At 44.9% G+C, this 272885-nt stretch overlaps 77 protein-coding genes across 77 annotated transcripts in view; 36 read left to right on the top strand and 41 right to left on the bottom strand.

The window, feature by feature from the left end:
• Positions 1–664, bottom strand: part of SERLADRAFT_380159 (uncharacterized protein) — a gene marked incomplete at both ends in the record, with an annotated part of 1806 nt that extends 1142 nt beyond the window's left edge. Inside the window, 5 exon segments of the mRNA XM_007314607.1 lie at positions 1–253; positions 308–347; positions 410–427; positions 547–549; positions 565–664. The exon segment at positions 1–253 is cut by the window's left edge and continues 16 nt beyond it. Of these exon segments, the coding sequence (XP_007314669.1) occupies positions 1–253; positions 308–347; positions 410–427; positions 547–549; positions 565–586 (336 nt within the window).
• Positions 665–1260: 596 nt separating this feature from the next.
• On the top strand, positions 1261–2143 carry SERLADRAFT_458906 (uncharacterized protein; the record flags this gene model as incomplete). The annotated part of the gene is made up of 3 exons (XM_007314606.1): positions 1261–1533; positions 1604–1735; positions 1819–2143. The coding sequence occupies 2 exons, from the start codon at positions 1364–1366 to the stop codon at positions 1674–1676; spliced, it is 243 nt and encodes an 80-aa protein (XP_007314668.1).
• A 6270-nt stretch (positions 2144–8413) lies between these two features.
• SERLADRAFT_434380 (uncharacterized protein) lies at positions 8414–9472 on the top strand (the record flags this gene model as incomplete). The annotated part of the gene is made up of 3 exons (XM_007314605.1): positions 8414–8557; positions 8618–9287; positions 9327–9472. 3 exons carry the CDS (start codon positions 8414–8416, stop codon positions 9470–9472), a joined length of 960 nt encoding a protein of 319 aa, XP_007314667.1.
• A 5519-nt stretch (positions 9473–14991) lies between these two features.
• Positions 14992–17421, top strand: SERLADRAFT_458898 (uncharacterized protein; the record flags this gene model as incomplete). The annotated part of the gene is made up of 9 exons (XM_007314604.1): positions 14992–15300; positions 15365–15432; positions 15492–15902; positions 16308–16426; positions 16482–16613; positions 16665–16774; positions 16830–16979; positions 17036–17178; positions 17234–17421. 9 exons carry the CDS (start codon positions 15131–15133, stop codon positions 17242–17244), a joined length of 1314 nt encoding a protein of 437 aa, XP_007314666.1.
• A 155-nt stretch (positions 17422–17576) lies between these two features.
• Positions 17577–27844, top strand: SERLADRAFT_445918 (STKc type histidine kinase; the record flags this gene model as incomplete). Its single annotated transcript, XM_007314603.1, has 58 exons — positions 17577–17684; positions 17741–17877; positions 17930–18223; positions 18377–18399; positions 18454–18842; positions 18900–19019; positions 19074–19139; positions 19198–19312; positions 19358–19580; positions 19633–19679; positions 19738–19799; positions 19854–20167; positions 20219–20264; positions 20321–20352; positions 20404–20629; positions 20681–20712; positions 20763–20909; positions 20966–21263; positions 21319–21383; positions 21437–21533; positions 21585–21685; positions 21739–21755; positions 21809–22129; positions 22175–22230; positions 22286–22305; positions 22360–22409; positions 22460–22556; positions 22615–22728; positions 22787–22848; positions 22902–22930; positions 22981–23038; positions 23087–23231; positions 23298–23301; positions 23347–23432; positions 23494–23628; positions 23678–23726; positions 23779–23843; positions 23900–23951; positions 24005–24105; positions 24166–24416; positions 24468–24497; positions 24551–24653; positions 24704–24762; positions 24816–25162; positions 25215–25267; positions 25335–25399; positions 25451–25488; positions 25555–25597; positions 25647–25693; positions 25744–25822; positions 25894–26110; positions 26168–26402; positions 26456–26981; positions 27047–27139; positions 27193–27243; positions 27302–27385; positions 27442–27534; positions 27589–27844. The coding sequence occupies 58 exons, from the start codon at positions 17577–17579 to the stop codon at positions 27657–27659; spliced, it is 6888 nt and encodes a 2295-aa protein (XP_007314665.1).
• Positions 27845–27871: 27 nt separating this feature from the next.
• On the bottom strand, positions 27872–30087 carry SERLADRAFT_346351 (uncharacterized protein; the record flags this gene model as incomplete). Its single annotated transcript, XM_007314602.1, has 8 exons — positions 27872–28388; positions 28423–28580; positions 28654–28695; positions 28752–28934; positions 28989–29234; positions 29290–29398; positions 29437–29696; positions 29809–30087. The coding sequence occupies 8 exons, from the start codon at positions 30085–30087 to the stop codon at positions 27872–27874; spliced, it is 1794 nt and encodes a 597-aa protein (XP_007314664.1).
• A 688-nt stretch (positions 30088–30775) lies between these two features.
• On the bottom strand, positions 30776–32558 carry SERLADRAFT_458886 (uncharacterized protein; the record flags this gene model as incomplete). Its single annotated transcript, XM_007314601.1, has 10 exons — positions 30776–31033; positions 31098–31166; positions 31224–31340; positions 31391–31426; positions 31486–31655; positions 31715–31985; positions 32042–32104; positions 32167–32243; positions 32301–32346; positions 32428–32558. 8 exons carry the CDS (start codon positions 32203–32205, stop codon positions 30929–30931), a joined length of 870 nt encoding a protein of 289 aa, XP_007314663.1.
• Positions 32559–33022: 464 nt separating this feature from the next.
• Positions 33023–36121, top strand: SERLADRAFT_458884 (uncharacterized protein; the record flags this gene model as incomplete). Its single annotated transcript, XM_007314600.1, has 14 exons — positions 33023–33152; positions 33216–33227; positions 33278–33393; positions 33444–33462; positions 33517–33706; positions 33759–33790; positions 33839–33875; positions 33943–34371; positions 34426–34541; positions 34602–34745; positions 34799–34876; positions 34934–34984; positions 35039–35061; positions 35118–36121. 14 exons carry the CDS (start codon positions 33065–33067, stop codon positions 35346–35348), a joined length of 1566 nt encoding a protein of 521 aa, XP_007314662.1.
• Positions 36122–40916: 4795 nt separating this feature from the next.
• On the top strand, positions 40917–41555 carry SERLADRAFT_458878 (uncharacterized protein; the record flags this gene model as incomplete). The annotated part of the gene is made up of 3 exons (XM_007314599.1): positions 40917–41178; positions 41228–41431; positions 41479–41555. 2 exons carry the CDS (start codon positions 40941–40943, stop codon positions 41419–41421), a joined length of 432 nt encoding a protein of 143 aa, XP_007314661.1.
• A 1450-nt stretch (positions 41556–43005) lies between these two features.
• Positions 43006–43898, bottom strand: SERLADRAFT_458875 (uncharacterized protein; the record flags this gene model as incomplete). Its single annotated transcript, XM_007314598.1, has 4 exons — positions 43006–43318; positions 43383–43476; positions 43538–43609; positions 43728–43898. 4 exons carry the CDS (start codon positions 43778–43780, stop codon positions 43163–43165), a joined length of 375 nt encoding a protein of 124 aa, XP_007314660.1.
• A 1052-nt stretch (positions 43899–44950) lies between these two features.
• Positions 44951–46273, bottom strand: SERLADRAFT_405988 (uncharacterized protein; the record flags this gene model as incomplete). The annotated part of the gene is made up of 8 exons (XM_007314597.1): positions 44951–44958; positions 45089–45131; positions 45213–45299; positions 45389–45521; positions 45707–45721; positions 45800–45821; positions 45843–45993; positions 46241–46273. The coding sequence occupies 8 exons, from the start codon at positions 46271–46273 to the stop codon at positions 44951–44953; spliced, it is 492 nt and encodes a 163-aa protein (XP_007314659.1).
• A 2074-nt stretch (positions 46274–48347) lies between these two features.
• SERLADRAFT_434370 (uncharacterized protein) lies at positions 48348–48719 on the bottom strand (the record flags this gene model as incomplete). Its single annotated transcript, XM_007314596.1, has 1 exon — positions 48348–48719. The coding sequence occupies one exon, from the start codon at positions 48717–48719 to the stop codon at positions 48348–48350; it is 372 nt and encodes a 123-aa protein (XP_007314658.1).
• Positions 48720–54463: 5744 nt separating this feature from the next.
• Positions 54464–54817, bottom strand: SERLADRAFT_366168 (uncharacterized protein; the record flags this gene model as incomplete). The annotated part of the gene is made up of 2 exons (XM_007314595.1): positions 54464–54673; positions 54704–54817. 2 exons carry the CDS (start codon positions 54815–54817, stop codon positions 54464–54466), a joined length of 324 nt encoding a protein of 107 aa, XP_007314657.1.
• A 7178-nt stretch (positions 54818–61995) lies between these two features.
• Positions 61996–63122, top strand: SERLADRAFT_434367 (uncharacterized protein; the record flags this gene model as incomplete). Its single annotated transcript, XM_007314594.1, has 4 exons — positions 61996–62128; positions 62185–62247; positions 62302–62310; positions 62374–63122. 4 exons carry the CDS (start codon positions 61996–61998, stop codon positions 63120–63122), a joined length of 954 nt encoding a protein of 317 aa, XP_007314656.1.
• A 2862-nt stretch (positions 63123–65984) lies between these two features.
• Positions 65985–66469, top strand: SERLADRAFT_458874 (uncharacterized protein; the record flags this gene model as incomplete). Its single annotated transcript, XM_007314593.1, has 1 exon — positions 65985–66469. One exon carries the CDS (start codon positions 66056–66058, stop codon positions 66464–66466), a length of 411 nt encoding a protein of 136 aa, XP_007314655.1.
• A 2215-nt stretch (positions 66470–68684) lies between these two features.
• Positions 68685–69300, bottom strand: SERLADRAFT_380123 (uncharacterized protein; the record flags this gene model as incomplete). The annotated part of the gene is made up of 3 exons (XM_007314592.1): positions 68685–68950; positions 69056–69191; positions 69243–69300. 2 exons carry the CDS (start codon positions 69082–69084, stop codon positions 68761–68763), a joined length of 219 nt encoding a protein of 72 aa, XP_007314654.1.
• A 444-nt stretch (positions 69301–69744) lies between these two features.
• On the top strand, positions 69745–83626 carry SERLADRAFT_445906 (uncharacterized protein; the record flags this gene model as incomplete). Its single annotated transcript, XM_007314591.1, has 28 exons — positions 69745–69819; positions 69875–70083; positions 70137–70423; positions 70475–70879; positions 70933–71193; positions 71247–71328; positions 71538–71600; positions 71651–71677; positions 71735–72022; positions 72084–72330; positions 72386–72950; positions 73005–73089; positions 73144–73238; positions 73297–73376; positions 73501–73542; positions 73592–74701; positions 74756–75043; positions 75096–75171; positions 75223–75576; positions 75629–76084; positions 76134–78024; positions 78074–78780; positions 78832–81236; positions 81291–82346; positions 82400–82563; positions 82614–82806; positions 82856–83140; positions 83200–83626. 20 exons carry the CDS (start codon positions 71804–71806, stop codon positions 83460–83462), a joined length of 10581 nt encoding a protein of 3526 aa, XP_007314653.1.
• Positions 83617–84914, bottom strand: SERLADRAFT_359814 (uncharacterized protein; the record flags this gene model as incomplete). The annotated part of the gene is made up of 3 exons (XM_007314590.1): positions 83617–83893; positions 83955–84074; positions 84162–84914. The coding sequence occupies 3 exons, from the start codon at positions 84912–84914 to the stop codon at positions 83672–83674; spliced, it is 1095 nt and encodes a 364-aa protein (XP_007314652.1).
• Positions 84915–87593: 2679 nt separating this feature from the next.
• On the top strand, positions 87594–89438 carry SERLADRAFT_458866 (uncharacterized protein; the record flags this gene model as incomplete). Its single annotated transcript, XM_007314589.1, has 8 exons — positions 87594–87654; positions 87716–87735; positions 87803–87962; positions 88016–88096; positions 88156–88198; positions 88274–88426; positions 88486–88630; positions 88803–89438. 8 exons carry the CDS (start codon positions 87625–87627, stop codon positions 88861–88863), a joined length of 693 nt encoding a protein of 230 aa, XP_007314651.1.
• Positions 89439–89883: 445 nt separating this feature from the next.
• On the bottom strand, positions 89884–90687 carry SERLADRAFT_458864 (uncharacterized protein; the record flags this gene model as incomplete). Its single annotated transcript, XM_007314588.1, has 1 exon — positions 89884–90687. The coding sequence occupies one exon, from the start codon at positions 90352–90354 to the stop codon at positions 90064–90066; it is 291 nt and encodes a 96-aa protein (XP_007314650.1).
• Positions 90688–92327: 1640 nt separating this feature from the next.
• On the top strand, positions 92328–95570 carry SERLADRAFT_445900 (uncharacterized protein; the record flags this gene model as incomplete). The annotated part of the gene is made up of 16 exons (XM_007314587.1): positions 92328–92467; positions 92530–92550; positions 92608–92729; positions 92780–92850; positions 92904–93035; positions 93091–93349; positions 93399–93527; positions 93585–93664; positions 93715–93788; positions 93841–94144; positions 94198–94227; positions 94287–94373; positions 94427–94502; positions 94556–94785; positions 94837–95074; positions 95180–95570. 16 exons carry the CDS (start codon positions 92328–92330, stop codon positions 95326–95328), a joined length of 2142 nt encoding a protein of 713 aa, XP_007314649.1.
• Positions 95571–96133: 563 nt separating this feature from the next.
• SERLADRAFT_380109 (uncharacterized protein) lies at positions 96134–96748 on the bottom strand (the record flags this gene model as incomplete). The annotated part of the gene is made up of 4 exons (XM_007314586.1): positions 96134–96295; positions 96345–96359; positions 96422–96598; positions 96647–96748. Coding segments are annotated over 3 exons (185 nt in total), but the record flags the coding sequence as incomplete, so codon positions are not given.
• Positions 96749–98407: 1659 nt separating this feature from the next.
• On the bottom strand, positions 98408–99046 carry SERLADRAFT_458858 (uncharacterized protein; the record flags this gene model as incomplete). Its single annotated transcript, XM_007314585.1, has 4 exons — positions 98408–98583; positions 98634–98700; positions 98753–98855; positions 98906–99046. 2 exons carry the CDS (start codon positions 98669–98671, stop codon positions 98466–98468), a joined length of 156 nt encoding a protein of 51 aa, XP_007314647.1.
• A 290-nt stretch (positions 99047–99336) lies between these two features.
• Positions 99337–99771, bottom strand: SERLADRAFT_458857 (uncharacterized protein; the record flags this gene model as incomplete). Its single annotated transcript, XM_007314584.1, has 2 exons — positions 99337–99492; positions 99545–99771. Coding segments are annotated over 2 exons (381 nt in total), but the record flags the coding sequence as incomplete, so codon positions are not given.
• Positions 99772–99929: 158 nt separating this feature from the next.
• Positions 99930–100381, top strand: SERLADRAFT_380103 (uncharacterized protein; the record flags this gene model as incomplete). The annotated part of the gene is made up of 3 exons (XM_007314583.1): positions 99930–99978; positions 100037–100071; positions 100130–100381. Coding segments are annotated over 3 exons (284 nt in total), but the record flags the coding sequence as incomplete, so codon positions are not given.
• Positions 100382–101182: 801 nt separating this feature from the next.
• On the bottom strand, positions 101183–103402 carry SERLADRAFT_458855 (uncharacterized protein; the record flags this gene model as incomplete). Its single annotated transcript, XM_007314582.1, has 9 exons — positions 101183–101441; positions 101491–101561; positions 101617–102469; positions 102531–102652; positions 102713–102718; positions 102777–102877; positions 102935–103058; positions 103115–103155; positions 103214–103402. 9 exons carry the CDS (start codon positions 103275–103277, stop codon positions 101378–101380), a joined length of 1446 nt encoding a protein of 481 aa, XP_007314644.1.
• Positions 103403–103638: 236 nt separating this feature from the next.
• On the bottom strand, positions 103639–105607 carry SERLADRAFT_413344 (uncharacterized protein; the record flags this gene model as incomplete). Its single annotated transcript, XM_007314581.1, has 6 exons — positions 103639–104061; positions 104115–104211; positions 104269–104646; positions 104696–105063; positions 105122–105442; positions 105494–105607. 6 exons carry the CDS (start codon positions 105605–105607, stop codon positions 103831–103833), a joined length of 1509 nt encoding a protein of 502 aa, XP_007314643.1.
• Positions 105608–106164: 557 nt separating this feature from the next.
• On the top strand, positions 106165–107380 carry SERLADRAFT_458850 (uncharacterized protein; the record flags this gene model as incomplete). The annotated part of the gene is made up of 5 exons (XM_007314580.1): positions 106165–106403; positions 106456–106597; positions 106650–106896; positions 106952–107157; positions 107213–107380. Coding segments are annotated over 5 exons (897 nt in total), but the record flags the coding sequence as incomplete, so codon positions are not given.
• A 1116-nt stretch (positions 107381–108496) lies between these two features.
• Positions 108497–109919, bottom strand: SERLADRAFT_458846 (uncharacterized protein; the record flags this gene model as incomplete). The annotated part of the gene is made up of 4 exons (XM_007314579.1): positions 108497–108911; positions 108974–109091; positions 109145–109185; positions 109240–109919. 4 exons carry the CDS (start codon positions 109619–109621, stop codon positions 108589–108591), a joined length of 864 nt encoding a protein of 287 aa, XP_007314641.1.
• Positions 109920–110010: 91 nt separating this feature from the next.
• Positions 110011–112511, bottom strand: SERLADRAFT_458843 (uncharacterized protein; the record flags this gene model as incomplete). Its single annotated transcript, XM_007314578.1, has 8 exons — positions 110011–110405; positions 110472–110589; positions 110643–110683; positions 110756–111212; positions 111263–111331; positions 111388–111947; positions 112000–112040; positions 112106–112511. The coding sequence occupies 4 exons, from the start codon at positions 111153–111155 to the stop codon at positions 110074–110076; spliced, it is 891 nt and encodes a 296-aa protein (XP_007314640.1).
• Positions 112512–112763: 252 nt separating this feature from the next.
• Positions 112764–114672, bottom strand: SERLADRAFT_458839 (uncharacterized protein; the record flags this gene model as incomplete). Its single annotated transcript, XM_007314577.1, has 4 exons — positions 112764–113784; positions 113839–114073; positions 114129–114578; positions 114628–114672. 3 exons carry the CDS (start codon positions 114531–114533, stop codon positions 112940–112942), a joined length of 1485 nt encoding a protein of 494 aa, XP_007314639.1.
• Positions 114673–114763: 91 nt separating this feature from the next.
• SERLADRAFT_458832 (uncharacterized protein) lies at positions 114764–117527 on the bottom strand (the record flags this gene model as incomplete). Its single annotated transcript, XM_007314576.1, has 10 exons — positions 114764–115147; positions 115202–115625; positions 115682–115763; positions 115816–115963; positions 116017–116173; positions 116237–116366; positions 116418–116604; positions 116662–117005; positions 117054–117139; positions 117194–117527. The coding sequence occupies 3 exons, from the start codon at positions 115873–115875 to the stop codon at positions 115204–115206; spliced, it is 564 nt and encodes a 187-aa protein (XP_007314638.1).
• Positions 117528–117981: 454 nt separating this feature from the next.
• SERLADRAFT_354375 (uncharacterized protein) lies at positions 117982–123666 on the top strand (the record flags this gene model as incomplete). Its single annotated transcript, XM_007314575.1, has 20 exons — positions 117982–118153; positions 118203–118513; positions 118584–119273; positions 119329–119594; positions 119648–119928; positions 119983–120445; positions 120498–120525; positions 120580–120646; positions 120695–120733; positions 120788–120804; positions 120854–120895; positions 120944–121396; positions 121457–121472; positions 121526–121797; positions 121852–121969; positions 122023–122085; positions 122138–122250; positions 122305–122933; positions 122981–123092; positions 123149–123666. 20 exons carry the CDS (start codon positions 118006–118008, stop codon positions 123368–123370), a joined length of 4350 nt encoding a protein of 1449 aa, XP_007314637.1.
• Positions 123627–124604, bottom strand: SERLADRAFT_366146 (uncharacterized protein; the record flags this gene model as incomplete). Its single annotated transcript, XM_007314574.1, has 7 exons — positions 123627–123686; positions 123741–123845; positions 123894–124103; positions 124163–124230; positions 124282–124340; positions 124398–124482; positions 124538–124604. 7 exons carry the CDS (start codon positions 124602–124604, stop codon positions 123627–123629), a joined length of 654 nt encoding a protein of 217 aa, XP_007314636.1.
• Positions 124605–124861: 257 nt separating this feature from the next.
• On the bottom strand, positions 124862–132897 carry SERLADRAFT_359805 (uncharacterized protein; the record flags this gene model as incomplete). Its single annotated transcript, XM_007314573.1, has 38 exons — positions 124862–124948; positions 125005–125086; positions 125141–125149; positions 125216–125289; positions 125367–125529; positions 125580–125789; positions 125845–125998; positions 126052–126124; positions 126182–126203; positions 126261–126357; positions 126419–126540; positions 126595–126713; positions 126773–126869; positions 126923–127044; positions 127105–127224; positions 127276–127733; positions 127787–127923; positions 127979–128304; positions 128361–128423; positions 128524–128662; positions 128715–128748; positions 128802–128987; positions 129046–129420; positions 129472–129604; positions 129663–129734; positions 129783–129957; positions 130011–130054; positions 130106–130504; positions 130553–130796; positions 130851–131183; positions 131238–131321; positions 131373–131575; positions 131633–131711; positions 131737–131792; positions 131850–132120; positions 132171–132282; positions 132339–132593; positions 132655–132897. The coding sequence occupies 38 exons, from the start codon at positions 132882–132884 to the stop codon at positions 124941–124943; spliced, it is 5880 nt and encodes a 1959-aa protein (XP_007314635.1).
• A 329-nt stretch (positions 132898–133226) lies between these two features.
• SERLADRAFT_380072 (uncharacterized protein) lies at positions 133227–134475 on the top strand (the record flags this gene model as incomplete). Its single annotated transcript, XM_007314572.1, has 5 exons — positions 133227–133557; positions 133606–133772; positions 133836–133908; positions 133960–134285; positions 134341–134475. The coding sequence occupies 5 exons, from the start codon at positions 133299–133301 to the stop codon at positions 134383–134385; spliced, it is 870 nt and encodes a 289-aa protein (XP_007314634.1).
• A 232-nt stretch (positions 134476–134707) lies between these two features.
• On the bottom strand, positions 134708–135504 carry SERLADRAFT_458824 (uncharacterized protein; the record flags this gene model as incomplete). The annotated part of the gene is made up of 3 exons (XM_007314571.1): positions 134708–135106; positions 135130–135284; positions 135342–135504. A coding segment is annotated over one exon (252 nt), but the record flags the coding sequence as incomplete, so codon positions are not given.
• Positions 135505–136051: 547 nt separating this feature from the next.
• SERLADRAFT_458823 (uncharacterized protein) lies at positions 136052–136877 on the bottom strand (the record flags this gene model as incomplete). The annotated part of the gene is made up of 1 exon (XM_007314570.1): positions 136052–136877. The coding sequence occupies one exon, from the start codon at positions 136424–136426 to the stop codon at positions 136223–136225; it is 204 nt and encodes a 67-aa protein (XP_007314632.1).
• Positions 136878–138805: 1928 nt separating this feature from the next.
• Positions 138806–140746, top strand: SERLADRAFT_458821 (uncharacterized protein; the record flags this gene model as incomplete). The annotated part of the gene is made up of 4 exons (XM_007314569.1): positions 138806–138954; positions 139042–139898; positions 139960–140275; positions 140335–140746. 2 exons carry the CDS (start codon positions 139100–139102, stop codon positions 140244–140246), a joined length of 1086 nt encoding a protein of 361 aa, XP_007314631.1.
• Positions 140747–141030: 284 nt separating this feature from the next.
• Positions 141031–143682, top strand: SERLADRAFT_445881 (uncharacterized protein; the record flags this gene model as incomplete). Its single annotated transcript, XM_007314568.1, has 7 exons — positions 141031–141207; positions 141264–141522; positions 141575–141791; positions 141843–142384; positions 142439–142587; positions 142640–143295; positions 143351–143682. The coding sequence occupies 7 exons, from the start codon at positions 141056–141058 to the stop codon at positions 143602–143604; spliced, it is 2229 nt and encodes a 742-aa protein (XP_007314630.1).
• A 102-nt stretch (positions 143683–143784) lies between these two features.
• On the bottom strand, positions 143785–146052 carry SERLADRAFT_434345 (uncharacterized protein; the record flags this gene model as incomplete). The annotated part of the gene is made up of 9 exons (XM_007314567.1): positions 143785–144327; positions 144383–144495; positions 144554–144654; positions 144710–145034; positions 145089–145215; positions 145272–145564; positions 145621–145657; positions 145711–145810; positions 145865–146052. 9 exons carry the CDS (start codon positions 146050–146052, stop codon positions 143785–143787), a joined length of 1827 nt encoding a protein of 608 aa, XP_007314629.1.
• Positions 146053–146467: 415 nt separating this feature from the next.
• Positions 146468–147592, top strand: SERLADRAFT_366138 (uncharacterized protein; the record flags this gene model as incomplete). The annotated part of the gene is made up of 5 exons (XM_007314566.1): positions 146468–146539; positions 146601–146743; positions 146810–146901; positions 146960–147042; positions 147101–147592. 5 exons carry the CDS (start codon positions 146468–146470, stop codon positions 147590–147592), a joined length of 882 nt encoding a protein of 293 aa, XP_007314628.1.
• On the bottom strand, positions 147537–149263 carry SERLADRAFT_458813 (uncharacterized protein; the record flags this gene model as incomplete). The annotated part of the gene is made up of 7 exons (XM_007314565.1): positions 147537–147579; positions 147668–148197; positions 148380–148455; positions 148512–148583; positions 148660–148931; positions 148994–149110; positions 149175–149263. 5 exons carry the CDS (start codon positions 149013–149015, stop codon positions 148049–148051), a joined length of 591 nt encoding a protein of 196 aa, XP_007314627.1.
• A 2072-nt stretch (positions 149264–151335) lies between these two features.
• Positions 151336–153911, bottom strand: SERLADRAFT_434342 (uncharacterized protein; the record flags this gene model as incomplete). The annotated part of the gene is made up of 6 exons (XM_007314564.1): positions 151336–151765; positions 152324–152402; positions 152461–152493; positions 152596–152912; positions 152974–153104; positions 153555–153911. The coding sequence occupies 6 exons, from the start codon at positions 153909–153911 to the stop codon at positions 151336–151338; spliced, it is 1347 nt and encodes a 448-aa protein (XP_007314626.1).
• A 1057-nt stretch (positions 153912–154968) lies between these two features.
• Positions 154969–158462, bottom strand: SERLADRAFT_359798 (uncharacterized protein; the record flags this gene model as incomplete). Its single annotated transcript, XM_007314563.1, has 10 exons — positions 154969–155840; positions 155893–156413; positions 156470–156805; positions 156865–157028; positions 157079–157162; positions 157221–157400; positions 157453–157594; positions 157648–157886; positions 157945–158032; positions 158085–158462. 10 exons carry the CDS (start codon positions 158393–158395, stop codon positions 155329–155331), a joined length of 2577 nt encoding a protein of 858 aa, XP_007314625.1.
• A 79-nt stretch (positions 158463–158541) lies between these two features.
• On the top strand, positions 158542–159138 carry SERLADRAFT_405962 (uncharacterized protein; the record flags this gene model as incomplete). The annotated part of the gene is made up of 5 exons (XM_007314562.1): positions 158542–158598; positions 158649–158730; positions 158787–158869; positions 158935–159022; positions 159086–159138. 5 exons carry the CDS (start codon positions 158542–158544, stop codon positions 159136–159138), a joined length of 363 nt encoding a protein of 120 aa, XP_007314624.1.
• Positions 159139–159144: 6 nt separating this feature from the next.
• On the bottom strand, positions 159145–160647 carry SERLADRAFT_458802 (uncharacterized protein; the record flags this gene model as incomplete). Its single annotated transcript, XM_007314561.1, has 5 exons — positions 159145–159462; positions 159515–159563; positions 159621–160160; positions 160216–160378; positions 160438–160647. 4 exons carry the CDS (start codon positions 160372–160374, stop codon positions 159374–159376), a joined length of 837 nt encoding a protein of 278 aa, XP_007314623.1.
• Positions 160648–166769: 6122 nt separating this feature from the next.
• On the top strand, positions 166770–168070 carry SERLADRAFT_434338 (uncharacterized protein; the record flags this gene model as incomplete). Its single annotated transcript, XM_007314560.1, has 2 exons — positions 166770–166949; positions 167726–168070. The coding sequence occupies 2 exons, from the start codon at positions 166770–166772 to the stop codon at positions 168068–168070; spliced, it is 525 nt and encodes a 174-aa protein (XP_007314622.1).
• Positions 168071–169770: 1700 nt separating this feature from the next.
• Positions 169771–171255, bottom strand: SERLADRAFT_458800 (uncharacterized protein; the record flags this gene model as incomplete). Its single annotated transcript, XM_007314559.1, has 7 exons — positions 169771–170079; positions 170141–170383; positions 170444–170794; positions 170843–170868; positions 170930–170974; positions 171029–171062; positions 171113–171255. 7 exons carry the CDS (start codon positions 171151–171153, stop codon positions 170058–170060), a joined length of 762 nt encoding a protein of 253 aa, XP_007314621.1.
• Positions 171256–171472: 217 nt separating this feature from the next.
• Positions 171473–176491, top strand: SERLADRAFT_366132 (uncharacterized protein; the record flags this gene model as incomplete). Its single annotated transcript, XM_007314558.1, has 19 exons — positions 171473–171776; positions 171912–172003; positions 172064–172199; positions 172246–172635; positions 172683–172712; positions 172775–172842; positions 172893–173006; positions 173056–173253; positions 173306–174221; positions 174269–174375; positions 174431–174943; positions 175003–175110; positions 175166–175326; positions 175378–175414; positions 175476–175499; positions 175549–175741; positions 175793–176170; positions 176224–176414; positions 176480–176491. 19 exons carry the CDS (start codon positions 171473–171475, stop codon positions 176489–176491), a joined length of 3972 nt encoding a protein of 1323 aa, XP_007314620.1.
• On the bottom strand, positions 176431–182906 carry SERLADRAFT_445869 (uncharacterized protein; the record flags this gene model as incomplete). Its single annotated transcript, XM_007314557.1, has 25 exons — positions 176431–177337; positions 177394–177578; positions 177638–177801; positions 177864–178046; positions 178103–178124; positions 178185–178350; positions 178408–178578; positions 178638–179165; positions 179229–179567; positions 179626–179720; positions 179776–180007; positions 180067–180152; positions 180205–180469; positions 180533–180766; positions 180816–180932; positions 180989–181053; positions 181105–181159; positions 181210–181246; positions 181301–181534; positions 181591–181841; positions 181914–182044; positions 182106–182293; positions 182349–182533; positions 182587–182694; positions 182754–182906. The coding sequence occupies 18 exons, from the start codon at positions 182904–182906 to the stop codon at positions 178926–178928; spliced, it is 3015 nt and encodes a 1004-aa protein (XP_007314619.1).
• A 162-nt stretch (positions 182907–183068) lies between these two features.
• SERLADRAFT_380037 (uncharacterized protein) lies at positions 183069–183432 on the bottom strand (the record flags this gene model as incomplete). Its single annotated transcript, XM_007314556.1, has 1 exon — positions 183069–183432. A coding segment is annotated over one exon (155 nt), but the record flags the coding sequence as incomplete, so codon positions are not given.
• A 13-nt stretch (positions 183433–183445) lies between these two features.
• On the bottom strand, positions 183446–184061 carry SERLADRAFT_366125 (uncharacterized protein; the record flags this gene model as incomplete). Its single annotated transcript, XM_007314555.1, has 4 exons — positions 183446–183460; positions 183486–183594; positions 183655–183972; positions 184030–184061. 4 exons carry the CDS (start codon positions 184059–184061, stop codon positions 183446–183448), a joined length of 474 nt encoding a protein of 157 aa, XP_007314617.1.
• A 190-nt stretch (positions 184062–184251) lies between these two features.
• Positions 184252–186136, bottom strand: SERLADRAFT_458787 (uncharacterized protein; the record flags this gene model as incomplete). Its single annotated transcript, XM_007314554.1, has 7 exons — positions 184252–184411; positions 184464–185124; positions 185184–185262; positions 185319–185443; positions 185495–185521; positions 185576–185688; positions 185743–186136. 6 exons carry the CDS (start codon positions 185982–185984, stop codon positions 184508–184510), a joined length of 1203 nt encoding a protein of 400 aa, XP_007314616.1.
• A 36-nt stretch (positions 186137–186172) lies between these two features.
• On the bottom strand, positions 186173–188603 carry SERLADRAFT_458786 (uncharacterized protein; the record flags this gene model as incomplete). Its single annotated transcript, XM_007314553.1, has 20 exons — positions 186173–186379; positions 186428–186507; positions 186616–186674; positions 186726–186849; positions 186899–186957; positions 187022–187059; positions 187106–187132; positions 187182–187215; positions 187264–187301; positions 187356–187419; positions 187471–187476; positions 187533–187684; positions 187736–187765; positions 187815–187896; positions 187952–188020; positions 188076–188237; positions 188298–188311; positions 188370–188384; positions 188436–188451; positions 188513–188603. 20 exons carry the CDS (start codon positions 188528–188530, stop codon positions 186366–186368), a joined length of 1101 nt encoding a protein of 366 aa, XP_007314615.1.
• Positions 188604–188690: 87 nt separating this feature from the next.
• SERLADRAFT_413324 (uncharacterized protein) lies at positions 188691–193532 on the top strand (the record flags this gene model as incomplete). The annotated part of the gene is made up of 5 exons (XM_007314552.1): positions 188691–190415; positions 190473–190706; positions 190764–192457; positions 192514–192817; positions 192892–193532. 5 exons carry the CDS (start codon positions 188782–188784, stop codon positions 193250–193252), a joined length of 4227 nt encoding a protein of 1408 aa, XP_007314614.1.
• Positions 193533–193741: 209 nt separating this feature from the next.
• SERLADRAFT_366120 (uncharacterized protein) lies at positions 193742–193921 on the top strand (the record flags this gene model as incomplete). Its single annotated transcript, XM_007314551.1, has 1 exon — positions 193742–193921. One exon carries the CDS (start codon positions 193742–193744, stop codon positions 193919–193921), a length of 180 nt encoding a protein of 59 aa, XP_007314613.1.
• Positions 193922–193955: 34 nt separating this feature from the next.
• Positions 193956–197001, bottom strand: SERLADRAFT_413323 (uncharacterized protein; the record flags this gene model as incomplete). Its single annotated transcript, XM_007314550.1, has 10 exons — positions 193956–194438; positions 194544–194778; positions 194840–194863; positions 194942–195154; positions 195220–195451; positions 195519–195544; positions 195599–195674; positions 195734–195867; positions 195923–196519; positions 196731–197001. 10 exons carry the CDS (start codon positions 196785–196787, stop codon positions 193978–193980), a joined length of 2055 nt encoding a protein of 684 aa, XP_007314612.1.
• A 480-nt stretch (positions 197002–197481) lies between these two features.
• Positions 197482–199249, top strand: SERLADRAFT_359790 (uncharacterized protein; the record flags this gene model as incomplete). The annotated part of the gene is made up of 6 exons (XM_007314549.1): positions 197482–197808; positions 197869–197963; positions 198016–198078; positions 198129–198529; positions 198616–198728; positions 198939–199249. 6 exons carry the CDS (start codon positions 197482–197484, stop codon positions 199047–199049), a joined length of 1110 nt encoding a protein of 369 aa, XP_007314611.1.
• Positions 199250–199592: 343 nt separating this feature from the next.
• SERLADRAFT_359789 (uncharacterized protein) lies at positions 199593–200886 on the top strand (the record flags this gene model as incomplete). Its single annotated transcript, XM_007314548.1, has 3 exons — positions 199593–199624; positions 199750–199921; positions 199974–200886. 3 exons carry the CDS (start codon positions 199593–199595, stop codon positions 200313–200315), a joined length of 546 nt encoding a protein of 181 aa, XP_007314610.1.
• Positions 200887–201763: 877 nt separating this feature from the next.
• SERLADRAFT_359788 (uncharacterized protein) lies at positions 201764–205713 on the top strand (the record flags this gene model as incomplete). The annotated part of the gene is made up of 7 exons (XM_007314547.1): positions 201764–201823; positions 201877–201958; positions 202006–202070; positions 202126–202772; positions 202828–202897; positions 202949–203164; positions 203218–205713. 7 exons carry the CDS (start codon positions 201817–201819, stop codon positions 204279–204281), a joined length of 2151 nt encoding a protein of 716 aa, XP_007314609.1.
• Positions 205714–206428: 715 nt separating this feature from the next.
• On the top strand, positions 206429–207858 carry SERLADRAFT_380016 (uncharacterized protein; the record flags this gene model as incomplete). The annotated part of the gene is made up of 5 exons (XM_007314546.1): positions 206429–206558; positions 206619–207030; positions 207093–207477; positions 207539–207612; positions 207664–207858. Coding segments are annotated over 2 exons (487 nt in total), but the record flags the coding sequence as incomplete, so codon positions are not given.
• A 4613-nt stretch (positions 207859–212471) lies between these two features.
• Positions 212472–213634, top strand: SERLADRAFT_434324 (uncharacterized protein; the record flags this gene model as incomplete). Its single annotated transcript, XM_007314545.1, has 4 exons — positions 212472–212577; positions 212630–212659; positions 212715–212731; positions 213392–213634. The coding sequence occupies 4 exons, from the start codon at positions 212472–212474 to the stop codon at positions 213632–213634; spliced, it is 396 nt and encodes a 131-aa protein (XP_007314607.1).
• A 1509-nt stretch (positions 213635–215143) lies between these two features.
• On the bottom strand, positions 215144–215589 carry SERLADRAFT_434323 (uncharacterized protein; the record flags this gene model as incomplete). The annotated part of the gene is made up of 3 exons (XM_007314544.1): positions 215144–215170; positions 215236–215376; positions 215431–215589. 3 exons carry the CDS (start codon positions 215587–215589, stop codon positions 215144–215146), a joined length of 327 nt encoding a protein of 108 aa, XP_007314606.1.
• An 8616-nt stretch (positions 215590–224205) lies between these two features.
• On the bottom strand, positions 224206–224658 carry SERLADRAFT_458771 (uncharacterized protein; the record flags this gene model as incomplete). The annotated part of the gene is made up of 3 exons (XM_007314543.1): positions 224206–224409; positions 224461–224526; positions 224583–224658. The coding sequence occupies 3 exons, from the start codon at positions 224612–224614 to the stop codon at positions 224349–224351; spliced, it is 159 nt and encodes a 52-aa protein (XP_007314605.1).
• Positions 224659–226041: 1383 nt separating this feature from the next.
• Positions 226042–226586, bottom strand: SERLADRAFT_346442 (uncharacterized protein; the record flags this gene model as incomplete). The annotated part of the gene is made up of 2 exons (XM_007314542.1): positions 226042–226209; positions 226332–226586. Coding segments are annotated over 2 exons (423 nt in total), but the record flags the coding sequence as incomplete, so codon positions are not given.
• Positions 226587–229054: 2468 nt separating this feature from the next.
• SERLADRAFT_434320 (uncharacterized protein) lies at positions 229055–229798 on the top strand (the record flags this gene model as incomplete). The annotated part of the gene is made up of 2 exons (XM_007314541.1): positions 229055–229282; positions 229439–229798. The coding sequence occupies 2 exons, from the start codon at positions 229055–229057 to the stop codon at positions 229796–229798; spliced, it is 588 nt and encodes a 195-aa protein (XP_007314603.1).
• A 692-nt stretch (positions 229799–230490) lies between these two features.
• On the top strand, positions 230491–230864 carry SERLADRAFT_434319 (uncharacterized protein; the record flags this gene model as incomplete). Its single annotated transcript, XM_007314540.1, has 3 exons — positions 230491–230570; positions 230624–230720; positions 230772–230864. The coding sequence occupies 3 exons, from the start codon at positions 230491–230493 to the stop codon at positions 230862–230864; spliced, it is 270 nt and encodes an 89-aa protein (XP_007314602.1).
• A 1009-nt stretch (positions 230865–231873) lies between these two features.
• SERLADRAFT_405950 (uncharacterized protein) lies at positions 231874–234418 on the top strand (the record flags this gene model as incomplete). Its single annotated transcript, XM_007314539.1, has 8 exons — positions 231874–231993; positions 232043–232160; positions 232400–232527; positions 232683–232916; positions 233930–234013; positions 234064–234222; positions 234271–234341; positions 234391–234418. 8 exons carry the CDS (start codon positions 231874–231876, stop codon positions 234416–234418), a joined length of 942 nt encoding a protein of 313 aa, XP_007314601.1.
• A 7072-nt stretch (positions 234419–241490) lies between these two features.
• SERLADRAFT_458766 (uncharacterized protein) lies at positions 241491–243987 on the bottom strand (the record flags this gene model as incomplete). Its single annotated transcript, XM_007314538.1, has 13 exons — positions 241491–242082; positions 242138–242305; positions 242356–242496; positions 242543–242651; positions 242705–242797; positions 242850–242991; positions 243040–243070; positions 243123–243230; positions 243284–243358; positions 243424–243541; positions 243596–243671; positions 243726–243778; positions 243837–243987. 13 exons carry the CDS (start codon positions 243885–243887, stop codon positions 241634–241636), a joined length of 1614 nt encoding a protein of 537 aa, XP_007314600.1.
• A 227-nt stretch (positions 243988–244214) lies between these two features.
• Positions 244215–248185, bottom strand: SERLADRAFT_405948 (uncharacterized protein; the record flags this gene model as incomplete). The annotated part of the gene is made up of 11 exons (XM_007314537.1): positions 244215–244895; positions 244987–245240; positions 245523–245591; positions 245640–245903; positions 246576–247106; positions 247247–247322; positions 247414–247463; positions 247643–247800; positions 247894–247910; positions 247975–248003; positions 248065–248185. The coding sequence occupies 11 exons, from the start codon at positions 248183–248185 to the stop codon at positions 244215–244217; spliced, it is 2250 nt and encodes a 749-aa protein (XP_007314599.1).
• Positions 248186–248762: 577 nt separating this feature from the next.
• Positions 248763–251121, top strand: SERLADRAFT_405947 (uncharacterized protein; the record flags this gene model as incomplete). Its single annotated transcript, XM_007314536.1, has 12 exons — positions 248763–248771; positions 248858–248973; positions 249003–249086; positions 249291–249402; positions 249460–249555; positions 249612–249688; positions 249737–249944; positions 249993–250127; positions 250215–250509; positions 250630–250692; positions 250748–250930; positions 250979–251121. The coding sequence occupies 12 exons, from the start codon at positions 248763–248765 to the stop codon at positions 251119–251121; spliced, it is 1521 nt and encodes a 506-aa protein (XP_007314598.1).
• A 570-nt stretch (positions 251122–251691) lies between these two features.
• Positions 251692–252210, top strand: SERLADRAFT_346394 (uncharacterized protein; the record flags this gene model as incomplete). Its single annotated transcript, XM_007314535.1, has 1 exon — positions 251692–252210. A coding segment is annotated over one exon (519 nt), but the record flags the coding sequence as incomplete, so codon positions are not given.
• A 15-nt stretch (positions 252211–252225) lies between these two features.
• Positions 252226–252681, top strand: SERLADRAFT_338912 (uncharacterized protein; the record flags this gene model as incomplete). The annotated part of the gene is made up of 1 exon (XM_007314534.1): positions 252226–252681. A coding segment is annotated over one exon (456 nt), but the record flags the coding sequence as incomplete, so codon positions are not given.
• Positions 252682–258388: 5707 nt separating this feature from the next.
• On the bottom strand, positions 258389–258796 carry SERLADRAFT_434312 (uncharacterized protein; the record flags this gene model as incomplete). The annotated part of the gene is made up of 2 exons (XM_007314533.1): positions 258389–258513; positions 258571–258796. 2 exons carry the CDS (start codon positions 258794–258796, stop codon positions 258389–258391), a joined length of 351 nt encoding a protein of 116 aa, XP_007314595.1.
• A 5988-nt stretch (positions 258797–264784) lies between these two features.
• SERLADRAFT_434311 (uncharacterized protein) lies at positions 264785–265585 on the top strand (the record flags this gene model as incomplete). The annotated part of the gene is made up of 2 exons (XM_007314532.1): positions 264785–265408; positions 265448–265585. The coding sequence occupies 2 exons, from the start codon at positions 264785–264787 to the stop codon at positions 265583–265585; spliced, it is 762 nt and encodes a 253-aa protein (XP_007314594.1).
• Positions 265586–265927: 342 nt separating this feature from the next.
• Positions 265928–266185, top strand: SERLADRAFT_346310 (uncharacterized protein; the record flags this gene model as incomplete). Its single annotated transcript, XM_007314531.1, has 1 exon — positions 265928–266185. One exon carries the CDS (start codon positions 265928–265930, stop codon positions 266183–266185), a length of 258 nt encoding a protein of 85 aa, XP_007314593.1.
• Between the last annotated feature and the right edge of the window lie 6700 nt (positions 266186–272885).

Raw genomic sequence — 272885 nt, 5'->3', positions numbered from 1 at the left:
TACGCCTCCGAGTCCGCCAGCTACAGCTGCAGCCATCAGCAAATTGCCCGTAGATGCCGAACCATTCTCAACCAGACGACGCTTCATCTCCTCGTAACTCCCTATGCGAACTAGAGAGTACGTCATTTGCCGAAGGAGCGAAGCAGTGAGTCCTGTGTATAGACTGCTGATTCCAGATTCTGCAACGGAAGCACGGATAAGGGCAAATGCTGAAGGACGCGTTCCGGATGTGGATGGTATAGTTTGCATGCGACTGAATCGTAGACACGGTTTGGACCTATACGCTGGAATGAAACGCACGACTCACACTTTCGTCAAGTCCAGAGGATGTGTACAACATGCGGCCACTACAGCACGCAATTAATACACTGGTTATTTTATTGAGATAAGACATTGGAGAAAAACGCACGCGACGCTGCAACTCCTGCCATGACAAGAAAATTATGAAACTATCAGAACCTGCATTTACATTCCAGAACTTGTATGAACAAGCTAACCTCCAAGCCTGAAACCAGCTTGTGCGTCAGTAGAGAGACGGATTCAAACCAACTACTGTGTTTGCGTACCAGAAAGGATAATTGCCCATCTCCTGAGTATTTTGAAGCGATGTTTCGCTCTTCAGGTGAAAACCACTTGGTGGGAGGGAGAAAAGAGGGTTTATCTCAGGGTAACGGAAGACCGAATGTTGTGGTTTCCTCCAGCTCTATATACAGGTATACAGTATAGCCATGATGGCCGGACACTACGCGGACGCTGGGTGGGCGCTGGGTGGCCTCGCATAGATATGAAGGCTTTTGAGAGTTCTTTTCGCCCTTCTTTCCTTACCACTTATACACTGTAATTTGATGGATAAATCAGGTGGTCGTTCCAAGCGACGTTTTGTGGGCTTTCTGCTGCTGAATGGCAGAGCAAAGCATTAACAGATCATTGTAATGCATGACTACTACAAATGAGATCTTACAGGCAAGCACCTGAAGCACGATCCCCACGCTGGCATCACTGTCTCACTGAAACCAGGAGGTCCGTGCGCAGGTGAGATAAAATAAGGTTACGGTGTTTGACTGTTTACCAACGCGCGCAAACAATGGCGCGACACATCCTTTTCTCGCTCTTCTTTTGACTTTCAGGCGCTTGTTTCTTTCTTTCTTCTTATTATTTCCACCCACCTTTCTCCCTACACAACTCCAAAAAAATGAGCTCTCACGACAACGAGGAGCTTATCGACTACGAAGATGAGAATGACATTTGCACAGCAGTACCATCATCAATTGGTGCCGCAGTTGCAACAGCAGTTGATGGTGAGGGTGACAAGTCCTCTCCCTGTGATTTCGACCCACCTTTCTCCCTACACAACTCCACAAAAATGGTCTCTCATAGCAATGAGGACCTTATTGACTATGTGGATGATAATGGCCTTTCCACCAATGGCGCAGCAGTACCATCATCAAAGGGTGCTGCAGATGCAACAGCAATGGATGTCGAGGGTGACAATACAAAGAAAATCTTTCCTATGATTCACTCGACGGGATTCAGGTCGGTGAAATTTGACCAGAGAATGAACAATAAAATAACTTCTTTTTTTCTTTCCCCCTTCGTTCTTTAGGGATTTCGTATTGAAACCTGAACTTCTTCGAGCTATCAGAGACTTGGATTTTGAGCATCAGCCATCTGAGTGAAAACTTTTCTCAAATCCCAGAGATGCAGTGGTCGTTTGGTTACGCTTCGATTTTTGAGGTAAGTCGACGTCCGGCATTATATTTTTAAAATCATGTAGTTGCATTGTGAATTTATATTTCTACCAACCAAAATTTGATCAGAGCTCGTGAGTTCATGATTTTTGAGATTGAGCCGAGTGTATGCTTTAGTATAGCGGTTCATGCATTAGCCTCGTTCCAGGTGCGTTTCGTAAAGAAATTGGGGAGAGAGAAAAGGTGTTGTCAGCGTGGAAATAGCATGACGAAGCGACGGCAGTAAACTTACGCTCGAGCCGAGACTGTAAATCAAGGAGGAACAGGAGGAACACATAAATGCAATCCAGTGTCCACGGTGAAACCATCCCTTTTGCATACAAGATCGCTCTGCCATAAAGTTCTATATCATAATTGTTCGGTAATGTGTGTGGTGGCAAAAATCTATTGTTGAGCAAAGACAGATCAAACTCAGGGATGAACCTTTTCAACAAGGTCATCCATCTTATCATGTGCACACACACCACACAGACTTCTGTTTTCGAAGGCTTTCATCTTTCTTTGCCATTCACGTACAATATCAAATTTTGCACTTGGACTGGCAAAGTATGGAAACTGGAAGGAACAATCCCTTGGTTTTGCACACCAACTCCAACAACGATGAACATTACAATCAAGACGTGCACGCAAGGACTGCTGTGCTGCATCGTTATGTCACTGTACATCATTTCCAGCTGTGTCTCGACATTGCTCGCGAAACGTGACAATACACAATGCAGGACAGTGATTGGCACAAGTATGTTGTGAAATGTCTATTCTCACTTTGTCTTTGACAGGTTGACAGCAAACTGTAATGCCATGTGCTCGAGCTATGGCACACAAATTGTTCAAAGTGAGATGAGGATACTCACTCAACATTTTGTGCACAGAAGCAAATCTGGCTACAAGAAAAGGGCCTGCAGGCCACAGCTTGGCAGAAGTGATTGAATTGCCATCATACATGAATTTGAAATCAAATAATGTACGTAAATGTCCTGTTGTAACATAATCTGCTTGGTTTTTATCCCCAAAGCTGCTTTTATTACATGGCACAACAGGTATAATATATACAAGTTCATGTTACAATAACACACTTTTCGGACCTTTACATTTCATTCTCCTCTTCAACTTTCTTTTGTAGTTTTCACACCCTGTGCCATGCGGCACTTTCCATTACTGTTCAAACTCCACTTCTCGCTTTGCACTGCCTTTTCTATTTTTAGATACAAGTATCTCATGCAGTGTAGCTGGTCACATGGGCTGTGCCCCATGACATCATCAGCCACTACTTCCATCAACTGTATAGTACACATGTACAAATAACCTGTAGTAATATAAATACCCAATAGATTCAGGAGACTCCTCAGTGAGTCCTCCTGTTATCTACCCACAACTAACTCGGTCCTATCCTAAAGGGTAACCACTCCCCTCACTACCTTTACAGCTTTGTCTGAGTTGCGCGCCAGAGTATACAAACTCTTGGTTGTTACAGTGTCTGTGTGGTGCTGTCATGCACCAAAGTTGATTGGTAGCATGGACAGGTGTCAAAAATGAAGCAAATATTCAAAAAGACTTGCCTTTGCGCCACACAGGCACAGTGCCACGTGGAATAGTACTTAATATTGCCTTTCTCAAACTTGTGGCTGATCAGCACCACCTCTATTAGGAAATCCAGTTGCACTCACCTTTGCTTTTCCATTCAGTACTTTCCGTGTTTCGGCATTTTGGCAAATTTTCGCGTTGCCACTGGCTACACATTGCGCCCTCACTTTCATCGTTCTCCCTTACTTTTTTTCTTTACTCAGCCCCACCATGGGAACCTTGCTCTCTTTTTTATTCTCACCTGAAGGTCGCTTCTGGATCCCCACTTTAGTTCACCTCCTCGTCACCTCCACCCTCCTCCCACTGTGGGGATTGACTTATATTAGCTAGAGTTGCAGTGTGATCTTACAGTGATTTTTTTTGTAAAACTATACCCTTTATATCTAAGGAAAATATGAAGCAAAATTTTAAAATATAATCCCTAATATCATTTGCCTGTCCTCACAGCATTGAGTCTGGAATTTTTAGTAAAATCATTGTATTACTGTCTCATATATTATATAGGAAATATTTACAAAATAATCATGCTCGAGGCAGGCAACATAAAGAGAATGTTTTGTAGATAATGATTATAAAATTCTCCGAGGATCCACTCTAAATTGCATTATCATTGATCCTAAGCATTTATTATGAAACATTTCAAACTCATATCTTCCTTATATTCAACCCTTATCCACAGCATTTTTTTGAAATTATTTCTAATTATCTTCCAGACTGTTTTCATCCTTGAACTGCAGCTTTGATTCACAATCAAAGCTGCAGTCCAATGATGAACACGTCAAGTGTGACATAATTCCTTGTGTGACTATTTCCCTGAAATTTGATTGAATCCTGCCAGCTGAGTCATTCCAAATCTTATCTAAATGTTCATCATGATGCCCAGTGAGAAGTTGCAATTTCGAAATAAAAGTAAACATGTAAATATATAATCAACATTGGTGTTGCACATAATATATTTATTGTCGCTTTCTTGCTTACTTGCCTATTTTTACAGACTCAAACAGATATTTGGAGTATCAAGATGAATTCAGCGAAATGGACTTAGCAAAAATCAGTCACAGTAAGTGTGGATTAATATGGTAATCATTAGCTATGTGTGTCATCATACCAGTATACCATTATATATACCACCAACGGTTCTACCATCACCTCAAATCTTCACATTGACTCCCTCATCCCAGCTTTAATAGTTCCCAAATGCCAAACCACAAGCAGCTGTGGTGAGGTGTCCTGAAGTACACCACTGGTACCAATTATTCCCCCACCACTAAACCACCTAGCAAATGAATGGTGCTAACAAAGGCTTTCACACCAATGTCAGCTCTTTATCTCCCTGTCATATCTGTACCGGAAGAAGAACTCCAGCATCTCCGAGCCCAAAACCCCCAAACCATTGGTATACTCAGGATTATGTTCCTCGTGGTCTGCCGGTCGACATAACTCTACGCTCCATTCTCCACATGGTACTCTGGTTGTCCGCTCTGATACTCCTGCACTGAACTTCTAGTCCGCCATACATTCTCCTCACACATTCTAGTATTCCTTGTGGACTCTGTAGTTAGACCTTACAATACACTCCTCGCACATACATTTTCCTCTCGCTGGATAATTGTCCGCACGGAACCCTTCTACATTACAAGTTACTCTTTAAAAGCTCCTGCTTCCCCAACAGTATATAAGTTGTAACTCCTGTACCCCGTTCCTGCAGTTCGAATATCAACTAGATTCCCTCGCTTCCTTACCAGTCCTTTTCTAAGTCCTCTCCAATCTTTCTTTGAAGGATCTTTACTCTGCTCCTTTTCATCCTCTACTTCTCCTCCGTCCAGTTCCAACAAGCTAGGGACCAAGGTCCTTTGAAGGGCCTTGTGAGGAATCAATTTTTCTTATCACATTCCCGTTATGTCGTGGTTAGCAGACTCAATCCCTGTCACTCCTCTTGCCCTTGGACTAGAGATTACAGCAGGTGTTTTATTACTTTTATCCTTTTTCTTCTTATTCTCTATTCACACTCACATCCTATTGTACCTACAATGAAGGAGACCTGTTGTAGACCCTCGAGAAGATATCCAAATGACATAGCAACAATCCAGTGCTATGTCTGGGAATAGGAATACTTCGGAGGAATATTGATAAGCAAAGAAGGTTGTAAGTCAGCGCCTTCCCATGGGCTTACTGATACAGCCAATCGCTGTCATGCACCAAAGTTGATTGGTAGCATGGACAGGTGTCAATAACGAAGCAAATATTCAAAAAGACTCGCTTTTGCGCCACACAGGCACAGTGCCACGTGGAATAGTAATTAATATTGCCCTTTTTGAACTTGTGGCTGATCAGCACCACCTCTATTAGGCAATCCAGTCACGCTCACCTTTGCTTTTCCATCCGGTACTTGCCGCGTCGTCATGCACCAAAGTTGATTGGTAGCATGGACAGGTGTCGAGAATGAAGCAAATATTCAAAAAGACTCACCTTTGCGCCACACAGGCACAGTGCCACGTGGAATAGTAATTAATATTGCCCTTTTTGAACTTGTGGCTGATCAGCACCACCTCTATTAGGCAATCCAGTCACGCTCACCTTTGCTTTTCCATCCGGTACTTTCCGTGTTTCGGCATTTCGGCAAATTTTCACGTCGCCACTGGCTACACATTGCATTGCGCCCTCGCTTTTGTCGTTTCCCTTACTCCCCTTCCTTTGCCTAGCCCCACCATGGGCCCCTTCCTCTCCTTTTTATTCTCACCTGACGGTCGTTTCTGGATCCCCATTCTAATCCACTTTTTCGTCACCTCCACCCTCCTCCTCCTCATCTTATTTGCACCCCCACCATTTCTGATGTCACCACTTCCTATCTGCTTCCGTCGCCGATCCGTTGACTACCACGTGCCACTGCTGATATCAGCAAAGCCCCGGCGGCCGGTCCAAATAGGGCAACAGGTCCATCTTCATGACGTCGATCTGCCATCATATACTATCAAAACATCGGTCGCTCGTCTTGCCTGGTTGGAGCGTGGGTGGGTAGTTTTTGAGCTGGAGAAGGTTCATCCCCTTGCATCGCCCATGTTCATCGCTGTCCCATTCACTTGGGTACACTTATCATTTGTCCATCGTCTTCGCTACAGCTACACCTACCACACGCTGCCTGGGACTCACTTGTTCCAAATTGGAACTACTCCTCTCCCTCCCTTGTTTGATCAGGTGGTCCAACACAACCAGTCCATTGGTAAGGCCATGGAACTGTCGGATTTGGACTAGGTGGTGGACCGGTGGCTCCAGTTTCTTTTTCTTCAGCAGAACATTCATTTACAGTGCGATTATTTTTGATTTTTGAATCATTTTTATGGACACATATTTTTTTAGAATGCCTGACTGACAATAAAGGAACTGTGTTGATACTGATAGTGTTTTGCCTTGCCCTTTTTTTACTGCATCTTCCCATGACATCATGATTTTCCTGCTCTCTTTTTGCTATTGGACTTTACTTTATGGCTGTACAAACCTGTGACATTACTCACAGCATTCATTATTCTATCCCTTTCTTTTCCTTTTTTTGACAATCTTATCCTGTACTACCTACGCAGGATTCGTCAGCGTACATTCCTTCCTTCACGTTCTTTCTCATTCTTTTTGCACAGCTATACTATGCATAGCCTACCTTTCTTTTACTATATAAGCCCCTGTATTTTACGTTGTAAAAAAACAAGAACTCCAATCCAGACTTCTTCTCTAATCTCAAGTTCACTACTCTGCTACTTGTGATCCAGTGTGGTCACAATACTTCCCACTGCTACCACTGTTAACCGCTGTCATTGTCACTCGTCACTTTTGAAAGTCATTGTCATCCCTTTCAATTAGAGTCCTTCTGGGCACTATAGTTTGTGCGTCAGGAGCCTGCTATCACTGGGAACCTTGTCACTGTTACACACAAAGTGCTTAACAAAGTCTGAGGGTTCGCCAAGGTTTCAAAGAGACTTATCCAAAGACAAGTTCACTGAGTAGAGTTCTTCCCACGAGAGTTGGTCTTCTTCTGAGTAGAAGTCTGATCTTAGGAGTCTAGCTTTGTAAGAGTAAACTGCGTAGAATCATATTGAAGAAATACTACTACTGTTACAAGCACATTTATAGGAAATAGAATCAGCAATAGGAGTTAGGTCCTATCTAGGGCTGGTCTGTGTTACGATAACACAATTTCCGGACATCTCCTTTCCTTTTTATTCTCCGCTTTAACTTTATACTTTAAGTGCCACGCGGCATTTCCCTTTCTCGCGCCGCGTTGCCTTTCTTTTACTTTTAGACTTAAACTCTCTCACGCAGTGGAGCTGGCCATACGGGCTAGGCCCTATGACATCATCAGCCACTGCCTTCATCAACTGTATAGTACACATGTACAAACAAACCTGTAGTAGTATATATACCCCAATAGATCCAGGAGACTCCTCAGCGAGTCCTCCTGTTGTATACCAACTAACTCACTGCAGCCCAAGGGGTACCCACTCCCCATCTTCCACTACCTTTATAGTGTGTTCCTGTGTGCGCCAGAGTAACTAACTCTTGGTTGTTACATTAGGACTCGCTCTTTCTACTCTCTCGCACGTGTGTGCAGAAGTCCCATCATTTGGGCACCCGGACTCCAGGGTGAAGGAGATTGGTTAGCGGTTAGGAATATCCCACATAGCAGATAGGTGCGCTCCTAGCGACGGCCTTGTAGTGCTTTGGGAGAAGAACCCAAAACCTTCGATACGCGGCCCCCAGCGTTAAGGGGAGTACCTTAGCTCAGCAGTCGGTGTGGAACCACTGTTGATTAGATTTAAAATACAAACTTTCACTTTCGAATACCTCTGACCAGGCCGGGCACTTGCCTCCGCCAGTCTGGAGAAGGGTTGACAGCTTAACAAGCGGACCACCCCCTGACAACCGTTCGGACCAGGGTTTATTACGTTTACATTTTTATATACTTTTTCAAATACTATAGTGTGGGTAGTCGGAGATTGAGATCCGATACTCAGCTGGGAAGAGGTTGATCCGCAGATAGCAAGCGGGGACCCCCAGTTACCTATTTTTACGTTACCCAAAGAGAACAAGTCGACATGTCGTCGCAAGATATGAATGCGCTACTGCACGCAATGCGTGTGCAGATAGCGGAATTAACCTCACAGCTCGCCGAGATACAGGCCAACCCCCCTGTAGCAACCCCCTCGGTAGAGAAAACGTTTAACAAGAAAGTCGAAGTCGTCGCTGACCCTGGCGCCTTCGAAGGAGACCGAGCGTGATTTGCCAAATGGTGGATCAAGCTCCAGATTTGGGTCAAGGCGAACTGGGACGCTTTCGCCAACGATTTTAAGGTAGCCACTGCGGTGCTATCTCGCCTAAAAGGACCTGTGGCGGGTCGATACGCCCAAGTAAGACTCCAGGAATGTTACACCGCGGGTGTGTGGCCTACCTGGGACGATCTCAAGAAAGAGATCGAAAAATATTTCAAACCGCAAGCTGAGCGAGACTGGGCGCGTCAGCAAATCCGTTCCTTCAAACAAGGAAACATGAGGACGGATGATTATGTCACCCGGTTCCTGGCCCTCTCCATCCAAGGAGGGTTAGGTAACGAACACACAGTAGAACTGCTGGAACGCAATGTGAACCCTCGCATTGCAGAGCAGATCTACCTGCAGGATACAAGAAGTGACGACCTGGCTCTGGCAGCCAAGGAAGTCCGACGAGTCGGTAGGGCCATGGAGCTCTACGCTATGCACCAAGGTGGCGGGTCCACCAAACAAACCACCACACCCCAGAGGCGCCCTGGGTCATCAAACCAAAATTATAATCACTCTCGCGGGTTCAAACCGTTCGGGCTGCAGCCAGGACAGGGTGCTCCTATGGATATCGGCGCGGTCCAAGGCGGACAAATGCGCAGATTCAAGGGCAGCTGTTACAACTGCGGCCAAGAGGGACACATGTCCCGAGACTGTAGAAACGGGGCGTAGGCTGCCCAACAAAAAAATCAAGGGCGCCAGGCGCGCCAGTTACAATCCGAAAAGCCGGACGATCGGCTCAACTCTTTGGCCGGTCGTTCTTACGACGAAATCCGGGCCTTCTTCTATGACCAACAGGTCAACGAAATGAAGGCTCAGGGAAAAGAATTCGGGGCTTAGGTCACTTGGGTACCTTAGCTCCTGGTAAAAATGAAGTAAACCACAACAAAGTGGCCCCTGCTCCGGGGTGTTGCACGAGCAATAACGGAATGACGGGGATGGCTCCCCAATTTGTAAATAAGTTTTTAAATTTGTTATCAGAAGTATGTACTTGTATGAAGAAATGTAACTGTAATATTTATGATACTACCGCTGCACCAGCGTCTCCCTTGGAGCGTGGCCCCGGCGAGACAAACACTAGGGTGCTTGATTCTGGTAAAACAAAATTAAGAAAACATGTATCGTTCAAAATTCCTTCTTCTTCTTCTTCTTTGGAGCCACCCTTTCCCGAAATCCCAAGGTGTGTGTTGATGCGCACGTATTTATTCCAAAAGGAGATCCGTTTAGACGTTGGCGTGGAAAACCTTGCCAGGGGCAAAGTACACTCAACGAGCGCACTGCTTGATTCAGGCGCTAACGGGATCTTCATAGATCAGGTCTGGGCGGAGCAAATTGGACTCCCCCTTGTAAAATTAGAAACGTCTATTCCCGTCTATAACGTTGACGGTACGCTTAATGCAGGTGGCTGTATTACACACAAATGTTCTTTTGTGGTCGAATACCAAGGACACAGAGAACGAGTCACTGCCGAGGCTACCCAACTAGGGAAGATTAATTTAATCTTAGGCTGGACCTGGCTATTTAAACACAATCCTGAGATCAACTGGCAGACAGGGGTTGTCACATTGTCACGTTGTCCCCAGGAATGTGTAAACTTGGGTAAACCAAATCATGTCCATCACAATGAGCGTCTCGAAAAGTTAAACGCTAGTCACGTTTACGAGCTCAGATCTTTAGAAAAGATCGACGATGACGATGATGAGGTAAAACCTGAGGAAGAGATTAAGAGGCTGGTACCTCCCGAGTACCACGACTTCTGGAAAGTCTTTTCAAAACACAAATCAGAACGCTTCCCAGAGGCTAAGCCGTGGGACCATGCTATAGATTTGAAAGACACCTTCAAACCAAGGAAGGGACACATGATACCGCTCTCTGCTCCCGAAAGAGACGAGGTATCTAGTTTCATAGACGAACAACTTAGGAAGGGTTACATCAGACCTTCCAAAAGTCCTATGACGTCCCCGGTGTTCTTCATTCCTAAAAAGGATGGTAAGAAGCGCATGATTATGGACTATCGTTACGTGAATGAGCACACAGTTAAAAACGCGTATCCGTTGCCTTTAATTAGTCAGCTAGTAGACAAATTGGCTGACGCCAAGATTCTGACTAAAATGGATCTCAGATGGGGGTACAATAACGTACGAATCAAAGAGGAAGATGCTTGGAAGGCCGCGTTCACGTGCCACCGAGGATCTTTCGAACCCCTTGTTATGTTCTTTGGGTTGACCAATTCACCGGCGACCTTTCAGAGCATGATGAATGAGATCTTTGCGGATATGGAAAACTGTGTCGTCATTTACATTGACGATTTATTAATATTTACAAAGTCGGACAATGAGGCTGAGCATGACAAGATCGTGCAAGAAGTCCTTCAACGCTTACAGGAACGGGACCTATTCGTCAAACCCGAAAATGTAATTTTAAAGTGAAGGAAGTAGACTTCCTCGGCATGATCATAGGCCAGAACGGAATCAGGATGAACCCTGAGAAAGTTCAAGCTATTTTGGAATGGCCAGAACCTACTCGCGTCAAAAGGGTTAGGGCTTTCCTAGGCTTAGGCAATTTCTACCGAAGGTTTATTGAAAACTTTGCAAAAATCACGAGACCGTTGAACGATCTCACCAAAAAGGACCTTGTTTGGCAATGGGGCGCCAAAGAACAGGAAGCTTTTGATAAGCTTAAACAGGCATTTACAACAGCACCCATATTGGCATTCCCTGAATTAGACAAAGAGTTCCGGCTAGAAACCGACTCTTCTGACTTCGCCACTGGGGCTGTTCTATCAATCAAATGCCCTGATGATCTTTGGAGGCCTTGTGCCTATTTATCGCATAGTTTGTCGCCTACAGAGCGCAACTATCAAATATACGACAAGGAGATGCTGGCCATCATTAGAGCTTTAGAGCACTGGCGGCACTACTTAGAAGGTGCTAGGCACCAATTCGAAATTTGGACCGATCATAAGAACCTGGAGTACTTCATGACGGCCCGAGACCTGAACCGGAGACAGGCCCGCTACGCGGTGTACTTGTCAAGGTTCAATTATAAATTAATTCATAAGCCAGGAAGCTCAATGGGGAAAGCGGATGCTTTATCTAGAAGAGAGGATCATGCCAACGGCATTGAAGATGACAACAAAGGTGTCACCCTGATAGATCAATCAAGGGTCGCCAATGTTAGAATCGGGCAAGATTCCGACCTCCTAGAAGTCTTTAGAAAAGACATCTCCCCAGAGGAAAAGGCGCGCCTTGACGGCAATGAAAACTATTTATGGAAAGATGGGCTCTTTCATTTCAAAAACAAAATCTATGTGCCTGAGTCCGCAAGGATCAAGGCAATAGATAGACATCATGATACTCCAGTGGCTGGGCACCCTGGATGGCAACGAACGATGGAGTTGATCTCCAGAAACTACATGTGGCCTGGCATGGTCAAAGACGTACAGGAATATGTAAAATCCTGTCTGAGATGCGCCATGGCCAAGAATTCCCATCAACCGCCGGCGGGTAAACTCATACCAAACCCAATACCAGCTGGCCCCTGGCAGGATATATCGGTGGACTTCACGACGGATCTGCCCGAGTCAAACGGGTACGATTCAGTAATGGTGGTAGTAGACCGCTTCTCCAAAGAAGTGGTATTCATACCCACCAACAAAACCATCACCGCCGCCGGTACGGCAGACCTATTTAAAGATTTCGTATGGTCAATCCATGGGTTACCAGAAACGGTAATCTCCGATAGAGGACCGCAATTCGCTAGCGAATTTACGAAAGAATTATGCCGGATGCTGGGCATCAAACCTAAATTATCCACGGCGTTCCATCCGCAAACCGATGGACAAACGGAGAGACTCAACCAGGAGTTGAAACAGTATCTCCGGATATTTATTAACGACAGACAGACAGATTGGGCCAAGTGGCTAAAGATAGCCCAGTTCTCTTATAATATTAAACAGTCTTCGGCTACAGGAAGGGCACCATTCGAGGTTACTAGATCGTACCTCCCCAGAATGGGTGTAGAACCTGGCAAAAGCAAAAACGAGGCTGCTGGGAACATGGCAAAAGACATGAAGTCTGTCTTGAACGAAACGCGCAAAGCGCTATTTAAAACTGCGGAGCAGATGAAAGACAGGGCAGAGCGTAGACGCTCTAAGGCCCCTGATTACAAGGTCGGCGACCTGGTCTGGTTAGACACCGACCACTTGAAATTAAAAGACCGGCAGTCTAGAAAACTGACCGAAAAGTGGATTGGCCCTTACCGGATTAAGGAAGTCAAACCTAATGCGGTGGAGCTGGAACTCCCAAAACGAATGAGGGTGGTGCCCACGGTTAACATTAGCCGTGTGAAACCCTACAAGGGACCGCTGCCGAGACAGCGCGTAGACCGGCCCGGTCCGGTAGTAGTCACCCAGGAAGGTGAAGAAGAGTTCGAAGTCGAACGGGTGGTAGATGCACGCTTGAAGCGTGGAAAATTAGAGTTCCTGGTCCTATGGAAGGGCTACGGAGACGAGGACAGAACATGGGAACCAGAATCCCATCTGGAAAACTCCCGCGACGCTGTTCGCAAATTTTATTCTAGGAATCCCTCAGCTCCCAGGAAGCTTAGAGGCATGGATTCAAACCTTTTTAATTCCCTCTTTCAACCTATGCCCGAAAATTTTACCACTACCTCCGGAATTTGGTCTCGCCTGGAAGTCGAGCCTTAGAAGGGGGGTAGTGTTACGATAACACAATTTCCGGACATCTCCTTTCCTTTTTATTCTCCGCTTTAACTTTATACTTTAAGTGCCACGCGGCATTTCCCTTTCTCGCGCCGTGTTGCCTTTCTTTTACTTTTAGACTGAAACTCTCTCACGCAGTGGAGCTGGCTATACGGGCTAGGCCCTATGACATCATCAGCCACTGCCTTCATCAACTGTATAGTACACATGTACAAACAAACCTGTAGTAGTATATATACCCCAATAGATCCAGGAGACTCCTCAGCGAGTCCTCCTGTTGTATACCAACTAACTCACTGCAGCCCAAGGGGTACCCACTCCCCATCTTCCACTACCTTTATAGTGTGTTCCTGTGCGCGCCAGAGTAACTAACTCTTGGTTGTTACAGTCTGTCCGTTAAGGACTAAGTACTACATAAGGTAATACGACCGCAAAAAGGACAGAAATCTACGTGAAGGAAATGAGTTATTGGTCCAATGGTATAACCAATGAGTAAAGGACAATGAGTAGTCCGTAAAAAACGATAGAAATCATAACAGTCACCTTGTCATCTCATCGTTCTCAAACCTACCTTGTGCTACAATTAGCAAGGTAGTGCTCGTCTATACTAGTCATAAAGCCCCTATCTTCTATAGTTCAACTATCCCTCCTTCTCAAAACCCACACCCATACATCTCTGGGTTTTACTTTGAAGGATCATTATACATACCACCCCACGAACAACCAGACCACTCCACTGTTCTAGGAGGCAAAGCCCATACACAAGTTCCGTGGAATCTGGGAGGATTGTGTGTTAGTTTGTTTTTGTATATGGTTTTCTAACAACAGTTCTCATCATCGACAGTGCAAAGGCGAGTCTTTTGAATATTTGCTTTGTTACTGACATCTGTCCATGCTACCAATCAACTTTGGTGCATAACAATATATGTATCATTTTTTGTGGTAATGATATTTATTATTCAGGCCTCTCAGAACCTTCCCCACAGGCTGCTAAAAAGGCTCAAAATGCCAGCAAGAAGACATAGGTTTATGTGTTCTTTTTTTGTTTGTTTTTGATGTTCATTTAATTTCACACCTGTATTAGTTACATGTATATGCATGTGAATTGAAATATATTGATAATTGTATAAACTGCCCTGAAACTCAAGAACAACTACATCTATATATTTTCAGACCATTCAAACTACATCTATACAGGTATATGGAAAGCATTAGATTTGTAGTCAGGATCCCGCCATTTGTCTATATAACTCAATATATTCCATATATTCCATATACCTCAATACAATGCAGAAAAAGTCGATTTCTTGCTCTATATATATGCACAGATTTCTATGTACTTATACAGATCAACTTATCACTGGGGTTCAGACTTGAGACAATGTTCCGGTGCCATTTCTTGTGACAATTGTGAAAATAGACCTGGTAACCTACAGTAAATATCAACACTTAATTTGAAAATCACTCCAAAATTGGTTGGTTCACTCAGTGATTATCACTCGGTCGGGGATGCACAGTGCGAGACCGTACAGGCAAGCAGCTGAAGCACGATCCCCACGCTGGCATGTCTCACAAGAACCAGGAGGTCCGTGCGCACGTGAGACAAAATAAGGTTACGGTGTCAACTGTTTACCGACGCGCAAACAATGGCGCGCCACATCCTTTTCTCGCTCTTCTTTTGACTTTCAGGCGCTTACCTCTCTACTTTCTCTTGTTTCTTTCTTTCTTCTCCCTGTTATTTCCACCCACCTTTCTCCCTACACAACTCCGCAAAAATGAGCTCTCACGACAACGAGGACCTTATCGACTATGAGGATGAGAATGACCTTCCCACCAATGGCGCAGCAGTACCATCATCAAACGGCGCCGCACTTGCAACAGCAGTTGATGGCGAGGGTGACAAGGAAAAGAAAAACTTCTCCGGGATTCACTCGACGGGATTCAGGTCGGTGAATTCTGACCAGGAAATGGGCAGTAAATAAATTTTTCTTTTTTCCTTTTTTCTTTAGGGATTTCTTGTTGAAGCCTGAACTTCTTCGAGCTATCAGTGACTTGGGTTTCGAGCATCCATCTGAAGGTATACACCGCCGTTTTGAAATCAATTGCTACACATTCTTAACGTTTGCCTATTGACAGTTCAACAAGAATGTATTCCCCAGGCGGTTCTCGGTATGGATGTTCTGTGTCAGGCTAAGTCTGGTCACGGAAAGACGGCTGTTTTTGTCTTGGCGACCCTGCAACAGTTGGAACCTGTCAACGGCGAAGTATCGGTACTGGTCCTCTGTCACACCCGTGAATTGGCTTTCCAAATCAAGAATGAGTATACTCGGTTCGCCAAGTATATGCCCGATGTTCGTGTCAGCACGTTCTACGGTGGTACCCCAGTGGCAAAGGACTCGGAGATCCTGCGTGACAAGACTAAATGCCCCCATATTGTTGTCGCCACACCCGGTCGATTAAATGCTCTTGCAAGGGATAAAGTCTTGGATGCGAAAAACGTTAAGCACTTCGTGTTGGACGAGTGCGATAAAATGCTGGAACAGCTTGGTTAGTCATGCGATTTCGGCCTCCCACATCCTCCTCCTTTAAATTCGTCGCATCACCGGCCGACTGGTTGCATATCCTTTTGTCGCTTTTGTCCGCATCTGTCGCTCCGCCAGAGTTTTATGGCGCATCCTGCGATATGGATAATCGGTCTGTAGGACTAGGTTGGGGTGTTGAGACTGGCATTTATCAGGATTGATGTATAAATGACTACGGAGTAGAGAATGGATACGACGGAAGGAGACGGAAGGCGACTTGACAAGGGACCCAAGCACCGAAGCCATCGACATGCGTCGTTTTTCTTCTACTTTCTTCTTCATTACTTCGTTGAGATTTTTTTGTTCTTTCTCTTTTCTTCCTGTCGCCTCGAATTTCGGCATCATCTAATCACGACATCCGTCCACATAGACATGCGCCGTGACGTTCAAGAGATTTTCCGAGCAACACCTCATCACAAGCAAGTCATGATGTTCAGCGCAACTCTGGCCAAGGAAATACGCGTGACGTGCAAGAAGTTTATGGCAAACGTAGGTTTATGTTATATTTTTGCAGCTAGAGTGTATATTGATTGTTTTCATTCAGCCTCTGGAAATCTTCGTGGATGACGAGACGAAGCTCACGCTCCACGGTTTGCAACAGCATTACGTGAAGCTCGAGGAAACCGGTAAAAATCGCAAGCTCAACGAACTGCTCGACACACTGGAATTTAATCAAGTACGTCGCTTTCTGTTGCACGAGCCGAACGAGACTGATTGTCCCATGCAGGTCGTTATCTTTGTTAAGTCTGTGGCACGAGCCATTGAGTTGGACAAGCTCCTTGTGTCGTGCAATTTTCCTAGTATTAGTATTCACTCCGGTTTACAACAAGAGGAGCGGTGAGTTGTTATGTATACTCGATGAATATCCATGCTAAGACATTATATTTTATAGTATCAAGCGGTATACTGCTTTCAAAGCATTCGAAAAACGTATCCTCGTGGCTACGGATATCTTCGGTCGTGGTATTGATGTGGAGCGTGTGAACATCGTGGTTAACTACGACTGTCCACCGGATGCGGACAGTTACCTGCATCGTGTGGGGTAAGTACTTTGCTTGCAGATTGCGCTGTATCCTTCTGATTGTGTATTGTCTACAGTCGTGCTGGAAGGTTTGGGACGAAGGGTCTTGCGATCACATGTGTGTCGTCGGAAAGTGACCAGCAGGTGATGGCAGCCATTCAGTCGAGGTTTGAGGTAGCGGTATCGGAATTGCCCGAACACATTGACCCAGCGAGTTACAGTAAGTTGATTTATTTGCAATTTTGAGCGGCGCGGCTAAACCTTGTTGCGTGCAGTGACGTCTTGAAGGAGCTGCGGATGCTGTTTTATTTTCTATTCATTTCCCCTGTCTAATGTTCTACGTACTCTTGTCTCTCACTACATTTCTCGGTATCGTCGAATCCAGCTCTTCTTGAAAGCACTGTAAACCTAAACGTACTGTCTGTCCAATAAATAAACACAACGCTGATGCTGTTAACAAAATGGATTTGCTATGCCAGGTGTAGAGTGGAATGACGTCGCCAATAGGGGTACGATCATCACATGATCGTGACATGTTCTGCCCCTTTTACCATTTGCGCTATCTCTGGTACGGCAGCTGGCCTTTCTCGTCCATACATCCATCTTCGCTACTAACAAATGAGGCGGAAGGGAACAGCAGTCCTCACAGTCCCAGCGACTCGTTCAGCTCCTGCTTTGTCGTTCAGAGATTCCAATCTTGCCATCCCAGGTTATCTTTTCCATAAAGTACTTATTTCCGCATCCACTACAACAGATTTATTCATCATATCTTTTTTTACTAGGCTTCGCCATGGGAGGATACCGGCAGTATGACCTATATTGCAGAAGGAAGCAGCATCAAAGACGGCTCAAACGTGCTCGCCAAGATAGCACCAGCTCATTCTAATGGATCAATGTGTCTTGAAAGAGAAGCACACATGTATGTCCAATCGTCTCTCCCTATCTCACTTCTACTTAGCAACTTTTTTTAGTTTGAGCAGAGTAACTTCTTCTGCCGATGCTTTGAGTACTACTCTTCGTCTAATCGATTTCATTACCATACCCCGCTCAAGTGGAGATTGCGTTGTCCTACTTCTATCCCATCCGGGACTTAATTTACTCGGTCGCTACTTCCCACCATCAAAAGTTAACGATTTTCTTTTGGCCGATGTATCAAAAACCCGGACGTCAGGGGCCAACGATGACATATTTGTAATCGATGATGAGGAACTTGACACGTTGGAATTGGAATCATTTGACGTGATGGATTTGGCCTCATTTTTGGAGTGCGCTGATCATCCTAATCGTACTGGCGTCGGATTCTTATTGTTTTATCTTTAGGTTTGCTATCCAGGCTACCCATTGTTTGGAAATAATACATAGGTATGATCTTCGTGTTATGTGTATATCACTTTTTAACATTTATTTTCATCATCAAGGGCGGGGTTTACACATAGAGAAGGTACATCTTCCTTCTCATCTTTGAAGTTCTTGAAATTCGTTAACCTTTTAAAAGTGCGTGCGAACGCTTTCCATTTAAACTCCCATTCTGGTGTCGTGCGCTTCGTCCATTTTGGGAATCGTGCTGTATCCTTGGAGGAATTTGGAGGGCCATCAACTCTTGTTATCAGGGCACTCGATGAAACTGAGAAGACTAAAGTCAAGGAGGCTCTTTGCTACCTTGCCCCTGAGCAGACAGGAAGTATGGAGATCGTCAACCAGGATCACAGGACAGATTTATACTCATTGGGCATGATGTTCTGGACCTTACTTGTTGGTCGAGGTATGATGCCTTTCGAAGGTCGACCCCTCGAGCTACTCCACTCGATCGTGCAGAAGAGGCCGATGCCCGTACATGAAATTCGTAGAGATGTACCGATGGTATTGGCGAATATTATTGATAAGGTAAGTGCGCCTCTTCCTTGTCTTCTGATGGTATGTTTATTCTTTCTCTGCTTGTAGCTTCTAGCGAAGAGTCCAGATAGTAGATATCAAAGTGCCTATGGTTTGAAGGCAGATTTACTAGAATGTCAGAGGCGACTGTTGGCTGCTGTCTCGTCGGTCCTCGGCCAATCTTACGAGGTTTGTATACCACCATAGATTTTTAGTTTCATCGCAGTCTCATTATCCTTTTAGCTCATCCCGTCGTTCGATATAGCGACGCAAGATAGATATATGGCATTTACTATCCCGGTTACCCTGGTAAGCCAAAGCTTCTTTACTTTGTGGTGTTCGTCGTTCATGTATTTCCGTATCGAAGTTTGGGCGAGAGAAAGAACTGGAAACCATCCGTCACGTTATCAAACATACTACGACAAGTTTTTCTAGGCACTTTTCAGCGTCCAGGGGCGTCCTCGGTGTTTCATCGGCGGGTAGTCAGGAGCAAATATTGACAAGTAATAATGATAAAGAAGACATAGTCACCGACACCGATTCTGATCGTAGTGTGTCGTCGCTTGGTCATATGAATACGGAAGATGGTGCTATATCTCCGTTGACGAAGATGTCTTTACATGGTGTACATTCCACTGCTTTCAGTGCTCCTCCTGCTGTGGATTTCGGTGACGTCTCGAAGAGAATGGCGAATAAGAACAAGAGTCATTCAGTACGAGCTCATACGATCATGGTAGTTGGTCATCCAGGGTAAGCTTTCGTGACTTGATTGAAGATTGATTATTCTTATGTTTAGCGACAGAGTTGGGAAAAGTTCTCTCGTTTTGGCAAATCAAGCTAAATGGAGATGTATGCACGGTATCAATCCAGAGTTCTGATTCTTGGAGCTAATTCTAGTTTTATATAGCTCATGGCCTGTGGGGTCAAGCCAAATTTCAAAATGCCGATTCTGCACCATTCGCTGCATTGGTATAATTGATTTATCTTTGCTTCGCTCTCTATTATTTCTGACATTGCTTCTAGCTAGGTTGCCTTTCGTCAGTTTTGAGGCAGCTGATGATCTTCCACACTGATCTCCATCGATTTGTAAATGCGCTGAAGGAACGACTGGGTCCGCAATTGCAAAATATACCACTTCTCTATCAAGGGACGCCTGAACTACGAGATATACTTGGTATTTTCGACATCGACATCGAAATCCCTAGTAATAAGGATCGTTTGGCAACGCTTGAGCTACGAGCTAGGTTTCAGTCCCTGGTAGAGAATGTTTTTTCTGTTTTAGCAGAAATTCGCCTTTTTGCATTGTTTCTCGATGATATTCATGAAGCCGAAGACTCGTTGAGTATATTCTATATTTGTTGGGCACAGCATATATAACCCTTCCGTAGATCCTTAGACCTCATTGAGACATTGATCAACTCAAGGAGCCGTATGGTGCGTCAATATTACCCCTTTTCTCTCTCCTCATCGATGTTTATTATCATATGCAGCTTATTTTCGGTACTTTGCGCTCTGACGTCAGGTAAGATCATACTCTTACATGATTTGCACTTTGATCTCACTGTCTGAACAGTGAAGAATACATGGAGAGAATTCGAAATATGTGCTCCAATAAGGGCCGTACTACATGGGTCCAAGTAGAGCCTTTGAGCTTTCCTGCCCTAGGGTCTTTAGTATCAAAGACTCTGCACCAGGAGGAAGAGAGTTGCGCGGATCTGTCTCGGTTTATCTATACAGCATCGTGCGGGAATGCTTTCGTCGCCCGGAACCTTCTAACGACCTTTCAAAGGCAGCATTACGTGCGTTTTGTTTTGGACAATTTGGATAATAATGCTTAAAACAGGTTGTAGATTACATTTGATTGGGGAAATAATCGATGGAAGTAAGTTGCTCTTTGTTATTTGCAATGTGTCGCTCAACTCACTATCACAGTCATGATATAGCTGCAATAGAGGCCAGTTTTGCCGATCAGAAGACCGTTGCCGACCCTGCAGATGGATCGTTCCTGCTCAATCATTTTAGAGAACTTCCTGAGGAAGCTCAAAAATATCTCCTTTGGGCTTCTTTTTTCGGAGCCACGTACGTCTACCCCGAGCCTGCGCAGTGGTTCATTGATCTGAATCGATGAATTCTAGGTTCAAAGTAACAGAGGTAGCTCTTTTGATGGACTGGGAACGAACGAACGATAATGGTGGGAGCGATGAAGACGAGGCACGGAGTGTTTCACGAGCAGTGTCCACACTGCAGGAACAGGAACATCACACAACCAGTGCCCGTGGATCTATGAGAGGTCTACAAGCTGCTATTTCAGAAGGATGGCTCGTACAGCGGGCCAGAGACATGTGCAGTTTTGCTCATGATCGATATCGCCAAGCTGTGCAGGTTGAAGCCAATGATCTACCAGGGCCCGCGATTTCCAACATGTCTTTCAGGGTATGCCAGCTGCTACTATCATTCCTGGAAAATTAATTATATGAGACTCATCCAGATCATTCTGATGATGTTGCATGAGAGCGCTCCAGATATTCACCGAATTGCAGAGCATGCTAAACGGCAAGGGCTTCATCATGTATCGTTTTGAGTTTTTGCTTACCAATGTTTGTTAGATGTCTACATCTCCTCCATGATCATCCAAAATGGGGGGAGCTTCTCAACGTTCTCATTGACGCCGGTGACTCGGCATGGGCAAGGGGCGCTCATGAGGTTCGTATGTTAATCTATGCTGTCTCATTTTATTTTAACTATCAAATCTAGTTGGCTCTCCAAGCGTTTTCGAGTGCAAAGTCACTATTGCGTGATAATGCTTGGGACGATAATCCTAGGCGTACGTGTTTGTTACTTTCAAGGCTTGCTGCGTAAGTCTACAATGACCATCCTCGAGGTTTCTTTACTTATGCAAACACACCAGTCTTTTCACGTGGAAAGGTGAGGGTATTAACAATAATTTATGTTCTCATGTTGAGCTTGATTTATCAAAGGCGATCTCAAACAATCCGATATCCTTGCCGAAGAATGCGTCCTCAAGGCAGAACACCCTGAGGATAAAGGTCAGGCCTTACGGTTGCGAGCGAACAATCAATGGATGCGCAACAACTACGCGGCTGCTTTGAAAGACACAATATATGCTCTTCATGCTCTCGGTGTAGATGTCAATCCCGCGCCATCCATAGAAGAGGCAGATCAAATGTTCGAGGAAGTGAAGAATGAGGTCTTAGCTATGGGATACGATAAAATCATCCGCATACCAAGGGCTAAAGACCCGAGGACAGATCTAGCCGTTGCTTTGCTCAATGATGCTGGTATGTGGTTTTTTCCTCTGGTGTGTCTCTTCTGAGCTGTCCTAGGAAACAATGCGTATTGGAGTCCAGGAGAAGGGTTTGCTGATGTTATAGGACTAACGGTAAGTAGCGAAGTAGTTGTCTCAGAAATACGAGGCTTATTAGGGTGCAATACAGACGATCCGAGTTGCGTTGCAGTGCGTATCATTCATTACTTCACTGTAGACCATAATATGACCGAGCATTACTAGACGAGGGATGTCGCCTGGCACTCCACTGGGTTTTTTCTGGGCTTTAGGCGGTAAGTAGATATTTTCCTTTACGTATCTTATTCAGGTGTAATTTTTGTAGCTGCCGCAGAACGGCGAGGACTATTCAGATTTTCGACAGACCTTGGAAAGCTTGCGCTACGTATAGCAGATATCCATGGAGGCAGCTTTGACAAGTGGTATGCTCTTTGTGACGATTTATCCATGAAAAGAATACTAAATGTAACTGTCAATCAGCCGGGCTAATGTTTTATTTGCTGCACTAGTTGCGCCTTACGACAACATGCATATACGTGCCAATTTGCCTCGCCTTGAGGAAGCCCTGAAGTATGGACATAGTGCCGGAGATCGGTAAATGGCGTCCTGACATTTAAACGGCGTGATTCAGACTTTGATTGTTCATTTACAGCGGATTCACAAGTTTTGCTAGTATCCATACCATAATTACCAGGCTTTACGTCTGTGATCATTGTACGTGTTAGTGTTATCAGCCTAAAGTACTGAATATGCTCAAAATAATTTAGTAAGCGAAGTCGTTCTTGCTGCTGAGGAGGTAAGCTTTTTTTATCACATTATTCCACCTTTATCTCAAATATCTTTTAGTGTGTCAGTGATATCGAACTTTGGACTCCAGAAGGAGAAGCCAATATCTTGGCAAAAGGTAAGTTGCTAGCTTGTTTTTTATAAGTCAATAACTCAAGTCTATCAGGAGTTTTAAATTGCATACGGACTCTGGGCGGATACACAGATACGACCTCTGTCGAGACCACATTCGACACAAACATGTGTAAGGAAGCCGATTTCATCAGATACATTCAGAAGACATCGGGGAATCTAGGGCTCTCAATGAGCTGGTGAGTTACGCAGCATTTGTCATCGATTGCTTTTTTAAAGCTTATTTCAGGTACAATGCTTTCAAGGTCAGTAGACGATATTTGACATCGCGAGTCGCTCAATAATATTATTCAGGTTGTCGCTCTCTTCTGCGTTGGTCATGCAGAAGCATCTGCAGAACTGGGTTTTTCGGTCTATGCCACTCGCTCCCACCATCCTAAGTAAGCCTGAACTGCCTTTTGACATGATATCTAAGCTAAACTGTACTGTACTTTTTCTCAGTCACAGGCATCCCCGATACGCAGCATTTTTTCACAGTCTTGCCCTAATCGCATGCCTTCGTGAAGGGAAAACCCCTGAAGGACAACGAGATCGTTACATGGGACAGCTCCGCCTGAATCAAAGTTATGTTCGCAAGTGAGTTACTTTTGGGTAATATAGCATATTTGCACTGAGTGCTTTCTAGATGGCTGTCTCCCAGTCCTATCAACACGAGTACATGGGTAGCTCTTGTGGTAATTATCATATCTACCTTTATAAGCGTGCATCTAACACATACTTATTCAGGACGCGGAGTTGGCATCGTTGACGGGTGATCCTGAAGCATTGAAGCTTTATGATACTGCAGTAAAGTTCGTGAAGCTCATCCATGTGGCGTAATATTCAATTTTCATGACTGCCGACATAGGTTGGCTGTAAATGACAACTGGCACCTGGAAGAAGGGTGGGCTCTGTACATGGTATGTTGTAAGCGCCTATATCGACACGCTTGATTGGTAATGTCAAAACGCAGCAAGGATGTCATCTTATTCGAAACGGTGTTGAGGGTCTGGGTAGTGAACTACAACGTCGTGGTGTACTGCGGCAGTCACAATGGGGGGCACAAGGTATTGTGTACGTCCATATTATTTTACAGTGTTTCTTCTACTGGTCCTGACGGGTTAACTACAATAGGCGCTACATGACAGCCACACTGGGCTCAAAAACGCAATATTCGCATCAACGTTCTGTATTTACTGCAGATGTTGCAATACAGACCGACACTGTTCTGGCTAGCTTCAGCGGTCACCCTCCCACGCTTTATGGGTCAGCGCCGAAGCTAGAAACCAGTGAGGAACAAGAGATATCAAGTTTATCAGCTTCAGATCTTGCCTCTATCCTCAAGTGGAGTAAAGATATTTCAAGTGACATTAACTTATCTTCAGGTGCGTACGTTTTCTGGGATATTTTGTCAACATTCTGAAAACGTGCAACAGCGTTACAGCGTTTGACCGAAATCGCTACTGGTACGCCAAAATAAGCATTTGATTGTTCGTTCATTCTTCATTCCACCCTACAGAAGCCTCTCGGTCTCAGAATACATGTCTGGTCATTACGAGTCCCAGTGGTGAATATACTGTTGCGACAAGTATGGTAACGCCAGAGATGTGTGTTGTATATGAGTACGTTTGATGGATCTTATCTAGGCCATACTTTTCACACAATCCTCTAGGAACCAGAAATCAGTCAGGTCTATCAGTGATCCCTTACAAAAAGCTGTGATCCAGCATGGTAAGTCAACCAGCCAAACTCAGCAGCGATGAAGTACCTCATTCGCAACTCAGCGCTCAACTCAAAGCTAAGGCTTTACTATGAAGATGCATCTACAGACCCACGATTTTCATCTGAAGCACATTTGAGTCCATTTCGATCAGTCATATGTCTTCCAATCTTCAGCAATCGAGGACAGACATACGGAGCTATTTATGTTTCTTCGAAATACGCTTTCTCGCAGAACACAGTAACTATTTTGACGCTCCTGTGCCAACAAGCCAGTATCAGCATTTCAAGTGCCTTGTTGTTCCGTTCTGTTCAAGCAGGAACGCGGGAAAACTTAAAGATGATATCTGCACAAAGAGAAGCTCTAGAAACAGCTAGAAAAAGCCGAGAACACGCATTGAAAGCTACAAAGGTGAAGATCATTTCAATAATGGTAATAGCAATGACAGACAAACTCTCCCTAGATTAAAAGTAATTTCCTGGCTTCTATGAGCCATGAGCTGCGCACGCCTTTCAGGTGAGGTCATCTTGCACAAAAAAGGTGATCAGCATGAGAATATCTACTCATTTATTTTTGTCTCCAGCTCCTTCTATGGGCTGTTGGATCTTTTAAGCGGTACAGAGCTTAATCCTGGGCAAAGCGAAATTGGTAAATCCACACCATTTTTCCAGGAATGACTCTCTGATATATATCTTGCAGTACAAACTGCTAAACAATCGTGTGAACTGTTATTGAAGGCTAGTCCACCTTCCTGTTGAGAAGCAGGATCCTGTTAACTTGATGTCATGTCTTCCGCCTCACAGATCATAGACTCAATATTAGATTATAGCAAACTCGAGGCATCTGGTATGTCGATCTCTTTTCTGCAAAGTCCATCCTGACTCCTGGCCTATAGCTGTCAAGCTGGAATTTTCGGGTTTCCCTGTGGAGAACATCATCGCTGTATGCACTAAATTGTCTATACAACACTGATAAATTAACGTGTCTACCAGGATTGCATGGAGCTTTTATCGCCGATGGCTGCCAAAAAACTAGACCTGTCTTTCAATATAGAACCGGATGTACCCCCTTGTAAGTGTTGCTTAGTGCGACCTCTCGTTATTATCAGTTACTTATGGTGTCCTTTCCGCATCCGTATACAGGGATTGTGTCTGACTACGCCAGAATTCGTCAAGGTAAATTTCACAATTTTTTTGCTAACGAATATCTTCGCATTATTAATTGCATATATGTAGTCCTAATGAACCTTATTGGTAACGCCGTCAAGTTCACCGCGTCTGGCTCTGTTACTGTTGTGTGCTCGGTTGAGAAAGAGACTAATGTAATGCCACCTGATATTGAACTGAAGTTCACAATCCGGTAAATGCTAGTCTACTTCGGTAGAGACTCACCAATAATATAATCTCCTCCATCTAGGGACACAGGCATTGGTTTGTCACCCAGTGCTGTAGATCTTCTATTTGTTCCTTTCCAACAAGCTGATAATTCATCAACTCGGCGCTTCGGAGGAACTGGCCTCGGCTTATCTATTTCGCGCCAGCTAGTCAAGCTAATGGGCGGTACTATAGGGGTCCAATCAGAGCTTAATTCTGGGTCCGTCTTCTGGTTTACCCTACCAGTCAAGGTATACGAGTCAGAGGACTCTCGGAAGGTTCGTATGTCACCATTTTCACGTGTAACGCGGCAGCTTATTATTAATATCAGGCACTCTCGGACATCGAAAGGTTGCAATCACTCTTAAAGACTCCTCAAACTCCTCGCATCCTGATCTGTTCGCAGTCTTATGCAACCTCAGCTTTGCTAAAAATGATGCTCGATGGTTTTCAAGTTGACTCTGTGCAAGATATGGAGGAGGTCAAGTATAATCTTCGTTCACTGTGTTCGCTGGCTCTTCCCCTAGACTTCCTGGTCCTCGACGATCAGTCTGAGAAGCTTGCCGACGACCTTTCTCAGTATATTGTCTCCCTAGACAACAAATCGCTAGAAGATACCAAAATCATACATCTTTATACTCCGACGACAGATACCTTATCTGGGCCAGCTTTATCCAACAGTACTACTTCTGGTGTCTTGAGAATGACGAAACCTCCAAGGAGGGCACGTTTGTTGCAGGTGCTCGCCAAATTGAAAAATATTCCTGACATTGCGCCAGCTACGGAGTTCAAACGGGCCGTGGAAGACTCTAGTGCGAATCAAAGGACGCTATACGGCAATGTGCTCATTGCTGAAGGTATGTCTCGTCATCAGGCTGTAATCCAAGTTAGGCCCTCAAATACGATTTCTACTCAATAATAGACAATCCTGTTGCTCAAAATCTTCTTGTGAAACAATTAGAACGCTATCAGCTCTCGGTCACCGCCACAAGCAACGGTGAAGAAGCGATCAAAGGTTTGTTATATCGAAGTCGTCATTTCATCAATTATTATTTACCACAATTAAAGAATGGGAAACCCGTGAACCAGGATTTTTCACTGTTGCACTTTTCGATCACCGTGAGTGTTGCTATCAGAAAGTCGTAACCCGTTTAAAATAAAAGATCGTATAAATCAGATATGCCAGTATGCGATGGGGTAGAGGCTGCCAAACGCATAAGAATGCTAGAGAGTAGAATGAAGACTCCAGTGCTTCTACCAAGTCAGCTGTTATCACACTTCCGTTTAGTATTCAATTTAACAGGCGTTTATAACTAGTCGTGGCTTTGAGTGCCGATTGCCAAGAATCCACAAAGCGGTTGTGCCTTAACGCTGGCATGAATGTTTTCTTTAGCAAACCGCTGAGAAAAGGCTAGTTGCTTTGTGTCTATCGTTTCAGTCTTAACACTAATTATCCGCTTGTAGGGGATCTGCTATCTCTTTTGTCCATGTTTGGTACATCTCCAGCCTCGTCCGCCAGTGGTGACACTGTGTAAAAACCCGCATTGTTGAATTGCTGTCATAACTTATTTCACATACTACACGCATTTAAATCAAGTATATCACTAGAATCTACAGGGATGTAGCATACAGAACGTACCTTGTTTATTGTATCATATATCCTTCCTTATTATGAAAACGCATCATCCAAGCAAACGACTTAACATAAAATGGTACTCATAATGATAGATTGAACAATATCCTATGTTTATACCTTGACAAACCACGCTTCAGCTTTATCTCTTATCGTGGTTTCTTGTCTTTCGCGTTCTGTAATTTCGCCCACCAAACCTAAAAGTCCGAACCCCATTACCTCGCCATCTTGAATAACAAACTCAGCCGAAGTTTGAAATGTGTCAGAATCGGCGGTCTCAAACGGTGTCGTGTCAGTTCCGTATCCGTTTGGGAAGAGGGCCGTGAAAAAGACTAAAAATTTGGAGTCTTTCAAGTAACTCATGCGTACATGGGAAGACCATATACGCGGCCAGGCAGCGACCAACTGAGGCGCGTCGATTGTGTTATATGAATGTGCGTCAACAGAGGCAAACTCAGACAGCACTCCTTCACAATAAGACGATGTACTTGATGGCCCGCAGAGTGTAAAGGCGCCATATCCTGGATTGGTATAAGTTCCTGAATAATCATCTATACTTAGGTTTGTCTGGGCGATATCGGCTAAAGGTCCGTTGTATGTGTGGTTAGGGGTATTACTGGCGCTCGCATGGCTATGGCTTTTTGTGTGAAGTTGACACAATTGACATCTGACAAAGCACTGACCTATCAAACGCTTCAGAGAAGCCTCGGATATGCAAAGCATCCTCCATGACTCGATCTGAGATATTTGCAACCGTCTCTGCCTTGTCATCCGCATTTGCGAACACGATAATGCCTAGGCCATCCTGCGGCAAAAACGGAATCTGTCAGGCAAAAATGTTCATACAGCCTTGTTTTATAGATTACCTGAGAAGCACTAGGCTGCACTACTGACACTCGTGTTGAAAACCCAGGGATGGAACCTGTATGGTAAATTACCTGCCCAATCGGATTCTCAGAACGAATAACGCCAAGCAATGTAGATTGGTGCTCACGTCGTGGCCCTGGTAAGAACTCCGGAACCATCCCATCCCATACCCGCCAATGGAATTTTTGGCATTCTCTGGCTTTCCGAATGTGATGGAGTAGGCTGTCGTGATATTCTCGAAGGCTGACAAAGGTATGATAGTTTTGTTCATGTATATGCCCGAATTAAGCCACATGTTGATCCATTTCGACTAGCACCACTAATAAGTATCACACGGAAAGATGTGGCAAGGACAGTGACCTACCATGTCGGAAGTACTAGAAATAACTGCCCCTGGCCCAGCGTTGAGCTGAGCAATATCCTCATTAAACCACTCTGGGAGGAGTCTTCCATGCTTGGTCCATGCTTGCGTGAACTTTCCCGACGCGGCAGCTTGAGATGGTGAGAAGGTCGTCGATGTCATGCCTAGTGGGGCAAAGATACGTTCTTCTACGAATTGGGTGTATGGCTTAGCATAGGTGGAGACGATGTGTGCCCCGACCAGGAACATCTGTAAATGATTTTCTGTCAGCGCAACTGAATACGACCAGTTACAGAGTCTAGACCTGGTTGTTGTATGAGTATTTCTCTCTAAGCTCGTATGCGGGCCTGAGATGTTTCAGGCGACGAACGACGTCTATGGGAGTGTCATTTGGCCCATAGGAATAATCGTGACTGCGGAAATGGAAATGGATAATAAAATGAAAGGCAACTTTCTGTTGATGACAAGAACCCACCGCGGCATCCCAGTAACATGAGATAAGATATCATGAATGTTGACTTTCTCAGAAGCCCATTCGTCCATAAGTTCCCATTCATCTGGTAGGATGTCCCTTAGTTTTGTTTTCCATGTGAACTGCGATAAGCCAGGGGGCAATGCGGAAGTATTGCGACCATTAGCAAAGTCGTCAATGAGTATTCCAAGGGAGCTTGCAACAAAGGCTTTGGAGACGGACGCGAGATGGAATAAAGTCTAAAGTAATGAGATTAATGTGTTATGATATCTCCCGCAGATTAATGATATTGTAATGAAACATGGAATGGCCCAAAAGCATGGAGATTTACGGGCAATGATCGGTGCTGACCTCTGGAGTCGTCTTCTCGCCATCATCTGTCATGTTTCCCCAGGACCTGAACTCAGGCTCGCCATCTTTGGGGACAATGGCGAGAGATAAGCCTGGAACATTCGATTTTGTGAGAGTTTGTTGGATGTAGGCTTCGAGGTCCGGAGAAATGACTGGTCGTTGATGTCCTTCGTAAGACCCGCGGTTGAATGATATTTGCTGGTATGAATACGGATTGAGCTTGAAAAGAGCCAGGGGAGTCGTCAAGAGGCCTAGTCCCAGCCAACTGAGGATAGCCATCCTCGTTCAAGGTGGAAAGTCAAACTTGTCAAGATACGATATTGAGGCGATAACCAGTTACATATATATACATCGTTACACACTATCGTTGGACAGCGTCCGACAGACGTTCGCACCTTTTTGACAGAGAAAGTGATAAAGTAAACTCACAACAGCGAACTGCAATTAGGCGCCTGGGGGTCAGGTGCCAAATGACCTCGTGCTGGTGTTTAAAGGGGATCTAAAATCTGGAAGAAAATGGAATAGAGGTGTCGATGGCAAGAGCGATCGAGAAGTATTGCTCGCCAATTCTCGCGTGAAATGATGCGACATACCCTGTCACTTACTGTATGGAAGGGAATGTTTCTGACCTATCACTCAGAGCAAACTTATCTATTACTTATAAAGATTAATAGAGTTCCCCCACAGCGGCAAATTTAGAGAAAAATGGCACGCAATACTGTTCCTTGACATGGTTGCTTTAGTTTATGATGAGAGTAAGCTAAAATATTTGAACCACAAGATTATATATGACCGGATTTCTACCTCGAAAATGTAAAGTTACCTTCTCTGAACAGAAGTCCGTGGAGTCAGGTCGAGTCTAAAAATTGAAATCGGTTGTTGCTCCTCAGAGGACGTACCGCTAAAAGTTTCAGCCTGGGCAACTACCAACACGTAACCTACGACACTATCAATTCTCAAATTCTCAGGAGAGCGTGGTAAATTCAACAAAGTTTACAGCTGACACATCGACGAATTTTGACCATCATAATATAGTTATGCACCAGAAATTTCACTTCGAAGATGAATACCACTCTGGGAAATTGCATCTGCATCGGGGGTGTGTGGGGAGAGAAAGGGGTCAAGTTTTAGTCCTCTTGGACCGACGAAGCTTTACCCCGTCCCCCGTCGATGGTGGTTCTCCGCGAAGTCTTTTCCTTTTCCGTGGAGATGGTTTCAAGATAACCTGATCGATACCCACGGCTTTCTTAATGTACTGATCTAAAAAGGGAACGGGGCAAAGGACTTGCCTCGTGATTGTGAACTTTATCTCCCGAAGATTCTGCTTCCGAAGACAGTGGGGTCAAATCGCTATCATCCTATAGAAAGATTGTCAGTATGATAACATTAGAAACTATCGCGCCACTGGCATATACTTCTTTTGCGTCGAGTTTCTGAGTTTTTGCCGAAGAAAGTTGTTGAAGTTCGGATACATAAGCCGAGGTGCGGCCTCCAACCGTAATCCATCTGATCGTTGCAGGCGCTCCTGAGGGCTATATTTGGCGTCAGTATATTCCGACTTTCTGGAAGTCGCGGTACGAACTAGCTTCATTGTGTGTTCCGCTTTCTTGCCCTTTCCCTGCGTCGTGCACGTATTCAGACGATGAAACCTTTGAGCTGGGAAAACACAATTCTCACCCATCGGTGCTTGAATAGCCAGTGGGCAGGGTACTTGGAGTCATCAGCATTAGCTTCGACAGCTATGCGACAGACATCAGCTATCTGGTGATGGAGAGCAGCCGTCTGGTCGTCAGACAGAGAGCGGCAGCGCTGCTCGGGATGGACTCTTGCATGGTACAGGATTTCATCTGTGAGTGGAAATTATATATATTGTTACGAGTTTCATTGTGAGATAACGGAAACACACCTGCCAAGTAGTTACCGACGCCGGCGCTGAATGACTGATCTAACAAAAGAGCCTTTATAGGGCAGGTGCGTTTCTGGACTAAAGCGTTGAAAACGGACAAAGAGGGCATGGACAAAATAGGGTCAAATCCAAGATCTACGATTGGTGGCTCAGTGAGAGGGGACGTAGAAAGGCGTATGCGCCCGAGACGCCGTGCATCGGAAAATGCTAATTGCGTGATGGCGGGATTTGATCCATCATGGTCATCACCATCACGAAGGTACAGCACGAACTGCGACTTTTGTTACAGATCAGAACGTTCGTGCCACAGAGATGGGATGAGATGACCTTCATGAAGCGGGGGGGCCAAACTTCGCTTTTTCCATAATGCAGACACGGCTGGCCTTTAACCTATAGCCATATTTGATGAAATTAGCCATAATATGAGACGAGGGTGGTGTGTTTCCACATGCCTGCAGCATACCAGTCATGCCAAAGTGAAATACGGGCATTCTTCCTGCTCCATCTAATTCCAAAAAGAACAGTTTCCCTGGACACCCTCATGTCGTAAGTTCTGTGATAACTCGAGGCAGACATGTCACGGTACCATATCGTGCTGCGTGTTTGACTGTGCGTCCAGTTAGTTCCCTCGCCTGTGCATGTAAATGAAGTACCCAATCAGGTCAGCGTAGACTATTTTTCGTACTGCGACGAAACCAGGAAGATGTTCTCACAAAGTCCTCATGGGATATACCTGAGAATACGAGTGGGTCTTCCACGGTTTCAACGCGGTCTATCAGTTTTCCCTTTGCAACGGACCTGACGAGCGAGGCTGCTCTCTCTACCTCTGGAGAAATTCCTGGTCAGAGTGGTGGCGATGCTGGAAGCGATGGCGATTAACTATACCTGGTAACTCAGGCATGAGGATGATGAGTCTACGGCTGCTAACTGCGCGTTTTTTGCTGTGGTACGGTTATAAAATGATTTCGCGAGATGCTGACAGAAAGGAGCACAAGACGATGCAAAGTGGATTTTGGCTGGAATTTCTGGAAATGTCTCACTGAAAGGGTATCTGTGCGATCATAGGGCTGTATTTGTCGAGGTGATCTGAATTATTTACGCTACAGCACTATACTCCCAATTGCAATCAGCCTAATATTCATGCCGGGCGGACACAAAAATAACCTGGGCGTTACTCTCGAGGATGACTGTGTGCATGTTTACATAAGCATCCGAATTGGGCATTGCATAAGAACCAGAATCGAATGACCCGTGTACTTTTGAGCATGTACTAAAAGACGAACCGGCCATCCTCGCTTTCTCAACCCCGCCCACCTTTTCTTTGCAGATTTCACTTCTCTGCATTCAACAATGGGCCTTCTCTCTTGGAGCTCTCGCTCCCCACCATCCAAGCCCTGGGGTCTGAAATGGAGGTCGTCTGTTTGGTTTGCAACAGTGGGTATGTTCTTTCCTGTACCATCATTTGTTTGTATTTTATTAATATCCATCATTCGTTAATCAGTCGTAGGTTTTGGTGAGTATCGTAGATTGCCAGGTGCTTCCCATTCTCATTCCGCCATTCAGGCATTACAACCGACTTGCTCGTATATTCCATCATCATTCCCGTTTTACCATTCCAGCTGGAACATCTGGGCTACCACCAAGTGTCAGCACTGACTGGATGGCTGCTGTGCGCCTATGTATGTAGTCTCCTCATTTTTTCAAAATTTTACCAATTTTTTCTGGACAGTCAGGAGGACTTGTCATATGTAAGCCCTTACCATCCCTCTCTAGACCAACTCGCGTTTAGCTTTCATCCACAGCAACAATTCCAATCGCCATATACTCTGAACATTATTCTGCAAGGAGAATCCCCCTCATCATCGGTCTAATCACATTACTCGGCGCTCAGGTTATGTTAATGGAAGCTCCCTCGTACTGGGTGATGTGCCTCGCTCGTATAGTACAAGGAATCAGTTCTTCCATGGTTTGGATCGTGGGTCTAGCTTTGCTGTAAGTCGGCTCCTGTGACTGTACTTATATAGAAAACTCACAGCCGAATTAGGTGCGAAACTACCCCAGAACGTTTTATAGGCAGTATGTACTCCAGAGTATTATTCTTCCTTCCCTAACGATTGTATATAGGGCAATTGGGTATTGCAATCATGGGTCTATCTGTCGGGTAGGTTGCGTTCTTGACTGGTCTTTGGTTGCAGGTCACTTATTCTTACTGTTGTGGCCTCATTCAGACTATTGGTTGGTTCGCCAGCTGGTGGTATCCTATACAGTCGTTGGGGTTTTCGTGCACCGTTCATCTTTGGTGAAATTTGCACAGCGGTAGACCTTATTGGTCGACTTCTCATAATCGAAAGAAAAGAAGCTATGGTCTGGGGTGTGGATCCTGCAGCCGACCCGCTTCCGAATGAAGAAGATCCACATGGTCCGCAGTTAAGAGACGCGACTCAGGAAACATCTCCTTCTCAGCCATCTGACTTTGACTCCGATGTCGACGGTCTTTCGCCCAAGACGCCTTCTGAAGTAGAACTGAACACAACAGGACAAGTACGACCAAGCATTCCCGCATCTGGTCACAAACCACTCCCTATGCTTACTGTGATCGCAAGACTGTCGCAATCTCCGAGGGCGTTGGCTGCTCTTGGCATGGCCCTGGTTTATGGGTATTGTTCATCAACGTTGTCAGATGCACAGCGTTACTGATGCGTATCTGTCAGAATTGTGAATAGTAGTCAAGAACCTTCGCTTCCTCTCCATTTGCAAGCTATTTGGGGCTTTGACTCTTACAAGGTTGGACTGGTGTACCTGGCTGCGGTTGTTCCAGCCCTCGTATGTCAGTTGATGATGATTTGTGTTTGTTTTGGGCGTTTATTAATTCGCTGAATTTTATCAGCGTCACCTTTAGCTGGCTATTACACTGACCGCAAAGGTTCACATTATTTAACCTGCCTATGTCTTCTTCTCGCCTTGCCGTGGTGGGTGGTGTTGACACTTCGGCGGTCACTAGTTCTTTTTATATTTGCACTGGCATTACAAAGTGCGTATTACATCTTTACGCAAAGGTAACTACTCACATCTGTTTTTACATAGGTTTCTTTGTTGCCGGTGTGGTCCCTCCTGTCACGGCTGAGTTGGCAGCAGTTTCTCGAAGTATTCCAGGAGTTGGATGTAAGTGCTTTTTGTCAAATTTGATGAGCTAGTGAAATTGACTGCTGGTCACGTCAGACGCGCATGTTTATGGCGCTTTTAATCTCGCCTTTGGTATAGGTACTGCTGGTGAGTTTGACGATGGATTTTTACTTGCGACATACTCATTTTTTATATACACAGTTGGCCCTATAATTGGAGGACAGGTTAGTCTCGATTGACAATCGTCGTGGCGCAATTTTTGACATTTTTTGATCCGAAGATTTACGACAAGGCAAAGCACGGATGGACAGCGGTATGCTCTGTCACCGCAGCTTTGATTGTCCTTTGCGTCATGCTTGCCTTTTGTTACACGGGTGCCGATCCACTGTTGAACAGGTTTATGCGGCAGTACTACCCAGCTGGGCCGCATGAACTTGCTCAGCAAGGTCGGCGGAAGCCAGATCCAAGTTCAGAGGACGTAGCACATGACGATAGCGATAACCATGATTAATAACCCGGTTGGACCCCATAGTCGATCCTTATTCCCACTCATACCCTATCATTAACTCTCAGATTACTTTTACTAGATTCATACAGGCCAAAAAATCACTGTATTTAATAGGCAACCTTTGGACATTGTACATATTATCAAAGATAGTCGAGGACCAAGCATACCACGGTAAAATAGATTTGGGGTAGTACTAGTTTATGTACAGGTATCGATGTAGGCCTTTGGTACTGCAGACACAAATCTAGGAGCGGTAGAGCGAGATGCCGAATTGGGCCGAATTGGAATGAGAGTTTAAGCGAATCGGCCTTTGCTATCATTCGGTTTGCTGCCAGACTACCACAGGTTCTTTAGCTCTGTACATAGCCAGTTTCTTTGTCCACCCCTTGAACTAATTCTCTCAAAGGTCTCTTTTCTCCATTTCTTGCTTGCATTCTCTCTTTTGTTCTGACTCGGATTGCAAAAAGGTCTGTGGTCTGCGTCTGCCTCTGTGGCCTTTGGCATCTTTAGACAGGCAGTGGTAGCATGAGCTCAGAGCTGAACAGGGCCAGGGACTCGAACGATATAGACCCTCAAAGCACGGAAGACTTCCCATTCCTCACCCCCCTCAGTCCCAGCCTGCTCCTCCCTCAAGGCTCCGAAACCCAAGAGGAAACCATCCGTCGTCTGTTCGATGCGCTCGAGGTCGTATTCGTACGGAACAGACAGCTCAGAGATATATTTGCCACTCTCCTCGAAAGCATGCCGCCTATCCCTACAGAACCAGACTCTCAGTCTGCGGATGCGGGCACCCAAGCCAACGGCATGGGCCCGTCTCATGCTGGGATACTCCTCACCAATGCGGCGAGAGAACTGGGCGCAGATTCTGACCTCGACCAGCGCATACAGAGACTGAGGTCTATCATCCCCGCCCCTGCTAGGCAGGGCTTGGAGAACTTCGAGGCTAGGAGCAGCACCCCCCAGGCGAGGGACAGCGTCGTACAAGCTCCTGCGCGACCCAGTCGCTCTTCACGCGCCAATCAAAGACACTCTCCTCCCTTACCAGACATCACCGTATCCCCCCGCTATAGTTGGGACGCATTGCAGTCGATGATGGCACGCTCGCATAGAGCGACCCGGAATACGAACACGGGCGACTCTGCTGCGACGACGCTGGGAAGGCGTGTGGCTGCCCGGACCGCATCCCAGGCTACTAGTACGCCACCAGAACGCTCAGAACAGGTTGCGTCGACTCTTGCACAGCTCGAGCAGGTCTTGCGTAGTCGGACGTCGGAGATTGCTAGAGATTTGGAGAATATAACCAGTGAAATTTCGCGCCAGAGGCCGCGCCTGACCGGCTCTCGTGAACGCTCGCAAGAGGAAAGTGTGCGCCCTACTGATACAGAAGCCACTCAAAATAATGAGGCGCAGTTTGATTTTCCTGATCTTTATACGTATCTTGCAATGGGAGATATTGGTGTGCCGCCACCAGCGAACAGTGCGTCTGTATCTCCTCCCCCTGGGCCACGTACAGCTCGACTCCTACATGGAGGCAGATCACTTCTCGGTTCGCGCCTGATAGCGGGCCTTCCATATCCTGATAATACATCTAATCCACCAGGACTTGTCCGGTCAACCGAGACTTCTTCAATGATGGATAGAAATTTTTCATACGAAAATTATTATACACGCAGTCGGCTCAATGGGAATGGGGAAGAGCGGGGACAAGTGAACCCATTGAATGACCCAGATGGCAGTGGGCTTGCACAACGACATCTCCCTCGACCCCGAGAAGAGCAAGACCAAGTGCAGGGTTTGCCAGTTTCCACGCGAGCAGCTGCTCGAATGTCACCACACGGTACGTTAAGAGGCGCTGGGCAATCGGAAATGATAAGGCGCCGAAGAGGCTGGGGTGCGTACATTTTTTTCTCCCTAGGTGAATCAAAGCTCGTTTTGACAAGGTATTGTCCTTCATCAGCACGCCTAGATGCTGATGGTAACGAGATCTCGACTGACGAAGAAGACGAGCTCGAGCGCACTCGCGCACGATCCCGCGTGCACACTCAACAAAGTATGGCCAGCTCTGCTCACGCACGGACGTTAGCGGAGGTGTTCAGAACCCGTGCAGGGTCTTCATTCGTTCCTATCACACGGACTTCCATTGCTCACCCTTTCGAAGATGTATCCAGCGTCGTGCGCGTCCGCATCAACACTCCCAATGCCGTTGGTCTTCCCCATAATATTATTACGACGCATTCTTCGGGTGATGAAGCGGTGTCTGTGTTCGGGTCGTCTATACCGTATTGCGTAGACCCACTTCCGACTCCTCTGGCTGATATGGTCCCTTCTACACCGCAGCGCCTCCAAACCTCTCCTCGGTCCATTAAAGTCCAGCGGCATGCTAGTCTTGCTGGACGGTAATGGTTCCATTTTGTTGAGAGAAGGCTTTTGATTACTCCTTCATCTCCGGACTTGTCACACCCATTCTCAGTATTTCGCATGCTTCAATGTTACGGTCACCTGAGGGATGGGCTATGGGTTAAATTAGATGTATCCGACGGATAACACGCGTTCGTTCGTAACACTGTTTTCTTAGTATTTTCTCTTGTATCCCGACGGAAAGATACGATCATGGCCTCCTAATTCGAAGTTGCAGTATCAATACATCTTGGTTCCCCGGAACATGGTTCACATTACTGGTTTTTGATTTACCAGTTTTTTGCAGTTGTCTTGGCATAAATCTTTATTACGATAGCTGTACGGCTACTTGTATATTTAATACGAAACCAACTCATGCGTAGAACAACCCAGTTATATCAGGGGAAATGGCTAGAGGTTAACGTGCGGTAGAGGGTGTAGGTTGATACCCGTAATATGAATGCTGGTATCCACCGTAAGTTCCCGACAACCCAGGTTGCGATATACCCCTAAGGTGCGGTGGCAACGTAGGCGCAACATATCCCGGTTGCCCGGCATTTCCGCTAGCCGCCCAAGTCACTCCCGCGTTCTGTTGAGGAGGCTTCCCAGTAGCTGCAGTCACCACAGTATTAGCCACCGCACGCTGCTGCGCTGGAGGAGGTTGTGTAGCCGCATTAAAAAAACCTGCATAACTCGTTGGCATCGTACTAGGCGTACCGACGGCTCCTGGCTGGGGTGTACCGCGCCCAGAGTTCGCTGCGCCCGTTGCGGCGGTGAGTGGGGTCGGCGGAGGAGGCTGCTGGTAGTACCAAGACGAATATGAGTAGTGTTGGCCAGCTGCTGGGTTGTATTGCTGGTTTGGGTAGTAGCCTGGAGCTCCTGCCGGTACCTGCTGGTTCTGCCCCTGTACTTGGGCGGTGTAAGCGCTGGGGTAGTAAGACGGCTGGCCTGGTTTGTATTGGTAACCGCCTCGGAAGGGGGTGCTGAAGTTGGAATAGGCGTATCCGGGATAAGCTTGTGCGGGGGTAGCTGTGGTAGGGGGTGCTACTGCGACAGGCGCTGGAGCGGGAGTGGGGGCTGCACTGGTGACTGGAGCGGTGGTACCGGATTTGATGTATAGAGTCGAATCGTCGCGTAAAGCAGACGTTCGACCAGGTGGTAGGGTGCCATACCAGCCCTGGATGGCAGCAGTAGGCAGGGTGCGGTGTAACTTACGAAGGGCAGATGCGGAAGGAACAAGCGGCGCTACTTCACTCGTAGATGATCTTGGCCGCAACGAAGCTAGCAAAACGAGGGAATCCAGAATGCCCTGAGCTGCAAGGAGGAACAAGTTAGTCAAGAAGAAAAAAAGTTTCCAAGGTCACGTGTATGTACCGGTGTCCCACTCTTCTGAGTCTTCCTCAACTTCGGCAGATGTATCCCCAGCCTTGGCCAATCGCAGCGTCTGCAATTCACCTAGTCGCCGTAAAGCGGTTCTATTTCTCTCTAGTAGCTCTTGTACTGCATCTTCGAGTTCAAGGCTACCAAGAACCGCCTTTATTCCGGAAACCTGATCAGAAGATAGAAGACCTTCCAACTCGTCCACATCCGTGTTCTTGTCGGAGGGCAAGTTCTGAACACTAGCCACAGACACTTCAGCCTCACTGGGTTCAGTCAGCGGCTGAGCAGAATCTGTGAGAGATTCCATTGCAGTGTCCTCTACATGGGAGGGTGGCATGTCTTCTACTTCCTTGTTCCACGCCTTCTTGCTCCCTTCCCATCTCCATATAACTTCGCCGAGAGCCGCCCGTCCAATCTCTACGCCTTCTTGATCAAATGTCGGGGCAAAGCTTGCATACGGTCCATAGTGCAAAAATGAGCCACAGCTTATACGACGTGGCTCAGGCAGCTTCATTTTGGGTCCTGGTGGTTTTTTCGACGTGTAGGAGCCCAGTGTAGAAGGCACAGGAGTATCTACCAGTGTTAAAGTTGACGAAGTCGAATCAGACTTGTAGGTCATTGTAGATGGAGATGGGAGAACGGCGACCAGTTCTGCATGTGCAGTAGATAGATCTTTCAAACCTTTACCATCGAGAGGTGCGTACTCTGAATTAAGCGACGACCACCAGTTGCCTGATGGCAGGCGCTGCATCAAGGCATACCGCCGAGCGGGTGGCGGTAGCGAGGACTTGTCTGCCAAGGTGGGGTTAGCTTGTGATTTGCCCTCGGCGTCATCAATGATAGCATCGGCGGTAAAGTCGGATAGGATGGTTTCGAGGTCAAGAGGGAAGGATGTAGGATGGACGGAGGCCTGATCTAGAAGAGAAAGAGCTAAATCACAAAAACGAAGCTGCTGAGCAGCTGGTGACAAGGGACGAGAACGTGGATGGTAGGATATGGGAAGCAGATGTTGCACCGCGGACTAGATGATGATCAGCCCATCAGTGGACTCTACAGCAACGATAAGAACTTACACGAAGGACAGACAGTGGATGCCGAGAAGAGTCCTTGAGGAGTGTTCGAAAAGAATACGATCCGGTCTGAGACTTGGAAGTGGAAGGTTCTGAAAAGTTTGATGGAAGAGGGAAGACCCGGTCGAGCAGACCTTGGGTGTCAATCCTGTGGGAGTAAGCGAGTAGAATGTAGGCAGATTTAGAGTGGGACGAGCAAGAGATGCTTACATCTCTAGTATATCTAATATTTTCTGTGCCACGAGCGAGTCAATGGGAACATCGCCAGCGTGCTCGAAGGATGGAGGACTATCTTTTTCAGACATGGTTTCATTATCCTCCGCACCCTCTTCCTTGATGTCAGTTTCAGTGCGAAGCTGCTTGTGGGCCGGCTGATCGTCGATGCCCGATATTGAAGAGCGTTTGCGCTTTTTTGACAGCTTTGTATGGGGATGAGGGAGGCCATTGTGGTCGTCTTTTTGTGAGTGCTGCAAGGTGGAGCGAGTAGCCCTTGCCATTAGGATGGTTGGATAAGCTTTGAGGAAAGCGATGGAGATGACCCTGTTCCGACGAATCTGGACGCGAATGTGGCTTTTAGGCAGAACGCGACCTTTGCTCGACGCGTCCGTGGCGAAATAGAAATATTGCTCACGAGTTGGTTCAGCGGCGACAACTTGCACCACACTTCCAAGCCCACCTCCCTTTTCACTCTCCGCCCAAATACTCCCCCCACTTTTCACTCTCCGCGGTGGCTGCCCTCCTCTCCCCCATGGCCACAAAACATATCCTCAGGGCTCAGCTGCGCTCGTATCCAGCAAACGGCCATGTCGCCTTCGTGCCCAACATAAGAAAAGTAGTCCTCGAGTACTGTCAGAACTATCCATCATCAACAAACACCCGTACCTTCCTCGCAAATGACATCGAGCACCTCGCCCGGCAGAACCCTCATGTCGAGTTTGTAGTCAAACAACGCAACGGCCACGAGCCAATAGCACGAGGACTATACGGTAAGGGCATACGCTCCCATCACATACTCGTGTTCACCCATCATCGCAGCGAACGGTCGAGACAAAGTCGTTCCGCTCCAGGGCTTCGAAGTAAATGGAATTCAGAGAAAAATTCAGCTGCTCCTGGATTCTTCCGGTGCAAAAATAAAGCCACTGAAGAAGAACAATATCGTTGAAAGCACATCCCAGGCGGCAAGAGGTATATGGAGCGGTATGCATGTCGATACACCTTTCAAAATATAGGTCGCATATTGTACGTATTTACCGCATCCCGGCTTGTCTCAACTCATATTTCAGTAGGCTCTTTTACATACGTTGCCTCTGTTTATTACTCTACATTTCTGTGCAATTCTAGAGTTCAATTGCTAGTATTATTCATATCCCTCATGTTCCGCATCACCGGTCCTTTTCTCCACGTGAGAACTTGACATCTCTTCGGCAAATCTCCAGTACACGCCTTTTCCTGCTGGTCGAATGACTCACCTATGATCTAAGCTCTATCTTTATGTGTCTTAACCTATCCCGATTCTTCACAGCAATGAGGCGTTCTACACGTGTAGAAAGCCCTTTTACTCGCAGGTCAGAAGGCCGTCTCTTATCACTTTACTGCGACTACAACTAAATTCAATTCCTTGCACTTTATGTGAGTTGCTTTGGAGTAAGATCGTAGTTCATCTAACATCGTCACATCATAGATATCTCCCAACGCGACTATGAATCAAGATTCCATCCTACTCATGAACGATGACGAGATTTGGCTTGACTGGCTAGATACAGATACTATTGTCAATGTGAGTCTGCCGTCAGTCTTTCCCCAGGGTCGATTGAGATATGTTTGTGTCTAGTCGTTGGCCGATATATCTCCAGTTGACACTCTGATTGAGATTCTGGTGAGCATGAAGAACCACGTCGACGTCGACCATCTCGACTCATCTCTCTTCGCGTTGTCAGGACACGGTACCCGACTTTGAACCGAAAGACGAGTATCCGACGATGCCACAGAGTTTGCGATGCGTTCTGGTATGCCGATTTCTTTGACAGAGCTATATGACATAGAGTGGCTCAACGAATGATGCAGCTACCAGATGGAGACGAGGTTCCAGCTCGAACGAAAAGCTTACTCTTCGAGCAGCCGTTGCCATCAGAATCTCCTGCCACTCCTTCATGTCACCAAGAGTGGTCACAGATCAATGGCATTCTCAAACGCTCACGGTCAAGTACCTCCATAGCATCGTGTTCAACAACCCAAACTCGAACTGTCCCTGCAAAGTCTATTGTGACCCGACATTCATATCTTTCTACGGCTACGACAATATCGGGGAAGAAACGTTCTGCTCCTTCAGTAAAATTCGTGGACGCACCTACCATACACTATGACTATGACTCCATTCCACCTACCTCACCACCCACATCTCCACGGAAGAGCAAGTTCAAAGCGCACAGATGGTTGACCCAATGTCTCAAGAAGACAACTGTGCCACAACGTCCTACTATCTCAGGCCCTTATAATCTGGCGTACACGCCGTCCCTGGTGGACGTTTGCGGTGTTCGAGCTTCGAAATTGAAGCACAGCAGATTCAAAAAGTTCTGGCCCAGCTTTTGGGAGAAGATCATGTCCCGCATTGGTTAACGGGATGTGTTGATCAGGTACATCATATGCTTTATGGTATTCACGTCTAGTTACCATCTTCCTTAGTCTTTTCAAGCCTCCACCTCGTCCATGGAACGAGTCGCGTTATACATGCGCCTGGGGCTTTTGTTTGTTTACTGGACAAGGAATTGATTTCCTGTGTCCTACGTTGCACACGATCCATCGAGGGTCAGTCATTTTCAGTAAGGTCCTGCATATCAAAGGGCCAGATGTACACCCGAGACCGTTCATCACTGGCCTCTGGCAGACCAAGATGAAGAGTAGCAATATGATCACGATGCCAGTATTAATGTTGTATAAAACGAGCGATAGTACTTAGCAGTAGTCGATGATCTAGTTGCTTCTCCACACATCCTCCCGTCTTTTTTCGGTCTCCCACCTTGCTCGCATGAGTGTCATCCCGTCGGCCCTTGACCTGATCATGGGTGCAAGTAACTGAGCATGGGCAGCTTGCATATGTGGTGGCAGTAATGCGTCATTCCGTATGACCTTGAGAGAAAAAGGTGGGAAATGATATATGTTAGGTGTTTAATGGCCCAGCGGACAGACTCACAGATCCGATGGCAAGGAAGAAAGAGAAAGTCGCCGCGCTGCTGAGCATGTATTGGGAGAGTGTGGCCATGAAACCTCGTGGTCCAGCGCCGCCTCTGGAGTGTGTTTGTGTGAATACTCCCAGTGTGTCTAAACGGAGCGAGGAAAAAGGCGCACCGAAGGATACTATATGACCCAAATATGAAACCTATCGTCAATCCAACACCTCCTCCCATCATAGCACCCATCCTGGAATTGAACCCAGTCAGAAAAAAGAGAAGGACATAACGCGGAAAGGTTTTTCTACTTCACTGTACAAGGTCGATGTCAGTTACGTGCCTTTGGTCAAACATGATTAGTTTCTGTCTTACATTTTTGCCAAACCGATGGCTCGTTTGTTCGCATTGGTGGGACTGCCATTGGATTTTTGAGGTTGCTCAGTGACTGACTGGAAAGATGTCAAGTTTTGTGGTGGCGCCAAACAAATCCTGCATTTGACCTAAATTCGCACAGCGTCGGCGAGTGTCATCAGTGAACCAAGGATATGGATATTCCCACAATACCATGGATTGAGCATGTAATAAGTGCAATTGCTACAATAGCTGCAATTATTGCAACAACAACTACAATGTGTTGTATCTTCATATACAGCACAACTAGCTTGACAATTGATAGCAATTTGCTTAAAAATTACAATACTGAAAGAATTTGCAATATATTTTTCGAATGACATGTCTGATTTCCAATCATTACTGCATTTGACAAAGTCATAGAACATTTCACATTTAGTGCTAGTCTTCTCAAGGATAATAGCAATTCTGCTTTATAGGGAGACTCTATACTGTTGTATCATGATTGCTGAAAATTGTAATTATATATAGCTACCAGCCAGAAATATTTCATAGGGACTTTGGAGTTGAGGAGTGGTATAGTCACAATGATGTTGTGCTGTACACTGTAATATGGCACATAAAACAATTTACTTCAAATAAGCACCCTAATCAAACTTATGAGTTATGAAAAGACATTGTAATTCCATAAAATAATGACTTGCAGCTGTACGTCTATGTGAATAATGGCCATATATATTACATATGGGACCGGGCATAATGATGGGATATGATAGCAGTGACTCCTTGCTATCAAAAACTTTATCATGCATGGTAAGATTTGTTTTGATTCAAGATATATGTCAAATTTGTAGACTTTGAAAAGATGTTATACTTTTCTAGAATTATAACTTGTAGTTGTACTTTCATGCAAACAGTGGCCATATTTATTACACAGAAGATTTGGTGCATTGATGGTACATAATACCAGTAACTCATTGCTATAAAAAGTTTTGTCACATGTGGCAAGATCTGTTTGAATTGAACATATATGTCAAACTTGTAGGCTTTGAAAAGACATTATACTTCTGTAAAATGATATTTTGTAACTGTACTTTCATACAAGCAATAGCCATATTTATTACACAGAAGACTTGGCACAAGAATGGTACATAATACTAGTAACCACAAAACATGGTTCCTTTCACATTAGTATCTGACTGTAGTCCTCATATATGAAATATACAAAATATCCTTATATTTAAGCATCTATAATAGAGTTGTAAACCAACAGTACACATCATTATTAAAATAGTAATTCCAGATGACTCATGATAACTAGCTATAGATGATTCCTGTGCTGAGCACTGGAGTGCGCAACAGACAGATTTTGACAAACCTCCTTCGGAACTGTAATCTCTCAATCCTGGCCAAAGACCTTTCTATGGGAACAAGTTAGTAAGGCACGTGATAGGGAAGAAGCAAGAGATGTACCAGTCCCACCAAAGAAGCAAGTTACCTACTCGCACTTTGTGGACCTTATTGCAAGGACCCTCAAACCAATGAAGGATATTATTATAAAACTCCTTGAGATTGAAATCACCGTCAAACTGACACCAAGATGTAACACTTGAGAGAGTGAAATGAAACTAGAAGTAGCCCTTAGTTGGTGTTGAATCAAAAAAGTAAGTGACTGTACCTGAACAGCCACATATGCAATGGCACAAGGTTTGACATGTTTTTTCCCTAGCAGAGATGCAATATGTCCTTTCATAGCCTGAGAAGATTTGTGTTGGCATATTGAGTTGGAAGATGCACCTTTGTTTTCTTCACTATGCGCAGATGATGGTGATGTGAATATTGATTTAAAAGCCTGTTTTAGACTCAGCATTTGATTTAACATGACTAATTCACCAACTTTAATGAGCCAATGCAACTGAAAAAGTCCACAACCGGGATTTTTGGGGATGTACTCATTTATGTCATACATAAAGGTCGGCCATGAGTTGGTGCTCACAATATAATTGGGATGCTGTTCACAAATATTTCTTTTCATGCTGGTTTTATCTTAGTGAGCACACCAAAGCTACAGATGATAATAAAAACTTACAAAGCTTGACTCCAGTCATAATCTACAGGGCACAAGAGCTCACCTGTAACATCATGTTTGAACCCACAATTGTCCTTCGTATTTGTCAGCAAAGGAGGGTCAATTGGATGGAAGGCCTGAGTCAACCACCCAACAACACTGTACTTCAAGGTTCCAGCATCATCTCCTCTAGCACCATCTGCGCCTCTTTGTAGCTGAAAGATTCAATTAATATAAAGCTTTCTTGTAAATGGATCCTGAAAAAATCCTCCAGTTCCGAAGGGTCTGGGCGCATAACTTTACATTTCACAAAGGGGAGGAAGTGAATGAGTTCTAGATAGCCTTTATAAAGCATATTCTGCCTGTACATGCTCAATGTAGAGTTGACTTAGACGCTGGCATAGTAATCCCTTTATTTCCCAACATATCAATCCAGTTTTATGATAAACCATGCATTGATACACAACAGTCCATAGAGTCCGCGTTTGCGGACATATAGGGTCCGCACTTTTCGGACTTCGGACCCGTCGGACGAGGAGCTAACTCAACACTCCGCACACGTGCAAGACTCCACATGGACTCCAGAGTATTACGACTGTCCATGGATCAACTACCCCTTTCCTTTTATGGAATATAGGAGTTGTCCCTCATGGTATGGAACTGTCTGGATGTTGGACTAGCAGGATTTGCTATTTCCTTTTTGGTACTGCTATAAAACTGTACTTCCAAAAGGAAAAAATTCTATCTTTTGATCCCCCATATACTCAGAATTTGTCTGAATAAGTCACCATAGTTGCTTCAGAATTGTTGTAGATGACCCACAGCCATATTTACCAAAGATTTTCCACAAAGCGCCGAGCTTGTTGTGATGCTCTGCTTGTATAGACCCAAAATGCGGACTCTCAGGAGTCATTCCAGTGTTGTATTCTCCACTCTATATTCATCCTCAGCTCATATTATCACTCCCACACTTGTATTATTGCCTTTCCAGCAAGATCATAACTTGCTGTGACGTATCTGCTCCGTTTAGACTTAAAAGTGCGGACTCTGCAAACTGACCTGCGGACCTGCGGACTTATTTGCAAACCTGCAGACCCACTCCATTATAGTCTTCAGCACTTTCTTCTGAATCCCCTGGTTGATCCCTGCGGGTTGAACAACGCATAGGTGTTTGGACATAAGGACTATACTCAGTTCTCTCCCAGATGCCTTTAGCAACTTACATCAATTCAATCACAAATGAAATAATGGATTATTTCAGAGATACATCAGGAAAAACACTTTGGCTATATAGCAGAGGCAATACTATTTGTGCTATTATAGCTCTTATAGTACTATAAGTTTGAGCACACATGCATAATGTTATATAGCTAGCCAAGGCATTATAATGGCTCTTATAACTCTAATAGCCTATATAGCTGTTAAGACCATAGTACATATTTATAGTAATGCTTTATCCAAGTATAAGTTGTGACAATGTGTAAAAAAAATGACAAGTCCATAAAAGGTCAATATATTGCACATGTATAGTATGTTTTGTAAGCCTTTATGGTGTAGTGGATAAATGTGTGGTATGTGGCTGTAGATTAATTGGTCAGCAAAAAAGTGGACCAACAGGTTGAGAGTTCAAATCTTGTGTGTGTGATTATTTTTTTTAAATCAGCCACAAGCTCAACACTCTGCAACTGCTATCTTCTCCCACTCCACTTGAATCCTCTCCCACAACTCCTTCATCCTATTAGGAGGGTATTCATACTCTGCAAGCCTCCTCTTGAGATAACCCCACCCATGTTCAATAGGATTAAGGTCAGGAGACTGCAGGCCACACTATAGTTCTAAACTCCTACTCATCTAGCCACTCCTTGACCTTTTTGCAGGTATGCTTGGGGTCATTGTTTTGCTGAAAGTTGATGTCAGGAGCATTGAGACCATGATAATGGAGGGTGTTCAGCAGCTCATCCTTCAAAATCTGAAGGTAAAGGTCTTCATCCATCCTACCATTAATTCTAGCAGCATACACAACTCCCTCCCAAGTCATACAGCCCCAGATCATCATGGAACATCCTCCAAACTCAACAGTTCCCTGTACCAATCTATCACTGAGCCCCTCACCTGGCTTTTTCCACACCTATTTGTGTCCATCTGTGTTAGTTTTGGTGATTCTGCACCTTTGTGCTACCTATATATTTTCATTCCTTTCTCTATCTATTCTTCTATCATTCACTATTGATTGTGTTCTCTATTATTTCGCCTTTGTGGCTACTTTGTTTACCTTTGTTTACAAAACTTTCGGACAGTACTGCAGAGTCCAATGCTTCCTATTCTCTAGTTACTCACATTGGACTCTAGGTACTGTATACCTGTCATACTCTCTAATAATATAGTTACTCACATTGGACTCTAGTTCCATTCCCTGATTGCTCTCAGCAAGTGGTTAGACACTTCCTTCAAGCTTTGTTCTTAATAATCTGACCCCAGGCAATAGATTTTGGTCTCATCAGACCATACAACCTTCTTCCAATCCTCCACAGTCCAGTCCTTGTGAGCATAAGCAAATTCCAACCTAGCCTTACAATGCTTGGCAGAGAGAAGAGGGCATTTCTGCTTGACCACAGCCTTCATGCCAGTCTTTTTCAAGTGCTGGCAGACAGTGTTTGGGGAGAGAGGTTGGTTGATGATGTTGGTAAGAGCTTTGGTATCTAGACAGCATTTTCTGCCTTGCGAGTGGAGATGAGATGCATGGCATAGTGGACATTGGCAGGAGAAAGCTTAGATGGACAACCTCCAACAGACTTTTGAAGCTCAGAACGCTCCTTGGAGCAAAGTCTAGAGATGGTAGAGACATGGACACCAGTGGTAGAGGCAATAAAGTGAGCAGTTTGACCACATCAAGGAGGTTAAGAATCCGGTTCTTTTGAGCAGGAGAGAGGGATTTCATCATGATGGTGGTTGAGAATAAAGAAGTGTGTGAACTTTTTTAAACTCAGAAGCAATGTCTATACGTGGATTTTTGTTTGTGGGACCAAACAGATATTCTATAATATTGATCTCGGTGCCCCACAAATGCTGACGGATGGCAGACATATAGAGGATTGCAACAACTGCCTCACTACAACAGGCCTGCATCTTCCCAGATAGCTTGTTACCTCTGGGCTAGCGTACAAAGACACCTACTATTATAGGCAACCATGTCCCCCATATATTAGAGCACCCCAGAACTTCCATCCAAACATCTTCTCTGGTCTAGCATCTCTTAAATGTCCAGTCCTCTATGATGAACTTGGAGCACAACAGAAAAGGAAGGCAAGGAAGGATGCCATTGTAAGCTTTTGGTCACCTGTACATTTGTTGCTAAAACCAAACAATTGTAATATCAGAAATTGGCACAATGCAAGATAAATAAACGTGCCACAAAAGCAGGCCACTTACATCCTAAAATTGCCAGGAAATGGTAAGCTAAGTCAGAAGAATATGTAACAAATCAGTGCAGTATAACAACCACATTGACAAAAGAACACACTCTATCCAGTACCCCGCAATTAGTGAGTTGCTTTGTAAACTTGATGAACGCAAGCCTGAGGGAAGGTACACTGCCTTAGAACCTATGCTAATATTGCTGGGCATCAATGAGCTTGACAATCTTGCAATAATCTCAGCAGATGGCATGTGTGTAATGCCAGGAGTGGAGGAACAGATGGTCAAGACTATATACACTGAAGCTAACCGGATGGTAGAAAAGGTTCATGAGAACAGTGCTGAGGAAATCAAGGAACTCAGGCAGATGTATGGGGGGGCATAGTGGGAAGGCATCTTGAGGCGTCACTGTTGAATGGATTCCATTACCTAGATATAAACAGGCAGATAAAAACTTACTTTGGCCAACAATTATACTTGCTATTGTGTCAAATACATTGTGGAAAAAGAAACGGTGAAGAAGAAAAAGCCCAAGAGCTTTGCTGAGAGCCGTTCATCTTCAAGCTCTGTTGAGTCGTCATTGATGGATTGATCAGTCAAACATTACGCCTGTCAAAATGTGACATGTGACATGCATCACATGCCAGTCACATTCTAGTCAGATAAGAGTGTCATGCGCATCATGGATCCCGATGCCCATTGAAAAGTCAATCTGTATAAGTCCATAGAAATATGTATATATCTATATAAAGCAAAAAAAAAAAATGACTTGGTCACCTGATATTTTGGCGTTGTATTGAGGTATATGGAAATAAATGGAATATATTGATTTATATAGACAAATGGCAGGATTCTGACAACAAATCTAATGTTTTCCTTATACCTATATAGATGTAGTTGTTCTCATGTTTCAGGGCAGTTTTATATGATTATCAATATATTTCTATTCACATGCATATAACTAATACAGGTACAAAACTAAACAAACATAAAAAACCAATGAAAAAAGAACACATAAACCTATGTCTTCTTGCTGGTGTTTGGAGCTTTTTTAGCAGCCTGTGGAGAGGGTTTTGAGAGGCCTGAATAATAATAAGTATGATTAGTACAAAAAATGATACATATGTCCCAACCAACAAGTGCTTTTGCTTCATATTCCTACAAGACATCAATTTAAGCGAAACAATAAAGAGACTGACTTACTTCTTTTTTCTCCTTTGACAAGATTTTGAAAGCCAGCTGAAGTTCATTGCAGGTACCTCCTGGATTTTTCTTCAACCAATCTGTACCATAGTAGTTACTATAACAATATCAGGAAATATTATACCTGAATATATGAATAGGCTTACTATGCTGTGTGAGCTTTCAAAGGTCAAGACTTTGCTGATCCACTAGTAGTAGTCTTCTCAACGGACTTGCAAACTGATGATGAACTAGAAGCAACATTATTTGAAGTGCTGTGTTGCATAGAAACGCTAGATACATTATTAGTACTGTACATTAGAAGAAGAAAAATATGTACATTGCAGAATCAATCTCTGTAACCTGTTACAATTGACATACCAGCACCTACTTATGCTTCACTTTTGTACTTCTACTTTTATTTTCCAAGTCACATGACCAGTCATGTGACCATTTACTTTACTTTACATTTTCAACTTTTCATAGTCACATGACCAGTCATGTGACATATCACCTGACCAGTGTCTAGACTCATCATGTGACCGGTCACATGCTAGACATTGGACTTTGAACTTTATTTACAACTGTACAGTACCTCATGTATTTTAGTATATATACAAGAGCAATACATGGGGAAGGACTCAGCGAGTCCTCCTGTTGTATACCAACAAACTCTCTGCAGCTTAAGGGGTAACCACTCCCTCAACATCTTCTTTATAGTGTGTTCTTGTGTGCGCCAGAGTAACTAACTCTTGGTTGTTACATAACCTCACCAAAAACCTCCTCATTAATCCAATCAGAGTCTTCCTCCTTGTTCTTGTGTTGAGGTAGCCTGATCCTTAGGACGTGACATCTATACCAATTGGGGTAAATTTGAGTAACAAGGTGATTGGTCTTCCAGTGTGACTTGCAGAGACAAAGTTCATAGAAGTTAAGGGCTATCTGTGTCCTCACAAAGTCCTTGCCCCAAGTGGAGATCTGACCCCAATTTGGTGGGGCTACGTTGTCCTTCTGCAAATGCTTGAAGAGCTTCAAGCCGAATAATCTAATCTCTTGAGCACAATTAGACAATATCTGGATCCCATGTTCATCTTTAATGTGCCTATAAGCCACATTAATTCCCTGCGCCATCCAATGTCATGCACCAAAGTTGATTGGTAGCATGGACAGGTGTCAATAATGAAGCAAATATTCACACAGGCACAGTGCCATGTGGAATAGTAATCAATATTGCTTTTTTCAAACTTGTGGCTGATCAGTACCACCTCTATTAGGCAATCAAGTTGTGCTCACCTTTGCTTTCCGTTGTAAGGACCATTTTATTATTTTCTTATCTTCTCTATGTCTTGGTTCTCGAACACTTTTCCCATTACACCTCTGGCTCTAGGACTAGAGGTATTATTTGCCATCTTACTTCTCATAGCCCTCACAGGCTTTCTTAACCACCGTTACCACTTTATATCACAGATCAGAGACTGGGTATCACTCCCAGCCAGCCAGCACAATGGGTAGGGACTGATAGTAGGCATCTCACCAACCAGCTCCAAGCCCCATTAAGGCCTGGATATACTAATAAACACTTTGATCAGGATCGTACCTCATCATGAGGATACAGTTCCTGAACATGCGTAACAAACATCTATTATTAGTACAATTCTCTCACCCGCTGATTAATCAAGCTAAAGTCGTACAATAGTTATTCTCTTTTTCTTATTGGACAATTTATTCCTCAGACCACTTTTCATTTACTCTCCTTTCGGTCTGAGGGATGAACAGTTCACTATATAAAGCCTTACCTATTCATGTATAGTTCCTTAGTTTTCTATTACTGAATTTACCCGCTTTACTCCTCAACCGAAACCCTTGAGCCTACCTCCCAAGTCCTCTACTCGCTATATTTACTAGCGTCTGTCGACCTGAAGCTCATTGAACCTCTTACTCCCTGCAAGTGCAGAAGGAGACAGGTTTCGTTTTTGTTATAGTTTATCATTGCCTCACATCCATTCGGTATTTTCCACATTTTGGCATTTTGGCAAATTTTTGCGTTGCCACTGGCTACACATTGCGCCCTCACTTTTGTTGTTCTCCCTTACTCCCCTTCCTTTGCCTAGCCCCACCACCAGACAGTCATTTCTGGCTACCTATTCTAGTCTACTTCCTTGTCATCTCCACCCTCCTCCTACTCCTCTTCCTTGCTCCGATATCAGCAAAGCCCCGGCTGCTGGTCCAAATTGGGCAACAGGTCCATCTTCATGATGTTGATCTTCCATTGTATACTATCAAATTATTGGTCGCTTGTCTTGCCTGGTTGGAGCGTGGGTGGGTAGTTTTTGAGCTGGAGAAGGTTCATCCCCTTGTGTTGCCTATGTACATTGCTGTCCCATTCACTTGGGTACATTTATCCTTTGTCCATTGTCTTTGCTACAGCTACACTTACCACACACTGTCTGGGACACATTTGTTCCAGATTGGAACTACTCCCCTCCCTCCCTCGTTTGACCAGGTGGTCCAATACAACCAGTCCATTGGTAAGGCCATGGAACTATTGTATTTGGACTAGGTGGTGGACCGGTGGCTCCAGTTTCTTTTTTTCAGCAGAACATTCATTTACAGTGTGATTAATTTTGATTTTTGAATCATTTTTATGGACACATATTTTTTTAGAATGCCTGACTGACAATAAAGGAACTGTATTGATACTGAAATTGTTTTGCCTTGCCCTTTTTTTACTGCATCTTCCCATGACATCATGATTTTCTTGCTCTCTTTCTGCTATTGGACTTTATTTTATGGCTGTACAAACCTGTGACATTACTTACACAGCATTCATTGTTCTATCTCTTTCTTTTCTTTATTTTGACAATCTTATCCTGTACTACCTATGCAGGATTCATCAGCGTACATTCCTTCCTTCATGTTCTTTCTCATTCTTTTTGCGCAGCTATACTGTGCATAGCCTACCTTTCTTTTACTATATAAACCCCTGTACTTTACCTTGTAAAACAAAACAAGAAATCACAATCCAGACTTCTTCTCTAATCTCAAGTTCACTACTCTCTGCTACTTGTGATCCAGTGTGGTCACAATACTTTCCACTGCTATTACTGTTATCTGCTGTCATCGTCACTCGTCATTTTTGAAGTCATTGCTATCCCTTTTAATTAGAGTCCTTCTGAGCACTACAGTCTGTGCATCAGGAGCCTGCTATCACTGGGAACTTTATCACCTTGTCATTTTGTCATTCTCAAACCTACCTTGTGCTATGATTAGCAAGGTAGTGCTTGTCTATACTCACCATATAGCCCCTATCTTTATCTTCCAACTATCCCTCCTCCTCAAAACCCACACCCATATATCCCTGGGTTTTACTTTGAACAATCATTATACGTACCACCCCACAAACAACCAGACCACTCCATTGCTCTAGGAGGCAAAGCCCATACACAAGTTCTGTGGAATCTGGGAGGATTGTGTGTTACTTTGTTTTTGTGTGTGGTTTTCTAACAGCAGTTCTCATCATCAACAGTGAGTAGCACCTCCAACTATAAGTAGTAGGGGGGTTAGTATAGGAATACCTCAGCCATTTCTATAGCCTCTTGGTCAGCAGCTGAGGTATGTTACATTACATTTATTAGAAATCACCTTAAACTGATATCTATTGTAGTTTCACTTAGATTTATTATCAAAGGCATTAAGACTGGTTTTGTGCCAGGGGACCTTATGTCTTTTCAAGATGAAAAAAGTTTGATTAAGGACTGTTGGTTTCTTGAACTTCACTTAGTACAACTTTAAACAAACTTATTAATTCTTGAAAATTCCATAAGATATCAAAAACTAGCCTCTAAAACAAAAACAAATTATATTCAAGATCAGAAACCAGTAGCTTTGAATGAGAATAAGAACAAAAGGGGGGAAAAAACAGTACTATAAATTGTAAAGGAAGGATTATAGTTCCATACACAATTACTACCAAAATGTTTGCACTGGGCAAGGAGTTAAGGAAAATCTAAATATATTTGCTATCAGCGATGGAGAAAAATAAGTGTGAATATGAGGTCAGACATACATAGAAAACTTACACAGTACATCTTAAATGTCAACAAGACAGGCTTGAGGGTCAACATCCCCATCCCCACTTATGACCAACTGTTTGGACCATCCCTTTCCAGTGATGTAAGCACTTGCTTTTGTCACTGTATCATTCAATGTCTTCAGTTTAAGCCCTTTGATAGATGTGCTATAATAGTGACTTGCTTCACCCCAGTTTGTGTCAGAAAATGTCACATAGCTGCTGGTTTTCTTGCCAGTCACCTTATTGAGTTCTTAAACCAGGTTGACTTTCTGTGCTTCAGCACCTGTTTGAGGTTGAGCTACTGGGGGGTCCCAGCTGATTTTCCTCTCAGCCCACATAGTAAATGAATGCTCCACAGTAGCTGCACTCATTGCTAATGCCCCTACTGGTGGGTACTTCCTGATGTTAGTCACATTACCAGACAACCTGTCAGTTTGTAATGCTTGAACATCAACAGATGTGCTGATTGCCCCAAGGTGGGCCGCAAAGGTTTGTAGGACAAATAGTGACCAAAAGATGCCTCAGAATTCCTAAAACAATAGGTCAGCGTAATATTATCTATCATAACAGCACATACCAAGGGATCATCCTCTAAGTCTTCATAGAGATATGTGAAGCCATTGAGGACTTCACTAGCAAATTCTTGACAGGCATGATAAGTGTTATAAGCAGGATTGGATTCAAAGAAATGCTCGACTGTGGCCATGGCAGCTGAGCCAAGACCACTGCACCACTCTGAAAGATGCTGAGAGGCCTAAGAGGCAGTGAAAAAAATGAGACAAAAAGCAAGTCAAGAGGTTTGGACTTACCACAAGATATATTGGGTCTTGTATTGTGATTATGTGTTGAATATCAGGATAGATAGTGTCCCAAGCTGACTGCAGAGCCTAAATTGCTTTGATGTCATTGATGCTCCAATGGTTATTCCAAGTCCCAACCCACTTCGTGTATATTGCAATGAAGATAGTGCACTAGCGGCCACCTTCCATGCAACCTTTGGGAAGGTTAGAATTAGTGGTTTTGGTCAGGTGTTTGACTTTTATACACTTTGAGGGAGGGATCACACCATCTTTGACTTTAACTAGGTTCTGAAGGAATAATATCAGTGATTAGAAAAGTTTCAAAACAGAGGGACTCACCAAGCTAATTGTATGCTTGCCTTTGGCAGCTGTCCCTGCTTGAAGTAGTCCCTACTTTTGAAGCTGATTGTGAAGTTTTCAAGGCAGATGAACTTGCAGTTGAGCCAGTGTCTGTTACGATAACACAATTTTCGGACTTTCCCTTTACTTTTATTTCTCCGCTTTAACTTTATACTTTAGCCTTCACACATGATGCCACGCGGTGTCGATGATGAGAACTGTTGTTAGAAAACCACACACAAAAAAACAAACTAACACACAATCCTCCCAGATTCCACGGAACTTGTTTATGGGCTTTGCCTCCTAGAACAGTGGAGTGGTCTGGTTGTTCGTGGGGTGGTACGTATAAAGATCCTTTAAAGTAAAACCCAGAGGTGTATGAGTGTGGGTTTTGAGGAGGAGGGATAGTTGAATTTATAGAAGATAGGGGCTTAGTGACAAGTATAGATGAGCACTACCTTGCTAATTGTAGCACAAGGTAGGTTTGAGAACGACAAGGATGACGACGTGACGAGGTTCCCAGTGATAGCAGGCTCCTGACGCACAAACTGTAGTGCTCAGAAGGACTCTAATCAAAGGGGATGACAATCACTTTCAAAAGAAAAAAATGATGAGTGACGATGACAGCAGTTAACAGTGGTAGAAGTGGGAAGTGTTGTGACCACACTGGATCACAAGTAGCAGAGTAGTGAACTTGAGAGTAGAGAAGAAGTCTGGATTGGATTTCTTTGTTTTTTTTTTACAAGGTAAAATACAGGGGTTTATATAGTAAAAGAAAAGTAGGCTATGCACAGTATAGCTGTGCAAAAAGAATGAGAAAGAACATGAAGGAAGGAATGTATGCTGACAAATCCTGCGTAGGTAGTACAGGATAAGATTGTCAAAAAAGGAAAAGAAAGGGATAGAACAATGAATGCTATGAGTAATGTCACAGGTTTGTACAGCCATAAAGTAAAGTCCAATAGCAAAAAGAGAGCAGGAAAATCATGATGTCATGGGAAGATGCAGTAAAAAAAGGGCAAGGCAAAACACTATCAGTATCAACACAGTTCCTTTATTGTCAGTCAGGCATTCTAAAAAAATATGTGTCCATAAAAATGATTCAAAAATCAAAAATAATTGCACTGTAAATGAATGTTCTGCTGAAGAAAAAGAAACTGGAGCCACCGGTCCACCACCTAGTCCAAATCCGACAGTTCCATGGCCTTACCAATGGACTGGTTGTGTTGGACCACCTGATCAAATGAGGGAGGGAGAGGAGTAGTTCCAATTTGGAACAAGTGAGTCCCAGGCAGCGTGTGGTAGGTGTAGCTGTAGCGAAGACGATGGACAAAGGATAAGTGTACCCAAGTGAATGGGACAGCGATGAACATGGGCAACGCAAGGGGATGAACCTTCTCCAGCTCAAAAACTACCCACCCACGCTCCAACCAGGCAAGACGAGCGACCGATGTTTTGATAGTATATGATGGTAGATCGACGTCATAAAGATGGACCTGTTGCCCTATTTCAACCGGCCGCCGGGGCTTTGCTGATATCAGCAGTGGCACGTGGTAGTCGACGGATCGGCGATGGAAGCGGATAGGAAGTGGTGACATCAGAAATGGTGGGGGAGCAAAGAAGATGAGGAGGAGGAGGGTGGAGGTGACAAAAAAGTGGATTAAAATGGGGATCCAGAAATGACCGTCAGGTGAGAATAAAAGGGAGAGGAAGGGGCCCATGGTGGGGCTAGGCAAAGGAAGGCGAGTAAGGGAAACGACAAAAGTGAGGGCGCAATGCAATGTGTAGCCAGTGGCGACGCAAAAATTTGCCGAAATGCCGAAATGCCGAAAGTACTGAATGGAAAAGCAAAGGTGAGCGTGACTGGATTGCCTAATAAAGGTGGTGCTGATCAGCTACAGGTTCAAAACAGGCAATATTAATTACTATTCCACGTGGCACTGTGCCTGTGTGGCGCAAAGGCGAGTCTTTTTGAATATTCACTTTGTTATTGACACCTGTCCATGCTACCAATCAACTTTGGTGCATGACAGCGCATGGTGGGGCTAGGCAAAGGAAGGGGAGTAAGGGAGAACAACAACAGTGAGGGCGCAATGTGTAGCCAGTGGCAACGCAAAAATTTGCCAAAATGCCAAAATGCGGAAAGTACCAAATGGAAAACAAAGGTGAGCACAACTTAATTGCTTAATAGAGGTGGTGCTGATCAGCCACAAGTTAGAAAAGGGCAATATTGATTACTATTCCACGTGGCACTGTGCCTGTGTGGTGCAAAGGCAAGTCTTTTGAATATTTGCTTCATTATTGACACCTGTCCATGCTACCGATCAATTTTGGTGCATGACATCGCTAAGGTATAAAGACTCTTAGGAGAACAATGGCCGCTTTAGCAGAGACTGGGTTTATCCGGTTTTGTCATTTAATTCCTCTTAAAACAGTTTCAAGGTGAGTCAAGGTCTTCGAAGAAAAGACTTACTATGGCCCTTATCTTCATGCGAGACGGATTCACTGGAGTATGATCGGCTGGTAAGAGATTGTCATCATTAATCTTCAAGCTTCAAGTATTATCTCATCTTAATCACAGCAACTGTAAGCCTACATAGGCTTACTACAATTGCTCAATGCTCGTTGGACACTCTTCTTTGTTTATACGACATTGCTGATGTAGATACATTGTTTGTACAGAGTAGTACTTAAGCCCTTGTTGTTTGACGTCATGTAGTTATTGCCGGTTTTCCCCCTTGTTATACATGCTCCGGTCTACTGTCTGTTCTGTTTGATCATCTTAGTGTTCCACCCCACAGTGGCTTCCAGTAACATTCTGTTCAACATTCTTCCATTAGCATGATATGTATATCCTTTGAATCATATGTATATATCGTTGTCTCCACATGAAGGCTAATCTAGGAGCATATGTGTATTGTCAACCTGGCTCGGATGTGATTATCAAGATGATTACTTAGATCCGAGTCCAAATTTAAGATGGGAACAACTCAGATATCCGTCGTTGGAAGGCTTTCAGCTGAGTCAGCGGAAGAATCAAGATAATACTAGCCAGTCTTTGGAGCACCTTGGACTACGCCACCTACTTTTCATGTTGATAGCATGACTTTGAGTCTCACTGCATCTGCCAGTGTCAGTAGTCAATCCAACGATTCACAGGAGTCTGGTGCAGATATTGTGACGACAGATGCGTCCGGATCTAAGCGATCTGTTGGCAAGCGGAACACTCCCTCCAGTCTCCACGCCGCCAACAATTCCAAGTCTCACACAAAGAACAAGCAAATTCACAGCACACCACCATGTATCACACTCAGTAAAAAGTGTAGTCACGTGTAGTCAATAATAGTCCAGCAACAGTCCGATATGCAAGAACTATGACTAAAATCCGTACAAATAGTCCTGTAACGAGTCCAATGAAGTCTTATTTCTCGGGGAACATAGTCCAGTGAGAGTCCAGCAAGGTCCAGTTCATCTGCAATCCAATGTAGTCCGATTGACACGATAACAGACATTTGAAGTCCAGTAACAGTCAATTGAAGTCCAATATTAAATCCAATGTAGTTACATTGCTGAGTCCCAGTAGCACAGAGCATACAAGAATATACAAAAGCATACAAAAATCACAACATAATAACGACGAGAGCTCCTAATCAGTCCAAAAGAAAAGCATATATACAATGATGACAATAAAAAAATTTCCTAAAGAACATGATGACGACGACAAGAGAACAACTGATTACTTCTTGGATTTGGATGTTACATTCTTTGCCTTCCACTGTAATAGTAATGCAAATTAGTAATTTAGTAAGAAATATAGCAGGTGACTTGCCTTGGACATGATAGACTCAACTTCCACCTCGGAGGGCTGTTTCTTGATAGGTAAGGCCAGGATAACAGCAACCAGATATGTGAAACCATGTTAGATGATATTGAAGTGGTAAAATCAACAATCACCTTTTTTCGTCCGCTGTTTCAGGTTAGTGATGACATTCCCACTAGCCTTGATCCATTCCATCAGCTCCTCTTTCTGCAAAACCTGTAAACCAAACGTGAGTTAATAGATATATCGATGGACCTTGGTGATGACTTACTTGTAACCCTGCACAACAATCATCTTTGCTGGCCAAATCTGACCCACCCACTGTGGATTGTTCCGTTGATGAGACAGATGTGGCCACTGAGGCAAGGAAAGTGAGAGCCAATGCTGACAAGACAGAAGAGGGGGGTTCTGTAGCTGCCAAAATGAAAGACGCAGAGGCTGATGTCATAGAGACCGTTGAAGAAGCCTTTCCCTTAGATACCAGCTGTAAAGATAGCATCAGTTTGAATATTATGAAATGAGGGAAAGAACTTACTCCTCCAGCTGCCTTCCAGGCAGCCCAGATTTGTTCGAGTATATTGTTGAGATAGTTGTTGGCAAGGAAGGTCAAGGACAAAATCTTTTCCTGGAAACATATGTGCCTCGCAAATTTACAGGTCTTGATCATTGCAGCGATTAGAGGTCTTGCTGTCTCGCAATTACCTATTGCAGTCCAAGATGCATCCTCATCGAATTGAGGGGAATTGGGGCCAGCACGCTCAATGCGCTCAATAAATTCGAGCATAAGAGAGGAAGGGGGGCCGGGGGAGAAGTCTGTAGAGAGTTCCATAGCGTCGAGAAGGTTGATACCGAAGGAGTTGGAGTTGAAGTTGCGAGTTATGATAGCTAGATTTTGTTAGTGTATGAATAAGTGAAAAATAATGAAAAGAACGTACTTTTCAAGTCAAGGATAGAGGAGCTGACCTCTAAAAAGTCGACGTCGTATTTTTTGGACCCTTTATTTGAGGAGACAGACAGAAATGATGGGGGAGGAAGTGATTTTTGAATAGGTACTGAAAATCTGATGTCAGTACAGTAGTAGTAAGAGAAGAAGAAAAAAAGGACTGGCCGGTAGTGGGTGGAGGCATCAATGCGTCCGAGGATGAGTTGTCCACTGGCCGTTGTTTCTTCGCCGTTTCCGAGACACTCAACCTTGCTTGACGTCATTTTTGAGCTTCCACTCCCGTTCCCGTTCCTGTTCCTGTTCCTGACAAGATAGCAATGAGAGTTGCGTCTTCATCGTCATTGCTAATAGCCACCTCATCAACCAGCTTACTAGACCTCAACATTTGGCCAAGGACATATTCGGCCTTCCAATGGTTTGAACATAGAGCTAGCAGCGGCTGCTGCTGCTCCATCTCTTGGATGATAGCTGCCCACTGAGCCAGGTACACAGATCGATAGTAATTCCACAACCATTTCTGGGATCAACACTTTGGCAGGGGCAACTGCTCGAGCTTGTTTCGAGCGACGCGGGTGGTAGCTTTGATGGCAGTCCATTCCTTGCTGGAGATTATGGTGCCATCAGCATGCCGGACAGCACATTCCATTGCAGGTCGAGCGGGGTTCTGAGCTGTTAGTCCAGCGTCCTTGTCCTTTTTGCAGTCATCAAATTCCCATAGAATCTCAAATGGGTATTGATCAGGGCGGGGCTGGGGGGGCTGGGCTTCAGTTGTAGATACTACTGAACGTGCTGGGGGTGGGTTGGCAGCATGCGACACAGAGTTGCTCAGATAGATGGTAGATATTCCTGCACTAGAATATATAAAAAAGACTGTCAGTAGAGAATTCAGATTGTATAGGTCACTTACGCAGAATTTGTTTGATGATCCAGGGTGGTTTGCAGGCGTGAAACTTCTTGCAGTAGGTGGTGGTTTTTTTGTCGTAAATTAATGTTTTGCTTAGTCAATTCTTGTACTTCTTCTTCATACTTTCAGATTTTTTCCTCTGACTCATGTTGCTAGTGGATGTGGATGTGTTCTTTAGCAAGTAGCCCCTCAATCTGCTCGACGAGCTTGTTCTGGTAAGCTTGACTCTCAAGGAACTGATCGGCCACGATTTGATACTTTTGAACTGTGTCGCTGAAGTGACAATTTTTCAGAAGGTCCTCAAAGCTGAGCGATTCGATCAAGAGTGGGTTGACTGCAATTGATGGGCTGAGGTCGTGGGCTGTGGGGCAGACGTAGCGTCAAGAGGAGGAACTTGGAGAAAAATAATGTCATTAGTCGTACTAAGCGAGTGGAATTTGAATGAGGAAAGTTTACTATAATACAGACTTGATGACAGTGGGTTGCTGTAAGGCTGCAGAGGGTCCATTGTATGTAGAATTGTTGTCGACGTGGCAAGCAACAAGCAGCCTGTGTTCACGCAACAAATATCTATTAGTCAGTTTCCTCTTTGGGCACTTTCTTATCTGATGCACCACAGTGTTGGGTTGCAATTGTGTTTTGTCCACTCTCCCCACCTCACAATAATGCCTTGCTACTGTACCAAATGTTTTCCTTCAAAGGACAGGAGTAAAAGGACAATTTATAGCCATCTGCAGGCTGATATGAAACTTCTGAACACACCAAATCATGCATCTGCATTCAAGACACATCTAGAGCTGTGCATTAGAATGAATACTGAATTTCTGTTAAAATCTTCGTCAAAAGATGCACAAGTTGATAACCAGGTTGAAGGCAGTATGCTTATGTGATTCTACAAGCACATACAAGTGTAGCTGACATCCATTTTTCAGATAATATTGCCAGTACTGGCACACAATCCACAGATGTAGATCTTGATATTCAAGCTGATCAAGGTATGATCTTTGCTTTTATTCTGCCTTGTATGCTAATTTCTCTGGATATTCAAGCTGATCAAGGTATGATCTTTGCTTTTATTCTGCCTTGTATGCTAATTTCTCTGGATATATTTACATTCCTAGGTGTAAAGGATAATATTCTGAATAATTTGCCCCCCTATGGTACTGAGAATGCTCATATCCTCCAGATTGGAGTTGATTCACCAAGTTATGGTGCTGCTATTGACGATGAGAGTGATAATGTTGATACTGAGAATGCTCATATCCTCCAGAGTGGAGTTGATTCACCAAGTCATGGTGCTGCTATTGATGATGAGAGTGATGATGCTGATAGCATCCAGGATAATGATCAAAGTGCTGGAGAGCAGGGTACATTAACATTCCCAGACTTGGAGTATGATATTCTGGATGATTCACCCAGCCATAATGCTGCTGTTGATGATGAGAGTGATGATACTGATAGCAACCAGGATGATCCAGCCAGCTATGGTGCTGATGCTGATTTGGATGATGAGAATCCTCATATACTCCACATTAATAGTACTGTTGCCTATCCTCCTGTTCAAAGGGACCTGCAAGCCAAACTCTTAGATGGATGCAAGTGTCCAGTTGTTCCCCCATCCTCTGTTTCAGAGCCAAGCAGCCTAACAGATTTAGAGATACACAGCCTCAAACACTACATTGCATGGAAGAAGTCGAATGGTACTGTCAAGGCATATGAACTGCATGCACAGGTATTACAACAAGCTACTCAGTTAGACATATTGTCACTATATGCTGTTCGCAAACTGGCCGGATCTCTGGCCAAGGTTGAGCCTGTAAAGATTGATATGTGCCCAAGGAGCTGTATTGCATATGACAAAACCGGATAAACCCGGTCTCTGCCGAAGCAGCCATTGTTCTCCATGGAGCATAGCCACCACTCCATGGAGTAACCATTGTTCTCCTAGGAGCACAATTGTACTCCTAGGAGTCATTATACTGTAGCGAGTAGCACCTCCGACTATAAGTAGTAGGGGGTTTAGTATAGGAATACCTCAGTCATTTCTATAGCCTCTCGGGCAGCGGCTGAGGTATGTTACATTACATTTATTAGAGATCACCTTAAACTAACATCTATTGTAGTTTCACTTAGGTAAATAATAAAGTCGTTTCTATAGCCTCTCGGGCAGCGGCTGAGTTTCACTTAGATTTATTAGCATATACAGGGGACTTCAAGGACTTGAAATCTTGTCCTCACACTATAAAGGGCCGGATTGCATGTGGAGAGAAGTGCTACACTGCTGGATCTAAACCTAAGCCCAGAGCACAAATGCTATATGTATTTTTTATCTCAATCATTCAAGCAATGTTTGCAAACAAGCAAACATCACAACTCCTGCGATACAGAGATAGATACTTACAAAAAACACTAAAGTTACTTGCAGTTGGATCTCAAAGTTCTGGGGTGCAGGCTCAGGCAAGATATTCTGACTTCCCCAGTGGAAGTGTTCATGAACATCACTACAAAAACATGGGGTTGTTTCAGGATGAACAAGACATTGCTTTTGCATTATCTACTGATGGTGCTCAGCTTACTATGAAGAAACGGTCTGATACTTGGATATTAATTCTGATATTGCTTAACCTCCCTCCAGAATTGAGGTACCTTTCTAACAATATCATATTAACTATGGCCATTCCAGGACCCCAAAGTCCAGGAAATATTGAATCATTTGTATATCCCCTTTTTCAAGATGCAGCAAAATGCAGTCAAGGCATATGGATGTGGGATGCTATAGATTCCTCCTACTTCATAAACCGCATGTACATGTCTATGATACTGGGAGATATGTTAGGCTCAGCAAAGTTAAATGGAATGGCTGAACATACTGCAAATTATGGTGATAGATTTGTTTTAATCAAAGGGGCCAGATCCAGTCTTGAAAAAGGTGCTAAGGCTCAGTACTATCCATTATCACCACCAGAAAACCAGGAGTATAACAGTGAGCGCCCCACATACAACCTGGACAATTTGCCAATGCGTACTGAAGAGCACTATTGGAGTACAATCAATCAACTCAATGATACTACAGTCAAAAATCTTCGTGCTAAAATCACAAGAGAAACAGGAATTTCTCACATGCCTCTAGCAGCAGCAAGCCCAGCATTTATTCATCCTTCTTTTTTCCCAATTGATCCTTTTCATTTACTTTTTGAGAATATTGTTGCATTTATATGGGATTTGTGGACAATTCATAGCTCACAATCTGAACCCACCCACCTCAGCACACAAAAGGCAGAAATGTTTGGTAAATTAGTTGCTTCAGGAATATCAACTCTGCCACCCTCTTTTTGTGGCCCAGTTCGTGATCCCCACTTGAAAAGGCAAAGTCAATACAAAATTTATGAGTGGATGGCATCATTGTATTGGTATATAATACCAATTGGCATTGAGCTAGGGATGAACTCCTCAGTGCTTCAGAACTTCTCCCATCTCATGGCTATAATTGGATTTGCTATGACTATCAAAGCAAGAAGCACTGAAGATTTGACTAATCTCCACCAGCTCATCAAAGTATTCTTAACTGATTTTGAAAGAATCTATGTTGGAATACATCCTGAGAAGATTTCAAGGTTTCAATTATGTATTTTCCAGTTGATCCATGTTCCTGTGCATATTAAGTGGTATGGATCACTTCGCCTTGGCTCTCAAGCTACTGTGGAAAGGACTATTGGAGAAATTGGGCACAAGATCCGTTCCAAAAAAGCACCTTTTGCAAATTTAGCTAATCTCATCTATGAGAAAGAAGTCAAGAAAGCTCTCCTCTCCTACTACCCTGAATTGCAGACTGAGCTAGGAACCAAGAAAATGGCCTTATTTTTTTCCAAGGTTCCAATCAGAAAACGTGAATATAAACCTGGTCAAAGTTTTTTTATTCATATGCAGGCTATCTTGTCCTGGAAGAAAAGTTCCTTTGATCCAAATATGCCAGTCACAAGGTGGGGGAAAATGCATGTGAGCAAAAAAAAATGTCTTGAGCACCCAGATAAGTGAACTACATGGACACCCTCCTTCAAGGTCACATTGTTACTTTGAAGGAAATGATGCAAATTTGGTCCCAATCTTTGGTGAAGCAATTGCATTCTATGAAATTGAAGGACTTGAAGGAAATACACAGCAATTTGTTGTATATCATCCCCTTGTGGATGTTCATTGTACTCTAAATGTGTGGATAGGAAAATGGGCCAAAGATATTAAAGTTCTTCCTATTTCTTCTATAGTTGACATTGTTGGGATTTGGTGTTACAACAGTAGGGTATATGTGCTTCGAAAACATCCAGGGCTTGAGTGGCTGACTGAAGAAGAGCTTGAGAAACAGAAGGAAGGTACACAAGTTGAGGACTAGTAAGTAGAACCATTTGTACAAATGTTGTATTATAAATGTTATTTTGTCACAATTTATGCCATTGCTTTTCCTGAGTGTAAGTTCAAAGTAATGTGCAGCATTGAGACTTAGTGAATTCACATAAGGAGTAGCCTTTGCACCAAAATATGACTATGGTATGACTATACTTGACTGTACAACATTATATGTGACTACGTTTCAGTCTCAATTTCCAAGTTTATTTTGAATGTTGTCAACTCTGTGACTATGTGGGACTATGCTGGACTAGACTTTGACTTTGCGTGACTATGCTATGACTATCTGTGACTACACATGACTCTATGTGACTGAGCGTTTTTACTGAGTGTCACATCCCACACCACACAACATCTACTCATCGTTATTTAACTTCAAAATCTCCTCGAAAACAGCAGATTATGAAGGAACTATATAAGGAATTTGGTGGGGCTGTTTTCAAAAGTGCCATTGTTGTCGATGTTGTATGCCCTGCTGATAAGAAAGACGTGACACAAGTCATGAATCTCTTAAACCGCCAGGGTATCACATCTGGAAACAGTATCAAAGGGTGGCCTCGTGGCAAAAGAGCTAAACAGGAAGTCCCGTATTATGCACCTTTCGCCAGGATTCTCAACACCATCGTTGAGACCTTTGAGTCTTTTGACTCAGAGAATCGGTACTACCGTGGAATACGATTCTACCCATACGCCAAGGTCATGTTAAATGGCACTACAAATTCATTTAAACCCGACATCGTGTCCCTTTTTAGCAAAAAGGAAAGCATTTCGCACAACGTATCTGGGACGAAGTTGTTTTTACCTTTGAGGTGAAGAATGATTGGAAGGAGATGATATTGCAGGTGGGCACGTACGCACGATGCGCCTTTGTCGCTAAAGAAAACCGAATATTTGTCTTGATTTTGCTGTTCAACCACATCGCAGGTGAAGTCCGCTTTTGCTTCTACACACGAGGTGGAGTCATTTGCAGCCCTGCATTTCGATTGACAACGAAGTCTGGTTTCATTCGGTTCGTACGAGGTGTTATCGGTATCATCTCATGGCGCAATCCCCATGTAGCTGGCATTGATCCTACCCGAAGCAATGCATACATTTATCTACCTAACTGGGGTTTGTATGTCATATCAAACGTGATCTGCTTGTGCCAGAGTATACGCGGCCGTGCTACCCATGTATATACTCTGGATGAAGCAAATTCCAGCTCTCCTACTACGACGTCTTCACCACCCAAAGCACATCATTCACATTCTATCGCTGATGCGCGTGTTATCACCTCATCTAGTGGGAGATCTTCCCATCAGCTTCATGGGAGTGTTGGTTCAGATTCTCCAAATACGCGTCGTCAATCAGGTCGAAGACGCTTTCAGGAATCACCAGTCGAACTCGTTAACAATGACTTGAATACTAGTGCGGGTTCAAAGGCTCTATATCATGACATGCAAACTGACAGCAGCGCCTCTGTCTATCGTCGATCAACCCGCATTAGGAATAAGCGGCAGCGCTCTGATTCTCCAGAGGAAACAGGGCTCAGCAAACGTCGGAAGCCGTCTACACGTTCTAAGACCAGCAACCCTAATAGCGACTATCTGGACTGGGCGCTTGTTACACCTATCCGTGACTTCAATGTTGTAATTGACCAACAGTATCGACCCAAGTCTATTGAAACGTTAGATGGGGTAGCTCCTCCCACTTCTTTGGTGATAAAAGATGCATGGCCTCTTCGGACGTACTGTGAAGCTGACGTATTCGGGCCAGTCCAGAACCAAATGGGCATTGTTTCCATCTTCGGGCAGTATACCGTGCGGCATGATGGCGTAGAACAAACCATTGATAAGCTGTTCCCGATGAAAGACTTGCAGCTATGGGATGATTTTCACGAGGCCCCGGAAAATTTGGATGTTCCTATAGATTATTGCCTAGAATCCCGAGTCCACACTCGCATACTCTTCAAGACCAAGGGGAAAGATTTACATTCGGCCCAAGGGCCTCTCCATCTCCTTACAGGCATATTCCATGCAATGATTGGTAAGACGATTTGATACGGAAGTCCAAAGCACAGTTTTGCTGAACTTTGGTAGGACACTACATCCTTTACCTTTCAGGATGGCTGCACCGCGATGTTAGCGACGGCAACATATTACTTTTGCCTGTTCCCGAAATACGTGAACCTCCAAGGGGGTAAGTTAAGTTGAAATATCACCTCAGCCCTGGTTTTAATGGATATCAATCAGTATAAAAACGATAGAATCTCTAGTCAAGTGCTTTGGCGTTATTGCTGATGGTGATCAAGCTGTACGATGGCGTGAGCTACATCGCCGTCTATCCAATACCCGTTCGGTACCTATCATTCAGTTTCCCAAACTATCAATCAGACTGGCTGAGTTTCATTGCCTAGGGCACGCTTCCATATATGTCGACTCGACTCATAGGAGATTGGGCCAAGGGTGAACTTAGCCTGCACACCGTTATTGATGATATGGAATCCTTTTTTTGGGTTTTGCTGTGTGCTATATTAAAAATCGGCCGCACGCAGAATGGGTTAGGACAAGCAGAATCTGCGATACTGGACAGGCTTTTCCAGGAAGGGAAGGATGACAATGATGTGCAAGGATTAGATGGAGCCAAACTTCGTATCATTTATGATCTGGATAGGGAATTACGCCAGACGGACTCGGATGTTCGTGATAGGTATCCCAACCTCTATGTCTTTGCCCCCATTCTATGCAGTATCTTGGCTATCCGCAGCAAAGCCGAAAGCGAGGTTAGTAGTGGTCTGACTCATCTCCGTCGATCCTGCGCCGAAGACGAAACATACACCACGTTCCTTCACGACATTGGAATGAAGTACTACAAACGTTACTTCAAGGTCTTCTCAAAATATCTACCGCAGTTACCGGAGAAATGGAAGGACATTGTTAGCAACTAGCTTTTTTTTTTGTGTTAATGTCTTGCTATCTGGAACAATTTGTACGTGCATTATCATTCAAAAGCAGCCAAATCCTAATTTTTTCATATTGAATATACGTTTTCTGGAGGATCAATTCAGATTTTACAACATTATATATCATGCTTTATCATTCCCATCATTGATTTTCGTCGACAACATCTCAAACTTCTTGTGATCCAATGGCTTCCAACTCTTCTTGAAGATCAAGATACTCTTGGCGCAAGGTCTCCAATTCCTTTTCTAATAATTCTAACAGTCTTTTTTGGCGGTCGCGACGATTGAACTCCCACTTTTCCGGCTTCCTGACTATTCGTACTACGAAGCCGGGTGTCTTGAGGTTGAGCCGGAAGGTAATTTTGCGAATTCACCATTGAAGAGTTATGCGCCGGAGTTGATTTTGATATTTTTAATACTATATTTTACTTCAGTGAGCTAACATGTAACGAATCAACTAGATCTTGAAGTCAAACCTCTTTATAAGCATCATAATTCTGTGACGAACGAAGTTCACTGGGCCAGTTCGCGTAGAAGGATTATGGACTTACAATACCAGTAAGTTCAGAGTCATCGGAATCAGGAATGAACAGAGGAGTAGGTGGTCGCACATAGTCATTTTCCGATTCTTCTTATTCCTTCATCTAGTAAACGTAAAACCTATCATATCAACGCCAACAGTAGCTACCATGGACAGTGCAATGTATATGACTTAATGTCCCCTTATCGTAAACGAAACCATACCCTTAGATTTTTGATGTCGATAATATATGCGGAGTGTCGTTCGACTGAATAGGTGTACCACCTTATAGAATTCAAAAAAAACACTCTCGCTGTATGTATGCATTCAGCGATAACACTCGCCCCAGATTACTATACCCAAGTATTGTTTCATTGGATTTAATGAGAAGAGGACGATACTGGCAAATATAGTACAATAAAGACAAGGCTAAATTTGTAGTCAGTAGATTTAGTGGCAGGATTATATGCAAGATGCAGGAAATTATCAGTGCTGCGAAATAATAAGTCTGAGTTATGATCATATATGATCACTGACACTATAACGCCCTACAATCCATTACATTCATTTGTAACAACTGTTTGTTGCTACAAATAAAAAAGCAGCGCGGCGCAAAGAACACCTGGCTCCGCTGATGGTCGCGGTTATGGCTTATGGCGGACCTCTCGTTGCCATCATTTCCGCAGGCTCAGCAGCCTCAAATCAGTCAGTTTAATATCCTGCAAAGGCCATTTAAGTCGTGCTAACGAAAAGCTATCAGTTCGTGCAAACCAAAGGGATCTCTATCATGTGTCTATACTGAGGGAACAGACGGAAGCTGTTTTTAGGTCATGGTTGGGTCAGTCTCCCTTCCTAGATCGATGTACTAGCAGACTAAACGCTGGCTAGGAACAAGATGGCTGACAAGGTGGGATAAGGAGCTGGAGTTGATGGTGAAACTTGTTTATCATGGTCTTGCAACTGGTCGAGGTAAGTTTCGATCAATAGCCAGGGGTAGTCTGGTTTAAACACTGGCTTTCTAGCTATCCAAACATTGGGAGAAGAGTATACGGATATATGGCAGCACTCGACATACGGGAATATGATTCCCTCGATCCAGTCAAGGGCTGCTCTTGTCCTTCTTCCAACGTTACCTTCCTACCTTCTTGCGCGGGGCGGCTCTTACCTAAGTTCGTTGCCGCCCAGGATAGCGTCGACCATACGTTGGATCCCTCCAACAATAGAGGTTGCGTCTGAGATCAACTTAGCCATATTCTATCTGCGAGGAACGTATTATGACTCGGTAAAACGACTGCTCGGAATTTCATACGTGAGTCATGAGCGTTGTGATAGATGACCTGCTCAGTCAGCTATTATATAGCTATCAACGTTTCCTGAAAATCCTCATGTGCGGCCACCTTCGTACTCCTTACTTGGTATTTTACTTGCAGTCAGACTTATGCATCGTCTCGTTGCCTATATCCGACAACGAAGATCCGCTCAAGCTAAAGAATCAAAAGAAAAACGCCCCCTCGATGATGCACAGGAAGCTTTCATCGATGACCGTCCTGTTTCTTCTATGATACGGCCTGTGGATCCTGACAATGAGCCTGTCGTTCCGGCAGAGCAAGACCAGCATACTGTCATGGACTTTTCTTCGGTATCGACAGAACTGAGAGCTAGTCGGAGCTGTACACTATGCCTAGAAGAACGTACTGACAGCTGTGTCACCGAATGCGGCCACCTTTTCTGTTGGAGTTGTATAGTTGGGTGGGGTAGGGAAAAGGTATGTGGTGCATACTATAGTTGATATACAGTCCACTCAAGGTGTGATTACAGGCCGAGTGCCCGTTGTGCCGACAGTCACTTATTCTTACACGTTTATTGCCTGTGTATAATCTCTGATGATACACGTTATCGACAAATCGCCTCAGGTCGATTCGAGCCCTTGTAAGATCAGTAGTAGGTAACAGAATCGTACATTGTCAAGCACAACATATACCAGTGTGTGCAAGGCGAGATTTTACATCAATAAAACTGAATTTAATCATACCACTTGCTGGATTAGTGTGATATTATCGCCCTTGAGAAGGATGCGACCTGATAGGTCAAAGTTAGGCAATGCAGGTCAGATAACGTGAACTGATTCGTACCAAGTTCTCGCCGAGGTTTTGCGTCTTTAACGTACACTTCTGCTGCTTCATCCATTACCACATTCATGAACTCATCGAATCCCTGATCAATCGAAAAAAGAAATTCGTGAGCTTGAGCTTCAAATCACATGTATAGATGATAGAGAAAAAGAGGGCCCGTGTCCGGATGTGGTGGGCTCACACGCGTAAGAGCGCAAGGAAAGGACGTGTTATGATGCAGTTGCCTTATTTTTTGGCAGAAGAGGCGGGTTTAACGCTCATTGTGTCCAAGCTGAATACAAGAACACGTACAGTTATACGTCCTTCGATCCGCATCTCGACGTTGTCATACAGCCAGATTGAAACTTTTGTCCGCTATGATTATAGTCAGCGAGTAGGAGTTAGGAAGAGGAGACCCTGCAGACCTGTTGAAGGTTTTTGAAAATAACGTTCTGTTTGAAGGATGGCTTTTTAGTACAGTTATAACAAGTCTGAGATAAAGGACGTACGATGGGCTGAACCATCACCCTTTGCTGACGTCCCGACATGATAAGCAATGAAGTGGATTGAAATGCGAGATGACGGTTGAAGATAAGGGATTGAATGGTCTCTCGCTACCAGTGCAGACGATCACTGGCGAATCGCACCAAAGTGCCAGGCCAAAACAGACTACATGCCCTGGGTTAGGGTTTCTGTTCATGTCAGCGTTTCTCACGCGACACCTTTCATCTTCTGCTCTTGGTCGCCAAAGAGCAAGAAAACAACCGACGCGTCCGTCACGGCATACCACCATGGAGGTACGTTGAGATTTCTTTTGCCAGCTCAGCAATGTTCAAAAGCTAATATGAGGGGCTCAAGGCATTCAGTCCCTCCACCTCATCAACCGCGGCTGCGGTCACCTTCATCACCTTTGTACAAGACCTTAAACGCAAGACAAAAACATGGGGTCCAATGATAGAACTTTGCGCCAACGGCGAGAAAACTTTAGAACGTTTCCGATACCAATTCCCAGACGACTGGCTATACAGCGACCAACTCAGAGGAGAATGGAGCGCTTATAATGAAATTCTCAAGCGAAAGAACGATTCCATCCAGGAGCAGCTGGGTACGGGGCTTGCATAAGTCCCAAGTGTACTAAATCAAATTATTTTTTCTTAAAGCTGGATTACAACTCAAGATCGTTGCGGAGGACAAGATTGTGGAGAACAAGATAAACGATATTCTGAGAGAGTGGGAGCAAACTCGTCCTGTGCAAGGCAGTCTGCGCGCTGACACGGCGATGAACACTATCAATGTTTTCGAAGGGAAACTGACGCGTGTACAAGAAGAATACGACCTCGTTTGTAGGGCGAAGGAGGCATTGGACCTTGAACTCACCCGTCACACGCGGTTGGAACCCGTTTTTGAAGAATTGCGAGACCTCAAGGCCGTTTGGACTGCGCTGTCAGGAATATGGAACCAAATTGGGGAACTAAAGGAAATATCGTGGGCTACCGTTCAGCCGAGGAAGCTTAGACAGCAAATTGATGGGCTATTGACCTCAACGAAGGATATGCCTACTAGAATGAGACAGTATGCTGCATTCGAATATGTTCAGGACATTCTTCGCGGCTTGTTGAAGTCTAATTCCGTTATATCGGACTTGAAGTCAGAAGCTTTGAAGGATCGCCACTGGAAGCAACTTTTCAAAGGGTTGAGATTGTCTTCTCAAATCGCTCTTCCCTCGTATGTAATTCTTGTATTTTCGCAACAGGTACCTCCCTCCTGACTTATTTTTAGGATGACTTTAGGACATGTATACGATTTGGATCTCAAGAAAAATGAGGTTGTAATTAGAGAAGTCATCGTGCAGGCACAAGGAGAGGTATTGTATATCAAAAGCTTCTTGATCGCTTTTCTAATCACCTCCTACTCCTAGATGGCTCTCGAGGAATATATCAAGCAAGTTAAAGAAATCTGGACTAACTATACCCTCGACCTTGTTAATTATCAGAATAAATGTCGCCTTATCAGGTACGATAGCAATGTTGAACGAAGATACGACGATTTACTTATTTCTGATTTATAACAGAGGATGGGACGACTTGTTCAATAAGTGCAGCGAAAACTTGAACTCGTTAACCGCAATGAAACTTTCTCCCTACTATAAAGGTGAGTAAATAAGTAGTTGTATTATTTGTACAATACTTATTTCGCGTAATCAATTTAGTTTTTGAGGAAGAGGTATTAATGAAAGCATAATTGTATCATTCCATACTTATTCGTTTACAGGCAGGTTCTTGGGAGGAGAAGCTAAACAGGATTCATGTTCTCTTTGGTGAGTAATGTTTGCATAATCTCACGTATATGGCTTGACGCTTTCGCAGACGTTTGGATCGATGTACAACGTCAATGGGTGTATCTGGAAGGTATCTTCTCGGGTAGCGCCGATATTAAGCATCTACTACCCGTAGAAAGTGCTCGCTTCCAAAACATAAATGCAGAGTTCCTTACAGTGATGAAGAAGGTCTACAAGTCGCCTTTCGTCGTGGACGTCATGAATATTCAGGGAATCCAGAAGAGTCTTGAGCGTCTCGCAGACCTGCTCAACAAGATTCAGAAAGCGTTAGGAGAGTATTTGGAGCGCGAACGTTCTTCTTTCCCTCGATTCTACTTCGTGGGAGACGAAGATCTTCTAGAAATTATTGGTAACAGCAAAGACATCTTACGGATTCTGAAGCATCTCAAGAAAATGTTTGCGGGTATATCGACAATCGCTCTTGACGAGGACTTGACGCAGATACAGGGAATGGCCTCACGAGAGGGCGAAGAAGTCAAATTCAGCCAACCGATCCTTCTTAAGGACTTCCCGAAGATCAATGACTGGCTAGCGAAAGTCGAGTCTATGATGCGATTGTCCTTGGCAGACTTGCTTAGTGATGCTGTGGCCGAACTTCAGTCATTTTATGGCACCGGTTCTTTAGTTATGGATCAGCTTATGGCTTGGATGGAGAAATATCCGGCACAGCTCGTCACCCTAGCCGTCCAAGTTGCCTGGACAGCATCTGTCGAAGAATCCTTGGAGGCTGGCGAATCTCCCGAAGGCTCGCTTGAGACTGTTCGTCAAGCTCTGGATCTTCTCGCCGACATCGTTTTACAGGAACTGAGTCCTGTTACTCGTCGGAAATGCGAGCATCTCATTACAGAGCTTGTGCATCAAAGAGATGTCATCCGCCTTCTGATTCAGCAGCGCGTTACCGATCCCAAGTCGTTCACTTGGCTTTACCAAATGCGCTTTTACCTCGATCGCGCTGTCGAAAGCCCCCTTGATCGATTGGCAATTCGAGTTGCAGACGCTTCTTTCCCTTACGGATGGGAATATCTTGGTGTTCCCGATCGTTTGGTGCAGACTCCTCTAACCGATCGTGTCTACCTTACTTTGACCCAAGCATTGGATAATCAACTTGGAGGGTCGCCTTTCGGACCTGCTGGGACAGGCAAGTAGTCAATGAATTTTCCTAGAGAGCTATTTCATCTGAACGAATATATAGGCAAAACGGAGTCCGTTAAAGCTCTGGGAGTCCAGTTGGGACGATTCGTGTTGGTTTTCTGCTGTGACGAAACGTTCGATTTCCAAGCTATGGGTCGTATCTTTGTCGGGCTCTGTCAGGTTGGTGCTTGGGGATGCTTTGACGAGTTCAATCGACTCGAGGAACGTATCCTTAGTGCCGTTTCACAACAAGTTCAGAGTATTCAGCAAGGTCTTGCTGCACTAGTTAAGAACCCTAATACCGAGATCGAACTAGTCGGTAAGAATCTGAAGATAAACAGGAATATTGGTAAGTTTAACTTACTTATTGTATATTACCCCCGAATAACGCGAAATTTAAGGTATATTCATCACCACTAACCCGAACTATGCTGGTCGGTCGCAACTCCCACCTAACTTGACCAAACTCTTCAGGCCGTAAGTTAGAATTCAATATGCTTGAGGCTTCTGCTGATAATTGGCTCGAAGTATGGCTATGACCAGACCTGATCGGGAGCTGATTGCGCAAGTCATGTTGTTCTCCCAAGGTTTCCGTACCGCCGAGTCTCTTGCATCTAAGATTGTTCCCTTCTTCAATCTATGTGACGAGCAATTGTCACCACAGCCTCACTACGATTTCGGACTTCGTGCTCTGAAAGCTGTGTTGGCTAGTGCTGGTATTCTCAAGCGTGAACGACTACTGAGCGTAAAGAAATCGGAGGAAGACGGCGAAGAGGTGTCGGGACTTTCTGATGCAGTATCCGAGCAAATCATCTTGATTCAAAGTGTCACCGAAACTATCGTACCTAAATTGGTGGCAGACGATGTTCCTCTTCTTACTACGTGCGTAGAGTCTCACAAGAGCATAAGAAGTAAAATTGACTATCGCATATAGCCTTCTCGCAGACGTATTTCCAGGCACCGACTATGTTCCTGTGGATTTGGATGCTCTTCGCGAACAGATTCTCAAAGTTTGTGCAGAGCGTCGTCTTATGGATGGCGAACGATGGATTGCCAAAATCCTTCAGCTGTACCAGATTCAGAAGATCCAACATGGTCTCATGATGGTTGGCTCTTCTGGAAGTGGAAAGACAAACGCATGGCAAGTGCTTCTTGCTGCTCTCGAACGGCTCGATGGTGTCGAAGGTGTCGCCTATGTAATTGACCCTAAAGCAATGCACAAGGATGCCTTGTATGGTACCTTGGATCCAACCACCCGTGAGTGGAATGATGGTTTGTTTACCCATATCTTGCGTAAGATTGTCGACGATGTCCGTGGAGAAAGTGGGAAGAGACATTGGATCATCTTTGATGGTGATGTAGACCCCGAATGGGTAGAGAATCTGAATAGGTGAGGCGTTTTGTGTACTCTGTTGACTCTGTTTCTAACGAGCTTTAAGTGTCCTGGACGATAATAAATTACTGACCCTTCCTAACGGAGAACGTCTAAACCTGCCACCAAATGTTCGGATTATGTTCGAGGTAGAGCACCTTAGATATGCCACTCTTGCCACTGTCAGTCGATGTGGTATGATTTGGTTTAGCGAAGATGTCGTGGAGCCTTCAATGGTGTATCGACACTATCTCGCCACACTTGCCTCAGTGGCATTGGATGCTGATGATGAAGACGCACTAGACATGCCGGGCCGTCGGGTTGATGTACTATCCACCGACACAGCAGGGTCAGCTAACCTCATTACACAAACGCAAGTGGCTTCTATCCTCGAACGCTACTTCGCCGATGGAGATCTCGTCAGCTCTGCTTTATCTTTCGCCGAATCCATCGACCATATCATGGACTTTACCGCAACACGTGCCTTGAATACACTCTTTTCCCTTCTAAACAAGACCGTTCGTAACATCATCGAGTATAACTATCAACATTCTGATTTCCCCCTACCCCCCGAACGAGTTGAACAATATGTAACGAAGCGATTGCTGGTCAGCATCATCTGGGCATTCTCCGGAGATGCAAAACTAGATCTACGCGCAGAAATGGGCGATTTCCTGCGCAAACAAACTGGCATCGACCTTCCGCCATTAGCTGTAGGCAGTTCTCTCATTGACTATGATGTCCAGATTGGGACAGGCGAATGGACAGCTTGGCAGTCTAAGGTCCCCGTCATAGAGATCGAAGCTCACGTTGTCACGGCCGCAGATGTTGTCGTTCCAACGATGGATACTGTGCGCCACGAAGAGGTTCTATATTCCTGGTTGTCGGAACACAAACCGTTGATGCTTTGCGGCCCCCCTGGCTCTGGAAAAACTATGACTCTTTTCAGCGCCCTGCGAAAACTTCCGGATATGGAGGTCGTCGGTCTCAATTTCTCCAGTGCTACTACACCAGAGCTAATCTTGAAGACATTTGAGCAATACTGCGAGTATAGGAAAACACCTAACGGCGTCATTCTTGCACCTGTGCAAATTGGTCGCTGGCTCGTTGTCTTTTGTGATGAGATCAATCTGCCTGCTCAGGACAAGTATGGAACACAAAGAGTCATATCATTCTTACGTCAACTGGTGGAGTGTGGTGGGTATTGGCGTGCAAGCGACATGGCCTGGGTTAAATTGGAGCGCATTCAATTTGTTGGTGCCTGCAACCCTCCAACAGATCCAGGTCGTGTACCTCTTAGCCATCGTTTCCTTCGTCATGCACCACTAGTAATGGTGGACTACCCTGGAGAGATTTCCCTCAAACAGATTTACGGAACATACAATCGCGCACTCCTGAAGGTCGTCCCAACTTTGCGAGCATATTCAGAGCCGCTCACCGATGCCATGGTTGCCTTTTATCTCGCTTCTCAAAAGCGTTTCACCACAGACATACAGGCTCACTATGTCTATAGTCCTCGTGAACTTACTCGTTGGGTACGCGGTATATATGAAGCCATCCGACCTCTAGAAATGTTGTCCGTGGAAGGTCTTGTGCGTGTCTGGGCGCATGAAGCGTTACGCCTTTTCCAAGACCGTCTTGTGACGGAAGAAGAAAAGCATTGGACTGATGAGCATATCGACAATGCTGCTTTAGAACACTTCCCCACCATTAATCGAGACGAAGCGTTAACACGTCCTATCCTCTTCTCTAACTGGACTTCCAAGAACTATATTCCTGTGCAGAGAGAGGAATTGCGTGAGTACACCAAAGCACGACTCAAAATCTTCTACGAAGAAGAGCTTGATGTCCCTCTCGTCTTGTTCAACGATGTGTTGGACCATGTCTTACGAATTGATCGTGTGTTCCGTCAAGTACAAGGTCACTTGCTTCTCATCGGTGTTAGTGGTAGCGGCAAGGTAAGGTTTAGACGATGACACCTCACTCTATTCGCTAATCGTCCTTCAGACCACTCTTTCACGGTTCGTAGCTTGGCTGAACGGGCTGAGCATCTTCCAGATTAAGGTTTCAAACAAGTACACCGGTGATGACTTCGATGACGATTTGCGCACGGTGCTTCGTCGTTCTGGTTGCAAGGGAGAGAAGATATGCTTCATCATGGATGAGTCAAATGTGCTCGATTCCGGTTTCTTAGAGCGTATGAACACCCTGTTGGCCAATGCTGAGGTTCCGGGTTTGTTTGAGGGAGATGAACACGCGGCATTAATGACTGCTTGCAAGGAAGGATCTCAGAGAGACGGTCTTATGTTGGACTCGCACGAGGAGCTGTACCGATGGTTTACACAACAAGTTGCGAAGAATCTTCACGTTGTCTTCACCATGAACCCTCCCGAGAATGGTTTGGCGTCCCGAGCGGCCACATCTCCAGCGTTGTTCAATCGTTGTGTCCTTGACTGGTTTGGTGACTGGTCTGACCAAGCTTTCTATCAAGTCGGAATGGAGTTCACTCACACTCTTGATCTCGATCTACCGTCATATTCTCCTCCTGCTCACTTCCCTATCGCTTATAGGGAACTGTCAATGCCTCCCGTGCATCGTACAGCTGTAGTCAATGGGCTTGTCTACGTGCACTCATCATTGCATCAAATTAACCAGCGTCTGAGCCGTCGGCAAGGTCGCTATAATTACGTGACTCCTCGTCACTACTTGGACTTGTGAGTGTTTGGTGCTTTGCTATAGGAATTACTTACTTATCATTGATTCAGCATCAATCATTATGTGAGGCTCTACAACGAAAAACGTGACGAGTTGGAAGAGCAGCAACGCCACTTGCACGTCGGTCTCGATAAACTTAAAGATACAGTGACACAAGTGGAGGAGTTAAGAAAGAGTCTAGCAATAAAACGTTCACAGCTCGAGGCGAAAGATGCTGAAGCAAACGAGAAGTTGAAGCGTATGGTTGCCGACCAGCAAGAAGCCGAGCAGAAAAAAGCTGCCTCCATCGAGATCCAGGCCGCACTCGTTGAACAGGACAATCATATCGCTCAGCGACGAGCAGTTGTCATGGCTGACCTCGCAGATGCCGAACCGGCCGTTCTTGACGCCCAAGCAGCCGTCAGTAGCATTAAGAGACAACATCTGCAAGAAGTTCGTACCATGGCCAATCCTCCTGAAGCCGTAAAACTTGCAATGGAATCTGTTTGCACTATCTTGGGCCACAAGATTGACAGCTGGCGCACTGTCCAAGGTATCATCCGTCGAGATGATTTCATTCAGAGGATCGTCAACTTCGATACAAACAACCAAATGACCAAACCTCTACGCGATTTGATGAAGAGGGATTTCGTTAGCAGACCGTCTTACAATTTCGAAACCGTTCAACGTGCCAGTAAAGCTTGTGGCCCACTCGTTAAATGGGTACTTGCACAAGTACGCTTTTCCGAGATCCTGGATAAGGTTGAGCCGCTTCGCAATGAAGTCCAATCTCTCGAGACGCAAGCCGAAACTACCAAGAAGCAGGCTGCGCAGATAATTACCATGATTTCAGAGTTAGAGGCCAAGATTGGGAAATATAAAGAGGAGTATGCGCTATTGATCAGTGAGACCCAGGCTATCAAATCCGAGATGGAACGTGTGCAGAGTAAAGTGGACAGAAGTATGAAGCTGTTGGAGAGTCTGTCATCCGAAAAAGGTCGATGGGAATCTGGAAGTCGTACTTTCGATGCCGAAATGAGTACCATCGTTGGCGATGTTTTGCTTTCTGCCGCATTCCTGGCGTATGGCGGTTTCTTCGATCAGCATTATCGAGAGGTCATGTGGCAAGAGTGGTCCAACCATCTTTCAGAGGCCAATATCACATTCAAGCCAGAGCTATCTCTTGTCGAATATCTCTCATCGGCGGACGACCGATTAAGCTGGCAGTCCAAGTCGCTTCCCTCCGACAACCTCACTACCGAAAATGCTATAATGCTCAAACGGTTCAATCGTTATCCATTGATTATTGATCCTACTGGCCAAGCCACGACATTCTTACTGAACGAGTACAAAGAACGCAAGATAACAGTCACAAGCTTCCTGGACGAAGCCTTCCTCAAAGTCCTAGAGAGCGCGCTGCGGTTTGGTAACCCACTGCTTATTCAAGATGTTGAACATCTTGATCCTATCCTGAATGCTGTCTTAAATAAAGAGATCCGGAGGACTGGTGGACGTGTCTTGATTCGTCTTGGTAGTCAAGATATCGACTTTTCGCCATCATTCACCATGTTCTTATCCACGCGAGACCCATCTGTCGAATTCTCTCCCGACATTTGCAGTCGAGTAACGTTTGTTAACTTCACAATGACTAGAAGCAGTTTACAAAGTCAATCACTGGATCAAGTGCTGAAAGTGGAGCGGCCCGACACCGAACGGAAGCGCACAGATCTCATGAAAGTTCAGGGCGAATTCCGTTTGCGTCTTCGTACACTGGAGAAACTCTTGTTGCAAGCTTTAAATGAATCAACAGGCAATATTCTTGACGATGACAAGGTTATTGGAACACTAGAAACACTCAAGAGAGAAGCTGCCGAGATCACTCATAAAGTAGAGGAAACCGATGTTATCATGAAGGAAGTGGAACAGGTCACGTCTGAATACCTACCGCTGGCGCAAGCCTGCAGCTCTATCTTCTTCATTTTGGAACAGCTCAACCTGGTCAATCATTTCTATCAATTTTCCTTGCGCTTCTTCCTGGATATCTTTGATTATGTCCTTCATCACAATCCCAACCTCAAGAATGTATCTGATCACCATCGTCGTCGCGAAATTTTGCTTAGTGACCTTTTCCTGATTGTCTACAAGCGGACATCAAGAGCGTTGTTTTACCGTGATCACCTCATGCTCGCTGTGTTGTTGGCACAGGTCAAATTGCGTAGCATAGAGGAAATCGGCGATGAACTTGAATTCCTTCTTGAAAGCGGACAGGGTATTGTTACAGCTCCGGGTGCTGCAGAAGCAACAACTTCCCCAATATTGACAGCTGATCAAAACCTTCGCCTTGAAAATTACGCCAAGCAAGCACTCTTCAGGCCTGTTCTAACCCATATTACAGAACGCGAAAATGACTGGGTGCCATTCTTGGAGTCGAGTAATCCGGAGTCAAACGTGCCTATGCCTTGCGAGCCTAGCACACGTGAGTATCCATTCATTTAGTATATATTTAACAAGGTACTCACATGAATAACAGCTGCCGTCGAAGCCATCCGCGCTATGTTGATTATAAAGTGTTTGCGTCCTGATCGTCTTCTACAATCAACTGCCTCGTTTGTCAGGACAGTATTTGAATCTGACCTATCTGCCCAATCTGGATTCGATCTCGGAGCTATGGTTGCCGACGAGGTACCCCCTGCTACCCCTCTGGCTCTGATATCTGTTCCAGGTTATGATGCCAGCTACCGTGTTGAACTCCTTATTCAAAACACTGGAGCTCGTTCCTCCTCTGTCGCCATGGGCTCTCAGGAAGGCTTTACATTAGCCGATCAGGCCATCGCTGCAGCCTCTCGGCAAGGAAGCTGGGTGCTACTTAAGAACGTACACTTAGCACCAACATGGCTAGGTCAATTGGAGAAGAAATTGCAGACCCTCAACCCTCATCGTAATTTCCGCCTCTTTTTGACTATGGAAGCCAATCCTTCGATTCCTGTTAATATTTTGCGGCAGTCGCGTATCATTATGAACGAACCCCCTCCTGGTATCAAGGCCAATCTTCTAGACTCACTTCGTAGTATTTCTTCAAATCGTCTTGCCCAAGGACCTGCCGAGAAAGTTCGTTTATACTTCCTGCTTGCATGGTTCCACGCTGTGGTACAGGAACGTCTCCGCTATGTCCCATTAGGATGGAGCAAGCCATACGATTTCAATGATTCTGATATGGCTTCCGCTTTTGGCACCATAGACACTTGGTTGAACGCAATCGCCAAAGGACGAGCAAACGTTGACCCAGCCATTATTCCGTGGGACGCACTCAGAACATTGATCAAACAGTCTGTCTACGGTGGCAGGGTTGATAGCGACTTCGACCAGCGCATTTTGGATACCTTCGTTGACGGCCTGTTTACTCCTACGGCGTACAATGTGGACTTCAATCTTGTGCCTAACGTTAATGGTTCTCAACTTCTCGAAGCACCAGATGGCACTAAATTGGAGCACTTCATGACTTGGGTTCAGAGATTGCCTGATCGTGAGCCTCCTTCATGGCTCAGCCTTCCTCCTACTGCGGAGCGCGTCATTGCTGTTGCTCAAGGTAAGACCCACATAAATTTCTACCAACGTCATTGTACTAAGGATTATTCATAGGTAACGAGTTATTGGGCAAATTGCGTAAGATGCGAATGTTAGCAGATGACGACGACGAAGTGACGGCTGCTGCTGGTCCCTCGAAAGGACAAGCTTCGCAGCAGCCAGCTTGGATGAGAGCACTTCACGACCGCTGCCGCGAGTGGTCCTCGCAGCTTCCTGCCGTAAGTTAAACAGTGTTTTCTTGCCATACCTCCATTGAGCGATGCTACAGACGTTCAACACTCTACCAAAACAATCGAACGACAACCCAGACCCACTGTATCGTCTCTTTTTCCGCGAGGGCAGCATCGGGCGCAAGCTTCTGGATCAAGTCAGGAAGGATCTGGCTGACGTGATCAAAGTATGCGAAGGCGTGTTGAAGCAAACTAATCATCTTCGAACGCTTATGAGTTCTCTAACCAAAGGTAATTTCACCCTTGCTTACCTTTCCAACGTTGCTGAATCCTTTTTCAGGTACCATACCTTCACATTGGCGGCGATACAAAGTCCCTAAACAAATGTCTGTTTCCGAGTGGATTCCCGATCTCGCAAGGCGTCTCGCACAATTAGACGGGATTACCAGCATGGATAATAGTCTTTCACACGTGGAGGTGTGGCTTGGTGGTTTGTTCTTCCCCGAGGCGTATGTGACTGCCACACGCCAAGCAGTCGCACATCGTAAGCGGTGGAGCCTGGAGACGCTGAACTTAAGACTGGACATTGGACGAGTGAATGATCCTGGCGCATTCATCGTTGATGGTATATACTGATAACCATTGATCTCCTTTATTCATGCTGACCATCTTTTCTATCTATAGGTCTTGTATTGGAAGGTGCTGCTTGGGCCACAGATAATCTCGTCCTGAACGATGGCGAGTCCGTTAGACTAAATCCCTCGCAAATACGATGGATACAAGAAGATGAGTCATCTAAAGAAGAAGAGCGCAGGAATATGGTGACCCTACCGGTATACCTGAATAGCGACCGAAGCGACGTGCTGTTTACAGTTGACTTACCATTTGATGAGAACGCGGGGGCGCTAGTGGCAATGAGAGCCGTATGTCTTAGCGCAGGGGGCTGAAAGATAGAATAGTTCGAGGTGATTTGATGTTCGCTCTTTCACATACCCATACCATTATACCTACTTTTGCATGCATTCATGATATAATCGGACAGATTACGACCTTTCACGAGTACAAGATTTTTAGTTCACACACAATACATCATCGCTTTATTTTATGACCTTTTTCATGCTCAATCCCCAGACACACGAATCCGCGGTCTTGTGCTCTAAGAATACACAACTTTACTTCCCTCAGCAATCTCTAACACCTTCCAGTCCACTTCGATGCCCTCTGTCCTGAAAATATCACGTGCGGCTTCAGCAATTTTTTCGAAGTTGTGTGTAGCGAGAGCAAGGATAGTAGGACCTGCGCCAGAAAGGCATATGCCGAGGAGGCCCGGATGTGAGGACGGGGTGAGGAGAGAGGTGACAGCAGGAAGACCAGGTATCTGCAGAGACGAGAAGTTGGTTTGATATATGAGTAAACTGTAGCGAGAATGGGGAACGTACAAGAAGTTTCCGGTATGGCTGGTGAACACGATCTTTCATTGCCTCATATATAAGTTCGGGATCAGGAGGTGATTGGCCCAAAGCTGTCGTCAGTACTGCAAGACGCTGCATGTTGAAGACCTATCAAGGTGCGCGATTTTATTGTCAGAGGCGTTATATGAGGGTATGCGAAGAAGAAAACATCCATCCCGAGTTTGAGCTACTCACGAGATCTTTCCTTGTGTATGATTCTGGAAGCACTTCCCGGGCTTTTGCCGTGCTAAGCTCAAACCGAGGGATGATGGCGACAGCCTTGATGCTATCCGACCAGTTGAAACGCACGTAATGCCCGATTCCGTTTGGCGGGACAGGCGGGGAGAGACCCCAGTCTGCACCTGCATCGGGGGGATATTCAGGCAGAACCTCACTCAGCGGAACCTGCGCTGCCTCCGTCGCAACAGGATCGAGTTCGCGAAGATAAGAGCCCACAAAGCCGCCAACGAGTGCAGCCGTGACGTTGTCGGGATGGCGCTCGACCATGAGCGCGAAATCGAGCATGCGCTCGTGGGAGAGACGAAGGCTTCCGAGGGCGTCTGCGAGAAGGACGCCTGCGATGACGGCGGCACCGGAAGATCCTAGGCCGCGGCCGAATGGGATCTCGTTGTCGACGTGGATGTGGGTTAGGGAGGGGGGGAAGAAGGGGTGATCGTGGCAACGGAGGACGTATAGGGCGACGCGAGTGGTGAGGTTCTTGTAAGGGTCGAGTGGAACCTCGGATGCCCCCTCGCCAGAGTAAGTGAGTACTGGAGGCGGGGGACGACCGGATGTGGGTGATGAGGATTTCTCCGCGTCGAGTGTGACGTGGAGGGTGAGATGGAGGGAGAGGGAGAGGCCGACGACATCAAAACCTGGGCCGATATTGGCAGAGGTCGCGGGGACACGGACGATGAAGGAGGGAGTGGTAACGTTCGGGGTAGACATATAGGTATGCACTTGTTTCAATTTAAAGGATTAGATACGAGACCTAGGCTCAGTGTAGGGATCAATATATACATCAACTCTGGTTTAAAACCGACGACTTACAGATGTACTACTAGTACACTTTTCTACACGCTATCTTTTCCTAGAGGAAACCAAAAGACCTTCTATCTGTGTATTAGCCACTTAGATGCATGGCGGACCTCTAGGACTATACGAGGCTCACCGATACTTTGATTGCCAGGAAGATAAGATCAAATGTCAACCGAGCTTGCAACCGATCATTTTTTCTGACTCTAAACGTTATAAACGCGTCGTCCATATCCGGAAATTTATTTGTTTGGTCCAGAAGGTGTTGCACAACAAACGCCGCCATGCACGAGTTTTCACTTCTCGCGATTTGACTAGATGTTTAGCGAGAGTGAGATTGTGCAGGCAGTATTAATCAAGCCAAGAAATAAACACCAGAAATACAGAATTGTCATTAATCCGGTAATGAGAATATGCCTTTGTAATACATTGATGCTAGTACTGTAGTAGTACCATATATGCATGAGACCCAGTAGAGTAGTAATTTCGTCGCTGAAAATGAAAATATGAAATCGAATGGTAAATGCGAGTCATGCGAGCGTGATCTACACGTGTATGAGAATGTATGCTCTAGTCGATCGTAAATCAAGAAAATGCTGCCTATGAGGAGGCGACAGCCTTGGTAGTACCGTTGGTCTTGGTACCAGATGCAACGACAGTGAACTAAGAAAAATAATCGTCAGATGGAATTGGGTACACGGAAACAGGAAACCAACTCACGTAAACAGCGTCATCGAGAGAGCCGTGCTGGGCAACAGCCACAAGCGCGGGTTGGTGGTTCATTGCAGTGTTAATCGTGGACATCTTGTAAGCACCCTCTGGCAGTCCACCGGTAACATTAGCGTATAGTTGACCCTTGCTGTCTGCCTTGCTGTTTAAGCCCAAGAAGAATGCAAACTTGGTTGGGTTGGTGGGTGTCGTCTGCTGGATCGAGCTGAGAGCTTCGATGACAATGTGGGAGTGACCCTTGATCTGGCCGTTGGAGTCAAGCTGCTGGGGAGCGGCGAAGTAGTTGGAGTCAGCGTTCGTGAAGAAGCCGGTCGAGATCCCACTAATGGCGAGGGAAACGGTGAAACTAGTGTTTGCGGGGATCGTGTCCATGTTCACAGGGGAGACGAATTTAGCAGAGGGCATGTTAGCGGTGGAAGGGATGGATCCCATGGTGGCAGGGTTGCATGATCCGCCCTTGATCTGTTGTCCGTTGGTGAGGGGTTGGTCGGGAACCGTGGCACAAAAGTTGATGAAGTTGTTGGTAGACGTGAGGGAGGCGACTTCGCCGGATTCTGAGGTGTTCAAGCCTTGACCGTTCTGAGCAAAGCCTTTGGCGATGACGGAGGAGAGCAGTGTGAGGGAGCTTTGTCCGTTGCCACTCGACCCGCTGGTACTAGTGGGACTCGCAGCAGAAACTGACGTAGCGGTGCTGGTACTGACACTAGTGGTAGAACCAGTTGTGCCAGAAGAGCCACTGGTGGCACCTGTAGCAGCGATACGAGAGTCGACATCGGACTGAGTAGTACACGCAATGCTTGTACCCGCACTATTAACGAGAGGAAGTGCAGCACAGCTGTATGAAGGAGATGTTAACATTGAAGAGTAAACAAAGTCGAGATGTAGACCTACATCAAACTGGAGGAGCAAGCAGTAAGAACAAACTTGCCACTAACACACTGAGCAAATTCGTTGTTTACACACGCGTTTTCCCCCGCCGTACAGGAGGAAGAAGTAGTCAACGACTTGAATTGATTGCTAGGATCAAAGATGAGAAACGACCAAGTAAGATGAAAAAGAAAACATACTTTTGGTTGATGGCATCAACACCATTCTGGAGAAGAAAACCAGAACTGCTTGCACGGCGCGTAGGGATTGCATTTACAAACATGGGAGCGAAAGCGAAAGCGGCGAGAGTGAAGAACTTCATTCTGGAGAGTATTTAGAACTTTGTGCGTTATGGGAGTTTGGATTAGATCGGTGGAGCGAACGTTGTCGTGAGTCTATAAAAGACGAGAGAGACTTAGTGAGTGGTAGTCGATGGATAATCGTGTGGAGTGAAGAGAGTGAAGACAAGACACCAGGTCTGGTAGGGATGAAGACTGAAGAGTGAATGGACGCAATGAGCGGGTGGTAACGAAGACGAACCGTCTTTTATACTCCATCGCGATATTTGTGCATTGTGTGGAGGTTCACTTTGGATCCGATGTGGAAACGCAGGGACAGAATAAGGGTGGACTTGTTACCTAAACAATGGACAAGCTGACCATAATGGGTGCCGTTGTTCAAAGTGCGGTTCCGCCTCGACAATAATGGGAAGTGACACATGGCTGGTTGTGCAAAAGCCAAATTTGCTGCACCTGGGAATGCACGGGAAGACATCACCTTGCACTCGTTGTCTGCTGTCTTTTTGCGTGTTCGGCGAGAGGAATGAAAGCGTTGCTTGTTATTGTTCGTCCTATTGTTTGTCTTTTGTTCAATCATCCTTGCTATATTTGGACCTGCCGAATGCTCCCGGTCCGACCACCTTGAGTCGCCGCTTATCTTATCTTATCTACCCACTTTGTCTTTGTCACAACCGAGTGGCTGCAACGGTTGGATCTTCAACACTCCAAGTCCCAGTCAAATTCACAAAATGGACCGCAAAATACTCACATTTCATGCAGTGAGGGTCGCATTCCCCGTCGTTTATTTTGCACCGCTGATTTTCCAGCCGATGCCTCTAGATCTTGTTTGACATGGACGGGTGAGCAAGTCAACCGTTTAGGTCAAAACTGTGTTGTGCACCAACGAGTTGACGTTTACCGTTACAGGACGCTAATAGATTCAACTCCCGGAGTTATGAAAGCCTGGGATACTTTTGCAAAAGATTATTCCCTCAATGCATCTCAAGTTGCCCACGCATCACATGGCAGACGGCTTTATGACACTCTCAAAGAGTTTTGTCGGATCGACGATGAAGATAGGCTGCTAGTAAGACTCGGTTTTTCCATGGACATGAGCTTTTCAACTAACTTGACCCGAAGGCCGAAATCGTAAGGTTCGAACGGGAGGTGATCGATGGGGGGCCGATAGTACTCCCTGGCGTACAAAATCTCATTGCACAGGTAAGCTCCCTTACTCCCACCCGCCAAAGTCATTCCCTAATTCATTCAATACTTTTCAGCTCAGACATGAAACCACGTATGGCTGGACAATTGTCACATCCGGTTAATATTTTTTTCCCTATACGGTGACATAACCACCAGCCTTGTGTGCCCTCTTTAACATCAATCAACTCGCAGCTACGAATGTATATACCCCCGCTGCCCTCGCACGTTGTGCCATTCCACTGCCGGAAGTAGGATATGTCACATCTAACGATGTTGCCCGCGGAAAACCTCACCCAGACCCATATCTTGCTGGGGCACAGCGATGTGGTGTAGATCCGACCAAATGTATGTGGGCAGTCATGCGGACGGAACATGTAAATCACTGGCTTGATGGTTCTTCCTAGGTCTCGTCGTAGAAGATGCACCCTCAGGCCTGTTAGCAGGACATGCAGCCGGTGCACGTACACTCGCAGTATGCACCTCCCACACTCGAGAGGTGATCCTAGCCTCTGGAGCAAATCCGGATTATATAGTCAAGGATCTAACGAGGTGCGTGCATGTTCGCTTTTTTTTTGCGTGGATTTCGGATAGGTTGTGAGAGCCTGCTTGGGGTTGTGCTTGGGATGGAAGCCGTCGGCGCTCGGATGGACTTGAATGCCCGAATTTGCCGGACATGCTGCTGAAACCTCGAGGCAGTCGACTGAATAGGTTCTGTTCCCAGAGTAACGGCGCGGTGGGTGGATGGAAAAGTAGAGATTTCCATTGACGAGTCAGACGAATGAGAACCAGTATAAGGGCCTCGGAACCTTAAGCGGAGTCGTTGGGCTTTGGGATGGTTAGGGGGTTCTAAGTGGAAAGTAGACGTCGAAGAACGGAGGGTATACCCTTGACCCCTAGATCATTTTTAGGCTTTATCCCAAATCGTATATCCAGTGGGTTCAAGATAAGAACACGACCAATCGAACGGCGATGTGTATCGGTATTGGTACACAGGAGAAGAAGAAACGACCTGAGTGCGTAATGCGTTAAAAAGTCAACCAGTGCGAATGCGAGTGCTCACTATGACACGAAAACACACATGCGAGCTAAGATGAGCAGATCTACCAGATACGCTGCAATCGGTAAGTTTAACGATTTCGACATCCCAAGGTCCGGTTCCTTCGCACTCGGCGGTAATAACCTCATGACCAGGCCCAATGTTAGAGCAACCCAGAACAGCAGGTGGAGATGGGATACGCCACGATATCAGGATATTCCACTAAATCAAGCCTGCTAAGTATGCCATCTGCGGGAAAACGTTCGGAGCATGAAGAGATCATTGCCGGCGCCTCAAGCCTTAAGAGTTCAAGGCTGGATCGCAAAGATCCGGGTAATTCCACTTCGGGTATGATGAACACGTGAACACGAGCTCGTATCAAGGTTGCTCTATTCGATTTTTCTCTGAACTACACAACATATGGTGAAGGTCAAGATTCACTGAAGAATGTGTGTTTCAATTGTGCACATACATACTCTGCATCAAGGTTGATTCGGTACGCCGCATCAGTGATTGAGGCTGTGAAACTTTGAATGATATCTCCTTGAACACACAATTTTCGAGCGTTGTGCCGCTTGTGCGTAGGCCAGGAATCAAGAGATAGATTTCACAGAAAAGTTCTCAAGTGGTGGTACCGATCAAACCGCCATCGCTTGAGAAAGGATGAGTATTTGAAGCTCCGTGAAGCTTTGGGAGTGCCAAGGAAACATATTCCGTTACCGCGGCAGGAATGCGAGCAAAGTGAGGCGAGGCTTCGGTTTTCCATGGAATACATGCTTGGAATCATCTCTCCTTGTCGCACAACCAGAACAGAGCGGATGTCACGGATGTACGTTTCGCCCTGAAAGGTACTGATGGACTCGTTACTTTTACGGAACACAGCACCTAACTATACGCCGGCCTTTGCGCACTCTGCCAGCATCACGCCAAACACTCTACCTCCTTGCTATAAATACGGTCCCATCCATCGCCTGCAGTCAGAATCTGCCAATGCCTCATATCCATACCACCTCACACTCCAGCCCTCCCGGTGTAACCACCCAAATGCACCCATCTCGCTCTGCTCCAACGCCTTCCACATCACAAACACAGAGTAGTACTGGCCCTCAACCGGAAATCTCATGGCGAGCAGGCATATCATCTCTTCATCCACAAGTGTCAGCACCTCCAAATGTGCAAAATGCTCAGCCGTGTAATAGTCATCAATGGCGGATTTTAGGCAGACATCCTGATTCATGTGTCCTTTCACCACCGGGATGGAGACACCCAGGAGTCGCTACGGCTGCTGCACCCCCATCGAACCCAGCTATTCCTCACCCACCATCTCAGATTGCACCTGCACCGCAGAGCTCGCTTTACCCGTACCCATTAACGTCACAGTTCCATCCTCCGAACCCTGCACATCCTCCCTACCATGTCGCCTCCAGAGTTGCACATTTTGCGACGAATCCATTTATTCCCCCGCCCCCTCCTTTCGGCGTGACATCGTCGTTTTGTGGTTCACATGCTGGATTTTTTTCGGTCCCCCCACCAGTGTATACCAATGTGGCTGGGATAACACCTGGCCCACAACGGTGCTTACACCCAAACCTTCCACCTGGCATTCGCCCCCAGCAGCCAAACGAAGAACCAAGTCAGATCATACCGACCCCAAACCAACCGCCACCTGTAAGTCCTTTTTATTGGCTTTTTTTCTTTCTCGGTTGAGTCTTATTTATTTATTTTTTAAACCTATCAAGGTACCGTCCTCTTCAAACCAAACACAGCGGACGAGACCGCGGTCACCATCCGTCGCTCCGTCGTCGACGTACAAAATAGAAGTTGATTTGGCCCGTGCGTTGTCAGCACAGAAGATACGACGTGCTGAACTTCATGTGGCGCAACTGAAATATCAACGGAGTACGGCAGATGTAGCGCTATGCAGAAAGCATCTGAGGGATGAAATGCAGAAAGAATGGGATAATTCTCCAGACGTGGTCGACGAGACCGACATGAAGGAGGCCGATGACACACCTTCGCCCCGTCCGCACAAACGGGTTAAATTGGAGGATGAAAATGGAAACGAAGTCATGGACGGCGATGACGATAGTGACTCAATGTCTTCTCCGGAAATTTAAAAAAGCGTCACGGATTCTATCTATTTTTTGGGGCTCTTTGTTTCTTCTGATGGTCGGCTCGATCTTGCGGAGATGATACATCACGGAAAGGAATTTAATAAATGTGGTTTGCAAGAATATATCCCTGTGTCATGTATCCACAAATTATACATAAATTGCTCCGACATGGTTGCCTCACGGCATAAAGTATATCTTTCTGACCACTTTTCGTCTACTAGCGCACGTAACAAACTCCTCTTACGTCCAAGAAGTTCAAGTGGACTATCAAACTCAGCCTGAATGAAATGCAATCAGTGAATAGTTAGCTCCCCGGTCACTTACATTTTTTTCGGCGTCAAGAACCATCTAAATGGCTACCAGCTTTCGACATGTTTGAAGGCATTGCAAGCACTCGCAACTTTATCAGCATCAATTATGGTTTTCAAGCGATGAGCAGAGCTTTCCAATGGTTTCTGAGCGGTCGCCTCGGCTTTCTTCTTGCTCTTCCTATATAAGGATAGGTATAAAAGCACCAAGCAGGATGGCATGCAAAATGAGAGTGATTAGTGGAGGCACCAACGAGGTAGGCCGGGATCAGGGTGTTGGTTCATAGACTGAAAAACACATTGCTAGAGCTGAGCTTTTTTTTAGATACAAATTATAGCTCCAGCAAAAACACCTACGCGTCCTTCCTCAAGTTCATCTCCACGAATTGAACGTCTAAAATGACTTGGAGCTGAGACATCGAGCGGTGACGATAAAAGGCCTGCAAGTTTGTGTGATACAACCAAACGAGGATAAAAATGCTGTGGTTGAAGGCTGCAGGTTAAGGACACAATGTTCAGACTAAGATACGGACTGCACGACTGTACTCAGTAGTCGTTCGCAGTCTTTTTGAACTCAGCGGTTCCAGGGGCAATAGCTTGTGTGGCACCCTTAGTTCCCAGGTTACTGTTTATATCCCGCTTATTATGTGCATATGCATGCAGGGTCTGAGGGGTCTTTGCTTTGACATGTTTACTCGGTTGGTGTATTGTGGCGATGTGCTGGGAGGGACATACCGCAGAAAGTTGAAATTGGTGGTGAGCCCAATGCTCCTTGCCCGCTGACCATCATGTCAACATCCGCGACAGAGAGCCCGCCGACACCACGGCCATCAATATCAGACCCTTCATCGCAATCAGGGCCGATACCGCTATTTGAACATCATCTCAAGGTTCTCACAGATTCTTATCTGAGCTTCTTCCAGGAAAGGTACCTGTTTATCCTGTGCACCTACAAAGTTGTTGCTCAATATTATTTCTTCGTTGATGAAGAAAGCGCATAGAAGAGGTTTAGTAAGTATAACCTCATAATGTCCCTTCTAGCAGCGCATAATCGTCGTATCTCATCAGTGTCGATTCACTCCTAAAATTACATCGCAAAGTAAAAGCCATCGACAGTTTTTTGGATGATCGTTACGATCTTAATACAGCGAGAAAAGCATGGAGCGAAGTTAGGGATAATGTCGAAAGAGGTTGGTATTATTCCTTTACTTCGGAAACAAAACTGAGCTTAAGCCAACAGAGGCACAAACAAGACAGGCATTCCTTACTACTTTGACGATTGACATCGTCAACCCTTTGAATTTTCTCAAAGTATGTTCCCTCGATTCTGTTCGCACCATAGCATGAACATATTCCGTCAATAGGAGACGCAAGAACGCACGCGCAAACGTATCAAAGAGGACTTGAAGGAGTCTAGTAATTCGTATAATGAATTCGCTGAAAATACTTTACCAAAGCTTAAACGCACCTATCTGAAGAAATGTCAGGAAGTAGAGGTCAGTTCATAACCTTATGCAAATAACACCTTCCTTACCCTTACCCCTCTCAAAGGATCACAAAGCTACTGTCACTTCCAACACTGCTCCTATTACTTCATCGCATCACCATACGCCATCATATACGCCTTATTTGGAACAAAGCAGTAATGCATTCAGCAATTCCCGGTCTAATCCCAGTCTACCAACTAAACCTGTCGTAACAACACCGCATCCCTTGCGGCCACTCGATCGAAGGCCTTCAGGCAGCATGCCATCAGGCCGTAGCCGTTCTCCGTCAACATCTACAGCATTTTCTGAATTTGCACAGCATGGTAATTTTATTTGTTCTCAAATGCTTTTTATATCTTCATTGTATGCTAGGCAAGAAACAGTTAAACCAATTGATCACATTCCTGGATAAAAGTGGGACGGTCAAAGAAAGCCTCGGGGGTCGCTCAGAAAATACTGCCCTTAGGACTGTTCGGGCAAAGCGAGAAGCAGATGAAGCAGGTAAATTATTTTCATATAGTAATATGACAAACCGAACAAACCGGTCTATTCGTGTAGATAAGGAGTATAGAAAAGGCGTGCACTGGTTGGAGACTTTAAGGCTTCGACGAACAAAGATTCTCGAAGGAGCATACAAGGTGAGCTTGTGCTTCAAGGCATCTGTAATTTCATCTCATTTTACGTCAAGAGCTTAGAAATGTTCGTGCATGACTATTCAACTACGGTAAAGGGCGTGTTGGATCAGTATGTGGATAACATGACGTACGTACCTTTGCTGAAAGTCGGGAAATCGATCAATCATATCACATACCAGTGCTACGACAATGACACAAACCCAACTTTCTTCGCATGCGAGGTCGATGGTAGACAAGATTTCTCCCAAGAAAGACGTTGCCGATGTTGGGTCGATTATACAACGATCGCTAGCTTCTGCCACGCTAAAACCTATACTTTACTACAACTATAACGTTGGTGAATGTAGCGATCTGATTTTTGGGGTAAGTTTAGTGGACTATGCAACTGCTAGGAGTTTAGGGGAGGGCGAAATACCTAAAATTGTTCGAATATGTATCAAAGAAATCGATCAAAGAGGCCTCGAGTCCGAGGGCATTTATAGGGTTGGTTACTTTTTTGCATATAACTCTCAAGGTACTGATGCTGGCATGCAAAGGTGTCTGGACGACATGCTGTCGTACAAGATGTGGGATATAACTCCTTCATATGTTTTTACATGCTCTTTAACATATCAAATTTTTTTAGCTTCAGCGCAAAATAGAGCGGAGCGAAGTTGCTTTCCAATTCAATCCCCTGACTGACGACGTCTACGCTGTATCGTCAATACTGAAGGTTTGAATGTTATCAATCAAAAATCTGTGTCACCGTGTAACGTTTTCTTCTAGATGTACTTGCGTGAATTACCAGAACCAGTCTTCAGGTTCCCCTTACAGGACCGTATGGAATATTCTGAAGACCGCAGTAAGCCAATTCGTATCACGAATCGAGCACCTCAATCTAACTCTTACTTTCAGCAGATCACCAGTTCAATAACTTCGCTGTGCTGCGATCTAAGATTAGGAGGTTACCCCATGTTCATCGAGCAACATTGAAGGCTATTGTGGAGCACCTTGGCCGAGTCGCGGCTATGTCAGAAAAAAATAAGATGGACCCAAAGAATCTTGCAATTATATTTGGAGGTGTAATTTTTGGTGAAGACGAATTACCCAAAGGAGGAGATCTTCTTAGTGTACAATCGTGGAAGGTCACTTACATAGCTTTTATGTTTGTCCCGCAACTCACTTGCTTCATTCAGGATTCGTCGATGGAGGATCTGATTATTAACGCTGGCACTCTTTTTGACGAACATCCTACAAGTAGCTCTCCACCGTTACCTGCGGCACCTATAGGAGAGCCGACCCCTACATACACGTACGGTTCATCTCACACGAAAGTCGCTAGTGTCGCGCCTCGATCACAGTCCCCGCGGAACCCTGAGGACTTTACACCTCGACTGCCCATGCGACCTACGAGTAGTATTCACCCATCCTTACGTGCCAATCCAATATCTCCGACACGAGCTACTATGGATATACCCGCCTTGCCGCCTAGGCCAGCCCGTTCACAAGACAATGATGTAGCATCGACATCTTCTCAAGCATCAACAACATCTACGCTAGTCACCAACGCGGAGAATACGCAACATGGTCCGTCTGTCGCACAGTCCACTCCTCCACAGTCACCTCCTACTCCTAAGTCGGCTGCCACCACCTTATCTGACTCGACGAGTGATTCTTCAGCAGAGTAAGGAGCTGTGAGACATATATACGTATATTCGTTTCCTCTGTTATGACACATGGGTGGACCATAACGTGGAACTATGGTGACTTACGGTTGTAAATGAGTACTGTTCTCTCTTGGTCTTTGTATAGGTATTACGTATTCTGTTACCCTCATCCCAACCGCGAATCACTTCCATTCTTTAAGGGTACCACTAGTCTCAGTGAAGTTTAATGAGCCATGTATATAAATTATTTTAGTTGAGTGATGCTATCGTTGAGCTCCGACAGAGAGTGATACCGGTCGATAGCTTCTTCCGTGTCCATCTCCTCCTCTTGAACTTTTCTAGCTTCAGCTTGTTTTTGGCAGGCGACCTGCCAGGCAACAACTCTTGGATGCGCCGTGACTCTGCAGGATGTACATTAATTAGCACATTGAATGTATCCATGCCTCGGATTCACCTTCCAGGATCAAAGTTGACTATTTCAAGACCTTCCATGGTCGTAGCACGGGAAAGAGCAACATAAGCTTGAAGTTTTTGAGTGCTGTCCACTCTCTTAACATATAATAAGACCCTCACCTTGTCCCTTCTCGAATATGCGTCTAAGGTTCACTTTCACTCGACTTAGAGTTTGACCCTGGGATTTATGGATCGACATCGCCCATGCTAGGGCTAGAGGGACTTGCGTACGTTGTGCTTCAACGTTCCCTGGGATGCCCTGGACACTGAAATCCAAAGGGGCACAAAGAAGCAGCGCATCATTCGTGAAACGAACCAGAGGAAATAGTTGCTTTGTGGAAAAAACTACTTCATCCAGAGCTATTAGACTTTTAGTACCTTCAACTTCCGACGCCGCTGGGGGTAGAATCGGCAGAGATTCATCAGACCCTTTGGGTTGCGCAACTTCGATGAACCGCTTGCGTGCTTCATGTGCAGTGATAAATTCGAGCACTTTTCCGACAGATCCATTTACCAGTCTTCCTTCGGCTATATTCTGGAGAAAATGAAAAATAAAAGAGCTAGGATAAATTTCTCCGACCTACTCGTAAAAGCATGACCTGAGCCCCGACCTGGTCACTAACGATCAGTCCGAACCGGATTGATCTTCATAATATCCTACCTTCAATGTAATCTCTCTGGGAACCACAAGTCGGTCCAGGAGCTGATCGGCTATTTGTGGGCTTATTCTTTGCTTGTGTATGTCGTATCCTCGGCTATCCATGGCTATGAATGTATGAGAAGCCCCCGGGAGTTGATCAAGATGGTCACTATTACAGCGTTCAACTTCCCTCTTCAAAGGAAACCTTTCTTCGAATTATTGAGTAGGTTCCTTCAGTGACTTATGGGACTTACAGTTCAGTAGGTACAATGCCATCTGTATATACAAGAGGACGTTGGAGCCCGAGAAATTCGTTGATATGCCACTGTTCGAGGTGGGCAGTTCTCATCGCGGAGAGCATACCGATAAACTCTGGCTATTTTTAGCTCCATATCGCAGATAGTGACTACCTTCGTGCTTACTTTCATTCTTCTGACGAAAGACTTGGGTGAGTATAACAGGTTGTCCAATACATCGCGGCCAAGATTCTGCGTCAAAAGCAAAGGTTGCCGGGAGTACAGTCCTACTATCGTGTTCTGGAACAGGGGGTAACTGGAAAAAATCACCCGACAAGATGAGCTAGAAAAGAACTTCGTTTGAACGTGCCAGAACTTGATATGTTTAGTGAATCTATCTCACTTGTATGCCGCCGAAAGGTCTCGGCGACTCACGTACTAACCGGGCAATAGCTTCCTAAACCAAAATACGATAAGGAGTGTGTCATAGAATTCAAGAAGGCGACATACTAGTTTATCGAAGAGGCGTCCATCGAGCATGGAGACTAGGTGTCACTTCAATGTCTCTTTTAAGTTGCCGGGAAAGATAAGCGACACTACGTACCTTCATCAATGATTAATGCGTGAGTTTCGCGCCATCTTGCTTTAGAACGTTTGGACATATAGGTGACAAGGTCATGGACAGATTCTTTTCCCAAACCAATTCCGGCAAAAGAATGTATGGTTGTGCCTCCAATATTGAGCCCAGCAATACCGGTTGGTGCTGTTATAGCCAGTCCAGGTGCACGCCCACGGAACAAGCTGATTATTTGCCTCAGAAGAACAGATTTACCTGTCCCTGAAAACCTCACACAGTGAATATTTTATCTGAGAGGAAGCTGACGTCCTACCTGCAGGTCCAGTGAAGAATATATTCTGACCACTCTGCACCATATTCAGCACAAGTTTTTGCTCTGGCGAGAATTCAAGTTCAACTTTGGGAATAACCTCAATGGTGATATCCATTGCTGAAGGGACATTGTTGGCGACTAGTAGTGGAGGATTCAGTGTGGGACCAATAGAGATATTTACAACAGTGTGTGGTCGTGATGAATTTCCAGGATTAAAGATATCATTAGTGGTAGATCCAGCGCCGCGGTTAAGTGGTATTGGTCGCCCTGGGTATTCTGTCCACACCAAATTTGAGCTGGGAGAGGGCTCAGGATAACTACGTTCTGGAAGCCAAGAAGGATGCATGCCTGCAGGCCTTGGAAAGTTATGGAGCCATGTTTGAGCCTCAGCTAACGAGTCGAAGCCTTTGGCGCTCGTACCACTGAACCGTCGAGTCTGAGGGATATATGTCATGATTTCATACGAGCTTTGGAATAGAGCGATGCACATACGGCATCTTCATACTGAATAAGAAATGTGCCATTAGCTGATGAAGCAGTCATATTACATGCTGAGGAGCTCCATGAACATGGACAGATTGATGGTCACGCACTTCCTTATAATTGTCATAAATCCGTGACCCCTCCCGCCCAATACGAACTGCATAATATTTTTTGGGGCGACGAACGCTGGGCATAACGATTTGATTTGAAAACCCTGCTTATACAAAAGGAAAACGAGAGATATATCGATATGAACTGGTGAGAGTAGAGTATGCACGTAGCCTGCAGTGGGAAGGCGTGTTTGTAAATTTACGTTATGCATTGGTAGTGGAGATAGTGTAAACTGCATTTGGACCCACATCGCCGAAGACCGCGGCAGCACAGCGACGGAAATTCAAGAAACTTGGTACTATACAATTAATGCGGATATATCTTATGGAAACAAATTCGAATATACTAATTCCAAAACGCGTCTACTGCATCATCTGCGTCCATTTCATCAAAATCGGGGTCCATATCTACTTCGTGGTCCAGATCATCGTGCCAGGCCAAGACCCGGGGGTGCGCCATCACCCTAGATGTCTAGATTGAATAAACTATACGTGCCACCATGACGTGACTTACTTGGAAGGATGGAAGTTCAATACTTCAAGTGATTCCATACTTGTTGCACGAGAAAGAGCAACATAAGCTTGAATAATGAATGTAAGAAATTTGTAAGAGGATATGATTGTATGCATTACCTTGGCCTTTTTCGAACGTACGAGCCAGATCTACTTTGACTCGTTCAAGAGTTTGTCCCTGTGATTTGTGCACGCTCAGAGCCCAAGCGAGGATTAAAGGGATCTATAAGAAGGTTCAAACCCAAAGTCAAGGTTTGGTGCAACGATACTGACCTGCCGTCGCCGAGCCTCTGTCTCTCCATCCGCATTATTGATAGTAAAGTCGACTGGGATGCAAAGGAGAGTTCTGCCACTGGTAAATCGCACCACAGGCCATACGTTATCGCTCGATAAATCGATAAATCTCGGTGCTTCATCCTTCTGTCCTCCTTCTGTTGCAATCTCAGTCTTGGTTTGCATAGCTTCCTTCGATGTGCTGAATCTGACGATCGTGCCCACAGAGCCATTGACAAGCTCGCCTTGTATCATGTTCTACGAAAATCATCGTATCAACCAACAACTATTGTCTGTTTCATAGATATGCACACCTTGATCAACATGACTTGTGCACCAATCTTTCATAGATAAAATTCTATAGTAAATCTTATTGCAAAACTGACATACAAAATAAGCAGACCTTCTGATCAATCACAGGCGGCACTACAAGACGTTCGAGGAGACGGCCCATTTGTTCATGGGATATGGGTCTTCCGTTAGAGTCACGACCCGGACTATCTGCTGCTGGATACCTGATAATTTGATCCGGCAGCTCTCGAAGTCTTTGACTATTTGCTAAGTCAACTTCTTTACGAGTTGGATATCTATAAGGCATCAGATGAGCGTGATTATAGGATAACGTTTAAAGTGACCTACAGTTGCGTTGGACCAATTCCATCAGTGTATTTGACAGGTCGTGATAATTTCCTGAATGCCTCGACAGATTTTGGGTCAAGTTTCCCAAAACGCATCGAATTGAGCATATCAACAAAGGCTAAAAGTAATGCAGGCCATGAGTGATGAGTTAGTGACCACAAGCTAAGGACTTGCCTTGATCTTTTTGTCGGAACACTTTTGTCAATATCACGGGTTGGTTGACACATCGTCTCCAGGTATTGGCTTCAAAAGCAAATCTAGACTGAACAACCATCCCGTTCTTGCGATCCGGTACAGGAGGCAGTTGACAGAAGTCACCAGAAAGTACTAACTATACGTCGCTTCCATCATATGCGAAAGGTGAAATAATGAGTACTGACCTGTATTCCACCAAAAGGTGCTGAATTTCTTCTGACTATGCGGGCAATTTCCTCCTATTATATAGGAGTAGCAATGAGAACATTATTCGTACTGGGTATGAAACATACGCACAAGTTTGTCGAAAAGAACGCCATCCAACATCGAAACTGACATTTTGTATATGGGGTTAATATTCAAACAAGAAGAAACAGGCGCGGTACGAACTTTCATCAATCACTAACGTTTTGACTTGTCGCCATCGATCCACAACATTCTTGAATTTAGGTTGTCCGAGAAACTTTCCAGCTAGCTTATGGGCTTCTTCTTGGCCAAGGCCAATTCCTGCCCAAGAGTGTAACGTCGTCCCACCGATATTGACCGATGCTATACCGGTAGATGCAGTAATTGCAAGTTCTCCTGAAGAACGGCCACCACATATACGTATGATCTCTCTTAGAAGAACGGACTTTCCCGTCCCTGTGTTTGGAAGTTAGGGGGTTGAAGCTGCGACACGCCAGAAACAAACCTGCGGAACCAGTGAAGAAAATACTGCGCCCTCGCTTCACCAGGTCCAAAACTCGACTTTGCTCGTCGGACAGTGGCATCTGTGGCAAGAGGGGTCCATCTAATGGGATGAATGTTGTCTCCACCGAGTCTTTTTGACTATAGTCGTGAGAGGCGGCTAGTACGCTAGGCCCACTAATACTGGCGTGAGCACTTGAATATTCTGGAGACTTTGCTGCCTTTGTGCATGTGACAAGCTCGCGTGTTGACATGGACCTCATATCGATTGGAACGATGTCCGAATTATGCGGAAAAACTGGAGGATATTTAAACATTCAATCCCAGCACACATTCTGACTTCTACTCACTTGGTTTTTCAACGTGTAGCCAAGCCTCTGCCTCTGCTCGGGATGTGAAGCTTTTGTGGACAGCCCCAGGAAAACGAGAGACCTTATAGTGTACATTAGACCAGCAGCGAGTAGAGATTGATTTCCAGGGTCTTTACGTTTGCTTTGCACTAAAGACATCCAGTGTCGCGACAAAGCCATACGTTAGAGGACTTTGATGATTGTCCATCCAGTCAAAATGCCACTTGCCTCATCCCAGGTAGCATATATCTTTGGGCCTTCGCGACCAATGCGAACCGCATAGTATTTACTCCTGCCTGCCTTAGTCATTTGTTGCGAACTGACCTTCACTTTGAATTAGCGAACAACTAAAGGTGTAATGTGGTTTCTCTTTGAAGTTGTACAGCATTTCCCGAACCGACGTAGTTAACACCATTACATAATTTACCCCTGACTGAGAGTTAGAGATAACATTGCAAGCCGTAGCCCTGCAAAACGAGAAAACTTTAAATAGTCCAATACAATACAGGATTGTTGACAGAGACACAAATGACTGCTAGAAAGCTACATAAAATCCAGAGACCAGTCTATAGGTCGAACACAAAAAGGTACGGTAAATAGATCATAGCACTTCAACAAAGTTTGCAGGGAATATCCCTTCTTTTCCACTGACTTTACCTTTCCACCTGATAGCTGTGTCAGCTTGGTTCAACGAATTTGAGAAAAAAAACGCACCAGTCGTCTGTCTTCTCTGACTTGCGGGTAATAATAATCACATCCCCTTTCGAGAAAGAAAGATCACCGGCCTACAGGAATTCAGTACGGGGCTTGACGATATACATCAGTTATGTCTAAGCGCACCTCAACAGCCTTAAAATTATATAGGGCAATGGCACGGCCTACACCTTCCTGTGGCGAAAGGGGTACTGCCAGCTCAGGTTTAGGTTTAATAAAAGGCGTTGCTTGACTAGTACTTCGCCTGCGATTATCATATTCGGTATCTTCGGTAACTGGAGGAGAAGAAGAGAACGGATTGGTATATGCTCCGCGAGATTGACCAGGAGACGATGGGTATGCCGCAGACGTGCTCGCTGATTTAGAATGAGCAATGGTCTTGTCCGAGAGGTACGAGTGAGCGAGACGGAAGGGTGGCAAGGAGTTGAAAGGAGAAGCCGGGTCGTAACGCTCCGTCGTACCATGTGAACCTGAATACCGACGGTTAGACGCGTCCGTCGCTGAGGCATACTTCGGCTGGACATGTGAATCGAAATCGCTGATAGAATGTCTGTTAGAAGAACCAAAATCGTCCCAAGAGGTATTTGACGCGTCCTCCGTATTCTCGGGTGAAAAGAACGAGCCAGAGTTCTTCGGCTGACCCCAAGAAGTTGGAGGAAAATCAGGGCCTTTCTTCTTTTTGGTAAGTAATGTAGCGCCTTTCTCAGCTCCAGGACTTGCGACTCCTCCAAAACTGTATCTAGCAGGCTCACCAGCCCTATCATCGACCCACTTGCGATTTCCTGGCATACCAGTACAAGCCGATATAGTTGTGATGAGAGCCGAAGCCCAGTCTGGCGGGTCTACCATACCACTGAGAAGCATTTTTGCGGTCACATCAGACTTATATGCCAATGCATTTGCATCTTGACGCTCTACGATCATGGAACCTTCTACGGATATGCCTCCGAACAATCCTCTTGTCTTAGAGTAACTATACCTGTGGAGCAAACAGTCAGTGTCTCAACGTTCATAGAGACAATTAGGGATATAATTCCTACATAGCTGCGACTTTACCGCTTGTGTTCAATGAACCAGATGCCTCACCGTTCCGGCCAAGAGGGCCGATCGCGATACTCATGTTTCCTCCTAGGGTAAGTGAACCAGAGGACATGAATGATGCCTGCCAATATCTATATCAGTACCTTATAATTCCGCTATACGAGAGGGAGTGATGGCTTACGACAGCCTTAAACAAACGAGCATCAGATGGAGTGAATATACGAAGAAGACAAAGTAAAGCTCACGGATTGCGAGTTTAAGACGATCAGAAAATCGGTCATTTCAGCCCCAGCTTGACCACCCACACCAAGTCCAGCTGTACCTATAGCACTTGGCGCCGACCACGCTAGAAAGAGTATGGTGATTAGCACTCATAAGAGAGAGTATAAAGTAGACGACATACTTCCATCACTCAGCTTTGCTATGACTATGCCAGACCCAGCTCTGGCAGAGAATACAAACCCAGCCTTGAATATTGTGAATACGGCAAATCCCTTGGCATTCTCCAACACGTTACGAGGGATTACCTATCTTGCGTGGCTTTACTTCTTCATGTTACCAGGTATATATGTGCCATGCTCACGCCATCAAGACCATTGTTTCTGCTATCAACAAAAGAACCAACTGTCCGAAACCAAAAGTTAGAGCCTATTGCTGATGCAGTGACCAGAAGAAACCTTACATATTTTTGCTGCTTTCGCACATTCCTTCGGTAGTGGTTGAGGTAAAGGTGTGCTAAACTTCATTCTTCTAAGCTTTCTATCAGAGACGTCGTCTATTGTCGTGAGATCAGATACAGTGGACTGAGCAAAAGAGTTACGCAGTCATTGCAGCTGCGCGGTGCCGTGCCATGACCTTTCCATTTACCTATGCGCCGTGGGATTGGTTACGTCACGAAGCCGCTTCTTAGTCATCAGCTGACTGTCACCTTCAAACTCCGCATAAGATGGAATCAGTGGCTCTACTTCGCGCGCTCACATGGCGTACAAACAAAATACACACAGGAGCACTAACTTTAATTCGTACCGAAAACACTGCAAAGTTGTGAAGGTGGCGGGAATTCGGCGCGAGCCTATCGCACACCCTCAGGCGTATTCAGTATGATATCCCGCAGCAAAGAAGTATATTCTGATGGATCTAGTACAATGCATGTGCCTCGCTGTCTCCGTACATAGCGGAGAAATACCACAGCACGTCTATGATGAGAATCATTCGGACGGACCCATGGACCGACTATCATGAATGCATTTAATGACGGAGGAGGCTAACAATCCACAAATGGAAAATTAATGGACATGTTCAGCTTTCACCAGTAACATATAACCCTATGGGACAGGGTTTCCAGGATGAACTGGGACTCAATGATCTCCAGCCTAACGGAAGGCTCTCCTGATGCGACGTCTCGTGGGACTCGCTCGACGCAGTAACTGTCACTTCAGGGACATCGTCTGGCTTGCCATTTATAGGATCGCACGAGACCAGAATGTGCAAACGTTTGTCCATTTCTGCAAGATCATCTTGATGCCACTGCTGTACGGCAGCATTGAGTTAAGGGTATATGGAATTAAGTGTAAAGAAATAACCTGGCATTTCACATTGTCTGAGTTGGGAATGAGAAGCGCGGTGGCCTTTTCTAATTCCGCATTACCCTGACTGAGTGCATTAAGAAGAGATGTTAACCTAAAAGGAAGGGGTTTAAATTTGACAAGTCTCATAGTGAATGATCAAATACTTTACGTTTTCCTCCTCGTTAACATTGTGGTGTTGCCGGGTGCCAGAGCTGCAGCTAAACGGACATAGATTTCCTTCCTTGGATCATAGTCACCCTCCTCCCTGTCAGAGTTCCAGACATTGACCACCCAGGCGATCCATCGAGCAAGGCACATGTCATATGATATATCCATATGCATGACACCAGGTTCTTCTGGATCCAGTTGGATCACGTCAAGCGTAACGTCTACAGGTGCCTGCTCAGAAAGCAGATGGCTGAGAATGCGGTTCGTTAGCACAGATGAAAACCCAGAATGATGCGTTTGGAGGTGCGATAGGAGGGGTGTCCACAGAGAAAGATTTTCCTTTTGAGGCCAAAATTCATCGGTAGAAGGAACACGTTTCCTAGGTTATATTCAGCGGAGATAGATGCAATCGCCTCGAAACGAAATACCTCTTTGACAAGGGCACGAGTGCTCCCCTTTCCATCAGCTCAACACAAAGTCTATCTAACGCCCATTTCTCTGCAACATCTTCATCTTCATCGTTCCTACTCATATAGTCATCCCATCCCAAAGTATCAGTGCTGGTACTAGCCGCTACCTTGCCTTCCGCAATCCACCGTTCTATGTCTCTCAGACATGCCTCTATATCCGGTTTGTATTGATTTCGAACGGATGCGTCTCGGATCGTCAACTTGAGCAAAGCCTTGTACCGCTTTAAAAGAGGTGAAACGGGTCGAATGAAGGCAGAAGATGACGGCGACGAAGAAGAGGGATTTAATGTCGGTAGAAAATAGTGATTGAAGAGCCACGACAAGGACTAAAATACGAGAAGATGTCGACGGGTTGATACAAAGTTTAAGCCGTGAAAAATATACCTCACGAGCGGCCTCCCTAAGTAATTCAAGACTGGGCAATTCTTCGTGTGTAGCTGCATGTCTGAGTTCAACCAACCAGGGCGGCAGACCCAGCTGTGCGGCTATGGCAGCTATAGATCTTGCATATGCACCCACTTGTAAGGGGTCAACGAGACCATTAACGAGCCTGATAACTGCAGTTGCATAACTTTGGCGCAGATGCAAGTTTGCAGATGCAGATGATTTTTGGGATAGCGAAAAGTCCAGCAAAGTGACTGAAAGAATCATTAAAGTGGATTCTAAAGCATGCGGCAGAGATGTGACCGCTTTCCAGGCTATCAGCTACAGAAACTGAGAAAAAAGATCAGGACAAAACTTGAAACCCGCACTCACCCTGTTCACTGCCTGTTCTTTTGCATCGATATCGTTCTCGTCAGCAAATATCCACGAGCAGACTTGATCAAGCTCAGCTATTGCTCTCCATGGGACGCGCCGAGGTAATCTCATCTTTTTGGTGTTAGTTAACGTTTTCTACAATTTCAAGTAATATGCCCCCGGCCCTTTGCGCCAATGTAGCGCATTCATGGTGTGGCTGAACTTAAACTGGGAGGCTGGGAGGGCGGCCTAATGACCCGAAACGTAAATACTCTAACGAAGTCTTGACCTCAGTGAGCACAGCCAGCGCTTCAAGTTGACAACCACGCTGTATTTTCTGCACAGATTCTGCTGCGGTGCTCATAGTAGTGTTCGCTAAATGCAACCCTCACGATCCTCGGGAGACTACGGTGTCCGTGCCTAGTCAGCCGTGGCACAGGAATTCCAGTTGCAGAAGATCTCCTATAGTTACTTGTCTATTTTCACTCGACGATAAGGACGCATTTTCCCGGTCCACTCATGGCCATCAAATCTGCATGACTGCATCTCATATGTCGCCGATCTCAGGCATCGCTTCTCCCTCAAAATGTTTTAAAATAGTAAAAGCGCGCTTGTCATGAGGCAGTACATGGCTAAAACTCCGAGACAGCCTTGCGCCCTTTTTGTTCTGGCTTTTTTGTACAAAAGCCGGTCAGCTCGAGGGTATGAGCGTCATTACCCTACTACCTTTTCATCTTCACTACTTCCTTCCCCTTTTTTCACTTATCTACTCTTGAATCTTTCTGATCATCCATGGCATTGGACGCTCAAGGCAAGCTCGCTGTGGTCACCGTCATACTCTATGTCCCGTTTTTGTTCCTCACCGGTCTTCTATTACGAAAATATGGGGTACAAAGAGCATGGCTTCTTCTTCTCATGTTTTCTATAAGTGAGCACAATTCGACATACTAACAATTCACATTTACTCAATTTTGGCATAGTTCGCACTGTTGGTGGAATACTACTTATCGCAGCAGAGACGGTGCAGCCAACTGTAATTGGTCTTTTCATTGGCGGTTACGCTCTTGAAGCATCTGGCCTGTCGCCTCTACTCCTTGGCACCTTAGGATTCCTCACCATTGCGTAAGCTCCTTTTGTAAATGTCCAGTTTCTGGTTGGCTCATTTTTATGGCAGGAGCGAACATGCTTTCGATGGTATCAAGAGGGTTTTCAACCTTCTTCATCTCGTTGGTATAGGCGCTTTGGTATTGACCATCATTGGTATTGCAAATGCCACGAGCAGTAGTTCCAGTTCACAATCATCGGCGAACACCATGAGGCGTGCTGGTGTCCTTCTATTCGCTGCTCTCTACATCATTCTGATCGCCGTGACTCTTTACTTCTGGTCCCGCGCCAATCAACTCATGAAGTCTCGCAAATCAGTACGTTCATCGTCCAGTCTTCGTTGTGATCTTGCTCTAAACACATTATTTGCAGCTCTTGGGTGCCATAACATTCGCACTGCCATTTTTGGGCGTCCGCACGTTGTACAGTGTTCTGTCTACTTTCTCTTCCAGTTCATTCGGCATGCTCAGTTCCTCAACCTCAACCCAAACCCAGAGTGTAAACACCAGCGATCTTGCTAAATTCAACATGTTCACTGGAGAGTGGTGGATCTACCTAGTCATGTCCATCCTCATGGAGTACGCTTGTGTTGTCATCTACACCACTGCAGGTTTGAGGTTACCTCTGGATCAGGACTACAAACTGGGCGATATGCGCGACGATGAGTATCCTTTGTACCGCCAACAACCATATTAGTTCATGGGCTCGGCGTTTTCTTCTTTTTATTTTCGCTGTTACTATACTATCCTTCGTACGTAATTGTACACAACCACGGACTGGAGATATCAGGCTTGCATATTTACAATACCTACTTACCAAAATGCTTGCTACGACTAACGAGATTACGATGTCAAATGCAATGCACGATCTTTTCCAAGTAAAAAAAGGCTATATGTCATTTATCTGAGATCAGTGAAATTGCCCCGATGTAAGGTTGTAACTTGGACAACAACAGATTTTGGTCGGAGGCGCTTACAGTTTCGATGGTGTCCTAGACTGGAATCACTGACGTTTATCCTAGAGATTGGCGCTGTGAGGACCTATGCATCATCATTCCCCTGAACATCAATGCATCAATCATGATCGTACTGAGTTTATCGATCGACCTGGCGTTACCTCGAAGAGAATGGAATCCTCGAACTTCGGCCGCGTTCAAGACGCTCAATTATTCCCACTGCAAGTGCAAATGCGGAGATTAGATTCACAAGTGATCAAACTGGTTTGGAAACTGGTCCTTCACCGAGACTAAGGGTGGGCTGTCCACCAGGGTTAGGCCTCACCCACTGGTAATTCAGGCTTGACGCTCGTGGGCGGTGGTGGCGGCCTGTACTGAGCGCCTTGACTGTTAACAGCAGAAGCTAGGAAAGCCGACGAGGGTGGTCGCTAAAGATGGTATACCCTGCTTCCGCAGGATGTAGGGCGTCAAAAGTGGTCAATATCGCAGATGAATGAGCTTTCATAACGGAGCATCCTCACTGGCCTGGGGTGGCCTCATAGTACCGAAACATCTTCTGACCATTTTCTCTGGCAGAAAAGAGTGAATTTTATTGCAAAAGTAGAACGTACACACGACAGCATGATTAAAACCACGACCCATACGAGTCCCATACGAATAAGTTGAATTTAAGATGTCAGAGCCACATAGTCAAGCATTTTCTATCCCGCCCTTCAAAATGAGGAACGGGAGGACACCCGAGAAAACGCTCCGGCTTAATTGAGCTCCTAGTGATTATCCATCTTCCCTTTCCAATCGCATACCCCAAGTCAAACCGTGACAGAGAGTTGCTTTACAGATAGTTGTAAAGCTGTGGCGAGGGTGTATGAAGGGAAAATTATTTGCTGGGTTTTCTATATATACTTTGCCCTTGCTGATGTAAGCATCGCCAAAGAAAAGCGCTGGCACGCTCAACTGAATTCACTGATGAAAAACTACCAGTTTGTCTTATTCTTTGATATCGACTTTGATATCAGTATTTGGCCTGGCTAAGGGAGACTAACAGCTTATATATCTAAAGTTTCAGCACTTCCTTCAAAGTCTTCCAGTGATGACCCTCCCAGAGGGCATTCGAACTTCCTGCAGGCTCCTTGCCGTCCCGACCTAACGCGAACTCAAAGCCCGTGCTAGCAGCGCCCTCTTCAAACTTGTGCTGGAGATAGTTCCTCACTGGTGCATCGGGAACCTCAGCGGGGATTGCATCTGTGTACTCGACGGCTGCCTTGCCCTCGTAGAGCTTGGCGACATCGGATAAGCTGCCTCGCTCTCCTTCAATTCGGAAAGAAGCGTTGTGGAGCTTGGATGGTGAGAGAGTAGTCAGGACGTGTGCGAGGAAACCTGCACGACGACGAGAAGGCAAATTAGCTCGGAAAATAAGAAGGTCTATAGGTGATACTCACCTGCGACGTCCTCTATTGCTGTGTACGACGCAGGCGTCTTTCCACTGCCAACGATCAGGAACTTGCCAGTCTCAGGGACGGCCGCCAACCATGGGACATATTCATGGAAAAGGCCGTTCTGCAGTTATCATGTCAACAGATGTTGATGCAATAGGGAAGAAAATCACCGACGTATATTCTGGCAGACGGTAATTCAATGGATTTCAAGTATTCTGCATTGACAACTTAGCTCAAGCACAAAGACGGCGCAGAACTGATAAACCTACCAGCGAATTGGGACTTCAAAATTGCGATACCATCGGTACCTCCTTCGGTCGGCATGCCATATTCAGAGGGGACGAAGAGCTTTACCCCTGCAATCTTCGAGGCATCCGCCAAAGGCTTCTGAGAGGAGAAGCCATCAGCAGAAAGTGCAGAGACCACAACATCCACGTTATGCTCTCGCAGGACCGAGCTGACAGCCGCCACGTCTGAATAGTCAGCTGCTGCCACTCGGGCTCCGGCGGGGAATTCTCGCGTAGAAGCAGAGCGAGTGAGCACGACAACTTGAACGTTGCGAGCGAGAAGGGCGCGGACGATGGGGAGACCCACGCTGGGCCCTGCTCCTACGATGGCAAACGTTTTGTAGGTTGATTCTGAAGTAGACATATTGAAGTAGGGGATTGAAGAGATAGGAGATAGTCTGGTAAATAGGAGATTTGGATATGAGACTCCATAGTTCTTCTCATGGTATATATACAGACAACCGGGTCGACTATCTTCCTTCGACGAGCTCTGCTTATGAAGATACAAGCTCGCTCAGTCAGCACACTATGGCGAGATTGCGAGTTCTGTACACTTTCGTTGTACTTCGAAAGTTGGTATCGACTGAGTCAGCCCTCAATGACGAACTCGGGTCCTTGTGTGGGGCAGTTATCTGATAGCTGTGGGCGATATAATAGGATCCAAGTGGGTCAAGCGTTTCATCGAAGTTCCTAACGCAAACAGCTTGATTACAAATGTGATTGTTTCGAAATTCTTAACAGTTGGCTCATTCTCGATATTTCATCCATTAGGTAAATCTGACACTCGTTTGAAGATTTAAATTCCATAACACCAGACTAATGTCTTTGAATATTCAACACTTCCTTCACCGTCTTCCACTGATGACCCTCCCAAAGAGCATTCGAACTTCCAGCTGCCTCTTCGCCCTCTCGACCTGCGACAAGGTCCCAGCCTGAACTAGCAATACCGGTCTCAAACTTTGTCTGGAGGTACTCCCTCACCTGCGCGGCGGGAACCTCGCTAGGAATCGCATCCACATACTCAACAGGTGCAACACCATCGTAGAGTTTGGCGATTTCGGACATGGTGCCACGCTGGCCTTGAAGCCGGAATGTGACGTCCTGAAGCTTGGATGGCGAAAGCGTGGTCAGGACGTGTGCGGTGAATCCTGGTTGGTGGGGAAACGAGGTATGAATTGGAGAAAGGAGGGGATATGGAGTGGGTGATAAGTCACCTGCAACGTCCTCAACTCCTGTGTACGAAATAGGTGTATTTCCTTTCCCAACTATCAAGAACTTCTTCGTCTCATGGATGGCAGCTATAAATGGGACAAATTCAGAGAACACTCCGTTCTATACAAACCTTTTAATTAATTGGGCGGTAACGATCGCTAGACGAAACTGACGTATACTCGAGCGCATGGCAGAGCGATAGATTTCAAGTATGCTGCACAGGAGAGCCAATCAGGTCAGTTTACTTTGTACAGCCATCAAAGAATAGTGAAAACTAAGCACTCACCGGCAAGTTGTGACTTCAACAGTAAGATACCTTCTGTCCCTCCTTCAGTCGGTGTGCCAAACTCCGAGGGCACGAAAAGCTTGACGCCCGCCTCTTTGGCAGCATCGGCTAGGGGTGTTTGAGCCGAGAGCCCAGCAAAGGCAAGCGTGGACACAAGGACGTCGACGTTATGATCACGCAGGGCAGAAGCGACCGCCGACACATCGGTATAGTCAACTGGCACGACCTGCGCGCCTGCAGGTAGTTCCCTCGTAGACGAAGGACGAATGAGGACTATGACTGGTACATTCCGCGCGAGCAGAGCGCTGACGATAAGGACGCCGAGAGTGGGCCCTGCGCCTACAACGGCGAATGATTTGTAGGGAAGCTCAGCTGCTGATGTGAGGGTAGTGTTTGCCATCGTTTCTGTTCAAGATTGACGTTTAATAGGGCCTTATATACAGTAAAATAGGAGGAGCTGCGACATGTGCTTCATATGATTGGCAAGTTTCTGTGAGTCATACTCACCATTCGGTCCCGGAGACTTACTCACTAAAAGTCAGAATGACTATTTGAATGTCAAGCCGGCACCGAAACCTGTCATATGTCGTGCTAAGAAAATATAACCAGTTTATGAGACAGAATATATTTACATATCTTCCGTCTCCCTGTGATTGAATGCTTTTTTTTCGAGCCTTGAAGCAAGACGAAGTGTCTAGACATTTAGATGTGTAAGATATTCTTCACCTTCTTCCACTGATGGCCCTCCCAAAGAGAATTGGAGCTACCAGCAGGCTGATTGCCTTCTCTACCCGTGGAGGGATCCCAGCCCGTACTAGCAGCACCCAACTCGATCATCTTCTGGAGATACTGCCTCGCCCGTGCATCGGGGACTTCGTGGGGAATGAAATCCACGAACTCAACGGGTGCTATGTGGGCATAGAGTCTGGCGATGTCGAACAGGGTGCTCCTGTGGCCTTGGATCCGAAATGTGGCGTTGTGGAGCTTGACAGGCGGGAGGGTGGTCAGGATGTGTGCGATGAAACCTACATAGGGGGAGTGAGAAGTGTAGAGTTTGAGGCGGGAGCTATTCACCTGCAACGTCCTCGCTTGCTGTGGAAGAGAAGGGAGTGCGTCCGTTACCGACAATCAAGAATTTATCCGTCTCCTGGACAGCAGTCAACCAAGGAATGGATTCGTAAAATGGACCAGCCTGCAACAATACAGTGAGCAAATGTTTCAGGTATTACTGCAAAATTACTTACGTAGACTCGAGCAGATGGGAGCTCGATAGACCGCAGATATACTTTATTGTATATAGACCGGTCTGGTTCAGTAGAGAATATTAATGAGGATTAACGAGATCCTCACGAGCGAAATGTGACTTGAGCCCCAAAATGCCATCGCTTCCTTCCGTCGGCATCCCAAACTCTGAAGGCATGAAGAGCTTGACGCCCGCAGCTTTAGCAGCATTCGCTAGGGGCCTCTGAGCTGATATGCCATCAAAAGCGACGGCGGAAACGAGCACGTCTACATTGTACTCTTGCAATACCAATGCAACGGCCTGCACATCTAAATAGTCTACTGATACGACGCGAGTCCCCTCTGGCAATTCCCTCGAAGACCCTGGGCGTCTGAGGACGACGACTGCAGCGCTGCGGGCAAGCAGGGCGCGTACGATGGGGATGCCAATGGCAGGACCTGCGCCTACGACAGCAAAGGAGTGATAGTTTGCTGTGGACATGCTCGTTGACGCTTTTGATGAGGATCTGACTCTGGATGCATAGGTCCGAGTCAAAACTTTCTGTTACATATGTATACGTAGCCTGAAATCTAGTCTCCCTTGTCCTTGCCGAGCTAATGACCTGAAATCTACGCGCCACCTTGTTCCACTATTTAATAATCGTTACCGACTTACTCCGAGTCGCATCCTTGTAGATCCTCGGCCCGAACATAGCGGATCAATCTGCATAGCTTGTTTCAGGTCTATCGCACAAGAAGGTCCCAACCGATCTCACTCACTGCCGCCGGCCTGAGAAACGGTACCATCCATCTGCTTTTGCTCACTGATTACTTATGCTGCCGTGTCCGGCTGACCACCATTTCTTCGCTGATGGCTGGCTCGCTCTGTATCTATGAGTTGGGCGTTCACGTTGATAATAATTAACCTAGCAATGAGACAACAAAACATAAGTATAATCGCGTTTATAGCTCGGCCCATCCTGCATCCACCTCTTCTCGTCCTCCAAACGCAGCAAGTAAAAACACAATAACACTTGCTCCCAGGCGCATCCCCAACCCTCTGTATAGCTGCCCGATCCCAGTATGGCTACGCCAACTCTGCTCGTCGCCGCCTTCCTCCACATCATCATGCTTCTCTTTGGCTTTGGCATCCGACTTTCCGACTTTCCGCTTTCCATGTCGTGCGGGTGAATCAGACCTTTCTTCTGTCACTATATGCCAAAGTGCATCTACTACGCCGTTGTAAGGCACTGGTCGCGTCTCTACGCAGGTGCGTATAGTCTTTGCGGAGCCTCGAGTCTGAATCTGCAGTCTCCTGCGCACCGTCTCGATCGGCAGTGTCAAAAGCAGCCCGATGCATCCTCCAGCGAACTCAGCAAGTCCCCAGGCAATCGGGTGAGTATCTACCGCAACATGGGGGCCCAGCCCCAAGTTGGACGCTATGAGCGAGGGCATCATGATATGTACCAATGGGCGCAAAGTGTTGTCCAGAATAGTTGGAATCAGAAGATGTGGATGGAGGTAAAGACCCTTCACTCCACCCTCGTTGGCGATGATGTCTGAGAGCGCATCTATGGGTCCAGAGTAGGTTTTGTGACGCGACATCGAGGACTGCACGATGAGTCTCGTGCGAACAAGATCCAGGGGAGAAAGAAGGAAACCTGTGATAAGATGCGATGCAATGGGTAGAAGGAGTGGTGGTTGCTGAAATGCAGGCGAAGCCGAAAAGAAAAGTGATTGTATAACATTATCGATAACAGGCTGTAGATTCGTGGAAATGACGTCGTGGATACAAGATGTCAGTAGACCTTGAATAAACTCGATTAAATGGATATCATTTGAACAGTGGTCGGTGAACTAACCTTTCCACAGCGCAAGCCAGCCTTCGCCGCGAAAAGTGGCTATGCGCTTAATCATACCCCAAGTTCCGTCGGCGTTGCCCAGTGTAATGACATATTCTGGCCGAGTTCCCTCCTCGAATACAGAGGTTCTCATGATATAGCCATTGTCATCAACCATTCTAGGCGGATGGAACTTGCCAGCACTATTGCTAGGATCAGCGAAATAAGCCTCGTTTTCATTAGAATCGTCGCTGAACTAAGAGGGGACGTATTTCGCTTAGAAATTTTGAATGAAAGGACTATGTACGCACCACTTCTTCCTCCTCATCTTCTACCTGTTCCTCTACCGATGCGTCGTATACCTGCTCAGGAGCCATGCTAGCATCCTTGGGCACCCACTGCACCTGCAAAAGCATCTTTCCGACCTCCAGAGGCATCGCAATTGCTGTGCTGGTGTACTGCAAGAATGCAGAGGCGACGAGTGACTTGAGCAGCAGCGGAACATTGATATTGGATGGTTCATTTAGGTGAAGCGACGGGGAGAGGTCAAATATGGAATTGGGTGCAGGTCGGGTACTCCATTGGTAATTGCCAGGTGTAGGAACAGACGAAGACGAGGCTGTGGTATTCGGTGTGGGCATGGCCGCAGGAGGAAAGAAAGACCATGCGGAGGAGGGAGGGCTGTAAAGATCTCGGAGAGATGATGTCGAATTCATCACATCGAATAGCTAAGAGCTAAAAGTTTGAATTTGGTTATAACCCTGCTCACTAATCAGCTTTCAATTTTGTCTGTCTAGCTGCAAAACGCACGTCTGAAAAGTATAAGCTCGAGTCACTGTCTGCAGCGTCAACCTCGATTGAAAGAACAACTGGCTTTTTCCGCATTACGCGTGAGCAGCGGCATGAGGTTTCACGTGACTTCACATTGCCATGTCATATGATCTTCATGCTCTTCAAGTTCTCCTCAGCAATAAGAAAATGGTACAAGTATAGTACAGTATTTAGTACATACAGACTGAATAATATATATAGATGGTGGAAGATATTCAATATGATAAAATATTACCAGTTCTTGCATCTATACGTCCGAGTGACTGGTTAGCTCCTGACCAAACCATCAAAATCAATCTCAGACAAAACTACATCCTCCGCTCCAGCTGTACTTCTAATTTCTTCGCGAATATGGTCGTTTTGAAGTTCTGGACCTTCCGTGCAAATTCTCCTGCATTAAATCCAGGTGGGAATGTCATATGATAAGCCCGCACGAGGTGAGCATTGACCAAGAGCAATTCTCGAATGGCATACCGTTTTCCTAGACGTCCAAATGGCCCTACACGTGTATCAATGTAAGTCAGACTACCAATAACGGAACAACTCTTTTAACTTTTAACTTGCCACATTGAAAAGAAACCAGTGCGTTTTCCTCGGTGATGCTCCCCGGGCCCAGCCCGCCAGGAAGCCATCTCTCAGGCCTGAACTTGGTTGGCTCTGGTGACCAATATTTCTTGGCACCTGCATTGCATATGTCGGTGATCCCACAACAGTCACTCCCGGAATATGCCTCCCATCTAATACAATCCCCTCATCAGGTACGACGCGAGGCATGTTGCCGAAAGGAGTCGATAACCGCAGCTCCTCTTTCACGACAGCATTGAGATAGGGCAGTGAGTAAAGAATGGATAAATATAATTCATCACTTGGTTTTGGAAATGCTGTATCAAGCTCCTCTTGAAGTTTGGCATAAGTAGTTGGGTTGGAGAGAAGGTGATAGAAGGCATAGGCGAGCACGGCAGAAGTGGTATCAGACCCTACAATCAAGATAGGGTCAAAACAGAACTAAGATTAACTAAAAGGACGCATATACCTGCTTGAATAGCAAACATCGCATCTGCTGTCAGCTCACCCTCCGTTAATTCGTTGGCATGACTATCATCATGCTCTCCTAACTATTTGTTCGAGGGTCAGCCGTACTCCTTGAGGGACTGGAACATAGCTTACGAGAAACGAGCAGAGATCAGGCAACTCCGGTGTACCAAGAGTTTTTCTTTTGCGTATCATTTCTCTTGCATAATTGTTAAGGACATGTATGGGCTTGGATAGAGGCGAGTGCCAATAAATGTTGAGTAGCCATGGGACCTCTCAGAGTCTAAGTGTATCTTGTAAGCAATAGAAGAAAATAAATATGAAAGAAAGACTTGCATTTCATATTGCGCGGTTGCCAGTTGGCCTTTGCTCACAAGGCCTTGTGGGTCCCCATGGACCATCATGCTCTGTGGCACATAACATAGTCAGAAAAATGAATCAAACACACCGACCAGCGTATATCAATGCTATGGTTCCCAAATACAAAATGAGCCTACACAAAGAAAAGATACATTATGAGCCCTCCGCCTAACTATCCGAGTCTGCAGCAGCTTACATTAAAGTCGAACGACCAATGCTGTAATGCAGTGCCCAAATCAATGACATTTCTGTCATCTTTCCGTCTTTCAATACAGTCGATAAGTTGCGCTATAGAATTCTCTGATACATGGCAATACTGGTCCATCCTGCATGACACCATTATGCTATATCCAGAAACGAGCAAGTATGACACTCACATATTCTGCGAGAATGCAGGCGCCCAAATTGATCGTCCAATCCCGTGCGCCTCCCTACTCGTCTGGAAAAACAAACCCTGAATGTCATCGTCAGGTACGGGGCAGGACAGACTCTTGTCCAAGCTTCGAGAACTCTTGTAGACCTGATGTTGGATAGAATGGGACAGGATTGACAGCTTATTAGGTCCTGTAAATGGAATATTTATATTACAGTCGGGTAGATGACAGTGTGAATGATGCTCACCAATACGCACAAAATCACCATATTGTTGGTGAAGAGCGCTGAGTTCTAGATAACGATAACCTGTAGAGACGGTGTACATCATCACGAGGTCTGATAGTTTGTGCAAAGTTGGGCCCGGAAACGCAGCGAGTGGATGGAACGGCGACACTCGATAGCTACATGTCACTGCAGCAAGCGTTATGAAATGAATCGCAAGTAGCCAAGTAGATGCTGAGATCAATGGTATTGGGTTGGCGCCAATCCACTTCTGACAGTACCATGACAGCAGGGAAGTGGTAAGAGTGTAACTAAGCACATATTTAAATGGCCATCTTCTTTGGTGTGTAAACTTCCATAGCGTCTGTCTGGAAATGGGTTTCACGGAACAGAATGAGAAGAACGAAACCACTCACCAATGCAGATGCAGATGCGGTCAAAACACCAGTCAGTATCGCCATTTGCTCCGTAAACTCGCTGGGCGCTGAAAGCTGGACCTATACTGCCGATATACTGCATTACAGTGTGTATATTCTGACAACTAAGAACCACTGACCGTTGAATATTACTTCCTGGGGCTTGCTGTATCCAGGTGGAGGGGAGGGTACAGACCAAACAGACCAGACGCTTCCATGGGTAATACCGAGTTGATTTGTGTAACTTGAAATAGGACGATGATGTTCATTGTTGGCAACAGAAATGTAGTTTAGTACAATGAAATCTAGTGATTCGCGCCACCACCAGTGACGCGTGGTTCGCCCATCAGTGTACACTGTGCCTCTCACATGATTTTCTTGATCTGAAGTATAGTGGGAAAGAGATTTGAACGAGCCTGGGGTTGTGCTCCTCTTGCTATGATTTGATTGCCTCGAGACTCCTAGCGTAGGTGTATCCACAACCAACGCTGGTGGCGAACTCGGAGTGCGAAGTTGCAGTATCTCCATTTGATTAAAAATAGCAATGCCCAGACCTGTACCTCAGATTTATATTCCAATATCACCCGAATTCTAACTGTATTGGGAAATTTGACGGCTTTAGCTCCATCTGGTGCGGCAGTGACCGGCCGTCCGGGACTAGTGATGTCCCATTTGAGCAGAGGTGACATCAAGCGCCGGAGGAGTGCCTGCGTACTTACAGTTCGGTTCCCCTATAGTTAGTGTCCGTAACACGCTCCTTCGGACTGCGTTTCTGTCCCTCAGTTCCATTCCACCCCTCCTGTCTTGCATATATAACTCATCACCATCTGTCCATAGCTAAACGGTCCTCCTCCTTCTTTTCATACAGTCGCTGTCGCCGCCCATGTCGACAACCGCCCCCCAAAACGGGGCTGTACAACAGCAAGAAAATGTCCAGAACCAAGTCCATGGGATGCTAAAGGATGATGCTGACAAGGGTGCTGCTATACATTCCTTTGATCCTGAAGCTTCCCCTCAGGAAAAGGCTGCTGCTGCTGGAAAAGCACGAAGTCAGCTGAAAGGCAGCACAGTACATGAGTCGGAAAACGTTGGTAGTAAAGGTACGTTATCTCCGCCGCATACATGAACACCAGCGCTTATTTTCACCAGAACTTGCACTCGATACTGGTGTCGGAGGACCTATTCCCACTATTACAATAGAGGATGCAGACAAGGCTACCAAGGAAGAGCACGAAAAAAACCCAAACGCTCCTACTACTCAGCCGACTCCTCCCGGTGCTTTCCCCTCGGGTCCTGCTCCCGCAATACCTGATTGGTACAAGGTTGGCTGGCGTGCAGTATCCAATATCGACGCGCCTGCGCTCGAGGAAGGCGAAGAAAAGGATAAGACAATCCTCTCCATGTACCTCAATGAACAATACTATGGCGACTGGTATCACAATGCAGCCCTCATATTTTTCGTGCGTTTTGGATCTCCTGTTCCGAGTTAGATCTACTATTATTTATCTTCATCAAATGATTGACTTCTAGGCTGTCTTTGCTTCGCATTTCTTAACTCGCTTCAACCTTGGGTGGGGATGGCTATTTATAGTTCTCGCCATCTGCAACACGTATTATGTAACCTCTATGGGCCGTGTTCGGCGACGCGCTCGAGATGACATACAACGAGAGCTTGTCAAGACGCGTCTCGTATCCGAACATGAATCTGCAGATTGGATCAACAATTTCCTCGATCGTTTCTGGCTTATTTACGAGCCTGTCCTATCCGCGACTATCGTTTCGTCCGTCGATCAAATACTTAGCACCAGTACACCTGCATTCCTAGACTCATTGCGTCTCAGCACTTTCACACTCGGTACAAAAGCCCCGCGAATCGACAAAGTTAGGACTTTCCCAAAGACACCAGATGATATCGTAATGATGGACTGGGGCATATCATTCACTCCGAACGATATTTCAGACATGACGCCTCGTCAAGCAGCCCAGAAAGTAAACCCAAAGATTGTCCTCTCTGTGCGCTTGGGAAAAGGTCTTGCGACAGCTGCTATGCCTGTTTTGATTGAAGACATCAGTTTCACTGGCTTGATGAGGATCAGGCTCAAATTGATGACAAACTTTCCACATGTGCAAATTGTAGACATCAGCTTCCTGGAGAAACCTGTCTTTGACTATGTTCTGAAGCCAGTTGGTGGTGACACTTTTGGCTTTGATATCGGTCATGTAAGGAATCTCACATAACATTTTGAGCTCCCAACCTAACATATGTATTCCGAAGATGCCAGGACTGTCTGCTTTCATTCGCGATATGGTGCATGCTACACTTGGTCCCATGATGTACGACCCGAACGTCTTCACCCTCAACCTTGAACAGCTACTTTCCGGCACTCCGCTGGATGCTGCTATTGGTGTTATCCAGGTCAAAGTTGAAGCCGCACGTGGCCTCAAGGGTAGTAAGATGGGAGGAGGTACTCCCGATCCATTCGTCAGTCTTAGTATCAACAATCGCGAGGAATTGGCAAGGACGAAGTATAAGCACAGCACGTATGTGTTGGGACTATCCGACTTCAATGACATGCTTAGCCTCTTATGTTCAGATTTAACCCCACATGGTTGGAGACCAAATTCCTGCTTATTAATTCTCTACAGGAATCTCTTGTACTTAGCCTCTTCGACTATAATGGGCACAGGAAGGATACCCATATCGGTGCTGCCACTTTCGAATTACAGAAATTACTCGAAGATGCGACGCAAGAGGGACTTGAACTATCAGTGCTCAAGGATGGGAAGGATAGAGGGATGGTTAGGTTTGACGTCTCTTACTACCCTGTTTTGAAGCCAGAAGTTGTGGATGGAAAGGAGCAATTACCTGAAACCAGTGTGTTACTATTCTGTGCTATTTCGAGTACTATTTCTGAGTGTCTCCCTACAGAGGTTGGCATTGTCCGCATAACTGTTCACCAGGCCAAGGAACTTGATGCCAGTAAATCCCTCTCGGGTGACCTCAACCCATTCGCAAGGCTCGAACTAGGAGCACAACCCGCACACAGCACCCCAATCATCAAACATACAAACAATCCAGTCTGGGAGTCGCCATATGAGTTCCTCTGCTCCGATAAGGATACCTCCACACTGACCATCAAAGTTATGGATGAGCGCGACTTCCTGAAAGATCCTGTCGTGGGACATATGACGGTTTTCCTTAAAGACTTGCTTGAGGCTGAAACTGGCGACGGTCGAGATTGGTGGCCTTTGAGTGGATGCAAGTCGGGCAAGCTTAGGATCAGCACTCAATGGAAACCGCTCCACATGGCTGGTGCCCTTAGTGGTGCCGATCAATACGTCCCACCCATTGGTGTGATGAGACTCTGTTTACAGAAGGCTACCGACGTAAAGTGGGTATATATGATAATCGGTATAGTCGCGTCAATTGACCATCATTTCTAGGAATGTGGAGGCAGCTCTTGGTGGAAAGGTGAGAGATTATGTTTTGTGTTACGTCATGGGCTAAATGTTGAATGTTCGTCAGAGCGATCCCTATGTCCGGGTACAGGTCAATAACGTTACCAAGGCTAGAACGGAAGTTGTCAACAACAGTAAGTCTGTCGGTTGTTATCTTACGTTCTGAACTTGACATTCTTCAGACTTGAATCCTGTCTGGGATCAAATTGTTTATGTTCCAGGTATGTTTAAGTTTCATATGTGCTTCTTAAAAACTCAAATATCTTATCACGCAGTACACTCGTTGAAGGAGGTTGGTGATATGCCCACTCCTAGATTTATTTTGCTAATGAATGGTTCAGAGTTTGTTCCTGGAAGTCATGGACTATCAACATTTGACAAAGGTAAAAGATTCGTTTTAGCAGTTTTAATTGATTCTAATCATGTCTCAGGACCGCTCTCTGGGTTCTGTTGAAATTCGTGTCTCCGATTTCGCTCGCGAGTTATCTGGGAATCCCGATTATCGCTACGAATCGACAGGCAAGCAGGAAGCCGTGGCGCCTATCAAACTGGACGGACATGGCCAGATGTATAAAGGAGAACTCCATCACGTTGCAGAGTTTGTTCCAGCTCTAGCGCTCAAAGATGTCCACTTCGATGCTGACGAAAACGAGCTGCAGCGCGCAGCTAGAAGCGTGGTTGGCTCAGAGGACGGTGATATTGCGTCTGTCAGAAGCAGTGGATCTTCGACATCATTACTCAAGCAAGAGGATAAGCATGTCACGGTCACGCGACCGTTAGGGTCGTCAGGGCACACACCCGCTCACTCCACGGATACAACGCAAAGTGCCGCCTTGAACGGGGCCGCGGAACATAATGGCGCAGCAGAAGCCTCGAAAGCCAAAGTTGAGGATAGCGGCGAGGAAGAGGAAGAAGTTCCACAGGGATTGGAGTTGACAAAGGAGGAACTCCTGAGGCATCGTGAGTATTCTACTGCACTTGCCGTTGAACTTCGCTCTAAGAACCATCTATAGAATCCGGCATCATCATATTCAACGTCATTTCTGGCCAGCTACACAAGAAAGCCCGTCTTGAAGTGTGTCTTGATGATGGCTATTGGCCAGCTTTTACTACTGCTAAGGCGCGCAGCGCTCATGCACAATGGCAACATGTGGGTGAAGGTTTCATCAAAGAGCTCGATTTTGGCCGCGTGTGGCTACGTTTGAACGAGAATAGCGAAGGTGAAAAAGACGATATTATCGCCGAGTGGAAGGGAGACACCAAACCATTTTTGGAGGAAACTATGGTATGTATTCAAATTCACGCTTTGGTCGTTCCATTTACCCCTTGATTCGAAAAGGACCGGCGTACGACTTTCACCCTCATGGATCAAGATGAGAAGAATCACTCGACAGTAGAGATTGAAGCTCGTTATGTTCCTGTGCCAGTTACGCTGGAAGCCAGAGAGAGTATTAACAGTATGTGTTCAAACTCGTTGCTTCCAATCTCACAGTCTGACGCTTTACGATAGATCAAGGTATGCTTCGCGTCGTGCTTATGGACGGAAAAGATATTCGTGCTGCTGATCGAGGAGGTACGATAGTATTCACGAAACGTGAATATATATGTACTAAATTGCGATCAAGGCAAATCTGATCCCTTTGCGGTCTTTTCTCTCAACGGCCAAAAGGTTTTCAAGTCGCAAACCAAAAAGAAGACACTCAGCCCAGATTGGTCAGAAAACTTTGTTGTCAGCGTGGTGAGTAAATGTCGAAGTTGAATGGGCTTGTCGTAGTCTGACTCTCCATATCAGCCGTCTCGTGTTGCAGCAGATTTCTCTATAGAGCTCTTCGATTGGAATCAGCTCGAGCAAGCCAAAAGTCTTGGCTCAGGCTCGATCAATCTTGCAGATGTGGAGCCTTTCCAAGGCACCGAGCGTATTATCTACCTCGCCGACAAGCATGACGACAAAAAGGGCCAAATTCGCATTAGCCTTATGTTCCAGCCAGAAATTATCGTGAAGACGAGAAAAAACACGTCGACATTTTCCGCTGCTGGACGTGCGATGACACACCTTGGTTCCATGCCTCTCGATGCGGGCAAAGGTGTAATACACGGCGTAGGAGGGATATTCAAGAAGGAGTTTGGGAAACACGATAAGCATGACAGCGAATCCTCTCATACACCAGAACTGCCCTCGGGACAAGCTTCGCAACCTATCCAGTCTCACATCATGGGAGGTATAACTGCAGCATTCCCATCTTTGAGCGCCGATCGTCAGAGTAGCAATAGCGGCCCTCCATCCGAGCCTGGCACATTGAGAGTCACAGTCCTTGATGCAAAAGACCTGTCAAGTAGTGACAGTAAAGCATATGCTGTTGTCCGTATTGGGGACAAGGAACACAAGACAAAACACGCTGGGAAATCATCCACCCCTGAATGGTAGGTGACCATGTCTGAGGGTTGAACATGACTAATGCTTGTAACAGGAACGAGTCTTTTGTTTTTGCTGCTGGGACTTTCACACCAAAAATGCACGTCTGGATTTACGACCATAAAACTCTTGGCAAGGATAAACTTCTGGGTGATGGAGAAGTCGATGTAAGTCATGCATACATGGGATATTTATTTCCAAATTTATCTGTAAATTCTCCTAGATATGGAGGCATATTCAACAGGGTAAAACCTCGTCAGCCGACGTATTTGCAGAATTGCGGGAAGGACAGGGATTACTCCGCTTGCGTCTGGAGTTTGACGCTGACACCAACCCATTAGGCCGAGGACCTTCTGTTTCGTCTTTTGAGCGTAGTGCAACCTTATCGTCCCCATCCAGATTTAGTATCCGCGGTCGACGGCCAGGAGCAAACGAGGACAACTGATTGACATTTCCTTGAGGTAATCCATTGGAGTTTCATATACAATATATCTGGAGAAAGTCGCCCGTCATAGTGATAGTAATTGAAACCATTCACGATTCTTGGTTGTCTACTCCAGTACACGCTACATTCTCTTTGTATAATAAATTTATGTGAACCTTATCCTAACTTCTTTACACAATGATTAGTTCTTTACAAAGTAGGAATGTGAAGGTTTTGGATTAGAGTGTAGAATAAACGCTAGGTGACAAGATTCAAGCTATCGTGAAAACTTAATGATAAATAAGTGTTCTCGTCCAGCTCTGCGCTGAGTGATGATCTGTGGTGCAATAATATTAAGCATTGAAATTGTTGCTGGGCGGAGTTCACTGACAACACTCTTTAAACCATATTCTGTCATCATCCTATGGCGAATGCCTGGAATATCATTTTGTTTGATTGCCACAAGGTAAAATTTGCCTGTATCCGAAAGAAGGACCTGTGGCAAGATAAAAAAGCAATCGGACGGAGAGGTCAACGCACATACCTCGACATCTTTTAAGAAAACATCAGTCACTTGCATACCATCAGTTCCACCTGCCCAAGAGCCCTGTATCCCTGCAGTGTGTTGAGCGCCATCTGCTTCATCCATATTGGTGGGAACATATGGCGGATTGAATAGTAGAATGTCGACTGAGTGTCGAAGTCTTTGTAGCAGTGGAGTTGCTAATGAGCCTATTATCGGGTCGAGAGGGGTCTACTATGAATATGACATGAGTAATGGGCTGCCTATCTGAATTTCTTGTACTGGCTCACTTTGTTTTGTCTTCCGGTTGCTAACGTGCAAGAAGAGGCGAACTGGTTAATGTCGGTACATAGGAATACTGCAATCGAATCAGATCATTTTCGTCTAACATGTGAGCGCAGATGCATACATGCGGTAGAAGTCCCTAGGATTGAAGCGAGAAATGCAGATACACATCCAGATCCGGAACTGGGGTCGAATAAAGTTAGATCTTATAATTGATAGAATCGTGTCACAGCTACATACCCGATTTCGAGGCATATCGACGGCTTGGATGTTCTGAGTTCATCAACCTCTAGTTCAAGCCCGTCCAAGAATAGAAAGGTGTCTTCTAACAACAAAAAATCAGTAGCTGAAACACTGGGCTCCAGATGGTCAAAGCATACCTGCGGGTTCATATACGTACTCGTAGTCATCCTTTGTAAGGTGAGATAGATCTGGGGTAGGAATCATATTTTCCACAATGATCAAGTAGACACAAAGAGCGTGTTTGAGGATCAAACTCTATAGCAAGTTACTAGTATCAACTTTTTGAGTTGAAGCTCGATGAGATGTCATTTCGGAGACCTCTACAGGTACATTTCCCAATGCGGAAACCACCAACGATTGAAAGGTCCTTCAAGTATCAATGTCAAGGCTGTTTGACAAGCGCCCCAGTACTCGTACTCCACCTGGGCGACCTCAGATTGATGACTCATAGCGCTCAAATTGAAAATGAAAATCATCGATACAATAACATTTTACTCGAACAATTACACTTCTATACATCATAATAGACCAATCTAAGAGCTACGCATCTATAACAAGTGGCATTTCAGTAATTAAGCCTCCTCATAGCTCCAGCAATACTTACAATACGAGGTGCCCACTAGCATGGTAGAAAGACTCTGTAGTTGATCTTCGTCGAACTGTAGCTGATCTTTATGCCAGGTATCCTGTGATTGACCTGGGTAAGCAACGTATCAGTGCACTAGGTAATATAATCATACCTGGTGAGTCTTTAGTGACACAAGTCAATTGTCAGTTAATGTTAGGGTTGTGTGAACACATCAATTGGACTTTACCTTCTTGAATTCCGACGCGCATTTACGAATCGTAGTTGATATCGGCGGAGGATCCGTGGCATGCACTGCCAGTACTAATCGCCGAATGAAACCATTCAAGTAAACATCAAAACGAAAGAGGTGAACAAATTTTTAAAAGAAATTTACGAACTTTCCGTAAGTGGAGGCATCCACGATTCAACAGAGTAGGGGAAACTTTCGATCAAAGCACAGATACCCAATATAGCGGAATGTAACGATCTTAGCTTTTCGGCGTATTGAGGCTGAGTTCTCGCTGGAAGTTTTACTTTGCGTGCCATAGAAACAAACCGGTTCTGGGAATTATAAGGTAACACCCAGGCAGCTCGATCACTGAACAGCTCACCTTCAACGGAGTAATACTTTGTCGTTGAGAACATCTCACAATCCCAGACAGCACCTGGGACGACATTTCTCGAACCTCAACATTTTCGTCCGACAAGCAATCGAGCAATAGATCCATCACCCTTGACACATCATCAGAAGAGGTGGTCAAGAGATTTCGATAGAAAAATACGACGAGAGCCGGTAAAGCATTCAAGCGGATACGCCAAGACTGGATTTAGTTTCGTCAGATCGAACTATATCACATAAAAACTTAACGCTCGTACCGTCGAGTCTTTGATTGATGACACAAGTGCCTCGAGGACTGCCCCGACATACTCCGACGGAAGATGTACAGCTGAGAGCACGTATAGAACGCCAGTAGCGTATTTTTGCAACTCCGAATTATCATTAAGTTCCAACATCTTTAATATCTCAGGTCTGTAAACATTGCTTGAATCAATATGACTGACTTAAAAGAGGAAACAACATACAGCATGGAAATAGCAGAAGGGAAAACCAAACATGCTTGTGGTCCATGGGACGATATCCATACCCATAACAACACTGCAAATAACAACAATTGATACTTCGAAAAAAAAAAGTAGAAAAGTAAAGTCTTACTTGTCAAACTAATGGTGTCATACTGATAAATTCACGCGTCCGTTATATCGTTTACACTGAATACAAAAGTAATACTTACCTCTGACTGATTGACACGGGGAGGAGGGAGGCGCTCTCCTTTGTACTTGGAAAGCTTTTGCACTGTTTCGTTGACGTGTTTGCCGTACAAATTGTCACTGTGCGTGTATATCTAATTGAGAAACTTCATCTTAATAACACCAGGTCAAGAAAACGAACCGGATGTGTAAAGGATCTTTCATCGTTTTGCAGGCATGCAACAATGCATCTACAGAAGGATACGAGGGCCGCCATTGATGTATCATAACCGCACGAAGCGCGTTGGCAAGCACTGTCCTGATCTATAGGCCCTCAAAGTTAGTACAAACTATCAAGATGAACCATTCAGTTAATACCTCTGCGTAGCTTGTGTTGGCATTATCAAAGAAGAGTGAGGCATAGCGATCCGACACTGAATTGAAGCGAACGCCCATGGTCTCAATTAACATGGTGACCACAAGAAGGGCTTTATTCACTTTGGTGTGTGGTTCAATAACAGCTCGAATGTGGAAAATATCTCAAGCAAAGACTCACTTGAAAATGCAGAGTCACCATGGAATTCGAGCGGGAGGGCAAATATCCAATCCACCAATGGCTGGTTGCGACGAGGGTCACGGTCTTCAAGGGTACTCTAGGAAGACTCAAAATAAGTTGTAATGAAAGAAAGATAGTAACTAGACTGACAGTCAAAAAATGTTCCCAGAAAACAAGGGTGTCAGGTTTGATCTGTGCGTATATTCGATCCAGTCGAGAAACAATCCAAGACCAGAGGTAATCCAACTTGGATTTGGGCCAGTGTTTGGAACCTGTACGACATATGCATATGTTAAAAGCGCTCATCAAGGAATCCGATTCATGCGCCTCACCTCGTAACAGTCCAGCCAATATTTCAGCAGCAGCATTTTGTTGGAACCTATCCGAGTTCCACAGCATTGGCTCTAGGATAGTTAGCAGGTCGTCTAACTTGTTATCTTCGAACATCTTAGCTAATAAAACATGTAAACCATATGCGTGAAAACAATGAGAAATAAAAATACCTATAGTCTTGACGAAGTTGATATTCTCTGTGCGTAATTCCTTTGTGTTACCTGCCTTCGTGAATTCTTGGCCCCAGAGTAAAGCCAGTTTCAAATAGAAGTCTCTATCTACGGTGCTTATTAGAGCTCTTAGAGTTGGTTCTGATTGCTTCTCCCACGAGATTGACGATTTTCCTTGTTTTACATAACCCTTTATCGAAGTGGACCAAGCCAAGAAACCGGTGGAAATTTTGTCGAAGTAAAGCTCGCTGCCAACAGTAAGCAAATGATAAGGAAATGACTCAGTAACGTACCTGCCGCCCTGCCCTATAGGCTGTCTTGTACTTTCGAGGAACTTTGAGGGATTAGTGATATGATACTGCCTTGAAAGTGGATTCTGCCATTCTCTTAGCCATAACTCATCACTGGATTTTGCATACGTGCGGAACTTGATGAAAGTCGCCAATTTCACCACAGCCCTAAATGAGCACATGTGTCAAATCACTCCTTACTCAGTAGTCACACGACGTACTGTTGAGCAGTGGCCCGAATGACAGGCTGGGGACTGATGACGTGTTTCATAAAAAAGTTTGCTACTTGTGGAAGTGTCACAGTATCTCTGCGCAGCAAGCCAGAAAGGAATTGCATCGCCATTTGTGTATATCTCCACTGTGAATCAAAAATAAAATCAGCAAAATTTCACAGATAAGGCGGACGAACACACATGAGTAGTGGGACGTGTTGCAATTTGAAGTATGGAATGTATCTGAGTGAAATATGTGCGTGTAAGGTGAATAATTGCATGGATAGAATGAAGAAGACGTACTGTGCTATTGTATGCTTCCCCCCGCCTTGCAGCACGAACAGGGATCAATGCAACTGCCTTACTTTGCAATGCCACATCAACCACTGTAGTCGAAAATTCTTCCTGGAGGGCACGTGAGGCAGCCTGGACACCTGGCATCTCGTCAGTGTAGGCAGCAGTGCGTACAACCTCTTCCGTTAAATTTGCCAAACAATCCTTTGACACTGTGCGAACCATATTTTGTACTGATGGCTGAGATTCCTTCGAGTTAGTGAAAGATGTTGTCAGATTTCAAGCTGACTCGCCTTCTCTTCATGCTGGCACTCGAGCAAGGACAGCAAATATCTTCCATGGAAGGTCTGGTCTGCATAAAGTTGAGTTATGAAACGAAGTTGTATAGTAAAAGTTCTATACCGGAGAGAGCATACGTCGCTGAATTACAGATCGTTAGCAATGGAGATAACAATATGCATATTGGACGCTCGTACCAGTACCCTTATTATTCAAAACATACAAGGCGCCTTTCATACGATCAGGATCATTGCCTTTTGTTAAGGCTTGGAGCAAAGATGGTAGGATGAACCTCGTTGATCGCATATAATACTGTAAGTTTGATTGATTGAAGGCTTTCACAATGATATTTATAGTTACATACCCCACAAACGCCGTGCAACGCGACCTGGGCAAGGCTGTGAAATGGTATTAGTATTTGACTCATAGCAAACTGATTGAAATCTCTCACCGTCGCACCCTGGTGTACGGTGAAAGGCAGAATTCAACCAGGTCGATGCTGAGAAGCTTATCGTCCAGTTCAGACCTTCGACGATACAGAGCATGCATGTAGACTCGGCCGCTATGATAGACTTGTGCACGCTTAACCCAGGCCATGCGAGCATTTTCCTTTTGCCTGGACCACGTCCGACTCAAACTGTAGAATATCATCAGCGTGAATATAGGAAAGAGAAGTTACAAGAATGTATATTCACTCTCTCGCTTGCGAATAATTCTTTTGCAGTTTGTCGAAGTCTCCTCTAGTCATACCATAGTCCAAGAAGAAGGTATCGATGGCTTTCACCACGATAATTACCGCGTCGATGTGGTCTTCACCTTCGTGACTTTGTCGAAGTATCGTAGCTGCACGGTGAATTACATTCCCGAAACGGTTTCGATTATCAACGACTATGCGATAGCGAGGATCTTGAGGATCTGTGAGAGTGAATCCTGCCTTGACGTCCAGGCGTTCTACGATCATCTCCTCTAATTCTATGTCCGAGTCAAGACATGGGTGGCTGATATCCTTCAAGCTTTCCTTATAAAAGGTGGGCAAACCACTCCATATGGACTTCACAACGTTGAGGTAGCTGTTTTGAACATTAAGATACGGATATAGTATACAAGAGAGGTCAACACACCGACAGAAATCATTACGAGCAACACCATCCCATTGCCCTGGAACGTCCAATAGAACATCTATTTTATCCAAGGCAGGCGATGCTATCCTATTCAGAATGTCCAGCACAAACTGTACTTCTTGATCGCTTGGTACTGATAGAAGAGAAGGAGACATGAAATATGAATAAAAACGACCAACTCTGGAACGCACCATGCCATTCAATCTTAACGTCTTTCGCCTCGTACAACTTGCCCCATGAAGCATTATGATTATTATCGAGGTCTGGCAGGTCGTCAGATATTATGATTGCCAGTGCTGAATCGTACTCACCCTCACTCTTCCATTCCTCGTCATTGACAAATCGGACATTTAGCGGATAAATTCCAGCCAGCGTATAGAGCATGCGCGTCACCAAATGGCCAGTTTCAGAATATCCACGTTCACTCTTGGCTTTTTCTACCAGCAAGACTAAAAGGCCAATTATTTCTTCCTTGTGCTTGAGAAGCTGCAGGCAGATGTAAATATCAATCCTCGACGCATTACAAACAAAGCACTGACAGTATGACTTCCATATCCGAGACATCCGCGGAGAATCGTGATATCTATGAAACTATTATGAAACACGGAACTGATGATCATGATGAGTAACCCACTCCAGTGCAACGTTGTATCGGATGGTACAGTGTCGTGTGTAGACGTTGTTCGGATGCTCGAAGCACCATGCTTTAATTCTTCTTGGATTTGTGAAATGCAGAACGGCAAGAACTTGTCTATAGTTTGTTGGGGTTTCGCTCGCGCTAGACATGCAATAAGCTGACCAAAAGCCCTTACAGCGTTAGACTTGGCATTAGTCGTTGCATAGTCGAATGTAAGCTTCAACACGAGATCAAAGAGTTGGTCCGAAAGGTGTGAGCAAACCACATTCAGCATGCTCTTTATCGACTTGAGAGCTGTTTCCTCCTGTTTCCCACCAGTTGTATTCTTCTTTCCACCTTCTTCCGGGAGATTCTCGTATAAAGCAAGGATTCTTCTGAACAGAGACGTCACCCAGTCTAATGAACCATTAACGGCATTCTCCATCACATGAATGTAAATTATACCTGCAAACCCAGCCGTACTCTCCCTAACGAGCGTCCGCTCTTCTTCTCTGCTAAGAACAGGGAATTGTCCGCTGTCAACACCTTCGGGTAGCACGATATCTCCATCGAAATCTGTGACATCTTCGCCCGGTGCATAGCCGGACAGTGCGTGTCCTGAATGGTGCATTGAAAGGTCGCCAATCTTGATGTATTGGAGTACACTCGCAATGAACGTTGTAGCACATACAGTCTTGACCGGATCATTCTACAAAATAAATTTTATCAGAAGGAGGATTTGAAACATATCAACAAAGCGAACCAGATCAATCCCGGGAATACATAACTCCAATAGTGGTGCGACATGCTTCTGACCTCCCCGCCAAATCTTCTCAGTTACCATTGGGAGAGTGATCCCTGATAACATGCTTAAAACTGCAGTAGTTCTGTGAGTTTCATTTACAACTTCTAATCCACCGTATGCACGTTCGAGGAGCTCTGGCATTATAAGACCGGGTTCGAGCAACGCTAAGTTACGCAGTGCTCCTTGAGCGTAACCCAAAGAAAGAGGGTCTTTGGAGAACATGGCCAATAAAGCAGGTGTTTGGAGTGTTTTAACAAACTGTCGGCGAATGGCAGGTGTTAAACGGTGAGTCTAAACATATACATGAGTGGATCAAGCACATTGACGGCACATTAGTTTAAATACCACAGGCGTTTTACAATCACGCTGCTCTTCCTCGTGCCAGCGCTTACTGAATTCAAGAGTAAGACAGTGGAAGAGGTTAGTTAGCTGTGAAAATAATGTCATTGCAATGTCAAACAAGTATTTCAAAGATCTTACAATTACGGTCCATGGGCCAGAGTTAGACGGATGGAAGAAAGTCTCCGTGCTTGTGATAAACCTATCTAAGCTTTCTAAGGCTTTCGAACCGGCTAGATATCCTGAGCGTGGATTCGACGGTCCTTGGGCTGACACGGTTTCGGAGTCAATACGCACAGGTCCATCTACTGCCATAGAGTACACGAATAGCTTGGCAATGGCACCTATCAATGAAGTGAACGTCAGGAGACAAAACTTTTGAGTGGGAAACTCAGGTATACTTTGTCGGCTTATGTTCTTCTTTATCTTGATGTCTTGTCCGACCGATGCATCAGCCTGCACGGAGGTTGTGCTAGCACCCTATATCAGAAATAAAACATTAGACGTATATCTTCATTTTCTCTCTCTTAAAGCTTACTCTGGTCTTTCCGACAGGAACGTCTATCAGAACGGTGTCAATGCATTGGACAACAGACTAGGAATGAAATAAATGCGCACTCATAGACGCGAGCCCTTTGCTAACGAGCATTGTCCACTCCTCCTCGGACCATATTCCAATGTCCTTCCAGACGGCACCGCCTTTTTCACCGGCAATGCCTGACTTTCCAGCAACATGTTCTTCGCAGAGGTTACCTACCATCTCAAGGAGTCTGTCGTCCATCACGAAAGAATTGAAGGCCTCCCATATTTTGAATAGCACTGGCATATAGAAATGAGGACATGCAGGCGGAAGGAAAGACGTCAAAACTGGGGTCATCGTTAGATGTGTCTGTCATTTGGTAAATTAGCGATATACATGTGCATAGATGCTCCACATACATCAGCAGTGAATAATGGCAAAAAAGTTGAAAGCATTTCATTTATGTCATCATCAGAGAAGTAGCGCTTGCACTGCTCGGCAACGTAAAGTAGAATATTCACGACATTGCGTCTGTGACGAGATAAAGATGGTAAGTTACTTCCACTGAAGACAGTTTGTTAACTTACGAGGAGTCATGCAACCTCTTTTTAGGCCACAGCTCATTCCGTAGAACACGCCAAAGAGGCTTCCAAGGAAGCTGTAAATCGGTGGCCTCTAGTTTGCGCCTTGATCCTGCTTTGTTTGAGAGGAGGCGGGAAAGCATATCTGCCCAGCTTCTGGTGACACGCGCTTCGATTCCTGGGACAAGGCATAGCTCATAATACAACCTGACCAACTTGGCCCGAGTCGACTTGGGCATGGGATATCGCATGAGAAGCCAGCTTGAGATAAATGCAGTACTAAGCCTGATTCATGAGTGCGAAAGGTTGACAAGAGACTCACCACTGCAGCATTGCATCCCATGTTGTCATAACGAGCCAGTTCCTGGACTCTGCGCAGATGATCAACTTTCCGACTATGCGCTCGAGGTGAGCCCGCATCTCGTCAACAGATTCGCATTCGTAGGGCAGCGAGTCGAGATAAGTCTGAAGAGATGCTCGCTGTTTGTCAGGAGATTGCACGGCGGTAAAATCATCTGCTGGGGAATCCAAGGACATTTCTTGATCATCCATGGTGAAACTAGTTATCATGAAGTCGTTCAAGTGAACATGATTAGCTGACGAAATAAAATCAAGCAATGACATGGTTGGGTGTGATAGTAGGTGGAATTCAGGGTGAGAAAGCTACTGGCACATACGTCTTAAGGTTTTATATCTTCAGCTGACGCGTCCCCTGTTCTTCTAGTATTTGCTTTCTGTAATCAATGTCTCTGGTAAGTCAGAGACGCGTATGCTCTTTCAGAGATCTTGCTATGATCGCGGTACCGTCCCGCTCCGGCCGGTTGTCCGTAGTACTGGCGCGACACTGCCGCCTACCACCCGAGTCCTACATATAGGCCTACGTAGAAACGTCGACAAGGTTAACACCAATTTCTACGTTTCCGGTATCACACCTAGCCCTTGAGTCCAGTAAATTCACCTAACAGTATGATACAGCTTCGACCGCTGTCTCTCAGAATTCCGGCCTCTTGGAATTGCTCAAGCTTCCGTTCAAGGCCTTTTCAAACGTTCTTTCGAGCAAGTCGCACCATCCACGTCAATAATGCAGCTGTTCGCTCAGGGACTGTTAAAGCCTCGCTGAAACCTTTCGTTTGGGGCGCAATCACCACCTTGTCGATAGCCATTCTCCTTCAAAATACTGTTCATCTCGATGCCGTTACTCCCCCAGAACCTAAAGATGTTGAAAGTATGTACTTCCTCTATGGATCGTGCATTGCTCTAATCGTATGGTCAGTTGATCCTGCTACATCAATCTCGTTCCCGAAGACTCTGCAGATACCATCCAAATATCCCCTCCCAAAATTCTCGCTCGTTGGAGTTGGCGTGCGGACTGTATCGTTTCTAAGGATGAATGTCTATTCCGTAGGATTCTACGCAGACTTGGCTAATCCGGATTTAAACGTAATCTTCACTTAATACGCATAGCGAGCGACCGTACTCATTACGGTTGGATACCGCTGGCAGATTCCACGCAATGCAACACCAGAGGAAAAGATCGACTACATAGTACGCAATACTGCATGTGTCCTCCGTATCAGTGAGTATCTTTTCGCTATCTCACTATAATTAAACTTATCCCTTCATTAAGTCCCTACAAGGTCAACTTCTTTCAGCCATATGCGCGACGGTTTCGTGCGTGCTCTTATGGGTCGCATGCAGCTATGTGTGAAGCGGGGTAGTGTTACTGCAGAAGAGGAGGCTGGAGCACAGTCACCTATTCGGAAACTCAAATCTATCTTCCCCTCTACATCGCTGAAAAAACACACACCGCTTGATGTCCTACTGACTCCCCCAACCGGAGATCCTTCACGTCCGAGGGCACTCATCTTCCGTGATCTAGGTACTATAGAGAACGACTGGGTTGCGAATGAATTTTTCCTTGCATACTTCGAGGGAAGCGGAATCAGCCCCCCAGTACGTTTGCTTTTGACTGTCTCGTTGTCAGAATTGTATTCACTTTGTGTCACAGCTTAAGCAAGCTACAGTCGAACGTTTGGAATCATACGGGAAGTAGTTCCAATTCATCTATTCACTCCAAGCTTCCTGAAAAAGTGGGATAATATTTGTTAGATGAGTATACACTGGCACAATAACAATAGTTTATCATAAAGTTGCATACTCTGCTTAAACAACGATTATAACAAATATGGAGATTAGGAAAGGATTTCAAATATAGTCCCGTTTAGCTCAGTTGGTAGAGCGCGTCACTAGTAATGACGAGGTCAGTCGTTCAAGTCGGCTAATGGGAAAGTTTATTATTTTTTTGCTCAAGCCTTCCGGCACCGGCGGCATACGAAGAATTATCTTGCTTCGCCGCTGCCAAGCCCTCGATGAAGAAAAGATTGCAACTTCAATCGCAAGCGGATATGGCCTATGTGAGTATCTACCCATGTATCTATTTTAGTGAAATACACCAATTCAAAAAGCGTCCACTGGGAAAAAGTTAAAAACAACAAAGCAGTCCGAGCACAGAGCATTGTCATATTCATATTGGTATTTGCGCACTTCGAGATCAGACTCTGGATGAAAAGACGGTAATACAATGGACCATGTGCCCGTGGTGACAGTCGTGTTGGCTGCTTTACCATACTTATATTCCGAGAATGAATTTAGCGGCTGGTCATATGGCAAGTACAGCATCACTGTTTGACAGGCGACGTCAGTTATACCGTCCGGTTCAACCCATTGCTGTTATCGGTGATATCAACATTCAAGGTGAAGAAGGAAACACGGGGCAAGTCGTGTGATCTTCAGATACACACGAAGACAACAAAGGCACTGCTCGGATCCGTCGAGCAGAAGCGATACTACGAGTCTTACCGATTGATGGGAACATTGAAGTGACATACTTGAAGCGTTTCTTCGGGGTCGAGCGGGGGATCTTCCGGACCATTCTCATGAGGCAAGACAAGCCTATAGATGTGAATGTATTTGACTAGATTGAACTACAGGCTAGAGAAGATTACTCACTAAGGATAGCTATATGTGAGCGGACCACCAGAAGAAACCATCATCGTAACATCGGAAAGGCCCGTTTCGTCGGCAAGGAGCAAATAGATACAGCGTTAGAACGGGAAGCAAAGAATCACAGCAATGTGAAAGATGATGCGCGTGTGCTTGGGATGATCTCATCACAATAAGCCATATTTTTCCACTGCTTATTATTGGTCATTATTGGCGGCTATGAGAATAGGAGAAGAACGTGCACAATTAGCAAGGTTTCACTACCATAAAGAACCAGCGGAAGGCCACAGAGTGATATGACTTGCAATGGAGATGATGGCCCGAAGATGTCCTCTGGTTCTTCTAGGAAGAGTTCTGCGAATCCGTAGATCAGATAAGTAGCCCATCATCGAATGCTTGTCAAAAATTCCTGATTCTTGTGTCTTGTGAGATTTTGGATCTGGTGTACGGAGCAGATATGGCTCTGACATCCTTGAAATAGCAGTGGCGAAATTCTCGTTGTGCAATACCGCACTGCTTTTCACCTGAACGAAGGAACATCATAAGGTGAACCTTGTACTACTAGTAGCACAAAGCATCGTCAACTACCAGTACTTATTGCAGCTACGAGGAAGCATTCCGGCGGCAAAGTGATCGCCGTCAAGGGACCTAAGAAGCCCAATCCGGATAATTCCGGTCCCTATAGATTCTCCGAGTCTGTGGCAGCCTGATCAGTGACCATGTAAGCATCAGTCGCTTGCTTGGCTTCAGAACGATTTATCTTTACGGTTCAAAAAATAAATTCGTTTACAGAACTCGGATTCTCGAATACGTTGTACCGGCTGAAGGTTGAAGGTGAAACAGACGTTCGTTATTGCCTCATACATTCTTGTCCAGGTAGCTTCGTCTCAAGGTGAGTGGGTTTTTTTGCCTTTGCCAGTATCCAGTTGACTTATCGCTGTGCTAGTGATTTGGAATACATATGACAGCTCCTTGGCAGAAAAAGTCACAGGACCGGTATTGACAGTTTTCTCATTCGCTGTATGGTTCAGTGGCGTGGACTTGAACGAGATATCAATGGAGCTACTGATCTCAGGCATTTTATTCATCATAGGTCCATAAACCACTTAATTGATACCGAACATGAGAACAAACCCGACTCTCGAACTCCGGAGTAAAGCTTCAAAATTCCGCTCAGCCATCCATCGACATCCTCCAGTGTTTGGTGACCAACCAGGAAAGTGGTATCTGGGTAAATGGAGGTACTCAGAGCTCGTATCACCAGTCTACTACTAGAAAACGATAGTTTGAAGCTGCAACTTTCAAAGTGCTCTACGAGAGCCGCAAGGATCTATCGTGCTGCAAGTAGAATGCACGTGTTCGGTTGGAAAGAGGGATTCGTCTCATCTCCAGGGCTTTTGAGATTTTCTCTTATTACGACAGTGTAACAATATATATTTCTTCTTTGCTTATCTCTAGTAAACTTACTGGCTCAGTTTATGAAAAGTCTGTCTGTCTTCTATCTCGCGGTTACCACACTAATGAATGATAGTTTGCCTGTTTTGTTGTGTCAGAAGTGCGCCTTCGCTTCTCCTGCAATCAGGAAACTGGGTGGCAGCAAGACAACCCATACAACCACACGACTTCCACGACTTTCGTTTCGTTTCTTTATACCTCGGCTATTCTGCAATTACGATGGGGTTTTCTTATTTCATTGTATTTTATTTTCACTTCGTCATACCATCCACGTTTATTTCATAGATATAGATTTCCTTTTCATCTTCATTATATCGTCACTTGGTGACGATACATAGGCTTTCAAGTTTCCTAATATATTATCAGATCTTTACATATCTCTCGTATTGTATACGTATCTCTATGACATTCCCCACATTACGAGAATTTGTTCGACTCGTTGAAACCGCGTGTTTGACTAGGGCAAATTCGCCACAGTAAGACATATAACCTCGCAATACCCATGCAACTAGCACTGAACCCGTTCTCCTTCTCGAGATCACACTTCAGTGTAGCTTGCTTCCAACATGATGACAGACTTCTGGCAGACTATTCGCCTTGGGTCGTTTTCCAGGCTCAATGTTCTTGGAAAGGGACAACCATGCCGAAAGTGACTTTGTACATCGTGTTCTTTTAGTTTCCGTTACAATGGGCTGTGGTATCCTGCCTGAAGCAATAATGTACCCCAATACCTTCCTCCTGGAGGAAGAACTTCGAAGAAGAGCTGTCAACGGTCCGTGTCCCGAAGCAAGCCAATCCAGATGATAATCCATGTGTTGAAGGTGAGATGCTCTGAGATCATCAAAAATCACGTACATGAGGCCTGAGGTCCTGCTCCTGCACCGAAATGAAGTTAATGGCGGAAAGGTCATCTCTACACATGTTAGTAGACGGCGAGGCTAGCCCTGGGTTGAAAAAAGGCGAAGGAGAAGGAAAAATTAACTAGCCCACCGCGAGGGTCGAACTCGCAGCCTTCAGATCGCCTAGTCATAAGAGTCTGACGCTCTATCCGATTGAGCTAGGCGGGCATATCTTCAGACACCAAGAAGCGTTTATAGTATAAAGTAAGCTCAAACTGCAATTCGACACGTGTGTACTACGCCTCCGACGGAATGGCTGTCCTGGTACGTTTGAGCGTCACGGTCTTTATCAGAAGGAAGGGTGGGACGATAATGAGGCAAGGTGATAGCTGCACTCTACTATAATTCGCATCAGGTGCGATTTTTAAAAAAATGACATAATGCTCTACCAAGTACTGTTAGAACAACTATGAGGATTGAGAATTATTATGCCACGGAGAGAGTAAAGGACATCATACGGGTGAGTGACCAAAAATGGCTATAACATAGAGTCAGTGGCTGCGCCGCAGGCTATGCCTTCTGATAGACTGCGTAAATGATTCCAGCGCATCCGCAGGTACATCATGATGTCCTTCGCGCTCACTGCGCTCAGCGAACCACGCGGTAAATTTTCGGCAGAGGAATTGGACACCTTGAAGATGATCCCCACATAAAAAACATTATGATGATAGAGACAAACACGAGAGCAAGTGAGCTTGGGCTGCGGAGACGATAGGATGTTCTTGGCCTCGCTGAATTCGTGCTGGACCGGGCATCAATATCCGCGCGACTGCAAGCATACTGGGATTGACATGAGACTGTTTCTTGTAGTGGGCTGCGGACTGGCGGTGCCATGTGATGCAGACAGGCTGCGGTGCTGCAATAGAATCGCTTCTTCGAGTTGTTTACGAGGTCTGCTGTGCGCAGCTTACCCTGCAAGATAACAAAGAACATTGAGCCAGGGGAGAGGCCATGATGCGCATGAAGTCTGGGCGTCCCAGTCTCGAGTTGAGCCAATTCAGGATGATATTCACACGCTGCATGGATGACACAATAGCAGTCGTCAGCATTCTAGGTGGCACCTTACTGCAACTTGCAGTTGTCTCTCTGCTGCACAGATAGAGCGGCTCGGCTGCATGACAAGTCCAATGTAGATATAGTTCGCTCAGCCTGAGGTTCGCGCTCAAAGACTCTGGTTGCAGCCGGAAAGTGCCGAGAGTAGTGTTGCTGTGAGGGTGAGAAGAGTTGCCATTCGCTGAGTTGCAAATCCGTATAAAGCAAGGCAGGTACGTGTTCCGCAGCAGCCAAAGGCTTTGATTTCGCCCCACAAGTGTGTTCTCTCCTTGACTCACACTTCTCTGCTCTCCCGCTAGCGACAGACATACAAAGCACAGTCCTCCTTAAATTTATCCGCAGCTCGTTTCATTCGACATGTCTGACCCGCAAACAAACATTTATACTCCTCCTTTCGAGGCCTACAACGCTGAATACGCAAAGCAGCAGCAACAAGGCCTCGACTTTATTTCATTTCACTCGCCTTCTGACATCCTTGCACCACACCCCGATCTCTTCGAATTAGAACTCGACTCCAGCCTCGCGGCTTTCAACGAAGTCCAGCTGCAGCTTCTCACCGTCGACTCCAACGACGCCTACACTTTCTTGAGATCCGACACCCCCACGTGTGGCCCTCCGTCTACTATTACTGTCTCCTCTGAATCAGCCTACGATTCTCTGTCCTCGCATTCAGAATCTTTTTACAATTATCCTAGTTCCCCATACTCTTCCACCAATTATTCCTTCCCTCTTGACCTCGAGATGGACTTTCAAAGGATTCGAGTCGAAGGCGGTGTCTCTGACTACGGCGGTGTCAGTGTAACGCCACCCACTTCCGGTGCCCGTCCCATCACTGTGGACCCAAACTCTTTTAGCGCCTTGCCTCCTACGCCTTCCCCGCAGCCCCCGCTGTCTGTTCCTGCTGCTGAGAGTGCTTTCGACCAGTCGACCTTCTCTGACTTTGCTGAGACCAACGCTCGTGTGAATTCTTCTGCCTCTCCCGATTATTACGCGCAGCTTGGCTACAACGTTGGGGTTTCCAATCAAACTACGATCTCTCCCTCTAATGTGTCTCAGTTTCCTGTGGCGTCTGTTCCTCAGACCCGTACTCGACCAGTGGAGGATGACATCAAAGATGACCCGCGCAAGCGGTACAAGTGTGTTTCATGTCCCCGCGGTGAGCAATTTTTATTTAATCGTCAGTTATAATTGGGGCTAAAAACAATATGCGCAACTAGCTTTTGCTCGTGCCTACAACTTGAAGACACATATGGCGACACATGATCCCAACCGCCTGAAGCCACATGTTTGCCCTCATCGCTCATGTGGTAGGTCATTTAGTCGTAAACATGATTTGGGACGTCATCTGGTTAGTATCCACCGGGACGAGTCTGTGTGCTCTGCCCATTCTTCGGCTTCTAAAAAGTCCGTTGGCGTGGATAAGGGCCCGAGGGGATGGTGTAACTCCTGTGGGAAAGGTTGGGTCGGACGCCCAACTGAGTGTTCTTGTGCTGACATCAAATAAAAACGAACGTCATCACGGTTTCTATATGCGTCAGTATCTTTCTTTATTGTGATGGCATGTGCAGCTACTAATTGTGACTTTATAACAGCTAAATCTTGTGCGAAATTATTCGCCACTGAATCCATGCAGTTGAAGATCGATCCGTCTCCCATTATCCCGATGACGTTTCGTATCCTGCATCAATCACACAGTGTGTCACGTATCGTACCGTTCTGCCATAGTTGCATGGACCCAGCGACGAGCGTGATCACAATGTGATTTCCCTATATTCCCAGTATTAGTTGCTTCCATGCTCAGTCTGTTGGGTTTCGATACCACTTTATCTGTCTTCAAAGCCATAGACAAAGATCGACGTGACGATTTTCTGGAAATTCTCTGAATGTTATGTTTTCCCTAGCTTTACACAAATCTGCTCATCGTTTTCGGATTATCGTTAATTATATTAAACACTTGTACATACTGGATGCAAAAAGAACTGGAAAATGTTTTCTTCACCTTCACGATGTCTGCTATATATCGACCAACATCGATATGCACCCAGTCTGCAATATGACTGTCGTTTGTTTTCTGCACATTTCTCAGCGCTCTGCTTTGTGTGACGTGACCTTGGTAAGATCACGCCGGAATCCTTTTCTGGCAACTGAGCGATCTGTTGAACTGCCAACCACACCATTCCGTCACCACTGACGACTGGAATCGTCTTCACTTGCAATGACCTCATCTCTTCACAGAAACACTGGGACAGTATATATACCTAGGGATGTGTTGCACATCTCAATTAATCGATTCATATCTGTCTACGAAACGTCATGTCTAGTATTCGGGATACCATACAAAAAGCTGTTTCCACCGTCACCTCGTCCGCAAAAATTGCCGACTTGCAGTCTGACATACAAGAACCCAAGTCAGGTCAAGCTTTAACAACAGACCACGGCGTTAAAGTATCTGACACTGATAACTGGTGACTTTCTCTCATTATTCCTGTCTTCACTTGGGTAACTGAACCTCCTTCCTCAGGCTCAAGGTGACAAATGGCCGTGATAACGGCCCTTCTCTCCTTGAAGATCAGATTGGTCGCGAGAAAATTCATCGCTTCGATCACGAACGCATTCCAGAACGTGTAGTGCATGCACGCGGCGCCGGAGCTCATGGATACTTCAAGGTTTATGATGATCGTGCTTCCAAGTACACATATGCGCCTGTTTTGACTGATTCCTCGAGGTCCACCCCTGTTTTCATTCGGTTTAGTACAGTTCAAGGATCTCGTGGTAGCGCGGTATTGACTTCATCTTCATCTCACATATGATGCACCTAACACAAATCATCAGGACACCGTTCGTGATGTTCGTGGTTTTGCAATCAAATTCTTCACAGATGAGGGAAATTGGGACCTTGTTGGAAACGATATACCTGTCTTCTTCATCCAGGACGCTATCAAATTCCCTGATCTCGTACATGCTGTTAAGCCAGAACCTCATAATGAAGTACCTCAAGGCCAAACCGCGCACAACAACTTCTGGGATTTTAGTGGTTTACAACCGGAAAGTGAGCTCAAATCGTCATCGGCATAGCTTTAATTTGAAACCTGCTTCATAGCGGCCCATATGATAATGTGGGTTATGTCCGATCGTGGTGTACCACGGTCATTCCGCATGATGCAAGGCTTCGGCGTAAACACATACACCCTCCTCAATGCCCAAGGGGAACGTCATTTCGTGAAATTCCATTGGATCCCTGAGCTTGGTGTACACAGTCTGATGTGGGATGAAGCTCTTAAAATCGCCGGTCAGGATCCCGATTTCCACCGAAAAGATCTTAATGAAGCGATTGAGAACGGTGCTTACCCGAAGTGGAAGCTTGCCATTCAAACGCTCCCAGAGTCCAGAGAGCACGAGTTTGAGTTCGATATCTTGGATGCAACCAAAGTGTGGCCTCAGGAACTGGTTCCTCTCGAGGAAATTGGAGAACTTGTCCTCAACCGCGTTGTCGACGAATTTTTCACTGAAACTGAGCAAGTTGCTTTTTGTACAAGCCACATCGTTCCCGGTATTGGTTTTAGTGACGATCCCTTGCTGCAAGGGCGCAATTTTTCTTACTTCGATACTCAAATTTCGAGACTAGGTGTCAATTGGGAAGAAGTAAGCTGCTGACTATGCTTTCATGTCAATATCCACTTATATAAATTACTCCAGCTACCCATCAATCGACCAGTATGTCCAGTGTTGAACCATAACCGCGATGGGAAGAGTCGACATCGCATTGTTCAAAGTAGCGTCAATTACTGGCCAAATCGAAAGGATATTGGCCGACCGGTCAAACCTGAAGAAGGCGGATATGCAGAGTAAGTTGAGCACACTCGATATCATACGTTCTTGTATAATAAGTTCCCTCAGGTTCGCCCAACGCGTAGAAGGCATAAAAAAACGAGTTCGTGGGGAGAAATTCCAGGAGCACTACAGCCAGGCGCAGCTATTCTATAATTCCCTTGCGCCATACGAAAAGTCGCATTTGATCAACGCTATCTCGTTTGAACTCAGTCACTGCGACGACCCAGCTGTCTACAAATCCTACACTACCGTACTAAGCAACATCGACTTCGAGCTCGCTAAAACTATTGCGATCAAGGTCGACGGGGTGTTGCCCGAGAAGCCTGGGCGGCCCAATCACGGTCACACCAGTAAGGGTCTCTCTCAGTTGGAATACGCGTCCAAGGAGCCCACCATTGTATCTAGGCGCATCGCCATTTTGATCGCTGATGGGTTCAATGCTGTGGAATTGCAAGCCGTTCGTGCCATCCTGACAAGCGCTAAAGCCGTATGCTACATCATCGGACCCCGGCGAAACAAAATTCACCCTTCCGAGGCTCAGGATATTGGTGAAGGTGTTACGGCAGATCACCACTTCGAAGGACAGCGATCTACTTTGTTTGATGCTATCTATATTCCGTCTGGTGAAAAACACATTAAAGAGCTCGCCAATAATGGCCGTGCAGTCCACTGGGTGAGAGAGGCGTTTGGACACTGCAAACCGATTGGTGCCATCGGCGAGGGTTTGTTTCCATCTTCATAAATATCGTTCCACGTGAATCTGATTGTCGTCCACAGGCGTGGATTTCTTGCGGGATGTCGTAAGATTACCAGATGTTGAACTGTTCGCACCGCCTCGCGGTAGTGATGAGGTTGTATCATCCTATGGTGTTGTAACGACTGGAAGATATAGTGTATCCTCCGCTGCAAGAGACACCCTCAAGATAACACAGGACAGTAAAGGTTTCGCTGCCAACTTTGCATATCAAATTAGCCAGCATAGGTGTTACCAGCGTGAGATGGATGGATTAGTTGAAAAAGTTGCGTTTTGAGTGCGGAGATTTTGATATGCACCAGTTGTAATTGGTTAGCTGCGCACTTGTACAAATATAATGTGACCAATTTTTATGCAATGTGGGAAAGTGTTTGTTTATTGTACAGTCGTGAAAGTTACAGTTTTACAAGTCAACTGGTAACCTACAAAGTTATGATGATCATACGTGTTGGAAAGTTCACTGCCCCGTCTCGCCCATGCCCAGCGCTACAATCGCATAAACATTAGCGACTAGTACAACTAGCCATATCGCGTATGCTAATCCTGTCAATACATATCCGCTACTGAAGTCCACGGTTTCAGTTGGAGCAACAGTTGGTTTCTTTTGATCTGCTTCGTTAACTTCGTGTACTTCATTGACAATAATGTTAGATTTTTCTTCGTCATGTAAGTTGATATCAATATGCGTGGATGGCAATTCTGGCGGGGACCGCACAACATCTGCTATGCTGGTGACAGATCGATGTGCTGGTTCTGGGGATGACGCCTTTGCAGCGTCATCATAGGGTTCGGGAGAGGAAATTGCTGGTTTCGGTACGGACATGACCGTTTTCGATGACGTGAGATAGATGAGGGGGAATGCGACAAAAGGGAGAACAACGGAGAGTGCAACTTGAGATGCGACGAGGAGTGTATTGATACCAGACCTTCCAAAAGCGACAGCTACTATCATGGACGGGATTAAACTGATTAATCGGGTGATAAGGCGGCGGAAGAAGGGCTAGGAAGAGAGCTAAGTATTGTCGCCGTGACGTATAAAAGAACTGGTTACATACGGAAATGTTCCACAGGATAAATCCTTCCGATACGATCTGACCTGCTAAAGTAGCAGTGATACTGGCAGTCTGACCAGAGCAGATCAGAGCGAGCGCAAACATAAGGGCAGCTCCTTTGAGATTATAGCGAAATGAGTAAATTCAGAGCCATGGCACACTGGAAATGCTGACCCTTTCCAAGACTCTGTCCTACGAGAGTGTGCATATTGAAGAGTCCAACCGAGGTGGTGTTATCCGGACTATAAAATACGGTGGCAGCAAGAATCAAGATCCTATGAAAATATTTTAGCTTTAGTAAGGTAGCAGGAGATCAAGAACTATATTTACGCAGAATTGATTGGTACGGCAACCGCTAATAAGCTGAGGACAACATCGACAGTGCCATGGCGAATATGTGCAGAGATGAATTTTAGCGAGTTATTTTCACGGAGTCCATGTCTGGTCGTAAGATCTTTTGATTCCCTCTTTTCTGAGCGGTAAATACTGAAGAGAGCACGACGTATTCGGGTCCATCGGCCACGGACGCCGGGCTCAGACGTTGTTGATGGGGTTGGTAACGGCCTAGGTGCCGTGGACACTCGGTCTTGCGTTGCAAGAGAAGATCCTAAAAATAATGCGTGAGGCATGACGGTCGCCCCAACGATTCCAATAGCTAGGGGGGTGACATGTCAATGTAAGTTGCCGGAATAGCCTAAAAAGTATTCACAGGTGTAAACTGCATTGGGCTGGGTTTGGAATAGTCCTTGCGAAGGTAAGAAGCCGAGGAAAACCTCAGGCCACGCAGGGTCCATCCTAATTAGGAGAATAATAAAACAAACAAACACTACGGCAACCTTTACGGAAGTTGATCAGCCAGTTGAGACTTGACGTGCGAAAGGGACTGCCTTACCAGGATTATGATAGTGAATTCGAATAATCTGACGGGTCGCCCGCCGCCTCTTGATGGGTCACCGATGATGAGGAAAATCAAAACATCCGCACCCGTCAACAATACACCAGACCAGAGGGGGAGCGTCGGGAATAAGAGGCAAAAACCGATGGCAGAGCCAAGGAGTTCTGCCAAATCTGTGCTGATGATGGCAATTTCGCACAAAGCGTACAAGGGGTACAGGACTAAACGCCTCACGAGGCGAGGATGCTTTGGGTGGTCGTGAAGAAGGAGCCGACAATGTGAAGCCAGATCTAGTCGGCAATGAAAATCGCATGATATTCAAGGACCGTTTGAACAAGATACCTACCTAGGCCGGTAACGCAGCCTAATCTAGCCGCCAAGACCTATGCAGCTCTTATCAGACAAACGAGCGAGGTGAAGCAAAAAGAAAGCGGACCTGGAGAACGATTGCGATGATTCCTGAGAGAAGAATCACAAATAGCATGGGCCTGTACCCAAAACTGGAGCCGGCTTGCAGATCGACGCTCCAGTTACCCCTGAGTCGCAGCTGAGAGGTTATTCACGACTGGGAGTGGCTGGGGGAAGCTTACGGGTCAAAGTAGCCAACAGCGCAGACGATGCCTACGCCAACGTGTCTTTTCATGTGGTGCACGAGAATTTTGAGGACTGAACGCGCAGACCACTTCTCACGAGCGAGTGAAGAGGTAGATGAGGTGGAGACATGTGAAGAAGAGTGGGCTGGAGGCGACGAAGGCCTGGAGTGGATTTGAGAAGACATTGCAGGGTATGTCTGGGAGAAAGACACGGGCTGTAGAGATGCATGGTACGGTATATATACATAACTACAAAAATGACCCCGTCAGGTGTGAAGTCTGGCGATTGCAAGTGTGAACTTGGACGACAGTAGCCAAGCACCAAAAAGGTTTGCACCAGATCTTATCAGATTTATTCGAAAGAAACTATAAAATCAACTATAATCGTATCTGATTTCGACCTAAATTCATTCAGGAAATTGCTTAAAATATCCTTTTTTCCAACGCTTTGCCAAAATTACCGCCGGAATTGAGCGGCAGCTGTCTGCCCGTTTTTGTACCCAAGCTTGTTTTCCCAATCGGTCCTATTGCTGCCACACTGTGAACGGTACTGTCACTCCACCTTCTGCTCTCCTCCGCATCCCTATCTGTCCCGTTGTCATGGATAACAGCGACCTCCACCCCCTCGACGACTATACACACAGGTTCTTCATTTGGCATGAATGGATCCAAGTCTCTCCTCTTCCTCCCTCATTTCCGTCCCTTGACTCATCCTCCTCTTCCATCTGTCTAGGCAAACGGCCCTCTGACCGTCGATAATGTGTTCGATTACTTCGCAACTTCCATGTTCTACGACAAACAAAGCAACAACCAGGTTCTCCGCATGCAAACCATGCACATTGCAATGCCTATCCTCAACGAGGCGGAAGAACTAAAGTGCGTTCTTCCCTTCTTCCTTCGGTACTCCGGCTGGTTTACATCATCTTTTACTATCCATTACAGGCGATTCACTGGCATTGAATTTGCCCTCGTCCATGCACACCCTCCGTCCCTTTTCATCATCCACAAAAGGGAGCGTCTTTCACCCGAAGAAGGTTTCACCTACATTCACAATCTATCTTAGACGTCTCGCTCACGTGCTCCTGTTCACAGTACGCCCACTTGCCGCTTACTTTGTAGTCAACAATCGTATTTATCAATCCCCGGATGTTTACACGGTTTTGTCCAACCGTTTGGTATGCGTTTATTCCCGATGCAATGGAAAATCCCAGCCTAATTAAAGATTTATATTAGCTCACCTCCCTTTACTCTTTGCAGTCATCTCTGGATATACTGCGCTCATATAGACCGGATTACACCCCTCGTACCGGTTTCGTCTGGCCAGTTATGGACCCGTCCCTGGTTGAAGGAACAAACAAAAACCATAAATCGCAGGTAGACCCTATCGGCGCCGCAAGCCAACAAGACCTTCCTCCGTTTATGGAAAAGCCAAAAGCCGCCGTACAGAAGAAGCAAAATGATTCCCTTATGCTCAATGCTATGAGGACGACTGCAGTACACTCTAACGCCTCTTTCTCTTCCCGTGTACTTGCCATCGAGGCGGAGAGTGTCCCCGATACCCCCGTTGCCGGTCCAAGTCAACGTTTATCGACTACACCTGCTCCTTCTGGTACTAGAGATGTCACGCCCAAAGCAACCTCTAATGCACCAACCCCACGAGATGCCAATCCGGCCAGGGTTTCGGCAGGTGCAGGCAAGAAGAAGAAGAAACGTGGGTATAATTGAAGTTTGAACATAGCTGTTTATACGCTGACTGTACTCATCGCTTAGGGACTTCTCTGGCACCCGCAGCCAATTGATAGTCATCCGACTTCCGATATACTTCCAAAAATGTGTCCTTGCGAGGTTCATCCGACTAGATGTTATGCTTCAGTGGCATACAGTTGCTGCTATTATCAAGTGGCACCTTACTGACGCTCGGCTCATAACCGTCTTGTCGCGGTCTTTCGGACTCCTTGAACCACCTTGACGCATGTCACGACATTGACCCAATTCTGGAATCCCATGTCAGCTAAGCAGTAACACCGACATGACGGATGGAGCGCCAGTAAGTATTAATAACGAGAATCACTCCTGTAGTAATTACGCAGTAATTCGTCACAATTATTGAAAAGGTCAGTCAGTCTAGATGTATTTGATACAAGTACAAGTACAATGAATGATTTCAACGCTATGGTCTGACTATCGTGCACCAACACCTGTAAATCTACCTGCTAACCAGCCGAGCGGCGTTTGCAATGAAGCATTGCGGGAGCCTACCCCTCCACCGCCCAACGACAAGGGATTAGCCATAGCGAACGAATCTTTTCTTGCTTTGGCAGCACGTTGCACTGTTGGTGATCCGAAGTAGCATCAGTTAAGAGAACTTCTTGGAGCATCTGATAAGGAACACATGATGAGGTGTCTTCTGAACAGAACACTCGGCTTGTCATAGCCAGACACAGGACATTAACGGTGCATATAGTTGATAGGTGGACTGCATGGGAAAAACATATGACAGGACAGCACGGACCTGAGGTGTCGATTTCTTCGACATTTGTTTCCAGCACGAGGCCCCCTTGAATGATTTCGGCAAGTATGTGATGTGCCTGCGCAACAGTGAGTACTGCATGATCGATTGCATTATAAAGAAATCACGGCATACTTCGTCGAAGTGAAAGACCAAATCTAATTCGCAGACGTTCTCAAAAGCACGATCCAAACCTTCTACAAATACCTGCAATTGGAATATCACGCAGCCGTTTTCAGCGTATGCGGCTTTGGGTTCCGGAACACGTTTTTAAAAAACACACCTGGATCAAGTCCAAGATACCCAGCTCACTCTCGGCGCCGTCCACGACGAAAACGAAATAAAGGGTTGCGTAGTTTCTGTATACCACTCTCCATCTCTCGTCTGCGTCATCCTTCGGGCCTAAAAATGCTTCGAGCTCTGGAGCGTCTAAAAAGTTGCAAAGGCCGGCTGGTCGCGACGAGATGAGTGAAAATATCTTTTCAACGAGAGTCTGAGAAGATTGGTGGAGAGGCGTGTAAAATTTGGTTAATCTAGCAACCCCTGACGTATTGACTGGAGATCCCCAAAGAAGATCAGTACGGTGCAAGGATGAATACGAGAAGCGAAGAACAAACAGATAAGAACTGCATGGATCATGGCTCAGATGTTCAATGTTCAACTTTAGAGTGTCTATTTGGATCAGTTTAGCGCGGTTACTTGTGTTCCGCAGGCAGAAACCGAGAGATGGAGTGCTGGGAAAAAAGTTGATTAACATTAAGAGCTTGGTGGGCCGAGGAAGCTAAAGGATGTACTAACAGGGAGAGTAATACGTATCTATAGCCAGGAATACTGAGGAATTCTTACAAAACAATACTATGAAAGGAAATTTTTGATGTGATCGGTGTCGTAACTATCATTGGCCACTCCACTATTACTGGCTCTTCGGCGGTGGCAGAAATGATGATAAGATAAGAAGTCGAGGTGTTTACTTGTACGGCATAATTCTTGACAAACTCGTCAACTGACACTGTCATATCCTGATTTTGGATCACTGGCTGAGGACTAGACTCTCCATTCACGGCCTCTCCTTTGACTGTCCCGATCATGGAGGAGGCACGTTTATGTAAATAGTGTCACATTTATAAGTAGGACAGGCAAGCATGTGCCCATTCAAGAGGATATGAATATATATGAATGTCGAGACCTTGTCGACTAGTACGGCGCTCTACATAAATAGATGTGGTGCACAAGGTCGCTACTGGTTGTTGAAAATCTTAGCCTACTTCAGTTCAAGCCTGAACATGAATATAGCGGAATACTGTCGCTTATTCGGACGTCACAAAAATAACAAAAAGTAACACCAAGGTCACATATACCGATTCGGCAAAGGAAAGCCTCAAAAAATGATTCAGTCCAACTTCTAAGAAATAATAGTAGAATAGTAGATGATAACTTCACGCTTGAGGCAAAATCAAAACAGACAGTTTCATTGAACTCAGAATATATTTATCAGAATATAGTATGGCTGATCCAACTCATCATAATATCTAATTGTCATGTCATTCTCAACAGTTGGGGGAGGTAAAACATGCTCAAGGATGCTGACATTATATGTGGACCCATGAGTGCTACAGTCTGGGGTGTGGGAATACAGTAGATGAGTTGACACTACAGAATTAGGGTACTTAGGATTGAAATTGTTCGGGTTTGATCTAGATAAGATAAGGGCTCTCAGAACTCGTAGATGAGTCTGAGGTGTTACATGGCGACTAGGCCAGTTTATAAGTAAGACAGAACCAAAAAAATTACTGATGGGATATATTGGTGCACAGATCACCACAACTTATACTCCTTCTTTTCTAGGCGCTTTGTGACTGCTTGCCTTCACACTTTGATCCTCTATGTCTAACAAGGATGATTGTCCAGAGTGACTAGTATTGGGCTAGAACATTGAGTGAAGAGACAAGCCAATATGAAACACCTAGAAAGGAAGGTGTGTGAGTATGGGTGGCTTGTTGTTGATGATGAGAACTGTAGTTAGAAAACCACACACAAAACAAACTAACACACAATCCTCCCAGATTCCAAGGAACTTGTTTATGGGCTTTGCCTCCTAGAACAGTGGGTGCTCTGGTTGTTTGTGGGGTGGTATGTGTAATGATTCTTCAAAGTAAAACCCAGAGATGTATGGGTGTGGGTTTTGAGGAGGAGGGATAGTTGAAATATAGAAGATAGGGGCTTTATGAGGAGTATGGACAAGCACTACCTTGCTAATTGTAGCACAAGGTAGGTTTGAGAATGATGAGGTGATGAGGTGATGAGGTTCCCAGTGATAGCAGGCTCCTGATGTTGGATTGAGAGTGTTGAGAACATTGAGAGAGGAAGCAAGCCAATACAAAGTGCCTAAAAAGGAAGGCATGTAAGTATGAGTGGCCCGTGCTCAAATATATACCATCAGAATTATTTTTGGTTCTGTTCTCTTACTTACCTATAAAAGAGGCCTAGTTTCCATGTACCACCTCAGACTATTCTATGAGATCTGAGGTGAGACCCCTTCTGTTTTTTCCCCTTCAAATACTTAGCTTACTATGATTTAGTCCCTTATCTTATTATAGGTACTTACTTGAATACATGAGACTCTTCTATGAGATCTGAGTCCCTTATCTTATCATAGATTTAACTCTCAAACAATTTAAGGTTATGAACCCTGGCAATAACACCAACAACAAAGAATCACTGGGAGTACCAAAGCTTGAGCCGGATGGCCCAAACTCGTCTATGTATAAGATAGAATGGGCCTTGGCAGACAAAGAGTGCATTGAGCACTTACTGGGTACTGTACCCAAACCATTGTCACCCCCATTGTTGCCTGGTGGAACAGCGCCAACATTGACCCAAGTCCAGCAGAAGACGCTAACCGCGTGGATGAAGAAGGAATTCCGTGCGAGAAATATCTTGGGCCAAACAGTCCCAGACTCTACACTGCAAAAAATCTTGCACAAGAATCTGGTTGCCAAGATGTGACAGCTTCTAGCATAGCAGAATCTTGCTCCTTGCCCTTATGGGTATTGGTGCTTGGTGCTTTGGGTCTATTTTGGGGAGAAGGACCACTTATGACACCCTTCTGGACCTTCACGGCGCTGTTAATGATCCTAGCATTAATATCTTGTCCTTGTAGAAGCTTTTGAAGATCTGGTGCAGCGGTATTTAATACACAAGTGGCTTGCTGGATGTGGTCTGGGACTGCAATGCTGCAAGTGGAAAAAGGTGAGCTGGAGGCTGGTACTTGAGGTTGCAGTTGTAAAGGTGTGAAAAGTGGAAGAGATGAGGCAGTAGGAGTGCGTGAGGATGTCCAGCTCCAGGTGGAGTACGAGCTTTGAGTTGCGTCTAATGGTGTAGAGGGTGTGCTGAAATTGAGTTGCAATCTTGCCAATCAAGAGTGTCAGTGATATTGTCCAATATGAGAGGAAACAATTTACTCTGATGTACCAGGCAAAGGTACATTTTCTTTCCCACTAGTGCTGGCTTTTCCTGCTCAGACTCTGCGTGGGCCTTGTTTCTGCCCTTTGACTCCTGTGACTATGACCTTGTTCTCCTTTGCAACCTCTGTTGCAAGCTTTCTTGCTTTGTTTTTGGTCTTTTTAGCTGCTTCTCAATACTCTCGGTCTTGCTGATCTAACTGCCTCACCAAGTCCAGAACCTCACCACCATATATATCAACTAATGGCCATGAGGCCTCAACTGATCCACAAAGGTCCTTGATCGTTTTCCAATGATGGTTTGAGGCAATCATCTTGAGGATAGGATCTGGGAGAAGGGCGAGGCCTGTAAAGGAACAGTGTGGGTAGTCACATCGTTGGATCATCACATGCCAATGATCCAGAGCCTCCCTGACAGCATGGAGGTATTGTCCTGTACAACAAGTGGTTGGAGAGTGATTTTTGGGCTGGGCTTGCATAACACACTTGCCTGCTGGGTTCAGATCATTGCTGGGCGAGTCTTCTTCTTCAATATCACTGGGTTCTGAAAGGGTGTGGAATGGGGCTAGGTGGAAGCAGAGGTGGTACATTCACAGCAGGATTTGGTGTCATTATGCCCGTACTGCTGCAGTCGTCATAGCAGACTCCAGTAGGTGCTATAAGTGTTGGTTAAAATCTCAGGGTCAGATGAAAGGCTCAAGACTTATGTGAATAATTTGGTGGGTTATTGTAGAACCTATCAGCTACATCACACCAACAAGTTTTGGTTTCAATCCAAGCACAAAATGCTTCATCAATTTTCTTATGGTATGTGTTTTCTTGTTCTGCGTCCTTGTCGTTTTCTGATTCATCTAAATCATTCTCTGATTGTCCTTCCTCTTTTTCAGTCTTGTTTTTCCTTAAACCTATTTGTTGTAGGACATATTCCTCAACCATCAATATAGCCTGGCCTTGAAGAGAGAAATGGCAAGCAGCTTGGTCAGCTCGTTGAAGCCACACAGTTAGGGATGGCGGAACTCCAAACTGAATCACCAGTTCTATATCAGGTATGTCGGGTCCCTGTTTCTTTTTCAGTCTTTGTGAATTAATGTATATGGTTATCAACACCAACTATGCCACCTATCTCAGTCACAAACATGGCCCTGATTTTGCCATCACAAAAGTCTTGTAAGACAGTTTTCCGTGTGCGTGGTGAGTTCAAGAAATCAACCTGGCCCTTCAGACGTGCAGGCAGCATTTTGTGGAGCCTCCTAAAGCCAGCCTGCGACTGATTAATGGTGTTGACAAAAATAAGTGCCTGTGGGATTTTTTTTGGTGTTCCAACATCCTTCACAAGAAAATCCAGGGCTGAATAGTCCATAGGACTCGAGATTATCTGGACCTCCTGGGTCACATTAGGTCGGTCATTACCTAAATTCAAATGAAACGAGTATGATGTGTTTATGTGTAGTGTTCTGCAAACCTCCACCAAAACTGCAGGAGACATAGTAGCAGAGGTTGCATATAAGGGGACCCCTAGAGGCACAAATGGGCTTCATCCACAATGTACCTGTATACACGCTTTTAAAATGCAGGTGAGCAAAGGAAAGTGTTGAATTGGGGGCTCTCAATGGTCATTTCTGGTGATGCTAATAGTATTTGATATTTAAAGTCTTTGAGCTCCTATGCATTGTCAGGCTGTCCAAGCCAGAGCGACAGAGTTAGAATGTTAACTTACCCTATGTAAGTCTTTGTCATATGTGTCTCCATTGACTGCAACTGACTGGACACCCCACATGCGGAATTGGTGAGCTTGCTTGTCTTCAATTGTTTTCAATGGAGATATGATGTATGGCAGTGTCTTGCCTGAGCCTGTGCCCACAATAATTGTACAGTCGAGGCCTAGAGAAAATGCCTCTGAGGCATCCAACTGCCACGAATAAGGTCTTCGGCCGTTGCACCGCTGATGAACAGCCTCTTCAAGGGTTCTTCGTAAGTCTTTATTTTTGGCTGAAGTTGCTGCACCTGCAAGGTTTGCATATGATCTTTTTTTTATGTCTTCGTGGGATATGGCCTCTGTAATGATGGTGGACATTAACGGAGCATTGGCAGGACAGAACAAATAGATATAGATTCTTGATGGCCTGTACGCTGAGGCTGAGGAACTTGCTGATGATTTTCATTTTCCTGGACCCACAGGATCCAGGTTTCAACTTTGATAAATTTCCAGACCACTTTTCCCGGCCTGCTCACTGTATAGCCAGCAAAAAGTGCTGAATCGGACATTCCACTTTTTTCCCCCTCATCTCTTACTTTTAATTTTTTTCCTCGTCTCTTACTTCTGAGAGTGAGTATTACAAGCTGTGTGGAACATCGCTGATGATGCACAGCGTTATCTTACTGTTGTTAACTGTCAGTTTGGATGGGGGGGCTATTTGGACGTCACAGAGGTCACACAAGCCAAGTTGGAGCTCCGCTCGGCACTATCAGTGGTTGAACATGATCTTGAGTGTGGCGCACCTGAACTTTTTGAAATTGAGATTGCAGTACCTTAGTAGAGCATTACTTTCTCAAAATTCACGCACATGGAAGGAACTCACTCAATAATTCAGGATTTTGTGCTAGGAAAGTTGGAGTAAGTGGTAAAAATATATAGAACTGCTATGATGTTGAGTTGTTGAGGAAAAATGACAGTGGAACATATGTTTTCAGAAATGTCCAAATAGCCCCCCTTATCCGAACTGACGGTTAACGACAGTATATCCGTCCATGTCAAACCTACTACACGCAATTTCGGGGTCCAGGACTGCCCGGAGGGCGATGGTTATTATGAGTACGTAAGCGTAATTACATCACAACTATGATATTCCAAAACGGCAATGACTGCTTAAAAGAGGTGAATGTTTGTGACACCGTGACTCGATCCTCCAGACGTTTTGGGTAGTCTTACAGCGGACTGTCCCGCGCCTTCCCCAAAACGTCTGGTCCGAGACTGCCATCCGGACACCGAAACGAAAATTTTGTTACTAGATTGCCATCCGGACAAAAATGGCCCAAAATCATCAGAACGCGAGACCTCAAAAAGTGCGAGTTTCTAGTCTACCCTCTATAGGGATTATCAGGGGTCCTTTTGCGTCACAGACAGACACTGCCAGTCACAGGATCTAGATCCCTGAATTGCATCCGTATTTTTGATGAAGTGCGTGGAATGTCAAGCTGAATGCATTAAAGGATGCATCGCATAAGAATGTTATACTAAATGTAAGGACCGATAAGATAAGGACTATCAGATACCCCAAGGCCCCCAGCTTCGAAGGATGTCCCGACACCTACGGCTCTAATTTTAACGCCGTCAACATTGTCAGTGTCGCAATTGAGAACAAACACATAACATCAGAAAGGCTACCACGAAAACTATGACAAGTTCAACTGTTCAGTGATTATCCATAATGATAGGCACAAACTAGTCTCGGGGGGCCTGCGCAGGGCTTCCATGGGAAAGACATGGACGGCTACAGCCCATCCCGCGGAAGAGCCCACTCAGGCTGTAGACGCCCCGCAAGGTTGCTGACAGGACCAGAAAGCCCTGCTTGACTCTTGAAGCTTTCCAGAAAATTTTTGATTAGATTATAATCCATCCCCTCTCCTTCTCCTAACTCGTCGTCGTCGTCTAAGTCTTCGCGTTCCAGGATAGCCTTCAGCTCGGCATCCATATCTTCCTCGACATCGGCATCATCTTCCACATCAGGAGATTTCCCTTGAGCTTTGCTTGATTTGGCGGCGGATGCCATAGGCGATCCAGTTTTAGGAATTGACGGAGCCTTTCGCGTGCGAGCTAGTTCTGCATCCATAGCCTGCATTACTGCTTCAAATGAATCGAGATTCGGATTTCGACTGTGCCCTTGTTCCGGCAAAGAACCTCCCGAAGACCCAATATCCACTTTCGTTGATTCCTTCTTAGTAGAGTGAGAACGTTCCCCTGTGGGATTACTTTGCGTTGGTGTAAGACTTGGTGGCACGAACGCTGATGAATAGAATTAGAAAGCTGATATATCAGAGGAGGGAAAATCATGTACCGCTGCGGCCTTCCCGTTCCCGAACAATATCACCCCATTGTGCATCCGATATACCCAGTGTCTGTCGAGAAAATTCCAAGAATTCTGTCATCTCTTCTTCCATATCCACTTCAACTTCTCCTACGACCTGCGGTCGATCTTCTTCCGAATCTTCGTCTTCCTCGATATCTTCCTCATCAGTTTCATCATCAGAGTCAACCCCTTCGTATGTATCCCTAGTGAGGATGGGCGCTCGGACTTGCCTGGCGGGCTTAACCTCTTCTATAGAAGGCCCGCTGCCGCTATCAGCTTCAACAACATCATTATCCACCATAACCTTGGTGACACGCTGAGAGTTACTGTGAAAGGATGGCGGCATCTGGCCGTATTCTGAAGGGTCGAGAGGAGCAACAAGCTTGTCCATAGCCACCTGTCGCGCAGCTAAATCAGTATCGGACGTCTCGTCACTACTTTCGTCATCGGAATCAAGCATTTTCTCATCGTCATCGTCACCGCTCATTTCTTCGTCAGAAAATTCCTCACTAAGTGAAAAGAGGGTCAGAAATACTCGCGCACCTAAATCCACCAGAGTACTTACTCCTGAAATCTAGCACCTTCGATATCGCCTTCGCCTTCGACAAATCCTTCGACTTTCTTCGCTAGGTCCTGCAGCCTCGATGTTTGTTCTTTCGTAACAGCGTCTTCTGCGCCTTGTTCACCCTCTGGCTGATCGGTATCCATAGGCTGAAAGTCCGACGAAGACTGGTCTTTAGTGTGACCAAGTGTTCGTGCCAACATGTCGTCGAAATCGCGTGCGTCAACATTTAACCACGAATCAGAATCTTCTCTACCCTCAGCTGAGCTTGGTATCACGTCCGGAGCATTAGACAACGCAGCAGAGAAACGTGATGCAAAAGATGGACGTGTTGCGTCACTAAATAAAAGAATCGTTCAACTCAATTAAAATAAACGGTGGGGAAATGCCAGACTTACGTTTCCTTAGAAAACTCGAGGAAGTTGGCCACCGCTTTGTCTTCAAGTTCATTCCACAACTGTGAACCTTCGAGCTCGCCTCTGAAATAGCCAAGAGAAACTAGACTTTGAATGTATTTAACATAGTCAGGATTCCGACGGGAAGCATCCTTTTGCGCTTGGACCTACATGAGATGTAAGGTTGAATATCGTTCATGAACCGCAACAGGCTTACAGAAGACTTGATTGCATCAGGAGTGTTCTTAAGATTGTCAGTTTTATTTTTGCTTTCTTGATAGAGCATTTCAAATCCGCAAGCCTTGCAAAGGACACAGTCAAACAATTTCAGTCCAACAAATATGAAAATGAATGCTTACGAGTTTCATACCAACATCCCGCCATCGCCACTCAGTACTACCTTCCTGCTCTCGCCACCGTCCAAAGATTTTTGGGGGGTGAAATTTTTGGGCGACAAGTTGCGCATATGCCGTTCGCGTCAATCTAACGCAACTCAGAGTCGATGGCTGTGGAGGGAATCGAGACATGCGATGGGCAGACTGAAAAAAGAAAGGTGATTAAACCGTCAAGGCACAAGGACGAATTACCCACTCGTAATTGTATCGCATCCCGTGTATAGAATGTCTCAACAGGTTGCTGCACGAGCGACGGGTTGACAGAGAGAGCTCTAGCTATATCGACGGGTAGATATGCTTTAGTGATATGAACATGGTTCCTTGCAGAAGTGGGGTACCTAAATATGTGGCTTAGTATTAGAATAGAATGTAAATGATATAAATGAAGTACCCAGAAATTCTCTGCCAAACAATATTTTCAACTGATTGAGGAGCCTGCGTGTCCGCAGTTGTATCCCGCACCAGCGTCAGCGCATCCTGCACCGCAAGATAGTCCTCTTGCTCGTCGAGATTGCCATCTTCGTCATCATCGTGATTGGCTCCTGGCAGCTGGCGCCTGTATCGCTTTCCGTGTGGTGGAGAAGTACGGGAAAGGGGGATCAAGTGTAGATGAGACTTATGAAGCCAAATCTGCCAGTATGCAACATAATCAACTATGTGTCTTTACCGGAAGGGCGTTTTAGCGCACCCTATTTTCAGAGTTTGTTGGTTTTACCCATGAAGGTAGAGCTTCTGCTGCTTCAATCAAAAGGAACTCTCCATCAGAGTCGAAGACACTAACATGAAACACTCAGATCAGTCGAACAACTGCATGAAGAGAGTTCGTACCTCACGACAACATCCCAGCGTGCAGAAATCTCTTTCAGCAACCATACTGCACACCACTCATCGTCTACGCTATCGCCCACCCGCATTCTCCCTTCAAGTATCCATGCATCTTTCGTAAATGGATTCGGAACGACTTTTAGTTGGAAAGGGTCACGGTGCCAAAGGAAATCCGGGAGTAAGGAGTCGACGAGAGATTGTAACTGTGTTGCAAATGTGATTACGGACGATTTTTCGAGTAGATCAGTGGGCGGATAGATAGTATATTGAACAGTGTCTTCAGATATAGCTGGAGGTCGGTTGAAAACATCCATTCCAGTAAATATATATCAGAAATGGTTTTTGGTGTTGGTAAGATGGTGGTATGTCACCAAGTTCATTGGAGCGGAATGCACTCGGGACACAGCTACAAACACAACATCCTCCTCAGATTTTCCTTGTCTAGGTTTCATCGACCACAATGGCTACAAACGTGTCCTTCAAGGACAGAAAATTAATAGCGGTTATTGGAGACGAGGTACGTGCATAGCTTTCAACATAGCGGCTATCTGCTGATCAGCCCCATAGGACTCTATCACAGGTCTTTTGTTAGCAGGAGTGGGTCACATTAATGAGCATCAGAAGAAGAATTTCCTCGTAGTCGACACTAGTCAGTGTTATCTCTTTTGATGAGTCTGATTTTATGGATGAACGTCACTACTGTAGAGACGCAGATATCGACTATTGAGTCTACCTTTCAAGAATTTACGGAGCGAAAGGATATTGCAATTCTCTTGATTAACCAACATGTTAGTCCTTACCTTTACGAAGTTGCTCATGCTAATGCAGCTCTTGATTACATTCTCGTCTCTAGATAGCAGAGAAGATTCGGCCTAGTGTCGACAAATATCAGCAAGCGTTCCCAGCACTGCTCGAAATACCCTCCAAAGATCACCCCTATGGTGAGTGGTTATCAAATCTCCAGCCTGACGGTTCGCGCCATTGTTCTGAACGCACGGTCATAGATCCTTCCAAAGACTCTGTACTAAAACGCGTACAGAAGCTTTTTGGCGAGTAAGCCTAACGTAGGATGTTATTCTTGATACAACCGATACACTCCCCCACCTCTTACTGTAGTACGGCGCTGCTTAAGAGTTTATATTCTCAGTTTTTGTAAGAAATAATAATACACGTGTGGACAATAAGGTTTTTATCTCCTAGATGTGAGCCAAGCACTCTGACGACCTGCGTATTATGAAGTGGTGTAGTAATGCCTAGATTGATACGCAGTAGCAACATAACGTATGTCGCAGTTATGAATGCCATCGCATGATAGGTTCATTTTCTCGTACTCCGGGTCCCTGCTCCACGAATACTCGTATAGGGTTTCTTGTCCCTGAATCTGCAAAAGGACATCTATGAGACAGTCACTATTTCGATACATGAGAACGTACTTGGAATATCTATCAAAAGATATCGGAAGACGAAGTATCCTTCGTCGTTCTGCAGAGAACATAAATCTGGTCTGTGCATTACTTTGAGACTGCAAAAGCTACTTACCCTGATCAGATCTGCGTGAACTTCACCCTCCGTGTACAGATGTCCATTAGCACGGTCAGAACTCCCGTCAATAGAGCTCGATTTCTTCCCTTTCAGGCCAGAAAAGAGGCCTGCGAAATTCCATACACTACCTGCCTCCGCTTGCTGAGGTGCAACGTCCCTTGCTGGCTGATTTTGCGGCAAGGAAGCTGGTGGGACAGGATCACCACTTAGATACTTGAACGCCCTCTTCAACGTTTCATATGAGTCCGAAGCGCGTTTCTTTGTCCAATCAATAGTCTCATCTAATGTCAGCTCCGACAGCGATGATGCCGCATCGCTCGTCCAATTAACTACAGAGCCAGCAAGAGTTGATTCTTCACTGGTAACCGACGTCGAGGATGAGGCCTGGCCGTTCACATAGAAATTGAGAAGCATGTGTTCGCGACCAGTGTGGTCAACTGTGATTTGTGAAGATACGTGTCTGTTGCGATGACGGGGGCGTAGGGTAGACGGTGGGTTGTTATGGAAAACCAACGGCGCGTGAAGGTATTTTGCGATCTATGCCATTCATAAACACAAAGTAGGTCTATTTTATTTCATGAACACGACATACCCGGGGTGATGCTTTGATCCGTTCACAGGCGTCACCATACAATACCGTAGGCGAGTTCTTGGAGAAGAGTTCTGATGATAAAGCATAAATAAGCACCGCGGATAATCCGGCGCCAAGTAAGATGACAGTTAAATTCGTCGTCCTTGCTGTCGTCCGCATCACTAAACGTTGCTCGGTTAGACTCGAGCTGACCCCACCAGATATATGGATGGGACTTGCCTTTTCCCCCCACACTCAATTCAGACCATTTCTTCACATTTTCCTGCTGCCTCAGAGACGCCTGAGATAATCCAAGCTGGAAAGGCCCCACAGAGTCATCTCGTTGAGTTGCTCGCTGTTTCTGGTCCAATGCAGATGTCAAAAGTGAAGACGGTGACGGATCGCGGTGTGTTGCGAATCTTCTCCTCGCGAGCTGGATTGTTGATTGAGAGTATTTCTGGAATAACAAACTACCAGCTGGTTTGGCATGTGTTCTAAGGAACAAAGCCTCCAGGCGATATATACTCATCGCAAAAAGTCTGCGTGCTAATGCGGCTGGATGAGAAGAGGGATACAGCAGCACGTGCGTGTCTCCTAGTCGGTAAAAAGCCATCACGTGACATGATGCATTTCTACTTTCGGACTCAGAAAAGCTTTGACTGGAAAGCGGACAACTGCAAGGACCACGAACTTGAAGTTAATCATGAAGCCATGAAGCATGAAAGTTCTGTTGAGTGTACCATGATGATCTATCAGGTTTTCGACAGTAAACCTCGATGACGTTGCCCTCTTTTTCTAGTCGTTACCAACGTTTGTAGAGCACAGCTTACTTGGTGAGCGAACTTTATGACATTTATGACAATATATTGTTATTTATTGCTGCTATGTTCATCTCCAAGATGCACCTGGAGACAACACAAACTCAAGCTCCGAGGCCTGAGATCTGATCATCTGAGCAGTCATATCAGCTACTATCGGTCCTAAATGAGCGGTAGTAAAGATGCTCAAACTACATCTACACCCAACGCACAGACGGTCGAGTCACAGACTCGCTATCTTTAAGATTCCCTTTACGAGCTATCCCACGTAGGCATTTCACCACCAGCATTCAAGATGTCCCACTTTAGTTCGGTGCTGGAATTCCATGAAGCCATGCTCGGTAAATGGTCTAATGGTGCTCTCCCTATTAGCTATCAGGTTGAACCGTCCGCGTCGGGACTGGGGTCATATGTGCTATGAGAGGTGGGTTTTCATTTGCTTGCTTTCACAGCAATCTCGCTTTACTAGTGTGTTTTGAATCGTGTTTGTACGTGTGGGCGGCCTCGCAGTTGCCCAGATAACCAATCTTGTTGCTTGAGTGTTGACTGCAAGCACCAGAAAGGTTGAAAAATTGGTACGAAGTTCAACTATTGCTGCAAGATGTGGCCCCACCGGTTTGAGTTCACATCACACTAGTGATCTGCGTAGCGGAAGCTTTGTCACTTCTTCCATATCATTCACTACCTTTATTCAGGGGCTGATATACATTGTTTTCGATGTCAATGTCGACATGTCTTGGTATGCATATCAAAGGTGGAGAATCAAGGTGTTTGCATTATCAACCTGTGTCAATTGGTCGTTGCAATTGTGACCTTGACTGGAGAAGTGGTAAGCACGCAGAGTAAGCAAGTGAGTCAACCTGGTTTATTTGAAGTGCGTTGATGCGATTTGAGTCCTTGTAGTATATAGAACATGGGGTTATGATGAGACGGAAAACCCCATTAGCGCTGTGTTTTTACACCTAGCGAAAACACCACAAACCCGTGTTGGATATTCGGTCCCTCAGGGCGCGGGAACAGGCGCGGGAGAAGGATTCTTTTGGCAAACAAATACCGTAACAACGTAAATACATGCTTCTTATATAACAAACATATGTAAATATCATGTGAAAAACAATGATAGCCACAAAAGGCTGGTTGTAATCACAGAGTAAAGCTTCGGGCGAAGCTCCGAAGTTTGCTTACATAATATAATTTCTACAACCTGTTCAGCTGTGTTGCCAGGAAACTGCCAATGTTTAGTTGGAGCTCAAGTTGCCTACATTGATTGGACTTAGGAGATTATTGATATCAAGACCTCCTGAGGTATAGCTGAGATATCAATGGACCCTAGTAATACACATGACCTGTCACACCTCCTCTTATTCCACCAACAGGAAGCCGGAATTGTGCGCTCAAATGTCCTAAGCTGTGTCAGGACTGCAGCGCTTGCATATGGACAACAATATCTCAACAAGGAGCCCTACCATACTTCTTGACTTCACAGTGAAGACTGGGTCGAAGAACTTATGAACGGTCACCCCAAAAGGATCTATTGTGAGCTTGGGTTGAGCCTGGAGGTTTTCAATAAACTGGTGGGGGTTTTGGGAAAGGCTGGCTATGCTTTGTTGAAGCATATCAGTTTAGAAGAGAAGCTATCAATTTTTTTGTATGCTAGTGTTACAGGCCTCACAATGAGGCACCTTGGAGAGCACTTTCAGTGTGTAAATGATACTATCACAAGGTACTTTAAGGAAATTCTTGTTACTCTCTCCTCAGCCCCCATCTACCCAACATATGTCCACCTTCCAACAGAAGATGATGCTACACCACCCAAAATCCTCTCCAACCCCAAATTCTACCCCTTTTTTTTCCAACACTATCAGTGCAATTGATGGTACTCATATTGCGTGCTATGCACCATCAGCCGAACACAAAAACTCATGTGATTGAAAGGGCAATGTCTCACAAAATTGCCTGGCATGCTGCTCTTTCAATCTGCATTTTTTATATGTCCTCACAGGCTGGGAGGGCTCTGCACATGACACCACACGAGGGGAAATATTATCTGGCTGATGCCGGATTTGGGTCTTGCAACCAGTTGCTTGTTCCTTACCATGGAGTTCAGTACCATCTAGCAGAGTGGGGCAGAGTGGGCCAAAGGTAAGCTCTTTAATTTGGTTTATTACAGATTCTAATTATTTGACAGGCCTCAAAACCCCAAGGAACTATTGAATCTGTGTCACGCACAAGCTCACAACTGTGTTGAGCAAATTTTTGGTGTCTTCAAGAGATGGTTTTGCATTCTTTCAAGTTCCCCTGAATACAGCCTAGGTGTGCAAGCTTGCATTCCCACAGCTCTCTGCATGGTCCACAACTTTATTCAAACCCACAATGTGGAGGAAATTGAGGACCTGCTTGCTGACAACAACTCTTCATTAGATATCTGTATCCATGGTACACTTGCTACCGCTTCTCTCAATGAATCAGATCAATGACAAGAGCACGCTAAACATGAGGTGATAGCAAAGAATATGTGGGATGGCTATCAGCACAAGTTAAGAATGAGGGGGGAACTACATACCTTGGATGTTAGCATAGAGTATGGCATGGATGTACATTTCATACCAAACAAAACACAATCAACAAGATATACATAACAGATATAAATGTTAAGAGGCAACCACAGATGGATTTAGTCCATTGTTAACTTGACTGTAGGATACCCTTTCTGCTGAAGACACTTCATCACCCAAAAACGACGGAATGACTTGTACTCTGGGCCCTCCTCAAGGTCCATATATCCTTCAACAATATCTGGCTTCAGATGCAACAGATCAAGGAACGCTACCAGGCGCTCATCATCAAGCCATTGTTCAAGGTGCAGAGCACACTTTGTGACAAAACCGGATAAACCCGGTCTCTGCTGAAGCAGCCATTGTTCTCCATGGAGTAACCATTGTTCTCCATGGAGTAACCATTGTTCTCCATGGAGTAACCATTGTTCTCCCAGGAGCACAATTGTACTCCTAGGAGTCATTATACTGTAGCGAGTAGCACCTCCGACTATAAGTAGTAGGGGGTTTAGTATAGGAATACCTCAGTCATTTCTATAGCCTCTTGGGCAGCGGCTGAGGTATGTTATATTACATTTATTAGAGATCACCTTAAACTAACATCTATTGTAGTTTCACTTAGGTAAATAATAAAGTCGTTTCTATAGCCTCTCGGGCAGCGGCTGAGTTTCACTTAGTTTTATTACTTTGTTGCAAGGCTTTGTGCATTCTTTTGGATAAATGGGTGGTCATTGTCATTTGTATGGACATGAGTGCCGGGGGTGGGAGCAGTAGGGGCATTGGAAGTGATGGACATGTTTGAGGCTATTTGCTTGACAATTGAGATGAATTGCATCCCCTGGGACTCCTAGGCTACATTGTATTTGCTCCTTGAGGCTGTTAAGAGCAGCTGCACCGGATAGGTGAGCAGATTTTGAACAAGGTGTGCCAGTAACTATCAACTCTGCTATTGCAGAACATTCTACTGATGCAAACTTTCTCTTCTCACCAGATTTATTCAAAGCTGAGCTAACAGGGGGGCAAACTGTGTTACAATAACACATTTTCGGACCTTTAAATTTCATTCTCCTCTTTAACCCTTTACTGTAGTTTTCTCACATTGTGCTATGCGGCACTTTCCCTTTTGTTCAAACTCCTCTTTCTCGCTGCACTGCCTTTCTTCTTAATTTAGCTACAAGTCTCTCATGCAGTGGAGCTGGTCGCACGGGCTAGGCCCCACGACATCATCAGCCACTGCCTCTATCAACTGTACAGTACACATGTACAAACAAACCTGTAGTAGTGTATATAGACCAATAGATCAAGGAGACTCCTCAGCGAGTCCTCCTGTTGTATCCTCACAACTAACTTGTTGAAGCCTAAAGGGTACCCACTCCCTCATCATCCTCTCTATAGCTTGTCTGAGTTGTGTGCTGGAGTCACAAACTCTCGGTTGTAACAAACTGTGCTGGATTTAACAGATGGACTAGATTTTTGGGTAGGGACAAGGATAAACTTGTTACTGCGAGTAGTTACTGGTGAGTCCTTGCTGCTGGCCTAATCAATATACATTACATTGGCAAATTCCTCATTGCTGTCTCCTTCTATTGCACCATCATTGTCCTCATTGCTAACTAGGCCTCCTTTAACACCACTCCCTTAAAGACTTTGAGAAGCCCTGAAGGCATGTGCACCTGTTGCATGCTCCAGCATCATTTCCTACATCAGGCCAAATTATGCCCATCTGCTACTTATAAACTGGTTGATGTCCTTTTTTGGGTTTTCCTAGGGCAAAAGATAATGGCTAGCGTGAATTAAATAAAGGTAAAGACCTCAACAGTATCATTCCAAACAACCTGGGATGCTTCATTTACATCAACACCCTTCTTCTCACTGTAAGTGAACCCAGACACTGATTTGGGGTATCCAACATTCTTGAAATTGGTTTTGAGCTGTTGTAAATGTGAGTAATGTCTTATAATACTATATTCTTCAGACCCATGCATGGTGTTACTCATTTAATTCACTTCAGCAGAAAGCCTTATTGCTTTATCAAGCATAACAGCGGAAAAGATGGCACTTGACAGTCGGTTCATCACAGGGATGGAGTTTGGCACGGATCAACAACAAACTGTTGATCACGGCGCGAGAAGAGCTCTTTAACGAGCAACGGCCTTTACTCATGATTGCAACATCATAGGTATGACATTCATGTCACCAGGTTTTTGCTTTGAATTTTGCTAATGAACGACCTACTGTTACAATACACAATTTTCAGACCTTTATTTTTCATTCTCCTCTTTAACTTTATACTGTAGTTTTCACACATTGTGCCATGCAGCACTTTCCATTTTTTTCAAACTCCACCTTCTCACGCTACGCTACCTTGATTCTTATTTTAGCTACAAGTCTCTCACGCAGTGGAGCTGGTCACACGGGCCGTACCCTCTGACATCATCAGCCACTGCTTTATCAACTGTATAGTACAACATGTACAAACAACCTGTAGTAGTATATATACCTCAATAGATCCAGGAGACTCCTCAGCAAGTCTTCCTGTTGTATCCTCACAACTAACTTGTTGAAGCCTAAAGGGTAATCACTCCCTCATCATCATCTCTATAGCTTGTTTGAGTTGTGCGCCAGAGTAACAAACTCTTGGTTGTTATATTAGGACTCGCTCTTTCTACTCTCTTGCACATTGTGCAAACCCGGACCCCAGGGTTAAGGGGATAGTATTATTGTTTGGGAATATCCCGCATAGCAGATAGATGCACTCCTAGCGGCGGCCTTGTAGTGCTTTGGGAGAAGAGACAATAATTATTGATACACGGCCCCCAGTGTTAAGGGGAGTACTTTAGCTCAGCAGTTGGTGTGGAACCACTGTTGATTAGAATTTAGATACAAAAAACTTCTCTTTTGTTTTCCTCTGACCAGGCCGGGCATTTGCCTCCGCCAGTTGGAGAAGGGTTGACAGCTTAACAAGCAGACCACCCCCTGACAACCGTTCGGACCAGGGTTTATTACGAATACCTTTTATATACCTTTTTAAGTACTATAGTGTGGGTAGTCAGAGATTGAGATCCAATACTCAGCAGGGAAGAGGTAGATCTGCAGATAGCAAGCGGGGACCCCCTCTTACATTTTTTTTACCTTACCAAGAGAGCAAGTTGACATATCATCACAAAGTCAACAACCTGACATCAACGCTCTATTGCACAGCATGTGTGCACAGATTTTGTCATTGACCACACAACTTGCCGATCTGCAGGCAAACCCCCCTGCTGCAACCCCCTCAGTCGGGAAAAAGTTCAATAAGAAAGTCGAAGTCATCACTGACCTTGGCGCCTTCGAAGGAGACAGAGCACAATTCGCCGAGTGGTGGATCAAGCTCCAAATTTGGGTCAAGGCAAACTGGGATGACATCAGGAAAAATGGGGGTAGCTTTATAGAGCTCTATAGCACTATAAGTACTCATAAAGCTGTTATAGTGGTCAAACCTGTTATAGAACCTCTGCCATCTATAAAGCCTCATATAGCTCTATAAATGCTTTTATAGATGTTGGAAATTGTTGTGTGGCTGATTAAAAAAAATTCACACAGACAGGATTTGAACTCTCAACCTGCTAGTCAGCTTTTAGGTGACTAAGCAACCTATAACCACACATTACATTTATCCACTACACCATGAGAGCTTATAAAATATGTTATACAGGTGTTATATATTGACCTTTTATGGACTTAGATTATTTTTTTACTCATTGTCACCACTTATATTTGGATAAATCATTATTCTTATTTTATAAATTTCCAAAGATACAAACTACTATTTTGCCAATACAGGCTACATAATTAATTAATACTGTATGATTTATTAGCCCTTTTCAGCACCTTGAACTATATTATAACTATGACCTTTACAGCTATAGGAGCTATGTAGGCTGCTATAGGCTATAAAAGCACTTATAGTAACTTGCCTATAATAATATACTTGACTCCAAACACTTCTGGCCTCTTTCTATTATTGAACAAGTTTATTAGATTAATCCAGAGTTTGAGGGAATTATAGATACTTCTCCCCTTGGTTAAATTTTTGCCTACTACTGTGCTATAAGAGCTATAAGAGCTATGATTGCACTGATAGTACTATAGTTTCTACGTATGCATTTATATATATAGGTGGTGGCTATATCTCGACTAAAAGGACCTGTGGCAGGTCAATACGCCCAAGTTAGAATGCAGGAGTGCTACACCGTGGGAGTGTGGCCTGTCTGGGATGATCTCAAAGTTGAGATCAAAAAGTATTTCAAACCGCAAGCTGAGCGTGACTGGGCGCGTCAGCAGATCCATACCTTCAAGCAAGGAAACATGAGGTCGGATGATTTTGTGACCCAGTTCCTGGCCCTCTCTATCCAAGGGGGCTTAGGTAATGAATATGCAGTGGAACTGCTGGAACGCAATGTGAACCCCCACATTGCAGAACAGCTCTATCTGCAGGATATGAGGAGTGATAACCTCTCCTAAGCGGCGGAGGAGTTTCGAAAAATAGGTAGGGCCATAGAGCTCTACAAATGCACCAAGGTGGCGGGTCCACCACCAAAAACAACTATTCCCAGAGGAGCCCTGGGTCATCAAACCAAAAACACAATCACTCTCACGGGTTCCAACCATTTGGGTTGTAACCAGGGCAGGGAGCTCCTATGGATATTGGCGCGGTCCAGGGCGGACAGACGCGCAGATTCACTTGCTACAACTGTGGCGAGGAGGGGCACATGGCCCAAAATTGTACAAATGGAGTGTTGACTACCCCGCTCCTTGACTCAAACCCATCACGCCTTTTGTTTAGCCTTGTTTGCCTTGACTCATTGTAGCTATAAAAACCCTGTCATTAGATAGAGAGAGGGTAACATTCAACAGAGAGACTTTATTCCAGTTGAAACTCACAACCAAATGTTCCCACAATTTCCTTGGGGCAACCGCAACCGCAGTTGTCACAGTGAGTCTCAGCCTCCAGACTCTGTTCAATTCAGGCACTGCTTGAATCATTGTACTCCGTTAGAAGTTTGTCTTAACAGCTAACTTAGTTAATATCAATATTGTTCTGAAATCAGCTGGAATTCACCAAAATTTTGATACATATACAGGAGTTTTGCTGAAAGCTATCTGAGTGACAATATTAGACTAAATCCCAACGGGGGGCTAGCCATTGTGGCTGAGCTACAATATGCCAATGTCGGCATAGAATTTGATTTTACACACCTTGTCCCCGACTCTTCCGAAAGGAAGGGAGGGTCTCTGTCGTGTCAATTTGTCCTGCTGTCTGTATTTTGATGTGCAAAAAGTAAACAATGCCAAATAATATGCAGGGATGCAGGGACCGGTTTCTTTCATTTTTCCGGGAAATTTTGTCAGCATATATACTGTATAGTTTATTATCTCACGTAACGTAGAATAAAAAGTTGTTCTTTCAATCTTTCATTCTTTCATTCATACTTGTCTTCGCCTTTCTATTCATCAACCTCGACTTTGTCCCTTGTCCCCCTCCCATCCCATGCCTACTACATATTTGGCTGGCAGATGTTCCTTGAGAAGTCGCCTTGTCATGTTCCACGTGTTCTTGACAAGGCGCATTGCCCTCCTGAGCTCATGCCTCACAATATAAATGATTATCCTCATTATTATGATGCTATATATTATCCTGAATACCATTCAAAAAATTTTATGATGTCTGATGATGTCTGTTCGTGGCTTGAAAAGCTGTCTCTGTTCATCAAACCACCTGCCTTTGCTGTCCAGCTAAAATTAATGGCAAATTATCCCTATCTGTTCATTTTTCGGTGGACGCAAATGCTTTCATTGCCTGTCACAAAACAACAGGTCAGAGTGCAGTTGTTGCAATTTCTGAGGTTGCGTCTTCTAAGTACGTGCATTGTACAATTGTCTTGCAGCGACGGCATTATCGTTTCATGTCGTCGCCAAATATATATATACAGTCCATTGGTGATTGAAATTTTTGATTTATCATATATTTGACTCCCTAAAGCGAGTCGGGGACTGGCGCAAAAGCGCCGCTACGATGTTCTCACGCGCTGTTTTAGCGGAGGCCCGCTGAGTAATTAAGAGTAGGGTATCGGATTTACGCGGGCTTCCAATTTTTTGCTTCCGAACCACGTCCGAGTTCCACTGATCGATCGCGAAGTGTGCGTCCAAGCACAGAAAAATAGAGACTAGACTCATCATGCTACATATACGTGTATAGACATGCATTCATTCGTTTCATAGTAAGTAAGTGTAAATAGGTAGCACTGCGCCCCGATTGACGAGGTGTCAGTAGATAAGGATAAATAAGTCCTTGCAAAGATATACAAGACGAAACAGAAGTTAGGGTGGGGGTGAGGTGTCGCTCCGGGTAAATAGTCTATCTCCGTTTCCAGTTCGTATTAAGTCCGTTCTAAATCATATGCGGGAATCGCGACAACCAGTGTCATACTGCCAGCTTCATAACATGAGGTCATCCGCGGAATGTGCAGCAACTATTGTGGTCGAGAGATCAGATGAGATCATTAGAAGAGGGGAGGACAAGATGATACATACCTGATCATGTACGGTATAACGGATACCGCGAGGCATGCAAAAGCTGCCCAGCTGAGATACAATCCCGTCCCCACGGACACAGTAACACCTGCTGGAATGCCCTGGGCGAGCACAAGTGAGTTAATACCCTCCGATTTTTTGACGATTGATGTCCATATTGCAGCTCCTATAAGGATAAACAAAGCAGAGACGATAGACAGTCCTGTTGAAGCAAAGAATGCAAGGGTATGTTTGACCACTCCTCTACAATATATGATGGTAATATTGAGCCCGAGGAGAAGCGCAAGGGAAAGTGGACCTTACGTGAATAAAGCTAGCGCAGCAAATATTGTGCCCAGGAGGAGGAAATAGTAAGCAGCTTTTGAGTTAGAGCCTAGGTATGATGAATCCATGAATGATGTATCCGCAAAGATTGCGTCGGAGTATTGTGAGTAGTTGAGGAACATGTCAGACGTGATGGCAACGTAAGGTTCGTATTTCGTCGCTACTGTATGGTTTGTGCAAATGCCAGAAGTAGTGTTGACATATGCGCAGTGAGAGTACAATCCGAATTCGTATAACTGTCGAAGGCCAGCTCGTTCTCCGAGTGGAGCTGTGGAGTCGTTGGTATATAGTCCTTGAATGGGGACAATGAACGATTGGCCGAGAGCCTGTCTAAAGAGAAGTCAAGATAATGGATGACTAGAAAGGAGCCAAACTTACCCATATGCCGAAGTGTTGACTTTCGCCTAAAGGAAGTTTCTTGTCAGCATCAGGCAAGAACACCATAAGATCAGAGTTTTTTTTAACCATGGTAATGCCTCGGGGGACAGTGGAAGTATTGATAGATCCAACCTGTAGAGGACCTGGATGAGCATTGAGGAGATACTGCGAAAGAAGGACACACACGTGTACGAAGATCAGCAGCAGCATAGCTGTAAAGCTTTTGAGCAATATCAGAAAAGGCTTCACCATCTTTCCGCAGCTACGTACGATAAGAAAGAGGCGGAACCGACACAAAATTCACCGCGCATGGCTAAAGCGACGAAAGCGAAGGAGTAATAGAAGAAAGTAAGGAAGCAAGGATGAAAGAGATTGTCGAAAGGACGTTGGCCTCGAGGATTCGACGAGGACGCGACCTACTCACGCGACAGTCACGACGTTTTACGTTCGGCAATCCCCACAGTTCCCACGTGTTGCAAACCAGTGAGCCTCCGATTCAGTAACTCTGAGCTGAATTAAGGAGCAATAGCCACTAGCAGTCCAGAGCCTTTGCCCGTACAGCACCTTAGACCACGACCACGACCACGACCTCATCGCTTCATTTTAGTATTGCTTTGCGCAATAGAAGCCATGTCCTCACGCGTACCCGAACCCCCAAACACCACTATGCTCAGCAGTGGGGCATGTGATAATCCTTCCCAAGAATTGGATCCTCAAGGTCAATTGGAGGACGGAAATGACGGTTTTTCTTCGTATAGAGGGCGCATAAAGACTGCCATGGAGAAGACAGTCGACCTTGGAAGAAGCATCAGTGGAAAATTCAACCCTGTTCTATCGAATTCACCGCCCTCAGGTTCAAGACGTCGATTTTCCTCTTCTAATCGCAAGGGAAAAGCAAAGGAGCAATCACACGACCGTCATACTCATCAGGAAGGTAAGAAGCTGTCAAACTGCGCATATAAATCCTTCATGATACCTATCATGGGTGTAGTACCTGGTAACTCAACTGCGCAATCGCAGCTTGTCTCCCCAGTCATGTCGCCTCCAGGTTCTCCCACAAGCGATTCAGCCTTCAACGACGACTCTCCTTTCATACGACCTCGATCACCATCTTCTGTGCCGAGTAGACCTTCCCTACAGTCTTTCCGGGGAGTTGATTCTGTGCGGTTTATCTTCTTACGTCAGCTACAGAGTGTCTTAACCCTTAGCTGTCTGTTATAGATGCGAGCCGGAACACAGACTCTTATTCAAGCATTACAAGCATTGCCATGGACGGACGAACCGGGTGATGAAGACGGATCTAACGCTGCTCCACAGCTGGACTCTGATAGTGAGGAAGGAACATCTGGTGAGTACTGTGCCCTCGTGCCAGCCAATTATATGCTTATCGAAATAAAACCTAGATAACAGGATGGCTTCCTCCATTCACGCTATATATCGACCTGTCGCTCGTTCCCGTAGAGTGGACGCGTCAGCTCCTCTTGCGGGTCTAAGAGGGCATTTATCTACGCGGACAGTACAAGAAGGGCCATATTTTTCGGAAGGAATGGTCAACTCCGAAGATGATGGCGAGGTGGAAGATTTTGAAGCAGTGACTCCTCGCCCTGCGGCTCACAGACCTGAATATATCAAGTCCCAGCCACCCTCTTCGTCTGTTGTAAGCGAAGCTTTCGAAAGAAATGCATACAGCCGTACAGGGAGTATGACGACCGTTAGGGTCCAGCGGAGGACACGTCTGGCCGAGAAATTGAAAGAAGTTTTCGATCTGAATGACATCGACGAAGTGGTTGCTGGTAAGTTACTTGTTGGTGTCAGGAACGCAGTACTAAGCTACATAAAGAGATGCCATGTTGGCTACTCCGTTCTGTTTGTGAGTTTTCTTTTCGTGCTTTTCATTTATAGATATCTTCTGGATTCTAAATGCTTGAGCAGTATTACAGGGTTATATGTACCTCACTAACTCCCACCTATGCTTCTTTGCCCATATGCCAGCACGAGAGGTGATCTACTTTCCAGTGCTTCTTTACATCAGTCCTAACACAAATTATAGGATCAAGTTTTGAAGTCTGGATCTCTCAATAAGAAGACTCAGCGCACGAAGCGATGGATCAAGTACTGGGTTGTGCTTAAAAATGATGCAATCTCCTGGTATCAGTCATCTTCGGTGAGGTGCTTCATTGATATCGAGAAAGTCCCCTTACAATCTATCCCAGGACCCATATTTTCCTCATGGGATAGTCGATCTACGTTACGCAATATCTTGTGATCCCTCGGGAGAGAAAGATATACGTATGCGCACGACTCAAAGGTCGTTAGTTTTATCTGCCGACTCTGTCCCAAGCCGGGATGAATGGGTGAAAGCTATTCGGAAGGTAATGTTCAAGGCACAAAACATGGGTGATAGTGTGAAGGCAAGTGGATCTACTTCATTGGCGTTCAACAACGTCTGAATGCCTCACTTAGATTGCTATACCTTATTCTGCTGTTCTTGACGTAGAGAAGTCGTCTGCCATGGACTTCAGCGAAACCATCGAAGTCAAGGTTATTGACAAAGAGGACAATATCTCTATGGACTCTTACTTCTTTGCATATTTTCATGATTTGCCAGCCGCGCTGGAACAGATACGTGACGCTGTGCGCGCAGGTCGCAATTTTGTCCAGAGGTCTTCGCCACAAACGGTCGTTGACACGACCACTCTTCGACCGTTGCCGTCAGTTCCTCAGGCGATAGATCGTGCTCGCAGTCTTCCTATACCTGATACCAGCAAGATTACATCGGGCTTCAGCCTGTCGTCATTATTACGACCCTTCCAGGACACTCTTCCCCTCGGTCGTATCGGTAGTGCTCCTGACCGCTCAGAAGGCTCAGAAGATTATACTCATATTTCCAAGAGAGGCGATACCTCTTTTATCCCTATCACCACTTCGCCACCTAACATATCAGACGTCTCCGAGAGTGCTAAAAATAAGCATCCTCCATCGCATAGTACATCACTGAATGTTACCACAACAGACCATACGTACCCTCCATCTACCCTTATCGGCGACATGTCCGATATGGCAATTAAGGACAGTGGTTCGAGTGGCAGCTCATGGAATGTAGGTGTCCCGTCGTGGCTCAAGGGTTCACGAAAAGTGTTTAGTTTGTCCTCGGCCATCACATCTCCTGGTGATTCTGCTGCTATATTATCGACTTCCCCGGTCGCAAGTAACGTATCAGAGGTGTATTCTTCTCCCACTCCAGCCAATCGATCAGGGAGCGGCACAAATGACCTTGGCTATAGTATATTAGAAACTCAGGAGGCAACCGTAGATCTTCATGCAACTGAAAAGTTCAAAAATGCTTTTGCCTTCGATGACAAGGAAACTCTGCTCGGATGTATGTATTTCTTGTCTGGCTATCTGCATGTTCTGACTTCTCTCAAGATTTCACTGGATATATATTCCGACTCTTACCTGTGTATGGCCGACTATACGTTTCCACGAACTACTTCTGCTTCAAGTCTAGTGGCCCGCTGACGGCCAGAACCCGAGTACGAGTTGTCTTCTTTTCACTCTTCGATCCTAGATCTGACTTTTGCTTGCTAGATGGTTTTGCCTTTACGTGATGTGTTGACCGTGGAGAAGACTAAAGCGGCGAGATTTGGTCATCATGGCCTCATAATCATCATCAAAGGTCATGAGGAACTTTTCTTCGAATTTGGCGTGGAAGACCGACGTAATGCATTTGTCACAATTGTGGAAAAGCAATTAGAAGATGTTAGAAAACGTTTGCATGCCGTTGAACCACAACCTCTCACCCAAGGGAAACGAGATGCCCTCATCCTAGAAGAGTTTGAGCCTCGTAGCTCGTCTAGCACCGACGCAAATTCGATACCACCTCCCGAAAATCTAGCAGATTCTTTACCAGCCGTGATGTTTACCTCGGCTTCTTCAACATTCTTAACCTTCAAACCTCAGAAGCCCCTACATTTTACTTTCCTTACCATAGGCTCTCGAGGGGACGTGCAGCCGTATATCTCTCTTGCTAGGGGTTTGATGGCAGATGGGCACCGAGTCAGAATTGCGACTCATGGAGAGTTCAAAGTCTGGATAGAAGCGGTAGGTGGTGTCCTATAATGTTTGTCTTCGAACTCACTTTTTGTTTTTTTGTTTCAAAGCATGGAATAGAGTTCGGCTATGTCGGTGGCGATCCGGCGGAACTAATGCGTATATGCGTTGACAATGGCATGTTTACAGTTTCTTTCCTGAAGGAAGGAGTACAAAAGGTACGATATTACGCCTGTTTCTTTTCGAGACGTGATTATAGACTTTATGTCACAGTTTCGTGGGTGGCTAGACGATCTACTGAAAACCTCATGGGATGCATGTCAAGGCACTGATGTTCTGATCGAGAGCCCAAGTGCTATGGGAGGCATCCATATCGCCGAGGCCCTACAAATACCATATTTCAGAGCATTCACCATGACTTGGACGCGCACCAGGTAACCCTACATTCGACTAATTTGATTAAACGAAGCAACTCACGTATCTAGGGCATATCCGCATGCCTTCGCTGTACCGGAACATAAGGTAAACACTCACTTTTAAAGCCAACATACAAGTAATCTCATTTTATCCTAACCCGTTCCAGATGGGTGGTAGTTATAACTACATGGTAAAATTAACGCCCTTTAATTTAAATAATATCTCATTCCGTCATATAGTCATATGTTATGTTCGACCAAGTTTTCTGGCGCGCTACGTCTGGACAAATAAATCGCTGGCGACGTAATGTTTTACATTTAGGGAGCACTAGTCTGGACAAGATGGAACCCCATAAGATCCCCTTTCTTTACAACTTCAGCCCCCATGTTGTTCCACCTCCCTTAGATTGGCCTGAGTGGATTCGCGTAACAGGTGAGTGCACAAATACTTCAATCTTTTCATCACTTCACGTGTTGTGTTCAGGTTACTGGTTCCTTGATGACGCGGAAGTCGGTGCGAAGAAATGGGTACCTCCTCCTGATCTGATTCCTTTTATCGACTCCGCGCATCAGGCAGGAAAAAAGGTGGTTTATATCGGCTTTGGAAGCATAGTCGTCTCGAATCCGCAAGCTATGACCCGATGTATAATCGAGGCGATTGTTCAAAGCGGTGTTTATGCTATTCTCTCTAAGGGCTGGTCTGATAGGCTGCACGTGAAGACTGGCGAGGCCGCTGAACCAGAGGAACCTCTCCCCAAGCAGATATACGCGATATCATCGATTCCTCATGATTGGCTCTTCCAACGCATAGATGCTGCGTGCCACCACGGTGGTGCAGGTACTACAGGGGCTAGCTTACGTGGTACATAGTTTGAAGTTATTTCTGATGAGTTTTTCTGACACGTCGCGTTGCAGCTGGTATACCAACTATCATTAGACCGTTCTTTGGCGACCAATTTTTCTGGGCCGATCGGGTAGAGGCCTTGGGCATTGGCTCAGGCGTCCGTAAGCTCACGGTTGAAAGCCTGACAGAAGCACTTCGATCGGCTACAACTGATGTCAAGCAGATTGACCGTGCGAAACTCGTTGGGGAACATATTCGTGCGGTGAGTACCTTTACTTGGGATAAATTGCATTTACAAACGGGTTTGTCCATAGGAAAACGGAGTAGCCACTGCTGTAGAAGCTATCTATCGCGATTTAGAGTATGCACGCTCGTTAATTAAGCGGACTGCCGTCGAAGACACTTCAGAAAACGAGGCGAACACGGAAGATACCACGGTGCAAGATACCCGACCATCCTCCTCCCACTCGACGCTCGACCGACGCCGTTCCAGGTCTAGATATAGTTCTGGCGGGTCTGCTCGTGGAGCACCGAGTGAAGATTGGAGCGTAATATCTGACCAAGACGATCTACGGTCATCTTTTGGCTCTCGACGTAGTGAAGGCAAAGTGGATAGGTCATTGACGATGAAGCGAAATAGTCTCGCAGCTGCCGTCATGTCTGTGTTACCAGACTCGTTGACATCTTCTCACCATCGTTCGAATTCTGCATCTTCGCAACCTTAAAGTCCTCCTTATAGTAGATTTCGGGAGTTTTATGATATATTGTTTTCCCATTCCGTGAAGTATAGTTTTCTAGTAGGCACAGGTATATATATGTTAAGTAATCCATCTAACCAGTAGAATCATGTCGATAATGCTCTGCAAGTATTCTTTTACTGAATTGGCCAAATGATTCTGAGGCGGATATATGCTGGTCAGTGTTAGGTTGCATGAATAATGCAAATGTCTCTCGTGAAATCTTCTCTGGTCCTCCGAAACCAACACGGACGCAGTGAGGTGTAGCGCGCAGCTTCCCTTCAGTTATAAGCTCCAAAGCTTGGCCTGTCTGAAAAGCTAAACACCCTGGGGGTATGACTACTTTGGTCAGATCCCCACCACGATTGCGAATGTATAGCCCCGACGTAGGGGATGGCGATGGAACGACAGTTGGTTCTTTACCAGCTTCCTCGCGGAGAAACATAGCCTGGATAATGTAAGTAAAATTACTGAATGCTGTATTTGCTCTTCGCATGCTCTCACCGAACAAAGACCAGTTAGAAGAGAATGATCGAGATGAAACCCACACCAACTATCAAGAGCTTCTTCTGCTGACTTGGAGCTATCCTGTGACGGTGGAAAGTAATGTAGTAAGCGTGCTTTCGTCGTTTGCGAATCGCCGATGAGTTGAGAAAGGGATATCGAGGTGTTTGGCATGTGCTCGGCAACTGTCATTTACATGGTCAACTCAGACAGATCTATCGTTAAACGAAGGCATAGTGCGTACCAAAGGGCTGGCAAGCAGCAGCTAGTTGACATCCCACATTGAAGATGAATCTGCCAATGTACAACTTGCGTCACCTACTTCTACATAAAAGACTAGCACCTACTTTCCCAGAGATTTAAAAGCATATTCAAACCCTTCGATGCCTTGTTCATCCTTGTTTGGCCCTGACGTAAATTCAAAATTCAAGTTCAGGTGATCGAGAAAAACGAAAATACAAAGCACTCACAGATATTATTCCCATAGTACTCAGGATAAGCCTGGCTAAGCTCCAGAGGCACGTTGGGCGAGTCGACTACTGGATTTGCGTAATATGACCCCTTGAGCGTGTCTAAAGCGAATTAATTAAAACGTTACGATGCTACATTCACAGCATATGCATAGGAATACCAGGTTTCCCATTCATTATCTCCTAGTATAGTTTAGATGGTTTGATCAGGCCAACAGTAAATATGTACAGGATCTCACCTTCCCGTGAGACCATCCAAAGCTAGAAACGAGGCACAATGAGCCCCAGAGCAAAATATTGTCACGAAAACTGGAAACCAACCTGTAGGAAGTCTTAGGATCTGCATATTTCTCCCTCGTTTGCTCATCCAGGTCTGCAAAACGGTATGCAAGCTTCAAAAGGTTCTGTCTATAAGACGTATAAGCTTCAGGGAGATCCTTGACTAGAATGATGCCCAAAGATTGCGGATGCGATCCGAAGGCTTGTTCTGGTCCAGTCGAATTGCTTGAGCATGCCGATAGGCTCATATTATCACGCGACGCACCAATAGATGTGGTAAGAGACAATGGAGAAGACACCAATGTGGGATAAGAGATCGAAATCACATCCACAGCTTGCCGTTGACTAGATGAAGTTGACATCTGCACACAACGAGTTAGGGATAGCCTCGCTAATGTGCGATTGAGTATGCTTCTCGCCATATCGATTTCTGAGTCTGCTGATACTAGTTAGCACCCCAGGTCAAAATAAAAAGTGATATAAATCTAACCTGACCTTCTCGTTCACCTTGTAAGTTACAAACTAAGCAGATGATAACAGCTCAAGTTACGAGGAACCAAATAAGCACCGGTGAGGTCAGTCACACTGGCACCGGCAGTTACTAATTACTTTTAGGAAATGTCAGATAAAAACGTGACCACTGAGCAGGTTCCAATAGCCCCTATACTAACCATAGACATTCTTTCCCTGCTACGACCCACATGTGCGTTGGTGGTAACTATGGTACATTATTCCTTATATAATACAGAATATGGAATATGGAATGGTCCGATGTGACAGTGATTAAAGAACGTTACTGTCCAGTATCTTCGTCTCTGACAGTGCATGGCTCAAGGCTTTACCACTATCATCAATAGATTGCAAGAAGCGCAACAGCTCTCGACAAAGCTGCCAGTCCTTCGCTTCAATAGCACTTTGTAATAACCGAATGGCGTCTTGGTTCTCTTCGTCCAGTTGTTCCATATTATGAAGTACTAGCAAGTAAGAACCTGCAGTCTTCAATCTTTTGGACGCGAGGCAAGTCTTGTGGAAGTGGTAAAGTGAGTATGACATACTTTCAGCATAAATCATGTTTTGGGCACTCACCTCGAAAAGACTATGCGGATTCCCAACGACATCAAACAGCCGTTTCCATCGAGTCATTTCCGTTTTACGTGCACATCCTACTACGACATCCAATGCCGCGTCAAAGTGGTCCAAGAATTCAATCACGGAAGACAGAGTCCTTGATCCACCTATCCCATTACTCGTACCATCGCTGTCGAATTCAACAGTGCTTTCCGACTCTACGACAGTGTGTAGGAGGATTTCAAGGGCGTGAGCGAAAAATACGAGATGTTCATAGTGAGATGCGAGAAGAACTGCCTCTTTGACTTGGCCTGATTCCAAGTGATATTGAAGGACGTGATGAAGGAACAGATGGGACTAAAGCGTGTGCTAAATCTTCAGTTCTAGCTTGTCGTTTCAGTCAATCCGTACTTACACTAGTGCCGTGCCTGAACCTCACAAATGGCAGATTCATTCGCATACCGACCTCGTGCTCAACTCCAATAATGATACCTTTATCCATGAGGAGAGCTATGTTCTGATTAAGCGAGAGATCTGTAGTACATATATATGAATATGAACTTACAGAGGGGATAGAATTGAAGAGGGATGTTGACGCTCTCTTTGACGCTCTGTTGAACTCGATCACTTGAAGGGAACGATTCAATAGCGAGAGCATTTAACCAAACTCTGATCCCTTGACCGTCGTATGCCCACAGTGAATTTTCTAGCGCACCGATGCCCCGTAGATGTATCCAGCAGAACTCAATCCGGTCAGCAAATATCTGCATGTCATATTTCACTTCTTGATTCCCAGCCTGAATAAGGGATAGGTGAATGTCAAGCATCCCAGTGGTCTAGCTGGAACTAAACTAACTTTTCTTGGTCGGAGCAAGACGAGCTGGCCGCCTACCATCATCAATACAGTCGCAACGGCAAGGTCGTCCACAGGATCTCCAAGCTCTGAGAAAGAACTTCAGTATCAACTCAACAATAACTAATGATTGGGCAGTACGTTTTTGGGCGCTTGGAATCATCCAACTCAGCACTCTGACAGCGCTGGGAGCTGCAATAATACCATTAAAGCTGATACTACCGCACAAATGTAGTTTGATGGTATCGTCGGTAGGGACGATTAGATAATGTGTGAGCATGTTGTCGGCCGTATATGCCAGCAGTGAGTTATCGACAAGGGAAAGGATGACCACTGCAGAAGATACGGTCTCTCGATGCAGCACATTTTGGTTGCTGAGTTCCATATCTCGAGAATAAAGCCGAATCTAATTAAGAACGCCAGTCAGTTTATTTGTTATATATTTAGGAAGGACTGCTTCAAGTTTGACCTGGTGTGACTTGGAAACTTCGACGGCCGCGATCAAAACATGATGAAACCAGAGCAATCCACCTTTCACAGCAAACGCTTGTTCTTGTATCACATCCGCGAAGAGCTTCCAGCGACCTGAGCTGGAGCTGTAATGTATGAGGCCTCGTCGCCCTGCTACAGCAATGAGACGACCGTCATTACTGAGCGCTGAATATTGAATAGGCCAGTTGCTTGCTAGATAGGCTTGAGGGATCTATTTCGTAGTCAGTCATAATTGCAAAAATAGTATGGTAGTCCCATGCCTTGATATGTTGCCAAACGTCTGATTCTGGATTGATCACGCTCATGTCTGGCTGATCTACACCCCTGTAGACAAGGGCACGGTCGTCCATTTGCAAAAAGGCATAACGGGTGTTATCCTGAAAATTATGTTCAGTTTTCGAAAAGTGGGTATGCTCAAGGCAGAATTACTAACAGGAGAATGCTGGCCAGTTGTAGCACTCTTGGCGAAGGGTATAACAAATATCTGTCCATCTACACCTTATAAATGTTCAACAAGAGCAAAAAGAAGACTGAGAAATGCGCCCTTACTATTATCGGATGGATGCGCCAGCGCAAGCAGTTCAAAATTGCCCGGGGACCAAAACTATCGCAACATTGAATGCGATGCTAGCAAGAGTATAAAAAGAGACTCACCATATCTCGAATACCGCACATGAAAGTGTCTTGGAACCTGGTTGAGAAGACGCTTGAAAAAGGGGCACACATCATTCAAGTAAAGACCCACTTCTCCACGTCAATCCTATCATCAACACCAAACCCTTGAGCCAGGCAACGGCCGCCAACACTGAAAATTGCCCAGCCATTCTGACATCCCACAGCCAAGACATATCCATCAGAACTCCACTTCATAGACAACACTGCACCACTCTCTCTGTTGTGTGGGTTCGTAATTTTGATCACCTGTGCCTTGGGAGTCACTCCATCTGGAGCAGGGAAGCTACTGTACTCAACAGCACCACTAAACGTTTCGCTGTAATGAGCGCAGGTGCAAAAACGAAGGGGAATCTAACAGACCCCTGGGTACCGATAGCAATGAGGGAGAACTTTTCATTGACAGCGACCGTTGTGGCCCGACGAGGTTCCACGTAAAGCGGGCTAGCACCAGAAGACTCGTCATCTTCAGTCTGACGTCGCTTCTGTACCCATCGAGGAACTTCGTAATTGTGAATACAGGTTCCCTGCCATTGATAATGTCGTTGAGCGGAAGTATTTCTCTCGGGTGACGAAGACCTCCTATTTATGGAGGCGCTTGTTTGGTCGTTGTGCTAAGGGAAAATAACACTCAGTAGGAACTCGGAAAAAATAAGGGCACACGTTACTTCGCCAGGCGTTGATACCGCGTACTCTTGTCCATTAAGCCCATCCTTGAATTGTATGCTGTCATGGAGTCGGACAAAATAGGCTCTCCCATCAGAGGTAACCCAGGTCTCTAGTCCAGTGGCCAAGTGCGAAATTTTGGTGACGGTGACTTGTGATATACAAGGTAGGCTTTAGCAATTCAGACACGTTTCCACGAGAGTAAGAATCACCACTAGAATCAACCAGCCAAGGGAATTCGCGCTCGCATACCGTCCACGTTTCTTCCTCAATCAATAGTTTCTTTGCGGATTGCTCCTCAAATTCTCCGTCACTCTCGTCATATATGGGCCATGGTATACGTTGAACAGCTGAAGGGTTCTTGGTAGAAAACAGAATGCAATTCTTGCGAGGTGATACACTGCGACGGAGATAAGAGCGAGATACATGGCATATTGGAGGATCTGCGACCTAACCTGAGTAAATTACCATCTACACGAATCACACCTTCAAAGGCAAGACTGAGTGACTGTAGGGGTAGACCCTCGCCTGCTCCAGCAAGAAAGTTACGCTGTGCATTGGAGCCAAATGCTGGTGCCTGATAGACGGGTGCATCTGGGATGTAGTCCACGGTGACAAGGACGAGGTACGATAAAGTGGTCTGCGACAGGATGGTTCTGCTCGAGTCAAATGCGAGTAGCAATATACTCTTACCTGAATAATGATTCTGCTACCGTCTGGTGACCACGTCGCCGACAAATTCTCACCATGCTCATCCAAAGACTGGGAAGTTCGGGACAGACATGCCAACACAGTGGACGGCTACCAGAGCGTACAATAAGACTTTCTGCTCAGTGGATATTGGGGAAGACGCGACCTACACGGACACGCCAGACGGTCAATGTGGTTCTGGTCAAGGTGCAGAATAGCAGTTTGCGGGGACTGGCTGAAAAACATAGAACGGGCTCTGGCGGGGCATCGGGTAAAGCGGAGACTGTAGAAAGTTGTCTTGCAGCGGATGTCGGGAAATACATATCACAAGACAAGCAGAGAGATTGCAGAGAAGTTTGCAGCCAACACTGCCAAGGTGAGAATTGTCTATCGCCCACCACGCTCAACGTTCCCGCCAAACCTATTCTGCCCTGGCGGCTGATCGTATTCCCCACAACACAGGCAAAGAGCGGTGGCTATCATCTTTTGCAACAAACTGTACTCATGATACTATTACATCGAGCTCGAGCTGCAGACCATCAAAAAACACGGGGAACTAGTTATAGTCAAATATAAAAAATACGATACGCGCAAACACACAACCCTCCGTACACCTCAACCCGTCCCCCACAGCTTGTTAAACCAAGACCCTTTTTCTGCCGCAGACGGCAGTTGATTTTCTATCCCACCAGACCCACCGTCGTCCGACCCGTGAGATACGGACGAAACATCCGTACCCACAAGAGACAGATCAGACGGATGCATGTTGGAAATATACGAGCCTAGTGTCATAGTCTGTAGATGAGATTGCCGTAGCAAGCTGAGAATGAGTGAGACCCCTTCGCGTGACTAACACAGGCCATCAGTATACCACCGTCTGTATGATACAAAAGAACACATACTCTCTGAACGTGGGCCTTGAAACGTGCAAGTCCATGACTTTCGATCTTTTTGGTAAGACCCCACCCAAACTTGGAAGTTATGTTTGCCTCCGTAGTCTGGAGGGTTTTGCTAACCAAAGGGAAGAAGCGGTTAGGGGAAATGTGGGAAATGTGTGTAGCGTTAGCTTACCCGTTCTCTACTTGCTGGAATAACTGAGATTCTTCAACTTGCATAACCTTGACGTGGTCCAGATTTTTCGTGCGACACCGCACCACCTTGCCGAAGGGATCCACTTCACTCTCCTCTACCACCCAAGACTCTGCTCTCTGGACAATTCCTTGAGGGGCCCACCTTGGTAAAGCCCCTCGCTTGAGGATAAGTCTTGTGGTTAATAGTGACCCGCTGTCGGTTTGTTCTCGGGAAATGACGTCGCAAGAGATAACATGGGCAGCATATGGATTTGGATAGCGCAGAAAGAAGGCTAGTGACACGATGTGCCAGGGATCGCTAAGGGGTTTTTGCGTTGGTGCGGATGCGCACGTAAAGGAGGCGAGATGAACTTACTCGTACAAGAAGGATTGCGAGAAAAACTTCATTGCCAACGACCCCGATGCCTTAATATATGTTAGTATTCGTGTTGTGGAGGGAAAGAACGTATGTAGTCTGGTTCAAGTGTAGAGTATAAGGATGACAAGGATATAGCTCAGAAGTACTGAGGCGGCCTCCGGCATACCCATTTCGTCAATTCCGCATCCCTCACGTGATCAACCCCTCGGTCTTATGAATGCAGTACTGATTCCGAGTGTGACCATAATACAGTCCAAGTCTCTAATCTAGTACCAAGCACCCTATAGATCTGTCTAGATGGCAAGTGTGCAACTTGTTTGTTCACTAAGGAACTTGTTCTATTACTGCTTATGGCTCTGCAGAAGGGGCACCATCAGTACTGGATGATATAATAAGTACGGAGGCCAGAACGTGGTGGCCGCAGCACTCACTTCTGTTGTGTCATGAGAAAGAAGTGGATAAGCCAACCCACAGGTTAATCATAAGTCTCATCTCTGATAACACCATCAGAAGAAACAAAAACCCTCAGCCCATCGTGAGCAGGTCGAACCCAGACCTCCTTCCCTTCTTCAATTAGCTCCACGCCTCGTTTCTCAGTTTCAGTCATATTTGACATATCGATCGGATGACTGCCTTCTGTTGCCTTGCCTATCGTAACATATTCGTCATGTGCTACCTCGTGACCAAAACCAGTCCAATAATTCCGCTTTGCACCCAAACGACGTATAGCTGCGAGACTGTCCTGCAAGCCCATGTGAGAGGTATGTCCGTTCAGGCGTAGGCAATCTATCACTAGCACTTGCGGTGGGTCCTTTCCTTCGGGTTTGAGGACCTTCCAAGTGTCTTCGGGTATATGTGACACGTCAGAAAGGTAAATCATAGAATCTTGAATGATGAAACCGAAGCAGAAATAGGGGTGAATCTGTCCTGGACCAGCACCGTGTAGCTTTAGTCCCAGTCCGTGATCCAGCGACTGCCGTACAGGAGTCGATATCCCTGAAGCTGAGGGAGTAGATGGCTGAGTAGTGTAAGGCGTTGGGGTAAAAGCAGGTGGAGCCGTAGTCGTAGTCGTGAATAGACGACCATGATGTACTATAGAAACAAAGGATATCAGAATCTTTGATCCTTATTTAGAGTGCCATAATCCGAACCTGTAAAAGGTGTTATCCGGATGCCGTTGATCTCAAAAGGGACCTTGTCATCTATGATATGCCACGCAAATTCGGGTACCTGTGAAAATGAACTAAGCTGAGCCGTGTGGTATGAATGAGTAAATTCAAAGTCACATCACCGCCACCCGACGCAAATTCTTTGGAAACCAGGTAAGGAAAGGCTCTTTGTACTTCTCGAAAGGTGGGCAGAGAAACATACACGTCGATGTGGGATTGAATGGCACCTCCTAATGTCCAACCTGAACCAGCTATTGAGTACAGAATAAAGCTTTGAGGAGCAAACTAGTTACCCCGGAGGTCATCTAGGCCATTCATTGCTATCAGAGATATAAGTCACTGTTAATTGTTCATATAATTATAAAAACAGTTACCATCAGCATGAGCGTGTGTGATGATCACAGCATCTATCCGACGTAAGTTGTATTTCGGGAACCATTCCACAGCAGCAGCCTGAAAATTTTTGCCCACGTCTATAACTATGGTTCTGTCACAAGAATGTCAACGAAAAGAGCATCATGCTTGTCTACTACAAACGCACGTTGTGTTTCCATCCTTCCCTTGGACGCGTAGTGCAGCAGAAGTGTTCCGTCGAATGTTCTTCTTTCCTTCGGGCGTCAGTGTGGACAAGCACGTCGAACATGGCTCCCTGTCTGGTGGTGCAGTAAGACAATCAAGATGAGGTAGGCTGGAGGAAGTGCCCGTTCCGAGAAATACTAGCTCAATCGGTGCAATCGCGGTGGAGGCCAAGTCGGTCACGATGGACGGCAGTGAATTTGACATTGACAGGCTAGCAATCGAAAATGGTAATAAGAGCAGATCAAGAAAGGTTGAACGCGTTAGAACTAAGTAATAAGATAATGATCAGATGCTCTCGAAATGGAAGAAGTGAAGGGTATTTCAGCACAGACAGCTGGTAAACTTCAGGTTGCGGTGTCACTCAAAGAAGTTTGCTGGCCTTACGTGAATTCCGTCAAATCGCGCTTAGATAGCGCTCGGGTACTACAGCGCTACGTTTGTAACTGGGAGTAAATGTACATCCAGAGTAAAAACACAGTTTCAGACATTCTTCTCTAGACAACAGCCAACAACAGGTATATACCGCGTCTGAATCAAAAACCTCTCCGATAGAGATGATAGGTGCACTTTAGGCCCAGGGTTGATTTATTTCGTGAAAACTAAAAAATCGTCAGCATAGAGAGCAAAAACCAACCAAATAGACATACTTGAAACCACGTCCTCGTCTTGTACTTGATGATTCAAGCTGACCTTCTGAGCATGAGGGGAAAACTTCGAAGATCGACCCTAAACGAAATGTTGAGCTCAGCTGAAAAGTATCAGATACGCGAATTTACCCTGTGTAGGTATTGGTTATTATCTCTTACCACACAATCAAAGTCAAGATGATGCTTACCAGACAAGTCCGTATCGGAAGTTCGAAGCGAGAGATCTGTGAATCCCTATACAGACATCCTGAAAGATGGTGAGAACGCAGCTATTTCTTTTCAAAATATTCTACCTTACCTCAATCGTGGCTCCCTTTCGAAGACAAACAGGATCATCCAAGTCAGGACGGGCGCCTCGCTTCTTAGTATATATCTTGACTAGACCTAGTTCCTCCCAGATCCGCTCTATGAGGTAGTCAAGACTGGCAAAAAGTGAGTGATATGCATGGTTATGGCTGTTAACACGCTCACTTCAGATCCATCTCACAACTGATAACTATGGTATTCTTTGTGCGAGCCAGCTTGTCTACCTGAAAATGTGGAAGAGATGTAAAACATATAAGTTCATGGTGCTCAAGGTATACCTTCACATACCTGTTCCAGACTAATGGCATCGATCTTGTTATAGACATCTTGGAAAGGTCATTGACCTGATCTACTGGAACATTGAATACTCACATAGACAAGGTACGTATTTTCGATTTCCTGAAATCTTTTAGTTATTGAAAACATGGTCAGGGGATGAGTTCCCCACCAATTAGTACGTCGATGAATTCATCAGTTGTAATCTATGAAACTGTTAAGCGGGAAAGAGGCTGAGGGTGCAGAAAACGTACGTCTTCTCGAATCATTACATCACAATTGTGCAACTTATCTGAAGAAAGTTGGTTCAATGAAGAAAACCTCACTGAAGGATCGATCCACTAACAGCCAGCTAGGATTGTGCGAATGGTCTTCTCATCAGTCTTTGTCAGTTTCACTGTAGTATTTAGCTTTGAGATAACATTAGAAACTGCCTTGGAGACATTCGTAGTAGAGCTTACAGTAATCTAAGTATGTGGGGGACAGTGAGCATCAATTGCATCAGGATGATGAGACAACTCACACCACCCGTCGTTCGTCGCTTGAACACAACGTCAGGCTTCTTTTTATTAAGTCGAATACCGACCGCGTCCAGCTCAATCTCCAATAATCGACGTTGTTCTTCAGACTTCATCGCATCCAGCATGATCAAAATAAGGTCCGCAGTTTTGGCAGCTAGACACATCTGTGAACAATGGAAGAAAAAAATGAAGATTCATGACTGACTTGCAACGACCTGCCGTCCGCGTCCACGCCCTGTGTACACGCCTTAACTGAGGCCTTGGATGGAAACGGAAATGCGCACCTTGACTAGCACCTTCTACAATACCAGGAAGATCCAATAATTGTATACGTGCGCCTTGATATTCGATTACACCAGGGATTGCCTTAGTATCCCAAATAGTGTTGAGACGGGAGTTCCAGCATCAATAGAGGACTTACAGTAAGTGTCGTGAATTCGTATGCGGCAGTTTCTGAAGCGGTATGTGTAGTCTTGCTGAGAAGAGTGGACTATAGAGCCGATATGCTGAGACCTCGTTCAAAATATATGAAATGAATAACATACCTTCCCGACAGATGGAAACCCTATTAAAGCAACTCTAGCGTCTCCGGACTTCTGGACATCGAAACCTACTCCAGCAGGTCCTGATTTTGAGGTTGGCTCAAGTAACTGGGCGCGATAACGAGCTAGCTTGGCTTTCAAAAGGCCCAAATGATATTCTGTAGCCTACTTTCAAGTCCTAGTCGTCATTCAATTCTTCGGCAGACAATAAGACCACGAATGTACCTTGTTCTTTTGGGCTGTAGTATACAGTTGATTAGGAGAGAGTCAAGAAATAAGGCTTGGAAAGACACTCACTCCTCGCCATCTCCTCTGCCATAGACGGATATAAGCCTTGTCTTCACAGTTTATGTTACAACTCACCTTCGATCTCTTTGATCTAAGACAGGGAGAATCATGGTCACTATCACTGTATTTTGAGATATTGTAGCTGAGTTCACCTTTTCTACGATACCCATCTTGTTGCAAGGTCGTTGGTTATGATATTAACAAGTCTTTGCTGGAGGTTGAGACTACTTGAGAGCAAATCTTGCCGAGCTGAGGATTACCCTTTAGAGATTACATAACCTCTTACCCATGTAAGCGAGGCAAATGTCGGAGGTAAACTATTAGCCTGACAGTGGACCTTGTAGCTAACCTTGACATTCTAGTTCCCCTACAAAGCATCCAAGGATCTTTTGCAGATAAAAACCCAAGGAATTCGTCCAGAATGCCTTCGAGGCTTACACCTACCCTTTTTCCTCACCCAGAACAGGAATCGGAAGATTCTGAATGGACCCACGGCGTACAAGTTTCTATTCCAGCCAGGCCGTTCCCGTCTGGCAATTTATCCGCAGGAAGTACTCGCACGAGAGCAAAAAATCGGCAAAAAAACGTCTTTCAGTCAAGTGCAAGCTCGTCTAGCATCCCCCCTTTGAACTCCAATTCTGCATCTCACGTACCAAAGTACTCTGACATCTATTCTCAGTTCGTGCGGCGATACAGGTCTGAGCCTGGCCTCGATGGCGATCCTCGCAATGATCCAGATAGCAACTACTTTCAGAGAGGGCTGGGTCAGTTGGTGGATGCTGGAGATAGCGATGACGAGGATCTCAATCGTGGTTTGCTTATAACGGGAAACGATGGAATTGAAAGGTTTTCTATTCTTATGCACGAATCTGAACCTATCAATCCAGAGACCTTAGAAGATAGACAACGTCTGGAATGGCAGACTATGCTTGCATCTGTCTTGGATGGAGATGTTCTCAAATCCGAGAAAACGCGGATAGCAGTCGCCTTGGAGTCATCTACGGAAGAGCAGAATAATATTCGTCTAAATATATGGCTCGGTATACGGGCCAAGTTCAGCGGTCGTGCGGAAGAAGAAGAGCGCAAGTGGTTGGAGGAGCGAAGATTACGCACGGTGGAATCTGTGATCGAGGAGATCAATATCTTTCAGATTAGCGAGGAAGAACATGATACAACCTCTGCGCTCAAACGGGTCAACGCCGTGCTACTTCGTTTAGATGCAGCGCAATCTCTCTACCCCAGTCTCAAGGCATTCTATATCGATAAACCTGCCGCCATGGACAGTTCATTTCAAGCTCGCTGCGATACTCTCTACACCTGGTCAACAGTACTCTGGTCACTAAAGCGTCAGATAGCTTTGCTTCGGCGGTGGACAGGGAGTGAGAATCTTGATGTCACACAACCCAACACCAATCCAGAGATACCGATTGGTGCACACTCTCAACGCAATAGTAGAAATGGTTCCGCCGACTTGGCGGATGGCACGACTTTCGTAGAGAGAGTCTTGAAAGAGGATTCGATCCAAAAGACCTTCGAGAAGGGTTTCTTGACGACCGTTCACGCTTTTATAGGTGCTGCCCGCGATGCCCAAGTGAATTTGTCTTCCCTATTCACTGAAATGAACCTTCCCAATTTCGAGCATGAATTGGTGCCGCTCATATCATTCCCCACCAAACTCGCTCAGGCATGTTTACGGGTACGATTGGACTACGTCCAGAAACTCAAAGATCCCGAAGTTCTGATTATAGACCAAGTAACAGAGGATGTCAAGATCAGTTTGGGGCTCGCTTGCACCCTAAAACGGCAATATGAGGCTTTTTTGGCTCCGGATCCAGGTGGCAAATGGAACCTGCCCCGATGCATAAGCGAAGATTACGACTCGACCATCCTCGAAGCCCTCTCTGTATTCTTCAGACTTATCCATTGGAAGTTAAAGAGTGGAGTCAAAGGCATTTACTTCAAGGAGACAGACGTGTTAGAAGCACAGTGGGCTACCTTCAATGATGTGAGCATGACTGTAGTAGGTGGATCATCTCTTGTGGCAGAACAGCTCTGGTCAGCTCTTCTCTAACTATCTGACGTATCGGACTTTTGACATCTTTATTCTTTCAGTGCTTTGACTAACAAGTTGATGGTACGAGTAACAAATTACTTTGAGACTCAAGTTCGCGTCCCAACCTCCGAGGTGACCTCCATAAATCCCAGGCTTCTCAAATCAGTTCTTCATGGAATTCCACGTGCTCCGGGTAGTAATAGCCAAATGAACAGCGAGCAAATGTCTAGTTGGTATGGCAAGATTCTAGACAACGTGCGCTTACGCTATCGTAAGCTACAGCGTTTCGCGAGGTAGGAGTCATCATAAAATATACACTACATTTACTGACTCTTCATCTGTACGATTAGAGTGCTCACTCAGAGATTTAGCAACTCTGCCGAATATAATCTGGAAGGGGTACTCTTGGAACACTTTATCTCCATGCTTGTTGCTACGGACCACGTCCTCGTCTACACTCAGACTTACGAAGAGGATGGGACATACATAGTAGCACCAAATGTTTTGCGCGACCGCCCAGACGCCATCCGTCGAATCTTGCTGGAATCGTTCCATGTCAACGAGATCATGACTGACGACGGTATCCCTGTTATGGATAACCCGGATTTCATAGAGAACGACTACGACGAAGCCGGATACCTCCTCGTTCTTTCTCCTCGAAGTCAATTCCTATGGAATGGACTAGTGCTCATGCTGGAACTTCCAAAGATCGACTTGGACCTGAAAGACAACCGCGTCAGGCTTGTCGCCGATGGACCTCAACGACGTCTGGCCATTGCCAAACAGCAGTTCGCGGAGGTTTTCGCTAGTGTATACGAAAACGGAGATCCCATCGATTCGCCACTCGCCTCTCTTCCATGCTTGGCTGAACAGCAAGCACATGTCCCCGTCGTCAACCGAGAATTGAGGAAGATAGCCCGCGCAACTAATAGATTGGCAGAGGCCATTGTGGATTCTGTTCATCACGTCCGGAATTCACTCAGAGTAGACATGGGCTGTCAGGAGCTTTTGGAGAATTGGTACTCGTTTGCCTCGGAGCACGGCCAGCATGCTCAGAAATACATGGAGCGGTCGACGTTGCACAAGTTCAATCGACTGCTTATTCGACTCGCTATTTCCTGGGTATCGTTTATCTGCGATGACTGCGATCCAACCGATCGTAAGACATTCAGATGGGCTGTCAACGCTCTAGAATTTACGCTACACCGTACGAGGCGAAATAACATCATCCAGATGCCCAACGAACAATTTGAGATGCTTAGACAGAAAGTTGCCAGCTGCATGACGCTCCTCATCAGCCATTTCGATATTCTAGGTGCACGGTCTACCCTTGAAGCCCGTAAGGAGAAGGAGAGGCAAGAGGAGTTGTTGCGACAGCAAGCAGTGAACTCGAGGCCAGATCAAGAACCAGGTTTCACAGCGTCCGTACCTCCTGAGTACGACGATAGTCTGCTCACCCTGGGCGCATCTGCATACACCGACATCAATGTGCAGCTCTTTTGGGACAAGGCTGCGAGGTCACTCCGGGATCTTGAAAGTGGGCGGGCTCGTGTAGGTGCAGAACAGAGGGTGGTCGGTCGCGTTCTGGACGACGAAAAACCCGAAGATCGTTCTCTCGTGTTCCTCGCCTCCTCCAACTCCAATATCTCGATAAGATGGCAACAAGGGAGATTCATCGGCGCCGGCGCCTTTGGATCTGTCTATCTCGCCGTCAACCTGGACTCGGGCTCACTCATGGCTGTGAAGGAAATCAAATTTCAGGAGCTTTCTGGTTTACCCAATCTATACTCACAGATAAAGGAGGAACTCAGTGTCATGGAGGTACTGCATCACCCCAACGTCGTCGAATACTATGGAATCGAAGTTCATCGGGACAAGGTTTATATATTCGAAGAGTACTGTCAAGGTGGAAGTCTGGCGGCCTTGCTTGAACATGGCCGTATCGAGGATGAGAGGATTATTCAGATTTATACTATGCAGATGTTGGAGGGACTTGCTTATCTGCATTCCAAAAACATAGTTCACAGGGACATCAAACCCGACAGTGAGTCTGCTTCCTATACATCCTGTCACATGGTGTCTCACTAGTTTGATTTTCAGATATTCTCCTCGACCATCGCGGCGTCATCAAGTTCGTAGATTTCGGCGCCTCAAAGATCCTTGCCAAGAACCAGCGCACGATGCAGCGCTCCCGTCGCGGACCAGAGGTAGTTGTGAACATGCCCCCCAAGGGCGGCGGTCTCGTGAACAACAGTCTAACAGGAACGCCGATGTACATGTCTCCAGAGATCATCAAGAACGACAAGCGAGGCAGGCGCGGGGCGATGGATATCTGGTCTTTGGGGTGCGTCGTGCTCGAGTTCGCGACGGGTAAGAAACCGTGGAGTAATCTCGACAATGAATGGTACGCCAGCTTTTCTCTTTCTCTCCCGGCCTGACAACCACCTTGACGCCTCATGCTAACTCGATCGTGGATAGGGCTATCATGTTCCACATCGGAGTTGCCACGCAGCACCCTCCCCTCCCCGAACCCGGCCAACTAAGCGAGCTCGGGATCAACTTCATAAAGCAATGCCTCACCATCGACCCCATGCGGCGTCCCACCGCCGTCGAGCTGCTCGAACACCCCTGGATGGTCGAGTTCGGAGAGGCGTTGATGAGCTACGAGGAGGCTGAGATCGCGACGAGCCCGCCTGCCGAGATGCCTGCGGAGGAGGCGTACGAGAACGCGACGGTCGCGCGGCAGGCGGCCATCATCCAGGAGAAGGAAGTCGAGACGATCAACCTCCCCTCTCCTACGCTATCGACGACGACGGATTCGTCGCCTAAAACTGAGTGATGGAGATGGCCGATGCATGTATGCTGCATGGACCCCACCCCCCCTTTCCCCCCTTTTCTGCTATTATTTCCTTTATGCTCGCCGCAACTCTTTTTTCCCTTCTTTTTTTCACATTGTAGCACTAACCAACTCATTCTTCATTTAATACGTACATGTAATCGCACGCGTTGTTTTCTACCGGCATGAAATACACACATATGGCCTTTTAACCATTCACCGTACCGTGGGTCAGCGTTAGACGGCGATGCCAGCACCGTGTGTATCACTTGAGCTCATGAGTGGGGTGGTGTGTATCTCTACGGGGAAGGGGGGCTATTTAGAGGGAACCAGCAGAATGGTTCAGCCAGCCCCAGGAAGTCGTTAGGTGACGAATACATAGAATTTGAATTTGGCATGGTACCTGCGAGGGAAGAAAATATAGCTTCAGAAGCCTACTCAACGATAACGTCGTGGCACGATCCAGTCGTTTTTTTTGTATGTGCATCTCAAATGCCCTATAAATACAGCGCTACCCAAGCACACGAAGACCCCAAGAAACCCAGCCCTCTCCTCCTCCTCATCACGCACCGTCAAAAATCAATACAGCGCTCCCAAAGCAAGCACACACAGACCCAAGAAACCTCCTCCTCCTCGTCACACACCGTCAGATCGTCAAGAAAGCATCAATAAATACCATCAAGAAACCCCAAAACAATATAAATACATAAATACCCCTCGCCCACTCCCTACTCTATCACCCACCGCCTCCCATTCAAATGGCCATACGAGCTGTTCGAGCTGTCGCTGCTGACCGAGCTCTGCACGCTCAGCTGCGAGCCGTGCCGCGCCAGTGAGCGGAAGGACGACCTGCTCGGCGAGGCGCGCGAGAAGGCGGCTGCGGGCGCGGGCAGGGCGGCGTCTTCTGCGTATAGCGGGGGGTAGCTCTCGTTCTGTCCCTGGCTCTGACGCTGGCCCTGAGGCAGCAATTCCGCCTGCGACGAACGCACAGACCCAGAAAGCCGCAGCGAAAACGGACGGGGCGCGAACATCTGCGACGGCAAAGGCGCCTCGGCGCCTCCCGACCCAAAAGCGACCGAGAACGTCGGGACGGTGCGCTCGCTGAACGGGAAGGGGGATTTTTCGATGTCTTTGCCGGTTGGGGAGACGTAGGTGAAGGTGTCGCCTGGGAGGGGCTCTTCGGCGTTTACTAAGGGGGTGGGGTGAGTGACGGTTTGTATGACAAAGGGAAGGAGCGGGAGGGGCAAGAAGAGAAAGGAGGAAAAGGAAACAAAGGTAGCGTAAGACGACTCACAATACCGCACCAAGCCCTTCCCAAAATTAACCCGGCCCATCACACCCAGCACGAACGAGACAAAGGTGAGAAAGACAGAAGCGGTGGTGATAAGCGCAAAGAAGCGCCATTGGAGGAACGTCCAGCGGAAGGTCGTGGAGGCGAACATGGCGCTCCAGCCGACGAGGTAGGCGAAGGAGAGGAAGAGGAAGATGAGCATGGGGATCTTGAGCTCTCTGCGAACGGCGAACCAGCCCTGGGTGGGAGGGGGTGAGAGGTTGGGTTAGATCATACTTCGACTTGGGAGGGGGACGTACGGTGGTTAGCCATGGTATCATAAGCTGTGCGAATAAACAAAGTATACATTCAATCGGATGCCCTCAAACGAAAGAAAGGAGGAAACGGGGAGGGGGACTCACAATCAACGTAATAATCAAGATCGGCCTATACACCGACGACGTCGCCAGTTTCCCAATCGAGCCGTTCCACAGCTGGTCGATCCAGAGGGCGACGGAGACGACCATGAAGAAGAGGGAGAGCTGGATGACGATGGAGAGCGTGAGGACAATTTTGTAGACGCGGCTGATGGTGATGGACGCTCCGACGCGTTTGAAAGTCTGCCATCCATAGAGCTATTGCGCGTCACCCCACATTCAGCATTTCAGTAAAACATCAGCAACTCGAGAGCCGAACGCACCTTGGCCAACCTCCACGAAAGCACTGCAGATGTGACCAACCCCGCGGCATTGAACGCCAAGCTAGGAATCTCAGCTGCCGCACGGGCGCTCCAGTAGTTCGGGATAAGGTCGATAGGGTTACAGGCACCGTTCGTGGTGAGACGCTCGAATTCGCTGTGGAATTCAGCGGTGTTGTAGAGCTGGATCCCTGCCCAACCTGTTGCGAGCATGTGCGTGAGGAGGGAGGCGAAGCTGGGAGTGGGTGGGTGAGTAAACGGGTACATGAATGGAAGTGGGAGAGGAGGAAGGGATGGCTTACGTGTGAGGAACGGATTCGTTCAAAAGCTGGGGTGAGTTGTATTTGTGAGTGTATGAATGACGAAAGGGGGGAGGACATACAGCGACGAAGGACATGCCAAGAACCCAAAACTGAAAAGCGATAAACGTGATATCCTCGCGCTTCGTGTTGCGCAACCTAACGCCAGTTCAATTCAACATTCGCATCACTGTGCACGGAGACGCGAGTGGACTTACACCTGGACGGGCCATGTGAGAGCCCATAGACATTGGCGGTCGAGGACAGCAGGCTGGTTGTTCCATCCCAAGCCGTTCACGATGACGCTCACAGTTCCGTTGACCTCGATAGCCTCGATTGAAGTATCGCGCGGCTAAGTGGGGAGTGTTGGTGATGATGTAATACGCTGCACTGAACAAATGAAATACCTGGTACGAACGATCCGCACGACGCGAGACAACACGGCTTCGGCGCACAACGTAGTCCTGTTCATCCGCCTTGCCCGTAGAGGAAGAGGTAGGCGCGCTGCTGTGCGTGACCACCGTTACCTTCGTCTCGCTCGCGGACACGTCCAGCTGGTCAGATGACGGTTTGGCTGATTCGGCCGACTTTGTGGAAGCTGTCACGGTGACGGTGACGGTGCTCTTGGAGGTGGAGGCGTGAGAAGTCGTTAGGGCTGAGGTGGTCTCCATCTTGGATGCAGACGGGGATGGAGTTGAAGAAGGTGAGCTTGAGGTGGACGTGCTAGACATGTTGACGCTGGTGGTAGCGTCTGCCATGGCGGGAGAGCCCATAGGAGTAGCATTGACGTCGGTCATCTCATTGTCATCCACAGGAACGCCGTCCCAAATGACGTTACAGGAGCTGGTACTAACGGTACTGGGGACATGGTCGCAAAAGACAAGGTCGTCGGAGGTGAGGACGGTGAAGCCCTGTATGTCTGACAAGTTTCCCTGCTGTGTGATGGAAGCTAGGAGGTTTGCTGCGTTGAGGTTGATGGTAAAGGCTTGGACCTGGAAGACGACCTGGATGATGCAGTGTATGAGGGAGAAGAGGAAGTAGATGGTGGTTGTGCGGGAAAGGGTGATGCGGTCGATCTGGGAAGAAAAGGGGGTTGGTATGAGGAAAGTGAGACGGATGAAAGGGAGAAAGGTGATAAGGTGTACGCCAAAATGGAGGAGATGAGATGGATGGAGGTGGGGAGTGGAGTTGTATGGGAGTGGGAGAGGAACTCACGAGTAGCTTGATGTTGGCAGGGATGGGTATGACGGACAAGATATCTTTAACACGCATGATGAATGAACTGAGAGAAGGGGTGAGTGGGTGAACGGGTGAAATGGAAGGAGCGACATACGAAATTAAAGATGATATGAAGACAGAGAAAGAGAAGAGGTAAGAGGTTGTAGAGGAAGAGAAAGGTAAAGAACGACAGAGGCAACCCAAGACTAGCTAGGACTGAAGAAAAGGCAGAGACGAACGACTGCTACGACGGTCCTGCCTCGTGCAGAAAGAGGGTCGATGTGGTTGGAAAGAAAGACGGGGTTGTCATGATACAGATGTGTAGAGTGACAGCATGGTTTCCTAATGGGCAGACTGGAAGATTGAATGGTTACTGGTGATATATGGCACGCCAGCAACGGTCATGACAAGAATACACAACTGATCGGTCTACTCCGTGTGAATCCATTCTCGATCGTGTCCCGGTTGCACTCTCTTCGTTCATCGATCTTCCTTTTATATTCTGCCATGTACCTCTCACATGGCTAGCCATACCTCAGCGCTCGTCCTACGACTCCCTCCCTAAGCCTGGTAAGCAGTCTCCTTCCCTCTTATCGTCCCCTGTCACGCCAAAATCACGCATCCCCATCTCGTCACTCTCCTCAAATGACGAATTCCACTCTCCCTATGGCGAGCAAGGTCACGTTCACCCACCCCATCCTTTTTATAATCCCTCCAATCTCTCCCAGTCACGTACACTTCCTCTCCCATGTCTCTCAGCCCCGCGTCCACCCTCGCTCTCACTTTGCAACCAGCCGCCGAGTCCGGGTCCGACAAGCAATCCAAAGACTCGACCGCACCCGCACAGTACCCCTACGCCCACCTCCTCCCCCACTTCTCCCCCCAGACTTATCCCCCGCTCACCCCTTTCGAACACACCGACCCCGGCCTCCGTGCTCTCCAACATCCCGACCCCCGCGCCTTTCTCAGCAATGCATCCAGCATAGTCGATCTCACTCCAAAACTCGGCACAGAAGTACACGGTGTCAGCCTCGTAGACCTCGATAGCGACGGTAGAGACCAGCTCGCCTTGGAGGTTTCTTCATACCCATCCTTGCCCCTGTCCTTTCATCCCTGACTTGTCTACTCGTAACAGGTCGCGACAAGGGGTCTTATCGTCTTTAGAGACCAGCACGACTTTATCAACAAAGGGCCCGACTACTATCGTCAATGGGGTTCCCACTTTGGCAGGTATCCACCTATTGGACTCCTCTTTATATACACATCTAATGTCTTCTTCCAGGTTACACGTCCACCCCACATCCGGGCACCCCCAGAACTATCCAGAAATCCATCTCGTATACCGGTAAGCACCCCTCCCTCTCACTTTACCCTCCTCACCTCACCCCCTTCCAGCGACGCCAACAGCAGCTTCAACTTTGAAATAAACGACTCCATCACTTCCACAGTCTGGCACTCCGACGTCTCCTACGAACTCCAACCCCCCGGCCTAACCACCTTCTTCCTCCTCTCCCAGCCCACCACAGGCGGAGACACCCTCTTCACCTCCCAATCCTCCACCCTCCAAAAGCTCTCCCCGCCCTTCGTCGCCTTTCTCCGCACCCTCAAGGCTCTCCATTCCGGGGTCGAGCAGGCCGAGTTTTCCAGGAAGGGGAAGAGGGGCGGTGTGGTCAGGAGGGAGCCGGTGGAGAATGTCCATCCGGTGGTGAGGAAGCATCCCGTTACCGGCCACGAGGCTTTGTATGTCAATAAGCAGTTTACGCGCCGGATCGTCGGTCTCAAGCGTGAAGAATCTGGTCAGTTCATTCCACTTTTCTCATCACAGCTCCCCCACTCCTCTTTGTCGCGTTGGGCTGATCATACTATTTTTTCTTCGTTGCAGAAACGATACTCAACTTCCTCTACGACCATATCGACAAGGCTGGTGATTTGCAGGCTCGTGTCAAGTGGCAGCCTGGCACCGTTGTGCTGTGGGATAATCGAGTGACTGCGCACGTATGTGCCTTTTTTCCTTTTTCCGTCTTTCTATTTTTCCGTTTTTCTATCCGCCCCTTTTTTCCCTATCGCGAGCGGCGAGTCGAGCTATCCTCTCAGCTGACCGCCCTCATCCTTATCATTTCACTGCTCTCTCTCTCTCTCACTCGCACGCAACCTCCAAAATACCCCCCACACTACTAATACTGACCAACATTCCACTGTCCACAGTCTGCCATCGTCGACTATGGCGATTCCGGGGAACGACGACACGGCGCCCGCATAACACCGCAGGCCGAGCGTCCCATTCCGGCGCTTGAGGGGCTCGAGCTGGGTGCATGAGATAGTTGCAGTACTTATTAGTTAAGTTATCTTCAGAATCAGAAATAGGCAGAGATAGGCAGTGGACATTGATAGGGAGTTACTAGTAGCTAGGGGGGTCCAATGCTTATGTGTCATGCGACGCCGCGGTGTGAATCCTAGTACGCTGAATGGCAGACAATGAAGTTGCCAAATAAATTCAAGGCGCCTCATAGCCATCGCTCCCATTATCAAAGCTCTGTAAAGTACTATGACTGCACGCTGGAGTTGCATTTACACTGCCCAATGGCATAACAGCCTACGCCAGCTCCCGGCCCCTTCTCGCAATATGCCGAAGGCTTAGTAAGCCGGGAGTGACTCGGGGCCAATCGGATAGCTCTGATATAGATCCAGTAGCGTGAAAAAAAAAAAGGGAAAAAAGAGGCTGGTTAGTATCCGTTCGTCCGCGTCAAAGGCCGCAGCTACACAGGGAGAGATCGTCGTCAGAGAGTCCGTTGCCGTTCATTCGACACACACGACTGTACACCCTTCTCTCATTTTATATCCTCGTTCGTCTTCTTTGTTATGCATTTCTTCTCGCAGGCTTTCCAGTACCAGTGAGTTGTGTCGTTGCTTTATCCGCCGCCCTCGTCATCGCCGTCGTCGTTGTCGACGGCGGGGGCGGGTGGGTGGAATGCGTGAATGGCGCTGACGAGGCGTTTTTGTTTGTTTGCTGGGACAGACATCCATGGTCGCACGTTGTGATTGGGATGTGGCATAAATACCCAAATCCACACTGTACACATGTCGTCACTGTCGATGTCGTTGACCGCACCGTCGACCCACGGACAGGGATCATACGGACGGAACGTGTGCTCGGGTGTAAGCAGAAGGCGCCCATATGGATAGTCAAAGTACGTCTCTCCCTCCCTTCCCCGCGCGACCCATACCCACATCTTTTTGCAGCTATTCGGCGGGTCGCAAGACGCATTCGTGCGAGAAATATCATTCGTCGATCCCTCCTCCCAAGACGTCACCATCACCTCCGTCAACCTCTCCCTCTCCCAATTCGCCACCTGCTTCGAGCGGATACGATACGCACCCGCCGCGGGGGGCCACACGGCGTTCACGCAGACGGCGGAGATCCAGGCTAGGATGGCGCTCTGGCGGAGTGCGGCGGATAGGCTGGAGAATTGGTTGGTGCAGAGGTTTGAGCAGAATGCGCATTTGGGGAAGGCGGGGTTTAGTGATGTGTTGAGGACGATGTGGGAGGCGAAGGAGCAGGCGGCGGCGGCGGCGCAGGGGTAGGGAGGGGCGTTGGCTGGCTGGACTGGACTGGACTGGCTGCTTCGTTTTTCGCCTACTCACACGCTCACGCTCACTCCTTCATTGGCGTTCACTCGATGTTTTATATCATTCGCATATCTCTTGGAAGACCTTGGGGGCATTTTAGACTTGGGGGAGGAGGCGATTAGAAGTTGTAGATGCTGATATGCATCGCGACCATCCAAAAAAGCAAGCGTGGTGCTTGATGACCCTCGTTCACGACTTATACGTTATATTCATGTATTATTCCCTTTTTTGTGTTATACGACTATAGACTGTAGGTGGAAGTACGATGACTTTGCTCTGTCTATTGTTGGGATGCCGGGGTTGGCTGAGACTGGCGCTGCCACTCGTGCACAGGAGTGACTCCATCAGCCTGGTTAAATGTGTGGCGGATGCAGTGGAGGGACATGGTATGATGCTATGCGAGAGTCGTTGGCCGGCAACTCAAAAATTGCCTAAAGTGTCATAACCGTCGGGCACGGATTTAGTTCCGAGAGAGAGTATGGTCACGTGCGATGTTATTGTGTTCGCTTAACGTTGGACGTAGATTCTTGACCAGCGTGCAGAAGAGAGACAATAGCGGTCTCAGTGGTGCAACAATAAGCAACCTCGGCCACCCCTGCGTTACATGCTATGGCCCTGGCCCCGTGCCTTGACCGCCCTTTTCCTTTTCGGTCCCTGGTGGCAGCCCACAGCCTCGAGGTGCAGTACACCCCCAGTGCACATCCGCAGAGGGCACCACCACTGATCGTACGTTTATTCCAGCTGCATCCTGTACTCTGTACTTCTCTTCCGTGTATTCTGACGTCAATATGTCACACTGGCTGGTCCGAGAGAGCCGAGCTGTACCCGGCCAGTCTCCCAGCTTTTTGTTATGCGGGTGGACTAGATCTGATTCGTCCTATTGTCTTTCCAATTGTCCTTTGCTCTGCCACGCTCCCAGATCACCTTCTCGTGGCCCTCCTTCCTTATTTGGCTCCAGTCTCGTCCACCAGTGGAATGCACACCGACAAGTGGTCATAGAGTACCTAACCGATTCCTCTCAAATACCCGCGTTATCCCATCTTCACTCAATTCTCCATCTCTTCCCCCTCTTCCCGCCTTCTCCCCTCTGTCCTCCTCACCTGTCTGCACCTGCCTTTGCCGTAGCGTCCTCGCAGACAAGACATGGAGTCCAAACCATACAGCAGCGCGACTAACATCCTCACTCTCCCCACCCTTCGCAGGAGGGCTGTCCCCGATGTACCAGAAGATGTTGATTATCTCATGGACCATCTCAACGATCCCAACTATGACATCAACGGCTCCCCCTCCTCCCCTTCCTCCATGAGCAGTGACACCTTCGAGCTCGAGAGCAAGAAGATCGCGTCCTTCTCAGGAGACTACTCTGTCGCCACCTCGGACATCGACACAGAGTCTCGAGCAGAGTCGTTGAGGTATTCTACTACTTCCAGGACGGACGCCCCGTCCTCGTTTGAGTATGATGAGTATGTCTCTGCTTTCCTCTCTTCTTGTCTTTTGGTCTCATCCTTGTCTGCAGTGAGTCTCCTTACCCCGAAGTGCGCGCAGCAGTGTCCAGTGTTGATGATCCTACCATGCCTGTTAATACTTTCCGGATGTAAGTTCGTCTTTTGTCGCGTCTTGGTTTCATCTGACTGACCATCATCAGGTGGGTTCTTGGGTTGTTCTATACCATCGTTATATCTGCCCTCAACCAACTCTTCTCCATGCGGTGTATGTTTATTTACTTCACACCTCTTAGTTCCTGACTGACTGACCATCCGAATAGACCCCTCTGTGATCATTTCAGGCATCGTCGCGCAGTTGACTGCTCTGCCTCTTGGCAAAGGCCTCGAGCGTATACTACCCACAACTCGTTTCCGCACTTTGGGCTTCACGTGGTCGCTCAACCCAGGGCCTTTCAACATCAAGGAACACGTGCTCATCACCGTCATGGCCAACGTCGTCGTCAGTGGCGCCTATGCCACAGATATCATCGCGACACAGCGCATCTTCTACAACCAGACCCTCAGCTTCTCTTACCAGATGTGCTTGGTTTTGTCAACGCAGATAATCGGGTTCTCTCTCGGTGGTCTCCTCCGCCAGTTCCTCGTGTATCCCAGCAGCATGATCTGGCCTGGTGCGCTCGTCAACTCTGCCTTGTTCAACACGCTCCACAAGACCTACGGTCAGGCTGAACGCAGGCATATCTCGCGGGAGAAGTTCTTCTGTCTTGCTTTGGGATGCAGCTTTGTGTGGTACTGGGTCCCGGGTTATCTCTGGACTGGATTGAGTGCATTCAACTGGGTTTGTTGGATTGCTCCGGACAATGTTGTCGTCAACACTTTGTTTGGAACTTCGACAGGACTTGGGATGGGAATCTTTACTTTCGACTGGTCGATGATCTCGTACATTGGCAGCCCATTGGTCACACCCGTAAGTTTTTTTTGCTAGTCGCTCCATGCTTCCTTGCTGATCGCTTGTTATATAGTGGTGGTCTGAGGCGAATACTGGTGCAGCCCTGGTTATCTGTTTCTGGATCATCGCACCCATTATCTATTGTGAGTATTTTTGTTCTTCCTTTTCGGCAGAAATGCTTACATTGCGATTAGATACCAATACGTTCTTCTCAAAGTTCATGCCCATGTCTACTTATCAATCCTTCGACAACACCGGCATGACCTATGATCCGTCGCAGATTGTCACGAACAGTGAATTCGATGAAAGCAAATATTTGGCATACTCTCCCGTATACATGTCTGCCACACTCGCTGTTGCTTACGGAGTGTCATTCGCTGCCTTTACTTCTGTCATTGTCCACACTTTCTGTAAGCTTACTGTGTTGATCTTTAGTATCACATACTGAGACTTTGATTCGCAGTGTGGTACCGCCGCGATATTGTTCGCAGGCTTCGGAGCTCTCTCAAAGACGAGAGAGACGTTCACGCCCGACTTATGCAAGCTTACCCAGAAGTCCCTCACTGGTGGTACGCGCTTCTGGGTGTTCTTTCCTTAATTTTGCTCTTCATCACAGTGGAGATCTTCCCCACGCAACTTCCTATTTGGGCGGTCATCATCGCTCTCCTTCTTGCTTCCCTCCTGTCGCTTCCCGTGGGCATGCTGCAGGCCATTACCAACCAGCAAATCGCCTTGCAAGTGATGCACGAGATGATCGGCGGTTACATGCTCCCCGGCAAGCCCGTCGCCAACATGATTTTTAAGTGCATTGCGTATATCGGTACCAACCAAGCCGTTGGGTTCTCCGGCGACCTTAAGCTGGGACACTACATGAAGATCCCCCCTCGCCTCATGTTCGCCGCACAAGTGGTCGCTGCTTTCTTGAGCAGTTTCGTTGTCACCCTCGTCCAGGATTGGATGTTCGCCAACATTGTCGATATTTGCCAGCCCACTCAACCCCAATTCTTCACCTGTCCATCCACCGGTACCTTCGCCACCGCTTCTCTCCTTTGGGGCGGCATTGGTCCCAAGCGGCTATTCAGCCCTGGGCAGATGTACAACCCACTCCTTTGGTTCTTCCTCGTCGGCGCCATTCTTCCCATCCCATTCTACTATCTCGCGCGCCGATACCCCCTTTCTTACTGGCGATACATCAATATTCCCGTCTTCTTCGCCGGCGTCGGCGCGTTGCCCCCCGCTACAGGCCTCAACTACTCATCTTGGGTCGTTGTCGGCTTTTTCTTCCAGTGGTTCATGCGTCGCTTCCACTTCCGCTGGTGGATGCGATACAACTACATCCTCTCGGCTGGGCTCGATGCCGGCGTCGCCCTCAGCCTTATCGTCATCTTCCTGTGTGTGCAGCTTCCAAAAGGCGGGATTACCCTTGACTGGTGGGGCAACACTGCTTGGCAAAACACCGCAGATGCACTTGGAACGCCGCTATACGTCTTGGCTCCTGGTCAGACTTTCGGACCTCCTCCCTCATGAAAAAAGAATGAATGTCTCGTATGTATATGTGTATGTATGATGCACTGTAGACTGATCTGTTTCCAATTTGATTCGCAACGAATATTCTAACTTCAGCAACGTTGATTTTTTTTTTGTTACGCCTTTGCTCTGACCCGCATCATTGGCCAATTGACCATCTTACGTTATCTCAAACTCATTGTAACCTTTTGATTTACCATTATTCTTTTCGGGTTTTTGCAGTTTTTCTTACCCATATAGCATTATCACATTTGTATGTATATTTTCATACCAATACAATCGTTATCACCATGATCTGAACGCGTGTACCGAGTTTGTCAAAGTCGTACCTACGCAAAAGGTAACATGCATTTGCAAAGCCATTCCTAAGTAACAGTAAACCACAATATTACATTCTAGCTAGGTACACTCCAAATTCTGACCTCTCTGCCCATCACACCCCAGATATCCTTACCATGTTCTCCAAAGACCATATCAGACACTTCTTCTCCCTCCTCGAAGCGCACAAGTTCCTCCCAAGTCTTGTGTGCAAACACGCGAATGCCCTGGCTGCCCGCCACACCCAGATACTGAGCGCTAAAGTCGTACACAACTTTGTTGACATTGAAGCCTTCACCCAAAGGGATGGAGTGAGTGGCCTTCATCTTTCGCAAGTCCCAGATCGCAACCGAGGATGAGCTGTCTGGCGCGAGGAGGTGGTAACCATTCTCCGAGAATGATATCGTGTTTACTGTGAACGGCGTGCCGTCAACTGGGCTAATATGAGCGGCCACTTGACCAGACCGAACATCGCATATCTGTATCTTGGATGCAGGTGTACCGAGGGCAAGGAGCGCACCATCAGGGTGAATGGCCAACGACGTGAAAGCTTCATCCGATGGAGCAGAACGATATATCTGAGTAAAGTTGGATAATTCGTGTAGTGAATATGTCTTGTCAAGCGAGGCGAACGCAACGACGGTCGAAGTTGGATGTACGGCCAAGCCTGTCAACTCCCCTTTGTGAGTCCGGACAGTAGCTTTTGGTATGTACTCGCTAGATGCTGAGTCAAGTGACCAGACCTTGGCTACCTTGTCGGCACCAGCTGAGAGGATAAGCGTGTTATCGCGTTCGCGTTCGCGCAAGGCAACGTGATTGATTTTTTTGGTATGACCTTTCAACGAAGCCAGCACTTTGTCCGTACTCCTGTCGTAGAGCTGAACAATTTTATCGTTGCCTCCAGTCAAGAATTGGGAGGGATTAACGTGGGATATGGCGAGGGAAGTAATACCGGCAGGCGAAGCGGAGTGCAATGAAGGGATGGTGCGAGTGGCAGTGAATGTCTTGACTTCAGAGGATGTAGCATAACCAGCCGGTGCTTTGCGTTTCTTGCGTGCAGCAGAAAGTGTTTGTTGCGTCTCGTCGATTTGATCCACGATTTCTTTTGGTAAACTTTCCTGTACTCCAACTTCATCGTCCATTTCAACATCTGCAAGGGAACCTGTAGGAGGAGCGATTCCTATGGTAGCGTGGACATTCGCAAGAGCTCTGAGAGAGGGCGTTCGAGAATAAGCAGAGAACATAAAAACGTAGACATTGTGCTTACTCTCGAGCAGCATCACGTTCTTTGATGAGACGCGCGACCACGCGGCTGGCGGCATCTTGAGCGTAGAGAGAATAGCTCAGCTCCTGCCGAGTATTGTTGTACTGCTGTCTTAAAGTGAAATTTTCCAAGACAACAGCATCCCATTCATTTCGTAGTGATTGAATGAGAGCCGGGATTGAAGAAAAGGTTGGAGGCCGTGGGGGTGCTGCTTTGGGATCTAAAACGCGAATGATTAGAAAATGGTGAAGGGGTTTAGTCAGAAGAAAAAAGGGGACGTACCAGATTTTATGGAGACCAGGTCTGCCTCTTCGAGTTTTTCTCCTGTGAAGGGGTCATTGCCATTTTCGTTGATATACTTCAAAATGAGACGGCGCTCGTAAAGCCGACCAGACTTCGAGGACACGACTGGGTCCTCTGGGATTTCACCAGAGATGGTACAGAAAAACATGCTTGACGATGGCGGAAACGACAAGCAGGGGCGTTGGGCGTTGGTGAGGCGGCGGTGAAAGCTGGAGTGAAAAGCAACGCTTGGTTCAACTCCGGTCACTTTTGTTGACCTTTGTTTGCTGTTCAGCACTCAATAATGTCAGACAAGAAACAGCAGCTCGTGCTCGCGATTATCGATTTCCTCCACCAATCCATCGACGATGGCACTGTGAAACAGGACGACAAAGAGAGCTTGGACATCGCAAGTCTGTGTTCTATCTTTTCTCTTTTATTTTACTTTCTTATCGTCTGAATCTTACATGCAGTTCAGTGCATTGGCGAAGCATTCGGGGTCGATCCTGTAGACGAGGAGCAGCGAGAACGTCTCAGCATAGAACCTGCAAAGCTTCAGTCCATATTCGATGTATTTTTGAAGACGAAAGTCAAAGTCGGATCTCAAGGCTTATCCCAATCCGCCTCAAAGCTTCCCTCTACAGATGACAAGGCTAAAGCAGAAAAACTTAAGCAGTCCGGCAACGCCCAGATGTCCAGTAAAAAATATGATCTGGCCATCGAAAATTATACACAGGCAATCGCGCTGGATTCTTTCAATCCTGTATACTTATCTAATAGAGCAGCAGCTTACGCTAGTAAAGGCGAACATGCTGCAGCAGTCGTCGATGCAGAAAGGGCAATCGAGGTAGAACCATCGTTTGTCAAAGCATATTCGCGTTTAGGGTGAGGGTCCTGTCATACTGCAGAGTCTTTACAATCGCTCATTAGTGCCTCTCACCTGTTAGGCATGCTCAGTACACTCTTGGCAACTATAGAGCTTCTGCCACCGCTTTTAGAAAAGGCCTCGAGCTTGATCCTTCTAACGGCAACTTGAAAACTGGCTTACAGAGTGCTGAGGAACGTATTATTCCCGATGATGACGACGACGGCCCCCCTCTTCTTGTCCCTGACGACAGTATTCCTCCCTCTTCAAGTCGTGGCACGGCACCTGCTTCAGAGCATGATCATGGTTTAGGTGGCATGGCAGATATGTTCAGGAACGTGGGAGGAGGCGGAATGCCTGATTTGGCTGGTCTGATGAATAACCCGATGATGATGCAGATGGCTCAACAAATGATGGCCAATGGCGGGATGGAAAGACTGATGTCTAATCCATCTGTTGCTAATATGGTAAGAGTCAGAGTCCTTATACACAAGCAACCCGTCATACTCATCGCAAGGTGGTTGTCAGATGAACCGCGTCCAATCGGGTGGTGGGATGCCGTCCATGGAGGAACTTATGGCCGATCCAACCCTGAGAAATATGTGGGTCCCTTTTCCACTATGATATTGCAGAGTTATTCTGACATGGTGTAGGGCCAGCCAATTTGGAACCGGCAGACAATGATGAAAGGTCTTTCTAGTCAATTCGCCCAACAAATTCGGATGGAGGATGACAGGAAGTATATGTACATAGTCGCTTTTTTCCCATCGGAAAATGGTTGTCAGATCCAACTGTCATTCCTTACTTTTTGGACATAATGAGGATTCGGACAATTCAAGTTGTAAACTCGTGGAGATGTTGTTTTCAGTGAGATCTATAGCTTGGCAATGTCGGAAAAATAAAACTACAATAATTGTGAAATAGCGCTAGAACATGTGCAGTATATTGAAGTAGATACAAGACAGGTAGAGATCTTAGGGAATGGGGGTGTAACAAAGTGACAATCATCACATGTATGACATTAGACACTTTACTCACTCATCAGTATATAGAATACACTATGGAATGTTTACCTTTATTTGTATTAACTGTAAAGTACCACATGTATTTTAGTATATATACCCTTGCAATAGATGAAGACTCCTCAGTGAATCCTTCTGTTGGGTACCATCAACTAACTAGCTCCTACCTTGAGTTTACCAACTCACCCTCTATCATCACAACTTCCTCTTGAGTTCCTTGTTGTGTGCACCAGAGTATAACAACTTTAGGGCATTGTCACACTAGGACTTGCTTTATCACACTCTCCTGCACACTAGTGTAAACCTGGGCCACAGGGTTTAAGTGGTACAGTAACAGGATGAGGCAGCAAATTGTGCAGTTGTCATGGCACAGCTTGTCAAAATTCAATCCAACCCCCCTGAACCAGTCAAGTGAAAATTTAACAAGAAAGTTGAGATTGTTGCTGACCCTGGAAGTTTTGACGGAGATATAGCAAGATTCACTGAATGGTGGATCAAATTACAAATCTGAAAAAAGGCAAATTGTGACTGCACCAACAAGGTACTACCTTGGGGCGCTGGAGCACAGCCACAGAGGCTACAACTCAAGGAATAATGGTACCTGTTACGCACGAAGTGCTTAACAAAGTCTGAGGGTTCGTTGAGGTTTGTAAAGAGACTTATCTGAAGACAAGTTCGAGAACGTAGTTCTGGGTGGAGGTTTTCCAACGGGAGTTGGTTTTCTTCTGAATAGAAGTCTGATCTTAGGAGTCTAGCTTTGTAAGCATAAACTGCGTAGAATCGTATTCGAGAATACTACTGCTGTTACATGGTATTTATAAGGGAAAGGAATCGGTGATAGGAGTTAGGTCCTATCTAGGGCAGGTCCGTCTGTTGAGGACTAAGTACTATAATAGGTACTGTGAATGCGAGAGGAACGGAAATGTACGTGAAGGAAATGAGTCATTGGTCCGATGGTATAACCGATGAGTAAAAAGAAATGAGTAGTCCTTAAATGTCCAATAGAGATCGTAACAGTACCTCTCATCAAGAGAGGGAGGTTGTCTTCACTAATGTGGTATACATATACACTAGGAGAGGACTTGCTGAGTCCTTCCCCATGTATTGCCCAAGTATATATACTATACTACAATACTGTAGAAACTAGGAATAGTCAGGACTACATTATAAAGTATCAGTTTAAGTAATAATGAGGGAGAAATGTAAATAAGACATACTCTCAGTTGTATACAGAACAACTGAGGGGATGGGATGAACAGGAAGATAATCTATATATGAGAATGAATTGATCACATGTAGTTGGAATATCTTCTTTATTGCAAACCTAAACCGTATGCTCCAACAAATACATGAGGTACTATATAGTTTGATAAATAAAGTTAAAAGTCTGATGTCTAGCATGTGACCAGTCTCATGTTGAGTCTAGACACTAGTCAGTGTTTACTTTTACTGTACTTCTACTAATGCATCACCTAAGGTAGGTGCTGAAAGTGTCAATCATAACACAAATGGGGATGCATTTGCTATTACAATACATAATTTTTGGATTTTTAACTTTCATTCTCCTTTTGACATTTGTTGTAATGACCAAAATTTTTATACTCTGGCATACAATAAAGACAAGCAGAGAGGGTGAATAGAGAAGTGGATAAACCCCTTATGATAGGACCAAGTTAGTTGTGAGTAAACAACAGGAGGACTTGCTGAGGAGTTTCCTTGATCTATATACTACTACAGACTATTTATATATGTGTACTACATAGTTAATGAAGGTGGTGGCTGATGATGTTATAGGGCATAGCCCTTGTGACCAGCTCCATCATGTGAGAGTGTTGTATCTAAAAATACAGAGAAACTGTGCAGCACAAGAAAGTGAAGACACAAGTTGGAGTTTTGAAAATAAAGGAAAGTGCAGCATGGCACAAGTATCCAAAAAAGAGAAATAAAGTTAAAGAGGGAACTGAATGTTACAATACACAATTTTTGGACCTCTAATTTTCATTCTCCTCTTTAACTTTCTTCTGTAGTTTTCACACACTGTGCCATGCAACACTTTCCATTTTGTTCAAACTCCACTTTCTTGCGCTGCGCTGTTTTTCTCTGTTCTTAGCTACAAAATCTCTCATGCAGTGGAGCTGGTCACACGGGCTGCGCCCTATGACATCATCAGCCACTGCTCCCATCAACTATATAGTACACATGTACAAACAACCTGTAGTAGTATATATACTCCAATAGATCAAGGAGACTCCTCAGCGAGTCCTCCTGTTGTTTACCCACAACTAACTCGGTCCTATCCTGAGGGTAACCACTCCCCTCACTACTTTTATAGCTTTGTCTGAGTTGTGCGCCAGAGTAACAAACTCTTGGTTGTTGCATTGAAAGTTAGAAGTCTGAAAATTGTGTATCATAATACTACCCCCCTCCTAAGGCTTGGCTTCCAGGTGAGACCAAGTTCCAGAGGTAGTTGTTGAATTTTCAGGCATTGGTTGAAAAAGGGAATTGGAAAGGTTTGAATCTATGCCTCTAAATTTCCTAGAAGCCGAGGGATTCTTAAAATAAAATTTGCAAATAGTGTTGCGGAACTTGTTCAGATGGGCTTCTGGTTCCCACATCCTATCCCCGCCTCCATAGCCCTTCCAGAGGACTAGGAATTCTAATTTTCCACACTTCAAGCATACATCCATCACCCATTTGACTTCAAACTCTTCTTCACCTTCCTGGGTGACTACAACTGGTCCAGGCAGTGGCCCTTTGTAGACATCAGGAAAAACCATTTTTCTATATAGCTGGGTATGTTTCTATAGCTGCTATGATAGCTATTAAATTCCTATTATAGCCAATAAATCTCTATGTGAAGCCTTATAGTTACTATATCAGCTATATCAGCTATACCAGCTCATTTATGTCTATGGAAACCTTTTTCTGATACTAATTATAGTTTTTTTATATTTTTATGATAGAATTAATATTCACCAAATAGTTTGGTATGCATATAAACTAGCCCAGTTATTTAATAGAAATCTATTACAAACATCCAAAGCATTCTCTGTACCCCAGTGAGCAGGCACTTGATCTTTTTCAAACAAAGGCAACAAGTGGCAGCCTTGTCGTATACTGCTCAATGGTACTATGGAAGCTGGTGGAGTACCATCAGCTCTAAGTGCAAGTTTTGTAATCACATACATCATATGTGCTGGATCTGCACTACCTTTCAACTTGGTGTGCCATTCAATGTACGCCAATGGAATTTTGGGCCAATATTTTGGTAAACCAACAGAACCACCATGAAAAATGGCAGGGAGCTTGAGTATTACTTTAACTCTTGCAACATGTGTACCTATGTCATGAAACATTAATTCACAACTTGAAACTGATCATGAAATTAGAGAAGAATATTACCAGCAACACCTGTTGATTCTGCTTTTAACGAGTCTAATACGATAAATATTATCAAACTGTGGAGCAATTTTTTTGCTAGTGAATATGTCAAGTGAATCAAATGGGAGATTTGCAATATTGACTTGATTTTTGAACATATAACCTGGCTAACCATGCATTAGGCAATTCAGAAACTCCTTGATATCACATATAAAGCCATGACATTGGTGATTTTGTTAAATTGATTGAAGGGGTTGTTGTGGAAGAGGAGGTACTTTGGCTATTTTAATACCTAAGCCAGATGGATTCTGGAGAATATCTTGCTGACATAGAACTGGTCTATTTTGTAAAGACAATTGATAGCATTCAAACCACGCAGTTTTTTCTTGCCTTGTTAGCCAGGTGGTCTTTTGTGGACGCTCATTCCTATGATTTGATGCTCTCCATGCATCCTTGGCCATGTCTATGTGGAAATGTTCAAATATTTCTGTGTTGTAGTTATTTGTAGCCCCAAACTGGTGAATAGAGTCGACATAGTGCAGTAAAGAGTTTAGGAATATTCAAATTTTCTCTAACACCCAGAGTGACAAAAATTGCTCTGTTTTGATGAAATGTTTTGAGAGCATTTGATAGATATCCAAGGGTTGTATTGCTGTGTGTGGGGTACTGAGCGATGTAAATGAAGTCCAAGAGTGCTCCATCGTCACTCTCTGACAGCCCACCTTCTGTCACCATGCATCAAGACCTAACAACATCATCCCCAGCCCACTCTGGTGAAGAGGTATGTTGGCTTTCCCCTCTTAATGCAGATGTTACTGACCACTGTTTCTCCACAGCAAACTCAAGCTGACAAGTCCAAATTGCAGACCAATCAATCTCTGCAATGAACTCTGACAGTGATACACTCACAAAGACGCCAACCATATCAACACCCATATGCTGCAGCAGCTCCTACTCCTACTCTTGCACGTTGATCTTGTTGATCTCAATCTCCTGCACGTCAACAACCTGCTCCTGCCCTCATAGCATGACTTGCAGCTGCACATGAAGACTCCTCAATGTTCAACTCAGGAGAGTGGGCGCACTCTGTTAACTCCCTGTTGACCTCTGTTACGTCCACCAATGACTACCTGGACGAGTCTTTGGCTTCTATTGTGGCGCGCTGTTGGCACATAACCAGTAAAGACATAGGTGTCAACTTTTTGCTGATGATCAGCTACATCCAGCTCGTTGCCAAGTCCCAAAGGTAAGTGAAAATTGTTACATATAATTATCATTTCTTTCTGATGTTTGTATGCTAGTCTTTGCTCTCAGCAAGGTATCTCCCTTGCAAACCTTTAGAGTGATCTCCCTCAGCCCAAGCCGTCTAAAAAACAGTTTGAGCAATGGCATGCTATGAGCTGCAAGTTTGCAGCCATAGCAGCCAGTGGTAAGAATGCCTTTGTCCGTATTAAACATACTTACAGATCTATGTAGGATCTATCTATGCTCTCATTTTGGTTGCAGGCTTAAATTTATGGGCTCAACTTGGTGAAATGGATGGAACAACACCATAGGAGATAGCCAATGTCTTGAGGTGGCCAGTTGAATGTAATTGTACTATTTCTTACTGTGTGTATGCTAACTAAACAATGTCATGCAGCTACTGTTAGTGGACAGCTGGTGATTAGTAGAATCATCCCAACTATTTCTACCTTACGCTAAAATCTGCCGCTGAACATAAACTGCATGTTTGCACCTGGCGTACTTGGTTATTATGGCCTTCCTGCTAATATTGATTGCACAAATTTTGAGGCTTCTGATCAAAATTTTAAGGCTAACCAATTCCAGTACATTATAATCACTTGATTTCAACAGTTTCCAAAATTTTTGTGGTTTTTGTAGTACTTTCCAACTCTTGGATCGTTGTCTAGATTGTTGGGGAGTCTGTATGCACACTATAGACATAGCTCATGTACCCATATATTATCATGGTCAGGCTATCTTAGGTGTAGGCACAACATCTTCAGTACGCTTCCTGACTCCCTTATCCGATCTTGATGACATCCTGCCTCATTCTCAACCACCATCACCATTATTACCACCAATTGTCCTCCCTGAAATGTATGTGGTTAGCATGACATTCCAGAATATGGCTGAAGGCAATCGCCAATACCCTGCACCACGGGATCCTGGCGCTAACTATGAGTGGACCGAATCAGGAAGAGAAAGGGCTAGTTGAGCCATCAAGGTCACAGATGTGGAGGACCTGACGGCCAAGGTATGTCATTATCATGTATGTAGTGTACACAATCTCAATGCTAAATACTTGTTCTTAGTTACAGAAACATTATGATGGGGGTGTTCATACAGGCCCCTCAGCATACACTTACATATACCATCCTCAATAGTTCCCTCCATCCCTCTTCTCTTGAAAAATAGTGATGATTCACTCATGTTAACAGTGTTTTTATGAGCCATGGAGAATGTTTCTCTCAAGGATAAGTGTGTAAAACTTGATCCCAACTACCTTTATCACCTTTACAACCCACTTTAACATCAGGAAAAACACTTTGGCTATACAGACTATAATAGTACTATAGTTGCAAATATAATTGTTATAGTGATCATAGCTGCAATAGAAACCCCAACATCTATTCAGGAACAATGTGCTCTTATAGTACTCTTATAGTTGGCTATAGCCTCTTATAGCACTTATAGCACATGGCTGACTATATGAGCTATAAGAGAGCTTGTGGCTGATGGAAAAAAATAATCACACACACAAGGTTTGAACTCTCAACCTGTTGGTCCGCTTTTTTGATGACCAATCAATCTACAGCCACATACCACACAGTTATCCTCTACACCATAGGGGCTTACAAAATGTACTATACATGTGTAATATATTGACCTTTTATGGACTTCTCATTTTATTTTACACATTGTCACAACTTATACTTGGATAAAGCATTACTATAAATATGTACTATGGTCTTAACACCTATATAGGCTATTAGGGCTATAAGAGCCATAATAATGCCTTGGCTAGCTAGATTATATATGTGTGCTGAATTTTATAAATAGTATTGCCTCTGCTATAGTACTATAAAAGCTATAGTAGCATCTATAGTAATGCCTCTACTATATAGTACTATCAGAGCTATTATAGCATATATAATATTGCATCTGCTATATAGTACTATTAGAGCTATAATAGCATAAATAGTATTGCCTCTGCTATATAGCCAAATTGTTTTTCCTGATGAAGACAATCTTAGCCTCAATAATGACCCCTTCCTCAAGTTTTCCATACAGCTTTACCTGAAAGAGACAAACTTGTCTGAAGATTGCTACAATAGCACACACACATTGAGCATATGGTGAATGTAACAACCAAGAGTTAGTTACTCTAGCGCACAACTAGAACCAACTATAGAGATGATGATGAGGGAGTGGTTACCCTTTAGACTTCAACAAGTTAGTTGTGAGGATACAACAGGAGGACTCGCTGAGGAGTCTCCTTGATCTATTGGGGTATATATACTACTACAGGTTTGTTTGTACATATGTACTATACAGTTGATGAAGGCAGTGGCTGATGATGTTGTGGGCACAGCCTGTGTGACCAGCTCCACTGTGTGATACTTGTAGCTAAAATAAGAAGGAAGGCAGCGCAGCACAAGAAAGAGGAGTTTGAACAAAAAGGAAAGTGCCGCATGGCACAGGGTGTGAAAACTACAGTATAAAGTCAAAGAGGAGAATGAAAATTAAAGGTCTAAAAATTGTGTATCGTAACACTACCCCCCTCTTAAGGCTTGACTTCCAGGTGGGACCAAATACCGGCCCTTTGTAGGGTTTCACACGGCTAACATTGACCGTGGGCACTACCCTCATTTGTTTTGGGAGTTCCAGCTCCACCGCATTGGGTTTGACTTCCTTAATCTGGTAAGGCCAAATCCACTTTTCTGTCAGTTTTCTAGACTGCCAATGTTTCAATTCTGAGTGGTCGGTGTCTAATCAGACCAGGTCGCCGACCTTGTAGTCAGGGGCCTTAGAGTGTCTACGCTCTGCCCTGTCTTTCATCTGCTCTGCAGTATTAAATAGTGCCTTGTGTGTTTCGTCCAAGGCAGACTTCATGTCTTTGACCATGTTCTCAGCAGCCTCATTCTTGCTTTTGCCAGGTTCTACACCCATTTGGGGAGGTATGATCTCGTTACCTCAAATGGTGCCTTCCCTGTAGCCAACAACTGTTTAATATTATAAGAGAACTGGGCTATCTTTAGCCACTTGGCCCAATCTGTCTGTCTATCATTGATAAATATACGGAGGTATTGCTTCAATTCCTGATTGAGCCTCTCTGTTTGTCCATTGGTCTGTGGATGGAACACCGTTGATAGTTAAAATTTGATGCCCAGCATTCGGCATAATTCTTTCGTAAATTTGCTAGCAAATTGTGGTCCTCTATTGGAGATAACTGTTTCTGGTAGTCCATGGATAGACCATACAAAATCTTTAAAAAAATCTGCCGTACCAGCGGCGGTAATAGTTTTGTTGGTGGGAATAAATACCATTTTTTTGGAGAAGCAATCTACTACCACCATTACTGAATCATACCCGTTTGACTCAGGTAGATCCGTTGTAAAGTTGACCAATATATCTTGCCAGGGACCAGCTGGTATCGAATTTGGCATCAGTTTACCGGCTGGCGGTTGATGTGAGTTCTTTGCCATGGCACATCTTAGACAGGATTTTACGTATTCCTGTATGTCTTTGACCATGCCAGGCCACATGTAGTTTCTGGAGATCAACTCCATTGTTCGTTGCCATCTAGAGTGCCCAGCCACCAGAGTGTTGTGATGTCTATCTATTGCCTTGATCCTTGCGGATTCAGGCACATAGATTTTGTCTTTAAAACGGAAGAGCCCGTCTTCCCATGAATAGTTCCCATTGCCATCAAGGCGCACCTTCTCTTCTGAGGAGATGTCTTTCTTGAAGACTTCCAGAAGATCGGAATCCTGCCCGATTCTAACATTGGCAATCCTTGATTGGTCTATCAGGGTGACACTTTTGTTGTCATCTTCTATGCCGTTGGCATGATCCTCTCTTCTGGACAAAGTGTCCACTTTCCCCATCGAAGTTCCAGGCTTATAAATGAATCTATAATTAAACCTAGACAAGTACACCGCGTAGCGGGCCTGTCTCCAGTTCAAGTCTTGGGCCGTCATAAAATACTCCAGATTTATATGATCGGTCAAAATTTCGAATTGGTGCCTAGCACTTTCTAAGTAGTGCCGCCAATGCTCTAAAGCTCTAATGATGGCCAGCATCTCCTTATCATAAATTTGATAGTTGCGCTCTGTAGGCAACAAACTATGCGATAAATAGGCACAAGGCCTCCAAAGATCGTCAGGGCATTTAATTGATAGAACAGCCCCGATAGCAAAATCAGAAGAGTTGGTTTCTAGCCGGAACTCTTTGTCTAATTCTGGAAATGCTAATATGGGTGCCGTTGTAAATGCCTGTTTAAGCTTATCAAAAGCTTCTTATTCTTTGGCGCCTCAGTGCCAAACAATGTCTTTTTTTGTGAGATTGTTCAACGGTCTCGTTATCTTTGCAAAGTTTTCGACAAATCTTTGGTAGAAATTGCCTAAGCCAAGGAAGGCTTTAACTCCTTTGACACGAGTAGGCTCTGGCCAATCCAATATAGCTTGAACTTTCTCAGGGTCCATCCTGATTCTGTTCTGGCCAATTATCATACCGAGGAAGTCTACTTCCTTCACTTTAAAATTACATTTTTTGGGTTTGACGAATAGGTCCCGTTCCTGTCAGCGGTAAAGGACTTCTTGCACAATCCTGTCATGCTCAGCCTCATCGTCCAACTTCGTGAATATCAATAATTTGACAATGTAAATGACGACACAGTTTTCCATATCCGCAAAGATCTCGTTCATCATGCTCTGGAAGGTTGCCGGTGAATTAGTCAACCCAAAGAACATGACGAGGGGCTCGAAAGATCTTTGGTGGCATGTGAATGCGGCCTTCCAAGCATCTTCTTCTTTGACTCGTATGTTATTGTACCCCCATCTAAGATCCATTTTCATCAAGATCTTGGCATCAGCCAATTTGTCTACTAGCTGACTGATCAAAGGCAGCGGATACGCGTTTTTAACCGTGTACTCATTTAAGTAATGATAGTCCATAATCATACACTTCTTACCATCTTTTTTAGGAATGAAGAACACCGGGGATGTTATAGGGCTTTTGGAAGGTCTGATGTAACCCTTCCTAAGCTGTTCATCTATGAAACTTGATACCTCATCTCTTTCTGGAGCAGAGAGTGGTATCATGTGTCCTTTTCTCGGTTTGAAGGTGTCCTTCAAATCTATAGCATGGTCCCAAGGCTTAGCCTCTGGGAAGCGCTCTGACTTATGTTTTGAAAAGACTTTCCAGAAGTCATGGTATTCGTGAGGTACCAGCCGCTTAATCTCTTCCTCGGGTTTTACCTCATCATTGTCATTGTCAATCTTTTCTAAAGATCTGAGCTCATCAATGTGACCAGCGTTTATCTTTTCAAGATGCTCAGTTTGACGGACTCGACTCGGTTTACCCAAGTTTTCACACTCCTGAGGACAACGTGACAATGTGACAACCCCTGTCTGCCAGTTGATCTCAGGGTTGTGTTTAAATAGCCAGGTCCAGCCCAAGATTGAATTGATCTTCCCTAGTTGGGTAGCTTCGGCGGTAACTTGTTCTCTGTGTCATTGGTACTCGATAACAAAAGAACATTTGTGCGTGATGCAGCCACCCGCATTAAGCATACCATCAACATTATAGACGGGAATAGATACATCTAATTTTACAAAAGGGAGTCTAATTTGCTCTGCCCAGACCTGATCTATGAAGATGCCGTTAGCGCCTGAATTAAGCAGTGCACTGGTTGGGTGTACTGTGCCCTGGGCAAGGTTTTCCACACCAATGTCTAAATGGATCTCCTTTTGGAATAAATATATGTGCATCAACACATGCCTTGGGATTTCGGGGAAGGGTGGCTCCAAAGAAGAAAAAGGATTATCAAAAGAAACACATTTATCTACTTTAAGCTTTTCTATATTTTGATTTTTATTTTTACCAGAATCAAGCACCCTAGTGTTTGTCTTGCCGGGGCCACACTCCAAAGGAGACGCTGGTACAGCAGTGGTTTTATAAGTATTTTCAGCACCAACTCTTTCATTATCCTGACCCACTGAATCAGCGCTCAAAGCAGCTATATTGCCAGGAAGGTCCAAGACAAATCCACAGTCACAATGCTTCATACAGGTACATACTTCAGATAACAAGTAAAAAAAGAAATCTATTTACAAATTGTGAGCCACCCCCTTCTTTCCGTTATTGCTCGTGCAACACCCCGGAGCAGGGGCCACCTTGTTGTGGTTTACTTCATTGTTCATAGGAGCGAAGGCACCCAAGTGACCTAAGCTCCGAACTCTGTTCCCTGAGCTTTCATTTCATTGACCTGTTGGTTGTAAAAGAAAGCTTGGATCTCGTCATATGAATGACCAGCCAGAGTATTGAGCCGGTTGTCCGGTTTTTCTGTTTCTAATTGGTGTGCCTGGCACCCTTGGTTATTTTTTTGTTGGGCAGCCTGCGCCCCGTTTCTGCAATCTTAGGACATGTGTCCCTCTTGGCCGCAATTGTAGCAGCTCCCTTTGAATCTACGCATCTGTCCGCCCTGGACCGCACCGATATCCATAGGGGCTCCCTGCCCTGGTTGTAGCCCAAATGGCTTGAACCCGTGAGAATGATTATGTTGGTTTGATGACCTAGGGCGCCTCTGGGAAAAGTTATTTTTGGTGGTGGACCCTCCACCTTGGTGCATAGCGTAGAGCTCCATGGCTCTACCGACTCGTCATACTTCCTCAGCCGCTAGGGCCAAGTTCTCGTTTCTGGTATCCTGCAGATAGATCTGTTCTGCAATGCGGGGGTTCACATTACATTCCAGCAGTTCTACTGCATGTTCATTACCAAGCCCTCCTTGGATGGAGAGGGCCAGGAACCGGGTAACATAATCATCCGTCCTCATGTTTCCTTGTTTGAAGGAACAGATGATTTGGCAAGCCCAGTCACGCTCCGCCTGTGGTTTGTAATATTTTTTGATCTCTACTTTGAGATCGTCCCAGGTAGGCCACACACCCGTGGTGTAGCACTCCTGTAATCTTACTTGGGCATATGGACCCGCCACAGGTCCTTTTAGTCGAGATAGCACTGCTGTTGCTACCTCAAAATTGTCGGCAAATGCCTCCCAGTTTGCTTTGATCCAAATCTGGAGCTTGATCCACCATTCGGCAAATCACGCTCAGTCTCCCTTGAAGGCGCCAGGGTCAGCGAAAACTTCTATTTTCTTATTGAACTTTTTCTCCACTGAGGGGGTTGCCGCATGGGGGTTTGCCTGTAGCTGAGTTGCGTAGTCAACACCAAAATCTGTGCACGCATGTTGTGCAACAGAGTGTTGATGTTGGGTTGGTTTTGCGACGACATGTCAACTTGTTCTCTTTGTAAAGTAAAAAAAAGGTAACTGGGAGTCCCTGCTTGCTATCTGCGGATTTACCTCTTCCCAGCTGAGTATTGGATCTCAATCTCCGACTACCCACACTATAGTATTTAAAAATGTATATAAAAGTTATAGTATTAAACCCTGGTCCAAACAGTTGTCAGGGGGTGGCCCGCTTGTTAAGCTGTCAACCCTTCTCCAGACTGGCGGAGGCAAGTGCCCGGCCTGGTCAGAGGTATTCGAAGAAGAAGTTTGTATATAAATTCTAATCAACAGTGGTTCCACACCAACTGCTGAGCTAAAGTACTCCCCTTAACACTGGGGGCTGTGTATCAAAATTATTGTCTCTTCTCCCAAAGCACTACAAGGCCGTTGCCAGGAGCGCACCTATCTGCTATGCGGGATATTCCCAAACAATAATATTATCCCCTTAACCCTGGGGTCCGGGTTTGCACAACGTGTGAGAGAGTAGTAAAGAGCAAGTCCTAATGTAACAACCAAGAGTTACTTACTCTGGTGCACAATTAGAACCAACTATAGAGATAATGATGAGGGAGTGGTTACCCCTTAGGTTTCAACATGTTAGTTGTGAAGATACAACGAGAGGACTCACTGAGGAGTCTCCTTGATCTATTGGGGTATATATACTACTACAGGTTTGTTTGTACATATGTACTATACAGTTGATGAAGGCAGTGGCTGATGATGTTGTGGGCACAGCCTGTGTGACCAGCTCCACTGTGTGATACTTGTAGCTAAAATAAGAAGGAAGGCAGCGCAGCACGAGAAAGAGGAGTTTGAACAAAAAGGAAAGTGCCGCATGGCACAGGGTGTGAAAACTACAGTATAAAGTTAAAGAGGAGAATGAAAATTAAAGGTCTAAAAATTGTGTATCGTAACAGTGAACTACATCCAGAACATGCACACAAGGTCCTATCATACTACCAAGTACAACAATCTGTATCTGAACTAAGTGGTGTCCAATCTGTTGTTCATAATATGTGCATAGGCACATGTCTTGTGTATATAGGGGTATATACTAACCTTGATGAATGTCCAATCTGCTACTAACCAAGATATGATCAAGGCAAGTTAAGGCTGAGTGGAGGGACAAAAGAGGTAGCAGGACAGACCTTCCCTACCATACCCATTGGACCACAGCTTTGAACCCTCTGGTTTCATCCTGATAGGGCTGAATGGATGAAATACTGTGATAGATGGGCACAGAAGATTTTTGATCAGTTTGACAAGAATCAGGGATATCCGGATGCATGGGATGTAGGTACTGGCCAGAATGACCTTCATGCTGTGAAAGATGGTTGAATTAAAGCAGGTGACCCCATATTAATGCTTTTGATGGATGGGGCACAACTTTTCCAAAATAAGATGTCAGATTGCTGGATGTATATATGGGTTTTATATTTGATCTATCCCTGGACAACCATTATAAGAAGGAATATGTTCTACCTGGTGGTTATATCCCTTGACCAAATAAGCCTTAAGTTATTGAGTCTTACCTATTTCCAGGACTGCATCACATCTCAGTCCTACAGAGAGAAGGACTCAAGATACGGCCTTAATAACAAAGTATTCACACCCCATCTATTTGTTTTAACAGCTACAGCCGATGGTCCAGGAATAGTATATTTGAGCTCACTTGTAGGATACCACAGACATTATGGATGCCACATTGACTGTGGGTTTGTAGGTCAATGCAAGCCTAATATATTGCATTATTATCCAGCACTACTCAAACCTATTGATTATAATGTTCAAGGCTGCAACCATGAAGATGTTGATGTTCACCAATTAACAAAACTGTCATTTCAAGGCTGCCAACAAACCTGTCAACTGTTGTCCAGTCTCGCAAATATGCCCAATTGTCAGAACCGTGACCTTCAGAGTAATCAGAGTTTGGAGTGCGGAGATGAGGTGGGGAGTAGAATGGGGTACAAGGTTGGGAGTTGACTTAGCTCATGCGCTAGGCCCTTCCATGGACCTTGATACCTAACTCAATGAAGTGAACAGGTGAGAGTAGAGGATGAATGGTGGAGTGGAGTAAAGGTCCTTCAGAGAAGGACTGGAAAACTTAGAAGGAGACTTTAATAAAGGTGGGAGGAACTAGTTGATATTTGAACTGCAGGAACGGAGTACAGGAGCTACAACTTATATACTATTGGAGGGATTGGGGTTTGTAAGGGGTAACTTGTAATGTAGGTACGGAGTTCCATGCGGACAATTACCTAACGAGGGGAAATCATATGTGAGGGGAGTGTACCATAAGGTCTAAACTACAGAGTCCATGAAGAATACAAGAACATGCGGAGAAAATGTATGGAGGACTAGAAGTCCGGTGATATTGGGGTGGATATCCAGAGTACTATGTGGGGGTGGGCTATGCTGAGCGGCAGAGAATGGGGAGTGTAATTCCAAGAGTGCCAAAGATTTGGGAGTTTGGACTTGAGGATCTCAGATTTTCTGGAAGCCTGAAAACCATGGCCTGTGACATGGATATAACACCAATATTGTTTGAACCATCCCAAACCAGGATACCAAAACCAAATATCCTTCTTGGACTTCAGCCAAGACATACTCTGGCTGTCCCCCACTATTTTGGCTCTATTATGCATCTTATAGCAATCAATATACCAGACTTACTCATTCCTCTATGGTGTGGTACATTTGACTACAACAATCATGACAGTAAAAAACTGTGGGATTGGGCTGTCTTGTTAGGTGATACTTGGAAGCAACATAGTGAGGTAGTTGCCAAATGTGGACCTTTTTTTCCAGGTTATCTGACAGGCTACCTTGTAACCCAGTTGAAAAAACACATACAGGCTACAAGGCATAGGAGTGTTTACTTTATTTGTTCAGACTTACACCTGCCATATTACAGAACATTCTCCCAGACAAATTCTGGCAAAACTTCTGCAAACTTGTATGAACAACAAGAATTATGGGTCGATATTCAATCTCATTGACTGAACTATAGGAAGCAACCATTCTCATCAACAAGTTTAGACCATCTGCATATAGTTTGACCTTCAATACATTCTATATTACATCTAGCACCTGGAACTGTTGCAAATAACCCATTTATCTGCTAATCATAATAGACCATATAACAGACCAATGGGAATCTAGTACAATAAATCCATTAACTTTCTAATCCATATGCAAATCTTTCACAGTGTGGGGTCATACACAATTTAACTCATTCAAGGCTATCATTCCAAACCTCAAGCCAGATCTGCCAGTGATACCCAGAGGTGGAAAAGACCTAGGAGACCAGTACATTCTTTTAAGAGCTATAGAACAAACACCACATATATTCTGTTCAAACCAAGTTGAATGTGTAAACAAGTATACACATTCAACCACGAGTTTTTAGCTAATAACAAAGTCACACATTGGGCACACATCCAATTACGAAATGGCTAAGTTTCTCATTCATCTTGGAAAGAGGATAGAATGACCGTTATACAGGTTTCTTGCAATGTAAAGTTATGCACCTATTTAATTCTACTAGATGATTTCACCCAACTTCACTTCTTGTTAATTTGATGATCTAATGCACACCAATAATTGATCATTGATTGAGCATTAGTCAGTGTTGGATCATTGATCTCATCAGTTGCAGTACCATGTATGGCATGCATCAAGTCAAGACTATCCTTGTGCACATTTTTGACACCAAAGTTTTTAATTTGACAGTATATTGTTGAACTTTTGTCAAGGTCTTCACAAGCTGAGAATATCATATCTTCACCAGACACACTGCATACAATATTACAGAGATAAATGATTACTGGAATATTTTCAGCATCAGAAGGATTGAGTGGCCAGTGGAGATATGATGAGTCAGAGGACTTCAAATTAATGATAGATATAGTGCTCACTTTTGATGTGATTAATGATTACAGCTACATTCATATTGATAGGCCGGAAATTCGAAAAATCACACAAATAGGAGATTGACGGATCTTTAACTGAGCCTTAATATTGGACTAAACTTTTAAAAAAGACTAAACTACAGTTTTGGCTGTGGTTGAGAGCACAAGAGCTCATGAAAGCCAAGTCTGAGACTAGTACTTGTATAGCAAGAAAAAACTATGTAAATGGACATAAAATTGTTCGACATGAATTCCATATCGCCAATAAACCTATGGACGTGAATATATAAGTGCAAGCAGTGGTAGAAAAAAAAAACACTCACCCTAATGGCCTCTCAACCAGCCAACCTCAACTATGTCAATAATCCACAAAACATGCATGACCTGCCAGGGGGGTATCCACTACCTCAGGCTCCTCCTGGCTATACTGGCTATCCTGCAATGGCAATCAGATGTCCCAATCATCCCTTCACCATGCAGTACGGCTAGCCAGGTACGCATTCAGTGGTTCACCAAGGCATGTAGGCATACAGGCATCCGCAGATGCCCATAATGCCTATTGTGCACCAACTGTCATACACAGTAATCAGTGAGCAAGCATCACAGAGGCGCAAGCCTCACAGGTCATCATCGGCAACAGAAGACCCCCTGATAAGTTCGACATTGAAGGTTGCCCAAATGCTAAACCTTGACCTGGGGTAAGTGCCTCAATTGTTCATCTATTATAGCACATGCTAACTTACCAAATATAAGCCTTTGTTTTCATGACAGACATTGTGAGCGGTGAAACAAGGAGGGGGTTTGAGGCCACCACTGATATGCTCTGGGTTGATTTTCAGAGGCGCATATTTGACATGCTTGACGGGCCCCAGGGTGATGCACAGCTAGTGTACAAGATATCTGGTGATACAGGCAAGCAGTCCCACATAAATAACCACTGGGACTTCAAGATGGCAATGGAGCAACTGTTAAACAAAGCACAAAATGCTTGAACGCAAACAGTCACTATGGAGGTAAAAAACCTTGTGAGTCTGTTTGCCAATGTGATAGTAAACGCTCACCAAATTTTCTTCAAGACACTGCTAGTAACTCCTACCACTACCACCACCACAAAGAAGAAATGAACCCATGAAGACAATGTACCCCCTGTACCAAGTGCCGAGTTTAATGGGCAATTAAAAGCCTTTAAACAGCTTGAACAAGCTATTAAGTGTGAGGCCCATTGTGGGCACTGTGTTGTTGAGCAAACAATCTGACGTGATAATCATTGCCGCCTGAATCATCAAGAAATGACACTATAGGCCAAACAAATAGTTAGTCTCTGTTCTTTTGATGAGAAAATGATGCACTTACGGAGACTTGTAGTCGCTAGGGCAAGCAACCATCTTCTCTCCACCCAACTGCCTCAACTTTGACCAAATTCCCACCAAGAAGGCCTGTTTATCACAGCAAGCCAGCACCCCCAACATCCACGTCACAATCAAGAACATCATGCCGCAAAGAGTGCAACACTCTGAAACACTCACCCCGCCACCAAGTACCCAGCCCAAAAGCACTTGTACATCAAGTCAAAATCTAATGAGGCAGCCTGAACACAAATGGTCAGCAGATTCACCCCGAGACACATCACCAGAGATCCATGGCGCAATGATCCCATATCTGCCTGTAGAGAGCCTCCTTAAGTTGTTGGATAGCAAATTTCCGGATTTTCAGGGTATTTTGGATGAGCTTTTGCTTGCCGGTTTCCTTACCATTGATCAGCTGCTGATTTTACCAGCCAACACTTTGGCTACAGTAGGGAACATAGGCATGGTAAAAGCAAACATCATAAGATCGTATGCCAGACGTTGCATAATGCCAGTTTTTGGACTGAAAGGAGAGGGCCATGAAACAGCAATAGATCTTGATGAGATCAATAAGAGCAAAGCTGGCGATGAAATTGAGGTGAAGTATGAGGACTGAGTTGACTTTATTGAGATCCATGATGAGCTTGAAGAGGATGGAGTTATTGAGGTTGAAGATGGAGAGGAAGAAGATGAGTACAATACTGGGTCAGATGCAAGCGGAATATGATATCGAGCTAGCGAGAACAAATAAGCCCCGAGACACAATAATAGAAACTGACCTTTTGGTAGCCCTAATAGCACTGTAAATAGCTTATTTCTCTTAGAATAATAGGACATCAATCACATGTTTAGTCAATTATGCAATGTACTTGCTATGCCTAAACCACCCGTAGACTTTCTCTGGCGTGATGGTCGAATGAACCGCCTCCCAGATCAATGCATATGGATCACACATGGGGCCTTCAGTCTCCCCGAGTATGTAGTCGCAATTGTTCCTCAACCATGCTTTGACTGCTGACCAAACCTCTTCAATGGGATTGAGGTCTGGTGAATAGGACGGTAAATATAATAAACACATTCCTCTGGTAGATAGAATGTTAGTAAAAATGAGTGAGAAATATAAAAAATGACTTACCGCTCTTCAACGAGCTCTCGGATACTGGGGACTTTGTGGATTATTGCATTATTGACAACCAAAACTGTATTGGGTAATGGCCAAAGCTGCATCTGGCCCAGTGTACCCTCAACAAAATCCAAGAAGGCGTCACCTGTAAAAGGATGGTCAAGAACCTCAAGGTGTAAGACACCATCCAACAAGATGGCTGGTAAAATGGAATATCTACAACCACAAACAAAAAAATCCCTTTGGTGAGCACAACCTCCGTGTGGGGCCCATCCAAATGGACAGGGTAGGGTGATTCAATTGAAGTGGGTTTCATCTGCAAATACTAGTGTTACGATAACACAATTTTTGGACCTTTCCTTTAACTTTCATTCTCCGCCTTAACCTTTTACTATAGTTCACACTCCATGCCATGTGGCACTTTCCTTTTTCGTTCTAACTCCACTTTCTCGCGCAACACTGTCTTTATTCTTTTTTTAGACACAAAGTCTCTCACGCAGTGGAGCTGATCACACGGGCTGCACCCTCTGACATCATCAGCCACTGCTTTTATCAACTATACAGTACATAGGTACAAACACTCTGTATTAGTATAAATACCCCAATAGATCCAGGAGACTCCTCAGCGAGTCCTCCTGTTGTTAACCAACAAACTCTCTGCAGCCTAAGGGGTAACCACTCCCCATTCACTACCCTTATAGTGTGTTCTTGTGTGCGCCAGAGTAACTAACTCTTGGTTGTTACAACTAGCTGTTCTGTTTGAAAGTGGTCACCAACTAGCATCTTGTAAAATGTACGATTGTCTTCATCACGCTTGCAGGCAGGACGGATGACCTATAAACAATTTTTCAAAGCAAAAACAAAGAACAAAATAATTATAATACTCACCTTTTTCATGGTAAATCCCCGCCTCTGCAAAGTCCTCAATATTGTCGTCAACAAGGTCTGCACACCACAAATTTCTTGTAGCTGCTCCTGCAGTTCACTGATCATCATGTCTGGCTGCCTTTCTATACAGCCCTCCAAGAACTTGTTAAAACTTAGGACTCATTTTTTTATAATAAATGTTGAATTACTTACTGTTGCATCTAGGCTGGTCAATTTCCTAGGGCTTCCTGGGCATGCTGGTATCTATTTGAGGCCTCCAGTTTCTTGGTAAGTTTGGCAAATCCTCTAACAGTTCTCTCACATATTCCTAGGTAGCACAAAATTTGACGGTCAGGAACACAGTTAGACTCTGACAGAGTCTGATCCGGTTGTCGGCGTAGCAACATAATTCACACTCCATTTAGCCCGCCTGTGCATGTGCTCTCATGTGCTGGTTTATCAATATGAATTTAGCCGTATGACAAGGAGCTCCTCTAGGCAATTGAAATCTGTTATAATTGCACCAGCAGGTGTTGCTATACACAATTTTTGGACCTTTAAATTTCATTCTCCACTCTAACTTTCTTTCGTAGTTTTCACACACTGTGCCAGGTGGCACTTTCCATTTTGCTCCACTTTCTCACACTTTGCTGCTTCTTTATTTTTAACTACAAGTCTCTTATGCAGTGGAGCTGGTCATATGGGCTACGCCCTATGACATCATCAGCCACTGCTTTCATCAACTGTATAGTACATATGTACAAACACTCTGTAGTAGTATATAAACCCAATAGATCCAGGAGACTCCTCAGCAAGTCCTCCTATTATTTACCCATAACAAACTCGGTCCTACCTTAAGGCAGATTACCCTCTCCTTCATTCACCCCTCCTTGCTTGTCTTTGACATGCACCAGAGTATACAGACTTTGGTTGTTACATTAGAACTCGCTCTCTTACTCTCTTGTACTTTTGTGCAAACCTGGCCACAGGGTTAAATGGAGTCTTTCAAACAGTAAGACTTTGGTGCCAGACCGGTTTGAGCTTTTGCTAGCCGGCGAAAACAAAGTGTGTGCCCCAGTCCTGTAGGATAGCTCCTTAGGACAAGGTAATAGAGAGATCAAATTAAAATATACATGGCCCCCAGTGTCAAGGGGAATACTTTAGCCCACCAGTGGTGTGGAACCATTGTTGATTAGAATTTACATACAAAGCTTCTTCTTTGGATACATTTGACTAGGCCGGGCACTTGCCTCCGCCAGTTGGAGCAGGGTTAACAGCTTAACAAGTGTACCACCCCCTGACAACTGTTCAGGCCAGGGTTTTGTTACTAAAACTTTACTTTTTCAAATACTATAGTGTGGGTAGTTGGGGATTGAGACGGAAGAGGTAGATCCGCAGATAGCAAGCAGGGACTGTAACAGCCAAAGTTTGTACACCCTGGCACACATTAAAGACAAGCAAGGAGGGGTGAATGGAGGAGAGGATAATCTCCCTTAGGTAGGACCAAGTTTGTTATGGGTAAATAACAGAAGGGCTCGCTGAGGAGTCTCCTTGATCTATTGGGGTATTTATACTACTACAGACTATTTGTACATGTGTACTATACAGGTGACAAAAGCAGTGGCTGACAATGTCATAGGGTGCAGCTCGTGCAACCAGCTTCACTGTGTGAGAGACTTGTAGCTAAGAATAAAGAAAAGCAGTGCAGCATGAGAAAGTGGAGTTTGAACGAAATAGAAAGTGTTGCATAGCACAGTGTATAAAAACTACAAAAGAAAGTTCAAGTGGAGAATGAAATTTAAAGGTCCAAAAATTGTGTATTGTAACAGGGACCCCCAGCTACATATTGTTTTACCTACAACACATTGAACAAGTCATCATGTTGGCGCAAGAGCAGACAGTGGACATAAATGCTATCCTTTACCGGATGTGGGAGAGAATCACAAATCTCACCGCACAACTTGAAGAAATCCAGAATGCACAAAGTGCTAGTACTATTGACCCCGGCACTTTTAAAAGAGATCAGGCTAAATGTGCGGAATGGTGGATTAAGCTACAAATTAGGATCAAGGCAAACTGGGACGTGTTTGTCGATGATTTTGAAATAGTGACAGCTGTGCTGTCAAGACTCAAGGGACCTGTTGCAGGCTAATATACCCAAGTTAGACTTCAAGAGTGCTATGCCGCTGGGCACTGGCCTACTTGAAAAGAAATCCAGGTTGAAATTGAAAAATATTTCAAACCACAAGCTGAGCGTGACTAGGGGCGTCAGCACATCCATTCCTTCAAACAAGGAAACATGAGGACGGATGACTTTGTAACCTGGTTCCTGGCCCTCTCCATTCAAGGGGGTCTTGGAAATGAACATGCAGTGGAGTTGTTGGAGTGCAATGTGTCACCAGCTATTGCACAACAACTCTATCTGCAGGATATGAGAAACAAGGACCTCTCAGCAGCTGCAGAAGAGGTTCACAAAATTAGTAAGGCCATGGAGCTTTACCAAATGCAATTTGGTGGCGGGTCCACCACCAAAAACAACCATTCTCAGAGGCACCCTGGGTCATCACACCAAAATCCAAATCACTCTCACAGGTTAAAACTGTTTAGGCTGCAGCCAGGATAGGGTGCTCCTATGGATATTGGCACGATCCAAGGTGGACAGATGCGCAGATTCAAGGGCAACTGTTATAGATGTGGCCAACAGGGACACATGTCCCAAGATTGTAAAAATGGGGTGCAGGCTGCCCAACGAAAAAATAACCAGGCATACCAATTAGAAACCAAAAAACTGGACAATCAGCTCAATACTCTGGGTGGTTGTTTGTACAACAAAATCCGGGCCTTTTTTTACAACCAACAGGTTGCTGAAATGAAAGTTCAGGGAAAAGAGTTCAGAGCTTAGGTCATTTGGGTGCATTTGCTCCTATTAATGATAAAGTAAACCACAACAAGGTGGCCCCTGCTCCGGAGTGTTGCACAAGCAATAAAGGAAAGGGGGTGGCTCCCCGATTTGTAAATAGATTGTTAAATTTATTATCTGAAGTATGTACTTGTATTCAGAAATACTTCCTCTTAGCCTCCCTGCCTTTTCCCTCAAGGATTCAGTTGACTGTATCTCTCTCAAAGATACAGATTGAATCTTTGATTTGATTCCTCTCAAGTGAGTTTTTTCTTCTTCTTTTCCACTATTCTATTAACTACTTTGATTCATATACAGTAAATTTGCTCTTCCAAAACAATTGCAAGATGATTGGAGGACAGCCCTTGTGCCATGTATGGAGGACCCGATTACTATCATCATTGCAACCTACCACCATGAAAACCTCATCTAACAAGGACTTGCCACCCACCAAGACCAAGATGATTCCAGCATCCGCCAAGGGCACTGCATCCAGGTCAAGGCCTCCTATGACTGGCATGCATCAGTGAATATTTGATTCCCTGCCAGGAGGAACCGATCAGAAAATCTAGACTGGACCAATGCACAGAGGATGATTGTTGAGAACTCACTAGTAGTCCTCAACATTGCAGATCTTTGTACTAAGGTATGTTTATCTTTTTTAGACGTACTCTACTGATTGACAGATTTACTACAGCTATCAAATTTCTACACAAACGGCTGCAAGACCACATCTATGTATCTACGCATACCAATGTCGTCTGCTATACCTAATGAGATCAACATTTGAAATGATAATGGATCTCTATTGGCTTTTATATGTCAGGACATGCCTCAAGCTATGAAGACCAACCTTTCAGTCACCAATGGAGGAAATCACATACAGCAATTTCAATGTGTCCATCTTTCTTGGTGGAATAGGTATAGTACATCAGTAAGTTGTTCTATGTTATATATGGTTTGTGCTTTCTTAACAGAGTGTATACAGGGTCATGATGCTCCAGCAAAGCGTCCAGATAGACTTGTTGGTGCCAACCAGAGTCAATTTTTGCCTTACCTATCCAGTGAAAATGAATAGAATGAACAGCTTTATTTTAACCTTTAAGCAGCCTTTGGTGAGGTGTTTGAGTGGATTGAATCAAAGGTTTTTTTCTTCTGTGGACGTATATAATTTGAATACATTTTCTTACAGATAGAGTATTGTCTTCCTCAAGAATACTCTACTCTAGATAGTGGATACTTTGCCAGGCAAGCCTGGATCCCCTGTCAGCCCATTTTTCTCCCTTGTTCTCAACATCAATGTTTGCACAAATGCTCATAGAGATAGTAAGGATCAAGACTTATGCCTAGTTTTACCTATTGGTAATTTTTCTGGGGGTGCTCTTGTTATATATGAGCAAGGGGTTGTTTCTCAGTTGTGTTCTGGGGATTTTGTTATATCTTGCTCTGAAGAGACAACTCATTTTAACCTTGACTATTGAGGGGAAAGAGCTTCCTTTATTTACATACAGATGGCCAGTTTAGATCATGGGTTAGTAACAAGAATGGTTGGGAGGAAAATTCTTTCTTCAATTAATACTACATAATTTTAGCTAGAGTTTTCTTTGTTTTCTTGATTTTTAGGGAAGTATACAAGCTTACAACAGCCATCTGTCTATATGTGTTTGTGGGTCCATATTGAGTTTGTTTGTGCTTTTTTTTCAGTCTACGCGTTGACTCTCTTTCTTTCTGGCTGTGATTTGCTGTTTTCTCTCCTTTTTCCAATTGTCACTGTTGCTGTCTTGTCTCATTTTATTGAAATGGCTAGAGTTACACGTTCTACTAAGATAAAGGGAAAAGTTTCTGCCAAAAGAATCACCAGAACTCCATCCAAGAGTCCATCTCCTCCACCATCAACTCAGCCCCCTGCAAGGAAAAAGGTATTCACCCTTTTATCCTTGGGTTTATATCTTAATATTTCATTTTCAGGCACCTACTGGTACTAGGGGATCTAAAAAAATGTCAAAAGAAGATGAAAACCTCTTTAAGACTCTTTTGGACAAAAAAAAAGCAGCTGAAGCAACCGATAAAGAGGCAGCCAGAAACAGTATATATATTTGTCTTTCCAAGACCAATAACAAATTATTATTCTTAGCTATACAAAATAAAGCTGCTGACATGCTAGCACAAGAAGATAATGGAGAAAAAACACAATGATCTAGATGAAGATGAAAGCTCTCAAGTAAAAAAAAAGACATATATCAAACCCCTTCAGTGACTAGGAGGAAGATCAAGAACAGAACAAAGACAATAATTCTCCTATAAATATTATAAATAATATCCTAGGTGATATGTCTGACAACCATCCTCAGCCTATCAAGTCTCATTCAAACACTGAAAAAGACGATGAAGCCCTTCTTGACCAAGATAGCAATCATGGTGGAGCTAACTCTCAGTCTTTGGATGATAACATTGTAAGTGTTCCTTCTCCTTCATTTTCAGACTTGTTTATACTACATTTTACAAGGTTGCTCAAAGTTCAACAATGACTACTTCCAACTTAGGATCAACTTCATATAGTCCTAGTCCTAGCATTTTATGTCTCTTCATCAAACTATCATCCTCCAAGGCTAAGCTAAGTTCTATTACTTGCTCAACTTTGAAATATATCGCTAGTCTTGGTCATAAAGCTATGAGGACATACACTGTTGCTCAAAATGGCTTTCCAAACCCTCTTGACTATCAATTAATCTGCTGGGACTTATTTAAAGCTATCAGTGAAGACAAAGCTGCTGCCTTCTCGGCCGACAAAATGAAGATTTTACAGGATGATCAAGACTTGAAAGCTCAAGTATTGGAATATGTGAGTACAACTTCATCAGGAAAAATCCTTTTGCTATATAGCGCTATATAGCCACCACCTATATATATAAACACATTCATAGAAACTATAGTACTATCAGTGCAATCATAGCTCTTATAGCTCTTATAGCACAATAGTAGGCAAAATTTTAACCAAGGGGAGAAGTATCTATAATTCCCTTAAACTCTGGATTAATCTAACAAACTTGTTCAATAATAGAAAGAGGCCAAAAGTCTTTGGAGTCAAGTATATTATTATAGGCATGATACTATAAGTGCTCTTATAACCTATAGCAGCCTACATAGCTCCTATAGCTGTAAAGATCATAGTTATAATATAGTTCAAGGTGCTTAAAAGGGCTAATAAATCATACAGTATTAATTACTTATGTAGCCTGTATTAGTGAAATAGTAGTTTGTATCCCTGATACTTACAAAATAAAAATAATGATTTATCCAAATATAAGTAGTGACAATAAGTAAAAAAATAACCTAAGTCCATGAATGGTTAATATATAACACCTGCATAACACATTTTATAAGCTCTCATGGTGTAGTGGATAAATGTGATATGTGGCTGTAGGTTGCCTAGTCACCCAAGAGCTGACTAGCAGGTTGAGAGTTCAAATCCTGTCTGTGTTAATTTTTTTCAATCAGCTACACAACAATTTCCAACATCTATAAGAGCATTTATAGAGCTATATGAGGCTCTATAGATGGCAGAGGTTCTATAACAGGTTTGACCACTATAACAGCTTTATGAGTACTTATAGTGCTATAGAGCTCTATATAGCTACCCCCATTTTTCCTGATATTATTATAGCAAACATATATTAACCGTCCAATTAGAACAGATTTGGAAGGGTTGCACGCAGGTTAGAGGAGAGCTTGTTTTTAAGGCCAGATTAGGTTTTCCTCCTACGTATCAAATCAAACAGTTCCATAATAGAGAGGAGCTGGGAGATCTTATTCCATGGATGATCAAATCTGGTGTGTTGATCAATGCAAGTATAGTTCCATAATAGGGAGGAGCTGGGAGATCTTATTCTATGGATGATCAACTCTGGTGTGTTGATCAATGCAAGTATAAACTTCAAGGTATGTTTTTTGTCCTCATAATAATATATACAATCTGATTTGTTGTATAGGATGAAACATCTGATGTTACGCAACCATGGAAAAACAACATCTTTAAAACACTCTTTCAAAGTCAGTGGTGGGAACCTAAAGGTGAAGGAAGGAAATATGGTAAGAAAGGCAACCCATATCTCCATAACGCCCCTGCACTTTCCCTGGTAGCATGCTCTGTAAGGTTTTTCTTATTTTTTTATTCATAAATTTAATCATATATTTAGGTTGAATGTGCTTTAGTTGGCACTATCAACAATAGGATGGTAGAATTCTCTGAGAATTTATTTGCTCCAAGGTATGTACCATTTGTTTTCTGGTTATTTTATACATTTGCCTCATTTAAGTTATAATGTTCCTTACAAAGTTTGTTGATGGATCTATATAAATCTAACTTAAGAGTTCAGGGAGTGTTCCCCAAAATATCTGGCAAGTGTGTTTGGTGCTATTGAGGAGTTTGTTGACAAAACCGGATAAACCTGGTCTCTGCCGAAGCAGCCATTGTTCTCCATGGAGCATAGCCACCACTCCATGGAGTCACCATTGTTCTCCTAGAAGCACAATTGTACTCCTAGGAGTCATTATACTGTAGCGAGTAGCACCTCCAACTATAAGTAGTAGGGGGTTTAGTATAGGAATACCTCAGTCGTTTATATAGCCTCTCGGGCAGCGGCTGAGTTTCACTTATTTTTATTATTTGTGTAGTGAATTGTTTGCTCTAATTTTTTATTTTTATTTTTCTTATATTTTACAGGGGCGGTCCCAGTACTTTGGCTTTTTCTGAATCCTCCCTTCTTATGTTTGACTTTAATGCTTTAGAGGAGGCAGCTAGGGCTTTTAAGCAGTATTCTCATATACTTGTAACTGTTATTTATATATTGCGCTTTTATAGTCCATTGATGTTTTGACTGTTTTAACATTTTGAAAATGAGTGGAAGTGAAATGCTCTGGATTAATCTAGTTAGCTTTGAATGGTGTTTAAAGTAGAGTCATTTATATCAATCTATTGCAAGGTTGCATGCAGCTGGGGTGACTTTGATATATTTGAGTTTTTATGCTATAGGCAATTTCTGTGTGCTATAAGCCTGCACATTTTTGCATCTGGTGCACTATAGTGCATTATAGTGCATACTATGGCGCACTATAGCAAGGTACTTTGTAAGATTTGCACTTACAGATCTGAACAGATCTGAGTGATATTTTTTGCACTTTATTGCATTTATAGCCACATCATGTTTTCCTGATATTACTGCCTCTCCCTTTGATACTAAGTCATCTTGGATGGAATGATATTTTTGTTGAATATGTTTTGTGCAAGCACAGAATTGCAGATCTTATGTAAGGATGATAGCTGCTTGATTGTTGCAGTACAATATTGTAGGAGCATTTTGAGCACTTGAAATTTCTTCAAAAAATATCCAAAGCCATGCAAGTTGTTATGCAGCATTGCTCAGTCCAATGTACTCTGACTCCGTGGAGGATAAAGCTACCATGCTTTGTTATTTGCTTGTCCAGGAGATTGCTCCTTGGATGGTGATAAAAACAAAACCTGATATTGATTGGGACGTGTCTGGGTCTCCAGACCAATCTACATCCAAATACCCATAGAAATCCATGTCCATGGAGAAATCAGTGCCATCATAATGTAGTTCCATGTCTCTGGTTGCTTTCAGATATCGGAGGATACATTTTGCAGCTTCCCAGTGATGGCTCCTTGGAGCTGAGCTATGCCTGCTTAGTATTCCAACAACATAGGCAATGTGTGGGTGGGTTCTGAGCATGGCATACATAAGGGAGCCCACAATTGAGAGATATGGCACTTGACACCCTTCAATAGGCAATTCATGTTGCACAATATCTTCCCTTGGAGCATTTGCAAGAAGTTTTGATCCATGGGCCATTGGTGTCTATACTGGTTGCAGTTCTTTATTCCGGTACGCACCAAGATTGTGACAATGTATTGGTGTTGCAAAAGGGAGATTGTTTTGTTTGAACAATCACATCAGATTTCTATTTCAAGGATGTATTTTGCTTCTCCAAAGTCCCGCATTTTGAATATATATTCAAGTTTGGCTTTTGTGATATCCATGAATTTCCGGGATGAAGCTCCTAGGAGGAGGTTATCTACACAGACAATAACAAAGTATATTTGTTTGTTATTCTAGAACAAATAGAGGCATTTTCTGTATTTGGTCTTGTGAAACCAAGCTCCCGGAGCTTGCAATCAAAGGTTTTGTTCCATGTACAACCAGTTTGTTTTAATCCATAAATAGAATTCTTCAACTTCTAGCAATATCCAGGTTGGATAGGAACGCCCCGTGGAGGAAGCATGTATAGTTTTTCTTCAAGTTCTCCATTGAGATAAGCTGTAGATACATCAATTTGATGAAATACTAGGTCATACTTTGCTGCCAGGGCTAGAATAATTCAGATTGACTCTAAGTTTGCAACAGAGCAGGAACCTCCTGGTAGTCAATCCCCTCCCTTTGAGTAAAGCCTCGTGCAACAATCCAGAGTTTGTATCTCTCAATGTTTCTGTTTTGATGTGATAGGTTTTACTCCCTTTGGAAGTTGAACAGTGTCATATATTGCATTGGTATTGAGATTTAGGAGTTCCTCCTCCAAGGCAGACTTCCATAATTCTCCATCTGGGCGTGATAAGGCTTTTTTAGGGTCCTTGGAAGGTCTGTATTGTATGGACCAGTGCTTGCTATTCTAGCAAAGAATGTCTCCTCTGTGTTGGATGTCTCTCTGGGAACCTCAGGAGTATTAGGTTTCTCTACGGAGTTGTTGTGCTGCTCTTTTTGAGACTGTTCCTCATTTAGAGTCTTTTGATAATCTCAGTTTTTGTCTGCAGGATGAATCTGGTGACTGCTTTTGTGTACTCCTAGGACTTCAACAGGCATGACTGCTCTTTGTGGAATGTGTGCAGTGATGACACCGCAAAAATGTTCATGTAGGTAGCATCCATCCAATTGGACACAAAGAAAGTGCAGGATATTCTTCACTGTTAAACACCAATAAAAAGATATTTTAAGATTACCACTGTTTCAAACAAACTGTTGTAATCCCCCCTTCAACATCTTCTTGTTCAGATTTGCAAACAATATGTCAACAATGCAACCTGATTACAACTAGTACTCAGACACAACCAAGGATGAGGTGATTCTCAGGTGAAGTAGAGAAATCAACATGTAGCAGTATATGTAGAAGCGTACCAAAAATCAGGCAAGACCAAGCCGCCCAAAGAAAAAACAAACAAGTACAAAGAAGTCGGTCCTAAACAAAGGAATGCAATGGATCAAACCTGCACAGGGGGAAAATACTAATTTTTCCTCAGATAAAATTGTAATAAAGGTATGTGCAAAGACAAAATAGATACACACATTTTCTCAAGGTAAAATTGTAAAAAATATAAAATTATTGCTTGAATTTACTACTTTTATCTCATGATACAACCATGAGGAATATTTGACCTCAATTATCCTCATTCTCACAAGAAAATATTATGCATAGAATCAGATCAATCTGATTGTTCCCAAATTTTAGTTAGACTTATTTTGCTGAGAAAGTAGTGACAAAAAGGCAAGAAATTTCAGGCTTTATCTCTTTGTAACAATGTAGATCTTTTTCTCTTTTCTTCATAATTTTTCTCCATAATAAATTTTGAATTTTCAGTCAAAAAAAAAACAGTTCAAATCTCAATATAAAATAAAATGTAAGGAGATAAAACATGTCATATGCAGACTTCTTTGTTTGATGATGTTACACTCAGATTAATTTTAATTTTACCTTGCAAAAAAACTTTGAATTTTATCAGCTTGAGGATCCAGTAAACATTGCTACTACATTTCAAAAGCAATTGTATTTTTTCTGCTTTTTAAATACATATTATCTAAAATATTTTCTCAGTATTATGGCCTTCTCTTTTGTGTAAATATGGAGGTTATATATATAATGTTTCTTTTATTTTTAAAGATTTTTCACATATGAAAAAATGATACTATGAATAGCTTTTTTTTCCAGAAAAAATTCTGGAAAAATATGATTGCAACACTTGTCACTACTCTCAACTCATGATCGACTGTTGATTCCGGGCAATCATCAGTAGCATAGTTGAGTCAACAACCAACAATCAACATCAACAGGCAACAGTGTTACAATATGTTTACAGTTTTAATTGCATTTTTTCTACCATTATAATTTTCATTGTATATCTGATGTTCTTCACAATGTATATTACATTTTCTCAAAATGTATTTATCATATAATATTGCTGTGCAGGTAAGTAGACATTTAAGGTTGTATGAATGGTCTCAGATGCCCCTGACAGTAGTCTTTAAGTGGGCTGAGGTACCCTGAAGCTCCAGAACAGTCTCCAAGCAAGCTGAGGTGCTCTGAAGATCCACCAAGCACTTTTGTTTGGGTGTTGATGATTTCAGATGCAGATACTTTGATTTATTCTTTGAGCAACTTAAAGCATTGTGAAGCTGCATGAAGCACCTCTGATCTTATCTGTGTTATTCATTTGCAGAAAAAAACTTGTTTTGGTTTGACTGTACTGTGCAGTCACTGTAATATATAGTCTAAATCCCATCTGGTGTCCTGTAGTTTGACATATAGAGGAATACACAGGAGAATCCTATATCATGGAAGATGTGAGCCAGGCTAAGTTTCACAAAGAACTCAAAACCAATAGTGGTCTGTAAGCAAGCTGAGGTACTCTGAGGCTCTATAAGGTGCTTTTATAATGCAAATACTTTGAGTAAAAGTATTATGTTATTTTTTCTCCTTTGGGGATTGTAAAGCACCACAAAGCCATAAGAAACATCCCCAATTTAATCCTCAACCAAGCTAAGGAAGTGTAAAGATTTGTGAAGTATATTTACCCTCATATTCAAGCAAGCTGAGGGAGTTTCAAGATGTGTAAAGTGTCCTTGTGTTTATCTCTGTTCAAGCTGGGGCATAGTGAAGCTCTCTGAATTTCTATAAAAAAAAAGCCATTGCCTATTGCCTATTTGCTCGGCTACTGGGGTATGAAAACAAAATGCTTTATACTGCTTCTGCAACATTGAACATGGAAGGAACAAATGATGCAATGTGTGGCACTGGCACAATGGTGGTAGTGGTAAGCCTTAGAGTCTGGGTCATATCCAATCAGTATACATTCATACAAGCATTTAGGGATCTTAGGATTATGGTGGTCTTAGATGAGCACAAAAGCACAAGATCTGATTTCATACAAGTGTCAAATGTCAGGGCATTTCTCAAACCAATTTTCATACAGAGTATGGGGGGGATGTGTGAGAAAGTATACAGACGGAGAGGTAGTTTGCGGTACAGACAAATTCATCCCAGAGTGGTGGAGCATTGCAGGTATGACACATAGTGCAAGCCTTGTCATCAGGGTGTAAGTATTCAACACAATCACTATGAGTGGAAGTGTGAAGAGCCACTAGCTCCAGAAACAGAGCAAGGGTTGATGGGATAGAGAGAGCAAAAATCAGACAACAGTTGGAAATGTGCACAGAGGCACCAGTATCCAGAAAAATGGGAGCAAAGGCAGCATCAAGGACATTGTTAGCTAGAATATCAGTAGGCACAACTGCCAATGCAACATCAGGAGTGTCCCAGTTGATACTGGCAACAAGAGGTTCAGACACTGCAAGCCATTGTACTCAGCTAGGTCAGTAGTTGAGAGACTCACCATGGATAGGGCAAGTAAAGCAGTGTTAGGGGTACCAGCATTGCTAGTGTTCCTAGAACCAATATCAATGGGCGCAGAGCTGGGTTGGGAGATATTATTAATGATGAATACCATGCCAGACACTGCATCTACAAGGTAGGCTTTTCTGTTGCTGGCTTTTATCTCAGTTGGGGGCATCTGCAACTTCAAACTTAAATGCCTACTAACTTGCACAGTAATATTATATGATAAATACATAATTCTTTTTCTCAAAGTATTTGCATTATAAAAGCACCTTATAGAGCCTCAGAGTACCTCAGCTTGCTTACAGACCACTATTGGTTTTGAGTTCTTTGTGAAACTTAGCCTGGCTCACATCTTCCATGATATAGGATTCTCCTGTGTATTCCTCTATATGTCAAACTACAGGACACCAGATGGGATTTAGACTATATATTACAGTGACTGCACAGTACAGTCAAACCAAAACAAGTTTTTTTCTGCAAATGAATAACACAGATAAGATCAGAGGTGCTTCATGCAGCTTCACAATGCTTTAAGTTGCTCAAAGAATAAATCAAAGTATCTGCATCTGAAATCATCAACACCCAAACAAAAGTGCTTGGTGGATCTTCAGAGCACCTCAGCTTGCTTGGAGACTGTTCTGGAGCTTCAGGGTACCTCAGCCCACTTAAAGACTACTGTCAGGGGCATCTGAGACCATTCATACAACCTTAAATGTCTACTTACCTGCACAGCAATATTATATGATAAATACATTTTGAGAAAATGTAATATACATTGTGAAGAACATCAGATATACAATGAAAATTATAATGGTAGAAAAAATGCAATTAAAACTGTAAACATATTGTAACACTGTTGCCTGTTGATGTTGATTGTTGGTTGTTGACTCAACTATGCTACTGATGATTGCCCGGAATCAACAGTCGATCATGAGTTGAGAGTAGTGACAAGTGTTGCAATCATATTTTTCCAGAATTTTTTCTGGAAAAAAAAGCTATTCATAGTATCATTTTTTCATATGTGAAAAATCTTTAAAAATAAAAGAAACATTATATATATAACCTCCATATTTACACAAAAGAGAAGGCCATAATACTGAGAAAATATTTTAGATAATATGTATTTAAAAAGCAGAAAAAATACAATTGCTTTTGAAATGTAGTAGCAATGTTTACTGGATCCTCAAGCTGATAAAATTCAAAGTTTTTTTGCAAGGTAAAATTAAAATTAATCTGAGTGTAACATCATCAAACAAAGAAGTCTGCATATGACATGTTTTATCTCCTTACATTTTATTTTATATTGAGATTTGAACTGTTTTTTTTTTGACTGAAAATTCAAAATTTATTATGGAGAAAAATTATGAAGAAAAGAGAAAAAGATCTACATTGTTACAAAGAGATAAAGCCTGAAATTTCTTGCCTTTTTGTCACTACTTTCTCAGCAAAATAAGTCTAACTAAAATTTGGGAACAATCAGATTGATCTGATTCTATGCATAATATTTTCTTGTGAGAATGAGGATAATTGAGGTCAAATATTCCTCATGGTTGTATCATGAGATAAAAGTAGTAAATTCAAGCAATAATTTTATATTTTATTACGATTTTACCTTGAGAAAATGTGTGTATCTATTTTGTCTTTGCACATACCTTTATTACAATTTTATCTGAGGAAAAATTAGTATTTTCCCCCTGTGCTGGTCACTGCGGGACCAGGAAATTGTGTACTATCTGCACTCAAATGCACTCAAAGTTGCTTCCATGTAATTATCAAGGACTGAGAGATAAGAAATGGTATATATATGAACCTCTCACTTTAAAGATACCATAATATGCATAAACTTCATACTTTGAAAACAAATCTTCACGTCTTGAGTCATTTCTCTGACCCACAGAAATGAACAGTACCACCAGTGACTGCATGGCTCTCCTCGTTGTCCAAGTCATCATCGATGTCCATCAGGTCCTCATTGGTATATCCGGCCATCACAGGGATGGCAGTTGTATACCCACTGGGTCCTGCGCCATGAGTAGAGCCGGCTTGACCAGAAGTCATTATACCGACACCAATACCAAACTTCCGACCACCCATGTTCTCCCGACAGCTAGACCTGCTTCTGCTACTTGGGCTATCACGCTCATCATGTCGAATATGATTCCTTCGTCCACCTTCTCCTTCGTCGTCGGAGTCGGACAACTCTCCGTCATCCTGTCTTCGAGAATCTAGTAGCCGCAACGATCGCCGAATATCAATATCCTGCGATGTAAGATCTTCATCTCTATCGATATCATCCATAAAGTCATCCACAGGTATCCTCGGAATATCTGCAACAGAGTTAGGACTGGACAGTCAGTGTTATTCAGTTGGGGCGGGACTGACCTGTCAATTGAACACTTGGGGGTCCTCTCAGATGCCTCAAGTTATCCATAATGATGTTTTTGACCCGTTCCAGATATTCTGGTGTATTCAGATCCTCTGTGTTCGATGCTTTAACATCTAGTTCATAGTCTGGGCCAAAATATTCGTAATATTCGTTGATAGGTATCCCTACGGTCCAGGTTTAGAGCTTATCAATACGGAAAGAGGAATGGGCATACTAGGATCAAGTTCGACACCAGTGACCAGACCTGTTTCATAAGCCCATGCCCGACTGACATTCCGCATCGTGTAACCTCCACCTCCTAGCAACAATAGTGGCTTGTTGAACGACTTGATAAACTTCACACAATTGGCATGGCCTAGTACAATTAAATCGAATATTATTGTACAGCCGAAGAAGCCTACCTCGCATTGATAGATTTAGACAACCGAGTTTGTCTCCTGATAGCGAATCTGTGCCACTTTGCAAAACAATAACGGATGGTCTATACGAGTCTACTACTTGACCAATAATCTAGCCATATAGTTAGGGAGAGTATGGTTGATGGGGTTTCTTTCAGAGCTTACTGGCTCGAAAACATTTTTATAATTTTCATCGGAAACACCATCCCGAAAGGGAAAGTTGAGCGCATAATGTTTCCCTTTGCCAATGCCAATATCCTGCGTGGATTGTAGTGGAAAAATATTGTTCAACATAACCAAATAGACATACCCGTAGTTCCCCAGTACCTGGGAAATATTCTCCATATTTGTGAAAACTCACAGTCATTACACGATCAGTAGCATAGAATGCTTCTTCTACGCCATCCCCATGGTGAACGTCGATATCAACATAAAGTACTCTAGTATGGTATCTGGAGATACAATGGAATCAGCAGGAACCAGGTCATTAAAGTGCTCACCGTAGGAGCTCAAGGATGCCCAATACGATATCTGCAATTGGAGCGTCAGCGAAAATGGATGATATGAGAAAGGCCAGTTTAACCATTAACATAGCAGAAACCACTTGCTTCGCTTTTCTTAGCATGGTGAAGACCACCCGCCCAATTGACAGCGATATCACACTTATCCCGACTAAGGCGAGCTGCACCCTCTTGATCGACCTTACATGAGAATAAAAACTTAGAATAAAGCAATGATCCTCACCCATAGAACCACCAGCGGATATAGAACAGTAGTCAAATAATCCATCGAATACAGGACAGTCGTCACCGACATTATCTGAGGAAGATGTTGAGCGCGGGATCAGAGAATGGTAGGACATTCCCCAGCGAGGGAGCACTGACACTTGTGCTGTTCTTTGATATAAGAATTCATATTGCTGGGGGTGATGCGACTGAGGAATTCAACATATTCATCCGAGTGGAACTGTGTCATTTCCCGCTTTGTAGCAGGCTTCGCTCTCTACGATAAATAATATGATGTTAGGCCATTCACTCACAAGGATAGTATACTAACAAAAATTTCCATCTTTTTATAAAGGCCATAGTTCATAACGAGTGAGTGGCACATTCGTATTCTTGTCGGTTTCATTCTATACAGGCTCAGCGTAAAGGTATGATTAATCGAAGTAGGGTGGTACACCTACGGGTGTCCAGGACCATAATGAAATCCACCTATGTCTGAATCAAAGAAGTAGCACTGGAGACCAGCGTCGATTGACTGGGAAAATTTCTGAAAAATAAAAAAAGGTACACACCACTCGTTTCTTTTGTGTTTCTCCATCTAGAGGAACCATTTTTTCCGACATGTCTACAAATACTCTGGCTTTGATACTAGTTCGAATCAGAGGTTTTTGGCCGATTGTAAGTCTCCTACTTATAAGCAGAAACTTGAATCACCGAAGAAATGAAGAACTTCCGAGCGCGGTCGGGCGCTGGGCTCAAAGGAATCGGCGCTGATGATGCCGAATTTCTCATAGCGGTAATCTCGGATCCAGATAGTTGTCTCTTAGCAGTGCTTACTTAATACTGATTTTAAGACATTAAAAAATAAATAGCATCGCCCTCCGGGCACCCCTGGCACCTTTAATAGGCATGCAAAACTAAAAGTCACAAGGGCTCGAAGTAGTAGCACATTATATATAGCGCTCAGTCTTCTGCGAGTAACTGTACACATTGGACATGTAACTAAGCTTGCAGGTGGCCCCTGCAGCATGCGACATCACAAGTGGGGGAGCAAGGAACTTGAATTTATCATCACTCGAGCACCAGAGATCCAAGTGAGGTACAAACCCTTTTGGCCTTGCAAATGGCTGTCTCAATTTTCTCCACATCTTCTTGCTACCTTGTATAGCACATAATGTGTCAAGGAGGATTTGCAAAACTGAGGTATGGGTGGTAGGAGTCAACACAAAGAAGGGGGCAGGGCCAAGTTTGACAAATCTTTCAGGAACAAATATTGCTGAACCAAAAATTGTGCTGCACAGTCGTTCAAGGTAGAGGACGATAAACACAAAATAGTGTGAAATATGTCCGTTGAGAAAACTACGGAGGTTATCGGCCTTGCTAAACATTGTAAATTTATGATGGTCCACATCAACACGAGTAAACTTGTTGTCCAATTCAGGGTTGAGCCATTTCCTGATGACCTCTTGCTCCATGAATGTTGCTACCTTAAATTGGTAGGGCTGCTCCAGTAACGCACATATAGCTAGAATAATATAATAGAATGACTCGAGATCATGGTGAGCTGCATGCTGGATGGGCTCTCCAGGTTGAGTGTTCTGTATTTCTACAGCCATGAATGGCTCTGTACCCTGAGCAAAAAACAGAATCAGTCATTGCAGATGATAGCTTCAAGAAGCGTCAGCTTATCATGCGTTCAAGTATGTGGTTTCCATTATCCACTGCCCACCCCTGGCCTGCCAAGCCCTCAAAGGTCTCATGAGCAGTACCTAATGCAACCTCTATTTCCCATCCTAGAACATTATGGCTGCGTATTGAGGTGCTGGAAAAGGAGGTCTGGGCCTGTTGAATTATGTCTTGTTGCTGCACCACCTTTTTCAACATGGCGTCCAATATCTTGGCTTGGCAGTCGTGGTATGTAGGATTCGACTCTTCAGAAGCTTCGGAAGACGCCTCATCAAATATGTCCTCTGATTCTTTGACAGGTTCTTCATCTCACTGAGATTTCCCATCTTCTACCACTGGGATGATGACAGCAAAACCCCAGTCTCCAAGCAGTCCTCAATGAATGCCCTTATGAGGAGGCTTATGGCCTGGTTTGACCTGCAAGGGAGGCCAGTCCAAGTCTGCTTGGTCAACAATGAGTGAATTACTTGTAAAACCATCACAGTACAAGATCCTGACTGGAAAGGAATAGCTTGCAGAGGATAAATAGTGTTATTGGCAGGGCAGGTATAATGTTTAGTTAGTTGACTGACTTGTGATATGATCAATTGTAATGACTGGAAGCTCCTCCAAACAGTTGAAGTCCATGATAAGAGCACCAGCTGGAGTAGTGGTAGAACAGACGTGTGCTTAAAGCTGATATGGCTGACAGGGATCCGCCAGAGCTGCGTTCCTCTCCTTGACTTTGATCTCAATGGTATTGAGAGAATTGCAGATGTTGCATGTACAATTGTGCTGCGGGGGCGGCTGACCATCTATTCCCTCACTCCACTGCCTTGAAGCTTGGACCTTCTCCTCACTAATAAACCTAGGTATGCCTTTAACGCCTTTGGCCTCAAGTAAGTGCACAATTGTACCCTCCGTGAGTAGTCGGCAAACATCATGCCAGATGTCTTTGACAATGATATTGATGCCTTTAAAGCGGGAAATTTGAGGGGAAGTGAAATCAGCAAAAACAGGGACTTGAGCTCAATGGACTAGTGTGCCATGTCCATGAATGCTGTCTGAGATGAACAAGGTGCACTATATTTTGAGCTCACCAAGCACTGATGTCTTGACGTGGGTTGTGCTAGCTGTTGCATCATACCCCATACAAACATCTGTTGTTACGATACACAATTTTTGGACCTTTAAATTTCATCTGCAGTTTTCACACACTGTGCCATGTGGCACTTTCCATTTCGTTCAAACTCCACCTTCTCGCGCTGCACTGCCTTTCTTTATTTTTAGCTACAAAGTATCTCACATAGTGGAGCTGGTCACATGGGCTGTGCCCTATGACATCATCAGCCACTGCCCCCATCAACTGTATAGTACACATGTACAAACAACCTATAGTAGTATAAATAACCAATAGATCCAGGCGACTCCTCAGCGAATCCTCCTGTTGTTTACCCACAACTAACTTGGTCCTATTCTAAGGGTAACCACTCCCCCTCACTACCTTTATAGCTTTGTCTGAGTTGTGCGCCAGAGTAACAAACTCTTGGCTGTTACATCCGTGCTGTGAGTAAAGCCCAAAATGACATGTAAGAATAAAAGTGGCTGTTGGTGGAGATCAAGTTCAAATGTTATGATAGAACCACCTTGATCTATGCATAGAAGAGTAAATGATGCTCCACGTAAAGCAAAGCCCAAGATATGGAGCAGGCAATCTTTTGCAGCTCTGAGGAATGAAGCCCACCCCATTAGCTGAAAAAGCTGCTCATGGAGGGGGACCGAGTTCTTCTCCCTGTCCGTGAGTTCAGCTAATGCATGGACACTCCTCCAATTTGCTGGCAAAAGGGCTTTGGGGTTGGTGGGGTTATCAGAGCTAGCGCTTATCAAGACCAAGTTGGGTCGCCATCTGCCGCCACCACCCTCTACTGAATGTACTGAGTTGGTGGCAGTCCACCATTGCAAGGCAGCAGCTGTACCACTTGGTAACGCAGAGTCAACCTTCAAAACAATGTTGTTGAGAAATGTAGCACACTCCTCCTTGGCTCCTGGACTCCACAGTTTGGTAAAGTCCGGACAACCACTTGTTGTTGTCCAGGAAGAATCCTTGGAGCTGTAATAACCTTCGCTACACGGAAAAGCCAGCATGTTGTGTAGCATGGCTTCTGTCCCATATTGACCTGTAAAAATGTGAGATAAAGGGAAAATTACCAAAAGAAAATCCTCCAGTGCACAGTAGGCTTTCAGGGGTGCAGCCTCCTTCTTCAAAAGAGGGTCCATAAACCTATGGAAATATTGTTTTGGGCCCTTCATAACAAACCTGCTGAACTAGACAGTGAGGAGACAAAGGCCAGGTAGTTGGTGTGGAGCAGCAAAGTAAGATACGGCAAAAATACCTTTGGATGGGTGAAAGGCGTGGTGCAGCGGCAGCTATCAGAGTGGGTTTATAAGCCTATCCAGGTGCAATGTGATCAACAAAGGACTTACCAAAGTGTTAGGAGATATGGCAGTGATAGATGTGGACATAGTAGACATCTCTGGCATGAAGCTGTTTCAGAAAGACAAATGAGAATAGTATATCCAGCAGCAAGGTGAAGGAAAGATGCACCTGGTAATTTGCCATCCCTTCTTTATTTTCCTTTGCCATCTGCAGAGGGAGTTCCGTATTGCACTTGAAATAACTCAAAAAATCAGATATTACTTTTTCAGGACTTACCTGTCACAAATTGCAGCTGTAACAGGGAAGTGTGCAGGTGCTTGAGCTCATCCCATATTTGGATGTTGGCAGGACAATTGGCATCCATAGCGGGGTTTTGGCGGTATGTCCCAGAAATGAGATTATCCATATCCAACACCAAGGTATTGCTCCGTGTTCTTGATATGCATACTCACAACTTGGAGCTACTGCTTCATTTGCTCAACAACAGCCAAAACTTACCACCAAACCTCATCAATTTCCGCTCAAACCTGTCTGCACTGGTTGCCTATGGATCTTCAATGACTTCAACATCTTCAGCATCCTCTATGGGTCAAGGTGAGCAAGCTCACATTCCTATCCCTCAACAGGAGCTTTCCACCTGGGTGGCAAGTCAAAATATGACCTATCCTGGTGGCATAGAGAACTTGAATGCAACACACCTGTGGGATGGCCTCCTGCCCTGGCAGTCTCCATCAGCGAATTAGAACCCTGCTCTTCCTGCTTCCATAAATGCGCCCATTGATGTCTCCCTGCCTTATGCTTGCACATCCTTGCTGCCATCGCCTCTCATTGCCACTCCTTCACAACGATCCATGTCCAGCTTCTCACTGCCTCAGGGAGATATGGGATCACCACCTTCTCAGTAAGTTGTGCCAAAGAGGACTAGTAGTCAACACCATTTGGATGAGAGATGTCCAAGTGTCACAGCACCAGCAGTATCAACAGTGTCATCGCCATCAGCAACACGCCATAGCCTACAAAAAAAAGCAATGTTACCTTTGCAAAAATAGTGGGGGATCTAATGAACCGGCCAAGTCCAAACAGCCGTGTCTGAGGGGGGTGTCTCGTTTGCATTGTTGAGGAGAGATTGTGGTGGTGTTTGGAGAAGACGAGCCAATCCTTGGCTCAACTCTGGCGAGAATGTCAATGCTATCATCACAACTTTGGCGTCTGCGCACTGGGACTCGGACATCCATAACCCCAGTGTTTGGATTGATAGTGTAAAGTCAGCAATGTAGGGGAGTGAGTATCTGGATGAGAGCTTGGGTTCCGTAGTGCAGAGGGGTAGGGGTATTAATGGGAAGGACATTTGCCTCAACTTCCTGTTAATGATAAACTACATGCAGCTGATGACAAAATGTCAGAGGTGAGTCATTTTGATATCCGTTAGCATCTGATGAATTTAATCTAGTACACTACACTTTCTCTAGCATTAAACTCCGTACCTAACAGTCTCTCAACGGTATTTACAATACAGAAGTCTCACATCTCCCCACAAAGCCCAGCAAACAAACTTTTCAAGACTGGCATTTGATTGGCAGTAAATTTGCTGCAATCGCCGGAGGCGGGTCAGTCTATATACTGATTCTGGTGGCAGGACTTGGTCTCAGGGTGTCCATCTCCGGAATGGAGGGCACCCTGCCATGGGATTTGGCCAACCTTCTACAATCTCCCATCCCCGGTGAGTTTGACCTATCCTATGGCAAAGAATATTGTTTGGCTAATATTTCAGTCAGGAACCATGCAGCAATTTTACACTACACCAAAATGCTCAACATTGGGTGTCATGTTAAGATACTACCGTTGACGCCAGCCTTAACCCGCCTATCCCGCTCCATTAGCTTGGCTATGAGCTCCTTGCGCCAATGGCATTTTTCCTCCCTAGACCTTACAGCCCTCCTCTATCAGATTCACAAGACTATCTGGAATCTTCAGAAGATGATGGTGAAGATGGACATCCAACTGTTCAGCAAAAAGGCGCAGAAAAGGAGAAGATAGTCATACGCACCGCCTATGACCGATTACTGCCTCAAAATAAGCATTTTCAAGCATAGCATGATCATCAAGCCAACAATATCTGGATGGAGTGTGAACAAGAGCGTGCTGAGAAGGGCAACAGAGTTAATGACGTACATGATTTGCAATCACAGGTATGTAATTCATCTTTAGTATGATATAATACATATAATAGCTTATTTGTTGTCAGCTCCGCAAGCACTACAAAGAAGGAATGAAGATATCTGATGATACCTACATTTGTATCCCCATGGATGCTATTCCCAGGTATGTCTTTCACAAATTTCCAATAGCTGATTTCACACTTGTCTGAAGCTCCCTGGTGGATATTTGTAACTCTGATGAGACACTAATGGCATTCATCTGCACGAATCTTCCAGCAAAAATACAAAATTCTCTTACAGACAACCTACTAGCAGTGTTTGGGACCCCGGATCTATTGACAGAGAAGAACACCTGTGTCGATGCTGACTCTACCTTTCAAGCACTTCACTTGTCATGGTACAACCGCCACTGTACCAAGGTGGAGTTGTTTATTTATAATATGTTCCCTATTGCTGACGCTCCATAGGGTCATGAAGCTCCGTCTGATATATCTCCTTCTATGCTTGACAGAGTTGGCTGTGTACATACCAACCACAGCCAGATGATCCCATACATCTCCAAGGACATCAAAGACAACCAGAAAATATTTCAATCCGTCAAGGTCATCTTTGAATGGCTGTTCAACTGGATACATGGTATTATAAGTGGTTCTCAATATTTTCTCATAGGCATCTCATTGATGTATTAGATGCAAACCCACCTGCCTGAAGAGTGCCAGATGCTCGAGCAAATTGTGTCCATCTTACCAGAAAACCACAACTCCCCAGCCTCCCCCTTCCTCTCACTGGTCATCAATATCAACGTACAGACAAAGGCTCACCGTGACAGCAAGGACCAGGAGTTTTGCCTGGTTCTCCCCATTAGAACATTCAGGGGGGCAGCTCTTGTGATGGTTGAGACAGGCCTTATTATTGAGCTGAATCATGGGGACTTTGCAATTTTTAGGTCGTCTAATATCACTCATCTCAATCTTCATTATGAAGGTAAACGTGTATGAATAGTACTTCATACTGATAATGAACTTGTTTCATAGGCTGCTGATAGAAATGGCTGGCAGGAAAATGAAGCCATGAGGACCTTTGCATAAATACACCATTTTTCAGCAATCCTCAGAGGTATTGTCAGGAATTATTTGTATTCTGACCAGAATGCCTGCCCTAAACTCTGTGGGTAAATTTTCACTTCTCTGTTATACTTGATTCTCTGTTTACTTTCTCATAGGCTGGTCAACTTCAATGGCAGGCAAAAAAAATACAAAGGGTAAATCTAAAGCTAATGCCTCTAAGGGGCAAAGCAATGCGGTTACTTTAAGTGCTGAGGAGTACCAGCACCTCATGACTATGAATGCCAGGGTAAAATCTACCCAGGCAGCTCAGAAAGAGGCAATGGAAGCCAAATGCATAGGTAAGACATGTATTCTGGATTTATAAAGAATACACTCATCTCTCTGAGCAACAAGAAAGAAAGCAGCTAGTTTAAGGGATGAAGAAAAACAGGATCTTAATGATGTTGGCCCAGTTACACCACCAAACCCTCCTAGAAAAAAACAAGCCATTGACGATAATTCCGATGAGAAAGATTTTCAAGGGTCCTAACTCAAAAGCCACACATAGGTGAGGATGAAAGCAGGGATAATTATGATGAGGATGAGGGTGCTAGACCAGAGGGTAAGATATAATCATTCCTAGAGGAAAATACTTACATGCTGCTAAGATGTTGATCAACTTATTCTGGATGATCAAGTATGTTTCTGAATACTTCTTACATTCATAAAGCTAACAGCCTATATAGCAGCCCAAGTCCAGGCCTGTTGTTATACAGGGGAGGACTAGTTTCCCCAGAAAGTCTTCTACCTCTACCTCTATTTCTACATGTGCAGCTCTCTCTTTACTGCCAAAGATGGGGAAAAGGCGTAGGATCACCCTTGATATATTTCCCAGTCATCTTCTGGATCTTGCTACTGCAGGGCATGCCAGTGCTGTCATGAGACTGCCCACTTCACTTCATCTCTACTACTTCTGGGCACCTTGGACAAGACCCAGCTCAGGGATGCTTTCCTTGCTGAAGAGGTCAATCGCCGTCGTCGTGCTGAAGTCGATTCTGCCTTGCATTCTTCGTCTACCACTGCCAATAGCACCTGCACCCATCCTAACTGCCATCATTGCAACCAATCCACCACCTCTACTCGCGTTCAGTGTGATTTCTGTGGTTTACTTGGTCATACCCAAGACAAATGCCACAGATACATTGCTAGTCGCCAACAGGCAGTGGAGGGTGCTAAGAATCGCTACAAGCGTGGCAATAAGGCTCAGGCAGGCTCCAGCAACTCTCAGAATACCTCTCAGCAGCCCAAATCTTCGCCCAACAATGCCAATTCATCTACTGTGGTCACTGAATCAGCTGGGAATGCAAGTCTTCGTTCCATTCATCCCTCTGATCCTCATTGCCTTCTCCAACTTGATGCTGACATTGATTGGAATGCAGACACAGGCGCCACTTCTCATATGACACCTCATCGTCATTGGATGCACCACTATACCCCATATTGTGTGCCAATCAAGCTGGCTGATCACACTGTTGTCTATTCAGCTGGTGTTGGTACTGTGGTGTTTAATCCTGTGATGAATGGCAAAGTGGCTAGGGCTGTGGAATTCTCTAGAGTGCTCCATGTACCAGATCTTTGAAATAATCTCCTCTCAGTCTTGTATTTAACTCGTCAAAGTGGTTTCAATGTCACTATTTCGTCTCATTCCATGTCCTTTATGTGTGACAACACTCTCTTGTTCACTGCAACTATCAATGACAACAATGCAGCATTCCTTGATGGATCTACTGCTGCTTGTGTTGAATTGGGACATTTTACTGCGACTATACCACTTGATTTGATGCTCTGGCATCGCAGATTGGCTCACCACCATCATGCTGATGTCAAGAGACTGATACAGAGAGATCTGGTCACTGGGCTTACACTGGAATCCAAGGCTGCTCCTGATCCTGTCTGTGAACCGTGCTTGTCTGGCAAGATGCATGCCAATCCATTCCCCTCATCTGATACTTGCTCTGCTCATCCTTTGGACCTCATCCATTCTGATGTACACCAAGTCTCTTCCCCCACATTCTCTGGTTATCGCTACTGGGTCACCTTCATTGACGATCACAGTCGATTCCGTGTTGTTGTGCCTCTCAAGGCCAAGTCAGATGTCTTTGATGCTTTCAAGAGATTCAAGGCTTATGCTGAGACTCAATTGGAGCGTAAAATCAAGGCTCTGCACGATGACAAAGGGGGAGAGTACATGTCCAAGGAATTTGAGCAATTCACAGATGACCATGGGATTGTCAGACAGCATACCACCAGGAATCGTCCTCAGCAGAATGGTGTGGCAGAGCGAGCAAACAGACTTCTGACTGAGCGTATCACTGCCATGTTATCAGAGTCTGCATTGCCTAACAGCTTCTGGGGTGAATGTCTGTCCGCTTTGGTGCATGTCTGGAACAGGTGTCCCACTGATGCAGTGGCCCATGCCACTCCATTTGAGTTGTGGTATGGACGCAAGCCTGACATGTCTCACCTTCGCGTTTGGGGCTGCACTGCCTATGTGCATGTGCAAAAGGACAAAAGAGGCGTCTTTGGCTCTCATATGGAGAAATGTGTGTTCATTGGTTACCCCAAGGGGTACAAGGGATGGAAATTCTACAATCCTACCACCAAGTGCACTGTTATCTCTGACAGAGCTGATTTTGATGAGCGCTACTTCCCTGGCTTGAAGAGGCCTTCTAACAATGTCCCGCCTCCACCTCCCACTCCACCTTCACTATCCATGCCATTGGGCCTGATTGAGGATGTCCCTGCACCAGGTCCAGGGGGAGATATGGGCCCACCAGCTGCACTTCAGCAGCCTCAGCCATTGCCTGACAATGGGCCTCATTTGGACCTTGATGCAAAACCACCTGTGAATCAACCTCCTGAGCTTCCAAATCACCCTCCTCATCGCTCACCTTCTCCTGACTTGCCTATTGCACTGAGACGCCCTGTAAGGGCTAGGAGACCACCTAGACCATGGTGGCTTCAACACAGACAACCTACTCCTGCCATTGAGAGTGATGACAGTGATTCTGAGGCAGTTGATGATGAAGTGGCACACTTTGGAGACTCTGCTGAGCCTAGGTCATTTGCAGATGCAATGAAGCGTCCTGATGCAGATAAATGGAGAAAGGCAGCCATGGAAGAGCTTCAAGCTCATGAGCATAATAGTACTTGGTCACTAGTGGAACTACCTCCTGGAGTCAAGGCTATTGGTGGCAAGTGGGTCTTCAAGATCAAGCGCAACTCAGATGGCAGTGTTGAGCGCTACAAGGCCAGATATGTGGCCAAAGGTTATAACCAGCGCCCTGGCTTTGATTTCCTCGAAATATATGCACCTACTGTCCGCATATCATCCATCAGAGTTGTCCTTGCCATTGCAGCCATCCACAACCTCCATTTGTGCTCCATTGACATTTCCCATGCATTCCTGAATGGAGTCATGGATGTCAAGGTCTACATGCATCAGCCAGAGGGATTCCATCAGGGTCCTTGCAATCTTGTTTGCCAGTTGGACAAGGCCATCTATGGGACAAAGCAGGGAGGCAGAATGTGGAACCAGAAGATGCTCACTGTGCTTGAAAAACTCGGATTCAAGCGTACTTATTCAGACTCTGCCCTCTATGTCTTTAACAGAGCTGATTGCGCATTATCCTGCCTGTCTTTGTTGATGACATGACACTGGCATCCACTTTTACTTCTGCACTTGACCAAGCTGTCAAGGACCTCTCCCTGCACTTTAAGCTTCGTGATCTTGGCCCTACTTCTTACCTACTTGGCATTTCCATCACTAGAGATTTAAGTAATTGCACCATCTCCCTCTCCCAACATCAGTACACTCTGGACATTTTGGAGCGCTTTGGCATGAAGGACTGCAAGCCTGTGTCCACTCCCATGGATCCTGGTTTGCGCCTCACCAAGGACATGTCTCCCAAAACATCCAGTGATGCTGCTTTGATGAAGGACATTCCCTACCTTGCTGCTGTTGGTGCTCTGATGTATCTGGCCACTACAACTCGTCCTGACATTGCCTACACTGTTGGAGTCCTTGCCAGATATAACTCTAATCCTGGTCTTACTCACTGGAGCGCTGTCAAGCACTTGTTCCGCTACTTGCAAGGCACCCTTGATCATTCCCTTGTCCTTGGTCCTGATCCCAATTCCACTGAACTCTTCACCACTTTCTCTGATGCTGATCATGGTGGTGACAAGGACTCTGGTTGTTCTACTGGTGCCTATATTGTCAAGATGGGATCTGGTCCTGTCTCCTGGAGCTCCAAGCTTCAGAACATTGTTGCTCTGTCCACCACTGAAGCAGAATACATTGCTGCTGTTGAGGCTGGCAAAGAGATTTGCTGGATGCGAAATTTGTTGAAGGAAATGGGCTATCCTATCACCTCTCCTTCCACTCTTCATATTGACAACCAATCTGCCATCTCTGTATCCAAGAACCCTGAGCACCATGGTCGGATTAAACACCTTGATCTGCGATGGCATTGGTTGAGAGATGTTGTTGACTCTGGGCAGATTGCTCCTACCTTTGTTCCCACTGCTGAAATGCCTGCAAACTTGTTGACCAAGGCTCTTGCCAAGCCTAAAGTGGAAGTGTTCAGGAAGATGATGGGACTTATTAGATCAGGGGGGAGCTGATGCTTGGGAGGTGCAGCATCAGGGGGGAGTGTTAGTTTTGGTGATTCTGCACCTTTGTGCTACCTATATATTTTCATTCCTTTCTCTATCTATTCTTCTATCATTCACTATTGATTGTGTTCTCTATTATTTTGCCTTTGTGGCTGCTTTGTTTACCTTTGTTTACAAAACTTCGGACAGTACTGCAGAGTCCAATGCTTCCTATTCTCTAGTTACTCACATTGGACTCTAGGTACTGTATACCTGTCATACTCTCTAATAATAAAGTTACTCACATTGGACTCTAGTTCCAGTCCCTGATTGCTCTCAGCAAGTGGCTAGACACTTCCTTCAAGCTTTGTTATTAATATATTGATGCTACTATACGAGTCTGTTGGAACTATAGTCAACTATAAGAGTACTATAAGAGCACATTATTCCTGAATAGATGCTGGGGTTTCTATTACAACTATGATCCCTATGACATCTATTTTTGCAAATATAGTACTATAACAGCCTATATAGCCAAAGTGTTTTTCCTGATGAATTGGTATCAGTGGTGTACGTGAGGACACCTCACCACAGCTGCATGTGGTTTGGCAATTGGGAACTATCAAAACTGGGATGAGGGAGTTAATGTGAAGATTTGAGGTGATAGTAAGGAACAGGGTGATAGTAGAACCATTGGTGGTATATATGACAGTATACTGGTATGATGACATCAGGAAAAACCATTTTGCTATATAGCCAAGCATGTTTCTATGGCTTCTATGACAACTAATGTATTACTATAATAATCAAGTTTTTTCTATAATAAATAGCATAGCTGCTATAGTAGCTATAATAGCTTGTTTCTATCTTTGGGAATTTCATTCTGATTATGATGAAAACACCATTATTACTCACTAACTGGTTTGGCATGTGTGTCAGCCTGATTATTTATGTAATGGAAGTCTATTACATATGTTCCAAATATTGTCTATACATTTCAGCAACCAGGCATTGCTATAATAGATGGTATATGTGCTATAATAGCTTGTTAATTTCTATGAGACATTTGGTGCTGATGAGAATGCCCCTATTACTCATACAATGGTTTGGTATGCAGGTAATTTAGTCTAATGGTTTTATTCAAAAAATCTATGAAAAATATTCAATTGTACAGGTACTAGAGAACACTATTGATATTGCATCAAAGTTGAAGTGTCTTGCTTGATGCACAAGAATGAATTTAAGCGGAGTTTGAATATGTGGCACCAAAGCAAATTTTCCAGCAGTGCCATATCTTTTTCAGAGTCAGCTCTTGAAACATACGTGGCACTAGTGTGATGTTACATATTACATCAAAATAGTACACCATTGCACTTCAGAGTCCTGCACATCCTTCTTTCCTTTTAAGTTGCAATAACATTGAGCTAATAGCATACTTATTAGGTATGCTGTTAGCTCTAGGTATAGTTTTTTCTAATAACTATCTTATAAGGTACTGAAATTAACTCTGCTCTATTTGCAGTGGCCACTGGCACCAATGCCATATCAATACCCAACATATTCCACTACTACATCATCAGCTGGTAGTAGCAGCATACACTATTGCTTCAATTATGACTAAGGTATGTTATGTCTACTCCAAAGTGTGTTTGACCACCTTATCTTTTTCTGAATAGGTGTGAATAGGTTAACAAGCCAAAGTATGTTCCTCCATTTATATCTATACCTATACTTATAATCACTTACCAGATGAGGCTTGCACTATTCATCAAGGCTTATAAAGAAAACTTATCAAGTTATTTGTGAAATTCTGTGAGTATTATCAAAGTGTATTCATACAATAATATTGAATGTCGTCCATAGTGAATAAGTATCTTAAGACCAAACAAGAAGTTGAGAGAATTTTCTAGTTTGTGGGGGTTCACTTCATTACAGTAGTTTACTCTATGCATGTCATACAACAGTATTAGGAATAAATTCTGACAGTTTGCTATATGCTATAGTAAAAGTAAAGTATAATTAATTTGAAACAAGAATCCAGAATTATGATATCTCTTATACTCTATGAAAGCAGCCATAGTAAAGGCAACAATGTATAACACAAATGTGCAACTATAGCAGGCATAGCAAATGGCTCAAAATAGTGCTGCTATATAGAGCTATATAATACGGACATGTCTAGGAATAGACATATCTAATTTTACAAGGGGAAGTCCAACTTGCTCCGCCCAGACCTGATCAATGAAGATGCCATTAGCGCTTCAATCAAGCAGTGCACTGGTTGGGTGTACTATGCCCTGGGCAAGATCTTCCACAACAAGTTCTAAATGTTTTTCTTTTTGCAATAAATATATGTGCATCAACACACACCTTGGGATTATGGTGGAAAGTTGGTCCAAAGAAGAATTAGGAAAATCAAAAAAAACATGTTTTTCTACTTCCATATTTTATATGTTTTTATTTTTTATTTTGCCAGAATCAAGCACCCTTGTGTTTGCCTTGCCAGGGCCACACTCTAAGGGAGACGCTGGTGCAGCAGTGGTGTTACAATTGACATACCAGCACCTATTTACGCTTCACTTTTTGTACTTTTACTTTTCATTTTCCAAGTCACATGACTGATCATGTGACCATTCACTTTACTTTACATTTTCGGACTTTTCATAAGTCACATGACCAATCATGTGACACATCACCTGACCAGTGTCTAGGCTCACCATGTGACTGGTCACATGCTAGACATCGGACTTTAAACTTTATTTACAACTGTACTGTACCTCATGTATTTTAGTATATATACAGGAGCAATACATAGGGAAGGACTCAGCAAGTCCTCCTGTTGTCTACCAACAACTAACTTGTTGAATTCTAATGGGTAACCACTCCCACCTCTTCCTCTTCTTTTGAGTGTTGTTTTCATTGTGCTCTAGTGCCCCAAGACTGTGTCTTGTTGGTGTTGTCACAGGTGGTATTATAAATATTACAGTCACAATTTTCCATACAAGTACATACTTCAGATAATAAATTGAGAAATCTATTTACAAATTGGGGAGCCACCCCCTTCTTTCCATTATTGCTTGTGCAACAATCCGGTGCAGGGGCCACTTTGTTGTGGTTTACTTTATAGTTATAGTTATGAGGAGTGAAGTCACCCAAGTGACCTAAGCTCTGAACTCTTTTCCCTGAGCTTTCATTTCAGTAACCTGCTGATCATAGAAGAAGGCCCTGATTTTGTCATACAAACAACTGGCAAGAGTATTAAGCCAATTGTCCGGTTTCTCCGTTCCTAATTGGCGCACCTGGCACTCTTGGTTATTTTTTTGTTGGGCGGCCTATGCCCCACTTCTGCAATCTTGGGACATGTGTCCCTCCTGGCCACAGTTGTAGCAGTTGCCCTTGAATCTGCACATTTCTCTGTGTTGGACTGCACCAATATCCATAGGAGCACCCTGCCCTGGCTGTAGCCCAAACAGCTTGAACCCGTGAGAGTGATTTTGAGTTTGGTTTGATGACCCAGGGCGCCTCTGGGAATAGTTATTTTTGGTGGAGGACCTGCCACCAAATTGCATAGTGTAGAGCTCTATGACCCTACCAATTTTTGGAACCTCCTCAGCAGCTGCTAAAAGGTTCTCACTCCGCATTCCTAAACCCCCTTGGATGGAGAGGCCAGGAACCGGGTAACAAAGTCATCCGTTCTCAAGTTTCCTTGTTTGAAGGTACAGATTTGCTGACGTGCCCAGTCATGCTCAGCTTGAGGTTTGAAATATTGGAATTGTCAAGGTCAAAGCCTGGGCCTTGTCAGACAACATTGTGCAATTGAGTGTTGATATCCAAGGGCTGGTAGAGGTTTGAAATATTTTTTGATCTCTACTTTGAGATCATCCCAGGTAGGCCAGTGACCAGCGGTGTAGCATTCCCGGAGTCTAACTTGGGCGTATTGACCCACTACAGGTCCTTTGAGTCTTGACAACACAGCTGTCACTATTTCAAACTCATCAGCAAATACATCACAGTCCACCTTGATCCAAATTTGGAGCTTGATACACCATTCAGCAAATCAAGCCCGGGGTCAGCAATAATTTCGACTTTTTTATTGAATTTCTGCTCAACTGCTTCAGGGGGGTTTGCTTGAAGCTCAGTGAGCTGCGTGGTCAATGCCAAAACCTGTGCACACATGTTGTGCAACAGAGTGTTGATGTCGGGTTGGTTTTGCGATGACATGTCAACTTGTTCTCTTTGTAAAGTAAAAAAAAGGTAACTGGGGGTACCTGCTTGCTATCTGCGGATCAACCTCTTCCCAGCTGAGTATTGGATCTCAACCTCCGACTACCCACACCATAGTATTTGAAATTGTATATAAAAGGTATTTCATAATAAACCCTGGTCCAAACAGTTGTCAGGGGGTGGTCCGCTTGCTAAGCTATCAACCCTTCTCCAGACTGACGGAAGCAAGTGCCCGGCCTTGTCAGAGGAAAGAGAAAGCAAAGTTTTTGTATTTAAATTCTAATCAACAATAGTTTCACACTATTGCTGAGCTAAAGTACTCCCCTTAACACTGGGGGCCATGTATAGTTTAATTGTCCCTTCTCCCTGAGTACTACAGGACCGTAGCCAGGAGTGCACCCTTCTGCTATATGGGATATTCCAAAACAATAACCCCTTAACCCTGGGGACCGGGTTTGCACAAAGTGCAAGAAAGTAGTAAAGAGCGAGTCTTAATGTTACAACCAAGAGTTTGGTCTGTATACTCTGGCGCACAACTGAGACAAAGCTATAAAGAAGTGAGGGGAGTGGTTACCCTTTGGATGGGACTGAGTTTGTTGTGGGTAAACAACAGGAGGACTTGCTGAGGAGTCTCCTTGATCTATTGGGGTATATATACTACTACAGGTTTGTTTGTACATGTGCACTGTACAGTTGATGGAGGCAGTGGCTGATGATGTCATGGGGCACAGCCTGTGTAACCAGCTCCACTGCATGAGAGATTTGTAGCTAAAATAAGGAAAAGGCAGTGCAGCACGAGAAGGTGGAGTTCGAACAAAATGGAAAGTTAGCACAGTGTGTAAAAACTACAGAAGAAAGTTAAAGAGGAGAATAAAATTTAAAGGTTCAAAAATTGTGTATCGTAACATCTGCCCTGGTCAACCTCTTGCAAATGTGAAATAAAGCCTCATCGTTGATATAATTAGTGTTATAGTATAGTATCTTAAGTAGCACCATTATAATGTTTAGACATGTTAATCAATCAATTTTACTGCTTGTGTCTAATCAACCCATGGTGACAGTGTGCCAAAGTAGAATTTGATATTGTCACATCAAAAAGCTACTGCAGGTGCTTTGTATGAAGAATCATTTCTCAAACGGTTTGCTGACTACAGCATTTTGCAAAAACATCAAACCTGCGGCTGACAAGAATTTAAAAAAGTGTTTACTACATGTTCACCAAATTGAAGTTATGGATGCAGTTTGGACTATGAAGATGGTTAACTTGTCTGAGTACATCATCAATGTCCTGGAGATCTGAAATATGATCATCAATGATTGTTCACATTGCAAACAGCCAATACAATGTGTAACTAAATGTACAACCGCCTGAAGGCATTAACAACATATTATGAAGTTACAAATTAATAATCAAAATTAATAACAAGAAATTGATTGATAGGCTCACCTGGACCATGCTAGCGCTCCAAAATAGTGTCAATCTCTGCTAAGCCTGCCCCCAAGCCGGTCAATTATAAACACCACACTTGTCTTGACCCTGTTATTGAGAATTTTGAGCTGGGTTCCACTTGAATTCAGCCGAATGTTGGAAGACAATCATGCAGCCAGTAAGCTTGAGAGTAGTACCAGCTTTTATGGATTATATTTTGTTCGCCAGATGAGTCAGTCAAGGCAAGGAAGTAGTTTTGATCAAGCGCACTTGACCAATCACTGTCAGATATATAACTCTGTTATTGATTATCTTGCATTGCCAATATTAGCCAGTGTACCCCAATTGTCTCCAAACTTGAGCGCTAAGTGCTTCAGGGCCTTCAAACTGAACATAAATATATATTTATTAGCACTGGGGGCAAAATCCCATGATTTTTATTAAACAAAAGAAAAAAAAAGACTTTGTTCCTTAGCCTGTTTCTCTACATAACAATGGAGAAATTTTACCCACTATTTTTTCAATATTTTCTCATGAGATATTAGGGTAAACATCCATAATATACTATCACAAAATACTTTTCCACTCAGTGTAGATACAATACTGATTACCAATGTTTTGCAAAAATTACATTTTGTATATTTTCCCCAATATTTTTTAAGAAAACATTGAAAAAATATTGAACCCCAATGTTATTTAAAGAAAGATGCTAAAAAACAATGTCTCTATTTTTCAAGTGTTTTTCACATATTTTAGGATTTTGCCCCCAGTGTAGTATACGCAAGATGACCTTGGGCCAATAAAGCACTTGCAAAATATTAACTCTTAGTCCTACAGTAAGTTGCGCAATTTTCTGGTTCTAAGCCCAGTAATAAACACCCGGAATCTCAGTGGATATCCCCACCCATTAGTGGTGCTTGTAACCCATCAAATGTGGTGAATACCACTGTGATATACATTAATAAACAACATTGAAGTCCTGGGTTATTTCACCTGGTATATTGACCTGAATGCCATAAAAATAAAGCTACTTTCACTATCAAAATATGGTGAAAATCATACTCATTCAAGAAGGAAAATAACCTAAAATGGTATTTGTATTCACACAGTAACACCCACTTCTAAAACTAGGTGAATCCAGACATGAGGCATCTTTAAACAGTTGAGCAAGTATTTACACAGGTTATTTTCACCTGTTATTGGGCCCATAGTGGTAGTACTTCTCCAAAATACACACCAGGGAGGGTCCAGATAGCCCTCTCAAAACCCCCACTGAATTATAGGCTACATACTATGAGTCCAATACATGAACCATCTAATGGCCATATACTGAAGTCTGCAGGTGTAGGGTCAACCGTACATTCTCACTAGCACAATGTGTTGGTATATATAAATAGTGTGGAAAAGCATGGATACATGGTAATGGACTTTATATGCTTTTATTCCTCCTATCATGGCTTGGCATGTTGTTCCACTATGTTTTTCCCTCTCCCATATTATACCATGTCTACATATCTCATTGTCACTATATTGTTTGTCTAGGTGAAATTTTATCTCTGTCATTCCAAAAGTTGAAAAATTGTGATTTGAGTCTCTGACAAAAAGACATTGTTCTATGTTTTGCAAATAATGCACTCCAACTGGCATGACATGTATATGTCAGCCAGGGTGAGCCTTCTAAGAAGAGGGATTCAAGACTCTATACTATAATGAAGGGAGGTCTATTGTCATATCCATGCCACTGGCTAGTAAACCAGAATCTCTGAACAATCAGAAAACCCCAAGTCCAAATTCCTGAATCTTTGCTCTTCCAGGAATTATGCTCCTCATTTTCTGCTGCTTGGCATGGCCCTGTACCTTGCTCCCATACGGTACTCTGGATACCTACTCTTATTCTCCTGTCCAGCTTTCAGTCTGCCATATATTTCCTCTACATGTTCTTATGTTTTGTTATGAACTCTGTAGTTAAACATTTAGCTTCTGCTTTACCTTGGTGTCCTTAGCTTGTTGAAGCCGCTTTATTGGACTATTACTTGACTTACCCTGTGTCCAATGTTCCCAGGTTCCTCATCTATCTCCTTATGCCCATGTTTGGTGGGACTCTGCATCACCCTTGTCACCATCCTGGGTAGTGCCCTTGCCTTGTCAGGGAAGGTGGATTTCAAACTGTTTTGTATTGCAGTGGTCTTGTCTCTGCAGAATGGGAGGACAGTTTTGCCCACCATGGCAAACTCAATGTATGACCATATCAGGTTGATGTCCTTGTCAGCAAATTGGGTTGTATGAAGGTCCCAGAGCAACATTCCTACTGCCAAACATATCAGGGCTATAGCAGTATGGCCTCTGATACCCTGGCCAATAAGGCTACATATGGAGCCACCTCAAGAGGTTTTGGGTTCCATTGCCTTGGTGAATCTCCAATAGAATCATGCTGTGGGCATAGCCCCATGAGAAGCCCATGACGGCCAGTAGTCTAAGTAATCCTCTGGCTGGCTACTCCTCTGGGAGCCGGGCCTGGGCTTGTCTTTTGGCAGTTGGTACACTGCATCCACCAACTTCAGGTATTCCTCCTCTGTATATAGCCTGGCGAGGAACTTCCTCTGTAACAACCAAAGTTTGTATGCTTTGGTGCGCGTCAAAGACAAGCAAAGAGGGGTGAATGGAGGAGAGGATAATCTCCCTTGGGTAGGACTGAGTTTGTTATGGGTAAATAACAGGAGGACTCGCTGAAGAGTCTCCTTGATCTATTAGGGTATTTATACTACTACAGACTATTTGTACATATATACTATACAGTTGATGAAGGCAGTGGCTAATGATTTCATAGGGCACAGCCCATGTGACCAGCTCCACTGCATGAGAGATTTGTAGTTAAGGATAAAGAAAATGCAGTGCAGTGTGCGAAAGAGGAGTTTGAACAAAATGGAAAGTGCAGCATAGTACAGTGTGTGAAAACTATGAAAAAAAGTAAAAGTGGAGAATGAAGTTTAAAGGTCCAAAAATTGTGTATTATAACATCCTCTGGGACCTGTGTGTAATAGAAGTATGCTGGGGACTGTTGTTGTCTGCTTGTTCTACAGCTATAGATTGCTGCCCCAAGATAGAAGGAGCCAGGACGGGGTTGTGAATTGGTTTGGAGGGCCCGGGCCTGGTTGTTGATTCCTGGAAGGCTACATTTTGTTGCATTGCAGCTGGTTTGGAGGGCATGGGCTGGTTTTGAATCTCAGCACTACTTTCATCCTCACTTAGGATTTTATCAAGCCTCTAAATCTTCTCTTGTTCCATATTGATGGATTTGCTTCTTGGTGCAACCATCCTCACTCTGGGAAGGGCTCTCCTCATTTCTGCCTTTTTTTTACTCTTCCCTTTATTGGCTACTGGGTGCAGACTAGATTTGAACCTAAAGGTAACTTTGGCATCAAAAAGTCCCACTGAGCACCCGGACTCCAGGGTGAAGGAGATTTGGTTATTGTTTGGGAATATCCCGCATAGCAAATAGGTGTGCTCCTAGCGACAGCCTTGTAGTGCTTTGGGAGAAGAAACAAAACCTTTGATACGCGGCCCCCAGCGTTAAGGGGAGTACTATAGCTCAGCAGTTGGCGTGGAACCTCTGTTGATTAGATTTAAAAAATACAAATTTTCCTCTTCAAATACTTCTGACCAGGCTGGGCACTTGCCTCCGCCAGTGTGGAGAAGGGTTGACAGCTTAACAAGCGGACCACCCCCTGACAACCGTTCGGACCGGGGTTTATTACAAATACTTTTTATATAAATTTCAAATACTATAGTGTAGGTAGTTGGAGATTGAGATCCAATACTCAGCTGGGAAGAGGTTGATCCGCAGATAGCAAGTGGGGACCCCCAGTTACCTTTTTTTTTACATTACCAAAGAGAACAAGTCAACATGTTGTCGCAACCGGATATGAACAGTCTGCTGCACAACATGCGTGCACAGATTCAGGCGTTGACGAATCAGCTCGCCAAGATTCAGGCTACCCCAGCAGCGGAATTTACGGTTGAGCAAAAGTTCAACAAGAAAGTCAAGATCGTCGCTGACCCCGGCACTTTCGAAGGAGATAGGGCGCAATTTGCCGAATGGTGGATCAAGCTCCAGATTTGGATCAAAGCAAACTGGGATGCGTTCGCTGATGATTTTGAAATAGCGACGGCTGTGCTGTCAAGACTAAAAGGACCTGTGGCGGGTCGATACACCCAAGTAAGAATGCAGGAGTGCCACACCGCGAGAGTGTGGCCTACCTGGGATGATCTCAAAGTCGAGATCAAAAAATATTTCAAACTGCAAGCTGAGCGTGACTGGGCGCGTCAGCAAATCTGGTCCTTCAAACAAGGCAACATGAGGACGGATGATTTTGTAACCCGGTTCCTGGCCCTCTCCATCCAAGGGGGACTAGGGAATGAACATGCAGTGGATATTGGCGCGGTCCAGGGCGGACAGATGCGTACATTCAAGGGGAACTGCTACAATTGCGGTCAAGGGGGACACATGTCCCGAGATTGCAGAAACAAGGTGTAGGCCGCCCAACAAAAAAATAATCAAGGGCACCAGGCGTGCCAACTAGAAACAGAGAAACTGGACGATTGGCTCCAGACTCTGGCTGGTTGTTCTTACGACAAGATCCGGGTCTTCTTCTACGATCAGCAGGCCGCTGAGATGAAGGCTCAGGGAAAAAAGTTTGGAGCTTAGGCCACTTGGGTGCCTTTGCTCCTCGGAACAATGAAGTAAACCACAACAAAATGGCCCCTGCTTCGGGGTGTTGAACGAGCAATAATGGAAAGAAGGGGAATGGCTCCCCAATTTGTAAATAGATTTCAAAATTTATCAGAAATATGTACTTGTATGAAGCATTGTAACTGTAATATTTATGATACTACCGCTGCACCAGCGTCTCCCTTGGAGCGTGGCCCCGGTGAGACAAACAATAGGGTGCTTGATTCTGGTAAAAATAAAATAGAAAAACATGTAACTTTCAATACTTTTTCTTTTTTGTTGGAGCCACCCTTTCCCGAAATCCCAAGGCATGTGTTGATGCGCACGTACTTATTCCAAAAGGAGATCCGTTTAGACGTTGGTGTGGAAAACCTTGCCCGGGGCATAGTACACCCAACCAGTGCACTGCTTGATTCAGGCGCTAACCGAATCTTCATAGATCAGGTCTGGGAACTCCCCCTTGTAAAATTAGATGTATCTATTCCCGTCTATAACATTGACGGTATGCTTAACACAGGTGGCTGTATCACACACAAATGTTCCTTTGTTGTCGAGTACCAAGGACACAGAGAATGAGTCACCGCCAAAGCTACCCAACTAGGGAAGATTAATTTAATCTTCGGCTGGACCTGGCTATTCAAACACAATCCTGAGATTAACTGGCAAACAGGGGTTGTCACATTGTCACATTGCCCTCAGGAGTGTGTGAACTTGGGTAAACCGAATCACATCCGTCACAATGAGCATCTTGAAAAGATAAACCCTGGTCACATTTATGAGCTCAGATCTCTAGAAAAGATTGACAATGACAATGACGAGGTAAAACCTGAGGAAGAGATTAAGAGGCTGGTACCTCCCGGGTACCATGACTTCTGGAAAGTCTTTTCTAAACATAAATCAGAGCGCTTCCCAGAGGCTAAGCCTTGGGACCATGCTATAGATTTGAAGGACACCTTCAAACTGAGAAAAGGACACATGATACCACTCTCTGCTCCAGAAAGAGATGAGGTGTCAAGTTTCATAGACGAACAGCTTAGGAAGGGTTACATCAGACCTTCCAAAAGCCCTAAGATGTCCCCGGTGTTCTTCATTCCTAAAAAGGATGGTAAGAAGCGTATGATTATGGACTATTGTTACGTGAATGAGCACATGGTTAAAAACGCGTATCCGCTGCCTTTAATCAGTCAGCTAGTAGACAAATTGGCTGGTGCCAAAATCTTAACAAAGATGGATCTCAGATGTGGGTACAATAATGTACAAATTAAAGAAGAAGATGCTTGGAAGGCCGTGTTCACATGCCACCGAGGATCCTTTGAGCCCCTTGTCATGTTTTTTTGGTTGACCAATTCACCGGCGACCTTCCAGAGCATGATGAACGAGATTTTTGCGGATATGGAAAACTGTGTTGTCATTTACATTGACAATTTGTTAATATTCACGAAGTTGGACAATGAGGCTGAGCATGACAGGATCGTGCAAGAAGTCCTTTGATGCTTACATGTACGGAACCTATTCGTCAAACCCAAAAAATGTAATTTTAAAGTAAAGGAAGTAGACTTTCTCGGTATGATCATAGGCCAGAACAGAATCAGGATGGATCCTGAGAAAGTTCAAGCTATATTGGACTGGCCAGAACCTACTCGCATCAAAGGAGTTAGGGCCTTCCTTGGCTTAGGCAATTTCTACCGAAGGTTTGTCAAAAACTTCGCGAAAATAGCGAGACCGTTGAACGATCTCACAAAGAAAGACATTGTTTGGCACTGGGGCACCAAAGAACAAGAAGCTTTTGATAAGCTTAAGCAGGCGTTTACGACAGCGCCCATATTAGCATTTCCAGAATTAGACAAAGAGTTCTGGTTGGAAACTGACTCTTCTGATTTTGCTACTGGGGCTGTTCTATCAATTAAATGCCCTGACGATTTTTGGAGGCCTTGTGCCTATTTATCGCATAATTTGTTGCCTACAGAGCGCAACTATCAAATATATGATAAGGAGATGCTGGCCATCATTAGAGCTTTAGAGCACTGGCGGCACTACTTAGAAGGTGCTAGGCACCAATTTGAAATTTGGACCGATCATAAGAATCTGGAATATTTTATGACAGCCCGAGACTGGAACCGAAGACAGGCCCGCTACGCGGTATACTTGTCAAGGTTTAATTATAAATTAATTCATAAGCCTGGAAGCTCTATGGGGAAAGCGGACACTTTGTCCAGAAGAGAGGATCACGCCAACGGTATCGAGGATGATAACAAAGGCGTCACCCTGATAGACCAATCAAGGGTTGCCAATGTTAGAATTGGGCAGGATTCCGATCTTCTAGAAGTCTTCAAGTCCGATACCAGCTGGTCCCTGGCAGGATATATCGGTTGATCTCACAACAGATCTGCCCAAGTCAAATGGGTATGATTCAGTAATGGTGGCAGTAGATCACTTCTCCAAAGAAGTAGTATTCATTCCCACCAACAAAGCCATTACTGCCGCTGGTACGGCAGATTTATTTAAAGATTTTGTATGGTCCATCCATGGATTACCAGAGACGGTTATTTCCGATAGAGGACCTCAATTCGCTAGCGAATTTACGAAAGAATTATGCCGGATGCTGGGCATCAAACCTAAATTATCAACGGTGTTCCATCCACACAGACTGATGGACAAACGGAGAGACTCAACCAGGAGTTGAAGCAATACCTCTGTATATTTATTAATGACAGGCAGACAGATTGGGCCAAGTGGCTAAAGATAGCCCAGTTCTCATACAATATTAAACAGTCGTCAACTACAGGAAAGGCACCATTTGAGGTAACAAGATTGTACCTCCCCAGAATGAGTGTAGAACCTGGCAAAAGCAAGAACGAGGCTGCTGGGAACATGGCCAAGGACATGAAGTCTGTCTTGGACGGAACATGCAAGGTGCTATTCAAAACTGCAGAGCAGATGAAAGATAGGGCAGAGCGTAGACGCTCTAACGCCCCTGACTACAAAGTCGGCGACCTGGTCTGGTTAGATACTGACCACTTAAAGTTAAAAGATCGGCAGTCTAGAAAACTGACCGAACAGTGAAATGGTCCTTACCAGATTAAGGAAGTCAAACCTAATGTGGTGGAGCTGGAACTCCCAAAATGAATGAGGGTAGTACCCACGGTCAATATTAGCCGTGTGAAACCTTACAAAGGGCCGCTGCCAGGACAGTGCGTAGACCGGCCCGGACCGGTTGTAGTCACCCAGGAAGGTGAAGAAGAGTTCGAAGTTGAACGGGTGATAGACGCACGCTTGAAGCGTGGGAAACTAGAATTCCTAGTCCTATGGAAGGGCTATGGAGACGAGGACAGAACGTGGGAACCAGAAGCCCATCTGGACAATTCCCGCAACACTGTTCACGAATTTTATTCTAAAAACCCCTCGGCTCCTAGGAAGCTTAGAGGCATGGACTCAAAACTTTTTAATTCCCTTTTTCAACCTATGCCCGAAAATTTAACTACCACCTCCAGTATTTGGTCTCGCCTGGAAGTCGAACCTTAGAAGGGGGGTAGTGTTACCATGACACAATTTTTGGACCTTTCCTTTAATTTTCATTCTCCGCTTTAACCTTTTTACTATAGTTCACACCCCATGCCATGCGGCACTTTCCTTTTTTGTTCTAATTCCACCTTCTTGTGCAGCGCTGCCTTTATTCTTCTTTTAGACACAAACTCTATCACGCAATGGAGCTGGTCACACGGGCTGCACCCTCTGACATCATCAGCCACTGCTTTTATCAACTGTACAGTACATAGGTACAAACACTCTGTATTAGTATAAATACCCCAATAGATCAAGGAGACTCCTCAGTGAGTCCTCCTGTTGTATACCAACAAACTCTCTGCAGCTTAAGGGGTAACCACTCCCTCTTAACTACCTTTATAGTGTGTTCTTGTGTGCACCAGAGTAACTAACTCTTGGTTGTTACAGCTCAGGCCTTCAATGCACTTGTTGTAACAACCAAAGTTTTTATACTCTGGCGCACAACTAACACAAGCAAAGAAAGTTGAGGGAAGGAGTGGATAACACCCTTAGGGTAGGACCGAGTTATAGACAATATGAAGACTTGTTGAGGTGTCTACTTCATCTACTGGGGTATATATACTACTACAAGTTTGTTTGCACATATGTACTATACAGTTGATAGATGTGGTTGCTGATGATGTCATAGGGCACAGCTCCACCACGTGTAACTAAAAATAAAAGAAAGCTGTGCAGTGTGAGAAAGTGGAAGTATAAGTGGAGTTTGAAACAAAAGGAAAGTGCTGCATGGCACAAGTGTCCAAAAAAGAAAGAAAGTTAAATAGGAGAATAAAATTTAAAGGTCCAAAAATTGTGCATCATAACACTACCCCCCTCTTAAGGCCTGACTTCCAGGCAAGATCAAATTTTGGCAGTAGTGATTTGATTTTTGGGCATAGTTTGGAAAAGGGAATTAAAAAGATTTGAATCCATGCCTCTAAGCTTCCTAGGAGCCGAGGGATTCTTAGAATAAAATTTGGACAGCATTGCAGAAATTGTCCAGATGGCCTCAACCAGCCTAGGGACTTTGCTCCTGGGACACTTCTGCACCAGGTGACAAGGGCAAATCACATTATGCAGACAAATGACCGCTACATGTGGGAAATAGTTTCTTGTGGCCCTCACTATTTTGTACATCTCTGTGTCACATTTGAGACTGTGTAGGCCATGGAACCAATGTATATACACCAACAGCTCATCCAGACTCCCTATGTGCGATGGTAACTTGAAGGTTATGTGGAATTCAGGTACATGGAAACCTAGTACCAGTAGAGATGCAGTCAGTATAATAGAGCTTGAAGAGACTTGGTCAGTCACTCCCTGGCTAATATAGTTTTACTTATTGTGCAATCCACAACCACAACCTGTCACCGATCGTGTATTATGATCCACTACTACCAGCACTGTGTCAAAACTTGGATGGCAGATTGTTGGTGTCAGAGTCAGGTTTCCCACAACAAAAACCCATCTGAGTGACTACTATTGGGCCTGAAATTATTTGCTTGAGGCGACACATAAACAAAAATCTTGGTCAACTCTGTCACCACTGTTGGCAAACTTCTCAGTTGCTGAAGACTGTTCTCACTGGTAATTTTGTACTTATTGTGTACTTGATATAGTATGTGTTAGTTTTGGTGATTCTGCACCTTTGTGCTACCTATATATTTTCATTCCTTTCTCTATCTATTCTTCTATCATTCACTATTGATTGTGTTCTCTATTATTTTGCCTTTGTGGCTGCTTTGTTTACCTTTGTTTACAAAACTTCGGACAGTACTGCAGAGTCCAACGCTTCCTATTCTCTAGTTACTCACATTGGACTCTAGGTACTGTATACCTGTCATACTCTCTAATAATACAGTTACTCACATTGGACTCTAGTTCCAGTCCCTGATTGCTCTCAGCAAGTGGCTAGACACTTCCTTCAAGCTTTGTTCTTAATAGTATGTCCTCAACATCTTCTCTTAGTATATTAACAACAACAAAAATTTTGAGAATCAGGTTCAACATAATGCTGAATATATAAAAAGTTCAACACACAAGATGTTGTTTAGAATGTTGTCAAGATTTCTCCACATGTAAGATTTATTGTTTGGTCAGTATTTTGAGTACTACAAATGTTGATTGGATTGCTCACAAAAATGATAAGTATTTTGTTCAAGTAAATTGTTGTGGAACTATATCTCAAAGAATATATTGTGATAGTGATAAAATCTTAACAAGGATTTTAACACAGAAATTTGTGCTTGATTTTTCTTTTAGAAAAACATTAATTGTTGCAAGTGTTTTGTCACCTGTAAAATAGAGTAATTTCTCTGTTGTTTATATTAAATATTGATGCACCCAATATTGTAATCAAACTTGAACAAAACAAAAATATCTGTATTGGAAAAAGCTGCACAGAAATTGAACATCAAATAGAAATTTGATATTGTAAAATGTTGATAAAAGTGTTTGTTTTGATATATCAAAATGGTAGTAAAAGTGTGGAGGGAGAGCTTAATGATAGTGTTACAATATACCATTTTTGGGCTTCTAACTTTCAAACTCCTCTTTTGCTTTTGAACACTTGTGCCATGCAGCAATTTTCTTTTATTTTAAACTCCACTTGCATTTTCGCTTTCTTGCACTGTGCTGCTTCTCCTTTATTTTAGATATAATTCTCTCATACAGTGAAGCTGGTCACATGGGCTGTGCCCTGTGGCATCATCAGCCACCACTTTTATCAACTATATAGTACACATGTACAAATAGTCTGTAGTTGTATACATACCCCAATAGATCACCTCAGCAAGTCCTCCTGTTGTTTACCCACAACTAACTTGGTTCTACCTTTCAGGAGATTATCCTCTTCTTCACTCACCCCTCTCTGCTTGTTCTTGTTGTGTGCCAGAGTATACAAACTTTGGTTATTACAGAAATCTTAACCCATTGGTTGCTTTTTTGCTGACCAATGACTCTATAGCCACCTACCATGTGTTTATCCACTACATCATAAATGCTTGCAAAATATTCTATATCTTTTTATATATTGACATTCCATGGGCTTGTTATTTTTGTTACACATTATTACAACTTATACTTGGATAAAGCATTGCTATAAATATCAATGATACAAATTACTATCTCACTCACATAAACCACATGGTTTAACAACCTTTTTAAGTAGCCTGTTACAATTGACATACCAGCACCTATTTACGCTTCACCTTTTGTACTTTTACTTTTCATTTTCCAAGTCACATGACTGATCATGTGACCATTTACTTTACATTTTCGGACTTTTCATAGTCACATGACCAGTCATGTGACACAACACCTGACCAGTGTCTAGACTCATCATGTGACCAGTCACATGCTAGACATCGGACTTTAAACTTTATTTACAACTGTACAGTACCTCATGTATTTTAGTATATATACAGGAGCAATACATGGGAAAGGACTCAGCGAGTCCTCCTGTTGTCTAGCACAACAAACTTGTTAGAACCTGAGGGGTGATCCCTCCTTTCTCTCTTCTCTTTTGCTTGTCCAAGTTGTGCACCAGAGTAAGAAACTCTTGGTCAATACATAGCCCAAGCTATACAATACTAGTCTTAAGAGCTATAGGAGCTATATAGACTATTAGAACTATAAGAGCAATGATGATAGTTATTTATAGCATTTCAAATTTTGCCTATATAATACTATTATTGCTCTTATTGTTCTGTTGCTTTTATTGCTTGTGTAACAC

The sequence above is a fragment of the Serpula lacrymans genome, assembly GCF_000218685.1.
Source record: "Serpula lacrymans var. lacrymans S7.9 unplaced genomic scaffold SERLAscaffold_3, whole genome shotgun sequence".
NCBI lineage: Eukaryota > Fungi > Basidiomycota > Agaricomycetes > Boletales > Serpulaceae > Serpula > Serpula lacrymans.
This window is presented reverse-complemented; position numbering and strand designations above follow the sequence as displayed.